This window comes from Ylistrum balloti, unplaced genomic scaffold, assembly GCF_031769215.1.
Source record: "Ylistrum balloti isolate Yb309-2 unplaced genomic scaffold, AGI_CSIRO_Ybal_v1 Utg369848, whole genome shotgun sequence".
Taxonomy (NCBI): Eukaryota; Metazoa; Mollusca; class Bivalvia; order Pectinida; family Pectinidae; genus Ylistrum; species Ylistrum balloti.
The window spans coordinates 411-215909 of NW_026782002.1; the positions used below are offsets into that span (position 1 = coordinate 411).

At 34.1% G+C, this 215499-nt stretch overlaps 10 protein-coding genes across 10 annotated transcripts; 4 read left to right on the top strand and 6 right to left on the bottom strand.

The window, feature by feature from the left end:
• Positions 1–20879: 20879 nt before the first annotated feature.
• On the bottom strand, positions 20880–22658 carry LOC132545453 (beta-1,4-galactosyltransferase galt-1-like). Its single transcript, XM_060209137.1, has one exon. It carries the CDS (start codon positions 22656–22658, stop codon positions 20880–20882), a length of 1779 nt encoding a protein of 592 aa, XP_060065120.1.
• Positions 22659–41608: 18950 nt separating this feature from the next.
• On the top strand, positions 41609–75054 carry LOC132545447 (putative phosphoenolpyruvate synthase). The gene is made up of 39 exons (XM_060209130.1): positions 41609–41714; positions 42306–42493; positions 43269–43525; positions 44093–44158; positions 44981–45094; positions 46008–46117; positions 46548–46603; positions 47552–47604; positions 47768–47895; positions 49351–49498; positions 50012–50202; positions 50808–50866; positions 51597–51646; positions 52053–52219; positions 52774–52844; positions 52981–53045; positions 54166–54313; positions 54522–54639; positions 55061–55155; positions 56342–56413; positions 56651–56757; positions 57279–57351; positions 58578–58670; positions 59748–59915; positions 60496–60627; positions 61436–61520; positions 62243–62331; positions 63440–63598; positions 64213–64272; positions 65304–65404; positions 65624–65687; positions 66775–66846; positions 67392–67483; positions 67813–67891; positions 70243–70294; positions 70658–70737; positions 71276–71378; positions 73214–73288; positions 74188–75054. Exons 1-39 carry the CDS (start codon positions 41609–41611, stop codon positions 74271–74273), a joined length of 4032 nt encoding a protein of 1343 aa, XP_060065113.1. The 3' UTR covers positions 74274–75054.
• A 4946-nt stretch (positions 75055–80000) lies between these two features.
• Positions 80001–83706, bottom strand: LOC132545443 (transmembrane protein 177-like). Its single transcript, XM_060209127.1, has 3 exons — positions 83574–83706; positions 82579–82770; positions 80001–81215 (listed from the first exon to the last, which is right to left on the bottom strand). The coding sequence occupies exons 1-3, from the start codon at positions 83574–83576 to the stop codon at positions 80346–80348; spliced, it is 1065 nt and encodes a 354-aa protein (XP_060065110.1). The 5' UTR covers positions 83577–83706; the 3' UTR covers positions 80001–80345.
• Positions 83707–83829: 123 nt separating this feature from the next.
• LOC132545442 (wolframin-like) lies at positions 83830–90821 on the top strand. Its single transcript, XM_060209126.1, has 5 exons — positions 83830–83896; positions 85484–85690; positions 87544–87747; positions 88457–88596; positions 89032–90821. Exons 1-5 carry the CDS (start codon positions 83830–83832, stop codon positions 90790–90792), a joined length of 2379 nt encoding a protein of 792 aa, XP_060065109.1. The 3' UTR covers positions 90793–90821.
• Positions 90822–97081: 6260 nt separating this feature from the next.
• LOC132545454 (thyroid peroxidase-like) lies at positions 97082–107439 on the bottom strand. Its single transcript, XM_060209138.1, has 13 exons — positions 107262–107439; positions 106570–106684; positions 106027–106241; positions 105550–105726; positions 105297–105342; positions 104741–104847; positions 104405–104506; positions 103425–103523; positions 102317–102803; positions 101887–102099; positions 101143–101309; positions 99396–99498; positions 97082–97331 (listed from the first exon to the last, which is right to left on the bottom strand). Exons 1-13 carry the CDS (start codon positions 107437–107439, stop codon positions 97271–97273), a joined length of 2070 nt encoding a protein of 689 aa, XP_060065121.1. The 3' UTR covers positions 97082–97270.
• Positions 107440–116378: 8939 nt separating this feature from the next.
• Positions 116379–130592, bottom strand: LOC132545452 (uncharacterized). The gene is made up of 6 exons (XM_060209136.1): positions 130511–130592; positions 127915–127955; positions 122700–122813; positions 118750–119011; positions 117416–117512; positions 116379–116686 (listed from the first exon to the last, which is right to left on the bottom strand). Exons 1-6 carry the CDS (start codon positions 130574–130576, stop codon positions 116523–116525), a joined length of 744 nt encoding a protein of 247 aa, XP_060065119.1. The 5' UTR covers positions 130577–130592; the 3' UTR covers positions 116379–116522.
• Positions 130593–134864: 4272 nt separating this feature from the next.
• Positions 134865–170357, top strand: LOC132545468 (golgin subfamily A member 4-like). The gene is made up of 23 exons (XM_060209149.1): positions 134865–134945; positions 136248–136433; positions 137047–137313; positions 137669–137716; positions 138072–138227; positions 138872–139021; positions 139456–139596; positions 140113–140347; positions 140843–141021; positions 141406–141525; positions 142018–142197; positions 143634–148467; positions 149188–149318; positions 150075–150305; positions 152119–152166; positions 153350–153474; positions 154165–154336; positions 155103–155147; positions 156744–156812; positions 157720–157839; positions 160030–160077; positions 160751–160837; positions 165451–170357. The coding sequence occupies exons 1-23, from the start codon at positions 134865–134867 to the stop codon at positions 165475–165477; spliced, it is 7680 nt and encodes a 2559-aa protein (XP_060065132.1). The 3' UTR covers positions 165478–170357.
• A 6412-nt stretch (positions 170358–176769) lies between these two features.
• On the top strand, positions 176770–187145 carry LOC132545456 (solute carrier family 28 member 3-like). Its single transcript, XM_060209139.1, has 11 exons — positions 176770–176790; positions 177213–177607; positions 178414–178558; positions 179539–179730; positions 180029–180190; positions 181480–181605; positions 182545–182678; positions 183724–183892; positions 184947–185207; positions 186308–186488; positions 187123–187145. The coding sequence occupies exons 1-11, from the start codon at positions 176770–176772 to the stop codon at positions 187143–187145; spliced, it is 1809 nt and encodes a 602-aa protein (XP_060065122.1).
• Positions 187146–189594: 2449 nt separating this feature from the next.
• Positions 189595–192443, bottom strand: LOC132545467 (methyltransferase-like protein 27). The gene is made up of 5 exons (XM_060209148.1): positions 192345–192443; positions 191677–191805; positions 191099–191234; positions 190166–190258; positions 189595–189779 (listed from the first exon to the last, which is right to left on the bottom strand). Exons 1-5 carry the CDS (start codon positions 192441–192443, stop codon positions 189595–189597), a joined length of 642 nt encoding a protein of 213 aa, XP_060065131.1.
• A 2611-nt stretch (positions 192444–195054) lies between these two features.
• Positions 195055–209017, bottom strand: LOC132545457 (solute carrier family 28 member 3-like). Its single transcript, XM_060209140.1, has 10 exons — positions 208581–209017; positions 207230–207374; positions 206594–206785; positions 206084–206245; positions 203029–203154; positions 202088–202221; positions 201197–201365; positions 200035–200295; positions 199072–199252; positions 195055–195173 (listed from the first exon to the last, which is right to left on the bottom strand). Exons 1-10 carry the CDS (start codon positions 209015–209017, stop codon positions 195055–195057), a joined length of 1926 nt encoding a protein of 641 aa, XP_060065123.1.
• Between the last annotated feature and the right edge of the window lie 6482 nt (positions 209018–215499).

Here is a 215499-nt window from a genome sequence, read left to right on the forward strand (position 1 = left end):
TGTAGTATGGTGAGATTTTGTAGATAAATATGTAGTTTGGTGAGATTGTGTATATAAATATGTAGTATGGTGAGATTTTGTAGATAAATATGTAATTTAGTGAGACTTTAGATATGTGGGTTTTTACGATTGTATGTAAATATATGTTACATTCCTCATTATGTATTGATTTCTACAGAAAACACATCTCCATTCTTAAACGTACCGAACGTTATGAATCATACATAATAAGTGTCCCTATTACTTCAATTTGATAAATTTTATGATATTTATTTGATATCGTTTCGTTTTTTCAAGCAGAATAAAGTACTCATCCTCCACGAAACGAAATTTGAACCAGCGTAAAAATTCTTTTTAATTTTGAAATTAAGCACATTGAATGTTTTCATTTAGCACGCACATTCAGTAAATGACATACTCTTCAGATACAAATTTATACGTTAGATATGCCTCGCACCTACTACTTGTGGAAATTATATAATGTCTAACATACTTAATGAAAACATTTGTTGTAATTATTGCCTCGTGAACAACCAGGATCATTCTAAGTGCGGTTTCTCCTTGTAAAAGCTGGTGACTACTACCTCACAGAACAGCAAACGGGAGGCCCGTCACGCGTCATCTAGAGCAAAATGGGGTAACGTCTATCGATTAAAGACACCCACAATACGATAGTCCAGTCCGTTTCTCAGCTTCATGTGAAACGCAAACATCCGCGGGTATGTAGAACATGTGTAGGCCAAAGCAAAAAACCGACTGAGTGATAGGGGGTTTCAGCAGGGCAAAGGGTACCAATCACATTACTCTAATACTGTTACAATGGTTGACGTCTGTTCTTATTTCGCTAATGTTGGAAGGATTTCAATTTATCAAAATTTAAAAATAAAAATCAATAATATAAACTCTCCAATAAGTAAGGTTTGACAGTATGTTCAGATCGTGAGCCAGTTCTTAACATTTTTTGAGAAAAAGTACTGATCAAACCCTATTTTATTTGATCTTTTCGGATGACCCCGAGGCAAATATGACATTATTTCTATATTTGAGGACTGTTAACAACTTGATTCCACAGCCAGGAGATTTGATAGAGCTAAATAATGTAACGTTTCAGATTTGAATATAGAATAATAAGTAATACCTATAGTACAAACAAGTCAACAATACTCGTGACAATCACATTACGGCTATGGTAAAACAAAAACATAAGCTGTTACGTTACGTAACTGGGAATGACGTCACGCTCTATTTATAGAGGGTATACTAAGATGTTCACGGGGATTCCATTTTACAATATCTGCAGTCATTAGAGAAGGCCGAAAATAGCAAACATACGTAGAGTCACCCGGATTCCCAGATAACGTATATGTCCATCACATGTTATATACTGCATAAGGCATTCCCGACCGGGATAACCGCGGAACATTAGACTTGCGAAATTAAAGAAATAAATAAAGTACCAGTCAAGCGTCTCGTCAGCGTCAATATAACTCTTGCTTTTTAGTTGACGCCGAAAGGTTTCTGGGTGACGATTGTCAAGATGGAGGCCAGAGTATTGTTATGAAAGCGAGGTTCTTATCTTATCATCATTTAACCCTCTACGAGCTTTTTCATTTGTCAATTTTTATGGAGTCGGTCACGTGATGAGCTAAGGACAGGTTGTGTAATGTGAGCTGTGAGAACTGTATATTTTTAATCAATTTCTGTGTTGAGATCGATAACCAAACTTTGCCATACATTAGTGTATGTACCATTGATACGAACTGTCTGTGTGCTTCCATCCTACATTGACTTTTTGGAGTGTTATTTGTGTTTGTGTCTTCACCTTTCACGTACAATGGCTACTCTACATTCCACGGACAGTGGTCACCAGGTACACGTACAACAGGTACAACAGGTAATACCAAGTAATAGTGGTCATCCAGGTGGAACATTGACAACAAACCCATGTCCCTTCACTAAAGGTTAAAAGATGATGTACTTTTTAATAGTATGGTAAACAACAAAGTTGAACACATAGTCAAACCACTCGAACACAAAATTTACGAGCTCGAAAAACGAATTACAGATCTCCAAGTATCGGACTCGGTCTCCAAAGATGCAATTGAAGAGCAAGAACAATATTCGCGAAGAACGTGTCTGAAATTTGTTAATGTACCCCTCCCCGAGGACTCCGAAGGGGCGAAATGGTTTGACACGACCAAAGCTGTATTGGACATATGTAACAGTGGAGTTCATGCCAAAGTCCTCCCCGATGATCTGTCTCGTACTCACATCATCGGGAAATCCAGGAATGGTAAATGTACTATTATACCCCGTTTCGTCCGTTATTCTTGTCGGCAACGAGTCTACTCAAACAAAAAGAATTTGAAAGGTAATAAAGACAGCATTTTCATTACCGAAAGTCTTACAAGCAAAAGACAAAGTCTCGTGAACCGGCTGAACATCCTACGTAAAACCGGCAAAATCAGTTCATTCTGGACCACAGATGGGCGTATCTTCGCAAAAGTACATGGTAACGACGCGAAAATTCTGATCAAAACCAGTGCCGATGTATCTCGCCTAGAGTGAACATCTACTTCCGTTGATGACATTGATCATTCAATACTCTGTTTAATAGATATTGGGTTTTTTTCCCTAGAAGTTGTATGTACGCACCTATAAACGATGACATATATAGTATGTTAAAAATGTTTGAATAAAATACTTAAATCAATTGAAGCTCACAACATTGACATTTTACCTTAGTGAGTTTCGATTGTACTAAATCATATACTTTAGTTACATGCTTGAGATCTGTGTACATGTTCCTGCGTACTTACCCTTGTAATCATTGTTTTCTATCACTGATACAGCCGTCAGTGTTCCTGAAAGTTCCATGTCGGTTTCACTGTTCTACTGTAGATCATTTATCGTAAACTTGTACAAAACTTATGCATGCAGATATTTTCATGCTCAATGTGTCCATTACAAATGAAAACACGGATGGACAGGTGATGTTTAGATGAGCGAGCGGATAAATTAGTATAAGTGCATGTGTATACAACTATATTAAAGAGGTTTGCGCGTGCGTGCTATTTGTACATACATATGTGATAATTATGTATATATATGTGTCTATATGTATATATTGTAAAACCTTATAGTATTGTATTTGCCTGTGTGTGTACACGTGCGTGTGATGGTGTGTGTGATGATGTGTGAGGGTGGGTGTGTGAGTGTGTGTGCGTATGTGTTCTTGAGGTGTGTGCGTGTGGTGGTGGTGGTATGTCTATGCGTTTCTAAACGTACACATGTGCATTCGCAGGTGTCTACGTTAGTGCGTGCGTGAGTTGTCACGTATGTCTGTGCGCGTGAACATGTGTATATATGCGTGCACGTGTGTGTGAGGGTGTGTGTGAGTGTGATGGATGTATGTGTGTGAGCGAGAGAAGGTGTGTGTGTGTATACCGTAAAGCGTTTTTATTTCGCGGACGTTACATTTCACTACATGTATATGCGTGATTTTCTATCAGTGCGCGAATTTCAAATCTCCGGCGAAATTGTGTTCACGGGTCAAGTTTTTTTTGACACCGCATAATTAAAGCACTTTACAGCATAAACGGGTATCGTGTATGTGTGCAATTATACACACCCATGTGTGAATGTTTGTATATATCTCTGTGCTTATATGTAAACACTTTTCAAATTTATATGACTGCAAGTATATATTGCATGAGGAAGGTCGTTGAGAGTAAAAATATTGGATCTTATTCATATATTACTGAATACATGTATATAATTCATACCTGCATGAACATCGTCTTCTCAAGTACATGAACAAATAATCAATGTCAGCATACCTTAACAATCTTTTAGTATCCAATTTCGTTTCTATTTACAATAGTATCGTAATCTCTCATTTTCTTTGATGTTCTCACAGAATCACTATGTACCACATCGTTCTGTCATGTCTCGTACTACAAGTTACTATCATTATTGTACATATGTTATGGTTTATTATGTTAACCACTGTATGACTGTCTGCCTGTGTCTACATGTCGATATGTCGATTATCTCATTACTTCACGTGACTTTGATTATCCGGCTTATTGCCTTTTTTACATGTAATTTTTCATTTTTGTATGCTCACATCAGGGCTTTTTTTGCTTTTTTTGCTCATTTCCTCTCATTTACGCAGATAAACAAAACCTTTTGCTGGTTTGCACACTGTCTACTATGTATGATACCGTTTCGCTATTTTGTAAACTTACGTCTCGGTTTATTTGATAATGGGTGATTCTTACATGTGTCACAGAATAGCGATCGGTATCTTCTATTCAAAGGTCTACGGTAAATGCGTTATGAAATCACTTCTATTTTTATCATTAAATCTCAGGTTACTTTTAAGCATGTTCGACTGTGGTCGTCTTTATCTTTCTTGGTCAATCTATAGTTTAAATAAATTATTGCTCTCCTGTTTTCAAAATTTTGAATTTTCAGTAATCTTGTTGCTACTTTTATTGCAACATATGGACATTGAATCCAATCCTGGCCCGGGCCTTAACGAGCTTTCGATTTTTCACCTTAATATCAGAAGTGTTAGGAATAAACTTGATTATGTAGAAGATATAGCAGGTGAGTATGATATTGTATGTCTAACAGAAACCCATTTAGATGATCAGATACCTACAGATGATTTACTTATAGCTGGATTTCATGAACCTTTTCGACTTGATAGGAATTTTGCTGGTGGAGGTGTTCTGGTCTACATAAACGATCTTCTAAAAGTTAACCGCTTACCGGAGTTAGAATTTCCTGGGGATGAGGTAATTTGGATTAAAATCACACTAACCAATTCGTCTTTCATCATAGGTACAGCATATAGACCAGAAAATTCTGTGTTACCCTTTTGGGACAATGTGCGTACATCTATTAGTAATGCTTTAGACATAACACCAAATATAATAGTAACTGGTGATTTAAATGTCGACTTATTAACTGCATCTCCTAACCATTATCTTTTCGAAATTATAAGTTCTTTTAGTATGATTAATGTCATAAACGAACCAACTCGTACTGGACCAACTCGATCCAGCCTTCTGGATCCCATTCTCTTAACTCAGTCTATTTCTTGTATTGATTCTTCTATAATACCAGTTGATAAATCCTTCAGTGATCATGATAGCTGTACTGCTTGCATTAATCTTCCATGTGCTTTTAGATCTATTTATAAGCGTAAAATCTGGATGTATAAAAGGGCTGATTTCCGAACGTTTAATAATCTTATTTCTAATTATAATTGGAATGATCTTTTCCTTAATTGTAACACAATTGATATTGCTTGTGAACGTTTTACTGATATTTTTTTAGATTTTGCGAATTCATGCATTCCATCTAAAGTGGTCACTATTAGACCTAATGATAAACCTTGGATGACCTCTGAATTAAGGAAAAATTTGAGAATTCGTGATAGGTTACATAAAATCGCGAGGTCAACCAAGCGCCTTTCGGATGTTAATAAATTTAAGTCTCAACGAAATAAGGTTAACAACATGAAAAAACACGCCCGTTTATTATTTTATGAGAATGTTCATGGTATAATTGAAGAATTTGTGTCGTCTGATCCAAAATCTTATTGGAGACTTATTAAAAGGTTAATGAATTCAACTGGAACTTCACAATCTATTCCTTCTCTTGTAGATCCTCATACTAATAATGTTGTTACTAATGATGAAGACAAAGCTAACTTATTAAATGAATATTTTTGTAATATTACACAAGTCGATGATAGAAACACTGCAGTTCCTGTAGTTGAGTCTAAAACCAACAAAACGTTTAGTTCTGTAAGAGTAAATAGAAATGAAATCCGTGATGTTTTACAGATATTGAAGCTCGGAAAGGCCTCGGGTGAGGATGGAATAAGTCATCATATGTTAAGAAATACATCACAAACTGTTTGTATTCCACTTGAAATTATTTTTAACATGTCTTTATCGTCAGGCATATTTCCAGCCAATTGGAAAGTAGCAAAAGTTATGCCACTGTTTAAAAAAGGTGACAGGCATTCTCCCTCTAACTATAGACCGATTTCTCTTCTATCTACTGTTGGAAAAGTCTTTGAGCGTGTTATTTTCAAACATCTACATAATTATTTCGTTGAAAATTCATTGTTTTATAAACACCAGTCTGGCTTTATGCATGCGCATTCTACTGTATATCAGCTCATTGAAATTTATCACAATATTTGTATTGCTCTTGAAGAGAAAAAACATGTATGTATGGTTTTCTGTGATATTTCTAAAGCATTCGATCGTGTTTGGCATAACGGTTTGATGGTAAAACTAAAATCGTACGGACTTTGTGGTGAGCTATTTACGTGGCTAGAAAACTATGTATTTAATAGGCAGCAGAAAGTTTTCCTAAATAGTGTTTGTTCTCAATTAGGTTCAAACTCAGCAGGGGTTCCTCAAGGTTCCATTCTTGGACCACTTTTGTTTCTTATATATATAAATGATATTGCCGATGTGCTTGAATCATCTGCTCGCCTTTTTGCAGACGACACTTCTTTATTAAAGTCTTCCTCATCATGTCTTGAAATCCAAACTGTCTTAAATAGGGATCTTGATTCTTTAAACTTTTGGGCTAAAACTTGGTTGGTTACTTTCAATCCAGATAAAACTGAGGTAATATTTGTTTCTAATTCGATTGACATAGATGATGATTTAGACCTGAAGTTAGATGGGAAAGATTTGAATTTTACTGATCATCATAGGCATTTGGGGGTAATCTTTAATTCTAGCGCAAAATGGGGGGATCATATCAATGCTACATATATGTCTGTTATGAAGAAAATCAATGTTTTAAGAAGGTTGAAATATTTGTTAAATAGAAATAGTCTCCTAAAAATTTACAAAGCTTTTATTTTACCAATTTTAGAGTATGCGTGTGAATTGTGGGACGGTTGCACTAATACTGAATCAGATAAATTAGAGAAAGCCCAAAGAGAAGCTGCTCGTATCATAACTGGCCTTCCTTCTTATGCACGTATAGAACATTTACATTTTGAAACTGGTTTAGATACACTTTCGAATCGTCGAAAACGAAGAAAACTTCAACTCTAACTCCAGATTATTTAAACGATCTCTTGCCACCTATTGTTGCAGATAATAACCGGTACAATCTTAGAAATAACAATGATTATAGAGTTCCTCTATTTGGGCTTTCTCTTAAAAACCTCTCTTTTATACCTTCTACTCTTCATAGCTGGAATTTGTTAGATTTCTCTGTACGGTCACTGCCTTCCATAAATTTGTTTAAAACCTCACTTACTTTAAATACACAACAATCCCCACCTATCTGTTTTAGTTATGGTGAACGAAAGTTAAACATAATACATACTAAACTTAGACACAGTTGTAGTTCCCTTAAATACGATCTTTATTACAACGATACACAGGTACTGTATGGTATCTGAACCGAACCAAAGCATTATATTAATTAATGCCAGGTACTGCTTATAGCACTATGTATAGTTAACCACTATATTACGTTACATTGGTAAAGGGGCAGTTTGACAATTGCCTCGCTATTATTTCATTGTTTGACAATTCGCTTGTCTAAAAAGTAAATCTGTCGCTATTATTTCATTGATTATATTATTATATGTTGTGTTGATGACATTGTTATCTTATTTGCATTGTGAGGTACATGTGTTGTTGATGTAATTCTTATATTTCTCGACATTTTTCTAAGCTCCAGACTCCAAGTAAGTGTACACGGACATTCAATTACAAACTGTACCCTATATTTTTGCACCATATTTAGGATATCAGGTCAGTTTGGCGATTTTTGTGATTCATAGTGACCGAACAAAGGACAGCCATCTTAGCTATATATAGCCACATATAGAAACATTACTTATATAAAATACGTATAGTGAACAGTATATATAGTATGGCGTGCTCGTCTAAAACTGATACAGGGTTCCATATTACCAAAGAACAGGCTCTAGTTTTCACAACCCCTATTTGTGGAGCTGCTACTGATAAACGGAAACAAATGTCTAGTCCAGTGTCTCCGGACATTATCGAGAACAAACGCCCTGATTTAGGAACACCGGGTTCTCACGTAACCGGTAATTCAAACATGGCTGGCAATAAACTTGAATCCCAAATTTCACCTGAATTTCTGCAAGAATTTGCCCAGATGCTTGCTCCTACCATAGCAACAATGGTGGCTAGTTTAATAGAAAACTCACTCACTCAGACAATCCAACCTATGATACAGAGTGCTGTGAGTACCGCCATTAATAATGATAGCCAACTCGACAGTATCGTCACTAAAAACGTCAGGGAAAAAGTGTCACCCCTCTTACAAACAATTGAAAAGCAAGCATCAGAATTAAAGGATCTGAAAACGGAAATGAATGATCTTCGCTCAGAGTTGGAAGAACAACAACAGTACTCCAGGCGCACTGCGCTTAAATTCCACAACGTCCCAGTACCCCACGGGGATCTTTCTGCTTTTGATACACATGAGGCAGTAATAAACATTGCTCGTGCTATCAAGGTAAACATAAATCGGGAGGACATTTCCAGGTCCCATGTTCTGGGTAAGGTCAAAAATGGTACGACGACTGTTATTGCGCGCTTTGTTCGCTACACAGACCGACACAAAATCTTCCAAAACAAAAAACAGTGTAAAAACCTAGACAACAACATCTTCATTACGGAGAGTCTCACAGGACACCGATCAGGACTTGTAAGCCGTCTCAACAAGCTACGCAAAGAAAAACACATTTATGCCCTGTGGACTATGGACGGCAGAATCTTTTATAAAACGAGTGAATTCTCCGACAAAATCATTATAAAATCTGCAGAATGTGTAAGAGCACTAGAGTTGAAACATCACCCAAGCTCCGTATAATAGATTCCGTGTTTTTTCCTAAAAATGGTCATGTATATATGTCTATGATAACATAGAGGTTGTATCTTATGAAAATTTTTAATATCACATATTACAAGTTTGTTATGCGTCTCATGATATATTAAAAAAATTGTATGTGTCTAATGATATATCACAATTTTGGTATATGTCTAATGATATGTTATAAATTTGATATATGTCTAAAGAAATATTACAAATGATTTGAGTCTAACGGAATAGAACACAATTGGTATGCATTATATATATTACAAATATGGTATGTGATATATGGCATCTGACAAATTTGAGATGTGTCTAATGATATATTCTAAGTTTCGTCTGTGTCCAATGATGCATGTATATAACAAATTTTAGGATTTGTTTCATGATATCATATTGAAAAAATTGGTGATATGTCTAATGACATATTACAAATTTAAATTACGGTAATATTTTATGTGTAATGAAATAATACACAAGATATATTAAAAATTTGATGTGTGACTAAAGGCATAAAACAATTTTTGATATGTGTCTAATGATATATTACAATTTTTGGTATGTGTCTAATGATATATTACAGATTTTGGTATGTGTCTAATGATATACAATGTATTACAATTTTTGGTATGTGTTTAATGATATACAATGTATTACAATTTTTGGTATGTGTTTAATGATATACAATGTATTACAATTTTTGGTATGTGTTTAATGATATACAATGTATTACAATTTTTGGTATGTGTCTAATGATATGTTATAAAATTTATATATGTCTAAAGAAATATTACAAATGATTGAAGTCTGATGGAATAGAACACAATTGACATGTATTATGGTATACTACAAACATGGTATGTGAAAAATGGCATATAACAGATTTGATATGTGTCTAATGATACAATATAAATTTTCGTCTGTGTCTAAAGACACAGAAATAGTACACATTTGGTATGTATTATGATATATAGCAAACTTCGTATGTGACAAGTGGCATATGGCAAAGTTGATATGTGTCAAAAAATGTATTACAAATTTCCGTCTGAATTTAAATGGCTCTTAATATTTAATTCTAATAATGTGGTTTGTGTCTAATGATATATATAAAAAAAAAACCTTTGTATATGTCAAATGAAATACTACACACTTGCTATGGCCTTGGTGATATATTACAAAGTTGATGTGTGACTATCAGCATTATAACAAGTCTTGATATACGACTATAGGAATAAAACTAATTTGATATGTGTCAAGGGAAAACTTACAAGTTTTGATATTTGCCTAACGATTTATTGCACATTCTGGTATGTGTCAAGTGATATATTATAAATTAGATATATGTCCTAATAAGATATTACAAATTTAGTATGAGTATGCGACTAATTGCACATGGCAAATGTGAATGTGATATATTACAATTATTGGTCTGTGTCTGGTGATATATTACAATTATTGGTCTGTGTCTGATGATATATTACAATTATTGGTCTGTGTCTGATGGTATATTACAAATATTGGCCTGTGTCTGATGATATATTACAAATATTGGTCTGTATCTGATGATATATTACAGATTATTGGTCTGTGACTGATGATATATTACAAATATTGGTCTGTGTCTGATGATACATTACAATTATTGGTCTGTGTCTGATGATATATTACAAACTTTGGTCTGTGTCTAGTGATATATTATACACTTTTACTTGTCCTGTACATATTGTTATGATGTTATATCTGAAAGTGTTTATCTAAATGTAATTATCTAAGTTCTCCATCACGCAACGTGCCATACACAGATATACTCTTGTGAAAACCATGTTTTCTCTTTACGATTTTTTACGTCATTTTCCTTTATTTTCTATCTTGTATCTTTTCTGTTCTTTTCTTTTCCTTGTAAGAATTACTACTGGGTGTATTGGCTATAAAACCTTGGTAGATGGACCTGATGGCTACTCTATTGTCTACTCTATTGTTTATGTAATTTTTGATGATGATGGGTAATGATTTAATGCAGTATAGAGTAGCTATTGGTTGCTTCTACCAACGGATACACGGTATAAATACTACATTACATTTTTTCATTTTTATTTCTATCAGTAAACTGTTTACAAGATGTAGGTCTAGCTTAATGAGTATCATTACTTCTTTATTATTAGCCATTCACGCTACTCTGTCTGCCATTACTAACAACTCTTGCTTTCTATTAATTTTACAACTTCTCATCCTGTCATGTAACGATGTCCATCCTAACCCCGGCCCTATCGAGAAAACCGACATTTCTATCTTTCATCTAAATATTCGAAGTCTGAAAAACAAATTATCATTTCTAGAAAATATAGCATTAGATTATGATATTGTCTGTGTCACCGAGACTCACCTTGATAACTCCACCGTAGACGCTGATATACTCCTTAGTGATTATGATGTATACCGTAAAGATCGTGGGTCTCCGGGTGGGGGGATAGCTGTTTACGCTTCCAGGCTCTTGTGCACCCGTCATAGAGCTGATTTGGAATTCCGGGTGGGTGAAATTATTTGGACAGAACTCCAGTTTTCAGAGCAAAAATATCTTCTTTGTACTGTGTATAGACCTCCTAATTGTGATCGTTCCTTCTGGTATTACTTCCGACACTCAATTGAAACGGCTTTTAATGAAACTTCACACGTAGTAATCGTTGGTGATATCAACGTTGACCTCTTAACTATTAATAATAATCATGTATTTGTTGATATCCTTGACTCCTTTAATCTATCGAATATCGTTCAAAGACCGACACGTGTAGGACGTACAAGCTCGACCTTACTTGACCCGATTATTCTGTCTGACACGTGCAGTTTTAGCTACACCGACGTAATAGATATAGACAGTGACATCTCTGACCATAGCGCGACAACGGTTGAATTGACAGTTAGGACTAGTATTAGGAAGACTTATGAAAGAACTATAAGATGCTACAATGACGCAAATTATAACTTATTTAATAATAAATTAAACGATACGGACTGGGTAGACTTATTTGCGACTGCTAACTCTCCTGACGATATGTGTGAAATTTTTACAACGCGATACCTAGACATAGCTAGGGAATGTATACCGACTCGGACGGTGACCGTTAGACCTAATGACAAACCCTGGTTTGACTCAAATTTAAGACGTGAAATTTGGAAAAGGAATAGACTGTTGAAATTGTATAAATCAAACCGCTCCAACAACAACTTATCTAACTTTCGGAAACAACGTAATCATGTGAATAACTTGAAGAAACGAACAAAAGAATTTTTTTATGCTGATATAAATGGAATTTTAGATCGATACTCGAATTCAAATCCTAGAAATTTTTGGAAAATTGTACGTAAATTAGTTAAATCTTCAGACGAATCAAACATTATACCCCCTATTAGAAATACTCATGGCAACATTGAAATGACCGATGATGGCAAAGCTAATATTTTAAATGATTACTTTGTTTCCATTTCTACTATAGACGACATTAATATAGAATCTCCGACGGTAGAATTACGGACAGACTCGACAATATCAGATATACATTTTGAATTGAGGGACGTAATTGACATACTTAAATCTTTAAATGTGAATAAAGCTGTTGGTATAGACACAATCAGTCATAATATGTTAAAAAATACAGCAGTATCAGTAGCTTTCCCACTATCTCTCATCTTTAGATCCTCTCTGGAAACTGGGGTTTTTCCTAAAATGTGGAAACATGCATTAGTGATACCATTATTCAAAAAAGGGGACAAACACAATTTTGCTAATTACAGGCCAATTTCATTATTAAGCACTGTTGGTAAAGTTTTTGAAAGATTAGTTGTAAAATACCTTAATAACTATTTACTAGAAAATTCACTGATATACAAGTTCCAATCTGGTTTTCAACCTGGTCACTCGACAGTACATCAACTTATCGAAATTTATCATACTTTATGCGAAAATCTAGAAAAAATGCAACCTACATGTTTAGTTTTTTGCGATATATCGAAAGCGTTTGATCGTGTGTGGCACAGGGGTCTGGAAGTGAAACTAGCAAATTATGGTATTCGGGGTAAACTTTTAAATTGGCTTGTTAATTATATAAGTGAAAGAAAACAGCAAGTTTGCGTGGGTAACTCTAAATCCTCTATTAAATCTTCTAATGCGGGTGTTCCACAAGGCTCAGTACTTGGTCCCCTATTATTTATTTTATATATTAATGATTTAACCGATAATCTTCAGAGTTTCTCAAAATTATTTGCCGATGACACTTCTTTATTATACTCGAACCCATCCCCTTACAACGTTGAAACTGTAATAAATGATGATTTAGAACAAATTCAAAATTGGGCGAGAAAGTGGCTAGTAAAGTTTAATCCAACTAAAACAGAAGCATTACTTATCCATAATTCCGAATTAGACTACGCGATAGATATAAAATTTGATAATGTTAGTGTGAATTTTGTAGATAATCATAAGCATTTGGGGGTAACATTTGACCAGAATTGTAAATGGACAAGTCATATTGAGGACATTTGTAAAAAAGTATCTAAGCAGATTAGTATCTTGCGAAAACTTAAATTTATTCTAGGTAGACAAACATTGTATAGAATATATAATTCTTATATTATTCCACTATTAGAATATTGCTGTGAGGTATGGGATGGATGTACTCTCGGTGACGCAGACAAATTAGAAAAACTTCAATTAGAGGCTGCTCGTGTGATTACGGGGTTACCATCTTATACGAGCAGAGATTCCTTATATTCTGAATGTGGGTTAGAACCACTTTGCTTTAGACGCTCTAGAAGGAAATTGCAGCTTTTTTATAAAATCAAAAATAACTTAACACCTGATTATTTATCCACTCTTCTTCCCCCCTTAGTCTCAGAAAATTCACCCTATAACCTTCGAAATGCCAATAATTACTCCATACCAAACTACCGTCTACAACTCACAAAATCTTCTTTCTTTCCCTCTACTATTCATCTTTGGAATCAGTTAGACCACGATATCCGACAAAGTGAAACATATTCGGTCTTTAAACACTCTCTCCGTAAAAACACAGACATTCGAATTCCGCCCTATTTTCTTATTGGTGATAGAAAAACTAACATCCTGCATGCCAGATTACGTAACAGATCCAGTACTTTAAATAATGACTTGTTTCATGCTAACTTAATTAATTATAAACACTGTCAATGTGGACACTATATCGAAGATGCTCATCACTTCTTTTTTGTATGTAATAATTATGCCTACCAACGCCTACAACTTTATCGTGAGCTTAATGATTTCATTCCACTGGACCTCCACCTTCTATTATTTGGAAACTCCGAGCTGACTAACCAGGAAAACGAAACTATATGCCAATCCACCCAAAGATTTATTATAAATACAAACCGGTTTTAAATTATACTCTATAGTAAATTATAATCGTTCCTTCCCAACTCGGGTGACAATCGGTTGAGATATGTTATTTCCAGAAGGATCAGCATGGACCAAGGAGAAGGACATCGGTGGCACGGTTTTTGATAGACATTGACAAGTTGAACGCTAGGAAGAGTGGAATAGTATAAAGAATGTGATTGTCACCTGGGTTGGGTTAGACCATATCGCTATTGTTCCTTTTTCACTACATTTGTAGATGTACTCTCTCTCTCTCTCTCTCTTTCTCCCCCCTCTCTCTCTTTCTCCCCCCCCCCCCTCTCTCTCTCTCTGTCTCTCTCTCTCTCTCTGTATATATAATTGTATCTTGTAAATTTCGAATAGGTCATCTTTTGCATTTATATGTGTCTGTTATTTATCTTGGAACGGGCTTTATATAAGTTTGTAAACTTGTGCCCAATCCATTTGTATATACAATTTATGCAATAAAATATGTTTAAATCAAAATCCTACTGGAATAGTTTGGTCCTGAACATGAAAGGTGATAAGTGTCCACCCGGCCTGTGTAAATGAAACAGTATCCACAGGCTTTGCAACAATGTTCTTCCAAATCAAAGAATCTCTTTATTTTTATATGTAAAGTGACATGAAGTGAGAATGCAGTGCAGAAGATGACAAAAATCCAGATTCCGACCACTTTATACGTCAAACTACTGTTAAAACTTAAGTTATTACAAGTATCAAAGTTCACTGTTCGCTTACTTAATCAGTCGCTATACATTCTGGAGACAACGATTCAGATCCGGTATTTAATGTTTTTGACTTGGTAGGCCAAGTGATTTTGGCTCTGTTATAGAACTAGATATGCTCACAGGCAGTTTCCAAGCGATGGGTCGATTTTTTAAAATCTGGAGTTGCTTGCCTTGTGTATTTTTAATGACCGTGGACCTCGGATTTGTCAACCGGCACATAAACTTGAATTCTGCTGATATTTCGTTTAAATAACGTCAGTCATGAGTGCTAAAACAAAAATCAACGTTTAAAGAATAATATCCTGGCCTCGAGTGCCTGTGGATATGCTCAGCAATGGATTTGTATTTCTTAAGAGGAAGCGGTATTTTGTATTATTTAATTTTAGATATATCAGCGATCAACAATCAAACAATATCAGAGTGATATGTGTGCGATAATTTCAGATGTACAAAAATTATATAATAAAAAATTAACATCATTTTGTTTTATTATTTTAGGCAGATTTTGATGGTGCAACTATCCCCTCTAGCATCTAACCTCACCCAAATTATCTCTGTCGGGACGTGTCCTGAAATAAGCAGGTATGTGTATAAAGTAAACCACGAGAAAATTAAATTCAACCCTACCCCCGCCTCCAAAAAAAAAAAAAAAAAGCAAAGCAAAAAAACCTCAAAAAACCCAAAAAACCTCCTCCCCCCTCCTCCCCAACCCCATACCCCCCCCCCAAAAAAAAAATAAATAAAAAATGATTCATTGCTTACATATTTCTAGGACTTGGTATTGGATATAATATAACCTTGCGATCTGAACTAAAATGCACCTATGTTGTTATTACAGGAGTGCAGAATGCGGAAGTTGTAGCTGTACGCTTGAAAATCGCATTTACTGGATCTTAGAGGAGACATTAGATCAGGACCTGCCCGTCACCACGCCCGGATACAGATTCGTACCCGTGGAATACCCAGGACATTGTATACATGCGAACGATGGTTAAACATACAATTCACAATGGCTCTAAATCTTATTTATTTTCCACTTTAAAACTGTTTAATGTGATTTTTGTAAGCATTACAAGTAATTTACAAGAGGTTCGCTGTTTCTAATATGACACGAATATAATGTCTGATAAATGAAAATTTAACATTATAAATATAATTTTATTTGGTTATCACTTACAAATTGAATAGTTTTCCTCGAATCTATGGTTTCCCATGTTGTTACACACACACACACACACACACACAAACACACACACGCACGCACACACGCACGCACTCACGCAAGCACACACACACACACCCTTACACACATGCACGCACGCACACATACACACACTCACACACATGTACGCACGCACACATACACACACTCAGACAAACACACACACGTACGCACGCACGTCAAATAACTAGAATGTATAAAAATGTTAAGGTTATCTTTATTTCACCTGATATTTCTTTGTTCTCGCAACTTACCCGTGTGTGAACAAAACTGTACCGCGAACTTCAGTTTAACGAAACGAGTCGGACCAGGTGTTCCACCAGAGCAGTAAACGTAAACTCAAACCAAAGTGATGTCGCGTTCTAAAAGTGTGAACCGGGCTGGTGATAATGTATTCGCTCGTTACACTAATGTGTGACTGTGAATGGAAAAGTGTGGAAGATTTTTCCAAACATTTTTGAATAATTATTTAGTTTTATGTTTATGTCTAAAAGTTTTACAAGCGAGATTACAAAAGGTTGCAAAAATGAAGTCGAATTCATGCATTGTTACACGCGGTAGGCGAGGACTTTATAGCAAAGAACGTGTTCGACTGTTGGATCGCTCGAACTTTTATTACAGAACGGCATATGTACCGCCGATTTTTTTAATTGGTTTTAAGATCACTGATCCACTAAATTCGTTCAAGCATTCATTTGGAAATAAAAAGTTTGAAAAATATACGAACCAAAAATCAAACTTAAATGTATATATGTATTTGTAGTTTGACACAACTTGCCTTAAACATGTTTAAAGTTCACCAATTAGTTGAATTGTCAATTTATTTTCTTTAAGCAGATTTCAGGTTTAGATACTTAAGCGGAGAATCGACAATTTTTTTTAAGTATTTCATATTTTGAAATCTTGGGGAAAATCATATTTTTTCTTTGAATTATTAAGAATATCATATGCAAAATAATTCCATGTCACTGTGACTTATTGGTAAAATTGGATAAACTTGAGTACATACATAAATCCAGACAATATTATTTATACCTGTTGGGCTCTACTGTATCTCACTCCAAATCATGAAAAGGTGAGATTTACTAGTAGTATGCCTTTGAGTGCAGTATGTAAGACAGCAGGCACAGCAAGACACTGCTGGCGGACTTTTTAAGTCCCCGAGGTTTGCCGTAACCTGCTTGTCACGTTTTAATTCACTTGAATAGTGACACGGCACAAAAAAAGATACATGCAATTTTCGCTATTCTAAAATAATCTGATGTATTAAAATAACGAAATTAATTTAATCATGGGACTACTAAAGTTTTTGAAGTTAAAGAAAAGAAGTGAACGGTCTTGCTAGACAAAGCGAATATCATACTTTTACCGGGCTGATATGCAGGTATAAAGGTAACACCTATGTTGTCACATATGTTGTCAGATCCGATCTACTTTAGGTACAGCGCAACGCGTCTATTTCAGGGATCTCTGTTTATAATTTGTGTGATTGATATCAGGTAACGCACCAATTTGTAGTTGGAAAAAGATATACTCGTCGCTAACGAACTGGTAATGATATCAAGTTTTAGTGTCACCTGGTACAATGTGACCGGTGTTGACACGCTTTTTCCCATTGTTTGGAAATTTACACTATGGAGTATTCATTTTCTGCCAGTCTTATGAACGCAGTTGTCCTGTAGAGTCAATGAGTCAGTTTAAAAACAATTTAAAAGACCCAATATTTGCCTAGATTTCCGAGAAGCTTGCGTTTTTAAAACTTGTTTCATGCAAGTCGGCGAAATATTGAAGTTATCCCAGGATTTCCTTCGTTTTCAGAAAATTCTGTTCAAAGACAGATTTTTCAAGGGTAATTCATCGTATATACCAGAGTTGGCATTGGTTAATAGGATGCGCCAATATTAAATATTGAATGTTTTATAGAAGTTACTTGTGAGACCAAGACAATGAGAGATATCACTAATGCGGTTGTTGTTGCATCATCTTACAATATTTTATGTCTAGGTGGAAGGTCGAAATAAGAAAATTACCCAGAGACACAATATTTCATAAACAGACCTTTGATAATGGTATATCTAACATTTGGTTAGAAACTAAATAGAGACATTCAGGTAAAAGTTCATTAGAAGCCGAGGTTATTAATGTATAAGATTGCTAATTCACCAGTCTGTTTTTACTGTAGTCAAGTACAGAGGGAAAATGATAAACTCATATTTGCAATGAGTATAACTCAATTATATGACATTGTTTGTAAAAAGAGAACTCTGTGGTTTAAATTTGAATCTGTCATAGCTACTGTTGTTTTTATTTTTCCTCTATTGAGATGTGTTTACATCAATAGCTGGCGGTCAAGGAGAAGAGAATTTTTCACAACAATAGTGAAGTGGTTCAATGTAGTTGTGTCATGCAACGTGTGAGTATTAGGTTCATAGATGTCAGTGGTTTGTGGCCAATCTTAATTAAATTATTAAATTGTTATCATATTTCAACATATCTAACGACTTATGTCTTGAACTTAAAACTTATTATACGACGGAGTTATGATACAAAAAACAAGAAAACATCAACATATCCACATTGTCATAATCCAGACTCAAATTAAATAAAACTAGGGCAAAATATAAAATATTTACAAGGCGACTCCTGAATAAGGTAAGGAGAATAAGTACGAGTTTTAAAAAATTAAGCGCCTTCTGCTTTATGACATCCGCCATGTAAACATTGGTCAATCCAAATAAGTAAGGTCACGTTCTCAAATATAACCAAGGTATACAACAACATACCAACAGGCAAACTAACGAGCATAAAACACGTCCAGCGTCATGTAATATTTCTTTATGTGATCGCTATGACGACAGTAAATTTCTCCATAAGTTGTTCAATTTCGTATACTTGATGTCCTAATTCAAGTGCGTACACATTGTACATCAATATATCTGGAAGTAAAGTTGAAGGAGGATTTGACAAAGTCCTATAAATTTATCCTCGTATGAGAACAAACACAAGGTAGCCATGAGATAGGTACAGAAACCAGAAATTCTTTTCCAAGTTATTTGATAGAAAATGTTTGTTTTCGTTTCAAACGAGATAAAAAATGAAAACGAAGAAATTATGAACATAAATACCAGCATGTCAGAAGATCATAATTCATTGTCACATGCAATAAAACTGGAGCAAAATAAGAACGAAAGAAAACTTTACATGGAGATTTCTGAAAAAGGACAATAAGACCAGATTTTCCGGAAGATTATTCGACAACATCAGACGCACAAATCTCCTCTCATTTTCCCCCTACGCGCCAAGACTCACGAAATATAAAATAAGCCTTCAACCTAAGGTGTTTATATGTCGTCAACTGACTGACAAACGACATAGTGATTCCATTGTGAAATATTCTATTTCTTTGTGCGACATGAAGCTGGACGTGTTTGATGCTCGTTAGTTTGCCTGTTGGTTCTGTTGTTGTATACCTTGTTCTTTTCTCAGGAGTCTCCGTGTAAATCTGTCTTTTGTTTATATTTTGCGATAGTTTTATGAAATTTGAGTTTGAAATATTATTTTGTTGACCTGTTGGTATTTTCTTGTTGTTATTTATAACATGTCATATGAATATGATATATCGTATGAAAAAAAATCTCGTTTAAGAATCTATATATTTGTACAAATTTCGACTATATCATAGATTTACAACGTTTTCACACTGCAGAGGACCAGTAAATGTTCTCGAAAATGTTACCTACCACCTGGACCACAAGATTGAAGAGGAAGCTATCTATTACAAAAATATATGAGTGTATAAATTAAGTGAAAATGGTGTGCTGGACAAATTTTTCATATCGATAATTAAAATTGGATTAATGAGACTGGTTGCTTGCAGTAAAGGTCCTAGATCAAAAATGTGTATGCTTACTTCTTATAATATACACATATACACTTAGACTCATTGAAGATGTAGAGAAGGTCATAGGTCAAAATATGCTCGTATGTTGACTCCTGATAATATACTTGAGCCGCTTAGACTCGTTTTATTTGTAGAAAAGGTCATAGGTCAAAATTATCGGTATACGTTTGATACTTTGTATGAGTTATAGATTAGCATTTGATTTAAGGAAGAAATGTAATCTCGTGGATATAAATAGTTTGATAAGGCGGTATGTCACAAAATATTTTAGGATGTGCCTTTCAGTGCTTATGTCCCGGGTCAAAATCAGTTAAATATCTATTGGGAAATTGTTTGTCTGGATGTTCCTATTGTTTGTTGAAGAACCATTCTATTAAGTCTGGGGAATGTTTGGTAGAAAGAGAATAAACTTTTATTTGATATGGTACAAAATCGTGCTAAAATTCATTTGTATTGTGTTTTTTCAGTTGTTTAAGTTATTATCTTTATTATCGCGAATTTTTTACGCATGACAGAAATATATTTCAACTCGAATGAGATTGTTGATTAACTTGTGCAGAGTTATTCTATAATAATGTAAAAGTAAGCATAACAAAGTCTGATAAATCTTCAGTCATGTAGCTTTCTAATGAATCAGTTTTAATGTAATCCAATAATTCAGTAATTGATAATAAATACCAGTCACGGTACAATACCTTTCGTACCCTGGTCTGGTTACATATTGTCATATTTGTCTGCACTATAACTGTTGTGCAGTTTTGCATTTAGAAGACGATGTTTTACTCTATAAACGAGGTTAGACTTATACCTAAAAATAGTATCATCATTCACTGTTAATTTACAGTTCATACCATAATCTGATTTGCATTTGCGGTAATGGTGTATGAATGCAAACTTAGGACTAACTTCAATACATTCGTAATGTTCCTGGTTCGGTTTGCTTACATGGTGTATCCCGAGCTCGAACACATTAACAGGGTTCACAACCAGTTTGGTTCTTATTTTACTCAACTTCCGTGTTCTAACAGTCGTGTTCATTGTTGTTAGCTTCTGTAGCTCTGCCGATTTCCGTTGATCCTCGCTGTTGAAATTTGAATCAAAGAATGCACTTTGGAACTTATAAGCTGATACAATTTCATCATTTACATTTGCTTCTTCTTGTAAATATGTTAAGAGATCTGGAACAGTGCTTTGCATTTTTGGGACAATGAATTCATCGAAGTCAATGAAAGCAACATGTTTAAATTTGAACATTGTTCTATATAAGCAATCCCAAATCGAGGCTGACTGACCGTGGTACCAAATAAAATTAACAGGAATGGTGAGATTCCATTGCATGACGGTCGCTAAACCTATACTCTGGTAATGATTTAAAAGTAAAGATAGTTCATTAGAAACAAATTTTGTATAAAACACAAAATGTTGAGCTCCTAGTATCCTTGATAATTCTATAAATTCTGTTAATCGTAAAATATCAACGTCACCAAAGAGTGGCGGTACACATATAGCAAACTTTTGCACATCCATTGTTCTTTTCTTACTATTATCAATAACATTCATAATTAGGTCTGTGTTATCCACTGAAATCACGACATGGTCAAGTAATACGTCGATATCCGGAACTGCGCATGAACCAATAAAAGAAGAAAAGTATTTCATATGACCTTCACATGTCTCGTACAATTCAACATGTGATATCACAGTGCTATTGGACGAATTTCTAAAACGAAATTTACAAACTAAATTTTTGTTCGGGTCAACTCTCTTACCTATTAAAACTATTCTGATGAATTTAGTAGCTTTTCTTTCGTCTAAATATGCCGAGTATACTGTTGTGTCTCCTGGCATCACTTGCATATTGAGGTGATACTTAGGAAGAACGGCGTCATTATCAACTGATTTGCTACGTAGGTCTATCACTGTCTTATTTCTATCCACGAATTTCTGCATGTTTTCATCCTTATTTTGTAATGTGAGGTTGGTATTTCCTGCGTTTAAACCCCCGGGAAAACCCGCCATTATTCGTTTGATCTTATCTAAATGAAGAATTTTAGAAGTACTATTTTTCTCAATGTGTTGTTGTAGTAATTCCATTTTCTCTCTCCATACTTTCAGCACTGCTTGAAAATTCATGTTTTTTGTACTGGAGAAAGCTTTGTCCATTTCGACTTCCAGTGGTTTTAATTTATTTCTTGCATTCTCTTCTGGAATATTTGTTGTGCGTACAAGGTTTTCATGTTGAATCATATCGTCATTAACATTGTGGCTATATTTAGGATTCCTTATTCTGAAGAGCTGATGCTTCGTTTCAAGGAGTATGTTTTTACTGGTGTTTGACATGACATTTTCGTCGTGTGACTCCGAATAACCATATTCCTCGCCTTCCACGCTTGGTAACGGAGACAGGAGCACCGTAGAGGTAATGTAAACGGTTATTGTTAAGTACACTATAAATAATCCGAACAGAAATCGTCCAATTCGCCGAGAAATCATATTTTTTTCTTGAGGTGTGTCTTTGAATTAGGAATTTGCGACTATAAGTCTCTGCCGAACACGAAATCTGCAAATAATGAATAAATACATATTTATAATCGTTTAGTGAAATTTAGATGTTCTTGTAATCGAGCAAGGTTATTTTCACATCATCCTTTTTTAATTCGATGTTAGGATACCCATGTTTCATTCAGAATCATGGAAAAATGGTATATAAGATTCCGTGTCAAAACTTTTCAAATTTCTGCATTGACATTTTCAAGAAAACCTTCAACATTGCAAGTTGTAGAAATTTCTGGTTGCCATTAAGTCCCCGAGGTCTGCTGTAACCTAAAAGTCACGTTTTAGTCCATTCAAATACTGGCACGGTTCACAACATAAACATGTACATGACTTTCTTCTAAAATTATCAGATGTATTAACGTTATAGTGATTTGGGAGCTTGTGCACCTCTCTATCTATATAAATTGAATGTCTTCAGTCACCTCCTACGTTTCAAAATGTAGACTCTTAGCATCACTGTGACGAGTCCTAACAGGATGAAACAGCTATATGATGTATCGAGCTTTTTTTGTATTGAAAAGTGCTTATAAACCTTTGTTTATAGAACGTGATACATCCTTAATGGTGAATCAAGCTGTATCCATCAGCAATCTGTCCCTCTAGGACTCGGCAATAATGCCAGGAACCAAAAAAATGTGGACATCTAGTAGGAATGAAAATCAAAAAAGGTCTGAACAAAAGATGGTTACATAGTGTTATATACATTTATTTTGATTGGAGATGCTTTATTTGTTGTTTTATATGAAGCATGTCAAGGACAATTAGGCGACGATGTTTAGATATCAAGTTTGATAAACTTTTATCCATTATACTCCCAGTATTTCTAAATTTTTCTTTCAAAATGTCATTTTTACTTCTGTAAGTCATAGTAATCTTTCACATTGTTGATTAAAGCATTGACATTTAAAGACTAGTGAAGACATCTGTTTCTATAGATATATTCTTTAATGAATTATAAACAGTGACATTAAAACTTCTGTCAATAATAAACTCAAACAGGAAGTGTTGGTTTTTAATTGAAGCGCTATATAAAAAGTGTGAATAACTATGTAGTAGATTCTGTACTTCCTGTTATGTATTAATGAAAATGAAACTAAAACTTTAAATAATACAAGGAAGTTTATCTTGTTTACATATATGATAAAGTAGGCCTAGTAAAAGTGTAAACATTTTCATCTTATCAGTGGTTTTAAATCATTTATCTGTACATAAATACAATTTATGACATTATATTTTGTTAATTCCATGACGAACTGGTCATTCATGTTATATGTGTGGTTTTCGATCTTTTTACAGATAGATTTTAACACCAATGGCTGTTAGCCACATCACTACGCTACTCGACCACAACAGGGGAAGTCTTGGATTATAACAATTATTTTCATACACAAATCAAAGGTTAGTTCGTGTGATTAACCACTTTGCAGCTGTTTACGAGTTCCTTAGGGAGATAGGATTTAAGAACCCTGCTAAATTTCGGTCATTGGATGAGTATTCTACATCGTCGTTTTGGTTTGTAAGTCCCCTACAATTCCTTACTCAGCAGATCAGTCCCCCCGCCCCAGTCACACGGCTTGGCCAACAGCAAACTAATCTAATCTTGACGCGTTATTCATTCTACTATTGTAGTACATCTACAGTTGTCAAGCTCAAATTGAAGCCACTCAAGTACAACAGATGTTATAGTCATTTAACACAATATATATGGTAGGTAATAAATTTAAGATATCATAACTATGTGCTTTTGGTAACATTTTGAGGTCAGACACCCCCACAAACATAGCCAATGACATTCATCAATTGTAAATCTCCCCGTTACCTTTATTGTGCATGTGTTCAATCGATAATATGTAGACATCTTTATTTATCTTGATTTATTTACATTCTGTAAGAAATCGATTTTTTCCGTGTTTCTTTTTCGCAATTATCGAGGAAAAATTAAAAACAAGAAAAAGAAATTTAATTTATGAAAGCGATTGTGGCTTCAAGTAAAGGCAATAACACACAGCCGGGTTCGTGATAACACATCCTTTTATCTAAAGCTTTCAGTAAAACCAGAAACTTTTGAAAAAAGAATGAAAATAAATAAATAAATATATGAAAAAATAAAATAAAAAATCCACCTTTATAGTAATGTGCATTTCATTCTCAACAGATAAAGAAAAAAAATCCACTGAAAAGTTCCTATAAAAATCTAATTGAGATATTGCACTTATATACAAATCAAGACATGTTTAAGGATATTATTGTTCACCCCGTTGGGCGTTGAGATGTATCGTTTCAACACAGATAACTAAAGACAAATATTACACGGTGTAATGTCCCAGTGGTTCAACATGTAAGCGTGTTTGTTTCTAACGCAGTTAAATAATCCGATATTAAGGATCTTTAAGGTGATACAGTCAGCTCTTATCAACTACAGGACATGGATTCTGAAGTATTTCCCTCGGTGGAAACACGGATTATCTCTGAAAACATTGTACTTTATTCAGCAGTTCCCTGTGTTATTTCCTTATTTTCACTTTAACATTGTCTATCATTGTCATATATTTTAATGTTTCTAATCATTTAGGTATCACAAAATACGTGCAAAGTAATACTCAACACTGAGATATGATGCACTCAAGCCTGTCTATAAAGGTCATTCTAGGGAGCAGAGAAAAGTGGCCTTTATTCACAGGTGGCCTTTACGATAAGGAGTTGGATTACTATGAATTACATTATAAAGGGGACCTAAAAGCGGCCTCTATAGACATATGGCCTTTGTGTAATATTGGCCTTAAAGATGGGTTTGACATGTTTTTCCTGTTAAGAACGACTTATTTGATGAAATTTTGATTAATGACTTTAATGATACCATAAATATATATCGCTTGTATTTTAATACTTGATGCATTCCTTGATAATAAATGTTTTTGTAACATAATACATTTAGAATGGAAGGTAAACGGAAGGTAACAGCGTATCAGACGAACTACGACTAACAAAACAGGGGAACATGCACTATAACACCAAAAACGCCCCCCTCCCCCATCCCTCACCCCGCAAAGGGAAAAACAAAAAACAAAAATTCATGATAATTATCCCAATTGTGACACGTGTATATAATGACATGTGATTAATTAGTTATATACAGCTATGTGTAAGCAAGGTCAACTGACATCATCGATGTTTTTCAGTCACTTTTCCAATGCTATGTTTGTAATTGAAGGTAAATGATCTCAGACATGTACAATATATGTGTTTAGAACTAAGTAGGAAGTGATGTTTTCCGTAGTAAAATGTATCTTTTTTTTTAAAAAAAATGTATAGAATGTTGTTTTATCCATAGGGTGGATATTGAAATGCATTTTTCTAACCACTGGCTGTAGTTACAGAACTTGCTTTCACAAAGAGAAACCACATGTTTGTTAGCTATACTGACACAGTGTAATACAACCTCATAGAAAAGCACGGATCCAATTCAGGCTATCCCTTTTTCTAATCATTCCATTTTTTTCCAGATTAATGAATTAATGACAAATGGCAAACCCTTTGAATTCCAAAAGGTCAAGGGAAAGGTCAAAGGTTTTTACGGTGCTACAATGTTAAATCAATACTTCTTTATATAGAAAGCTAGTTCGTGAAGCTAACAACCTTTTTATCAAATTGACAAGCTGACAATGGAAAATTGGATTTTTAGTCCTGAGAAAAGTGGCGATGCTTTTTAAAAAGAGAGAACGAATTGCATCAAGCACTGGTAGCTTACAAGCTGGGTTCCTAGACAGGGAGATTTCATTATTATATAACTTGTGTTTTAATATAAATACTGCTTGAATAGTGTCCAAGAGTGTGACGTCGTATGATTTCTAGGATAACAGTAAGTGGGCGATATGTTTCCAGTTCCGTGTTACAAAAAGGAGTTATAATTCTCTCTTTCATAAATAAGCAATGAGGACGGTATAAACTAAAGACAAAACAAGCCGTGCTTTACCAAGTAATTGCATCTTAAATCGTGTGAAGTGAAGTGAATTGTTCATTTTGTACCTCTGCACGGCATTTCCATTTTTTATTGTTTTAAAATTGAAATAAGTTGTATAAAATCTTTAGTATCTATATAAAAATTAAAAAAATAAAATAAAATAAAAACATGAATGATTTATTTACATAGACACGAGAGTCCACAATTAAGATAAGTAATTGTTGTAGGGTAATTGATCATTAATAAGCTAATTAGCACAGCATTAAGTAACCCGTTTTATCACAGAACGCACCTGTTCTGTTATGTAACACTTCCGTGCCATATACACGTGCACCAAGAAAAGACATTTAAGGAAGAATCCTCAACTGTGTTCGGGTAGAAATTCATCACACATGTCTCGTTTTGTGTTGTCTATAAGTAAACGACAATTGGGATCAGAGGTATCAAAATAAGTATTTCCTTAAAGAAAAAAGAAAGATTTTATGATAAACGAGCTCTTGTACTTGTGCGTTTATAATTTGAAATTTATCAAACAAGTGTGACTTATCAAATCACATTAATTCGCCCAATAAAATACATATCACAAATAAAATGATGACGGAAATTTCATATAATTAATAACTAACCACAATCCCGCTTCCTGAAGTTCTTTTTTCATCGGATGTGATGGATATAATCTAAATCCTGACATAAAAATTCTTACCTTTTTAAAATTGTTTCTCGTTTTGTTCTGATCTCTTCTTTAAGCCATTGTGATGTTTTAAAGCCTTTAAAACTCCCAGTACTTAGTTGTTGCTGTTGTTGTTGTTGTTTGTTGTTATTTCCAGTTCTTGATCCTGTAAAAACTGCAACATGTAAAATAAGTAAGGCGTGCATGCATGTAACACACATATTTCCTATCTGCGGCGGAGTAATACGGCGCCTGTCATTTCAGATCGGTTCACCCGCTATCTGGGTCCGCTATGAGCTTTTTCAAGTGTTGTCAACTTCTGCTGTGAGACTTCATTGCTAGAACAAAGAATACAGTGATCCAACATATATTGCTATATACGTTATCTCTTTATTAGGAAGTAAATTATGTAAAATAGTGCATTTCCTGTCTGATTCAAACTGAAAGAACATAAATCTTACTGAAAACGTTACAAAAAATTAAGTGTTATTTATATGGCGCTAGTAATGTCCTTGTACATCTACCATTGATGAACCTTGATCAGTGTTAAGTCTGTTTATCATGATTACAGAAATATCTGTTCCACCGATCCAGGCCATGCTTTATCAGTTGTATATGTACCTACAAAATGCATTTTTATCACATTGTGTGACACTGTGTTTCACCTGGTATAGGTGTTGGTATTCATTTAAGGAAAAAACTAGTGAATCAAGCGGGCTACAACTCCCAATCAACATCAGTATGTCGTATACTCTTTTCCGTACACAAGGAAGTTATCTCAATCAATTAAGTTGAGAGTCGTCGTCTCCAAAATCAATTCAGGAATAAGGGCTTCTTCCGTTGACCAAACTGAAACCGGTTGAAACGGAACATCATTTCACCAATAGTATAATGCTGGACAAATAGCCTCAATGGAAAAATAGATTGTAATAATGGTGGAGAGTTGCTTGTCACAGTAAGGTTGTTTATATAATAGATAATGTATAGATATTAAAAATGAGAACAAATAATATATCTTATGTTTTTGCTTTTGCTATCGACATTAACAAGTAAATGTACAGTGTACGGTGACAACGTTTCCTATCGACATTAACAAGTAAATGTACAGTGTACGGTGACAACGTTTGCTATCGACATCAACAAGTAAATGTACAGTGTACGGTGACAACATTTGCTATCGACATCAACAAGTAAATGTACAGTGTACGGTGACAACGTTTGCTATCGACATCAACAAGTAAATGTACAGTGTACGGTGACATTTGCTATCGACATTAACAAGTAAATGTATAGTGTACGGTGACAACATTTGCCATCGACATTAACAAATAAAAGTTCAACAAGTCATACAAATATATACGCATATAATTCAAAGTGAAAATACAATAAGCTGAAGTGGAAATATAGATTTTGCAAACAAAACATACACTTTTTTAAGTTACAAAGGTCCTTTCTGTTACGTACAGATAGCAGATGGACAAGTTTATATGACGATGGACTGTCCCAATAATACATTTGACGATTTATTTACGATTATCTACTTATAATTGAACGCAATGAAAGTCGGATTCTACCCGATTTGGCTTACAAAACTGACATAACCTGTCTTAATGGTAGCTTCAATGGTATGAGTGAGCAGCTTGTTGTACTGTTTCTCTGGTGCTTATTTAGGACCTCTGGTTGTTTTAAGTGATATAAGTTTCTGTTTACACTATATTCAAAAAGTATACAATATATATATACGTGTGTGTGTGTGTGTGTGTGTGTGTGTGTGTGTGTGCGCGCGTGCGTGCGTGTGTGTGTGTGTTTGTGTGAGTGTGTGTGCGTGCGTGCGTGCATGCGTGAATTATTGTAAACTTACATGCATTTGAAATGGCATTTTTAATTTAAAGATACTTAAATGATACGCATTGACGATAAAGTTTGTCGTTTGTCAACAACAGAAAGTAAACAGAAAACAGTCCCACAAAAACATTATCTATTTATGACATGTTTGCGAGATATTTTAAATATTTTTATACAATATTGTTTTGATTTTTTTTTTCATGTTTATAAAAAAAATCACGAAATTCAATAATAAGAACAAACACAAAAGAGGATTCACATTCCTTATTTTATTGTAGGTGTACTGGGGTCCTACATGCCATACTTGTGGTTTACAGAATTGTAAATATCAGTTTAGTCGGTAAGGCTAAACAGAGAATAAACACCGGAAAGGCAAATATTACTACTTATTTGCTATTTTTCTTTAGTAATCATGATAGTGTTTAGCCATTCATACTTGCATACAATGACAAGCAGAACAATGTGTTATAGTCCCCGTTTACGACCTTGTGACAGTCCCCGTAAATGACCTTGTTATAGTCCCTGTTAATGGCCTTGTTACTGTCAACTGAGGTGGCTACAAACTATAGGAGAGTCAGAGATTACGTGTGATGAAACGTAATTAAACTTGTAGGAATGTATGGAAACCTGATAGCGCATGTGTCTATGAAAAGAGAATCGACTTTTTTGACAAAATGGCCGCCTGAGGCAGGCTTCTGATTGGTCGTAATTTACTAATTTTCTGATTTCCATGAAAATTTATATGTATGATGATTATTAAACACAAACGACTGTAATGGCCTCAGTTTGACATTGGCCGTCATTTTCTGGACTCTGATTGGTCGAAATCAAAATATATCGTCCGATTTCCAAGAAATTTGGAGTGTAGGTGTATTTTGACACTACAAACAATTTTAGAAATATCAAGTGGTGTTCAGGAGTGAGGTTGAAGAATTAGTGAGACTTTCGGTATTGCTCACGAACGCAATTCCATTTATCTTTATCCTTCTTCCGCCGTTTTAGTTCACTGCTAAACTCAAACAACACCCAATGAATTCTCAACAGACTTTACACTTTCCATGTTCAGTTGTACACCTTAATATCTCTTTTTTCGGTTCTAACTTCCAGTTCACGGCTGCATGCTCTGATAGGCCGAAATGATATGTATCAATAACCTTCGTTCTACGCACGTTTCTAAAAACTGAGTTGACTTTTCCCCTACAAAATTGGCCACCAAACGCAGGATATTGCTTGGTCGAAATTTAGATTTGTCCGATTTCCGTGAAAATCGATGATTAGGATGATTAAATTTGACCCTGCTCACAAAAGTAGCCTCAGTTTCATATTTCGATGAAACGACCGTCATCCAAACATTTGCAGCTACTTCTACAGGATACCATGGGTTACGTCCCTTTAGCGCTTATCGAGTCGTAGGCACGAGAGCCCGCATAGAAAGGGGCCAGTCATGGATGAGTGATTTCATCAAATTGCACTCTGTACTGATACAGAGTAGGTCCTGTTTTACTCATGAGACCCATACAGTCATGGCTATCTGTTGTAGCCGACATATATTTTACACACCTGCTAGTCCCTAATAGTACGGTACATATCAGATTCATTTTGAATTTAAATCCGTGAAAGCATATATCCATATTCAAAATCACAAACAAAAAATGACCGCTTTCAATGATTAATATAAAAATCAAAGTTTTACAATTCAGGCCAACAATATATGTTACATTTTATCATATGAGTGCATATGGTCAGTTATTTCAATGGATGCGCCAGTAAAACCCCAACTGAGAACCCCTGTGGTTTACCTGGACAAGTGTGAGCTATAGCCACCTCTTTCGTGTGCTAATTTCTCATCGTCTGACTCTACGTTCTATGTGATTTCACATTACCTGGATTTGTTTAAAACAAATAGAACTGCAAGAAGATTTAGAATTTGAAAATATTGTTAGCTGTTCAGACATACTATGTGTTGCTGTATATATATTGTTCACCCGTATAAACATTTCCATGTGTTATTTGTATAGAGATTACGTCACTTGTAAAGACATTTCCATGTGTTTTCTGTATAGAGATTGTGTTACCTGTATAGACATTTCCGTGTGTTTTCTGTATAGAGATTGTGTCACCTGTATAGACATTTCCATGTGTTTTCTGTATAGAGATTGTGTCACCTGTATAGACATTTCCATGTGTTTTCTGTATAGATTGTGTTTCCTTTCAGATGTTTCATGTGTTTTCTGTATAGAGACTGTGTCATCTGTATAGAGATTTCCATGTGTTTCTGTATAGAGATTTCCATGTGTTTCTGTATAGACATTTCCATGTGTTTCTGTATAGAGATTTCCATGTGTTTCTGTATAGACATTTCCATGTGTTTTCTGTATAGACATTTCCATGTGTTTTCTGTATAGACATTTCCATGTGTTTCTGTATAGACATTTCCATGTGTTTTCTGTATAGACAGTTCCATGTGTTTTCTATATAGACAGGTTGTGTAATGTTAGCTGTAAGACATTTCCATGTGTTTTTAATCAATTTCTGTGTTTCTGATAACCAAATGCCATTTCCATGTGTTTCTGTATAGACATTTCCATGTGTTTTCTGTATAGACATTTCCATGTGTTTCTGTATAGACTTTTCCCTGTGTTTTCTGTATAGAGATTTCCATGTGTTTCTGTATGGAGATTTCCATGTGTTTCTGTATAGACATTTCAATGTGTTTTCTGTATAGACATTTCCATGTGTTTTCTGTATAGACAGTTCCATGTGTTTTCTATATAGACAGGTTGTGTAATGTTAGCTGTAAGAACTGTATACTTTTTAATCAATTTCTGTGTTGAGATCGATAACCAAACTTTGCCATACATTAGCGTATGTACTATTGATACGAACTATCTGTGTGTTTCCATCCTACTTTGACTTTTTGGAGTGTTATTTGTGTTTGTGTCTACACCTATTACGTACAATGACCACTCTACATTCCACGGACAGTGGTCACCAGGTACACGTACAACAATTAGAAGTTCTTTTAATATGATTAATGTCATAAACGAACCAACTCGTACTGGACCAACTCGATCCAGCCTTCTGGATCCCATTCTCTTAACTCAGTCTATTTCTTGAATTGATTCTCTTGTAATACCAGTTGATAAATCCTTCAGTGATCATGATAGCTTTACTGCTTGTGTTAATCTTCCGTGTGCTTGTAGATCTATTTATAAGCGTAAAATTTGGCTGTATAAAAGGGCTGATTTCCGAACGTTTAATAATCTCATTTCTAATTATAATTGGAATGATCTTTTCCTTAATTGTAACACAATTGATATTGCTTATGAACGTTTTACTGATATTTTTTTTAGATTTTGCGAATTCATGCATTCCATCTAAAGTGATCACTATTAGACCTAATGATAAACCTTGGATGACCTCTGAATTAAGGAAAAAGTTGAGAATTCGTGATAGGTTACATAAGATCGCGAGGTCAACCAAGCTTCTTTGGGATGTTAATAAATTTAAGTCTCAACGAAATAAGGTTAACAACATGAAAAAACACGTCCGTTTATTATTTTATGAGAATGTTCATGGTATAATTGAAGAATTTGTGTCTTCTGATCTAAAATCTTATTGGAGACTTATTAAAAGGTTAATGAATTCAACTGGAACTTCACAATCTATTCCTTCTCTTGTAGATCCTCACACTAATGATGTTGTTACTAATGATGAAGACAAAGCTAACTTATTAAATTACTGTTTTTGTAATATTACACAAGTCGATGATAGAAACACTGCAGTTCCTGTAGTTGAGTCTAAAACCAACAAAACGTTAAGTTCTGTAAGAGTAAATAGAAATGAAATTCGTGATGTTTTACAGATATTGAAGCTCGGAAAGGCCTCGGGTGAGGATGGAATCAGTCATCATATGTTAAGAAATACATCACAAACTGTTTGTATTCTACTTGAAATTATTTTTAACATTTATCGTCAGTTATATTTCCAGCCAATTGGAAAGTAGCAAAAGTTATGCCACTGTTTAAAAAAGGTGACAGGCATTCTCCCTCTAACTATAGACCGATTTCTCTTCTATCTACTGTTGGAAAAATATTTGAGCGTGTTATTTTCAAACATGTTCATAATTATTTCAGAAGCTTCATTGTTTTATAAACACCAGTCTGGCTTTATGCATGCGCATTCTACTGTATATCAGCTCATTGAAATTTATCACAATATTTGTATTGCTCTTGAAGAGAAAAAATATGTATGTATGATTTTAGAAGGTTTACATTTTGAAACTGGTTTAGATACACTTTCGAAACGTCGAAAACGAAGAAAACTTCAACTTTTATTTGAAATGCATAATAAGCTAACTCCAGATTATTTAAACGATCTCTTGCCACCTATTGTTGCATATAATAACCGATACAATCTTAGAAATAACAATGATTATAGAGTTCCTCTATTTGGGCTTTCTCTTACAAACCTCTCTTTTATACCTTCTACGCTTCGTAGCTGGAACTTGTTAGATTTCTCTGTACGGTCACTGCCTTCCATAAATATGTTTAAGACCTCACTTTAAATACACAACAATCCCCACCTATCTATTTTAGTTATGGTGAACGGAAGTTAAACATAATACATACTAAACTTAGACACAGTTGTAGTTCCCTTAAATACAATCTTTATCGAGTAAATCTTGCTGAAAATCCAGTTTGCTTCTGTGGACATCCTTGTGAGAATGCCTTTCACTTCGTCTTTGTGTGTCAAACTTTCAGAAATGAAAGACGCACTTTGTTTCATAATCTGGCTGAATTAGAATTCAGAGTTTCTTTTGTTTGGTAGTATTGGTCTTTCTGAGGACCTAAACTATTTTGTCTTTACACATGTGCAAAATTTCATTAAATCCATCAAAAGGTTTTAAAAGATTCGTATACGATGATGTATTTATGTCTGTGTGTGAATGCTTAATATGTATAATTTATGTTTAAGCCTATATCTTTATAAGCATGTATTTGTAAACGTATGATGGGAGAGGGCTCCGATTAGTTGTAATAACTTAGGCCCAATTTCCCTGTTCAAATTAATTTTGTCAATAAAATATGTTCTAACTAAAGACATTTCCATTTGTTTTCTGTATTGAGATTGTGTCTTCTATACAGACATTTCCATGTGTTTTCTGTATAGAGATTGTGTCTTCTGTATAGACATTTCCATGTGTTTTCTGTATAGAGATTGTGTCTTCTGTATAGACATTTCCATGTGTTTTCTGTATTGAGATTGTGTCTTCTATACAGACATTTCCATGTGTTTTCTGTATAGACATTTTGTCCGACTTCTGTATGGAAATTTTATTTTGGATAGTAAGTTTGTTGATATAGACACTATTTTATGAATCATTTCTTCATTTGACCTTTATGTAATCTGTATAGTGATTTTATGTTTCCAGTTTGAGCATTTTATGTCACTTTGGAATTGAGATTTTATGTGATATATCTGTGTAGACATTTTATATGAGATGTCTGTATGGACATTTTATTTGACTGGGTTTGGAGATTTTATATGACATGATATGTTAATAAGGATGAGTATGATTTGCTGAATCCATTCCTGATGTGACATTTACAATACACATATAATGTATAACTTCTGATCACACAGAAAATCGGCATATTTCTCAAATTAGATCATGGAAGTAATTGTGAAACTTCTTCATCTCTCAAAATCAGGTGTTCTAAAATAGTGATACTGTGAACAATCCTTTCAGTAAAAGCAACCAGTTAGGTGCCTTTTCTGGTTATCAACTTAAATGAATGACACAGCATGTACATGTATGTGCTGCTATTCAGTGATGTTGTTCACATGATGTGATTTATCGGCTGCTCATATCACTATGACAATATTGATCATTTACTCCAATATTTACTAGATATAATGAATGTGATTTTCCCTTTTCTATAACATTGGCGTCCAACGACTATGTGGGTTTGTGCATTTTGTCCTGATATCCATGTGTTTATTCCATTAATAGCATAAGATTTTATCGTTCAGGGTCGTTAGGAGGACCTAGTATAGCAAGGCGTTTAAATAGTATAAAGGACAGGTATAAATATACGCACGTAACAGCCATAATATAAGTATCATTTTTCTAAGTTCCATTTAGTTATCGGCTCCCTGTGCACACAAATTCTTTTATGATTAAAATTGTAAAGAAGAAAAAATACATAATTAGGCGAATATTCCTTAATCGAGAATTAAAAGTTATACATTTCCTATCACAAGGAAAGAATATCACTGGCGGTAGGTGAAAGCACCCCATCGTCTCTAGTAAAAGCAATTATATGGTCAAAGCGAAAGTAGACAAAATGAATTTTGTGAAAGCCAGAGTTATCGATCCTTAGTTGGTATGTCAAAAGTCATATCCGGGTCAAAGCATACCATATCAAAACAAATGAGCTGAGCTTCAAACATTGTTTAACGAGCAACACATTTAGTGATTTGTAGTATGAGATAAATAGAACTTCATTGAAACATTTAATGCAATAGCGCATTCCGTGGACTGAGTCTGACGGCCATAAACAAAATGTCTACTGAGGGAGCAGAACGTTTATGAGTTTAGCTGACTCAGTATGCACGACGACTGATGCTGAGGTATATCTGGGTCATTGAGAACAATCACGATCAGACCACTTACAAGGGTCGCTGGACAGCCTGAGATATTGAACAGCAGGTGAGCAGAACTATAAATATCTTCATAAAGATAATCGATATACTGAATAATATTCGCTGAGAAAATGTTGTTAATAATGCTATGTCTTGTTGCTGTAAAAGGATAAATGTTCAAATCTTTCGTTGCGCTGGTATGAATATTTAAACACAGTTGTTTACAAGACGAGAGGACATTTATGTGCACCAGAGTGCTGCATGCATACTGCTGTAAAACTCAATGGAACACTGGCGAAACTACTTTAAGTTTTTGCGATATGTTGTTTGTTTGTTTGCTTGTTTTTTTTTGCTTTTATTTTTTTTTCTGTTTTTCTTTTTCCTCTTTTGATTATGAGTAGGTGATCAGGATTTCGGCGATAGTGTACCATGGTATACATGCGTGCATGTACATCTACATCATTGTGTCATGGACACAGTCAAATGAGTACCTTAATTATTGTTCAGTGAATATACACACATTATATCTTTGCATGTTAAACAGGTGTGATATAGCTTAGTTATTATGACTTGATTTTAAATTTTAAAAAATGATGTCAAACATTCCAAGATGACATTTTGATGTAAAAATATGATCATAGATGTAATTAAGACATGACTTCAAGTTTGACATGGAAATATCCTTTTTCTTCCATTTTTTCTTGAAGGTACTTAATGATTAAGTTTTGTTATTTTTTTTGCATGCATTTGATTTCAGGCAAGCATTTAAATACTTAGAATAAACACTTCTTGAGAAAAAATTATGAAGATTATCAGCTTCAAACAAGCACTGGTCAACACTTGCTCTTGTGTCTGCCACCATTTGCTGTTTTAATCAGAAGTAGCTGAGTATGTCATGTGACCTTATGGAACCTTGTTTTAACCGACTGTTTTACTGTGATTTCTTAATTTTTCTGCATTGCTCAGGAGCAAAGACATTGTTCATACTCTCCGAACAATAATATGAATTAGTTGTTTGGTTGCTCCTATTTCTATTTTTTGATGATTATAAGCAAATGGTTATACACACTTTTAAGTATTATAATAAACAGAAAGTGCATAACTTTAACAAGATACTTATATACTATAATATATAATATAATGCCAGTTAGCTAGACTGTATGAACTATATGTTTCTCTGTGCTAATTGATTAGTATATTAAAGTTATCTTGATACCATCTAATATGGACTCCATAATGATTTTAACTAATTTACCACATCTCCTAGGAATGGCCCAGTAGGACAGATAGCTGTTATCTTTAATAAAATCCATCTTCTTCTATTGCAATGAAAATATCTTAACTCAATTTGTTTCAAATATCCTTGGGCAGTGGGGACTTATTTTTGTGTAAAGCAAGAGTCTGCAGAGGGACGAGGCCCATTATGGGAAATTGTACGGTAATTAAGAGCTATACTCATTATTTTGCTGCTTGAACATAGATGTTTTTTTTTGAAATTTAGTTTGAAGGTTTAGTACATAGATGTGAACAGAAATATTTTCAAGTGCAAGCTAAAATATCTAGGTGATTGATACAGGCCCCACTTGCCTCTTGTCTTAATTAGTTCAGGAATTAATTACATCAACAAAAAGCAGTGCAGAGCTTTAATCACAAACTGAAGCTGATTGTATCATCCTCACAAATTTAAATGTCATCCTTCAAATTGGCCTGATTTCATCTGGCTGCGTTATAGTTCCTACTTGTAGAAATGGACCAGGGAGTAGACTACATTCCCTGGCTATTAAACATAGAAAAAACACATTGCTTAGCAGAAAGAATATTCAATATTTATCATTGCTCATTTCCCATAATGGCAGTATTTTACCAATATGAGTGAAAAATTTTAAAAAATGTCTTACTTATTCGTTTTTAGACATATTATTGCCATTCTTTCCAAATCTACACAGGCCTAGGCTGATGTAAACTTTCCAAATTTATACATATTTAGGCTGCTTTATACTTTCTAAAGTTCATGCAGGCTTAGGCTGTATTTACCAACAATATCATGCACTTTAAAATCAAAGTATGAAGAAATGTTGTCATGTGAAGGTGTATTAATTTAGACCAATGTGTGAAAGTCTCAGAAAAAGTAATTTTAAGTGACAATATCCAAAACCACTGTCTATATTCCCTTTGCTAACATGTTGAGATACCAATGAAACAACGGCTTTTGTTCATTTCTATGCTTTCCTGCTGAATTTTATCAGCCCGTAAATATCCAAAGCTGTTTTGAGATGAAATCACCTCGTAGTATCTGATGGCTACCTCATCGAACAACCTGCAGGAGGCCTGATAAATGGGTTCCAAAGGAATTAGTGTAAGCATCTTGCCCAAGGACATAGACAAACCGGTCTTTTAATTTCAGTTAAAATTACTGTAACTTAAGTATGTGGATGCAGTACCTGCATCCATTTGTACTAATGTAATAATGTAAGTATAATACCATGAAAATTGACAAAGATGCTAAGCTAGCTGTTGTCAGGACAACAATATAAGTATTAACATAACCAATGTTAAAAATACGGCTCAGCAGTGACAGAATTTTCCCACTCCATAAGGAGTTATTTTACTAGAGAAAACCTCAAGTGTTTCAGAAACACAATTGCCATGCATGTGTAGGGAGCATGGAACGGCATACATAGGACCTTTACCTGATGATAAGTAGGTCAACATTCTGACCAACTGTTTTTGAAATATTTTGTCCCTGGTTATAGAAGTGGGACATTGAAACTACTGTGTGCTAATTGCATGCACAATTTTTCAAATGTAGGTCAATTGCCACAGTCAAGGTCACATGGGGAAAAAGGCCTACCTCTTATAGTGCAATGGTGCAATAACTATGGCCGATGTTAATATTTTTGAAATGTAGATCAAAGGTCACAGTCAAGGTCACATGGTCAAAAATAGCAGTAAATGTCAGCTGCCTGTTGGCAAAGCTTCTTTACTTTTTGATCACAGTTAGAACTTTAAAAGTCCATGTCCACTTAGATGGATTTTTTAATTAAAGTTTGTTTTTTTCTGTAAACTGCACTACATTTAGTCATACCTGTAACATTTTGGAGGTAAATAAGCTCCTAGATTTTCTATCCCTATCCGTATTATTTTTTCGCTCCTGGATCAAAAGATCAAGGGCATATTGTTTTGGTGCTGTCTGTTTTTCTGTTGTTAACTTTAACCTTGCCAATAATGACTGCACCTTAAAAGGTAGGACATTCATATCTGGCATGTGAGTTCCTCATGACAAGACCTTTCTGGTGGTACCAAATTTTGACCATGTGACCTTGATCATGACCTTTGACCTACAGTTGAAAGTAAAAAAAATCATTACTGCAACAAAGACATGACTGTTTCATAAAGTATGCATGCAAATAGCCAATGCCTTACACAGTAGTTTTTAATGTCCCACATCTGACTGTTGTTGTAAGGGAGTGGGTGGCATTGTGTTTCATAAACAAATTTTGTTGTTTAATGAATTAACTGGCTTGTATTGTGTGATATTTCTAAATAACAAATAATAATGTCACATAGACATAAACATATAGATAAATGGTATTTATAAATATGTCATATGTGGACAAATCAATGGTAATGCTTTGACTACAGAACAGGTGCTGTTCTAATTCATAATGTTACAATCAGTTGACAGCAGCGTGATATTACAATCTATTGTGACCATGCTTCTGCTAGCTGTTTCTATCAGATATCACACTCTTATATCTGCCCTGTATCTGTCTATCACTCTGTCGTTTTTTATTCCCTCAACATGAAAAAACAAATTTTGGTAAAACTTTATGCAAAGGTCAACTATGAGTATTGTTTGTGTTTCTAGGGCCCAATGTCAAGGCCAAAGTTACCCTAGGTAAGGCAGCCATCTTTGATTTTGACTATGAAAGTTTGGTATTTCTATTTCTAGAGAAGTTGTTGGTGATCTTTCTCGGATTCACATATATATATTCTCCTTGGTCCCAAGCTGTGTACTTATAATTTTGAAACTGATCAGGAAAAGTGCATATAAAGATCGAGCAAAAACAGAGAAGAAAATAAAAAGAAAAGATCTAACTTTAAAGATAAAATAAATATCAACCAATCACTGATGATGACCAACGTACCTGGGGATCCCTTGTTCAAATTCATACAATATCAACCAATCACTGATGATGACCAACGTACCTGGGGATCCCTTGTTCAAATTCATACAATATCAACCAATCACTGATGATGACCAACGTACCTGGGGATCCCTTGTTCAAATTCATACAATATCGACCAATCACTGATGATGACCAACGTACCTGGGGATCCCTTGTTCAAATTCATACAATATCAACCAATCACTGATGATGACCAACGTACCTGGGGATCCCTTGTTCAAATTCATACAATATCAACCAATCACTGATGATGACCAACGTACCTGGGGATCCCTTGTTCAAATTCATACAATATCAACCAATCACTGATGATGACCAATGTACCTGGGGATCCCTTGTTCAAATTCATACAATATCAACCAATCACTGATGATGACCAACGTACCTGGGGATCCCTTGTTCAAATTTATACAATATCAACCAATCACTGATGATGACCAACGTACCTGGGGATCCCTTGTTCAAATTTATACAATATCAACCAATCACTGATGATGACCAACGTACCTGGGGATCCCTTGTTCAAATTCATACAATATCAACCAATCACTGATGATGACCAACGTACCTGGGGATCCCTTGTTCAAATTCATACAATATCAACCAATCACTGATGATGACCAACGTACCTGGGGATCCCTTGTTCAAATTCATACAATATCAACCAATCACTGATGATGACCAACGTACCTGGGGATCCCTTGTTCAAATTCATACAATATCAACCAATTATGTAATAAATCCTTAAATCAGCTCTATCTTATGACCAGATGCTGGATGACATTTGTTGTTGTTGTTGTTGTTGTTGTTGTTGTTGTTGTTGTTGTTGTTTCATTAATCTTTTATAAAACAGATCTGAACCCTTAATTCTTTATCCATAAAATATCACTCCAATGTAAATACCAAGGTAAATATATACATTTCATTTATTTATGCCAAATTCCAGTTCTCTGAGTTTCAAGACAATTGATTAATTTCAAAACACAAGTGTGAGCATGAAATTACTTTTTATTGAAAACAAATATATTATCAGGCTTCATTTCATTTGGATTACACTTTAAATTCCCAAGTCATCCATATTGTATACCACTTTTTAATTGCAATATTGATTGATCGGGCATACAAATTCTGTCTAAAAGGCTTGATCAGGATGTTGCTGGTTGTAAGAAGATTAAAAGTATTAGTTTATTGTACAGAGCAGCAGTAGATACAGATTGTCTTGATATTGGAGACAGGTGCTGGATAGAAAAGGGTAGTGTTTGTATATCTTGAGATGTAAATATGATCAGACCCGAGACTGTTTCGTCACAGATGTATTCTCTGATTACAAAAGAAATTGTATATTAGATAAATCGTACATATCATGATGGCCATGTTGCCAAAGAATGCCGTCTGAATAACAGATGGATGTTTATTTAATTAAAAAAAATCTCATACGATGTGTCTGAGAAAGACGTAGAATCTTGGAAATTAACTTTAATGAGATTTCTGGTATCTGGATTGTGAGTTTATGCTTGGTATGGGTAATAACAGATCTACTGTTTGTTGTCAGACTGAGTACACGACAGAGAGGATGCTAGAGTTCTGGTCTGTAGTGGTTGGTCTGCTGGGCTTTCTTATTACCTGGCAGCTGTTTCGACCTCAAAGTGCACCAATATGTGGGGTGTATCGACAGCCAGGTAAGTGAATGGCATCATCAGATATTTGAGATATACAAACTGCCTGTTTAGTACTCAGATATTGATGATGTCATCAGATTTGAGGGTCATGCCTTTACACGTAGATCTACATGCATGCAAGTATCAGTGATTTCATTACTTATGTGGGATGTTCATATCTAGGTACCCAGATATCAGTGATGTCATAAAAAATGTGGGATGTTCAGATAAACAAGTACTCAGATATCAGTGAGTCATCAAAAATTTGGGATGTTCAGATAAACAAGTACCCAGATATCAGTGATGTCATCAGAAATGTGGGATGTTCAGATATATTTAAATACCTTCCTTAGATACAACCTGTACTTGCTGAAAGTAAGCAGGTCAGGGCTGCTATCTTGGTGGAATTTTGACCAAAACAACACGATTGATTTATTCTGTTGAGCTTCAGAATTTTCTTTTGTTTACAATTACTACATGTGTCAGATAAAGTGTCCACACTTAATTTAGGGAGTTTTCACAATGGTAAATGTATTGAAAGTCATTTGAAAATACATTAGTCCAAATTTAACATTTAACAAATGTCTGCAACATTTTGGTATTCTTACCCAGGGAAATGGTTCTGGCTAAAAAAATTAGTCTTTCTGGTGATTATCAAACTGCGACAGTATAGACATAGGGAAGCTGAGAAACGTCATAGAAGATCCCAGGAATTGTTGGACAAGAATCGAGGATATGGAGCTGGAATGCTTGATCCAACTTCCATGGAAACGTTTGCTCCATTAGATCCAGATCCTTTCGTAAGTATTCCAGCAAAGTCATATGGTCCTCAGCATTATATCTGATGTGTTGGTGATTTGATGGAATGTTTGTAAAACATTCAAACTGCCATGAAATTCTCGTTGAAAAGATTGTACAACAGACACACAAATGAATAGCATCTTTTGATACAGTTGAGCTAAACAATGAACTAAACAGCACCATACCGCTGTTTCATCCTTCTAGGACTTGTCAGTGATACTAAGGGCCAAAATTAAGCCTCGGAGGCAAACCGATGAAAATCAAAGTGATCAATAGAAATGTCAAAAAAGGTTTTAGACTGTCTCAACAGATCCTCTATATATATATATTATTTTATGAGATGGTTATCGAAAAGTTGAATAAATGAATCAGCTGGAAATGACTGTTAGGTCTGAAAAATATGCAAAATGCAACATGTATGCTCACAGGATTTTTTCATGTGCAGAAAGCTATTGTTATGCTCCTGTTTTGTCCTACTGTGCATCCATTCTTTTGTCCATCTGTCTATCTGTCAAAATTTGCAGTATACAAGAACCATGATAATTTTTTCCATAATTTTTGAGAGCATCCATCTGTTCTGCCAATTCTCTTGTGTGGGTTTTTGTGGTTATGGTTTAAAGTTATCAAGTTTGATAATGAAATTTATTCAAGGGAAAATACATTACCAATTAAATTCTAAAACAAGTGGAGTGGATGACAATTATAATAATATGTAATGTCAGTGTGTGTATCTCAAATTCTTATGTTCATGATTATCATTTTGTATATTTTCAGGGTATTGATGCTGTATATTTTGGTGGTTTTAACAAAGATGGTGTACGTGTTATCGTTCGCTATTGTCGACGTCATGAAAGACGAGGAGAAATATGGCTATTTTTAGAAATACCCACGATAGGTGTCTTACAACATCCGCTTCACCCAGACACTTATGTCATCAATACAAATGGTCAGAAATACTCAGCAGGTGGCCTGAAAATTGAAATGATTGAGCCAATGAAAACATGGAAAGTGTCATTTAATGGCACTTTACGGTAAATATAGACAACTTTGTAAGATGTAGGTCAAGTAACTGTTTAACGGTAAATATGAAAGGTGTTGTAAGGTGGACATTTATGGTAAAATTTTGTATGGGAGTTGTTAGAATTAATGGTACTTTATAGTAGATATTGGAATTGTGGCATACACTAACCAGCTATTGAGATTTCAAGTTTTACTCTAAAAGCAATACTTTTTGAAATGTTAACACCGCCACACAAAAATATGTAACAATCCTCTTTAAGATAGTTTGGAGGTCAGGTCTTTTCCTTTTATGCTTCCTGAATGGAGAGCCTATAGTTGTCGCTTTGACTGTCCCTCCATCTGTCCATCCATCATAATATTGTTCAGAGCATATCACTACGTCAGGTATCAACATTAAACTTCATAAGTAGATATGTATTGGTAAGGAGAAGTGTAGTGTACAAGAACCATAACTCTCTTTTGCATAATTAAGGAGTAATTCCCCTTCGTTATTTTCATACTTAAAATTGTCCTTAGAAACTAGCTTTTATTTGGGCAGCATCCATCGGTTCTAAGAATTCTTTTGTGTTATATTTTAGACATGGCCTATGTAATGAACTAGAAAATAAAGGAGGCAAACTTCTTCAAGTAAAGTTTTCATTCAAGTGAGTATGAATACATAATATGTAGTTAGTTAATATGTTGTTTTCATAAATTTTAGATAGTTTTGTTTTCTTTTTCTTACGAATTATTGGTATTTATAACCATACTTTAATGGTTTTGTTGAATAATGTAACCATCCTCTTTGTTCATTATCCTTTCCAAATCTCATATTCTTTACGGCCAGTAGAATTAGCAGTTTTAAATACAACCAAAAAGAGATCCAATGGCTGAGTAAATATTGCCAATGTTTTGGTAGTTCTCCGCAGATGGATCCCTAAGGAATACAGAGTCTAGTCCAGAAAAAGAACCTCTACCTTCAATTTTGAGTTTTGTAAATTTGTTCACTGATTACTGTAGTTTAGTTTGACATCTGATCTTGGGCAAGGGGATATTGTACTGATATGAGATTTCCCCCCTCCCCACTGCTCCAGGAGAAAATTTATTCTACATTTGTATTGCTTCAAATTTCTATGAGCTTTTATTATAAGACAGCAAAGAAAGATCCTGTATTTTTTCATTAGTTTCAGTCCTACTTTATAGAGAGCAATGAAAGCTCATTTGGTAGAGTACTGGCCTACACCTAAATAAAGATCTGAGGTGTGTGGTTCAGATTTGTCTGTGTTATTGTTTGGCAAGGTGCTCCAATTGTTTGGATGGCATGTGATGTGTCTCCCTTATGTTGTTCAATGAGGTAGCCTCCAGCTACTAAATGGAGACCTCACCTGAAAAAGACCCTGGCTGATTAAGAAAAATGTAAATCCATATTATATTTTTTGATATCTATGTGTAATTGATATCATCAATCTATGTGATTTGTCCACCAGATGGTGCTGTAACACTGATCCATTTAGTTTTGACACGGACATAAGTGCATCAGCTATTGCAGACGCCATTGCCAGGGAAAATTGGGACCAAGATTTCTGGAGCAGATTGAAAAGGTAGTCAGGAACTCTTCTTTGAAAAATGTTGTAATATGTCACATTATTGTCATAGAGAGAAAACTTTCCAATCTGCATTTTGGGAATTCTTTGAAATTTTTGTGAATCTAGCAACCTCTTGAAAATCACAAAAAATTAAAATAGAAAAATTTGCATGTTTTGTTCCTTTTATTATAAACACATGAGTATTACATCCTGAACACTTTTTATTCATGAACAATTCTATAAGAAATAACTATATGTAGGCAATCCCTCATCTAAAATAATCTCCAGTTGATTGTAGAATCAACACTGGTTTATATGAAAATTATATCAATTCTGAAGTATTTAAAGTCTTCAAAAAAACAAAGCCTTTCAAATTTCTGAATCCATGAAATCACAGGAAGTAAAGTATGCAAAAATTGCATAAGGTACATTTTGGCGAATTTCGTAAAAATTGTGCATCACAAAAATATCGCGATACATATATAGTATAATAAACAGCTTTGTACTAGGTTTCCTTATATCCCAATACCTGGTTGGTAACTTCAGTCATTTTCCCTTGGGGATTATTTCACTGGGGTTAGTACCATTGGGTTTTTTCCTCAGGGGTTATTTCCCTTGGGGATTATTTCACTGGGGTTATTACCCTTGGGTTTTTTTCCTCTGGGGTTATTTCCCTTGGATATTATTTCACTGGGGTTATTACCCTTGGGTTTTTTCCTCTGGGGTTATTTCCCTTTGGGGTTATTTTCCTTGGAGTTATTTCCACCATAGTCCAATTTCGGTTAAATGTCTCAGTTATATAACATCATATTTAATCCAATCATATCATTCTAAATGCAAGTGAGGTATAATAATCTTAATTGTTTGAAGTTTTATCAAGACCCGCTGTTGTTCCGTTGATGGTTATTTGATAGTTGTTTGTCTTCAGTAAGCATCAGACCCACTATGAGCAGTGGGGTGAGATGACCGGTCCACTGCAGGTCGAAGGTTATGATGACATCCAGCTGAGACTCAACACAGTTCGTGACCACTCCTTTGGTAACTATAACAACATGTCTCTGACACATTTCTGTAGTTGCTATTTCTTGCTAGTACTGAATGGGTTTTTCTCAAATTTCATATGGGTTCATAAGGTTTCTGGTTCCCAATGATCCATACTGCTTTTGGACTGATCAGAAACACAAAATGGCTGACAGGTGACCATGTTCGATTTTGACTATGACTTGAGAAGTAGTTGATGGATATACTTCAGATTTTATAAGTAGGTTCCTCTTGGTCCGTAGTTGTATTTTTTTGATATTGGACTTAATAGTAGAAAAAAAACATGACCAATAGGTGACCATCATGGGTTAGACAATCAAAGTGAAGTTAAAATTAAGCGTAAATTTGATTTTGCTGTTTCATTATTTTGTTGATTTAAATGTTGACGATTTAGATGTGTATTTGGTTATTACCATTTTCTTTCTAGGGGTACGAGATTGGCGAATGTTTCATCGGTATGCTATTCACTTCATACGTCTCGAGGTAAGAACTATTGGAAATGAAATGTAATACAGATAAGGTTATACAGTACAGGAACAGTATAGGTCTTCAGTACAGGAACAGTATGGGGCTACAGTACAGGAACAGTATGGGTCTACAGTACAGGAACAGTATGGGGCTACAGTACAGGAACAGTATACAGTACAGGAACAGTACAGTACAGGAACAGTATGGGTCTACAGTACAGGAACAGTATGGGTCTACAGTACAGGAACAGTATGGGTCTACAGTACAGGAACAGTATGGGGCTACAGTACAGGAACAGTATGGGTCTACAGTTCAAGAACAGTATGGGTCTACAGTACAGGAACAGTATGGGTCTACAGTACAGGAACAGTATGGGTCTATAATACAGGAACAGTATGGGTCTACAGTACAAGAACAGTATGGGTCTACAGTACAAGAACAGTATGGGGCTACAGTACAAGAACAGTATGGGAGACAAATATGTTAACAATGTCACTTTTGATTAATGTTTTACTGCAGTAGTGGGTCACATAATATTTTGATAGTTATAGATGTTATACCAGAGTATTTTTTAGATTTGTTTCTCTTTCGTTAAATTTCAAATTAAGTTAAAAAAGAATGAGGAAACAGCAATGATGAGAATCACGCTCAAATAGCCAATCATGTTGATTAAGAGGAAGTTTTATTACAAATAAAATTTCATAAATCTGACATTTTCTACAGACAGAGGAGAGTGTGGCAATTGAAAAGAAAAAAAAAATAAAATAAGGAAAGAACAAAATTGAAAAAAAATTAATCTTTTCCATCTACTTAGGACTGACTTAGTAGTGCCCTGTTCCTAATGTCCCATATTTAATTTAAGCTTTTGCAACACCATGACTGTATACATGTCTTGTACATGTGTACTGATTTGTATTGATTATATAACCAGGCAAATATTTGAATATTTTTCATGTGTTACAGAGTGGTGTGACAGCCCAGGTGGGTGTGGTCAGTCTGCCCTCTACCACCTCATAGTAAGTAATGGTCAGCTGTTACTTAGATTACCTATAATTCACTGATACAATTTACAGGTGGGACACCTGTCTCCACTACGATATCTATAAGCTTCTTTCCAAAATTGTTTACAGATGGGACACCTGTGTCCACTTCAATAATTAAACAATCTCTCTGATTCAGTTTACAGGTGGGATACCTGAATTATCCATGTGGTGCTATGTACCCTGTTTCTAGCTGTGATATCAAATTGTGGAAAATTTCGGAAACACCAGAGCCTGCCAATGAATATTCTTTCAATTTTGTTGCAGGTAAGTTTCATATTCATCAAATTAAAGTTGTATAGTATAAATTTACACATTAGGTATTTTTCGATAAATCTTTTGATAGGTGGTGCGGTGGTGATGGGGTTTGATGGGGTGCAGGGCTGTTACCAATAGAGTAAATTCTTCAAAATCTTACTCCTCCTGTAGGTATAATTTGATTTTGCCCAAATTTTGCCTAATGCGTTCATTGATGAAGGTGACTCAATTTTGTATAAAATAATAGGTCTCTGCCTCCTAGGTCAGGAGGGACTAGGCCCGATGGAGAAAATAGAGCAAATTCTTTAAAATCTTACTCCTCCTTCGGGAATGATTGGATTTTGTCCAAATTTGGCCTGAAGCATCCTTGGATGATAGTGAATCAGTTTTGTATAAACAGTGAGTGAAATGGACCAATTCTTCAAAATCCTTCTTCTCTAGGAATGTCAGGATTCTGTCGCAATTGGATCTGAAGCACTCTTAATTAAAAGAGGAATTGATTATTTGTATAACCATGAGTCTGGACCGTCTGGGGTTGAAGGGGCACAGTAGGGGAAATACAGCAACTTCTTTATAATTGTTGTTACTATTTAGGAATATTTGAATTTTACCCCAATTTGGGTGTGAAGCATCTTAGGGTGAAGGGAAATTTATCTAAATAGTGCATCTGATCCCCATGGGACTGAGGGGTGGGGCTTAATAGGGGAAATAGATATAAATCATTTAATGCTATTCATTAAGTTTAGATAAAGCAGTTTTAACTAAACCAGGTCAGTGATACAGGCTCTTTGGGCCTCATGTTTAATGAATCACATACAAACTCATCTAGGAACCTGTGTAACAAATGTAACGGTCATCAGAAAGTTTGGATTTTTATAAAATTGTTATTATGATTGAATGTTTGGGGAATGCTACATATTTACCAAATCAGAGTTATGAATGACAATTTATTGTTTTATTGTACTGTAGAAAATTGTAATGTCATCACTGGGAATGAAAAGGGCTGAAATATCAAAGTTAATTGTTACATTGTATATATGTATCCTAAAACTGCATGAATGTTTTGTGAACTGAAAATTTCAGAATGAACAAAACTAAGAGATACTCTCTTGCAGTTTTCTATTACTGCTATTTATAACTGATTTTTATTATGAAATATCAGGAATTGAAATTTGCAAAAAATAATAAAAGATTGCCAGTGTTATTGACAAAAAAACACAGTTAATGCCTTATTGATCTTGAGCCAAGAGTTCAATAAACTTGTTCAATAAACTCAAAGTAAAGGGTGGGCTTATTAAGGTACATTGAAATGATGCTGACATTTTCCCTAAACTAAATTATACAGTGGTACTTGGGTTATCTTATAACCAGACATGGGCTTATAACTGTATAAATCCAGTATTGATTGTTAAATAACTTTAACTTAATTTTAATTCATATGTTTTTCCCCTTAACAACTTACAGGTGGCGATACTTTCCATGTAGAAGTGAAAGGGGAGACTACTCCAATCTGGTACCACTGTGAGGATCGAGGAAGTAAAATTTTTGAAAAGTTTTGTCAGTTTAAAGTCAATGGTAAAAAAGGATATGGACTTGTAGAGTTTCATTACAGGTAATTGTCGTTTTCTTAAGTGTGTCATTGTGGTAGGTTTGCCCCACCAACAACCCACAGCCCTTTTTCTGTAATTCCAAAGACACCTCTATTTTATATAGCTTACACTCAAATTGGTTAATGTCACCAAATCTGGAATAGGAGGGAATAGTGAAAATATTGCACTCATGTTGGGTCTGGAATTAGTAATTACTTATCATTCTCAAGGTGGACATTTTAATTCTAGTCTAATGGATACCTACAGAGGTGAATTTCATTTACAACTTCCAAAATTGCATTATTTCTTGATATTAATTATAAAGATTTAAATGTGCATATTACATAAAAATAAGGATAATGAAAGAAACATGAAAATGGTGGATTTTCTGTTGATAATTTCTCTCAAAACTGGGTTTAAGAATATGTTTTAGATTTTGTTTATCAACCTCCGAGCATAAAACCATCAACTGATTGAATTTTCACAACAAGACATCTTTCTATATTGTCTGTTTAAACTTGATTGTCATTTTGCAGAAATACAGATGGGCCTTCATTTGTACTGCCAGAGTCACTTCCCCTGCTCCAGGAGCCAGCAGCAGAATTGGTCAAGGCCACTACTGAGAGACTGACCTTGACCTTTGATGAGGATGCTTGTGGAAGCAGTAAACTTGTGGGTGGTAAGGGGGCACAACTAGGTCAGTTGTCCTCCATACAAAATAAGGTCAGTTAATGAAAATGTGTATTTACAGCAGAAAGTAAAAAATTGATTTTTCATACCAATAACAACAATTGTCATAATACATATGAACCAGTAAGACATTATTATAAAAAAAAGCATGCTCACAGCACTTACTGTCATTGGATAAGAACCAAAAATAATTATATCATATAAGGTAAGTGCATTGATAAATTGATGCACTTGTAATAAATACTATTGCAGTAATACATTAATGCACTTGTTATACATACTTTTGCAGATACATTAATGCACTTGTGATACATACTACTGAATATAATATTTAGAACTGCTGCTATTATCACAGTCATAACTCAGAACAAGAACAATGTTTCAACACAATAATTGCTTAGCTGTATAAAGCTGTAGCAGTTTTATACAAAATTTGACAAGAATTCTTTTATATATTTACAAAAGTATTTTGTAAACATGTTCTAGGACAATGCCTGTCACCATTGATTTTTCATCACTTTCTCTAAATTGAAAATAAGTGCCAGATGAAAGTTTGACCGGGTATGTATATAGTTACTTTGGGTCATCATAGTGGTGTCAGTAACAGTCTGTCACAGGACATGTTGTATATTTTACAGGTAGATTGTGTGGTGCCTCGTGGTTTCTGTCTTACATTGACTGCATTTGTCAAACAGGTGGAGGTAAGCTTTCAACTTAATTTTTCAATTTATCCTCTTACAATGTCTCTAGCATTTAAAATGAAGAAGAAAAAACAAAGATGAGAAATATGTATACTGTTGATAAGACCCAGAAGGCTATGGTGGCAATTTTCTGAATCAACTGAACACACCAACCCCTCTCTCTCACAAACTTAATTGCTTACACACTGCTAATTTGGTATGGGAGATAACTCTCGTCACACAAGGGAGATAACTGTTAGATTAGGATTTTATATATATATATAGAAAATCAAACACCTGACATGGGAAATAAATGTAACTATGTAACGTTTTCAGGTCTCATGGCCTTCTTCAAGCAATTGTATTACATTACATAGTAACATACAAACATACATATATATATATGTGGCCATTTTCAGGTGGTTACATTACATGTACACTGTACGTTACTTATTAACCTACATTGTGACGTAATGTTATTGTTATAATAAAAGGGGAGTTAAAAACGTAATTAATTGTGTTCTGACGCAATCTTCAGTGTATATATATATCTATACACTTACTTAGGTTGAACTGGATGTATTTATACACTTAACTAGGTTTGTGCTTGGTCAGAATTGAAAATATACACATATATGTGTCAGTTGTGAAAATCATTTTTGGAAGAAAGGGGAAATAACTCCACTAGATATGACAGAAGATAAATATGAATGAGAAATGTTTAGTGAGAGAATGTATTTGTCTGTTTCAGAAAAATGCAGAGATAATGAAAGCTGTCAATAACATAGTAAAGGCTATAAGGTACTGATGGAGACAGACACTAATTGTCTGTACTTATCTGATAACTATAAAGTATTAGCAATTTTGGAATTCTACTTCCTTACATTAAGTATTTCAATCTTTTCAAAAGGGAAAAATTAAGAGGTCACATTTTTTGTATATCTCAAAAATACATCTGCAAGATCTTATTAAACAACAACAATGTAAGACAGTGTTTTGACTACAAATGATAAAAATATGAGTGAAAAATTGGGTATATAGTTTCCAATTGATGGGTCAAAGATACCAACAGAATCCAGTTATATCTTTGTTGACCTCAACTGAACCAACAAGTTAAATTCTAGAAAAATGACCAAATGTTGTAAACAGTTCAATATACATCTGAAATGACAGAAAAAATAACAAATTGAAAATTCCTGTCCATCAGAGATTTAGATGATGACCAGCTCAAACTAGCCTGTTCTGACACCGTGGAACACTTTGCCTCTATTCCAATCATCAAGGAAACGGAGGAGGCCATCTTGGAGAGAATGAAGCACCTGTTCAGTCAGGACTGTTTCACAAAGTCCTTCGCTGTCAGGTCTTCTGCTTCAGGTAGGTAGTTTTACAAGGAGAGAACTTGAGTCTGAGACATGAAGACATTGTAAAAATACCTGATGAAGGAACTGTTTTGGATGCCATGTTCAATGAAATTTCAAGTGTATGACGGTTGATTGTAATGATAGCTGGTTAATTCTGAATGAAATTTCATAAATGTTTTGATGTTTGTAGCTCATTGTTATGAAATCATGATCAATATCGATAAGTTAGCCTACATACTTACCAGTGAAATATAAGGTTTTGTGGTGAAAGTAAAGTGGGAAAAATCAATGCTACAGTACAGTATTGTAGTGTAAGGAATCCTATCTTATGGTAATATAAAATTGTCTGCAGGCTTAGGGAGCATACTAATAAAAATTTTCTTGTTTAATTTGTCTGAAATCCTTCTCATACTGTAGGTCTGAATCCTGATGAACTGATTTTGTTACATGTTGTACTATGAGGTTCGTGCTAGGTACAAGTACATCTTAATGTCTTACCTGTAATTAACAGTTTTCACATTTGTTATTTCTTACCAGTTATAAACACTGTTTTCATATCTTTCGCAGGAGAAGATGGAAGTGAAGCATCTTCTGCTGGACAAATGGAAACATATTTAGGGGTTAGAGGTCATACAGAGGTAAATATTGGAACATGGTGAAAAATTGAGTGGCACATGAGTTTTATGTATTGTTGGACAAAGATATACTTTACATTAATGTTGCATAAACTCTTAAGTATTTATTTACAAATAATTTGTTTTGGGATTGTTTTAGATCCTTGACTCTGTGAGGAAGTGTTGGGCATCAGCCTTTACATACCAGGCTGTACAGTATCGTAGGTAAGCAAAAAACATATTGATTAAAATGTTAAAATTTCATTGTTAAATTTCAAGATTTTATAAATGTCATTATTAATTCTTTATACCATGAAAGTGGAAATTTTTACACTGAATGTTTGAGTTTAAATCAAATTCTATTGATCTTTTTTTAGGTCATAGATGTGAACATACTAACACAGTCTGTAGTGGCATTCACACGTTAAACTTAAAACCATTCTCTGTTTACAATGCAGTGAACGTTTTACTTTCCACCAAATGATTATCTGTTGTAAGACGTTAAGCAGGGAGCAGGGAGTGCATGCTTGTAACCATGTGTTTCAGAAGAGCGTTTTCAGGGCTACAGTTTAAAAAGTGTTAAACTGATCTGGACAAAACTGTGCCTTAGTTGTGCTCTTCGTTATGAGCAAGATTTCATTTTTGATATTTCCTCAGTTACCTTGGAAACAAATTCAGAGTACAAAATTAACAGTTTTGCAGTTACGTTCAGCTTAACTCTACATGTTAGCAGTGAAAGACACAGGAAATCTACCTCAAAATATTATGTTAGTATCAGATACATATTTAAGCTATACATTGATTCTCTTTGAATATATACACCAATAGCTGGGCACTGGATATAATGCCAGACTTTGCAGCTGTCAATTTTTTTTGTCATTCAACTGATGAAAAAAGAAGTTAGATGAAAGAGCCAATGGTGTTCCGTTCTATAAGTAGGGTTCTTAATTTAATCCCTGGCAAATGGATACAAATGTATGAAAAGGCATGCAGGGAGTAACACACTAGTATTAATAAGACACAATAAGCAGGAGGGGTCTCATCATTTACCAGCTCCAGAGGTTAGTAGGTGGTACACTTCCATTTCTTCTATAGCGGTTTTCTCAGTTATGGCTCGTCAGGGCTTGAGAAAGAGCCAACGCTGGTCAATTTCATAAGTAGGGTGTAAAGTAGTTTCCTTGCTGGAACCGTAACGAGGAAAACCGGTGGACAGGAAATAAAGGTATGCCACCTACTTTGATTTGGTTAATTTTGAGAACACTCTCACTTAAAATGTCTTATTCAAGTGATGATATTTTTATGATGATAGAGGATACAGATGAACAAGCATTGTTTAAAATTACAGACAAAATGGTCAGCCAATCAAAGTGGCAGTGGGCGTAGTCATCCAGGAAATGGTCCAATCAGAGGTGTCAGGTGTCATGTTTACCAATGACCCAGTAAATGGCAGTCCAAACCTGATGACTATTGATGCCTCATATGGATTAGGAGAGGTGAGTGTCTGGTGTTTGCTTGTGGTGGTATTTATACTGATTCTTCGGGCTGTTAATGGTGAAATTTTGGAATTGACCTAAAGACCACTTGTGCCACAGTTCGAATGATCAAGTTTTTTTGCTTTTTTTATGTGACAAATTAATTTCATCTTAACATTCAATTTAACAACATAAGTTTGAAAACTGTACTTTTTTTTATATCAACAAGGCTGTGGTATCAGGGAAGACAACTCCAGACACCATCTCTGTGTTTCGAAGTTGGGATGATCAGCTTTCCATCAAAAACAAAAATCTTGGAGACAAGAAAATCAAAATCAGTGTTAAAGGTAAATTTACTAGTAACATTGTATTTGTAATATTGTGCATGCTGCATAAAATGTAGATATTTTAAACTTAAAACTCAAATATCATTGAATGAATTTCAAGGCAACATTGAAAAAATGTTCTGTGTGTGATCTTTACTGAGAGTTGCTATTTTTAATTTGGACTGGTAAGGTATCCAAGATGGCCACCGAAGCAGCCTTGATTAACGATAGTTTGAATTATATCTCCAGCATTACTGAAACTTTAATAAAAGTTTTATCTAAAAGTTCATCATTGTAAGATCACCATAGCAACAGATTATCTGGTTATAATGTGTAATGAGGATTGGAAGTTTGCTTGGCCTCATTTTAATTTGATGAATTAGCATAATCATTTTAAGGAAGAAAAGTGAAAAATATAGGTCTTTTGATAAATTTTCTACAGATGAAGGGGGATTGAAGGAAACAGAGACAGAGAGTGCTATCTGTTGTTGTCTCACAGATGAAAAGATCATCCAGTTGTCACAAATTGCACTACAGGTAAATCTAGGTGATATAATGATTGTGGGTGGTTGTGATTTTGTCAACTTTTCACCTTTTATCAATGTAATTTACATTTATCTACTTTCTTAACCATCATCCTGATAATATTTAGGGCCCTGTGTAGAGATACGATTGCCCTGTAGTATTCTGCTTGTCCGTCCATTCATCCGTTCATCTGTCTGGTTTTGTTTCCTACACAATGACTTGTATAATTGTATTTGTTGTCAGATTCTCATAGATTTTGATGTTTGGCTTTATATTCATGAGACCTGACATAAGTTTGATAACCAGTTAAGTCTGTTGGTATTTGCAAGAGTAATGAGACTTTGAATGATAAAAATCGACCATTTTAATACTTTTCACAAAATAACTTGCATATCAGTAATTGGATGGACTCCCAAATTTTGTATGTGTGGTCATATCAATTAGACTACACATGAGTTTGATAACCAGTGTCATCCATCAATATTTGCAAGAATTGTTGGACTTTGAATGAGAAAAATATACCACAGGTGAATTCCCTTGTGTCATGTCAAAGGTGAAGGTCAAATTTCAAATGTTTTGTTATAACATATTTTCAATCAAATAAGAAGTTGCCAGATTATAGGTCAAAGGTTACCAGGTCAAAGTTTGAGCTTAGACTTTTTATTTCAACAGTAAATATTTTGCTAAGTTACCAGGTAAGATAATGAGAATTCACCTGACTGAAGGTCAGAGTCATCAGATCAAAGGTCAAGGTCAAATTTTGTATCTTTTAACAGCTATTTTGCCATGACATTATGAAGCAAAATTGGTCACTATCAAACAAGGTTTCAACTGACCAAAGTTCAAGGGTCAGACACATAGCCGAGGCCCCTTTCTGATATACATGTATGTCAGTATTCTACTTCCAACTTATATCAATTACCCTTGTTTGAAGCCTGACAGTGCATATAATGCAGTAGGAAACCTAGGGGAAAACTTTGTGGTCAAAAGGTTACCCCATACCTTTCACAGCCGTTTGGGGAATCAAACCTGTACACCTGGTTGGAAGCCCTGTACATTACCACTATATCACCTTGACTATCACATTTTTATAGTTCTCACTGTAGATTTGTTAAAAATGTTTTCTGTTGATAAAAAGATATGGTTGTGGCATATGTAAGGCTAGCTACATGTATAAGTATTTTTTTCATATTTTTAGATTGAAACTTACTTTGGCAGTCCTAGAGATATTGAATGGGCATTGTCTGCTAACCAGTTTTATCTTCTACAGGTAAATACATTTTATATCTATCACCTATCCTGTCATCACCCATAACATATGTATATTCATGATAAGTTTTATTTCATACCAGACTGAAACTTAAAAAAGATTCCTGTCAAATCTTATTAGAAGTTCGTACAGATAATTGTATTCGCATGGTAGTCACAATATTTCTGTAAAAAGTTAACAAATTTTTTGGAACTGTTTGTATGATATTGTTCATTCTGTTTCCATGGTAACTTTCAGGCTCGACCAATCACAACACTGGATCAGGACACAGACGAGGACTTATGGTGTGAATTTGATGATGCACTTGTCACCCACAGGGAATGCCTGACAACTGCCAACATTGGGTACAACTTCTTGACAATTTTACGTTTCATAGCATTAACCTTTAAAATTTGTATACCTGTATGTTAACATTTACCTCTACATCATCAGTACAACAGTTGTCATGTTTAGATTATCGTAAATGCAATAAACATTGAATTCTCTGTATAAACACAAGGCATGGTGATTCCTCAACCACACCACAAAAGAATGAAATGACAGGCCAAACAGGAAAGATATTGTTTTGTCGGAGAATTATATATTGTAGACAAAGATATTACACAATTATCTGTAATTTCTGAGTAACATGTGTTGTATTAGATGACATAGATAATACACAGTTATCTATAATTACCATGGTAACTTGTGTTGTATTAGATGACATAGATATTGCACAATTATTTATGGTTTCTATGGTTGCTGTGACCTATTTTCCTACAGGTACGATGGCTTGGTGAGTTGAGCTTTGTTTTCCTATAATTTGTGAATTGTGTTACCACTTTCCGGTATTGTATCTGTTTACTAGTGATTTTCTCTTCCCCAGGGAGATGATGCCAGGGGCAGTAACCCAGCTTACTCACTCTGTGTTTTTGGATGCTGTCCTAAGAGGCACAGGGGTACTATGACAATGCAATATATTTATTGATAAAACTGAACATTATTGGTACCTATCAGACTGTAGGAAGGCTTATTGATAAAACTGAACATTACTAGTACCTATCAGACTATAGGAAGGCTTATCATACCAATTGTAGGAAAACTATTTCATTGTAGGCTGATTTCATAGACCTATATAAGATAAATATCAACACAACATGTTTAAAGTTATCTTAAAATTGGAATGTTGGCTACTGTAAATCACATACACAGGGAAATTTGAATCGCGAATTCAAATCCCTCATAATAGTTGATACAAAATCAACTCTGGTTGGCATTAATGTTGATTTGGTTATTGATATCGGTGTCTTGTAAAGTCCAGTTCTCTAAAAGCTCTTTATTTGGGAATTTAAAGTCATTTCTAGATCAGCAGTAACATGATTATGTATTCGCAACTATGTCTGAAGAGGTAAGTTTACGAAATGATGTATTTGCAAAATCTAGGTGACTTACAGATTTTTTTTTAGTTTGTTTTTGTTTTTATTTGTTTTTTTTCTCATTGATTATCTTTGTAGTTTTACTAAAAGAAATACGTTGTTTGCAAAAGTTATGTAATGGACTGTTGCTGCTTATATCATTTTGCTATTGTCTGCATGAAAAGTTATGGAAGCAAGACTATGATGGTACATTTCTGATGGTGTTATACAACATTAACCAAACTTAGATTATAGTTAAATCACATTGTGGAAACCTTAACGTACCCATCATTTACAAAATATCTTAATTATTTCTTTGTTCAACTCTTGAAAGATAGGGATGTTGAGATGCTCGACTTAAAATTTCGCTTTTAGCTCAGTTTCTAAGAACAACTGCTCTTTCAATCAAAGTTAGAAGATAGTGATATTGAAGTAAGGATATCTGAACCCTCCAAATAGATTAATTGAATTTATTTATTTTTGTTTGATTGTTTTGGACAAATACTTCAGAATTTCAAAAATACCTACAAATTTTTTATGATGTTTTCTTTTTACTTAATGTTAATTTGATACTGACAACGTACTTTAAAATGTCAGACAGTTTTCCTCTCCCATTACTGGAGTAGCGATGTTTTTGGGGTAAGAATGCCATATTTTAGTGAATTTTTAGAAATGAAGAACTCTCTTGAAAATTTCAGTATTAGAGATATGAAATTTGTAATTGTGAAATAAAATGTGCTCTACAACTTTTCATTGTGTCCCTGTTACAGTACCTAGCCAAAGTGATGGCTGGTGGACCACACATACGATACCATGCCAAGGCCTTAATATTCCACAACCAAAGATCATTCATCAACATGAATGTAAGTATCTTACACAGAAATAATACTGAATCCATACCTAAACTTAAAGATGTTTCCTAAATCATATTTTAGTGTTTGAAAGTGTGAATATGTTGTTTTTGACTGTAATTTTATTTTAGCACAGTGATGAAATGTTAAAATAAATATGTTTACAATATCAAAGGTTTTATGAAACACCAAATTTAAGCACATTTTGAAATCATCTTCGTAACATTGTGGACATTCAATGTTATTGTAGAAAATGTGTTTGATTAATGCTAAGCTTAGGATATGTGTAAATGAAGCTCAGGTGGGTTTAGCCCTATTTTCCTGTCAAGCTAGATATTAAACTCTTAGAGCACAACTGGTACAAGGTTTGTACAGTCTCTCATAAAGATTCTTTGTAACATCACTCCTCAGTACCATGTCTGTCATTTAGGTAAACTGGTTATTGTTTATCCTTTATATTTCCAGTGGTATTTACTTTCATGCTAAGTAGCAGAGAGTAGGAGGGTAAATCCTGAATTCAAAAACTTTCTGACTATTTGTACGAAAATAAATTGATTACACCCATGCTGATTCGATCAATGATAAAAATCTAATATCTCATTATTTGCAAATTTAATGTCATATTTAGATCACTGTTTGCGAAATCATATATTCGCAAATATGACTGAATAGGTTAGTTTGTAAATTAAAGTATTCATGAAATCTAATTGATTCACAGTATCAGGAAAATATCAATTTATCAGTGGCTTAAAGCAATCCTCTACATTTGTATGGCCTTTGACCTCTTTCTGAGTATAGGGAACTATTTTTAGTGTTGACAATTCTTGATAAATATTTTTATCAAACTCTAATATTATGAATGAGATTTATATTTATACTAAAGATATATTTATCAGCAATTAAACTGTCTTCATCACTCTTGAAAGTGTCTGTTTTTTTATCAAGCTTGATAATTGTTTGGCAAAAGAGACAGATGTTTTGAAAGTTTGCAAAAATTAAGTTTTCATTCGCTGTTTCTGCTGAAAATAATCATCTTATCATAAAAAAAATTGATAAATCCAGTGATGCTGATATATTTATCATCCAAAGGTGGTTGGTTTGATAAGTATAAACAATATCGTGGGGAAACTAGAGGCGGGCCAGCTGAGTATTCTGGGACAGACTGTGGAAGATCTCACACTGGAGGAGGTAAAGGAGTATGTGGGAAAGCAAAAGACATTCTGGGACAGACTTAAAGTCTTTATCCGTTTCTACACAGTAAGTAGAAAATAAAATCAGGGTCATATTTTTCGCTCATTTGGCATGGATTGTCTACAAGCTTAAGACATCTGTCTTCTGTTGTTTTTCAGTGTTTTCTTTAAGTTTCTTATTTGAAATTGGAAAACAGAATTATATACTCATGTAGAATGGTTTTGCGAGTATTAGCCTAGGATGGAATCTTAAGTCCTCAAACTACACATTTTTATTCTTGTCACAGACAAGGCTAAAACCTGTAGAAAAACCAACAAAATTTGACAATTACTGCTTTGAAATTGATGGTCTTGGTAGAATTGATCCTGTAAACAGGCAACCATTAAAATAATGATGGAAAGCCTCTCACAACAAAAGTTTTTATATTTTCAAGTGTTGATCTATGAGTAATGATTCCAATGAGAATTAAAAGACAGTATTTAGTCTTTGTATTTTGACCCTAAATGTCCTTAAATGAATGCGTTTTCATACCTACTTTCCTTGTAAAAACACCAAAGGTTACCTACAACAATTAACAATTAAAAGTTTTAAAATAAATTTGGTTTTCTGGAAATGTTTTATAAGTTTCATTTGATTTCTTTGGCAGATAAAGAACAGAGATATCAAGGATTTTGAGGCCTGGTATGATCGAGTAAACAGCTACAGAATCAGTAAAGACGTACAAGATGCTCAGAGTCTGTACTTTGCTATCACGAATAAACTTCCAGATTATTACCGAGTGAGTGACAACAAAGATCGGTGATCTGTATGATTTGATTATTTCAGCGTTGAAAAGATGATGTCAGATATCTGTTGGGATATTTTACCCTGCAACCCTGTACCTCACTACAAATATTTCATTATGTGCAACTGCACAATATGACGTAATAAGTACTTTATTTTCTTGATTCCTCTGCTATTTAATTTGTGTCCAAAGTCATTCTATTGTGTTGCGTCCTATTCGGAATTGATGTCATATTTTTGGGGCTGTGATAACTCGGTTGGTTAGAGTGTTGACCTACATAACCACAGTTGAAGGTCAGAGAAGCATGGTATGACGCTCCTTCATCGTGGCAGTTTGTGTTCCTCAGGAAGCTGAGAAACGGACCAATCTGTGCTGTCGTGGTTTTGTCCTTAGGGAAGACACTTTCCTGAATTGCTCTGAATGGCATGCAACGGACACCAAGTAGATTTCTAGAGCAGTAGTCGCCAGCTACTTCATGACTCCGGTTCTTTATGAGGTGATAAAACCTGCAAGCAATTTCAGGATCTCGCAAGAAATCTGAATTATCGTTACCTCACATAACATCAAATTTTACACCTTTTCATACTAAGATGGTTGTTAATCAAGATTAAAGTGTCAATTATTTAAAGAACATGTTTGACACCTTCTAAAAATTTGTCAAACAATCCTCATTTTTATATACATGAATACAGTCGCGTTGAACATGTGTGACAGATTGATATTGAAATGTTGATAATTTTCCTAATTAATATAAGAATTTCGTGTAGCAAGGTAATGATAAAAGATTTTTTTTATTTTGTAGTTGTGGAGAGGAAACATCGTAAAGAGCTCAATGTCTGGTCTCTGGTCCAATGTAGTGGCTGGAATTCTCTCTAAAGGGAAGTCAGGTCAGTAGTGAGACAGAACACAGGTTCTATATCTCAATCTTGACAGTTTCAACACTGAATTGTAATCAAGAAACAGAGATATATAGGATTTGACTTACTGCTGTTTCCTTCTGTCTTTGATTTCTTCATAGAAAATGTCCAATTTTGATTTTAAAAGCAGGGTCATAAATGGTCACTCTCTAGTCCCTCAGACTTCACAAACTCAGTCTAATTTCAGTGAAAATTTTGTTTTGCCTCCCAGTTGAAACAAGGAATTATCATTAGTAGAGAATGAATTATCATGTTGTGTCTGAGCGTTTATATAATGTAGAATATGACCTGCTCAATTTGTTTGATTTCATTGAATAGTTTATAAAGCTCTTCCTTAGATTTCGCAGTTTGGTTTGACTATGAGTTAATCATATCATACGAAAGAATTTTATGTAAGTCAGAATTGTCACTCAGTCTGTAAGATATTCATTGCATTTTTATTATTTTTTTTTCAAATTTAATTATGATAATTGAAATAGAATTTCATTTTTTGTGTACTTTGGTTTTTAGCCCACCATTTTGTTTTGTATCCTTGATTTCTGATTTTGTATAACTCAACTTGCTATGTAAATTGGATTGCTTTGTATTTAATGATGTTAGTAATAAAAAACTATTGTAGACTATCTCAGGTTCAAGTGTGAACTAAGAATTTTGATAAGGGGAGATAATTCATTTTATCTACTGTCTTTCAGCATATACCCCAGAGAACTTAGCAGATATGGCTCTTCTATTGTCAGAATGTGAGGAAGTGTATAGTGCAGAAGTACCAACAGCTATGCAGGTCAGTGGTCCTCAGACAGTCTGCTGACATAAACACTCTGTCAACTGTAACATTTAGATCAATATTATTAAAAGGACGATTTAATCAAGTTTTATAAAAAATTTTCATGTCAAGAAATCTTTAATGACATTGTAGTTCTATACTCCTTATGAGCTAATCATGGCCTTTTATTGGCACAATATGATGTTTTCCACACGTTTTTAAGTAAATTGTAAGGAATTCTTAAACAGAAGGGTACTTTGACCTCACAGACATGCACAAATCCACTTGAGAGGTCAACAAAAGTGGCTTTCAACCTGAAATGGGAGCTAGTAAAACAAGTCACACCATACAGAGACACAGTAAATGGATGTCAAAAATCCTAGGATCACTGTTGTACAAGAATATGAGAGATGGAACATGTATGAAACGTATTTAGGTTAATCATAACCCAGAGAAAGATATGTATTACTGTGTCATCACTCTGTTCTTCCATCACATGGATTTGTTTATAATCAACTGTGTTCCCACCAGAGGGTGCATCATTACATACTATATGACAATTTGTGCTATATTTGGCATGGACTTTCCCAAAATTTAAACTGACCGCCTGGACATTGACAATATAACCATTACATGATTATTTTGTCTGGATATGTATATTTTCAATTCTACTTGAATTTAATAAACGTTGGTTGTTTAAATTGTCCCTTTAAGTTGAGATGGGAGGAAATGGGTCACATTATGGTTTTTTAGGATATCGATATCTTTGAAATTTATTTGCTAATAACTTTAAACTTTTAAAGGCAGTTCACTCCTGTTTAAAATCTGTTTCAAGGTTGACTACCACTTTATAAATTATTGGAATAATGACACTTGGTGAATATGTGTGCATAACAAAATACATGTACTAAAATTCTATATAAACTTTACCAAAATGTTTATACACAACACATACTTAACAAGGTGTTTTAAGATGATACAAAGAATTTATAACAGTTTTATCAGTAAACCCAATCCTTGAGTTGATGGTAGTATTTCCTGTTCAAAACCTCAAAGTGTCAGAATATTGGTACTTGTTGAAGTGTAGCCTCATAATGGTACAAAACTGTATTCTTTTGACCGACAGGAACTTGCCAGAGAAATCAGTGCTGTAGGATTAACAGACGAATTTCTTACCGTCAGCGATGAAGACTGTGTTCAGTTAATGACGTCCGAAAAGTTCCCAAAACTGAAACAGAAATTTGACACGTTTATTTCACGACACGGTCATCGTTATGTAAGAGAGGTAAGCTTAAATTATCCAGGACTTTAGTATTTGATCAACAGGTACCTCAGAATGGTTGCTGAAATGTTTCCTGATATAAATGAACTTGACCTTGAAGAAATTTCCCTAATGCAAAATATACCCTTTCAATATCACAGGAATCACTTATATGTGAAAAACCTTACATTATTTCATAAAGAATTCCTATTGTATAAACTAGATAAATATTCCTTTTTTCATGTGAGTGTTTCAGGCTTCATTGAGATTTCATTGATGTTGGTACATGATATAAATATATATATGTTAAAACCTTGTTATCTGAAATTCATATAACATGAAGACTTCTCGTAATTCAAAGTATGTTGATATACCCGTCTAAACTTCACACCAAACATTTGACAAATGTCGCTTAAATTGAATAACCAGATAACTTAAAGTTTTCCTATGGTCCTGCCGACTATGAGCTAATGAGGTTTGAATAGACTGTGAAAAGAAGCAGTTATATTGATAATGTGATAAAATTAAAACCCAAAAGTATTTTTAGGGTCACTTTTACATAAAGTTGTCACATGGTGTTTATTACAACAATCAGACATCAGAAGTACTATTGTAAATGCTCTGTTTTTACTATACAGGCTGAATTCTTTGAGAGATCGTGGCGTGCCAAGCCAGAGAGATTGTCCTGTGTATTGAAGGTAATATTTTCTCAGAACTTTAATTTTCACATGTCTGTGTACTGAACTAGTCTTAGACTAGAGAACACTTCATTGGATACTGTTAATGGGATAACTGTGATTAATAGACCTTTGCATTATATTACATGTATTTTGAATTGATAAAAACAAATCCTGTTTTTGCATTATTTGAATCTCATTTGATATTCATCATGGCAAATTTAGAAGATTTAATTATTTATTTGAATGCCTCCCCCAAGATTTGAACCTCAACCCACTGGTTTACTAGCGCTACACTCAACTCAACTGCTAGTGAGAAAAAATCCCTGTAGTTGATCAGTGTATTGTTACTAGTTTTTACTGGTGTTAAAAATTTGATCAGCAAAATTATTTGTTTGCCTTTGTTGGATATATCATGAGATGGATGTTAAATTATAAAAATTTCCATTCATGAAAAATGATTGACAAGTTTCTTGCAAGTATGAGATTGTTTTAATGGCATTTCATTGTTTGGAGCATTTTGTGTTACCCTTGTACGTCATTCTGCTGTCATAACAATTCTGCTCGTTTACTAAGTGAGGGATATAGATATGGAACTGTGATTTAATATGTAGTGGTACATGCAGGTCAAGTTCTGAATTGGATGTGGTCAATTTACATTTACCAGAGTTATGACGAGTCAACTTGTAGAATTTTAAATTAAAGATTCACAAAAATAGTAAGACAAATATTGAAGAGCCTTGCTAACTCCAATGAGAATTTAAAAACAAACAGAAAATTCTGCAGGCAGAATTTTAACTTTTTTTTAGATTCCTTACCATAGATTTTCTAGGCAGGACTTAAGTCTTATTTCATGAGTACACCACTTTGCAACGTCAGTAACACTTAAAAAGTTCCACACCTCTCCATGGTATCTACAGGGACATTTGTGTCACTTTTATACACCTAGTATGCTAAAAGTTAAATGGCACATTCTGGTAGCATATACCCTTAACTGTCACAAGTTAATTTTACTTCTTACAATAACTATATGCACATTTTTATTCTGACAGACGATTCTGAAAACCAAATCATTTCAGCACAAGGAAAAGGAGAAGCTAAGTCTTACTGAAATCTTTGAAAAGATGCAGACTCCGATTAATTGGACAACTAGGTAAGAAACTTGTGTATTTGTATGAATTTTTTTCTATAAGTAAAGTTGTTTTCTTTTAAAGACAAATACAAATGGATACTATTTATAGATCTTTTTGTGAAATGGACGGTGACTATAGGGTTCGAGTGGTTGTGTATAAATTGTAAGGTTTGAATCCTACTACGGCTGTTGTTTTTTCCTTTTCTCTTGAGATGAAGCAGATTAATTTTGTTGTTGCAGACAGGTGCTGAAGTGGATTGTACCAAAGGCTAGGAAGGCTGTTGGAGACCGGGAATGGGGCAAGGTAGATAACTTCGTACAATGTATACAAATACGAGATGGTAATCAAGGAAATGTTTTGTTATATCTCTATTTTTATCAACAGTTCTAATGATAGTTCATATATTAAATACATATATATAGATGAGCCTGTATGTGTTTCCATATGAGATTTCTTTGTTTTATCAAGATTTAACCAAAATCTCTTATGAACTGGGAATGATTGTAAAAAGATGTGATGAGTTTCATAAATCATATATGAATTAGAAACAAATTAAGGATTCTTTTTATCACACTTTAACAAACATTCATTTTTATAGACTGAAACAAAATCTGAGACTGTGATATTCTCACCTAACTATGTATTACAAGGCATAGGATGTCTTGAAGTATCACAATGAAAGCAATTTATTGGAACTTTTAGCAAGGCATAGATATGTTAAGTTATTTTACACATTGTGTAAATACTTGTAAAGAGTGTAATTGCTGATGCCCTATATATATGTTATCCAAACAGGTGATATTTTATTAATGTCTAGTGATCCATCCATTGTCCGTCTGTCATGTATCATAAATGGTTTGTTATTGTTGTTTCTTGAGTAGTACTGGATGGACCTTTCTCAAATTTCATATGTGGGGTTTTGTTGGTCCCTTGTAGTGTCATTTATATATGACTGATCAGAAAAACAAAATGTCATGTGACCATCTTGGATTTGACAATTGAATATGATAATCGCTTTTTCTTAAGAGCAATTTTCACATTTCATAAAATCAAAAATGCAGCTAAAAATAAAAGGAAAAGAAAAAGATTAAATTTTTAAAGAACAAATAAAGCCCCAACAATGATGGACGCAAAGAAACTTGTGGTTACAGAATTATTCTGTGTCTGGGATAACTCCTACTGTCTTCTGGAGCCTGGGTACTTAATCTTAAATCTTAGACACACTTAACTAATGATATCCATTCTACTGACCTCTCCTATTGGTTTTCAATGCTTCTATATACTTTTTATAATATCCAGAATTATTGAACAGTGCACATAGAAAACAAATCAAGACCGTCTGGCTGATTAAATTTGTAATGTACTGATATTGGTTAATTTTATTTCATAGTCTTTGGCAGTAAAAGTCAGTGACATCTTTAAAGAAGCCTATTGGCAACTAGCAGAGCTACTGATGAAAGAGGTAAGACCCTGGTTGTATAGGCTAGAGTTACTTTCATTAAATCAGTGTTAGAATACTTTTTAACTGAACTGAATCAGCCATATCAGGTCTGACAATTTGACATCAGGTTTCCTCACTTTCAAGGGAAACTAACCGCCTTTAGTTCTGCACACAACTTTGCTGTGTTTGATATGAAGAAAAACAATAATGGATGTTTGATAAGACAGGAACAAAAAGGAATTTATGTTTTTCTGGGACAGAATTTTTCTCCCATTCTTTAAGGCATGGCAGATTATGATAAATTATGGAGTTGTCTCCCATACCATTGTAAGCTGTAAATTATCTCTAATGCTGATGTGTCTTCTGTACATACATATATATGTAAACAAATACACATGAGTATATATATATCTCTGATCCTTAGATTTAAAGAAGGGCTGTCCACTATTCCAAAGTGTAAAGGTTTTCTCATAAGACTGTTAAATAGGAACTAAAGGTTGACATGCCCTTTTATGACTTGAATGGAAAATTATATCCAATTATTTGATTCCTTTTGTAATTTTCAGGGTAGACTACCTGAAAAAGAGCTCATGTTTTTCCTGACTCATTCAGAAATTGGGAAATTGCTGAAAACACGTTCTCCAAGACTCATCACAAAGTAAGTGACATTCATACTGATACTGACTCCTGTCCACACTTAGTATTGTAACTTATTTATCTGGAACATAATCAGTACCAAGGATAAGCTGACAGTGTGGAGACTGTTGCTGGCATTACTTTATCTTGTCTAAAATCATTGTTTTCATTCAAAATCAGTGTTCAGGACAATATACAAATATTGCATTTTCAAAATGATTGTTTTCAAATCAGTAATTTCCGTTTTAGGACAATATTGACTTGTTTGAAATCATAGGTTTCAGTCAATTTCCTTTCAAGGGCGATATCATATTTTTAAAAATCGTTGTTTTCAATACAATTCTATTTCAGAGCGATTAAACGAAGGAGACTTCTTCCTAAGATGATGGACCTTAGTTTTCCCAAGCTTCAGTCAGGAATACCAAAACCGGTAATATATCAGAATTAGTCATGTGATATTACTGTACTTTTTCTATGACTTTTTCTACTTTTTCTTGGGTTGTTTTGAAGTCTACCTATGTTCAGTTTTGTGTGTCACACAAAATGGGGTTATTGAAAATGTAATGGGAATTGATTACAATACATATCATTTTATAAAGAAATTAAATTTTCTTTGTAATTGGAGTTTATATTTTATATGGTTTTTTTTCTGTCATGAGAGAAGCTTTCATTAAGACTATCAAATTTTCCTGGAAGTCAGTGAACCATCAATCAGTAAAAACATTGTACTTCACAATTACAAACCTAAAAATCTGTTTTAGCTGCCTTGTCAGGTACTTTAGTCAACAAGCATTTCAGTAAACTCTTTCTCCATTCACAAAACTAACCGGAAAAAGAGCCTTGGAGTCAAAATTGACATAGATTACCTCACAAGAATTACCACAGGATACTTATTGTACACCAAACTGCATGCATTGTGCTTCATTGATTTCAGAAACACTATATGATGCCATATTTGTTACTTATTAAAAGCAGTTGTAAACTTTAAGCTTAACACTGATGCATGCCTGGAAATGTGATATGCTTGTCCCTTGTTAATGTCTTTTGTCTAGGAATTAAACAAGGGACTGAATCCTTGATCAGTTTTATATATTATGTACTTTTGATTGATATGTGATTGAATATTGATGTACAGTATACCGTTTTCAAGCATGAATTTGTGCCATGAAATGTGTTAATGTGATAATGTTCTATAACAAGCAAAAATCTTTAACATTGCAAATATTTGAAACAGTAATTTTCACAACATAATGTCTAATTTCATTAATTACATCACCAAAGAATTGACCTCATGTACTATTTCTATAAGTGTTTGCTTGCATGAAGAACCTTCTTTGTTTTCTTTGATATGTAGAGTTATTGCCCTTGATTTACCAAGACTTCAAATTACTTGAATTTTTGTTTATTGGCTTTCAACCTTTGTTATCATGTTAAGTCAGTCATCAATTAACACATTGTTTCTACCCAAAATTTTCATTGATAACTAAATTGCTTTTCCTTTGAATAATTTATATTATTTGAATGGTTTTGTTAAATTTTTCAATATCTTCATGTTTTATGATAATTTGTACATGCATGGAAAAACTTTGTTGTATAAGATATGTCATGGACCACACAATATATGTAGTTCACTGGGACATCAAGCTCTTTAGATTATCACTGATTGTTGTTTAAGGATGTACACCTCTGATGTTAGGACCAGAAGTAATATATTATTCAATAGAAATGAATTCCAACCAAATATCTGGACTTTTTTTTTTATATACTCATATTAGTACTTAAAAATTGAAAGCAGTGATTTGCATGACATTTTGAAAAAATTTCCTTCATATACTACAATTTTTGATGGTGTAATTGACAGTGTGATTCTGTTAATAGTAGCAACAATTTCAACATTTTCTGGTTGCAACTGTACTTCTCTTGAGTGTAACTCTTGGGAAGACTTCATCTAAATTTTGCATGAATTTTCACCAAAAATCACTTATTTCAAATTCGAGAATTTTGACTTGGTGTCCACTTTCCAAGAAATTCAGGACCCCAAAATAAATATTTCAACTGGTTTCTTGATCTTTGAAAAACTTGCTGTTTGAGTGACAATTTTTCTATCAAAGTTTAAATTTTTTTTAAAAGTTTAATACTAGAAGATGGTCAGATATAGGATTAAAGTCATTTTGGACCATTTTCATTTTTTTTTGGTTGCTGTTCTGTGTAAAACCTGTTTAATCAAATGAAAACTTAGCATATTCACATAATTCTTTTCTAAATATACAAGTATCATATCCTTACTTTGTAATTAAAATGAATTTTACTTTTCAAAAATGTTGCCGCAAAAATAACAGACAGTCTTCAGAAAAAAAAAAAATTAACATAAAAAGAATTGTTCCCTGTTACATGTATTCTGACGCCTGTATCTGAAAAAGTGGTGATCTTTTGCTTTTAATCTATTTTGTAAAATCAAATCTTTCAAAAAATCATCATCAGAAAAAACATGTTTACTACTTATATTTGTTTTTACTTCTCAGAGGAGAACATCCTTATAAGTCAAAGGTCAAAGTTTTTGAATAAGATAGGTTTCATGTTAATGTTGTGATTTATTGTTCGTCTTGTGCTGGTTATGTTCCTCTTGGCTTTTATTTTACATTAAATGACACAAGTGTAATGCCTTCTTAATTTCTTGGTCCAGTTCAGGAGATAGTTTTAAAAGACAACGTAGATATCTAGATATAAAGATTAGTAGTTAAGAAATTTACTTTTGTGAGTTTTTGATTAAATTACTTGCAGATCATGAAAAGTGAAATTGAAGCACAAAGGACTGCTCATTTTACTCTGACTGGTAGGTATAGATAAAATCTGAAATATGTCCTTCCTTGTAAGAAATCTCGAGATTTTCCTTACACAGAAAGTGAAAGAGAAGATACCTTGATAAGTTTAGGAAAAATAAGAGACTTAAACATTCCTATCAAAATAACATTTGGAAAAATAACTTTTATCATATTAATAAAATTGTACACCTGGTAAACTATTGCAGGAGATTTCAATAAACAGGGCCATAATAATTGTACACATGGTCAGAGAAATTATAAATGATTGACAGGCATATAAAAGTCATGACAGATGATTCACTTCAAAACACAAGGAAACTTTGATATATTATCCAAGTTTCAGTTTAAAACAGTACTGTATATATTTTTTTCAGGAATGCCAGTAATGCAGGGCACAGTGACTAGTACTGCTCGAGTGGTCAAGGATTTAGAACAGGCCAACCAAAATATACAGGTCAGTTGATACTATATATGTGTATATATATATATGATCAATGAAGTAAAAATGACAGTACGAACAAATTTGTGAGTCAACCTGTCCCTTTATCAAGACACAGTTATAACATATATATGTAAAAACAGCAAATAAAGTAGTTATCTAATGTTTTCAAACCTTGCAGCCATCTTTGTTTGTTTGTTTGTTTGTTTGTTTACATATGTCTACATAATGATTTAAATAATACACAAAGTCTTCAATATATCGAATTATGTATATATATACAAAGGGGTCATAACAGTCACTGTTCAAAGCTGAATTGTAGAAGTTTAAGTTAGTTGTGGAAGTTGATTAGAAGTGATTGGATGGGTCTAATATGGATGCCAGTGGTGCACATGTTAATGTATTTGTGATAAACACTGATTCTATTTTTGATCAACTTTAAAAAAATAAGAAACATGTATTTTATATAAAAACAAGAATCACTAGATTTTTCGAAAACAAAAACACAAGATTTTGAGCCCACAAAATAACCTGATTTTACATCACTTTACAGGCTGGTGATATTCTAATAGTATCGTACACAGATGTAGGCTGGACACCATACTTCCCTCTTATATCTGGTCTCGTCACTGAGCTAGGTGGACTCTTATCTCATGGTAAGTCAGCTGATTTTTTTCTAACATTTTCTGCAGGTAGGTAATATGTCAATTGAATAGAAGTTCTTATAACACAACCAGTAGAAGATTAGAGTGTGACCAACTTTTTCTGATGTACTGTAATCTGTTTACCATCTCGTCACAATATGATTGACCTTTGTGTACAAAGAGTTACAGTACAGCCGAAAAATATGGTTGATTCCTTACCATCTCATACACTACATACATCAGTGCTAGTACACTCCACACTGGTCATTTGTCTGATGAAGGTGACCATGTAGTCATCAGAACTTCATATTCTAATATTCTTCTAGTTGTGTTATAAGAACTTATTTCCTATCTCATAGTAAGTCAAGGCCATTTTTAGTGATGTTTGGATGGGACCTTTATAAGATAACTTTCATATTAACATATTTTGTTCAATAGTTACACAAATATACTTTTATCTGATGGTAGTTTGTGTGTGTGAATCACTGCCTGGGTTATCCCTCTACTAAGTTAAGTTGAGTATATAAAGTAGTCCCATTGCCTTGCTTTGGTTGGTACATGCCTGAGACTGCTGTTTGTACGTGTATCACATGAACTACTCCACACAAATGTTTGAAACTTTGTACACCATAGTACTATAACCCTAAGTTTTACACCTGACTTAATTAGGGCCTTCATCACGTAGTGACCGATACCCTATAGTGATCTCTCTGTCCATCTGGACGTCCGAGACACATTAGTGTCCACTTCAGAACTTTGTAATCAGTGATAGTAAAGGTGTGACACTATATAAAATTGTTAATCAGTGATAGTAAAGGTGTGACACTTTGTAAAATTGTTAATCAGTGATAGTAAAGGTGTGACACTATGTAAAATTGTTAATCAGCGATAGTAAAGGTGTGACACTTTGTAAAATTGTTAATCAGTGATAGTAAAGGTGTGACACTATGTAAAATTGTTAATCAGTGATAGTAAAGGTGTGACACTATGTAAAATTGTTAATCAGCGATAGTAAAGGTGTGACACTTTGTAAAATTGTTAATCAGCGATAGTAAAGGTGTGACACTTTGTAAAATTGTTAATCAGTGATAGTAAAGGTGTGACACTTTGTAAAATTGTTAATCAGTGATAGTAAAGGTGTGACACTATGTAAAATTGTTAATCAGTGATAGTAAAGGTGTGACACTATGTAAAATTGTTAATCAGCGATAGTAAAGGTGTGACACTTTGTAAAATTGTTAATCAGCGATAGTAAAGGTGTGACACTTTGTAAAATTGTTAATCAGTGATAGTAAAGGTGTGACACTATGTAAAATTGTTAATCAGCGATAGTAAAGGTGTGACACTTTGTAAAATTGTTAATCAGTGATAGTAAAGGTGTGACACTTTATAAAATTGTTAATCAGTGATAGTAAATGTGTGACACTATGTAAAATTGTTAATCAGCGATAGTAAAGGTGTGACACTATGTAAAATTGTTAATCAGCGATAGTAAAGGTGTGACACTATGTAAAATTGTTAATCAGTGATAGTAAAGGTGTGACACTATGTAGAACTGTTAACTTCTATCAGAAAGTGTGCTGGGGGCCTTAGAGATGGCGTCCATCATCATGTCAAATAGTTTTACTGGTAATCAGTCAGGGTTAAAAGATACAAACTTGTGTGAAAGAGATCTCAACAGATTTTATCACATTTACAACATAATGTCAAATCCTACAGCTGATTACAGTTTGTTGGTCAAGATTAAAGAAACAATTTACCAGTTTTGAAAAGAAAAACATAAATAAAGTGGATGAGGATTTGTGAGACCTTGTTCATGTTGTATGAACTATTTTGTTGCTATGCAGGTGCTGTGGTTGCTAGGGAGTATGGCTTACCTTGTATTGTTAATGTATCCAATGCCACACAGCTTTTCCAGTCAGGTGAGTTTGTAACAAAATTATTATCCTATATCACTGTACAATTAAACAGTATCATCTATTGTATATTAGACTGTGTCCACAAAATTTGCAAACAAATTTATTTTGCAGATGCAAATTTTGTGGTAGATTTGTTGAAATTAAGAAAATATGTCTCACTTATAAAAACAAGATATAGCACATGATTTTTTTTTATGAAGAAATCAAAGCCTGACAATGAACACCAACTTATCAATAAAAAGTATGGAAACTTAAGATAATGAGTCTTGGAAAAATGGAATTATCTTTGCTCTGGTTCTGTTAATTGAAAAAATATGGTAAAGTATACTATTAAATCATATGTCTTTGTGGTGCTCAGTTTTCATGGTTTTTACAGAAATACTATTTTATGGACACTTGATTTTGTGGATAAATGTAGCTTAATATGTCTACATAGACAAATGTACTTATTTGGCAGTTTATGGGCATATAAATTTGTGGATTACCTAGGAAGTCATTGAAAATAAATCTCTCACAAAAATTCCTAATTATACAGTAGAATGATAAATGTCATGTCTCTAACATTTTATTGAATGAGGGGTTTGGTGGGAGAGTGAGGCGGAAAAGTATTACACATGTTTGTCTCTCCCATTGCATCTTATGGCAAAGGATCATGTGTTAAGTCCCATCCTGGTCCAGTCCTGTTCAAAATCAATGGCAAAGATTTGTTCTATATTTACCATCGTACCACAACATCACTTTCTACACCTTTTCATATTGAGGTGGCCATCAGTCAAGGTAAAAGGGTCAAAGGTCAAATTTGACAACTGAAACAAATTTATGAAATATATTTTAACACATTGAAGAAGAAACATTCATGTCTTAAACATTTTCTATTTTATTTTTGATGAATGTTCTTTCAGGAGATTTGGTGAGGCTGAACGGCAAGACTGGTACGATAGAAAAACTTGTTGATGAGGAAAAGATGGAAATAGAAACGCAGGAATGAATAAAAGGTCATAGAAGTATAGAACAGTATAATTATGAAAATCATATTTGATGAATTGTGAGCACAATATTTTTGATACCTGTATTTGTGTGAGAAGTAAGATGTAACAGGCTCTGTAACACTTTTAGTATTGTTTTCTGTAGTCATCAGTTTTATCGTGCAAACTTCAATACTCATGCAGAGTCACCATAGAAAAATATGCAGCATCTTATTAATATTCATTTTGAAAACCTTTGACCTAGATATTATAATATCAGGAGGGAGGGACATATCATACAGCTATTTTCAAGCCAAGAATTATTTTATCTTGTGAGGACAATCCAGTCTTATGATTGGTCAAAAATTGTAGCACAGCACCTGTGACAAGGTCAAATTATTCTGACCTTCTCTGGACTTTTATATATCAGCTTGGAGTTGATGACCTCCAGGCCAATATATGAAAATTGATCTTACATCAGAATAATTTGAACTATGACATGCTAGATTGGGTTATGGGCTGCTATATTCACCTCGTGTGCATGGATTATGTCTGTTTTAGTAAACACCACAATATATCTAGACCTATTAAGAGGTGTTTTGACCAATCAGCATGTGGAAAAGTGAGTAATATAATTGCTAATATTTTAACTTCAGCAGAGAAGAAGTAGGGAAAGGGTGAGTAACAAAAGTTCTAAACTTGGTGTTTTCAGAGTTAACCCTTTATGTCAAACTTGTCGCTTAATAAGTTAAGAATTAAGCTGTACAACATAAAGAATTTATTTCTTTAGTAAAATGAAAATGTCTGAATGCTGCTTTTTCAAAATTTAAAACTTTGAGTGAAATTAGGATTCTTCCTTGTAGATAAACAGACTTGAAAAGTCTCATTTCTTTATCTAGTTAAGTTTTGTACAAATGTATATGTCTGCAGTTTGAAAAACAAAAGTATAAAGAATGAGATGCTAGCATTAGAGGTGAATTTGTGAAATGAAATTTAATTTCTTATGAATATTATGCATCAATTTATTTATCTTTTTTTTGGGGTGTTTTTTTTTGTCATGTTGCTTGGAAATATCAAACAGATACAAGACAAAAGGGAACTTCTATCCTCATCTTTACTAGTTATGTACTTAAAGTTGCATTAACTCATTTTCTCAAAAAGTACTATTACTTAGCAAGCGACTTTTGCCTAAAACAAGATTACTTTGTGAACAGCTCAAATATGATCAATGGACTAGCTGTCTGTTTAATTACATTTTTGTTTTAAAAAGACATGAATTTTTAACAAATGGTGGGAATCAAATATACATTGCAGCAGTAACCTGCAATAATATTTATTCATATCTGACAAAATTATTTTCAGTTTTTTACTGTTAGAGAACTAAAGTCCTTTAAAGAAGACAAAGAAGGGAGGTAATGACATACAAATTTTAGTTCCTTTTCTTCGTCTTCTTTGTTTCTTTGTATTGTTCATATTTGATATAAACAAATGTCATTCTCTTGCCCAAATCACTGGCTGTATCTGGTATGTTATTTCTGTAGTGGGGATTGGATCTTGGTGTCTTTACTGGGTTTCAATCACTTGTGGAACTTGTGTGTTAAACCAAAGTAAAATAACATACAACCTTTGTATACAATACACTGAAATTAGATAAGACTCCAGAAGTCTTTCTGAAATCGCATTAATCAAATCCTTTTTCTCTTCGTGAATTTTTTATTGTATACATGTAATTAAAAAATTGTTTGTGCGTTTGATTTACCTGATGAAAATGAGATTTTTTAAAAATACATTTGTATTATCATTGTATTTACATATATTTGTATGCACTGAATTTTATTCATCATGCTATTTACTTACTAGACATCATATCAAAAGAAATTTATTGATTTACTGGAATTTTTTATCCATTATATTTTAAGATTTATGATGGTTGTTCATCATTTTACCTGCATTTTTTATCCGACAGTCTGATCTTTCAGTTTGAACACTGTCTTCCAATTTATCATTATTTTATCGGGGTAGGATGAAATATGATGTTCAGATGCATAGCTTTGTCATTTAAAAAACATTTAAGAACATGAAATTGCTTACTTGGATTGACCAATAATTGACATGGCGAGTATCAGTGTTGAAAGAAAAGATGCTTACCCTTCTGGAATGCCTGGTCTTATTCTCCTCGTATTTTTTTTCAGGAGTCTTTGTACATCTTGCTTTTGTTCACATTTGCCCTAGTTTCATTGAATTTGAGTTTAAATTAAGTTTCTTTTGACATGTTGGTACTTTCTTTGTTGCTTTTATAATGATCAGAAATTCTTTTAAGGTGATCAGTTCTTAAACCTCAAAAGCATTTCTGCATATTTCATATACCATGCTTTTTCAGAAGCGCAATTCAATAATTTGATTTATTTTATTTTAAAAAATTGTGAAACATTTTAAGAACACTCTCACAAGTGGGTATTCATCTCTGATGAAAAAAATTTTTTTATCATTGACGAGGTACATTGTGTGAATGATATTTGTAAAATTTACGTTTTGATTAATGATTGTATACAATTTACATACCGGTATTTCCTTATTTTGTTTTTTCAATATTTTTTTTTTTTAAAAGCACTTATACATGTATTGAACAATCTTGACTAATTTGTTTTTTCATATATTACAACTCTGTGTTGGACATTCAGCGCAGGACCTTGATTTACTTCGCCCAAATATTCTGTTGATGAACAAATATGTTCCAAATCTGAGCACACTATTTTTCTTTTCAGTTCAAATGTCTTGTCTGGTGGCAATATTTCACATCTTTTCATTAGTTAGAAAAAAAAATAAAAAAAGACTGAATCAAAACCTATAAAAATCATTATACATAAAGTAAAATGAATGATAAAAATGCATGGTTAGTAAGTGTAACATTATACATCCATTGTTTTCCTGTTTGTGATTAAGGTGCTGGAGATGGACATTACAATCGCTGGGCATTATTGATTTCTCTTGGGTTGATGCTATATATCTTATGATTCCTTGTCACATAAATTGATAACATTAATTATATATATGTATATTTAACTAATGAAGTATGTTTTAATCCAGTATGATTTGAAACTTGAGGGTTGATAAAGAACAGTATAATAACAAGAACATGTGCTGCAAGTCATGTGATTAATGTGTTAAAACAGTGTCAATGATTTCTTTATCACATTTCTGTCACATCTCTTTTCCTGGATGTTTATACTTTTTTATGCTTAGACAATGATTTGTTTCTTTTTCTTTTCTAATGCTATTTTAATTGTGTGGACCATTATTTCGCTTTCAAAGTGACATCAGGTTATTTGTGAAATGTTTGTCACTTTTAATTAAAAGTTCATTAAATCTTCATTTGAAATAGAAAGAAAGAAATTTATCATTCTGCTGCTGTAAACTTTCCAAGAAAGTTTCAACAAAAAGAAAAAGAAAAAAAAACTACGGGTATGTAGGTGTTTATTGTGGATTATACAAGAAAGATTATTTTTTAAAAGGCAAAAGGTTCAAATTAATTATTTATTACAATACATTGATAGTTGTATGGTACTTATCAGCTGTGACAAGTTCTTACACTTTATTCAACTATGATCGATATATATTACCTTAATAATTATACCACATATATGATACCGAGTAAGTGATTTGATGTATCAGACCTAAAAATTGTACTTTTTACAAAGCATGGTCATGTTACAGGTCACACAGTCGTTCTGTTATTAAAACTGATTTTGAATCATTACGACCAACAAGTTTACTTGACTGCCAACAAGTTTGGTTTACTTGACTGCCAACAAGTTTGGTTTACTTGACTGCTAACAAGTTTGGTTTACTTGACTGCCAACAAGTTTGGTTTACTTGACTGCCAACAAGTTTGGTTTACTTGACTGCCATACTTGACTGCCAACAAGTTTGGTTTACTTGACTGCCAACAAGTTTGGTTTACTTGACTGCCATACTTGACTGCCAACAAGTTTGGTTTACTTGACTGCCATACTTGACTGCTAACAAGTTTGGTTTACTTGACTGCCAACAAGTTTGGTTTACTTGACTGCCAACAAGTTTGGTTTACTTGACTACCATACTTGACTGCCAACAAGTTTGGTTTATTACTTGACTGCCAACAAGTTTGGTTTACTTGACTGCCAACAAGTTTGGTTTACTTGACTGCCAACAAGTTTGGTTTACTTGACTGCCAACAAGTTTGGTTCACTTGACTGCCAACAAGGTTTACTTGAATGCCCACATGGTTGTTTAACTTGATTGTCTACACAGTGGATTAGCTGTTGTTGACATGATCTAAAATGATCCCATTCTTTTGTGTATCTATTAAACTAACATTCAGAGTAAACAAGTGAATAAAGTTATGTCCATGTTTTCAATTGTTTTTATGATATTTCAGATAATCTGTACTAACATATGGTCCTGTTAAGTTCATAACTGAAAGAATTACAGCAGTAAAGATTTCTGAGTCTGCCTTTCATATTCCTGATACTTCCCCGATTAAAGTGTTGTCCCACAGAACCTCATGTGAAGATCTGCAGGGCGTGGTTTGATGCTCCCTGGCTACACAGTTTGTGTTTCTCAGGAAGCTGTGAAACAGATTGGTCTGTGCTGATATGGTTGTATTCTTTGACAAGACATGTTACCCTTATTGCTGTGGATGGGATGAGATATTCTTGTGTTGTTCAGTGTGGTAGCTACCAGCTACTACAAGGAGACCCTGTCTCAAAATGACACTTACTGTTCAAGGGGTAATAACCCAGCTAAACAAATCAAAAACACTTATCAGAGATACGAAACAGACTCGGAAGAACATTTAAGATTTAGATGAGAAACACATGATTTAACAGAATTTGTTATTTGATAGCATGAATATTCAAATTAATTATTAAAGTTTTTTACAGACTACCACATTCCTTGTGGTACTGTGTGTGTAATTGGAGTGAAAAAAAATGCAAGGCCAAACCATGATTCAAATCCTTATCCATCGATCTCTTGATGGATGGTCTACCAATCAAGCTGTTTGCCGAAAATCGACGAAGTCAAATTATGCTACATTCCACTCTCCTTTTATGAAATATTCTCACCCAATAACAACTATTCATGAACTAAATGTGTATTTACATTATATGTACAAGCCACACGATCACGACTAGCTCCTTTTAGACTTGCTCTGTATCTGTACGTGTCGGGATGTTCATTATGTTGTTGTGCCATTTGGTTTCTTCCTCTTTGGAGAAATATATAGCTGATAGGTCTACAAAAGTCTCATGTTTTTCGTAAAATTGAATTAATCTTGATTATAACAATAGGTTTTCACAGACATTGTCAATAATCAAAACAGATAGAGATAGAAAAAATCAAAAGTGATCAAAGTCTAAAATACTTTATTTATAGCAAATTTCAAACCTTAAGCTACATAGAGGTGCTACAAACACATAAGGCAGATCATTTCATACTTGATAATACAACACATCAGAACCATTGCCAACACAGAAGCAGACATACTCCACAGAATAAACAAGTTGAGTTCTGCATTTTTACCTGATTGTTAACCCCATTTAGATCATTGTTAACCCCATTTAGATCATTGTTAACCCCATTTAGATCATTGTTAACCCCATTTAGATCATTGTTAACCCCATTTAGATCATTGTTAACCCCATTTAGATCATTGTTAACCCCATTTAGATCATTGTTAACCCCATTTAGATCATTGTTAACCCCATTTAGATCATTGTTAACCCCATTTAGATCATTGTTAACCCCATTTAGATCATTGTTAACCCCATTTAGATCATTGTTAACCCCATTTAGATCATCTTAAACATTTTCAAAATAATCTTCATTCACCCATGATAGATCAATTTCAGTTCAAACACACAGAAGACATTGAAATCTTGCAAAACATTAATTTTCACTAAGACTTCAGCAATCACAGACATTGCAACATTTCATAGTCTCATAATTAACATTTTTGACCTACCAGTGATACGCACTTTTGCCCCTACATAAAGGTATGTCTGGGGTGACATAAAAATATATAGAATATTTTGACAGCTTACACATCAGCTTTGTCAAATCCTTATGACCTCGGTTTCCTGTTGAACTAAATTATCTCTTCGCTTAGTGAGTGGAAGATGAGGAAGTCGCAAATTTGGATAGATCACATTCCCTCTCTCAGTATAAAGTTTTTCGCCCTCTGATCCAAGAAGTGTTCGAAGACTTATATTTTTCTGTATTAATTTCTCATAGTATTCGATTCCACCTTCTATTAATTCTTTTTCAACAAAGCTTTGGTCAATTCTTGCATCCCGCATCCTGAGGTAGTTATCCATGCCAACCCTAATCCATACCAGACTCACAGCATAAGTAAATAAATGTGCAAACACCACCATTGGTAACAGTAGATTTGGCTTTAATCTTTTGTTCTTCTGCAATAGGATTTGTATATAATATCCAAAAGTGCCGCCCATGGTTAATAACAGTAAACCTAATCCCAATACAACATTCTGATGATGACTATTCACACACTGAATTTCACGCAAAAATGCGAATATCTTCGCCTTTTCACTTAATATCAAGGATGCTTTAAGGTCTTCTATAGCTTTGATATCTTCTTCCGTTTTAACAGCATCACAGCATACATCTGCTACAGTAACAACACTGTAATCTGATGACTTTGGCAGACCATAAATATATTTGTGGAATTGCTTTACCCATTTTGCTAAAACAGTGCCAGCTTTCTTGCAAAGTGAAATGTCGACAGTCTCAATGTCGTCGGTGTTGGAGTATCGCCACGAGTATGGTACTCCTACAGCACCGCCCAAACTAGTTCGTATGGAACCTACACTCTCTGCTTCTGAACTGATGGTAACATACGGAGGCCGTAACAAGGGAACTGTTCTTCCTGGAGCTATGTGTGATTTCATAGTCTCACTGACAACCTAAAAATATCAAAAGGACAATGACTATTACTGAAATGAAAACTATTTTAAAACACTCTCACACACATGTGTATTGCTATAGATTAAGATTACAAACCAAGGCCCACCCACTAACTCCAAGTAACATGCTAATGAATACTCTTGTATCAGGACAAATAAAAATAGGAAAGTAGAACAAACATTTCCCGATCAAAATGCTATGAAGAACGACAAATTTAAGGTCCTTATGACAATCTCCAGACAAGATTACTGGGAGGCAATAATTTCTCCAAAATCATTTGAATCAAACTCGAGAAAAACATTGTTCATGTATATGGTAATTATTATGCCTCCTAACTTTAAATGAGACTGGTTGAAAACTGAAAAAGCAGACTATGAAGACTGAGAAAAAACAAAAGCAAAAGTTTTTCTGAAAGAGTTGTATTGACATGACATTCAGGAAATAACAGATGTATCTTATGCTGATTAAAAGCATACCAAGTTTGAAAGAGAACGTTGGAGGAGATCTTGGGACAAATAAACATTTAAAACAAACAGACTACACCATACTATAATATGTCTAGTCAAAATGTTTTAGCAGGTGTATAAAATGTAAGGCCCCCTGTGTTTATTTCCAGCTATAAATATTGTATGTTTTAAGAAAACACTGCAATCGCAATATGATCAAGTGCATTTATTTTCACCATTTATTTGTTATGGATGAAATAAAAAAAACCTTTTTGAAGTAAGAATAGTTGCTAAAATTGTTAATCCTATTAGCAGAGAGTTTGTTTAGTAACATGTTCTTGAAATTGATTGCGTAGAATTTATTTTACACTTTGCTGAACAGGGATAAATACTTATTTGATAATATGCAGCATTAGTCATATACATAACTGGCTAGACGCGTTAATTTTGTGGGATTTTTTTTTGGGTGAATACAGAGCACCATTTTTGAAATTTTGACAAGTTCAGTTACATTGAGACATAAGTGGTTCCTCCAAATTTAAGTGATTCCACAGGAAAAGGATAAGATGTCCAGGACTCAAATATTTCAGTCCTAAACTTCATTGTTCAGACCTCTGCTAATGTAACTCAAGGATTTCAGACAGTTAGTGAATTATGAAAAAAAAAAATCCTGTAGTTATTGGCTTCAAATAAACACAATTGCAAAATTGATTGGTTAGGGCCAAGGAAGCTTTGCACAATTCATATGGGATATTTCTGTGTTAGGATTATATAGAACTAGGCACATTCTTACAATATTTAATAGTGTAGTCAACATCTTTTTATGGGCTTGAAGTACAGGAAAGTGTGGTGGACCTTATCAACCTTTCAGACTTAAGTTAATTTTCTAACCTTTCCACATGAGATAAGAACGTACCTCCTGTGACATGCTCAGTGTTTTCTTGTCCACCTCTATAGGTTTACCCGACCTCTGGTGGAGCGAGATGTTTTCCCGTTTTTCATCGATGCTATAAAATGTAAAAGCTCCGATGCCAACCCAAACATTACCCAGAAAAACATGTGCATATGCTGAGTTTGCTCTCCAAAACTCTAAAATTCTGGCAGCCATCTGAAAAACAATATCAAGCATTATTTTTTCCCCTTCTTCAATAATCAGAATCCAAGTTTTTTTAAGTATTTAGTGTAAAATTAATCTCGTAAGAAACATGAAACAATGGTAACACTGCTAAATTACATACATATATCAGTGTTGTCATTTAAAGCTAGATAAGCAGGTATAAGTATTCATAAACTCTGAACCAGATTTATTTCAGAAAATGTATTGAATGATACTTCAACAAATTTATATTCAGTAGGCTATTTTTTAAAGATCATCTTCTCATTTCAAATTTTAATAAAAACACTACAGGTATAACATCAAGCATGCACATTAATGTAGATATAGGATCATACATGAGATTAATAGAAGAAGCAAAGATATTTTCAGAAACAATGTAAGTCTTTTTATCATATTCTGCATGTTTTTCCATGTCATCCTTGATTAATATCTATTCAGAGCATTGTCTGAACTAATCCCTATTGGGACTCCTCTCTGGGACTCATTTATTTCGAAGTTTGACAATAAGGGGGATTGTCAAATACATAAACGAGTCCCAAGGCGGAATCCTCCAAGGGGTCATTTCCAATTTATTCCAGTCATAAGACACTCTATATCTATTCAGATTATTTTCCTCTAGTCTTGTATGAACATCTTAAGCTTTCGAGCGATTCATTAAAAATTACACAGCTGTGAGCTGCTATTTCTGATTTCAATTATAAAGATAATTATTGCTTCTTTGTGGCTACTTCTTTGCTGACATGAGTATATTCATTTCGATGCAATAACGTTTTTACATTATAACAACTGTTTACCATGTGTTGGGCTGAAACTATCAAAATGGTCCTTCAATATATCTCTGAAGTACACTTCATGACGACATAGCATTTCGAGATCAACATCTGACCTTTCCCAATCAATCTTGCATCTACATGTATCTTGCACATGTAAAGGACCAATCGGCGGTTTCAGTGTAATAAGAACGCTTAAGCAACAAGCTTTTAGACGTTTCGGTAAAACAACTACGTAACCCAGACGTACGGAAGCTTTACGACTTCCGCAACAAACAAAATGGCTGAAAAGAAGGACTCGTCTGCTGCACCGTCTAAACAAACTGAGGTTCCCGAAGTTTCTAAAGGTTTGTAATGGACATGAAACAATTAAAAACATGTATCAATCGATTCTTTGAAGGCAAATGAATGCTACATTCTGATAGCATGCGGTACTAGATGTGGAGTGATGTTTTACTGAAAAACTTTTCACATTGTCCGCAAACCGGCCCCTGACTTGAATCAGACAGCTATGATCACAGAAGGCCGGTGATTATTGAAGCGTGAAATATATTGACATGCTTTTTGACTGAGTCAGCATTATTAAATTAATGTCGTGCAATAACTATAAACAATCCCTTGTCTTGAGAGGTTCACTTGTTAACAATATTCTGCAATCCTTATACCGATATAAACAAAAATAAAAAAAAAATAAGAGCAACATTAATGTTGTATGCGTCTAACAACCACCATCCATACATTATTATTTAGCTATCGGGTCGGAGATAAGTCCAGATTCCACTATAGTAGTAGTCCGCTATTATAGCTGTATTTAACAATGTTAACATTAAACAGGACAGGTTGGGTACGTATTTCTAATAGTATAAGTAAAAATTCAAAGAAATCTATCCAAAAAAATGAACAATGCACATAAACCTACGCAGAAAGGATATGAAACATATGTATATAAGATCATACATGTATATAAGATCAATAGCTAGATTAAAAAGGAAATGTAAAAATGTCATCAGATGGTGTGTTCTACATATGATAGCTTAGAACCATTTCAGGCAGTGGTACCACTATGTCTCTGAGATCAAGTTTCTTACATAATTTATGAATTAGACATGTGAAATACTTTTCACTCTTAAACATTTTATGATTACAATAAAAATTCATTAGAATGTTTACGTAAACTTTAATACAAAACAACACTGGCTAGTGTAGAGGTAGCTTTTTATGAAAAACTTAATTTTTTGCCAAGCCAATTACATATACCATCTCTTATCATGATAGTATCTGTGATTGGTTAAGTAAAAATTTTTTGGATCAAATATTTGAGTCCTGGACTCATGCTTTTCCTGTGGGACTTGCTCAAATTTTGAGAACCAACTATATCTCTTAGTATTGGGACTCCTTACAATTTTGGAATGAATGTTCTGTACTCGCTTGAAAAAGAAACCCTACAAAAATTACTGATGTTAGAATTGAGACTACTTCATGATCCTCCGCCCTAGTCTCTGTAGTGGATTTCAGTATTAGTGTACTGACAGATCTCAGAAGTGATTCTGGCACTTCTGAACTTGATTAGATATTTTATGAAAACCTGTGGTTATTACATGTAAATATTCACTAGTATTGTTGTTAATTTTTTAAATCAGGCTACACTAATGTACACAAAGTAATGTGTATTCACCCTAATGTAAATATACTGAGATACAAGTACAGAAAGGGAAAGACAATCCATTAGAAATCTTAAGTAATATCTGTAGCTCTTTCCTATCTCATAGACAGAGAATTTATATGAACTCAGTTCTAATTAGTATAACACTTATAGCCTTATAGATGTCCTATTATGCTTAGAGTAAAAAGTTTTTAAGAACTTGGACGAAAAGTAAAACAGAATAAAAGATTTTAATGTACATTTATGTTAAATCTTTCGTTTTTTTGTGCAGAAACTTTAAATCAGTGGGAGACAGAAGCCAAGGATGGTAAAGATGAAAGTCAGGTGAAACTGGGAGACTATCTTCTGAAGCTTGCTGATTCTGGAATAGAAAGAGAGGAGAATGCTCAGAAAGCTATACATTGGCTTGTGCAGGCATCAAAGCAAGGCAATGATGATGCTACCAAAAAGCTGGGAAAATGTCTCAAAACAAAAACAGGTAGGAACTGAGTTCAGTTAGATTGAACTGCTAAAGCATAACAAAATTATGTTGCTTCCTTTTATCCTTCCAACCCTATCTTTTTTATTTACTCTAAATGTGTTATTGTAACTTTAAAAGAAGCATCATTAGAATTATATTTACCTACTTGCTTTGTTCATAACCCATCTGAAAAAAATCAGAATGGCTGACTGACAGACAGCCATCTTGGATTTAGATAGTTGTAGTTTGTTATGGTTATATTTTACATGAGAAGTACTGGATTAATTAAGGGCCTTTTGTTCAATATTGAAAATCTGACAAGGTTCATTTGACTGGAATTATAGGCCTCTAGTCCAACATAGACCAGATGAGGTTCATTTGACTGCAGTTATGGGCTTTCTGTTAGATACATAATCGGATGAGGTTCATTCGACAGAAAATGGGGATAAGGTTCATTTAACAAGACTTATGAACCTTGTGTCAGATTAAGTATATGACAAGGTTCTTTTGACTTAGAGGTATGGACCTTTTGTCAGATGGGGTTCCATGGGGTTCCTATCAAACTACAGCGTTGAATCCCTCAGAGGACTTGATTTGGTCTTGGGTTCTATATTTATATCATCAGGCCTTTTGTGAGTTGCTGTTTCAGTACAATCTCAAGTTCTAGTGTGGAGTTTTGGGCCTTGTGTCAGCTGGTGCTCTAGATACTGATCTGTGAGAAAAGATATCTTTTTTTTGTTTTTTGTTTGTTTTGTTTTATTTCAAGATTTAGTAATTTGACAAAAGTTTCCTTCTTTTAAGTGAAGCATGGTAAAACATCTGATTTTTTTCAATAAAAACAATAATTTTCTGTCTAGTTATATTATAAACCCTTTCTAGGTTTGTTCCACTTGCATTTTGAATTTGAATTTGAATTGTTCAAACATTAGACTGCATGTATAACTATTGATAAAGATATTGGTGTCACAATAATTGCTCCAGGTGGTCACTGTTCTCATCAATGTAAAATGCTGTGGGAAGCAGGCTATAAATGACCATCGTAAGCAAGTGATACCATCAAATTATACACATACATGTCACTTTATAAGCATTGATTTAGTGTCATTTTTCTCTCATTTTGCTGCTTGAACATGCACATGCGAACTGACACAACTTGAGGCCCCAACTCTGTATTACATGTTCTCAGTATATATGGACCACGGGATGTGTATTGCCCGAGTGAATCTGTGTTTCACTTTACATTTTGATAAGATAATCACATCAAGACTCTCAGAATAATTGTAAGAGTCATAGAGATTTTAACAAACATTAATCTGTTGTCATATGCCTCAATCTAAACTCTCAATACTGATATGTCAATACTACATTTTAACTTCTGCCAATACACAAGTAGACAAACACCTTTTAAGGAGCTATGTTGACATGGTTTCCTCATTTTGATATCCATCATGATGAAGAACTAAATAAAAAAAATCTTGTGATTTTCTAACAGTTAATTAACATGTATTGCAGTACAGTGTGCAGTAATTTATAATTTGATTCAGAAAGTAGTATGCCATTAGCGATCAGTAGTTTCCTGTCTTGCTAGGAAGCATTTAAACTTTGTCAAGATCTTGGGCAATGTTGACTCTGATAGTTCAAACTCTTAATTTATTTTCACAATCAGAATTTAGAATTTGTCCAAGGGGTTAGAAAATTTCTATTTAATTTTGTTTGGACTTAATATTTACTGTACAGTGTATATTAATTCATGAAGTCAAAGTTAGAAGAGTTTATAAACAGAGGCTAAAACTATTGTCATGTGTGTTGTGACGTAAACTGATCTTGATGCCATGTGAGTATTTTCCTTTATTTTCATCTTTCATTTTAAGGCATCACAGCTGAGAATGAAGAAAATGTTCAGTGGTGTGTGGAAACAAGTAACTTTGAGAAGAAAGTGCGGTCAGCATCTTGTGGTCTTTTCCACACCTTGTCAGGGACACATCAGAAAGTGATGTCTTTAGAAGAATATATCACAGCAGTCAAGAAAGTATCAGGGGGAGATGTTTTGGAGGAGAAAGTTCTTATAGCTGCAGGTAAGAAGATTTGGTTCAGATTATTGCATACTCACTAGAAGTAGGAGAAAAAAGGTAAAGGGACCTCAGGAGAACTTAACATGGAGGCCCTTAACTTTTACTATTGTTCTATAAATAATTCACAATCTTGTAACTTTCTGTTTATTACAGCATAACTTTGTTATGATTTCATTGTTGTATCAATGTAAAGAAATCAAACACTGTTTAAATTTTTCTCTGATTATTGATTGTCAGTGAAAGCCACACCTATTTTAAAATAATTGATTTTGGTTGGAAATTTGTTTTGTGTATTCTAAAACCAATTAAAATCCAAGAATATGCCTGTCCACAAAATGATAAGCAGATAAATGTTAACGTAGTTTATAGTGCTTGACAATTTTGTGAGCAAGATTAATCCACAAAGTAAAGTGCTAACAAAGATAATTTTGGAAAACAACAACATTTTCAACTCACCAAAATATATGATTTTGCAGTATGTAAATAGTTAGTTATAAAAATATTACAGAAAATTTGTGTATCTACATGTTGATGGTGCCATGGGAATTTTACCATTTAAAGAAAAGTATTATAAAAGATTGACAAAGGTAATGCCAGTTTATAGGAAATAATACTGCACTTTATGATAAAGAATTGATAAAGGCATAATGATTGTAAAACTGTTATTTGACAATACCATTTTATCATTTTCTTTACACAATAATTCAATTAGGTAAGAAGATTGGTGACAACATCAGTGAAACAGAATTTGCCAAAGTTTTATCAAAAAAGATTCAAGGAAAGATAACTCTGACATCGTCAGAAAAAGATTCCCAATCAGAAGAGTACAAAAAAGCTGGAATTATCAACAAGGTAAGGTCAAAATGTCATATGATGAAGTTCAGATAACTATGGAGTGATCAGATGAAGCAATTGTAATGTACACACTTTTCACCTAACCGTCCATGGTTTGATTCCTGGAACAGAAGTGTAAAGGTAGGGGGGTCACTTATCTGACCACATGGGTTTTCCTGGTACTCTGGTTTCTTCCCACAGTAAGACCTCTCAGGTGCTTATATCTGGGCCTGATTAATATAATTTGCAATATCATGTTCGCAACTGTTGAAAAATGATTTTTCAAAAAAAACATTCAATAATTATGGGTAGCATTTTCCAGTTTGAAATTTAGGTATCTATCATACACTACTCGAAACTATTATGCCTAGAGATTTGAGAATATCACAGTACATGTGTTTTTCTGCATTGTATAGGAACTAATTGAGACTGAATTCTATATCTTGTTTCCAGGTTATCAAGCATCCGAAAGCTACAGCCATGGTTCTTTTCGATGAGGCATTGGAATGGGTTTCTGATGAAGGTTTGAAATTTGGCTGGTCCCTTATTCCAACAAATCAGCTTTACTTGCTTGGTGTGTTTTTTCTGTACAGTTTCATATCAACAAAGCTCCTGTTTCTTGTTATCCCACTCATTGTATTTTACATTGCGATTACCATCATGGTTATCTCGACCTTACAAATGTTCTACAAGAGCAAGAAGTTAAGGGACGCTACTGCAATGGCAAGCATTCTCAAGAATTATGATGTAGGAGTAGATGTTGATGATACAAAGTCACAGTACTCATGGAACTCGTTAACACCATATTTGGTGTATTTTGGTGCCTTACCTTTTTTGATAGTTAGCTTTTCATTGGCTAACAAATTATTCATACCCTGCTCTGAATTGATGATACTCTCTGGCGTGTTGTCTGCTATTTGTTTTTCTGCGTTAAGTGACAGTCATGATCTTATCACACTGATGGCATTGGGATGCAACTTTCTCGCCTCGCTTCCCACATTTTTCCATGCATTTCCTGACATACCGGTCATCACCCCGATCCTACACTTTGTAACAGGTTCGTTATTCTCTATAGAGCTTGGTTATGGTTTTTCTCTGAATTTCGGGATTCCTTCTCTTTCACACATTGTAATTGGTGTATTTTTTATCATCATGGCGATGCAGAAGTCCTTCAATGGTTTGTACCGGGTGTTGATTCCACACCTAATCTGTTACTTCTGGTGGAATTTCATGACGTCACTCTTTCCTTTTACGACCTGGACTGGATTAGCCCGTGCTGGTGTTGGCTATTTGTTTCTTCCTCTTCTCTTTCCGTTTATATTATTAGCCATTTTCGGAGGTTTTCTGTATTTCATTTATCGTCTTTTCCTCACAGAGCTTTTCGGGAAGGTTGTTATAGCTCTTCTGATGCTGTCTGTGCCAATTTTGTTAACACAGACTAAAGCACTCTTTGGGAAAAAGACAGATAAAAAGTATAAGAATGTCAAGACTATTGTCATGGTAATTTTCGGTGTTTTAGCTTTCATCCCTCTAGCCTTTATTCGGCTACCAAGTTTCAAATCAAAGGGGAAATTAAATCTTTCTTGGGAAGACTACAGCAGTATTTGTGTTGATGGACTAACGAGCAACACAGCACCAAATCAAATGCTGTGCAGTCATTTCATTGGCCAGAAAATTGTATGGGAGGGAACATTTGTCGGTTCAAAGGTTACAAAGATTGAAAATAGTGTTGCACCATTACTGAGTAGCTTGCCAGGATTTATTGCAGAACAACTTCGCTGCATATACGGAGAAGAATTTGGAGACTGTGATTCTGATGAAATCACAGAAAAGGAACAACAAATTTGTCAGCTGATGAAAGGGGCAGGGAGAGACTGTCACTTGAAGAAACATGACACTTTCTCATTTCTGGTCAATGTAGAAATGCCAGACTCTGTGATGCTTAATTTGGATGCGGGCGATGGATTTAAAGCAACAGTTGCTGCTTTAGAAGCTGAAGACAAAGTCAGAGTTACAGCAACTCTTCATGATGGCTTTGGGACAAAAGCCTTACATCTGAAGCTGAAACATATTAGTTGTCTGAGCAGAGAGCTGCCAGTCATGGAAATGATTGAAGAAGAAGATGATGATGAAATCATTGAAAAAGCCATGAATGAAGCTGTCACTGTTGCATTTAATTTCTTCTGGTATCCTTTGGTTGAATATACTCCTTAGTTTCTCAAGGCCAAAAGCACATATAGGAATATAATACCTAGAAAACAGCAATATACTGCCAGTATAAGTTACCAAGTTTTGCTGGCATTACTTGAATTATAGTGAATCTAAGGATATTTAGGGCAGCCTAATATACCTAATTCATGTAGATTTTAAAAAGCAAAATCATAATATTTCAGAAATCTGGGTTACCTTATTCAGGATTTTTGATGTTAGTAAATTAAAAATCAGGTGATCTTTTGTCAGTTAATCAGGATCATTACCTGTCATCATCGAAGCTAGATATGCAAACGAGAAATTTGTAGAGGTAATGTCTCTGATTATTTTCATTCGCCAGTGAAATGTCATGTTACATCTCAATTAGAGTAGTTAGTTTTCTTTCACAAGCTAGCTGGGCTATAGTTTATTAAGTGGGTTGTATTAATATATATGTCTTTTCATTGTATGCTAAATGCATGCTGGGTATGTAATTTTCACTAGTCAGTTCTTATGTGTTACTGGTATACTGTCAGAACAAGAGAGATTTAAGCAAAGATGTGAGCAAAGTACCTTAACTTTGATTTATTTTACATGGTTAAAAAGAGGAGATTGTTTTTGATATCAGAATTTAATTAATTCAGACATCAGTGCACTGAAGAAATGAATGGTCAGCTGTCCTTGAATTTTGATCTGAAGTTTGGATGTAATCCCTGTAATTCTGATGCTAAGTTGACTTTTAATTTTTGTTTTTATATCAGTTTTTAGATGGTATTCCTCATAGCCAGAGTTAGTATTTGTCAATATGCAGTGCTGGCCTTCAATTAAAGATAAAGGAAACCAGTGCACAAGCTGTTATCATCAAGACGAGTTCTTATTTTACATAGAGAAAATAGCATTTTTTTTGGTAATGGTACTCAACAGCAATACATATTAGTGGGTTTATGACTAGGTATTGGCTTACTGGCAGATAATTTTGGAAGTTTATTTTGAAAGAGCCAAGGTTTATCCTACTTTTTTTTTTTTTTTTTCTATTTTTCTTTTTGTATTGTTTTGAAGTATTTTGTATTAAGGACTTGATTAAATTGCCTCAGACTGATACCTTTGTTTGATAAACAAATCATGTTTTGTTTTAATGATTTTTGTATACGTTTAATTAATTTCTGTATGAAAGTATCAAATAATATATTTCATATTTCGAAATTGCATGTAAAATTATTAAATATATTTTTTAGATATTGAATTTTTGGGAAAAGTCTGGTTAAGAGATGTTTCAGTGATTAAAATGTCGTATCTATGCAATTATGAACCCTTTGTATAGCATTTCAAGATGCTGAAATATTGTGATCAATGTCTCTGTATGAACTAACAAAGTCTTAAATATTTCATTTTTATTTACTTGACTATGTGTACATGAACACAATGCCTTTACTTTTCTCAAATACAAAAAAAAAATTGTCTCTTTTTGCATACTTTATATGGGACCCATCGTCTTCGACCTAATGTCTAAATTTCTCCTCAAGATGTCTATATAATAGGGACCCACTGTCAAAAAATTTTCCAGATTACATTTTATCTAAAAATACATCAAGATTTAAAGTTTCAAGTCACAAGAGTAAGATTTCTTGAAATTTTTTTTTATGTAAAAGTGACATGCTTTATCTTGTTTTGTATACATTATTGTATATTTAAATAAATAAGTGGGGATTATTGTATATTATTTACCTGATGTTTTTATCAAATTCATTTGCAATTTTTGTGATATTAATCTAAGTTTTATAGATTTTCAAACCTAAACCTAGCATGGTGAACTAAAATGAAGGGGTATAACTCAATACAGTGTTGAAAGACCTATGCATATTTGTATCAGTAAGCAATGTAATATATGACAGCCACATTGCACTATCAGCAGGAATGTTTAGAAGGTGGAACTGAGGGATATTTAAGATTTTTTTTTAGATATCTGGCTGTATTCAGTTTTATTGTTTCTGAAACTTTATAGTTTTGAATACTCTTTTTACATCTATTAACATATAATTTTCATATTTTTTATGTGATCATGTGTGATTTTAAGCAACACATCTCAACATGTACATATCAGGCCTACATTTTTATACATATAATCATATTATTTTACTATAAATCTGAAAGTATATGTACAAATACAAAGGAATCTCTTATTTGTGTTAAGAATTTTGGCTGTAGAGATTAATGAATAAGTGAAACATTTTATACCATTTAATGGATATATTTAAAGTATATAAATACATTTTATAAAATACTCAATAATCAAGATTTAATCATGATATTAAGTTATAAAAAAATATGATTTCAAAATATATGGGGCTTCAAGAAATATAATATCTGCATTTAAGTACCAGGATAATAACTACCATGTCTTATTTGTAGTGGATATTTCAACAGTTCAAAGATTGTACTGACAGTAGTGGGGACAAAGTCACTTGTTTGCTTTGAAATAAGATTTATTTCTATTGGACACTGGTTTGATCTCATTTAATTCATACCAAAGTTGTGATGTTAGAAATGAGACCAAAATCAGTTTTGTAGATGTCTTTCTTTTTTAACTGATAAATACTGATTTGTAAATATAATTTGTGATGTTAACAATTCAAAAGAGAGATCCTAGATACTGGGTTTCTCGTTTTCGGTGTTTAGACATCATGATACTGTAAAAGGCTCAAATTTTGTGGTTTTCATTGGCGTTTTATTTACTGGATAAACAGTGCTCATAAAAATCTACTTATTCTGAAAATTCATGTTAAGGATTTTCTGTTTATCATTTTGTGGACATGAATTTACAGATTTTCAGCATTACTCATGAAATCAATGACAATAAAATACCCATCAAAATTAATTTTTTAACAGTAAATGACAAACTAAGATAAAAGAATACAATGATGTGTTTCAATTTTGTTGCATCTTCTTAAGACCTGTCTAATAAGTTGTAACATGTGTACAAAGGCCACAAGATTTCTTCTTTAAAATTTTGCAAATGATGTACTCCAGTCATAGATATGCAGCCATTAAATTAAAATAAATATTTTTTTTTAACAGGGAACTGAAGGAACAAATCAAATTCTACAGTATGAGATTGTATTGATTTAATGACAGGTTCATAGTATGTGTATAGACAGAACAGAATGACCAGTTATTTTGAACTTCTAGCTATTAGACCAAGCACTTGCTTAGAGTTAGATGACATACTACCTGAAAATTTTTTCTCCTGTTATGACAAATATCAACTTTGCCTGCAACCATTGTAAACATGACCTGTCATACTTGTCCCACAATGTCCATGGATATTTTTTTCTGCTTCTTAACAAGCCTATGCGTTTCATTTTCAATACTAATTTTTTTTATTTCTTCGTCATTTTTCTGATAAACAGTGACAATGTTTATTATTTGTGTTATTTACTTTGTTGGTTCAGGATATTTCTCATTGGCTTTTTACATTTGTTTCTTTAAGTTTTAAACCTAACTACTTTCACATATAATCGATATATATATATATATATACATATTCATATATAAAGATGTAAATTATACATGATGATATTAATATATTGACTTACCCTGTTACACATTTTATTGCTATTATAAATATATATCCAGCACATTGTTACTGTAGTCCAGAACCTTACACTTCCTTATGTATATGGATTGAAATTTAAGCAAAATATCAAATTGTTTAAGTGTTTTAATATGTTATATACATATTGATTCAACATTTGTGATAAAATTTAATAGGTTTCAGATGGATTGTTACAATTTTATTTACAGAAAATATTGCGTTGTTTAATTTTTTATGACATTGAAAATGTCGGCTGTGTAAATTTCTTTACAAGTTCATGGTCATAAATGTTGTCAAAAAATATTTAAAGGTTTTTATATCAAAATTTGCAAACTTGTTGCTTTATGCTGGTATTCCAGTAAATTTTCCACGATCAATGCATAGCATGTTACAGATAACGGATATAGTAAATGTATTTCTAGTTTTACATATTTAAAACAGTCTTTCTGCTTTAGTACTAACATTACTGCAATATTAATGTGATGTATGATCAAAGTTCATAATTAACATTTTGTTCTTTAGCAGAGCTATTTTCAGAAAATAAAAGATTTCAGGATTTCAAACTGGAGTTTTAAATTTCTTTAAATAGTATTTGGTTATACAGATGCAAAAACTGTTGAAAATTGAAATGCTTATGATGAACCAAAAGTATACTTTTGCATCATGCATACCTGGTAGGAGTATGTATTCTGTCCCATTTCATCTTTTCTTGATATTACATGGCAGATTTAGACCTTGTGTTATTAGGTACAATATCTACAGATGAATATCTCAAACATACTGATCTAACAGGATCCAGTTTTATTGAGCATCAACAGCATAAATGAAAGTAGAAATTTTGAAATATTTTTTTTCGTATTTTGGTTTGATGTACACTTGTATTTTTTAGAATTTATTAATCATTGAAAAGTTGCTCTAATTGTTCAACTCTCTTGGCCCTGGTCTCTTCAATGTGATCACCATGCCATAAACATTTGTCTTTAGCATCCTTAGAGAAAGAAGAAAGTATTTTTGGATAAATGACAAGTCTTGTATCCCAGAGGTCTGAGGAATGGGGTCAAATTGGGGAAATGAACAAATTTAAACATATTTCTGTAGAAATTATAGTATTTTATCCACATTTGGCCTGAACAGTCCTTGATAAACTTGACTCAATTCTCCATACAGTTGGTCTTGAAATAAAGGTTTTTTATCAAATGTGATATAGAGCATGCTTGGGTAAAGGGGGGTCATTTTTGTATAAATGAAAGTTCGGACTCTTGAGGGCAGAATGGGAGGGGATGGGTCATAAGGAAAAATTATTTTAAAATCTTTGTTCAGATTATGGTATGGTCTATTCATCCATCTTTGAACAATTTTTGGTTTTGATCAATGTTACTGGATTCCATGTGAATGTTCATCTTGATCCAATGTTACGTTTCTTGAGACTGATCAGAAAAATGCCAACAAGGACCAGCTTTGACCAACAAAGAAAAAGTTTGGGCTTAATCTTCCACACTAGTATGATTTCAGTGTTGGTAGGGGACCAAAAATGTGCATAACTGTTTTGTTAATGCTATTTCTCATTGACTTCTTGATGGATCATTCTCAAATTTTAGATGTGGACTCCTTTTTGTTACTCATTATGCATGATCAATTTTAGGGCTGGCCAGAATATTAAAATGGCTAACAGATGACCATTTTAGACTTGCCCATTGGGCTTGCAGTGCTCACCTTGTATATATGCACCACCCAAATATCATGCCTCTAGGCCATTAAGTTCATGAGAAGTCATTTAAATGTTAACAAATCTGACCCTTTTGACCTTAGATACATCAAGGTCATTTCTTCTCGCCAACTTTGTTGGGCTTCATCCAAGGAACATACCAGCCAAATATCAAAACATTTGGTCATTTGGTTATTGAGAAGTTGGTAAAAGAAAAAAGTTCACGATGGATAGGGGATGGAGGGACGAAAGATGAAAGATGGACACTGCGAAATGGCATAAGATTACTTTGCCTTTCGGACCCAATGAACAAAAAATTAGTTACAAGATCAATTAAATTCAGATTTCCTTTTGGTTCCACTTGGGACCTTGTGCATGCCGTTTTGTATTGAATCAAAAACAAAAAGCTATACCAGATGTTATTGGGAAAACAGCCGACACATTACCAGTATATTGAAGGTCATATAATGGGCACCAGGATCATACTGGGATCTTTTTGTTCCCTTTGGGTTATGTTTATGTAGACCGTTGAAACTGTTGGAACTGGTTGGACCTGCAAGAAAAATGCCAGGTACAGATCTGGACCAAAGCAGGACTGCAGACTATTTGGCATATTTAGATTTAGGGGTCCAGCCATAACTGTCTAAAATTAACTTGCTTAATATCATTGGTTCTTATAATTCCAGCATAAAGTAGGGTCGGTGAACTCGCAAATTTCCGAAAGCATTGTGCCATTATTACAAGTAAAAATCTTAGTTGTGTTATGCTCGACTGGATATTGTGTACAGTGGAATGATCCCAGACCACCTGAACCACTTCAACGAGGTTATGTGAAAGCAGCCTTAGTCCTGATAATTCTACGTATGTTACCTAAATGAGATGTAAATCTAAGAATTGTTAACAAGTTTATATTTCAACAATTTTATTCAATATCATCAAACATAACAAACTTTAACAAGATTTCAAGATAACAATGGTTTCCTGTTAAAATTCAAAAGTTTAAAATCACTGTAACGGCAGATCTTCAGGTTTAAAAATTGGTACAGGCAACACATAACTGGTATAAAGACTATTTGAAAATTATCAGTTTGAAAGCAAACATCCTCATAAAAAGATGTAGTAAGCTGGAGAATTTATATAACAGGGCGTTCGCTAGTGTTGTAGCCTTGGTAAAGTTATTTTTGGGATGCCAATTCCTTTTTCCATCATTCCATCCACTCGGTAAGGTCCATCTCTGGAATACTGCTACAAGTTGTTAACTGATTCCTGAAAGCAAATAAATTGTGAATGAAGATCAGGTTATTTAACAAATAAGCGATTTATCAAAAATCAGATTAATAAACTTTTTATCGACAAGATGTGATTTTGTTATAGAAATGTACTACGCAACAAGCACTTGTACATTATTTACAAATGTGTCAGGTGATTATTAGATTGGGAACTAAAACCTGCATCTAATCCATAAATTTGTGTTTATTATGTGCAAGGTCATCATACTGCAACCTCGAAATTATCTTTCTGATCTCTCATTGAAATAGCTTGTTCATGCAGACGACATTTCCTATACCATCTCTCATCTCTTATTGATACAGTTTGATGACTGGTACTTGTCACTTATTAAAATAAGGTAACTTTAGCATGAACTTTGACCTTGTCCAAGGAAACAATGTACAAGCAATATTTCCTATACCACAATTGATAAATGTCATGATGGCAGAGCTTGTTGCATTATAAAGTTATGTCACTGTGACTGCTGTGCAATACTGAATGACTCGGGGAACAAGAATCGCCTATACCCAAATCCATCACCACCAATCCTCCCCTATGTCCAGTTTGATAGACCCATCAATCACCACCAATCCCCATCAGTTGCCACCAGTCCCTCCCTCTGGCCAGTTTGATAGACCCCCATCAATCACCACCAATCCTCCCCTATGTCCAGTTTGATAGACCCATCAATCACCACCAATCCCCATCAGTTGCCACCAGTCCCTCCCTCTGGCCAGTTTGATAGACCCCCATCAATCACTACCAATCCTCCCCTATGTCCAGTTTGATAGACCCATCAATCACCACCAATCCCCATCAGTTGCCACCAGTCCCTCCCTCTGGCCAGTTTGATAGACCCCTGTCAATCACCACCAATACTCCCCTCTGTCCAGTTTGATAGACCCCATCAATTGCCACCAGTCCCTCCCTCTGGCCAGTTTGATAGACCCCCATCAATCACCACCAATCCTCCCCTATGTCCAGTTTGATAGACCCATCAATCACCACCAATCCCCATCAGATGCAACCAGTCCCTCCCTCTGGCCAGTTTGATAGACCCCTGTCAATCACCACCAATACTCCCCTCTGTCCAGTTTGATAGACCCCAGTTAATCACCACCATTCCTCCCCTCTGTCCAGTTTGGGAGACCCCCATCAATCACCACCAATCCTCCCCTCTGTCCAGTTTGATAGACCCATCAATCACCACCAATCCTCCCCTCTGTCCAGTTTGATAGACCCCCATCAATCACCACCAATCCTCTCCTCTGTCCAGTTTATAGACCCCCGTCAGTCACCATCAATCCTCTCCTCTGTCCAGTTTGATAGACCCCAGTCAATCACAACCAATCCTCCCCTCTGTCCAGTTTATAGACCCCCGTCAATCACCACCAATCCTCTCATCTGTCCAGTTTGATAGACCCCCGTCAGTCACCACCAATCCTCCCTTCTGTCCAGTTTGATAGACCCTCGTCAGTCACCACCAATCTTCTCTGTTCAGTTTGATAGACCCCGTCAGTCACCACCAATCTCTCCCTTCTGCCCAGTTTGATAGACCCCAGTCAATCACCACCATTCCTCCCCTCTGTCCAGGTTGGGAGACCCCCATCAATAACCACCAATCCTCCCTTCTGTCCAGTTTGATAGACCCCAGTTAATCACCACCATTCCTCCCCTCTGTCCAGTTTGGGAGACCCCCATCAATCACCACCAATCCTCTCCTCTGTCAAGTTTGATAGACCCCGTCAGTCACCACCAATCCCTCCCTTCTGTCCAGTTTGATAGACCCCAGTCAATCACCACCATTCCTCCCCTCTGTCCAGTTTGGGAGACCCCCATCAATAACCACCAATCCTCCCTTCTGTCCAGTTTGATAGACCCATCAATCACCACCATTCCTCCCCTCTGTCCAGTTTGGGAGACCCCCATCAATCACCACCAATCCTCTCCTCTGTCCAGTTTGATAGACCCCCATCAATAACCACCAATCCTCCCCTCTGTCCAGTTTGCAGACCTCCATCAATCACCACCAATCCTCCCCTCCGTAAGTAGTTCACTTACTTGTTACTCTGAACATGGAAAACATCCTCCGTTATCTGATCCATCCCGAAGTTTGTACACATAACTTTGGCAAGAGTCATCTTTCTTATTTCATCACGTTTATCTGAAAAGAATTTCAATCATTAAAGGAAAGTGAATATTTGGTATTCAACAATGATATTTTTCTACTACAGTTCATGGGTGTCATTGAAATCCCAATGCATCAGTTAATCACTATTTCAGTTTTGTTAACACAATTCTTATGCCAATCAAATTCAAAATAACTGATAAGAAAGGGTACCTCACACTTGAAATTAAAATATGAAAATTTGCCATTGTTCTTGATCGTTAAATCTTTTACATGGATTTCAATAATTTTTTTGAAGGTAATAAACCTGTGACACTTAATTTTAAATCATTCCTATTAGTAATTATTTCTGAATTTCCAAGTTTTGGATACGATTCATAAATGAAGTGACTTTTTACTAAAGATGCTATGTCCCAACTGAGGTCATAAAAAATCACAAGGTTTTGAACAGTTCAATTCATTGTTGGCACAGCTATTTTATTGTGGTAGAAACAGATCGCACAAATTGGTAGCTGTTGTATGCATTTCTTACACTCTCATCACTTGTTTCTGAAAAGTTACAAAAATAATGCATGCTATTGAAAACGGTGAAAGTGATGAATGCTCACCGAAAACCACTTTGTTGGACACAAAAGTTTCAAGAGAATTAACGCTGCAATTAAGGGGTTGCTGGCCCTGAATTTGGTACATTGCCCATGGTCTAAGTATGATTAATGTATACACCATGTTTTGTTATCCTAGTTTATATGCAAGCGAAGTTATGTTCCAGAAATAGGGGCAGTAACTCTGTAATTGAGGGGTTGAGGGTCTGAATTTGGTTCACTACACATCCCCTAAGTAAGGCCATGTCCAGGCAGTGAATACCAGTATATGCTCCCCAAAAAATTTGCATTGTACATCATACAGATAGTAATCTTCTTTATGCAATCTTATACAGTCAATATCTGATGGATGTTTTGATATTGGCCTCATGCCACCTTGTTTTAAAGTAATCTCCCTTTAATATTAGTCCACCTTAGCTATAAATTCACTAAAGTTTTCAGTGATCCTGAGGGATCTTGGCACCCACCATCATTTAATCTTTATTTGCTCTTTGAAAGTTGGATCTTCTCTTTTCCTGTGTTTTGCTTTTATTTGTGTGAAATATAAAAATAACTACAATAAACTCTACAGCCAAATCCAAGATGGCTGCCTGTCAACCATTGTTTTTCTGATCATTCTCAAAATCAGAAGGGCACAAGGGACCTAGATAAGAAATAGCAATAACAAACATGTTGAAATACAAGATGACAGCCCGTCTATCAATTTATCTGTTCTGTACTAACATAAAAATAATGCTAAGGACTAAGGACCATATGAAATTTTACATAGATCTGTTCTGCACTCAAGAAATAGCAATATCAATTGTTGAATATCCAATATGGCCACCTGATCAGTTCCAAAAACAAAAGATTACATCTAAGGATGTAATGGCACCTAAACATAAAAATTTGATCATGATTTGATTAGTAATTCAAGATGTAAAGAACAGATGGATGGAAGGATGCTAGACCAGATGTACGAGGATTAGAAGGGGAGTCATGAATATAGAAAGCTGCACATAGCCTTTGTGTATAATTGACACACATTAAGTTCAGATCCTTGCTTAACTATATGCTCCCGCAAGACAAAATTTCTTACTTTGTGAAAAACCCTCTGGACTAGGCCTTTCAAACCAGAAACGATCGCCCAACTTGAGCTTCTTAAACTGTTTTGCCAGCATTGCTGAGAAAGTAGGTCCAAGAAGGCCATCGGAGGTCTTTTTCTCCGACATAGCACCAGCATACAAATCAATGTCATTGACATGGCTGTAAACAGGAAAGAGAATGAATTGGATTTGGAAACGCCATCAAAAAAACTTATTTAGTTATTTACAGAAATTTCGACAGACATATGAACCAACACCAGTTATATTTCTATAATTCCCCTGCAAGGAATCAAACCATGGACCTTCTTTGTTAAATACAAGCCTTATCCATGTTTGTTGGGGTTTATCGCCCCCTGAACAGCCAAGACCATTTTCAGGCGTGGTCCTTTTGTAGTACTTTGTTACTACCTCACTGAACAACATGAGAGACTCATCTCATGGCGTTCAATGCAATAAGGGTAGTCAACACATACTGGTCTGTTTCTCAGCTTCCCGAAAAGCACAAATGTCCAAAAGTAGAGAACACCAAACTATGCTCCCAAGATCTTCACCTTAAGTTACATATCTCAATGCTCTAAACCGAATTAGCTGTCACAGCCCTCCTTACTACTCAGTCATGCTAAAGGTATATGAAAAGCATTTACCAGTGGACGACCATTTCATTGTCACTGGTATAACAGTGGATTTATGATGGCAGTATATTCCTTTAAAATAAGAGAAACCATTAAAGTCCTTACCTGTAGACATCTTTTAAGGCACCTCGTGCACCATTATTGTGATCTGGCATGTTGTTAAAGTTATTAAGCCTATTTAATCCAAATTTTTTCCTGTACGCATTGTAAGGAGGAATTCCATGGTCACGTCCCCTCTGAATATTTAGTGCTGCCAAGTCAAAACTTCTGCCATCATTGTCAAGGAAAAGCATGTCACGTACACCAGGCTCAAATATCCTGTCAAACAAAGTAAAAAGACATGAAGGTTAAGCTAATCATAAGACAAATGTCATTTTCAATTTGTTTTGGTTTTTTGATATAAAGGAAAAACTTAAGTATTAAGAGATTAACATAAAGGTCATTTCTGTCTGTTCATACAGATTTGATGAATACATCCATGAATTGTAATTAGTATAAACCACTTTATTATCAATATTGCAATTGAAAACTCTACCTGTCGGTCCTCATGGAATTGTTGTGACATAACCATCGTGCCAGTTTTGGGACATCCTGTCCTTCATTTCCTATCACCATGGATGGCCTAAAGAATGTTTCCTGGATAGGTTTTTTCACTTCCCAGGTCGCATAATCATGGAGAAGGTAGCCCTCTAGTGGGGGGACCATTGAGTGTCCAAACCGCATTGCAGCCACTGCGAAGCCATTGCGAATGTTGGGATCGACCTTGGGTTTGTATTCGTCATTATTTGACGACTCAAGTTTATACTTTGACAAATCGGAAGGACTGAGGATGGACGGTAACCATTCATAGTAAGTTATCTGTTGTAGGATTCCAGAGATAATTTTCCTTGTCTCCTGAAATGTCCTCTCATCATCCCAGTTCGCATTCATGGATGAGAGGACTGTTGCAATCCGATTATGCTCCCGGAAAAAGAGAACATGATTCGCACCAAGATGGGGTACCACATTAGCTCGTACATCTCCTGTTACAGAAAGTTAATATTAGTAATTTATATCATTTTTATTATCAGGATATCAAATATTTCTTCCAATATACTGGTGAGTTCAGCCATATGAATTTAATCGTTGTCATCCATAAATGGCTAATTAAGTTGCATCAGTGTTAATATTGATCACATCTGTGTAAAAGACCCACCCAATGAAGAGATAAGTGACTGACAGGCTGTGGCCTTAATATGGAGGTCCAAGTACTATGAATTTTATTACATTGAGACCTCAAACTATTGACCTTTAAAGACAGGTTTTTGATATACAGGTGTCCTTTATAACCAGGTTTGACAATGTACTCACAATGCAGAAAAGTCATTTCTTACCATACATTGGCAAAAAACACTTTGGTAGCATGGATGATAACCTCATGAAAGAGAGTGCGATAACCTTCAGACTATTTGGAATGATTGGTGGGTGGGCAAAGTGATTTGGCTTTTCATAAGTTTTGAAAGTAATTGAAATATTATACACAAAATTAAATATCTATCAAGAATTTTAGAGTAGAATAATATACATGTATAAACATAGCTGTAGGTACCGACTTTCTGAACCAATCAGAAGCGTGCTAACAAACCACTGATTATATTACATACCAGTTTTGATGCAGAACTCCTCTGTAGAATTTACAAGACAGGTGTGTGGGTCACCAGCTGGAGGAAGACTTGCTGTATTAGTGGATGTCTTCAGCAGCCCTGTAGTAAAATGTATACACTTCACAGAGTTAATTGCTATTTGATATAAAAAGGTCTGAAACTAATATTGAGACACTTTATCTGTAAAGATTTCCTGTCGTGGCACCGAGTACATAAAATGTCTTGAAATTTTATTTATTTATCTGATAATAGTACATAAAAAATGAATGTTCAGTTGGATAATTTTTTACATATTCCAAAAAATTCTCTAGATCTTATACCTCTAAACCTATTACATTAAAATCTCATTTGACCTATATCTTAAATTCAAGATTTTAAATTCATGCTTCATGTAAGTTTTGCATTATGACGTATCAATATCTGGAGTTGAGAGGGCCTTTTGAATTTCTTCCTACCTGCAAATTTCTTCCCAGATTTTACAACTAAAATAATTAATCATTGGGTTTCAATAGATGCTCTGTTGCCAGAGAACATAGATAAGCATTTACAAAAATATATTTTAAGACTTTTAACAGCTTTCTGTCTATATATAGATATACATGCATGAGGTCAGGAAAATCAGTCATCTAAAAGCATTACACTAGAACAGAAAAAGAGGCAAATTAAGATGCAATGGATATTAATGCATGGTCAGAAGTGAAGATCTTAAGTTTGAAAAATATATTATGTTACTTAAATCAATCATGTTTGTGCAATACCTCTGATACTGTAAACTAAACTGAATTATGGTATGTATATTAAATTGGGCTTAAATTCAATTTTTCATGTTAAAATGATAAAGATAATTTTTACCAATGTCCATTTTGTTCCAGAATTTAACTCTGACAATTTTCAAATTCTTGGAAATGAGACTCATCGAGGTAACCCAGTCAAAAACCGGAGACATTGAGAAATATTGTTAATTTTGCTGATCATTTTACCATTGTTGAAAGATCTCAGACCATTCATCTGGTTAATGGACGAACCATACACATTGGATCCATCAATAAAAGCTGTGATAGCATTGAACTGTTCACGGTGGTCTGAAAGTACAACAGATTTGTTACAAATTGATCAAATTTAAATTAAATAAATCCTGTAAACAACCTAATAATTATGTTAGAGTTATCTCCCATATAACTATTTTGCACCTAAACATTTCACTGAAAATGTCCAATGAACAACAATTTACATTTCTTTTAGAATAAAATTTTAAAATGGAGGTAGGGCCACTATGTTGTTATATAGTCCTAAAGTCATATTTTTTATTTACTTACTTGGTGAACATGTATCCGTGATGGCCGCTGACCGTACAAATTCCATACAGTCTGTGTTGGTGAAATGGGCATCATTGGATGGGATGGTGATTGGGAAACACTCTGGTCTGAAAAAAGAATCATGTTTGTAGGTCAGATAATTACTGTTTATTACATCATGATCAATGGATCTTAAAACACTTTTACAATATAAACTTTGTCCTCCAATAGTTCACATGTTAAACATTTAAAGTGTTTAAGTTATTTTTCACCCTTACAATTGTTCAGAGCAAGACAGAAGTAGGCTAAGGTTATAAAGGACAAGACCATTAAGAGAACTGCATACTTCAGATGCAGGACAGAGTCAAGGTCATTCAAGGATACAACTTCAGAGGTTGAACAGCACTAAGTCCTTTAAAAGGGCTGATTACCTCAAAGCCAGAAAAGGGCCAAGGTCATTCAAGAGCATGTTTACTTAAGAGCAAGGACAGGGTCAAGGTCATTCAGGAGGATGCTAACTTCAGAGGTAATGCATGTTTTAATACCGACATAGGTATTGAATATATATCTTACTTACAGTTCGGAGGTGGAATTGCAACAATCCGTCACTGCTCCTTCAGATCCTAAAATCAAAAGTGTTATTCAGAATCAGGACCTGCGTTTTCTTTCGTGGATAAATATGTAGGATCAAATTTTGAAAAAATCCCACAGTTTTCTCGATTAACAAAGTACTGTACTGGTAGACTACAATTTGTTGCGGAGAATAGATGATGAATCGGGATATTGATCAGCATTGCAATAGTGTTTCAAGTTAATAGTTTTTGCATTACCCGAGCTTGCTGGCGTGAGTGTGATATCATGGTCCAAAAATTGTCCCCAAGCCATTACCATGAGTGAAACCTCAGATTCTATCTTCTCCTTTTCAGATTTGAAAACCTTGTTGCTGATTTCCCGAGGACTTGGCAGTAGTTGACCATTTTTACCCAAAGTCCTGGGAGAACCAACACCTGAAAATGTCAAAATTTCAAGAATTCACGTTTTTTGTTTAATTTTCATCCCTGAAAGCAGTCTTCAGAATTTTGAAGACTTTGAAACTCTATACTGTAAAGACTTTTTTCTGTGCTTCTAATTTTGACGGTACATTGTACCACTAAAAGCTTGAAGCAAGAACAAGGCGTTTTTTACAATAGTTGTAGAATGATGGATTTCTGTATCGGTTTTATCTTGTTTTTTTTTGTTTTTTTGTTTTTGTTTGTTTTGTATCTATTTTAACGGTCTAAAAAAGGGGAAATAACATGAGAACTTACCATCACCATATTCTGGAGGTAAAAATCTAGACTGTGCCGAACCAGCTGATCCATACCCAGGATGGACTAAATTGTTACATAACCCATTAGCAGACCGGAAAGTATTACTCGCATCAGAACAATTGATTTGATTGGTGGGGCATGCTGTCGTCTGCTTCTTCCATTCTGACATTATTTCCTTGGAGTCCTGTATTTCACGCAATGACAAACCAGTCCTGTTATTAAAAACGAGAGGAAAAAAAAGTTCACATTTTAACACAGTTACACGATTCAATTTCAATAACTCACATTCTCGAGAGCAGTTGATTTCCTTCAAACCGTCTTGAATTATATTGCAAAGTTTATTGATGTACAAATTCGCAAATGAAAGAAACGAGACAAACTATATAGATTGAAATCTCGATACTTGGTATCAAAATAATTTTGGTACGTTATTTGAAAATTATTCTGAAGCTTCTAGAAACCAAACAAAATATTTAAACAGTTCAGGTAATTGTAGATAGTACCGCTACCTTTCTAACAAACAAAACGTCCCCTACTTACAATTCCATAAGATTCTTTGTGGCATGCAGCGATTTGACCGCTGCCTCCTCTTTGGTTCTAAGCTCTGGAGATATCCATTTCATCTGCTGCATCATCCGTCCACTTTTTGTACTTCCTACGTGTTAGATAATTGTAAATCATTATCAAGTCAGTTTAATTACATTGTTCGTCGGCTCTACAGCTATGTGAAAGACGGTGCCATTTTGAGGACGAGTCTCGTTGACGTAGCTGGTTGCTGAACATGCAACTGCTCCGTCGCATGCCAACTTTAGTCTTTTCAGAGTACCTTACGACGACCACTGCAGCACAGACAGATCTCAACTTCCCGAGAAACAAACTACAAACCCCTTTGAAACAAACCAACATAGATAGTGAGCTTCAAACCACGCACCTCCGATTGTTCTAACCGACTTAGCTATAGCTGCCCACAATTAAATTGTCATGACAACCAGAACGTGGTTTAAGCTCTCCCACAAGTTTGTTTCTGACGAAGAAACTGACCGATCTGGGTTAATGGTAAATTAATATAAATATAGTCTATTGCAATTGCTCTGCAGGGCATATAAGCTTACCCTGGATGTTCACAGTGCGAACAAGCATCAAAACGACGCTCCTTTCTTTTTAAATTTAATCATTGGGGTCAATTAATCCGATACGGATTTAAAAATATGAAAGACAAAAATCCAACTTACTCATTTGACGTTTTCTCAACTCCTGATTCTCCAGATGGCTTTTATGCGCTTCATCATTGACGAACCGTACAAGTTCTTCAATGGCCTGTTCTAGATCTATGACCTCTTTCCTTCTGGTGGAATGCGAGTATGTTAGGGAGCAGACTAGTGCCACCAAGATAATTTCCCTCAAAAACATGACTAAAAATTAAGACAAACCCCGAAAAAAGATTAAAATCACACCCACAATTTATTTCATAAGTTAAGATTTATTTTTTAAAAATCATAGTAGTGGGACACCTGTAAAGAGAATGAAGACCACGGATTATAATTGGTGGTTGTACAATGATACAATGTACATCTGTACCATCTGTACCATCTGTACCAAAGACAAGTGAATAACACCTTTGAATGCAAATGTTTACTTCGATACAGTAGAGCTAAATGTCCTCTAGAGCTATCAGAGATGTTAAGGGTCTCACCTGGAATAAGTCCCATGATAAAACTTTGAAACAACCACGACTATCTTGGATTCGATGTTCATTTAGAATACTTTCAAATCGTACAATGTCGCCCACCAAAGCTTGATCTTTATTTGTTCTTAAAATAGATGGATGCTTTCCCTTCTCATCTTCCTGTTTTTGCCCTTGATTATGAAGTTTGAAAATACTTCTAAGAAATAGCGATATTTTTTTAAACTTTCAAATTCAAGATGGTTGCGGTCGGCCATCTTTTTGAACAGTCCCAAAATCAAATGAGCACAACTAGGGATTACAGGAAACCTACATACGAAATCTGAGCATGATCAATCCAGAATTTCTGACGATAAAACGATAAAATGAATTGTTAACCGGCGGTTCAATGGACGGACGAAGGACGAATTGAAAAGCCCGCCATCTAATGATAGAACTAAAAACGTGATTGGGTCAAAATTTGCATATGCGACGCGTTTTTGTCACGAGATAAGCGTGAATGCTTGTCATACATGCATATCTCGCGGGAAGGGGAACTGGTAACTGGAGTATATGTTGGTTTTGTGACAGGGGTGCTACCAGGGAATAAGCTTTTCTTTTTGTGGCACCGTCGTCACATATATCTGACGCCATAACAAACTTAAAACAACGAAAATTCTTAAAAAGTGTCGAAAATAATTTCTTTATTCTTTGGCGTCTTGTTCAAAAGTCACAACATAATACATTGTACAAATTACAATACAAGTAAAATATAGACATTATCCAAATGTGGCAAATTGGAGACTGGTTATGTAGTTGAGCTAAAGGAGATGGATACTAAGATTTCCGGAAAATACATTTATAAATACAAAGCAGGAAACTGGCCAAAATATCCGGGATGAAAATTAATTATGAAGGCTCATATAAAAGGGAAAAAATAAATTTGCGAAAAACAAATGAACAAGAATACCAATTAGTTACCAGAAAGGAACCTTAGGAATTACATTTACACCTAAATATAATAAAATACATATGATAACGAAAAATAAGAAATCACGTGATAAAGAAAAACTTAAAAAGCAAAATCAATTATGAAACAAATGCTACAAACAATAGATACTTACCTTTGAAATTTCTTCTCAATATTGGTGTTCAACTTTAAAATAAAAACCAAAAGAATTGGTCAAGTCCGCGTGTTCGACTAACTTTCTCCTGATCTCGAGGCCTACTGGTCTGACTTGGCCGAGAAACTCCGACCATCTACGTAACAAATCAAGAGGCACGTGGTGTTATAGAAAGATCGTCACGTGCATCTTTCGTGAGAGGCAAATTGCACGAGATATAGCTTACGCATCTCTGACCAGCGATAAAAATTGCAAGCCTTGCATTTCTTACTTATTGATATCGAACATTAAGATTTACACAAGGAGTAAATCAACCAAAAATTGCTTATTTAATTTTACGATGAAAATGCTTACATAAATCATTTCTCATAAGAAAGACGTTAATTTGAGGTAATTTTTTTGCACTTTTCAATGTCGTTGCACACTGGTTGACGATGAGTAAGAAAAGAAATTTCATGAAATGTAGGAAAAGAAATTCAATTTCAGTTAATTTATATATGACTCAATACAATACACTAAACGGATGATTCTAGATGTACTTCTTTGATATGAAAATTACTTCACTTTTTCACATTCAAAAATTTAACCGATGCAGTTATGTAAAATCATAAGTTTTATGGGATTTATTTTCGTTTATTCCGTGGGTACTTTAGATTCAACAAAAAAGTAGTAGATTGAAAAAAAAATCCCAGCATGCCAATATTGTCCGGAAATTTATTGTGGCTGATTTCTGCCATTTCGTTATTTCGTTTTGTCGTTTCGACAAACTGTAACAAAATTCAAGCGTTTTTAAATTAAAAAAAAAAAAAAATGGCACGGTTTCCAAGAAAATATTTCAGCACTATCAGCTAGTTCCTATAAAAACATACGTCATTATTGTACTGGTGAAAACTTCTTGTTCTTTTTAATAAATTTAACAAAGAAATTGTGTCGCGACACATAGAGGCAGACCCGATATCTCGAACTTTCTTGAAATTGAGACCAGATGATGCTAGTAATATTTTTATAGTGAAAAATTGAGTTTTATTTCATTTTTGATATTTTAGGCTTTTGGGCATTGTAAATAATTATTCGGGGTTGGTGATGGAATTTATTTGATAATGTTTCTGTCCCTGTGTTTATTACCTTTTATCATTTTTTTTTAAAAGAAAAATAATTTTGAAATATATATATAATCAAAACATTAACATGTGAAATAAAATCGTATGAAATCGCCGCTAACTTTTTCCGGCCTTGTGGCCATCTTCAGGCGTTTGGATTACGTTACATAGTAACCTTTATTGTGCCGTAATCTTACTGCTTCAATATAAGCGGAGTTACTAACGTTAATAGTCCCAGCACAATCGTTAATGTGCGCTGAGGGAATGATTGAACAGTTTAACAAAAAAGTCTTCTTTGCTGATTCGCATAAATAAACATCACAAACAAATTGACATTTGATATTTATTATTATTTACACACAATAAATAAAAATAAAACAATACATTTACAAACTATAAAAGATCGTTAAGTGTATACCAGGTAAATGAGTGACTTTTCAAATCAAAATGTATATAATTATCACAAATATACTTAAATGATATGGCAATCGGTACTTATATATCATACAAGCTGACTATGATTTCAAGAAAACTGAATATAATAATAGAAGTTATAACGCTTTTTTATATCGTTGTGACATAGGGAATTGAACCATTTAGTCCCTGTAAGATACCACTAAATTCTTCAAGCAACTAGTTCTTATACAACTTATTTAAAAGTAGATCAGTGTACAAAGGCTGTGAGAAAAGACAATTAACATGACAGGTAGGCATCTATTATGATGTTAGTGTAATACAAGAGAATAAACACAAAAGATAGCATGGATCAAAGTTTCAACGTTCACAATGCATAATTATTAGCTTCCAGCAATCCTGGATCGCGGTGACATTTGTCCACTCCCCAACTTGTGAAAGCATCTGGAAATTTGACATACCTTAAAACTTTTATGAAAACAAATTTTTTTTAACCTAAAATAACCGCCCACCTAAAATTATCGGCCATGGGTGGCTTATTGACTGGGTGGCTTTTGGGTAGGTCTCAGTACAATTGTTTTATTATCCAGAGTTGGTCACACCTACATGAAATGCCAATTTACCACAGTTGTATTAAACTTGAACAAAGTCCAGTTGCAGAAATGTTTCAATTCATGAATAAATATTAGTGTACAACAAGCAAATGATACACAGTACATTTTTCATATCAAACTAACATACAACTTACAAATAAAAACAGAGCTTCTAATACAATTAATATATTTTATGAATATTATTGAGGTTTTGAAAATATTGAATCATTTGAGGAAAATTCATTTGAGTAAATGCAAGTTTTGTTATGGATAAAAGTGCACAATATCTGTACAATAACTCATTATCCATACTATTAATAATATGTTTGGAAAGATTTTTTAAAATTCGATCAGATTTGTTAAAAAATCTCTCATGAATCGATGAAAGAAACAACCGATATCAAATCACTGGTAAAAAGACAAAAAAACGAAAAATCTATTAAAAAAATTAAGTGGAATGTCACAACCTTTAGATATGATTAATTAATTTTGTGAGATTCTTTGAAAATATGATTGAAAGAAAAAAAATCGAATTCAAAGCTTCATGCATTTGCAGGCATGTATATGGGACAAATGCACTTAATTGGTTGCTAATGGAAATTCTGGCACAAAATCACTTTTTGGTAAATTATTGTGATAATGAATTCAACAATAATTGCTACAACAGACATAGATAAAGATACATTTAAGTCTGTGTTGCTACATTATACGTAAAACAGAAAACGGTAATATACACAATCCTATTTCATCAATATAATCAGTATGCAAACAGCTTGAGTAAATTCCTGCTATCATTATTTACAGTGATTCCATTTCATTTGACATTTTTTGTTTATTAAAGGCAGATATCTAAGGTCTGTTAAAAATGATGATATAAGTTATGTGCATAGTTACGTTTTGAGCACGTTTTAGTATGGATATCACCAGACAATTGTAGACAGGTTGACATTAACTAGGTATATTTCTGTGTATGGTGATAACTATCTCATCAGTTGGCCATTCTAGCTTGAGTTGAACCTGATTGTCTCTTTGTTGTAGACAAGCCATTAAAACATCCAACTTCAGGTGAAGGAGTCGGAGAAAACTTTGGCAATGCATGTCCATGCCTATATTGTAGTAAGAGGTAGCAAGCCACCGGTATCTGTTACAACCAAAATCATTTCTTTTTTCCAATTTGTAGAAGGTTTTCAGTTTTTGTGGTATTTTACCCTAAATATTCTGTTTATTTACGACTGTATTTACTACCTTAGTAGATCAAGTTTCTTGTCAACTACACTGGAATCTTACTTATATTTCACTCCAATCCAATATTCTTACCTCAAGTCTAATACTCTATTAACCACAACTATTCTATTCTGACTTAAAGTCTAGTATTCTTACTTCAAGTCTAGTCTTTTTATCTATAGTCTAGTATTGTGATCGGATGTCTAATAAATTATAAACCACAAGTCTCCTACTCTAACCAAAAGTCTAGTACTGTCACTTCATGTCTTCTATTATGATCTAGTCTAGTATTCTGACCCCAAGTCTAGTATCTTTATCTAAATTTAATATTCTGGCCTTATATATAATACAATATGAACCACAAGTCTCCTATTTTGATCTAAAGTTCATCATTCTGACCTCAAGTCTAGTATTCTGACCAACCTAATACTGTATTAATCGCAAGTCTTCTATTCTGATCTAACATCTAGTATTCAGAAAAAAAACTTTTGTGATATCAACACTCTTTTAAGTTTCCTATTTTGATCTTAAATCTAAATTTCTTACCTCAAGTCTAGTATTCTGATATCAACTTTTGTAATCTAATCTCAAGTCTAGTATTTTGACCTTAATGCTTGTTTGTATTCTACTCTCAGGTCTCATATTCTAACCCCAGCCTTGTTTTCTGACCTCAGTATGCAGACCCTAAGTTTCATATTCGGACCTCAAGTCTTGTATTCGGACCTCAAGTTTTGTATTCAAACCTCAAGTTTTATATTCAGACTTCATGTACAGTATTGTAATGAATTGCAGTCTCTCAGTGTGATGAAATATGACCATTGAAAGAAAAATATTACACAAGATTCAACTTATTATTAAGTTTTAGGTAAAGTTCAAAGAAACTCCGTAAAAAATGACTAGTAATTACATAGAAGTTAAGAATAATACAACCACAACATACAACAAACCACGACTGTTTACACATTCGAACTCATTCTGTTTGATCACTGGAATATACATGACATTTTGTCCATACACAGTCACTAAATTCTTACTGGTATATATTTAGATTTGTTTTAAAATCATTCTCTTGTAACCCAGGAAAATCCTAGGAAAACCAATCAGGTAAGGAGAACTGTTTTTTAGCTTGATCTGTTGAGCCAGAGATTATAGATTTGATTCCCAGCCGAGGAATTGACATTGGTAACCATGATGGGTCTCCAGATTACTCATTAGTCGCCCCACAGGCATCCCTGTAACCTCTTGACACCTGAGGACAAGTTCTGATTATTTTTGCTTGCTGTAGAATATGTAACACAGGAAAATACTAGCAACAATATACAGATTGGCTAAAGAGAACTAACCCCCTCCCTAACCCCTGCACAAAAGACAGCCTATACTACTGATTATGGTAAATACATGATATATGCCTACCTACTGTGTACATTTTTACTTCATGTTTACCAAAGCTTAGCCAACAAAATCATTCTATTCACAATCATCTACTCTCTGAAAAAACTAACATTTTGGATATAGATCTCTATAGAAGTATATGGTTTTAAGATCAGCATAAATCAAACTCTGATTCATAAAATGTCTAGCTATGCAATAAATACATCAGTCTTGTAGTCAGTATTTTTTTTGTTCTTTCCTGGAAAAATGACTCTAGTCAGTGAAAACTCCTATCTGTCACGTCTGTAATTTTGGACTGGAGTCTCCAGCTTAATTTATCTAGTAAAGGCCATCTCCACTTCTGAATTTTGGTTTCAAACTCCAGATATTAAAAATAAAATCCATTACATATATTTTTTGTCTGAAGTGCTGCCTTCTATACTAAGTTTGAACACATCATATCATAACATTTGAAGACGTTAAAGCACAGTAATTGTTGAATTTAGGTGATACAACCAACCATCTCGAGATTGTTAAAAAAAAAAAAAAAAAAATAGAGACCAGTTTTGAGCTCTTAGTAGGAATGAATACTTACATGTTTTGATAGAAAACTACTGTAAGAAGCCTATGCTACTAAATCTCTGACATTATCACTGATTACAGCATAGTACAACAAATTCTCTCCCCTACAGTTATCTCACATAAAATATATGAACTTCACTTTTATAATTACTACAAAGTAATAAAAAAAATTCAAATCAAATTTCAATGAGTTTGTGAAAAGTTTCAACGTTGTGACATATTTATACGTAAATCTGATTAAACATGGAATTCAAATTGCACATGGTAACAAGTGTATATACACTTCTAAGCAATGCTCTGACTTTACATTCAATGTAAATAATTAATATTTCGACAATCAAATTGCAAAATTGTTGACTAGATTCTGAATAAATAATATAAAATTCAAACATCATTAAAACCTTAATTAAGAAGAAAAAAAATTGGTGAACACATATCGGTATCCACGAAGTCAATTTCTAATCCTTGAAGCTCTGAATGATTACTTAAGACCTAATATTATTATGAGTATTGAATATAAAAAATTTGATATAAATTTCTAAGCATCAGAAAAAATACAATTTCAACTGAACACTTCTTAAAAATTAAAAATAGATAAACAAATGAAATTAGTGTACATGTATACAAACTTTGCCAAAAGTTTAATATTTTCAGCTTTTAGATTTTAAGTTACATTATAAAATTACAAAATATTCTCAATTTTAAGCTTCCATGTAATTCTGGTTACCTAGTATTTTTTTTTTTCATGAATCAAGTTCTTATAACTAAGATATTGAATAAAGGAGATGAAGGGAACTTAAACCTTCCACTTTGTGATAGCCAGAGAGTTCTGGTTTTCAAATTGAGGAAACAGCATAAGCATTACTATTCACATAACAAGAGAAAAAAAAAATTTGATCATAATTTTTTTTTTCTAATCTATAAACTGTTAACATATCACTACCCTTTTTATATAAATATTACTAATTATCAAAATTCTGTACATGTTCAGTACTTAATATTAACATACAAAATGTAAAAAAGAAAATAAAAGGTTAAAGATTGCAAATTTAAGAATTGCAAATATTAAGTTTCTGGATTTCTGATTCTAATTACAATTCACAAAAATATGAAACTGTTCATACATCAAGTACCAAGTGAATGAATCAATATGCATTACAAAATAGGCTGAAGTCAGGCACTAAGATCACGAATCAAATCAGGATCAATGAAATAAACTACATAATATTACTGTCCACAGACTTGTACCGCAATAGTTCACTCTACGTGGGACACATTTTTTCATTACTTCAATTTTCTGCTCATATGGCACAACAGTCCCTTTAACTTGCAAGATGCTGCTTCCATCTGTACTGATGTAACTGACCTTCATGTAAAGCCAAATGTTTTGAAAATAGATACTCTGTGGGTGCTTTTTAAATAACTCCTGGAAATATTTAATCAGTATTTTAGAAACATTTAAAATTGTATTTATGTCTTTTAAGACTGATCGTTATTAATTTCGTAATGAGAGGTATGTTGAAACTCCATGAATTGCAGGACAGATGATCTTACAAACAGTTGTACCTACACTGTGCATGCATTCACTTCATTTGCAGAATTTAAAACAGAAAGAGGTCAAAGTTTCCCCATGCCAGAGAAAGAAATACATTTTTATATGCCTGTCAATTTTCCTTCATGCTAATTGGTGAAAACACCTTTCATAGACCTAAAGATATATGTGATCCTGCACCAAAACAGACAGAATCTGTGCATGCAAGGTGAATATAACAGTCCAAATACCCTATTGGTAGTGGGCTGCAATTACAGAAGCGTGGATTGTCATCACATAATAAAACAATTACTGACCATTTTTAGGTGAATACGAAGATCTATTAACATGTCGAGCCTCACCTCAGGTGTTAATTCCCTCAACCCTTAACCTCAGCAAAAATCACCTCAGTTTAATAGATTCTTCTATTCCCATATTCACCTGGTTGAGATGAATTGTTCTTTTGGGTATACAGATTTCGATCATACTGATAATATGGTTTGAATTATACCCACATTACAGTACTTCATAGGACTTTATTTAAATTTATCAAGTTTAAATTTTTTGGTGGTAGGTGGAGTAAGACTTTTCTGTTGTTGAAGCACACATATAGGGGAATTGTGAATATGTTAGAATTAAGCTGGAGATGTCAGACAAGTACATAGTCTTGAGAAATATCTAGAATAAGTAAAACTTGTTAATCATGCATAAGGTCAAGGAACAGATTTTTTCAAAATTTCACTTATGTAAATTTCTTTAAATAAAAAAAAAAGGTTTCCATGAAAGATTACAAATGATTTATCCTTTTTATACAAAAAGACCTCAAATATAAAATGAATGAAAAAGCAACACTGTGACAAAAATTTCCAATGAAATATTTTGGTTGAATCATTACTGATTGACAGGGAGATTCTGTGGCTGATGTGTGCTGTAATCTGCATTCTGATTGGCTGTTGGTGAATGAATTTCCTGATTTGGTGATCCCTGATTGGATGATTGAAATAAAGAGTACGGTGGGGGCTGGGGAAGGCCACTGCTGGTAGAATCGGTACCTCCTATAGAAAAAATGAACAAGAAGATGACAATAGGAACACAAGCAACATATGAAATATAATTTTGTTCTGTAAAACACCTTCACACAGCTATTATTGTGTTTATGTTATAAAAGAGATTAAAAATTCCACTTAAAATTACAAACTTAAAGAGTTAAATGTCATAGCATTTCTTGAAAATAAGATCATACTTTCAGCATTTTTTTAAAAGAAATCTTTTCCTTTCCATTTTATGGAAATTTATTAACAAAATGTAAAATTAAACAATGGCTTATTATCTAAATGGGGAACTCTCACTCATTGTTGCTGTACACATAGCAAAAATTCATTCGTTTGGCCAATAGAATTCCAGGAAATTCTTTTCCCATTTAGATAATAACTAAATTTTACATGTTCATTCGGATAATAACATGTTATTATTTAAGTTTCGGATCAGGTTAAATTATTAGGAAGTTAAGGTGTTATGTGAATGTTTTTATAAGGTATACACATGGTGAGTAGCCCCAAAGAAGAGCCAAATGTAATTCTTATGACAAATCTTGTTATGTAGTGTTTTAAATAATAAATAGTATGTAAACCTTAACTATGGCGTTTCTTATGTTGTGTATAAACTTCTAAAAACGTTCACAAGTACAACTTATATTGTATACTATGTTTTACCCTTCATAAGCTTTAGGTCAATCTGTTCTTCACTAGAAGCTTATGTGTAAGTAGACAGCTTTATACACTGACCTGAGCTGTTTGTAGATACAATATGTTGAGTGCCTGGATAAGGTGGTAACACTAATTCTGATTTGTGAGTAGGGTATAACTCGGGCTGCATCATCACCTGCAAACAATGAAATTAAAACAGTGAGCAAGGACTCCTATATCTTCCCCATTCCCCCATATTTTCTTCTAATCTAAATCTATTGGTTTATGCAGGTGACCTCTGACCTTTGACCTTGACTAATTAAAACCAACATCTATGCAGGTAGACCTTGGTGGGGTGATGCTATTGTTTAAATAAACTAATCTGTCAATGAGGTCCATGAGATATGTTGTACACAAAGTTATCAAGCAATGACAGAGGAATACATCAAATGATTACTATGTAACCCACTTATGTACATAAGTGGGGAAAACATCTGTTTGGTGGGTTGAAATTGATCCTGTAAACTTAGTTTGGAGTCAAATTCTCAATATCCCTATAACTTTTAGAGTCCCATATATGTTTGAATATAAATCAATATACATATTACTTCTAGAGTCCCAAATAACCCTGAATATAAATCAATATTCCTATAATGTTTAGAGTCACCGATTTGTTTGAATATTTTAAAATGACAACTACAGAACTGGTAAGTCAGAAAGGGCCCCACAATGTGTATGACTCTAAACATAAGAGCTATATCAAAAAGTTTCAAAGATAAGTATTATTGCTTACCTCTCATGACAGCCTGGATATATTTTAAATGATATAAATACTGAGAAAAATCAAAGTCGTGTGGCCTCTACCTTGTAATTCTTACTATCTTTTTCATTATCTTAAGACTTGTAAATATATCTATCAGTCAAAAATCAGAATGTTGACATTGGCATCTAAGTGTCTCATGTTTTTTTTTTTTTAATTTTGATCTCTCTGGTCCATAATCTCATTAAAATATCTTTTCCAATGAAAGTATATATTATTTGACCTTGACACTTAGCTCTATTTTCTACAACAGAGACCTTGACATTAGAAACTCTTTAAACCCCTATTGCACTTTTGCATATCACAGTTCAACATCATGTGAAATTTCAGAAAGTTTGCCATGGATTTCTGCGTTCGGAAAGGAAAGTGCAGACAGACAATTGGACAAGCACTGTACTTACTAGAGAACAGAAATATTTCCATACAAAGTCCTAACAAGGGACAAATGGTAAGCTCAATATGAAATAAACGGTGATAAGGATGGCTACCTGGGACAATTTTAATGCACTGTACTTATATTCTAAGCCAGGTTTAAATTGCAGTGGCTTCAATCTCTCTATGCTGTAGATTGCTTTGTTTCCTTAGTTGTGTTACAGAAGTAGTAATATCTTACCTCGGAATAAGCTGGAGGTTGCATAGTCACTCCTGATCTGACATCTCCACTACCAGTGTAACCAAAGTTGGAATGTGAGGCTGGGATATGGGAGGGATTGACATTGATTCCACTCCTTAAGGTGCTTGTCTGGCGCGAGTTATGTCCCAGCTGTGAGGTCACAGTCACTGCACACACACCACGTGACCTCGCAAATCTCTGCCTCTGTTTATAATACCCACAGCCACCAAAACATGACATGAGGACGAACAGTACAATGAACCTGTAATCAATGTATGTATATTTTTTATCCAGAAATATTCTATTGTAGATAACTCTACACTACACAGGGAAAACATTTGCCCTCACAAAATTTGCCTTCGCCCAGTGTTGTATTCACCCTGACAGCACAATAAAATACATTTAATATTTTCAATTACAATTCAAACTTTATGCCATATGCTTAATTCATAAAAATTAAACGGACAAAAGGCTTCGCCCAATGTTGATAACAGAACAACAACATAAATGTATAACTTTTGTCTTTCAATTTTCACTTCAAACTTTACCCAATGATTTCTATTCACTTAATTGATAAAAGGATGAAACAGACAAAAGTTACACTAAAGTCTTCGCCCAATGTCGTATTAACCCTAATAGCACAACATAAATGTATACCTTTTGTCTTTCAATTTTCACTTCAAACTTTGCCCAATGATTTCTATTCACTTAATTGATAAAAGGATGAAACAGACAAAAGTTACACTACAGTGAAAAATTTCCCTTTTCATTATTTGTGGGGGATATAATCTTGTTAAACACTTAGATATTGAGATTGAGGGAAATTAAATAACATTTTAAACAAATGTTTTATAGTGAATTAAAAAAATTGTAAGAAAATGCATTCCTGTGTACTGCTAGAGATACCATTGTGGGAAATTAAATCACAAGCCTTAATCAGGACGCAAAAAATAAAGCAACTGTAGTAAGTAAAACGCTTAACGTAAGACAAATATTTGGTAGTAATTTTACAGATCTGCTAATACAGGCACCCCATCATGGACATGGAGTTATAGCAATATTAGCATATGAATTTACATACAATGTACTATAAAAATACCTACCTAAAATTTGTAATTGTAATATCACTTTCAAATTCAGAAAATTAAAAAGTCTTTAACCAGAAGTGTTACTTGGTAGGTAAATATTTGTAAACTTTACCCTTTCCTCATGATGGGAACAAGAAAAACTGGGGTTAAATTACAGTCACATCGCCGATGATGTGGCATTCATATATCAAATAAAACACTGCAATGACATAGTCTTTTCATAAAAAAAGTATTTTATTACATTCCAAGCCATGAAGAAAGTTTTAGTTTGACATTTCCAGGTTTTAAAGAAGTTATAACTTTAACCACTTTATGACCACATTTGTACCTCGGGGCCAATCAGAGATTGGAAACATTTGCACAACTTTAAGTTTTAAATCAATCTAGACCAAAAAAGCCTTTTTTCTTTAACAGTATAATTTGTTTTCTTATTTGACAAGTTGAATACAGAAGCATGTTGACAATGAACTGACAGATCTACGAAGCAGAAATTATTCACAATTATCATACAAGATTTCATATGAGAAGCTGTTAAATGGTGAGGCCACATGCAGAGTTTTAATATAAATCCTAAATGACAATACACAGCTTGTAGTCTTTTGTATATGTATTAATTAGACCAAGAGGTCTTGTTGTTAATATAAACCTATTTTAAGTTCTCTTTTGCTTTGTGAAATCACAGTTTAACATACCTATATCTTCTCATTACAAAATAGTTTTCAGTGGGATCTGAATTACCGTATATATCTTTTTTCATCATTTTTTTTTTGAGAGGCCATCTTGATTTTCTAACTGAACCTATATAGAAGTTATAGTTGTGGATATTTGTTAGTTTGTAATTATAATTATTTATCATTTTTTTGTTTGTTGTAAGTACTGTAAGTAAATATATATACATCACTTATTGAGCCTCGAGGAATAATGATGTTGAAGTGGATAGTTTTCATTAATTTACACAGCAAGTATCTATCGTCATTGCTGATAAATAAAAAGCCTTTGATCTTTTTATCCTATAGCTAAATAATGTGCACATTCCCCATTTTGGACCTGTAATTTCTCCAGAAAACCCAAGAAAGTTATGTGAGTTTTTACAGAATTTGGTGGCTGTCTTGACTAATGTTATGCAACAACATAATGCAAGGTGCGACATTATCCCCTGCACACCACCGCTTAAAAGAAAGACACCCAATCATATATATATATATGTTAATATTACATTCTATAATCTCTATTATATACACAGAAAGTTTGAAAGTTGTTGAGAGGAATGGTTTCCAAGTTGTAGCTCAGAATGGCTGTCCAAGGGGAGATAACCAGCAAATAAACAATTCAAACTTTAAATATCTGAATTTTTGTACTATCGCCTAATTCTTACCAGCTGTGATATAAATTTTATTCATGTTTTTCTCGTTCGCATTGATTAAAAATCAGCATATCCCAAGGTTTGCATAACCAAACAATTATGCTATATCTGAGTAGTTCGGGTATGAGACATTCTACTATGGTTAGGGGAGGGGGGAGGGGGTTACCTTATCACAACTGGTTGTTAGTTTTGAATTTATACAAAATCATAATGTAGATGATTATATAGTTTATTGTTCATCTGGATGCACTACATTATCATATAATCCAGATGATGGAATCTTGTGCACCACTCTCATACATCACTCACATAACCTAATAAGTCTAAAGCACAGGAGGGGTTTACTGTGGGAAGATAATGGACAGGAAAGCCCATGTAGTCAGGCAGCTGACCCGTATACCTTTACATGTCCTTTCGAGGAATAGAATCTCTGACAACTAGGTGATAGACAAATGTGTTAGCACTACCACCCTAAAAATCAAATCCATAACCATATCTAAATACTCAGCGCCCTGCCGAGGTTTATCTGCAGAGAGAATCAATGGAGACATACTTGAAATTCATATACATGTTTATTATTAAATTCAAATTTTTAGCTGTCAATAATACTACCACACGAGGCCCAAACTCCCTGCATTATTCACCAGCTTTCGTTTGGTCACAAATAGAAGGGGAAGGATTTTAAATATTTCCCTTATTGAAAGTCAGATCTTGGATTTATACAAAATTAAATCCTCTCCGTCCTATTATGCTTCACAACAAAATCTGTAAAAATTTACCTTCATCACAACAGAAGATTGACTTCTCAGTGTTTTCTCTATTTCATCGATTTCACCTACTTAACCCTGCCCATTTGGCCCAAGCGGTTCTTAGCCCTTCGTTTATACAAAATTGAGTCCCCTTTACCAAAAAATGTTTTAAATCAAATTCCTAGATAAAATCCTGTCATTTGTAATCAAGGAGGATTTAAAAAGATTTGCTTTGTTTACCTAACGGGCTTGCTACACACTTTCTGATCTATATATATAATTCAGCAGATTTCCCAAAGTTACATTTGACAGGTTTTAAAACAAAATATGGAGCAGCCATTTTACAGTGCCATTTCCGGTTAATGACGTAATGTCATTGCCTGTATGCCATCACAATAGATTTCTGACTGGTGTAATCAAAGAAAAACACTTCAGAATATATTACAGAAGTGACAAATACATAAAAATAGAACATGTGTAAATTCACTAAAAAACAGGCAGATTATGTGATTAAGGTTGAAATATGTGGTCACCTCTTTAAGGTTTATTGTACAATAACCTTACAAGTCAGAGTGAGGGAGGGCTATGAACTAACATTTAATGGTCATTTTATTTGATGTAATATGTGATATATTTGTGAGTATATTAACAGACACATGCTTATTGACAAATAATATATACAGTATATTTATTGTGACATCAAGTTCATCGACACAAACAAATTATGATAAAACAGACAAAAATACCTACCAAAAGTACCAGAGGTTGTAAAACGAAACTCTAAACGAGTAGGCATGGTGATCGTGATTGTTGTTGATGCCATAGCAACACCCACTGGGACAACAAGTCTTAGGATAATCACATCTGTAATAAATAAGGATCAGAGGATGATAATTTAAATCTATGGTTTTATTAACAGTTGCCATTGATGTTTGCCAATATACACTTTCTTATATAAATGTCAGTACCAGGTAATTGTATATTGGAAATGTATACATATGTTCCCATGGCAACGTCATTATACCAGATGATGTATAATTATAGTTTATGTGAATCAAGAATTATTATGATCTGTAGAGGTATAAATTAATCCTTGGCCGCTACTAGACAGATATTTACAGAGTAATCCTCAACAGTTACTACTAGAGAGATATTTATAGAGACTGAAATTAACACTTATTATAAATATAAACCTGGTTTAATGTAATACAACTGCATGCACTGTAATTAGAAACAGCTATTAACTTCTGTTGAGGGTGATACCAGGAATTGTTCACTCTCAGAAAAGACAATTAATATTTGTCAAGTTGAATTGAGATCTACATGTGTTTCAGTTTATAGACATTAAAACAAATAAAAAGCATATAAATGATGTTAACAAAAGAATTTGACTTAATTTGTCTGCTCAATATAAAAAAAAAAACTTATGATAGTCAGTGAGTATATAATACATATTTGACATGTTTAAAACGTACAAAGCAAATGTGGACAGCCAGCATAATATAGAGGGCAAATTTTGAAGCCATTTGTATCTATAACAATGCTGATGACTTGTAAGTTGTCAAATGACAGCAAGGAGCATATATTTAATGCAGAAGGACTAAAATGTCATCACACCACTCAGATCGCGGGATTCATAAAAGGGAGAATGACTCTAATTTACTCTGAAAGGCTAAAGTAAATATAGGTATAGCAGATATTGTAAGCAATGGAAAAAAACATGTCGTTTTAGAAATAATAGATGATGTCATGTATGTTAGACAGATCAAAACCTCTAGGCTTACTTCTGTCTCCAGCTAAACTGATCACGGTCAAATTTAAGGCAAGAGAAATTCTCTTTACCTAGCCATCAATTAAGCGGTATATTCCAGCTTGTATACTATTCAGAGAAGGAGTCCTCTCGAGTAGAGCTCATGAGAAGAGCTGATGAAAGCCTGCGGGAAGCCAGTGTGCCGACAACTCTTCTGAAGACCAAAGCCAAGACCAGGATAGGGACCTGGACCATCAGAACCCAATATGCAACCAGAAAGAGTGTATTAGTTTGATGCACAGATACAACCTGAAAACACTAGGCCTATGTGAGACTAGAAGGACAGGAACAGAAAGGACAAGTCTAGTAAGTTAGTAAGTAGAGACATCATCATCTACTCTTGACAGGAGAAGGCCAACCACATATCCATAGAGTCTGCTGTTGCTGCTGCTGACACCGGAGGCAATGCAGGTACTACTGTCCTTGGAACCTGTGTAACTAACGATTCTCATGGCAAGATTCAACTCAAAGGGCAGGATAGTCACCATCTTAAAGTGCTAAGTCTTTACCAATGTGGCAGACATCAAAACTTCTACAAGCAAATCCAACTAGTTGTAGACAAAAAACCCAAAAGAAACTTGAAAACCCTCATGGGAGACCTGAACCCTAAAGTAGGCACCAACAACACAAACAGAGATCTCATCTTGGGCAGACATGGCACTGGAGAGCAGAACGAAAATGGCAAATTGTTCAAAGAGTTCTCCACCTTTAATGACCTGGTCATTGGAGGCACCCTGTTTCCACACAAGACCATCCGTAAGACAATGTTAATTTCATTTGATGGCAAGATGGAGAACCAGATTGATCACATCACAATTGACAGAAAGTGGAGAAGGAGCCTGCACCATATCAGGGTGAAGCTTGGTGCGGATGCAGTATCAGACCACCACCTGGTTGTTGCAGTACTGAAGACCAAGCTGAAAGCCTACAACAACCAGGCAGAAAGACCACCACACAAGTTCAATGTACACTGCCTGAAAGAGAATGTCAAAACAGAAGAATTCAAGACAGATTCAATTCAGTGTAGTTGCCTTACTACCAAAAGAAACAGTAGAAGAACAATGGCACAGTCTATGTGAGACCTGAAAGACAATGTGCAAGACAGCCCCGGGCAAGAAGATGAGAAACGTCTGAAAGACCAGATCAATCAGATGCAAGACCAAGCAGAGAAAGATGATCTATAGGCACACTACCGTGAGATGAAACTCTAAGTTAAGCAAAGTGCAAGAAAGGACGAAAGAAGCTACATTGAGGCTGAGAATGCTGCAGGCCAACAAAACATGAAGAGGCTATATGAAATCTCCAGGACACTCTCTGGAAATACAGCAATCAATACCCCCTCATCAAACACCATCCTAAGTGAAGAAGACCAGAAAGCAAGATGGGTAGAGCACTTCAAGGAAACACTCAACACACCAGCACTACCTGCCCCATCAGACATCCCACTGACGACCCAGGTCCTAGATATCAACATCAACCCGCTAGCAAGACAGAGATCGCCAAGGCCATCAAGTCACTCAAGCCAGGCAAGGCAGCAGGCCCGACTTTGACTGAGATGCTGCACCCATTCCTTAGCAAGATTTGGGAACAGGAGCAAGTGCCAGAAGACTGGAAGCATGGACACTTAGTAAAACTACCGAAGAAAGGAGATCTGTTATCCTGCAACAACTGGCGGGGAATTATGCTGCTGTTATTGAGAAGAAACATTCTTTAGAGGCTGAAGACTGCCTTAGACACTCCAGGATGAACATGTAGGCTTCGGACAAGATCGCTCATTCAAGCCATGTCGCAATCATGCATATCATCATCGAGCAGTCCCTAGAGTGGCAGACCCTCCTGTACACAGTCTGTGTCGATTTTCAGACGGCATTTGACAGCGTCAGGTGTAATCTGGAGACTGACGTACCACTATGGCTACCCTTGAATGTTTGTCGCGATCATTTAACAAATGTACGAAGACAACACCTGTTAAGTGATCCATGACGGGAAACTGAGAGAACCTTTCATCGTACAAAATGGTGTTTGTTATGGTTGCCTACCCTTATCCTCACTGACAATCTTCCTGATGGTGAATGACTTGGTAAGCTGAGTCTACAGTAGGCCGGAGACCTTCAAGAAGCAGCTGCAAGATCTGGACTTCAGAGACGTTATCAGCCTTCTCTCCCACAAGCAGCAAAGATCGCAGAATAAGCTATATCATGTAGCAGAAGAAGCTGAGAAGACTAGGCTCCAAATCAACATTGGGAAGACAGAGTTCATGAGGGTGAACAACAAGCAACAGGATCCAGTGCAACTACACCAAAAAAACACCAAGGAAGTTGGCAAGTTGTCTACCTCTACCTGGGCAGCGTAGTCAGTAAAGACAGGGCAAACGAAGACATCAACAGCAAAACAAACAAAGCAAGACATGCCTTCAACATCCTTCAACCAATCTGGAGATTAATAGTCCTCTCACTCCGCTCCAGATCCTGATCTTCAACACCAATGTGTAGTTTGTCCTACTCTAAGGTTCAGAAATGTGACAAGTAATGAAGACCAGCACCCATAAACTACAGACATTCACCAACAAAAGTCTTAGATACATCCTGAATATCAGGTGGCCAGAGGTTGTCTTCAACAAACAACTTTGGGACATGACAACACAAGCCCCAACAGAGACAGACATCAAAAAGTGAGAATGGGGTTGGATAGGCCACATGCTACAAAAGCCCACATCCAATGTCACCAAGCAGGCCCTGGACTAGAATCCACAAGGGAAGTGGAAAGTGGATCAACTGAAGCAGACTTGGTGGAGGAGCATTGATGCCGAGACAAAGGCCGCTGGAAGGACATAGGAGAAGCTGAGGAGGACCAGTCAGAACAGAGTGTGTTGTTTCAGCCTTTTGTTCCCCATTGAATCATGAGGCATAAGTCAAGTATAAACTCATTATTTATTTTGATGTATCTAGGCTTGCTAAGAATTGCATTGGGGACCTCACCTCTTCCTCCTAATTACCGCTAGAAGAGGTCAACCATGATCCTATGTACAAATAAAATCTGCCATACTAGTTACACTATCCTGTTAAGCTCCAGCTTATATTACCAAATGATATACTGCTTGATTTACAGGGATCAGTTTTACAACATGGTGGTAAATATGTATCAAAATATTGCAAAATTGAAAAAAAAATTCATTTCGTTTGAAATGGAAAAGTATGATTTTTTTTGACAATTTTTCAAAGAACTGAAGCATGTACTTTCTTCCAGTTTGAGTGCACCAAAAATCTTTATACATTATTTGGCCCTTTATATCAAGAATATTTGTTGAAAAATTCAGGAAAATCAAGAACTGGTAAAGGTAAAATTAGATTTTATTTTAGTCAATTTTGTTGGGGTTTGACAAGGGCCAGTATTCCCTCAAAAATGGTGTAAATAGTAATAAGTTGTCAGTTTTGAAGTCTGAAGTGTATATAGTGAAAATTTCAGAAATATTGAGAACATGTCAGATTTGCCATTTAATGCACAAGCAAAGTTTCTATATTTCAAGAAATTGCATGGTCAGAAGATGATAAGATGATAATACCGTTTCAGAGGCATCAAAACAATCCATGTAATATATTATCTCTAACATTTTTTTTCGTCCTAAGCGAACTTTTGATTATCAATAATGATTGTTTATGAATAAATGAGTGAATTGGGATCCTTGCCTTGATGGTTGAATTTTACAGCCTGTGCTGATTTTGAATGTACATTAATATGAGGTTTTCCTTTGTATGGATGAAATGTAAATGTCTCACATGTACACTCAACAACTCATAGTCAAGCTGTAGTGAAATCCTCTAGATCTCTAGTCAAGCCCTACACTACGACCAGTACTTAACTGGGTTTTATATACTGTATACTCTGTTTTGTGGTTGTTCTGCTGTCCAAGTGATATGTAGCATTCACGACATAAAAAAAAATTACAGTGACTATATATATAGTAACAGATAAAAGATTAAAATATTATACCCTCCAACACAGTCTGTTGTATCATTTAACAGCTTTTTTTATGCCATTTTAAGGTTCCTGTATGTAACAAACTCTAGATACACATGTATACCAGGTAGATATAATTGAATTCTGTACATCATATCATCAAAATAAAATGATAATAGTTAATATTAAATTTCTCACCTTTCTCCCGTATCACTACAGTACTGTGTGTCGGCCGAGACCTGTGGATTATAGAATGAAAATCATTAATCAATATATAACAAGTGGCCCAATAGGCCTGCATTGATACCTGGTATAATTAACTGTCCTAATTGAATTAATAACCCATACCATTGTTATTCCAAGTGAGTGCTGATTGAATTTATCTAAACCAAATTTGAAAACACTATATGTTGGCAACTTCAATCAACACGTGTCAAGATTAACAAAAGACATATGTGAATAGTAACATTCAAGTTCAGGATCTGATTATCAGTAGAGCTAAATATCTAATTGAAATACATCATACAACTGTATGGTAATTAGAGTCTAAATTGCCCTGAAGCAAGAACGTAACTAAAAACTAGTGATTACAATATAAAAATTGACAGAAAGAAATGTTAAAATCAAGCTTGAGAAGTGCAGTAGCCAAAAAAAAAAAAAAATCCATCTGATAAATTCATAATAACTTCAAGCATATATGTTTATATTATAAAATTGTTACATAAAGATTATTTCTTTTTGCAAACAGTATCTATTCCAGGAACGTTAGATACAGTTACATCATGATTTCCAGTAATTGGTTAGTAATTATTAGAAGTTGTTTAGTTGTAATCAATTTCTCTGCTTGTCATATTGAATACATGTTAAGGTAATTTCTTTTCAGAAACTTGGGAAAGGAGTAAATATTATGCTTCAGCTTTAGAGCATGCATTTTGTTTTGTTCAGTCCCACACATATTATATATACAGTGTAATATTTTCAACCTATCAAATAAATACTGCTTTAACTAAATGATATCTAGCTTATAATGATCATGATTCAAGGTGATTTGATAGACTTTGACAGAAATTTATGATATATTTAAGTATAATAGGCAGCCAATTTAACGGACCGGATCAAAAAGTTTTGAGTCAAATAATCTGCAGTTAATTTTCCTGATTGATAACATACATATACATGTATTCAAATCTAAATAGAAACACATATGGTTATTCTGAGATTGATCAGGTACCCCCCTTACCCTCTGTCTGGACAGCACAACATAACAAATTTATGAACAAATGAAAATCAATGAATGCAACTAGGAATAAGTATCAACAGGGGAAAGTAACTGCCTATATATATCTCTGTAATGCTATAGAAAAGCACTCTGAGCTAATAAGACTGCTGTGTTAAGAAACCATTTTTCTCCAAAAATACGTAACTATCTTTTTTAAAAAAAAAAAAAATGTTAGTGGAAAGCTTAATAATTTTCAAATTGCTTATTCTAATTTTGGTGACAAATTATTCCTGTGAACTTATGACATTTATAAAACAAAATTAATGTTTAAAGGGACTAAATGGTTAGATTTTCATTTCAAAACTGAAAAAAATATATAACACTTAAATATCTATCAAAAATGTGTACTCTCTGTTAATTATGATATTTTAAAGCTGGCAATTTAATCCATTTAATTTATTTACAACAAAAAATGCCATCCTACATTGTGTTAGCACTTTTTGGCTAAAATACTGAGGATATCATTTTTCAATATATAAATGACATTAAGGAACTGAGTTAATAATCTGATTGATTTATGTAAGTTTTGTCACTGTAATTTATTAGTATTGCTTTTGTTATGAAAATGATATTCACTTCCCACTGCTTGACAAATTGGCTCTGGTCAGGCTGGTCAGTATTGGCTCTGGTCAGGCTGGTCAGTGCTATGTCCTCACTAACTACCTATATGCATCTTAATTAGCAGTGATTGGATAAATAAAATTATCAGATAACAAATAACAAGTGGGGACTTTGGCGAGTTCATGGCTCAGTGAACAAACAAAAGCTAAAACCAGAGAAGTCACTGGGCCTTGCTTCTTATCTCTCTGTTCCTGGTACGCAAATACATGTTGATGTTTTTTTAAGCAAAATTACATGTATCATAAATCAGGGACGTATATGACAGACATATACGTCCCTGCATAAATCAAATGACAAATATGATACTAAAGAGACAAATAATTCATTATGCTATATTAACTGGTGCTGTAGGTCTAATGCTTTAACACCAGACTTAGAAATAGGCCTTATTACTACACAGTAGCACGGACTTTAATATATCTAAGTCTGTGGCAGTAGTATGTACATGATATGTATACAGGTATACCAGGACGATCAGCAAACTATGTCTATTAACTCATTATGACCTCGCTACTATATCATAAAGGGATTTAGACCAAGTTTCTCAACAACCCAACTTGTATATATAACACAGTGTGGACATAGAAGTAGTCTATCATTATCTAATATGGTTGGTGGTAAAAACAAATCACGTTTTTGATTCAAATTCTTGATATCAATTAATGCAAATGAAACAAAACAATTTACGTAAAGCCCAATAAATAAGCCTACTACGCGAATTTTAGTAATGTACTTTTAAAATGAAGAATATGGATATTACGATAAGGCTTATTCTTCTGTTATTTACAAAATTCGTCTAAAATGAAAGAGCTCAATTCATCATTCCAAATCCACAAGTACCGTACACAAAAAATATGAGGATGACAAAAGTCGATTATCAAACGTGAGATTTACCTGTTGGATAATTTCTATCAGGGAAATAATCCATGTCACAAACTGGATATTGTATATTGTAATCATATTCCTCCAAGATAGGCGTTTGAAGTGTCTTATGTAATTGTAAGCAGCCCTTCGTTTCAGTTTCGCAATATTTTTCTTCACTTCCGGACATGCTCCATCAATCGAAACGTGCAATGAACTTTGACCTTGATCAATATGTGCTGCTGATGCTGTAGCAATACGCGCCTTGCTAACGCAAGCGTTGTACTGTGTTATAATGTACATGTCAAACAGTAAGGTTGATGGCTCGTCTAAATAGAGATGTATGATAAGAATGTGCATTAATTTCAAAGTTTTATTATATATCGCTAATGACATGACAAAAGAAACCAATAGTGAATACTTGTACAACTCCATCTTGTGTGAGAGTAAGTGGAAGAGCGAAACGTGATCTGTAATATTGTTGTTTTTTGTTTTTTTTTAATTTTCTGATATCAATTTCGGAACTTTAAAAAAAGTATACCGGTTAATACATTTATTATAATTATAACTACATACCGTAAGACACGTGCGTGATAACACTATTTTGATATCATAAATAAGTCACGTCTTTATGACGTCACGTGATTGTTTCAGTAGTGAAGAAAAACTTACGTCCCGCCCGCAGCGAAATAGGCCTGTCTTTTAAGGAATTTGTTTTGATTTTTTTTCGTTTATTTTACGGGTACGTCATGATAAATAGAATCTTACACTTGTGCCAATATAATAAACCTGCCAACTAAACTGATATACAACTCGCCGTAATGCTCATGACACAAAAAAATCATCATAAACCACGATATTATGAAACTCATATTAAATCGTCACTCTTGTATTATCCTCTATTTATATACAGGTGAATATTGTATTGAACAATATATTGAAATTAATTTAAGTCTTTAATCCAGTTATGATAATAATCTTCATTAAAACAGTATAATATCGGATGGGTTTGTTTAGATGAGATGTGTTATATTTATTTACCCCGTGTTTGCTGTTTGATTGGTAATCGTAGAGTAGTATTCCCGACTATTACCTCATGTCATGTATTCTATTCTTAGGATTAGATAAAGTACTATGTAAGTATGTGACATATTATGTCACAACGCAGACAATAGATATACGAGTTTGGCATAGAAAAGTAACGTTTCCTGCAGTATTTGCCAAAATTGTCGATAATATGACAAGAAATTCATTTCCATTTTATATTGTATGTAATTTATGAAACTATAGTTGTGGTTTCTTTTTCCAACTTAACGAGCATTTAATAAAAAAAAGAGTCTTCTTTCACAAGCCACAGATCATAATTATAAATGAAAAGTCGTGTAAGATCTTATATATATTCACAATGTTTATATTTACCTTTTCTATGTGAAGATGCATGGTTTGTGTATTAAATTTTGCCCCTTTCCTCACTTTCATACGTATTTATATATACTAAATCGTAATACAGATGTAGGCAATCCCCTGATCGTCTGTAATTTCGATATCCGAGTGCAAATTAAAGACACCATTCAGGGTCCTGTAAGTACAAGAGATTAGCCTGAACGAAAATATACTATTGAAAAGTTTCAAATGATTTCATGCCCGTGTGTATCATTGATACAGGGTGGTTAGCTTAAGAATTAACGGTTCCGTTTTGACTTGGTCGTTGTTGTAGCTCCAGGTACAGGGGTTTCGGATTTCTTTAGATGATAATGTTAACTACTTTTGATAATGATTCAATGCCACCCTGGAAATAATCTATTAAAACACTTAAAAAAAATCTGATGCAGTGTACCTGTATTGAAATTTACTTCGAAGAGATTTGCTGTGTTTGTGTGTGTCCTGGTGAAAACATCAGTGGCTTTACGATCAACATCACGGAATTTATTTGATTGCTATATATACACACCAATAACTGAACGATTTTAGAAATCGTTTAATTACCAGTAAATATGGGTGTCACGGGATGTGTTATATGCATGTCTGGTCCTTGAGTGAAGTACCGACAAAACTCAAAAACGAAGATTCATACATTATGTAACTAGTTTATCGAATTTTTAAAAATTTCAATTACAGACATTATTTTCTCTTTCGATATACATTATATGTAGGTCCACTCTGAAATGCGCCACACGCCTAATTATTAGCCTCGTTACATTCCTTCACGTACTGTCTGCAGTAAAAAAAAAGCGGGAGTGCAATCGAACGTTGCATGGTTACCAACGATGATTAGCATCAAATGAAACCGTATTACCCTACGTTCTGGAGAAGGAAAAATCAATCTTACAGCATCAGCGCCCGTTGTCATAGCAATCATTGTTTATTTTTACTGTCACAAGTGACAATCCATTCTACTAGTACTGTACAACTACAGAATGTGTTCTGATGTATATCGTACTGCGATTTTGATTTTGTCTTGGTCACGACTACGACCAAGACAAAAAAGATAATTACGTATAGTGTTTTTCTGTACACTGATACACAATATATAATGATTAATTTTTACCCCCTCAATTATACCCAGGATATAAAGATGACGAGCGTGTTATTTTATTATGTATAAAGAGCATTCTGGTGAAACTTAAATCAATTATTCTGTCTCCCTCAGCTCCGTTCTAAACGAGGCAAGTGATTTTGAAATCGTAAAACAGATTTCGACGTGGTCACATTATTTTACATGCTGTAAGGTGTGAAGGGAAGTAACTCTAGTAGATCAGTATGGTTAATGACGTTTTTTTCATATCTGAGTAATGGGACTCCATGTATGTATCCTATTGTGCGTGCTTGTTCAATTTAAAAGACATAATTAAGTTAGTCGACTGATAAAAGCTATATCTGATCTGTATTGAATTAATCTCCTAAACTGATCTGTTTACACACAAACTACATTTTGTATACCAATGCTTTCCATTTAAGGGAAATTTATCATAGCTGCGAAGCTTACAGTGTAATAAGTATAAATATTGTAATCAGTATATATAGTGTAATCAGTATATATAGTGTAATTAGTATATATAGCGTAATCAGTTTATAATGTTATTAGTATATATAGCGTAATCAGTATATAGTGAAATCAGTATCTAGTGTAATCAGTATATCTAGTGTATATAGTATATATAGTGTAATCAGTATATATATAGTATATAAATCAGTATATGTGAAAGTATATAAATCAGTATATAGTGTAATCAGTATATATAGTGTAATCAGTATATAGTGTAATCTGTATATAGTGTAATATATATAGTGTAATCAGTGTATATAGTGTAATCAGTATATATAGTTAAATCAGTATGTAGTTAAATCAGTATATAGTGTAATCAGTATATATAGTGTAATCAGTATATAGTGTAATCAGTATATATAGTGTAATCAGTATATAATGTAATTAGTATATATAGCGTAATCAGTTTGTAAAATAATCAAATATATATAAGGACTTGGTAACAACCAGAATTAGAACATGAGATGTTAAGATGGCAAGCACAGACAGTGTTTGATAGAATAGAAAGGAGAGGCGTATCGCACATATAACTAAGATAATCCTGTTTCACACATCGACAATTCTGGGTCTAAGAGTATTTGCGGATACCTGCAGTATTTATTTTGTAGCTGTTGTGAGCTGTCTGTCTCCTATCTGATGGCCAAATACTCTAACGGTATTTTTTTTATCATGTAAATTGTATATAGTTTTGTAAAGTCTCATATTCAATAGTGTTAGGACACCAGCTTCTTCAAACGGTTGCCATATGGTAGAGCAGAAAGTTTTGTCGCCCTTCTTGGGATACATGTCACACGCTATTGCTAGCAGGAGTTAAATAGGGTGAGTTTTCATAAACATACATGTAACTGCCATTTTGTGTCGTGTCAAGATAAAGCGGAAAAATCAATATTATGGATTCTTCTCCATGTGTAGTAAACACTCAAACTAGTCTAGTATATATATGTAGTCCGAAGGGTTCTTAGCTATCTATCTACGCCGCGTCCAAGGCAAAATACAATATCGGATATTCAAAACCCTTCGGACAAATGCTAGGCCAATTATCATGTACCATTGGTAATTAAAAGAACTGATGTTTCGTGTGTTGATGCCATATATTTCCCTCTATGTTTTCATTTCCGTTATTAATAAATATGTATTACTTGGCGAAATCCAAAAGATATTTTTCACCAGGAATGGGTGTAAAATGTGTGAAAAATGTACTGTTTTCAAAAACTCCCGGCAACTTGTCATATTTCAAACATCTCAAAGACCAAGATTAGCAAACGTGTCCGAAGTGAACATGCGCATGACAGAAGAAATGAAAGCCGGAGGGATGTAACTTCTAACCAAAACATTGCAGCTATGTTCAAGAAATTACGAACAAAAATCGAACAAGGGGTTGCTCAGACTCCCCTGAAAGGTGCCCTCGCTGCTGTATCAAAGGTAATGTCAAAATCGCACTGTATCGATCTCGAAATTACAACAGGTGTTCGTGTGTTGACATTGGCATCACACTCCAACTTTCACTATCGGTGTTCGATCTCGTTTTGTCCTCGTGTCGTATTCATTACCAGTTTTTAGTTACATTCTCACTACAGAGAAAACGTCAAGTTTCTTCTAGGCCGATTCTGATAAATGTAATTGTCTTCGATAAAAGTGAAAGTAATGTTCTATAGTCTTTAAAATAACGATTCCTGCAGAGCATTGCATGAAGTACGTATACGTGTTAGTCTGCTTAGAAGGGCTAGCACGTAATCATAATGTGTCTCTTTCATCGTGATTATGACCAGTTTGTCAAGTACATCTCGTTCTACATGAAAAGTGGGGTTACCAGAATAGGAGTATTTTTTATTTGGCTTAATGTATAGGCATATCATTGTATGCATAATACATCACGTTCTACATGAAAGTGGGGTTACCAGAACAGAATGTGTTTTCTATTTGGCTTAATGTATGAGTAGGCTCTATTATACTGCATGCAGAGAATAGGAGTAGCTAAAGACCGGATAATTATCCAAAAGTATAAAAACAATGATGACACCTGCTTACACCTTTTCAGTCAAATCAGACTAGATGCAACTTTAAATAGATTATCAGTGTTGCTTATACATGTAATTTTACACAGATTGCAGGGGGGACAAAGCTATGTTGCATTTCTATCTTCTTAGGGGTTCACACATTTCTCCCGTATTATTGTAGGCATTATTAATGTGCTTGATTACTTTATAATTATTTTTTTTCTTCAAACAATCAGGTTTCCAGCAACAACATTACAGACACATTTGCCATCGTTTTAGTAAGCTGTCAAAGTCTGTTTGATGTGACCTTTCTAACAGAACAAATATTCACTGATAACTATGTAGGGGCAGATGAAAATAGTTCAAGATACCGTATACTCAAACAGACCTTTGTCCACAAATAAGCCCCCTTTTTGCAGAATCATCAATTTTGGAAATGTAAGCTAAAAGTAGTTCACACATAATCCCACCTCAAACATTATTACCAAACTTTTACACTAGTTACACACCATAGTATCAATGTCAGCAACAGTAGAGTATAGCCGTAGATTTGATATTGTATGAATCACTTGCTATCTTGCTTAACTTCTAGTCACCTACCATTGGAAACATTTTCTAGCATTACCATGCAGTATTTTAAGAAATTTTGTCATGATGCTTGCAAATGATAATTGTAATTGGTAAAATTTATCACCATTGTTTGATGACTATACCGTTGTTGTTGTAGGAGGACATTTCACAGAATCCCCAGCCTATAGCAGAGAGTACACCAATAAAAGACCAGAATGTCAACAATTCTCACGAGATGGCAGCAGATGGTGTTATGCCATTGGGGGCCACACCCAGTAATGTGGCTGTGGGACAGCTGGTTGATATTCCACTGCAGGATACCCCAGATAATTCTACGACAGATGTAAGTATTAGTAAATATGGTTTTATGTCAACTGATGAAGTTTTTGGTTGATATGATTACCTTGGTTGCTATGGTTATGGTTTTTTTTTTAATGACAGTCATAGACACTTGTGTAGGGAGTTTCGTTAACGTCTTTATAGTTTCTGAAATATGATAAATACAGCATTAATGAAATTACAATATTCAAAATGTTGCTTTTCAAACAATGAATGTAAGACCAAATCTTTAATGCATGTCAAACAAGTGTGTTCGAAACTTATAAATGAATCAAAAACATCAAATTTGAGGTATTTGAATTGATTATCATCAAAAAAAGAGAAACGAAATCAAAGGAAAACAGTGATTTGATCTTTTGAATTGTGAGTTTGACAATATTTTTGTTATGTAATTTTCAACATTGATTTATGCTAGCAATGGTCCTATGGCCAGAGGCCACCAAATAGATGGAAGGACCACCAACACTTCCTTGGGCAGTGGTCTATTAGACCACCCCCAAAACCTTTTGATGAACTCCTTGTCTTACAATTTCAAAATATTGGGAGAGTGATTATTATCTGCTGTCTTGCTATCCATTAGTTTCTCATTTTGATCAATGCTTGTCCTTCCATTTTAGTTCACTTCTGCCTTATCTTCTCTCCCCGGGAACGATGACACACCCAGGATGTCGCGATCACGTACCTCGTCTATCAGTTCAGTAACCAGTGACAGTAGTTTCTTCAACACTAGTGTTGCATCACAACACTATTACCAGATGCCTTCAGATATTGAGAGTGAGGTTGAGGAAACCTCAAACCTGGATGCATACTCAAAGGAGGACTTATACATGGTCGTCCGAAAGTTTGAACGTCGGTCTGTCAGATATAAAAGTAAATTTATGGAGGTGAGTTGACTCCATCAAACAATGTGGTGTTTTCAATAAACTAAATTTTTTTTTAATTTGCTAACTAAGTGTAGAATTTTTTTGTGTTCCCTCAAAATTAGAAAAAGGATGACAAAAATGCCAACAGATTTGTCTTTATATTGTTATCAAAAATGTTAATTGATGGAGTGATTGATTTCCATTTTAGTTAAACTAGCTTTATATAATTTTGTGAAATTTCACTTTTGAAAGAAGGTAATATAATTTGAAATCTAATGGAAATTTCATACATTTTAGATATTTTGGGAGAAGAATTAGTTTGGATTTTTGTGTGATACAATAATTAAAAGAATGATTTTCCATATATTTTTTACAGCTTGCCAATGTATACAAAGACTTGAGCCAAGAAAAAGACAAACTTAAGGTATATAATTTAGCACATAACATGTTGATCATTGATTTGCTAAAATGCTAAAAATAATTGTGAGTCCCAAAATAATAAACTACAGTACATCCAGAAATTCTTTGAGTTCCATCACAATTCTATGAGTACTGGACTTTGGACTTGTATGTAGATTTATCACTGTGCATATACATTAAACATAAAACCTGGATAGTTTTACTGTTATTGTTACTTTCATTCCTTTATCTTTTATCATGATATATATTTAAAATATGCCATCAAATTATAACCATTAGATCTATTAAGTAAAATGAAATAATTGATATCCATGTTTTAATGTTTTTTTTGATCAGTTAAAACATCATTCATTTTTCAGAATACATTAACACAAACTCAGGATCGGGCATTTAGAAGAATCTCTGAACTGAAGGAGCAGATTCAGTTAGATGTGATGGCTAAGCGTGACTTAGAGGAAAATTACAGATTGATGTTAGAGGAAAAAGATGAACATATGAAAGTCTTCCAAACTCAGGTATACTGATACCAATTGATTGCTTTGTCAACTTTAAGTGAATCTAAGATACTTTTAAACTAGCTGAGAGGTATCAACATGTAACTTCATAGGCAGATAAATCACAGCAAGAAGAAGTGCAGTGCACAAGAACTGTCACTCTCTTTTGCATAATTTAGGAGTTATTGCCCTTTGTTATTTTTCATACTTAAATTTTGTCCAGAGCATTACACTAAAACTGTATGAGGTATAAACATGAAACTTCAAAGAGAAGGAGGGCAGTGCACAAGAATCATAACTCTCTTATTGCTCTTTGGTATTTTTCATACTTAATTTTTGTCCCATTTGGGGAGCATAACATGTCTCTGACTGCCCTTTTTTTATCAGCTGGTAGGTGTACCAGGGCACACCTCTTTTTGTTGAAAAAAATACCTTTTGTCTTGATAATAATGATGAACACTATACAAGGAACAATCAACCTTCATTATTTTTGCTCTTGAATAAAATTTTCATTATTTCATTGTGTTAGATTTGCTTTTCAAATAAAAAATGTATACGTTTTGTATTGTAACATAAATATTACACTCTCATTGTGAGTGAAAGGAAAAAACTGCAAAAACATAAAGTAGTCCAAATTAAGTTGAAACATTTTATTTTTGGTGTAGGTGCGTCTTCTGAAGGAAGGTAAAGAATTGTCACCAGAACTACTTAAGAAACTAGAACCGAAGGAAAGGCCAAAATCTGTGCCCAACTCTTCAACACCTTCAGATGGTGTTAAAGGGGATGATGGAGATGTCAAAACACTAACAGAAAAGGTAAGAAAAAAAATATCTTCAATATTATCACAGCTTATTCCTCCAGACCATTTGTTTTAGTCAAGGTAGGATAGCTCTGACAAGAAAATTCCTGGCTTGATTTGAACACATGCATATGCAATATTAATCTGCTTTTGATTGCTGAAGACTTCTTGAGATTGATGAGAATTATTCTAGTAAAAGCAAAATTGAAAATACAGTATGTCAATATAAATTACTTTCATGTATAGTTAGTCTATCTGCTTAGTGACTCACTTTTATTCTGGTCCCATCCATATCTATTCAAATTCAAAAAGTGATAACAAATGCTACATCATTGTCTTGTTGTGATAGGCCCTGACTTTGGGCAAGGCTTTTGTAGGATATATATAGTATTATTTTATTACATGTCAATTCTGAAGGACTAGATACATAAATTATGTATTTCCCATTAGGTGAAGAGACTTGAGGGACTGTTGAATCGCTGTAAGGAAACAATCAAGGCCAATAAAGAAAAAGCTGTGCAATTAGCATCGGAAAAGGAACATCTCCAAAAACAAGTCGAGGAAAAAAACAGGGAGACAGAGAAACTCCGGGTCAGTTTTTAAATTGATTCATGATTCAGAGTAACTGAAAAAAAACCTTCATGAGAAAATCAATTGTCATTTTTTTCCAGATGAATATTGAAGTAATTTCACTGAAAATGATTGCTGTTAAATCATATATTTTTGTTGGGGTCAAATTTTTTGATTTACAAAAAAATACAACTTTCGTTGGCACTGGATTTTGTGGTCAAATCTTGCCCACCAAGTCTGCTAGTATTATAATCAATTGCAACATTAATTTGTTTATTATTTTGTTGACATATAAATACATGGATATAGAGTACCCACAACTTTATTGAAAATAAATCCCCAAGAAAAATTTACGATTTTACAGTGTTATTTTGTGGTATGATTTTATATTGCTTTTAAGTCTTTGGCTTGTATACAACCATGGTCAAGGTTTAAAAACATGTTTTTGATACTTTAGTATAATTCATTTTAGATCTGACATACTGTTTGAATAATTGGTTTTAAAACTGTTATGTTAATATACAATTGTATTTACAGGTATCTGCCAATCCTGAGGCTATTGCCAAACTGCAGAACCAAATGAAGGAGGCACGAAGAGTTATAGAGCAATTGGAGACTGACCGTGAGCTCGCCATTGCAGAGGTCAAGAAACAGGTCCATGAAGAGATAGAACTGAAGGATCAAGAGCTAGCAGATATACGCCATCAATGTCAAGTTCTTCAAGTAGAAAATAAGTCTCTCGGGGAGAAGACGGAGAAACTGGAAAAACAAGGTAATTACTATCTGGAAGCTGTACAGCAGGTGCAGTTGAGGCTATCTGTATCTCTAGCTGAACCATCATCATTGCTTTACATTTTATTGAGTTATTTGGATGTGTAATCAAATCATAGATTTAGTAGGTTTAACAAACCCAATATTGATACTGTTTGAACTTGTAATTTTTAACAACAGTAGTAAAACAAGTACATTCATGGTGTAGATAACACTCTTGTTGACCTGGATGGATGCACATGAGGGTTCTTGTTGAATGAGGAAGCCAAAATATCAAGAAATTACCACTTGGTCAGGCAGATGACTCCATATACCTTTTCATATCCTATCTTGAAAATCACCTAGTTGAAAGGCTTTACTGCTTAACCCTTCCACCTGCCTAAAATAATTATAATGAATAAACAAGACATAACAGAAACAAGTTGCTTGTTGACAGAAACGTCCCAAGCTTGTACAAAATTACTGTAATATCTTTAAAATTCTTGCTTTTTTTTAGTGCAAGACAATCTGGAAAAATCAAGAGAAATAATTAAAAAGCTGAAGGAGGAAAAAAGGAAAGTGTCTGTGGAGATGGAGGAAAGAGTACAACAGACTGAGAAGGCAGTTGAGGATGAGAAAGAGAATCTTATACAGGAACTGTCACGGGCCAAAGCTGCTGCAGTTACCTGTCTGCAGGTACAAAAATTTGAAAAATAAAACCAAAATAGAACATTTTTCAGTCACACCGTTGAATAATTTAATTGGATGGGAGATTGGGGGGAGAAGATTTGGGGGAGAGGGAGGGGGGAGGGGTAATTGATGTAAACCATTTCTGTAATCTGTTACATTGTGTTCTGTCTTTATATATTAAAAAAAACCCTTAATACAAAAGGAAACTTTAAGAAGACCTTGAATAAGTTTGTGTTTTGAAGGTCAAGGTCACAGTAAATATATTTTCATTGATATTGGTCAAACATTGATGATGAATTCAGGTAAGACATTTTCTAATTCACAACAATTTAAAATTATCATCCTTGGAAGAGTTGTTACAATCCTTTTAAGGACTTTTTTCTGTTTTAGGAAGAGACAGAGAAGAAAGTGTCTGCCTCAGTGGAGAGTGTCAGACAGGAGAGAGATGACTACTGGCATAAACAGATGGAAGAACAAACTCGTCTTCACCAGGAAATCCTCACCTCCAAGGTAACTTTCCTTATATAAAATGATGGGTACTACGCAGTATCACAACAAAGAAGGTTTGACTTTGTCGTAACTCTGACAACGTTGTAATATTATTTATCACATAATTTGTCTGACATCCAGTGAATTTGCCTATTTTTGTGTATATGTCACTTGTGTAATATATCCTGGACAGTTTTTCATTGCTTATACCATTCAGAAATTGTTTGTGATGTCATAATTTGGACACCTGAGTTGAAAAAGGCTCAACCAAATGGCTGCCTCTCTTTGACTCCCCATCCCCCGCCCCCCACATTGTTACATCAAACAATACCTAGTGTATTGATATATACGTGTAGACAAAAATTGCACAACAGCAATAATTAAACTAATGTTAGTGCACTATAAGAAATAAGAAAATGTCTAATTAATATTCACAACGTGTATAAATGATATTTAAAACCTATTGAAGTTATTTATGAAATCAATTAAAACAAAAGAATGACCTTGACACAGGTACAAGAAAAGGACCATGAACTAAGTGAGTTACAAAAGCAGATCCATCGTCGTCTGGTGGAGAAAGAGGAGGAGATGAAACTTAGCAATGAGGAAAAAGATCTACAGAGGATTGCTGCTCTCTCCCAACAAGATAACATTAAGGATCAGCTGGAGGCTGAGGTCAACCAGCTCAAACAGGTATCTTAGGAATGCTTTTATTCTTGTCTTGATTTTGCAGTTGGTACTGAAAATACAGACACCAGAAGTCATAGTTCTCGAATTGGAAATTATTGTGAATAAGATGACTGAATTTGATATAACCCATAATTTGAGTGTCATTGAATGAATTAATGTAGGTATCATGGGAAACTTTTGCCCTTGGAATTTGTTTTTACCTTTGTGTATAGGGCATGGAAATGAAACTAAAACTATGGTGAAAGTTTCCCAGTATACAGGACATTGTACATTGTATCTTTGCCCTGTCAAGCAATACCTGGCAAAACCTGTCCTCAAGAAATATAAGTATTTTACCTACTGAACTCGTGAAGCTGGATAATGCCGAGAACACTCCTTTCTACATATTGTTTTGTTATACTCTTGAGTGGAATCCCTGTATACTTAACCTTATCCATTCTCCAGCCACCAGTATACTGAAGAACCCGACCTATATTGACCATGTTGGCCCTTGGTCTCCTCTATTCCGCACATAATTTATGATTTTGTAACAGAACTGAAATTTAAAAGTCTGAGGACTGGTAACACAGAAATCTTTCGTGTGAAAATGAATACTTTTGCTTCTTATGATTGGAGTTGTACATCCTGAAATCTTATTTCTGTGATTATAGAAAGACTTTTATAACCACATTTTTAACTTGTTACATTTTCAGATATAGAAATTTATAATTTATGGATAATCTCTAAGGGGGTTGAGGTGTCAACCTCAAAAATGAAATTGACCCCTCTATGTTTACATTAGTTTTACTTTCAGTTTTATATAGAATAACCTTCTTTTTTACTGTATTTACAAACATTGCTGAAAATGATCCATTTTTATAGGATTTTCCCTGTAATTTGAAGACTGGAAAAGAAAGACAGTATTCTGAAGCCATAGATTTGTCTTTAGCTGGAATTTCAGAATTTTATAGTTTTGTATCTGGAAAATAATTCTAAAGTCTTCAAATCAGTTCTGTTACATTTAGGGGCTGGAATTGTATGTATATAAGGGAGACTTCATAATATTTTCAGTCTTCTGGAAGGATTGAAAGTGCAAGTCCGATTAGCTACCCAGATGAAATTGAATTTCAAAAATCAAAGGTTTCAATTTCCATGTGAATAACAAGGATTGTTCTTTGGTTCAAATTTTTGCTGGTTACCAAAAGCTTGTAGCAATAAGGATATACTTTTGAAGGATTTTTTTTAAATGGAGCAATTTTTTCTTATTAATTTTTTTTTCAAAATATCTATTTTTTATTCCATCCTTGCAATAGAAAAAAAATATATCTCTTAACAAAAAAGACTTGTACAGCAGGAAGAATTTCACTTTTTTTAAAAAAAAAAAAAAATCAATCTTTTTTTGTATCATAAATTAAATGGATTGTGATTGACATTCTTTAATTTAATTTAATTTTTTTCAGGACATCTCAGGAAAGGAGGAAGAATTGACAAAACTGACAGCAGACCTAAATCAGCAACGTGAGATGTTTGAAAGGCAATTAACAGAAGTTCGACAGACATTCCACGAGGAAATGGAAACTTTGAAGAATCAGCATTCTGAGGCACTCATTGCCACAGAAGCTGCTCACCAGAAACAAATGATGGAGAAGATTCAGACTTTAACTGACCAACACTCAGCTGCACTAGAGGAAACGTCAAGATTACACGAAGATTCACTTCAGGGTTCCGCAAAGGAGATTGAAGCATATTACAAAAATCAGGTGAAAACTGATAAAGACAATCTTGAGCAGCTCTTACAGGAACGGAATCAGCAAGCAGAAAAGTTGGCGGAAAACATTCAGCTTTTGAGAAGTGAAGTGACAGCTAAAGAGGAAGGAATCAAAACCTTGAAAGAGGAGTTTGAGTGTAATAAAGCGGAACTGGAAAGAAGATTACAGCAAGAAGTAGAGATATCCGAAAAGCTTCGTAAAAACTTAGAGAATCTGAAAACACAAACACAGAAAAGTAAGACTGATATGGAAAATGAGTCTGCCTATTTCAAAGAGGAATTGAAAGAATCTCAAGCTAGTTTGGAAAAAGTAGAAAAAACAAATAAAGAGTTATTTAGTCAGGTACAACAGCTGCGGACAGAGAAAGAGAAAATTGAAGCAGAATGGAAAGAGAAATATGACCTCACTCTTCAGGAACACAACAATACTATGTCTGCCATTTCAGAATCATCTGAAGACAGTTTGAAACACATCACAGGTCAGCTTGCAGAAAAAGAGAAAGAGCTTCAGCTGTTGCAAGCACAGCTGGATGAAGCTCAGAAAAATATTCAACATTGGCAACATGTGGCCGAGGATGAAAGCCAAATATTGAAGGAATCTGAGGAGAAGTATGTGAGAGTAAAAGCTGAGAACCAACAACTGGAGGACAAGATCCGCACCTTTGAAAGTTCATTAAGTGAATCGTTGAAAACAAATGAGGAATTAAACACTAAAGTAAAAGAGACACAAGAATTGTTTAACACAAGTCAGCAACAGATTATAGCAGAGAAAATGTCCATAGAAGAGAAAGTGTTGAAGTTACAGGAAGATCTAGATAATAGAGAGGCCATGGTGAAAGAAAAGGACGAGATTTTAGCTGTACGAGAAGAGGAACTGACCGCTACAAAAGTCGTAGTGCAGGAGACGTCCAGCAGTTCTCTGTCCTTGGAAAGCAGGGTAGCCGAGTTGGAGGCAATTGTCAAGTCCAAGGAGGAATTATTTGAAGAGAAAGAGGTGGAAATGAAAAGCGTGAAGGAAAAATTCAATCAGCTGAGAGCGGAAGCAAAAGGACGTATAAAGGAGCTGAAGGATAATTTGGACGAAACAACACAGAAACATCGTGAGGAGGTGGAGGAAAAGCAAAATGAAGTAAAGATGAGATTTGAAGAAGAGAAAAATGAATTGATCAACCAGCACAATATTCGTATCAAAGAACTAGAGGATATGATTGAACAAGAGAAAACTAATGTTAAAGCCCTTGAGGAGAGTTTCAAAGTACAATTTGAAGAGAAACTAACAAAAATGAAAGAAGATAGGAAAAAAATGAAGACAAAGTTTGAGGAAACATTAGCAACAAAAGAAAGTGAATTTCAAAATACCTTGTCTGATTTAATCAAGCAGAAGGAACTTGGAATGGACGATGTCATGAAAAGCATGGAAAGTGCAAAGGCCCAACAAATACTCGAGCTGGAAGGCAGACACAAAACTGAACTTCAAACTTTGAATGAAGAATGGCACCAGAAAGTGAAGTCAGAGAAAGATGCATCTGATGAGAAAGTAAAGGAACTGACTCAGATCCATGAGGATACCGTAGGTTCACTAAAAACATCTTTAACAAGTGAAATTGAGGAAATAAGCAAGAAACTTGAGTCTGAAAAGAGTGCTTATGAAATTCAGGTAGAAAAATTACGGACAGAACTTGAAAGCGTAAAAGTGGAGGGTGAAAATTCTTTGAAAGAAATTTTACAAAAGAAAGAAGAGGAAAAGAAAGTTATACAGACAGAACAAGAGAAGATGATAGAATCTTTAAGACAGGAGAGTTCTGATTCAAGTGCTAGACTGCAGGAGATATCTGATAAATTGACAGAAATGGAAAATGAAAAAGTGAATTTAAGTCAAAGTTTGAAATTACAGGAGCAGCAATGTGTAGAAAAAGTGACACTTTTAGGTGAGGTTGAAAAACAAAGCAAGGAAAGGGAAATCTCTTTGGAACAAAATATTCAGGAACTCAACCAAAAAATGGTCACGGTGTCCGAGAAACATGAACAGGAATTAAAGGAAAAGGATAGTGTGGTGACACAATCAGCTGAACGAATAACACAATTAGAAACAGCTAACGAATCCATGGAAGAAATGCTGAGAGCTCTAAGCGAAAGTGCTCAAAACAAAGATGAGAAAATTCAATCTCTCACTGATGAGCTTGAAACAACAACACAAAAAATGAAAGCTGCAAATGATAAGCAGACAGAGTTAGTAGATAAGATGGTGGTAGAGTTAAGGCAACAGGTACAAGACAGTAAGTCAGCTCTGGAAGAGAAGGAATCCAAATTTGAAGAAATGTCAAAACAAGTTCAGAATGATCATGAATTCAAGATGGAAGAGATGAAGTTGGATTACGAGAAAAGATTGTCAGATATGATGGTCAATGATGAGGAACTCCAGGCAAATTTAACCCAGCTACGTAACAAAGTGACAGAGACGGAGGAAAAGCTTCATGAATGCATCCAGAATTACGAAAATCAGATTGAAAAATTGAAAATAAAACTGGACTCTCAGGAAACAGTTTTTGGCAAAGAGAGAGAGATGTTGAAGCAACAACTTGTAGATGCTGAAAGTCAAGCAAAAATGACTACAGAGGGCTTGCAGACGTCACTCCAAACAAAGGTACGGGAAGCAGAGGATAAGATCATGGAACAGAACAAACAGTTTGTCCAAGAGAAAGAGAAAATTGAAGAAACATGGAAAACAAAGTTTCAGGAATTGAAAAACACATATAAGGTGAAATTGAAAGAGTTTAAAACAAAGAATGATGAAAACATGGCAGCACATACTGAGAAATCTAGGAATGAACGTGAAGCACTGCAAGCAAGTTTGAAAGCTGCTGAGGAGAAACTCCAAAGAGAAGTTGCAGGGAAAGATGATATATCCTCAGAGCTTGTTATGGCAAATACAAAGCTGCTTCAACTCCAGGAATCCTCTGGTGCTAACAGGATTGCAATACTTGATCTGGAAAAAGTAGTGGAAGAGAAGGAAAAGTCATTATCCAGCATCAAATCTGAACTCGGCAAAGTACAAGGTAAACTCACTACAAAGGACGAACAGTATGTTGCTATGGAGACAAAACTAGGACATGTTGAAAAAGAGTTAAGTTCAAAGACACAGGAATATGAGACAGCAATTTCTGTTTTAAAGGAAGAAAAAGTGGACTATGAGACTAAGGTTAGTGATTTAGAAAAAAATGTAGCTCATCTGAAACAAAGTTTGTCTTTGTCTGAAGAGAGCTGTGCTAGTTCTCGTCAAGAGTTTGAAAACTTGCAGAGAAGTTTGACTGATGTAAGCGGTGCTTCACAAGGGCTAGAGAAAAGGATCTCAGCTCTGTTACAGGAGAAAGAAGAAATGAGGGATAAGCATGAAAGGGAGAAATCTGAAATTGTACAGAAACAAGCAGATATTGAAGCCAAGAGTGTTGAGCTCCAAAAAAGTTTCCAAGATCAAGTTAGTGAGCTCAATTCACAGTATGAATTGGACAACATGAAACTATCCGAGGAATGTGAAAGAGAGAAATGTGAGAAGGAAAGACTAGCACAAGAACTTGAACTAGAAAAAGTAGACAAAGTAAAAATTGTGGAAGATATGGAGATCGAAAAAAAGAACTGCCAAAAACTGTCTGAGGATTTAGAAACGGAGAAAAAAATGAAAGGGAAACTTCAGGATGAGTTTGAGCAAGAGAAAGTAGAAATGAAAAATCAATTAGATCAAAGTGTGACAGAATTGAAAGAGCAGTCTGCCAGAGAAATTGAAGAAATTACAAAAAGTTTAGAAGCAGAGAATTCATCGAAAGTAGCAGATTATAAAAAGAAAGCTGAAGCATACATATCCCAGATGAAACGTCAGCTTCAGGAAGAACGTGATAATTTGGCAAAGGAAAAGGAAGGCACTGTTGGGGAACTAGATCAGAAATTATCACAATGTAGTGAAAAACTGACTGTGGCAGAGTCCAAATGTTTCGACCTGCAACAGGCATTAGACACTGCCAAGGCAGAAAAAGAAAATGTTGTTTCACAATTACAAAAGGAGAAGCAACATCTAGAGACTTTATATGCACAAGAACAGTCATCTCGTGAATTGCTCGTGCATGAACAGTTACAGTTGAGCGAATCTAGTCAATCTACAGAACAGATGTTACAAGAAAACATAAAACAGTTAGAACAGGATTGTGAAAAATTGACAGTGCGTGCGAAAAAATTAGAAAGTGAAAATAGGACTATGAAGGAAAGTAGTGATTCAGAGATAAAGAAGTTAAAAAATACGAGTAAGAAAGTCGAGAAAGATTTTCACAGTTTCAAAATTGAATCTGAGGAAGAGATGGACCAATTAAAGAGAGAACACTCGATGGAATTAGAAAAGATGAAACAGCACTACGGAGAGTTGATCCAGGACAAGGAGAACGAACATGGGTCCAAAATCAAACAGCTGGTTAAAGAATTTGAAAAAAAATTGGGATCTAAGGATCGTGAATTTGAAAACACATTTTCTGAAGCTGTTGGTAAGTCCATAATTAAGACAGAATGTATATTTGTCTAGATATAGACAAAATGTTGATTGGTGCAAGTAGGGTAATCGCCACTGTAAAGATTAGTGTGTTTATCAATATGGACTAGGTCAGGTTATTGACTGTTTGTCGAGATGGTACAAAGTTGTTGTATTCAGGTTAAATTTTGCAGTTTAAAAGGAAGAAAAATTTCGGGTGTTATTTTTTTTTTCAAATATATACATGTCTTGAGGTCATTGATACTTTAAAATAATAAAACCGGACATTTTATAAGTCATAAGATCTTTCTGTTATGAACAGCAGAATAATTTAATGTTATGTCATATGAGTATTTGATCAGATGTTAAAAGGCATGGAGAGGTGAGCACAATTTTTTTTTCATGAAAGTTAGAGATAAAAACTATGACAGAAGAAGGTTGTGTGGTCTACACTGATTTTCTCGTATAGTAGTCAGCTATTTATTTATATTCAAAATAATGAGGCTGAAATATTGGTTTTGTTTCCAAATTCAAGTTGCATTTTCTTTACCAACGATTCATATCTCAACATTTCTCGTGTGAATTTTTCAGTGTCGATAATTTTATTAATGGCACTGTTTTGGTGGTTAAAGTCCCCAAGATGAGTGTGCTTATTAAATTGAGATATTCATTTAATTTGGAATACTGTTGAGAGTGAAATAATGATTTAGATTTCATTTATTATGAAATTACACAGAGAAGAGTAACAGGGAGGAGAATCGCTTGATGTTTGAGCACAAAGAAGCTATGGAGGAATTACACCGGGAACTCCATGAGAAAGATGATTCCACGGAAGAGATGCGAAATCAATTGCTGGAGCAGATGAAGGTCAGATATTCAGCCTTCTTTGTGAGATTGTAATATAAATAGTTGTACCTCTTTAATCTCAAAATTGGTAGGACCATTTGAAACTTTGATTTGATTTAAGTGAGTTTGACTGTTTTGTGTAAAATAAGGCATGGACTGGTGAAATGATTCCAGTTAAACAGGGTCCTTGAGTTATACCAAGTTGAGATAATGATGTTTGACTATATGTTAGTCCTACCTGTTTACCTTTCTTTCCCTGGGTTTGCTCCATTATTTGGTGCAAAAAATATATATTTTATTTACTATGATATTTCATAATTTGTTGACAACTATCGCATTCAAAACTAAGATGTTTTTATGTCTCTGCTATTTTAAAGAGGAGGATGGAGGGGGAGGCATACAGCGTTACCCTTGTCCATCCATCACCATCCATGTTGGGTCCTGTTGCATTCTATGCAGAATCCACATCCTATCTTGAGAATCTCTCTACAAATTTGGTTCCTATTTATCTCACACTAAAATAACAAAGATTTACTCCTTAGCATATTATGGTAATCTTTGGTCAAGATGAAAGGGTTAAAGGTCACATTTGACAATTTCAGCAAATTCTTCAAACATTGATAGTAATTAGTCTGGGAAAAATCATTTATGTCTTATGAACATTTTCTAGTTTTACTTTTATGAAGCAATGTGATTATATCCAATTTCTTCATTTTTGCAAACAAGTATCCAGGTCTTGTTGACAACACTATATCCTACTACACCTTGTCCATTTAGAAATCTGAAGAGGAATCAGATGCGAGAATTGGTGAACTTGAACAAAAACTTTTAGAACAAAACCAGCAACATCAGTCAGAGATTACAGAATTAAAACAGAAACATGAAGTCAGTATTTGGGAGCTTCAGGAAAAGTTGAAACAAAATCATGAGAAAAACATGGAGGTCAAAGAGGTCATCCACAAAGAAGAAGTGCAATCACTTACACAGGAATGGAACACGGAGAGAAAGGTTGGCTTGTCATTATTCTAGGCTGATTGTTACTGTATAACATAGAAATCACCTTACTGTAGATATGAACTTTTCTAGGCATTTACCATATAAGGAGCTATCTTTTTTGTCTTTGTTTTTAGGTTGTATTATTTTCTAGAGGGCAGTTTTAATGAGTGTCAGCTTGTTGGTCATATTTTCATGCAGGATTGTAGATCTTAATTGTATTACCTAAAATGGGTGTTTTTATCACATGATTGTCTTTATGTACTGGTAAACGTTTGTTATTTCAGTAAGAAATCTTTTAAGTAGATTGACAATGTTTATGGGTTTGATGGTTGAATGGTTTTTGGGTATAATATGAATTTGAAAATGTTTAGCATCACATTATGAATTTATGACATATATTTGCTGAAAAAATTCATTGTATACATTTATATGAAGACACATAGACAAGGGAAATAAATTTTTAATGACATACAAAATAAATGGCCTGCAAAATAAAGTTAATGGTGCCCTATTGCTTTTGATTTTTTAAATAAATTAGTGGTTTTTAAAGTCCGAATGAATTTTTAATGGGTAAGTAGTGATACCATTTACAAAAATAACAAAATTCTGCCCAAGTGATGAGTTATTTAAGATAATGGTTTGATACAACTTCAATTTGTTTCTGATCTTTTTACTTTTAACATGTTGTGTAGGATTTTGTGAGCGATCTATACTATAGAATGAGGTGTCAGATCTATTAGCAAATTCAGAAGAGCATTTTGAAAATTAATCTTTTTGTTGTAAAATATAGGAATTTCCACACTTATAAAAGTTTAGAAAAAAAAATATTCCAAGTAGTTCCAAAATTGTTACCGAATGTTGTTACGATTTCAATGGCTTTGTGATTGATTTTTTCAATGAAATTGTTTTAGTATTAGTGGTATTCAGACTATTGCAGTTTTTACTGTGTGTATTACTGTATGTTGATGGTACAAGTTTGAAATGTATGCATTATATATACTGTATATGGGAAAACTTTCACTGCAGTCTAACTTTTACCTTTTTTCTCTTTTGCCTATTAAACACTATCAAAAGATGGGCTAGAATAGGATAATGAAATACAAGTTTATGTAATTTAGTTCAATTAAACACTGATTGAAAATTTGATAGTTTGATGCAAAAAAGCCCAAGGTGAATGTTTTCCTGCATATATTGTATACTGAAATTCCCCAACACTTTTTTGTTTTTGTTACAAATTTGAATGTTCTTGCCACTATCCTTGTGCTGGCAGCACTGCTACACTTTACTTCACTGTAAAACACCTCATGTTTTGTTTTACCTTCCAAAATTTAGATTAGTTGATGGAAGTTTCAAGTAATAGTGAAAATAATCTTATCATGATCAGTAGAATGAAATGAATAATTATTCTCGTCATCATATTTTATCCAACAATAAGCCCATGTCTGGTAAATAAGTCTGCCCAGACATTTATATTACTGTTGATTAAAATGTTAACAAATTGTAAGATTTTTTTTATCGAACAGGATATGCGTTCATTGTTATAGCCTTTCGACCTTCCACCTGACAAGTTTTTTTTAACATTTTTTTTTTAACAAATACCATTTCTTTGTCTTGCATTAAGCCCATCCTGGACCTTGAGTCAAAGTTGATGTGTTGGCCCCCTTATTAAGAAAAAGAAAACATTATGAGTGTTTTACTCAGCATTTACTTCCATCAGCTTCATGCATCATTACTCCTTTATTTTTTCCACGTTCACCAATTTTGTTTATATGAATATTATTTCAATATTATTTTATTATGACATGTCATCATCATCGTGTTGTAGTCCGGGAGCTTACAGCTAGCAGGTGATCCAAGTGTCATTGAGCCTGAGGTACACATCATTATTTTGTTTTCGTTTTATCAATCAAAGTCTGACCTAGCACTCTCTAATTCTTTGAACACTTTCATTCATTTGGTTTTTTTTTTCTCATATTGAAGAAAAAAAAAAGAAAAAAAAAAGAAAATTGTATTTTATATGAAAGCATTGCTAGGGTTTTATGTCAAAATTCTAGAAATTCATTCAAAACAGATGTTTTTGTCAAATCCAATTTCAAATTCAAGAATTATTTAAGAAGACGAGGTTTTTTATTGAGTCTTTGAGAGAGTTATTGTTGAGCAGTACTTGTAATTGAAGTTCTATTGTGAACCAGTGCTTACTTTACATGTAGTTTTTAATTACGTGTTCCCGCTTTTCGTATTTGTCAAGATTTGAAAAAAAAACTTGTATCTAATATTACAGTGCATTTCTCTTATATATAAAACTACATCTTTTAGAGAAAAGTGATATTAAAAGAATCCTAACATTATCAGAAGATATTACAACCACACAAACTTCTAAATGTAATATATTTCTCAGAGAAATGTGATATAAAAAGAATCATTACAATATCAGAAGCCTCAGTATTCTTCCTACAGTGTAATGCTGTAAAGTATGTTTAACTTGTAAGAGAGATGCATTTTTATACCGTAGACATTAGATTATAGGAATTCAATTATGCTGTAGGATACCTTACATAAAAACGAAAAAAATTTACATGACAAGCCACTGATTCGTGATTCAGTAAAAACAATTAAATGCTTATTGGTTGCATTTAAGAAAAATAAGATATTCATTTCTCATGTGATAAAGTTTGTATCTTATAATTTATACTCACTTTTTTCATGTTATGATATTCACATTTTTACCCAATGTTTTTTCTATAAATCTATTTCTGTTTTGATTCCGTATAAAGACACAAGAAATTCAGCTAAGCCTATACAGGTACATATACAGCGGCACTGTTACATGAGAAATGAATTTGTTTTGATATCGGTTTCAGGAGGTAGGGACTTTTCATAATGAATGGGAAGGTGTTGTTTACCAGGATGAATAGTGAAAACATAATTTATCAGGTCAATGCGATTCATGCATCTTATCCAGTTATAAGCAGTATGACCTCTGATTGTGTGTGTGACGTCTGATTTGTGTTTGACCTCTAATGTTGTTTTATTTCTGATGTGTTTGATCTGCCCAGGAGTTGCTTCATCACAACCAGCTGGCTATTAGTGCCCTACAGAGTGGCAACACTAGCGGTCATCTCCTCCAGAAACAGGTCATCGAACTGACCAATCACATCAGAGAACTGAAGGAAAGACACAGGTAATGATACAACTTAGTGGTCATCTCTGGTCTTAAACAACATCTCTGAAACATTTTCTGGTATCATTGACTTTACGTCATAAATATCTTCGCATGGGATAGGAATTTAGAGGTTGGTTTTAGGCTCTTGTAGTCCGAAGTAAAATGCATGCGTGAGATATTTTCTGCCAACAGACTGACACACATGTACAAATCTGGTAATGATATTTACTTCTCAAGATAGAATGCTGTAAACATGTTATTTTTGCGGGACGTTGATTTCATAGTTTCTACAGGCAATCTGAACATGGAGGTTATTTTCATAATACCATAAATTGGCGGGTATCGTGCACACTCGGGTATAATGAGAAGGGGGGTGTGGGGGATGTATATGTACCTTCCCATATTTAGTTCGTATTTGAATATATACGTAGTACATCACAGATTTATGCGTGTAGGTGAAATTGACATGGACGAATGACTTCCGTGTATTTGGTGTAAATTCCTCCCATGCTTACATTTCCACACTTACAGTATACTGCATACAGAAGGACTCCAGCAGGTCATTTGTTGTGCATAAGAATATACATGTGTATTATTTTGAAATGTAAATATTAGATATAAATTCACCATTTACTACTAACTGCAAAAGTTTCCTGGTATTTAGTGGTCAATGAAGTTTCAAAAATACTGTATGAATTGTTTATCCAGACTAGAATTAGCTGAAGCTCGTGGACACCTTGAACAGAATTCCCTACCCACAGCCTTACTGGACAGGCCGCTACCGACACAACCAGTCCGCAAAAAAGTGACCTTTGACATTTCTGACCCAAACCTTGAGAGTGATATACAGGACCTCGAGCTCACCAACATGGACTTGCAGGTCTGTGTACAATAAGTATATGTTCATTGTAACACCACTCTCACGGTGATTCTTTGAATCACATATTGATCTGCCTTACAATATAATCTTATTTACATATAGTCAACATATTAGAAATTAAAATGCACATATATTAAAACTGCAATACATATTATACACCCATGCTAACTAAGTGAATAGTTCTACTTTGTTATATAATGTAGTGTAGGAAAACCTTATTTTGTCTACATTTGATAATCAGGTTTCTTCAGCTATAATTTCTGTGCTGGAACTTCCAGTTGTCTTGCCAATTTTCACTGGCTGGGAGCAATCAACGATGAAGTCAAGTCCAAGGTGTTACTTTTCCATCCTGTATTTTATAAGAGTATTTTGTCCACTCTGAATGTTAAGATATTGTGTTTAGTTTAATTTCATATGAAGAATAAGTACTACCGAACTTTGAAGTTAAATCTAAAGGTGTTCTGCTCCCATTATTACAAAAATAGGTTTTTCGTTCATCTTTGGGTGAAAAATAAATATTTTGACAGGTTTGTAAACCACAAGAGTGATTAATCAGTTATATATTTCAATACTAAAGGAGATATTCTGCTAACAAAAATTTTTATTTTCAATACACAAACACTAATGATGACCAACAACAACAACAACAAAAACAACTTTATACAACAACAACACATCTGATGTACTCAATAACCACAACAACTACACTACACATCACAACTTCAACAAACAACTTCTAATGAATAAACAACACAATATCATTCAGACATACTTAGAACAAGGCGATCAGGTCACCTCAGTCTTGACGTCGGTAAGTCGTCACTGGAAATTTTACTTACCCCATATATAAGTAATTCCCTTTGTCAAGCAGTCGTCTGTATACCCCACATATAAGTAATTCCCTTTGTCAAGCAGTCGTCTGTATACCCCACATATAAGTAATTCCCTTTGTCAAGCAGTCGTCTGTATACCCTATATATAAGTAATTCCCTTTGTCAAGCAGTCTTCTGTATACCCCATATATAAGTAATTCCCTTTGTAAAGCAGTCGTCTGTATACCCCACATATAAGTAATTCCCTTTGTCAAGCAGTCGTCTGTATACCCCATATATAAGTAATTCCCTTTGTCAAGCAGTCGTCTGTATACCCCATATATAAGTAATTCCCTTTGTCAAGCAGTCGTCTGTATACCCCATATATAAGTAATTCCCTTTGTCAAGCAGTCGTCTGTATACCCCATATATAAGTAATTCCCTTTGTAAAGCAGTCGTCTGTATACCCCACATATAAGTAATTCCCTTTGTAAAGCAGTCGTCTGTATACCCCACATATAAGTAATTCCCTTTGTCAAGCAGTCGTCTGTATACCCCACATATAAGTAATTCCCTTTGTAAAGCAGTCGTCTGTATACCCCACATATAAGTAATTCCCTTTGTCAAGCAGTTGTCTGTATACCCCATATATAAGTAATTCCCTTTGTCGAGCAGTCGTCTGTATACCCCACATATAAGTAATTCCCTTTGTCAAGCAGTCGTCTGTATACCCCACATATAAGTAATTCCCTTTGTCAAGCAGTCGTCTGTATACCCCACATATAAGTAATTCCCTTTGTCAAGCAGTTGTCTGTATACCCCATATATAAGTAATTTCCTTTGTCAAGCAGTCGTCTGTATACCCCATATATAAGTAATTCCCTTTGTCAAGCAGTCGTCTGTATACCCCACATATAAGTAATTCCCTTTGTCAAGCAGTCGTCTGTATACCCCATATATAAGTAATTCCCTTTGTCAAGCAGTCGTCTGTATACCCCACATATAAGTAATTCCCTTTGTCAAGCAGTCGTCTGTATACCCCATATATAAGTAATTCCCTTTGTAAAGCAGTCGTCTGTATACCCCACATATAAGTAATTCCCTTTGTCAAGCAGTTGTCTGTATACCCCATATATAAGTAATTCCCTTTGTCGAGCAGTCGTCTGTATACCCCACATATAAGTAATTCCCTTTGTCAAGCAGTCGTCTGTATACCCCACATATAAGTAATTCCCTTTGTCAAGCAGTCGTCTGTATACCCAATATATAAGTAATTGCCTTTGTCGAGCAGTCGTCTGTATACCCTCTAATCTGAAAAAAACAGTGTATATTGTGTATATTATTTACATATGGTCATTTGTCTGATGAAGGTGACAGTGTTGTCATTGAAATGTCACACTTAAATCTTCCACTGGCCGTGTTTATAAGATGAAGGTGACAATGTAGTCATTGAAACATCACACTTAAACTTTCTACTGGTTGTGTTATAAAATTTTGTATTCTAATGACATTAACAACCCGAAGAAAGTATTATGAAATAAAGGTTTAGAGAAATGTTGGTTATAAATTGTAATTTGTGATATATTGTTCTTCAGGCTCAGGTTCAGCAGCTGAGTGGAGAGATCGCCCAGAGTAGGATTAGGGAGAGAGAGCTACACCAAAAGGTATCATATTTTATCATCATCAGACTGTGTCACTTGTTTTTCCTCATCAGTATCTAGGTTTTGCCATTTTTGCCATAAGATTTCAGGAGGAATGATGAACTGATATATTTTACTGAAGAAAGGGCTACATTATTTAATTAATAGTTATTTCTTTTCAATGGAAAAATCATACATTGCTAAAATGAGATATCCCAGCTTTGAGACCAAAATGCACTTTTTTTGACTTATTGAAGATAGGATTGTTATACAGTTTCTGTACCTTTTCTTTATATCTTTATTTATCCAGTAATATTCCCAAATGTCAAAGGTGACAATCTCACATTTTAAGTTGAGGGGAGAGGTGGGCTTGTTACTAAACATTGTCCTATTGCTGTGTAAATATGGTGAATTGTTGTTGTCTGTAAATACAATTTCATTTGATAAAATCAATGTAGTAATATAAAAACTACTACATTATAATGGTATGATTATTTCACATTTTGTTATTATTTAAAAACAATCATGGTGAATACTTTCAATATCTACACAACAAAATGAAGCTTTTAGAAAGATAGTCCTTCTAAATGTGGCGTGATATATTGGATCCTTAGAGGACTCTTTATCTGTTGTGATTGGTCATTTAGAAACAGATCATGAATCGATGCAAAATGATAGTCAAGTATTTTGATTAATTTTGAGTTTAATATGAAAATGTTGAAGAGACATGAAATTGAATTTATCAAAGTGGCGGAACTTTAACACAACTCGTATGTGTGATGTGAGGTAACATATAACTTAACTCTAACACATGAACATAACAGAGACATGGTAATCAAAAAAGGATGGATAACCCTTTAAGTATACCATACTAAGATGTTAAAGCCATTTCTCATGTTTCCTGTTTTTACAAAGTCATCGTTGATTTCAGATAAATTCCATGGACAAGAGACCAGCACAGCTATCTTTAGACTCCCCACCTCTCAGTCCAGGCTATGCTACAGATGGCACTGCATATGGACCACTTCTAAATGAGCCGACACAAATAGAGGTATGTTAGTGTTATGTATACCATCTCCTTTGTATCATCCTAGCAGAATAATAGTGTGTGTTGATGTGAAGTGCCTTAATAGCCCAGTGGTTAGTGTGTTGTCATACGTAAACTCATGTCTGTTAGTGTGTTGTCTTATGTAAACTCATGTCTGTCAGTGTGATGTCTTACGTAAACTCATGTCTGTTAGTTTGCTGTCTTACGTAAACTCATGTCTGTTAGTGTGTTGTCTTATTAAACTCATGTCTGTTAGTTTGTTGTCTTACGTAAACTCATGTCTGTTAGTTTGCTGTCTTACGTAAACTCATGTCTGTTAGTGTGTTGTCTTATTAAACTCATGTCTGTTAGTTTGTTGTCTTACGTAAACTCATGTCTGTTAGTTTGCTGTCTTACGTAAACTCATGTCTGTTAGTTTGCTGTCTTATGTAAACTCATGTCTGTTAGTTTGCTGTCTTACGTAAACTCATGTCTGTTAGTGTGTTGTCTTATGTAAACTCATGTTTGTTAGTGTGTTGTCTTATGCAAACTCATGTTTGTTAGTGTGTTGTCTTATGTAAACTCATGTCTGTTAGTGTGTTGTCTTATGTAAACTCATGTCTGTAAGTGTGTTGTCTTATGTAAACTCATATCTGTTAGTGTGTTGTCTTATGTAAACTCATGTCTGTTAGTGTGGTGTCTTACATAAACTCATGTTTGTTAGTGTGTTGTCTTATGTAAACTCATGTCTGTAAGTGTGTTGTCATATGTAAACTCATGTCTGTTAGTGTGTTGTCTTACGTAAACTCATGTCTGTAAGTGTGTTGTCTTATGTAAACTCATGTCTGTTAGTGTGTTGTCTTACGTAAACTCATGTCTGGTAGTGTGTTGTCTTATGTAAACTCATGTCTGTTAGTGTGTTGTCTTACGTAAACTCATGTCTGGTAGTGTGTTGTCTTACGTAAACTCATGTCTGTTAGTGTGTTGTCTTATGTAAACTCATGTCTGTAAGTGTGTTGTCATATGTAAACTCATGTCTGTTAGTGTGTTGTCTTACGTAAACTCATGTCTGTTAGTGTGTTCTTATGTAAACTCATGTCTGTTAGTGTGTTGTCTTACGTAAACTCATGTCTGGTAGTGTGTTGTCTTACGTAAACTCATGTCTGTTAGTGTGTTGTCTTACGTAAACTCATGTCTGTAAGTGTGTTGTCTTACGTAAACTCATGTCTGTTTGTGTGTTGTCTTACGTAAACTCATGTCTGTTAGTGTGTTGTCTTACGTAAACTCATGTCTGTTAGTGTGTTCTTATGTAAACTCATGTCTGTTAATGTGTTGTCTTACGTAAACTCATGTCTGTTAGTTTGTTGTCTTACGTAAACTCATGTCTGTTAGTGTGTTCTTATGTAAACTCATGTCTGTTAATGTGTTGTCTTACGTAAACTCATGTCTGTTAGTGTGTTGTCTTACGTAAACTCATGTCTGTTAGTGTGTTCTTATGTAAACTCATGTCTGTTAATGTGTTGTCTTATGTAAACTCATGTCTGTTAATGTGTTGTCTTATGTAAACTCATGTGAAGATTCTAGGTATTTGGTTGTCAGTCCCTACCCTCGGTGGTTTTTCAGAAAACTGAGACATGGACTGGTCTGTCCTGTTTTGTTTATGTCATTTTGAGAGACCCTTTACCCTAATAGTTGTTGATAGTTTGTGATAAGCCTCCCATATCTTGTACAGTGTGGTAGCTGCATCTACTACAAGTGGACCCTGCCTCTAAATGACCCTGGCTGTTCATGGGACAATTTACCCGAGAAACAAACAAATACTTGTTATGTTGACTTAGTAAAAACAATAAAAATTCGAAAAAATTTTAAATTGAAAATAACTTCATACCGAATCAAAAGACTGTAGAAGATATTTCTTATCTTTTTCTCCTTTTCTTCATAGAGTTTATAAATGTGTGATATATAAGTAAACTCTAATTCTATTCAGAGTTCTTTTGTTAAAATTGTTCAGATGTGTGCTTGCTTTAGAAAATATAACAACCATATGTCAATTGTCTTGTAAATACCTCTGTCCTATTGACCTGTCTTACTAGACAAATGCTACAAATTGATGATGTGTAGAACTGACAATTTAACCAAACACAGGGTATCTGAAGTGCAACTTGCAATCATGATTTGGAAGTCAGTTCTGATATTGAATTTTTATTTTTTCAGTATCTTCGGAATATCTTATTCCAGTACATGATGGGCAAGGAAACCAAGGTAAGTTTTTTAAATGTTTTTTTTGGGAAATTACCATGTGAAATAACATAAAACAAACACACCCATGGGATGGAGTGTCCTACTAGTGTCATCACGGGATATCAGTATAATACATATCGCCATTATGGGGGAGTTATGTCCTTTCCTTAAACCAATCTTGTCTATATATCTATATACAGATTTCAAGGGCAAATCACTTGTATTGCTGTAGGATATGTGCATAAAAATTTTTTCAACTTCTGAAAATATTCTCTTGAAATATTTTCTGAAATGTTTAAACGGCATATTCAAAATTAAATGAAATGTTGATGGAATTTTTGTCACTATAGTGGTTTCCTTAGTTCCTCATTAAAGAGGGGTCATCACTTTTTATCTCAATTTATAGAATCTTTTCCTTTTAAAATTTGATTCAAATACAGAAGATATAATGTTGAGTTCAATGAACAGCAGCATAGTGTTTGATCTTTGTAGCCATGTTTGATCGTTTACAGAGTTGCCAAGCGACATGTCAAAAATTGCCTTCATTTCAAAAGAGTTACAATTCATGTTAGCTACTTTAAGATAATGTTTTACCCATTGATATTTCCCCCTATTTATCTGTAGACATTATCATATAACATAGATATCCAGAAAAAAATAAACTATCATTTGTGATTTGTTGTTTTATCTTCAGACATTGGCTCGGGTAATTGGCACCATTGTCAAGTTCTCGGATGATCAGACGCGGAAGATCATAGCCAAAGAAGACACAAGAGCTGCTGTAAGTTAGTCATTGGTTGATTTGTATGTCAAGTGACCAATCAGCTTGAAGATCCTTGGTCTCAAGTGACTAATAATATTGAAGATTTTACAGAAAGCTTAGAAAATTATATATTCTAAATATTTTTGCTTTTAACATATTAATACTACTAGTACTAATATCTATGGTGTATTTAACAGAATTTTGAAATTAATGTTAACAACAATGTTCTGATGAAAAATATTCCTTAAATATCGTAAAATGTTTCATGTTTCCCCTGATTATTGAATTGGACAGATTTCATCAATTGATGTCAATATATTGTGTTTCAATTGTATTATCTAGAACTGATAACTAGGTAAATACTGATATTTGACATTTGATTTCTCGGCACAGATCAAGCACCATTTTTAAAAATGTGAATCTTCTATCATAATGATTCAACTTTCTTACTGTCAAGGTTGTTTTTACTATGGCTCAAATTTTTGCTATTTAATAACAAAAAAAGATTGTTTTCAAAGTACCTTATTTTGGAATTGTATTTTCAAAATAATAAGAAAACCCCTCAAAAATACCAACCTTTGCAGTATTTTAATGCACTGTATAATATGTAGAACAAATCAAATCACTTGCAAGCAAGATTTTAAAGCTGTTTATATGTTGTACTGCACTGCTGCCAACTATGTAGGTAACACCCTTTCAATGTCTGCCTTACAAACACTGATTAAGGTGATAGTCTTTATAAGTATGGTTTATTTTGTGTTAATGGTGTATCTTTAATATAAAGAATCTTATTTGAATATCAGTCTTAGGTTGAGGTTTTCTCTGAAAAGCTGCTGGTAACAGTTAAAAAAATTCTCTTTTATTAACATGTTAAGTAATTTTCTCAAGCCCAAAAGTAAATGGAAGAAAATTCATATAATACTTTTTCAATATTGAGAGTTACCTCCCTTCAAGGAAGTTGCACAAACCAAGTATAAAATATATTCATTCCCTACTCCCTATAACCCCCCCCCCCCCTCAAAAATTAAAGAAAGAAAAAGCCCACTGTCTCTAGCAGTGGTGGAGTATGTATTTGTTGCTTGGGTTTTTCTTTCCATTTTCAGTATTTGGAACTAATTTGTAAACAATATATCATAATAAGGTAGCATATATCCTGAAGCCTCTATGTCAATGAAGTAGCATCACTTTAGCAGACACCACAAAAAAGATACATCACAGTAGCTTGATTAAGAATAAAGGACAAGTCTGAAGTTGTTTTATTGATCAACTCTTCAACTCTGTCAGAGCTGCATTAATATTTGTGTTGCCAGTTCACTCCGAAGTCTGCACAGTTTGAAACAACCAATATGATATAAGCATAAGGGTTCATTGCCTGATTTTCTTCTGGCTTCTATGAGACGTGTGTAGGTGTTGATCAAACACATATTCATTAAAATGACTTACTTCTGAAGTAGGTTGCAAAGGAATCTACCTGTGAAATGTTTACTTTTTGTGTGGTTGTTTTTTTTTCATTGATTTATGATATCGCTCTTTATCCACAAAACACAAAAAGAATAACAGTCAGTAAATGAAAATTTTGTTCCCACATATATATATAAATATTACAGTAGACGATAGAAAAATCTTATTTTGATGAAGAAAAGTAAAAAAGAATTCTCAGACTTTCTGCTGGATCGTATTGAATTTAAAGTCTAAAGATTTGTCACCCATGGATTGGAGATTTGGTTGATAAGACATCAGCTTTCCACCAATGACAAGTTTAGGGTTATCTGTTTGTAGATGTAGGTTTTTTTCAGGTATTCCCTCCAATATAAGATCATATATCTGCTATCAGTCGTTCTCAACAAGACTAAATATTGTATCTCAATTGATATGACTTTACAAAAAAACAAGAAGGTTTGTATGTATCAGATTGATTAATGTGCACTTTTACATTTGCTCATGAGACACTTATACACGTATATCTCAAACAGGTCCAATAGGTGTAAACCCGGGCCACAGGAGCACTGGTTTGTTTTGTTATGGTTACTTATTTATGCATGTGTTGTGGGATCTGTCTCCTGCCAAAACATCTTCTTTATTTCAAATTTGCAAAAAACGTGAAAAAAATGAAAATTCACAGCAATTGAAACAAATTTTTTTTTTTTTTTTTTTAGTTTATTCAAATTTGTGAATCATTTGTTTAACTCTGATGTTTGTAAAGCCAAATGGAAATTTAGGAGACTATTGATAACATTTAAATTTGTTTTCTGTATCAAAGTGCCCTTCATTAAGGAAATAAATGATCGGTCTGTTTGAAGGCTGCCCTTTACATATTAATTTTGAACTTCATGCTTCATGATACCAACATTCCCTTATATGGGACTTCATGAAATGGGGTCATATCACAACAAGACATAAGTAAAATATATCTTTAATTTCAATTTACTGCTTCATTTACCAAGTACCTAATCTACCACCATTTTCTCTGTTCTTGACATTTCTGAGTACACTTTCCAAGGGCCCATGATTGCTTGTTGTAACCCCAATTGAAGATGTGAGGTACATGCAGATTAATTGCACCCTACCCATGGTACTATCCTACTCTCAGGAAGTTTTGAAACACACTGGTCTTTATTGTCGTGGTTGTATCCTTGGGCAAGATACTTTACTTCAGTTGTTCTGGATAGCATTCAAAGGGCCTTGAGTGTGTTGTTCAGTGAGGTAGCCATCAGCTACTTCAAGGAGACATTGCTGTTCATGGAGCAATGAACCAACTAACAAACAAATATCTCCCTTTAAAACTTATTCATTTTAAGCTGTGTTAAATAAAGTCAAACTTGGTTAACAACCTTTTATTGAAAAGCCCTTTTTACAAATTAGGTAACACATTGCCACTTTCTGTGTACTTACCATCAAATATGTCATTGATAAAACATCAAATAGAAAAGGTTTTCTTTAAAAAATTATATCTGTAACACATATATACAATTCAGTTTTGAAAGATAGTTAATTTGCAATTATTCTGCCTGACTTCAATAAATTGATCATGCTTTTGAATTTGGCTTGAGAATATTTGGAGAAATGGAGAACTTTCCATAGGTATTTTTGGGATATTTATTTCTGGTTTTCATGTTGTCTCCCCTTTTCTTTTAGTACATCACATGATGAAATTGAAAGTGATATTTGACCAATAATCTTTTGTGTTGATACTGTGTGACAACTTACTTGACTCTGATATCTTATTGAGTGAAATGAACAAGAATGATAAAATTTCAAGATTTGTGCCCAATCTGATTAAAACATAGGTCCTAAATCCAGCTCCATTACTCTCCACATTAGGGTCTGACAGCATCCCATAAGGGGTCATGTTCTAGTGAACTTTGCACCCTTTGAACTTCACTCAAAGCTCTGCAGTAGAGTGAAAAATTGGAACAGCATTTTAATCAGATTGATGCATAGATTCGTGACATGTTGAAACAAAATGACTTTGTGTGACCACCTCCATTCAATTTCAAGATTGGTAAGCAGTAGGTTGATTGGCATAAAGAGAAAGTCTTCAGAACATGATCCCGTTTGGGATGTTGTCAAATCCTAATAATATGGAGAGTAACAAAGCAGAGTTTAGGATTTGAATTTGAATTAGATTGGAGTTGATGCCCCTTGTTGAAAGAGTCTTAGATATAATACTCAAAATTGATGTCATCTTCTCTAGTAGCATCAATACCTAATTTAAAATTGTAAACTTCAGACTTATTTACATTTGTAGGAAATGAAAGTTTTGCTGTAATTTTTTAGATATTATGCTTGACCTCTCTCCAATTTCAAATGTTATATTAATGTCAAGAACATAGAAGGAGAAAAGGTGTGTAAGAAGTCACTGTACAGCATTGTGATGTACTCTATCTGTTATGTCACTTTCCTGTGGGAATAGTTCCTGTATAATTGTCTGGTGAGGTATAGGACCGTTAACACGTTGTCGGACAGTACAATACCTTTCCATATAAAACTGTAAACGAACTGTTACACAGGGAATGTACCATAACGGATTACTGGTGTCAGCTTTTCAGGGAACGGTATTATTTAGTCTACAGTCTGTGTTTCCTTTAGATATTTACGAAATATTAATTTTGATATTGTATATGTACACAAAGAAAACTTGTATTGTTTACTCTGATTACCTGTATGTGTATGAAAGAAATTTTACAGAAAGTAGAAAGAGCATTCTTAAAAATAGTTTTGAGATTACAAGACGATATATACATGAGTATCTATTATTATAGTTTAGTAGTATAATTTGCTGAATAATTGTTTAGAAGTTTTCAGATTCCTGAATTACTCAGCTTGAAATGAGTTAAACAACATGCACTGTAATACTTGTTGAAATATATATTCATTTATGAAAAATTAGAAAATAAAAAAGTACATGTATTAGTTTTTTAAAGATGGAAAGGAAAAAAGTACATGTATTAGTTTTTGAAATATTGAAAAGTAAAATAGTACACATATTAGTTTTTGAAAGATTGAAGTATTTGTTGAAATTAAGAGCAGTATACTGTTAAAAAGTAATTCAAAACAAGAAATTGTCTTGACATATTTTACTTAATAACAGCCAGATATGATTTCTTGAATTCTATTTTGTTTCTTTCCAGGGCTGGATGGGTTCACCAATGCATTGATAGTTATGTGAACCGTGACATGGGTTTCTGTCACTTGGAAGCATTGACCTCCTGTGGTATACATCTCTCTTATAAGGAAAACTCACAGAGATGTTTAATGGCATACAGTTTGACACACACTGCACCTCAAGTTTGAATTTGCTTGTATCTCACTCAGAGTTAGCAGAGCTGTATCAGCAGATACAGAAAAGCAGTCGAAGTATAAATGAAATGGATATATGTGTTTAAATAATTATTAGAAAAAGAAGGACATTTCTGTGAAACCTTGCATGGAGATATTAGTATTTATCAAGTATGTGTGTATGTGAAATGGGATATTCTACCTTCAAAACATATGAACATGTCTTTAAGGGTAAGGAAGTGTTTATTGAAGATGAAGGTGGATAAAAGATTTTTGTGCAAATGGCCAATGCGGATTAGAAGAACGCAGATAACTGCTGGAAAAATCTTTCATACTGTTTTATTATGCAAAGTTTGTAAACGGATAGTAAATATACAAATTACATATTATGTAGTAATGTAAGTATAAAGTAAATCTTCAATTTAAATTATTTTTAATTTACTTATTTGCTCAGGATACAATGCATTAGTCAATTAATTTGCAGGTTTTGAATATGAAATTCATTTAAAAAATAAAACAGGCAACTTAAACAGTTATCAAGATTTTTAGGAACCATGTGTGGCTTGGTGGAACTTCTTATCCAATCATACAACTATTTGCAAACAATTAGCTATATATAGATATATATATACATGTACTTCAGTACTGAACTGTACTATGATAATTTATTATTTACATTAATGGTTATGTTTGGTGCTCCTGTTGGTTGTCATGCATGTATTTAAGGTATTGAATTTTCTGTTCTTGTATATTGAAATATAGAACAATTCTAATTAAACATGTTGATAAGGATGTACATGGTGAAGTTTCGGTTACTCAGAATTTGTGGAAATGGTGTGACACAACAAAATCTCTCTAAACCATCATTCTGAAATAATCTTTGTCTTAGTCCAATCAATTAGTCCCAGTATAATAGTTTTTTTGCATGTAGCAAAATTACACCAAATTCTGTAATAAAAACGTCTCTCTAAGATAGAGAAATTACTGTGGTCCAATTTAAGGGTGCATAGTTTAATGAGAATACTTGGATATGGTTGCGTCTGAGTTTAAAACATGTGCATATCTAGCTTAAGTGTAAGTTATTTGTTATATATGTTATGAAGAATTCTATGACAGCTGTGGGGAATTATTTGTTTCTCAACACATTTTTAATGGGTTATTTCATCTTCATTCAGTGTTATCATCTCTTGCCATAATGATGCATCATGGGTATTCTTTGTTAAATGATTATACAGATGTTTATTTGTAACCAACAGATAATTCCATTGTTACTCAGAATTTACATATTCCCCATAATAAATATTATCAAATCCAAAGTATTTGATATGATAGAAGGCATTAGATATCTGTAGGTGAGCCAGCAGTGAAATAGATTTTCACACTGACTATATTCAACAGGTAAGAGGTCTTATAATAGTCCATGATTAGCCTTTCTATTGCATTAATTAAGAATGTAAGTTCATTGTCCTATAATTAGCACCCCCCCCCTGTTTAGCCAGGGGTAATGAGTGCTTGCTATATGGGCTCATTGAATGTTAGGTATGACACTCTCAGTATTTCAATGTTGTTAAATTTTAGGGCTTTTTGTTCATCAATTTCTGGCCCCATATTTCCTTGTTTGTTTGTGAAGCTCTTGTCAATGTATGAACTTTTAAAAATATGATTTAATTAGACATAACAAATTTGATCAATCTATATACTACTCTATTTAAGTAAAAATCTGTTTTTATTATTCTCTACAGAGGTGCCCACTGCCTGATAACTAGTGAATATTTTGTGTTGCTAGGTATATTTCATTGATTTGTCGATGCATTTTTCTTAAAAACACTGAAGAAAAACACAGGAAAATTCAAGGTTATTCCAAAGGTGAATTAAGATATTGATAAATTACATATCACAGATTACATTACATTCATCAGACTGAACAGATAAATCTCTGTCACTAGGAAATCAGCTCAATTCCAATATGTATTCTATACGATCTCCTCCTTGTTTGTTTGTGAAGCTCTCGTCAATGTATTTTTATGTTGACTTTATTGATTTCTGTTACTATTCAATCTGTGGTACATTTGCTGTAGTTTGCTCGCTATGTATGTATGTGTATTGCTTGATGTTAACGAATTGCGTACAATAATTAGCGAAGCCTGTGATTATGAACCTGCTTAGTATTTAACTCTTTTGTATGTGCTATCAATTATTTATGTTGCTTTTGTTTTGTTTATACAATGGAAATATTTCTTATCTTTTTGTTTTCCATGTGATCAACACGTATACTTCAACACATTTTTTTTTATACTTTTCTACGTCCGGGTTTATTTTATGTCCCTGTCACTGTTCGGCCTTTGATCATATGACATAACTGTTATCCCATCATTGGACATGTATTAGATTGAAAATAAATTTGGTTTTTAATTAATTCAATAGCAGTAATTGTATCTGAAATTTAGGTACCCTGGACCCACATTTTTCAAGCTATATCTCATCAATTTTCAAAATGAATTCTTTGTTTCATTGATAAATTGTTATAGTTCCGTTTCTGTAATTTATTAGAAACAAAGGAGGTGATTAACAGAGAGCAGATGGGAATTTTAGGAAAACAGTCTATATTTGATTCAGAATGCTCATGGGTGTGTCAAGACTCTGCCTTTTCATCTTGTCACATGATAATGATGATTAATCATTAATTTTGTTAAGATGTCATTTAGAGCATGATGAAGTGATATGATTCTGACTGTCGATTGCCTTTGAAAACAGTTGTAATCATCATTGGGTTTCTTCTATTTTGATTGACTGGGTTCTGTTTTGGGGTAACCTGCAAATGGAAGAAAATTGATGTGTAGATAGGTTTTTCAAGCTAAATGTTGATTTTGTTTGTATTTGGGTGATCTAAGTGTAAAAAAAAACCAAAGCAACTTAAAAGAGATGGAAAAAATCTGTGTTATATTGAATGAGGTTTTAATGCAGAAATGGAGTCATGATATTGATAAAGAGTCAACATTGGACATTTTAATGTGAGGTAATTTTGTATGATATTTAGTAAATTGTAAGGGGAGATAATTTTGTGTAACATTTGGGAAACTTTAAGTGGAGATAATTTTGTATAAAATTTGGGAAACTATAAGGGGAAATAATTTGTTTCTTTGCCAACTCCAATAACATCATATACTGTATCTAAAGTTGTATTATTTTGTTATGATCTGTGGGACCAACAATAAAAGATGTATAACAAGCTCAAAAGCAATTTGTAAACTGATTTAGAGTCAGAAACATAAAGAGTATCATTACTTTAATGTAAAGGTTACTGACTGGTGGCTGGATAATCCTTAGTCCCCACAAATATGGCTGAATTGTGGGTTGGTAGACAAAGTTCATAGGGAAACTTAAGCAAGTTCATTTTTTTTTCAAAACAGTCTAAATGATGTGAAAGGGTATGAACAGGAGACCTGCTCTGGAAGGTATTTATGTAGGCATGATTAGAAATATATCTTTGTATCATGTCATAAGATTCCCTAATTTTAAAAATTTTAACTCAGCTTTAATTTTATCAATGAAGTGCTTTATTGTTAGTTTGAAAGCAATACCGTCCTATAATACTATGTTTTAAATATTCTGATTTTGTCAACCATGCATTAGGCTCTATCAGCATTTGGCTCCATCAGCATTTGCAACTGCTTTGAAGTTAATGAATTTCACTGGAAGTTTTGATGGTGTACATAAGCAGTGATTTTTCCCAGTTGGAAAACTAATAGAATAGAATATCAAAATGAATGATAAAAAATGTGTTATCATAATTAGGTTGAACTAAAACTACAAATGGAACTGAATTTTATGAACTTCCACCACCTGCCTTCCATTATCATTGTTTTATCTCATAACTTTTATCTGTTTAAGAAAGTAGAATAAATAACGTTGTCATTGTTAAAGATTTCTTTAAAATTTTGACGTTTTCTTTGTTATTGGAAAAAAGAAAATATGATCACATGTGCAACACTTCCTGTAAAAAAGTAATTCCTGACAAGTAAAGGTACCTTTACATCCCACTATGCTATTTCCAGTGAAGTTTTCACCACAGTTTTACTTAAGTATGTTTTCTCATTTTGAAATGAGATGTGATGAAAATTTAACATATGTCAGAAAGTATGTTTTTAATGCATTTCAGATCTAATTTAACACCAGGGAAAATGTCCAGCTTTACACAAAAAAAACCTTCCTCGAATATTGATACAAGAAAACAAACAACAATACAAAAAATATAAAAGTATCAATACAAAGGTGAAAATGTCCTTGGGGTTGTCGAATTTCATTCTACCCAACACCATGTGACTTTTGAGACAAAGAATTTGATAGTTTGAAAAAAGTAAAATTTACATTCCACAAGAAAAAACCCCATTAAAACCACAATGCAGCTTTCCGATTTAACCCTATGAAATTCTGTATATATATGTAGAGAAAGCGTGACAGTTGCTTTGTAAATGGTACTTGCTTGTGTGGTGTGTTTGTTGATGGAGATATTTGATCTGAAGCACACTTTGAACATGCTTCCTATCATGATGGGTTATGTGCAATTTTAGTACATAACTTTAAAAGAGATTTATCTGCACTAGCTAAACAAATTGTTTGTTAGAAATGAAATAGAAGGTTTTATCACTTGGTTTAGCACACGTAATGTACTCTAATTTTAATGTACATATATAATTATGTAATTCAAATTAAATTGTAATGATATAAGGTTATTAAAAGAAACATATATTTCACTCTATTCCAAAGACTTAAGTTTTCAATGAGTTTGTTTTGAACCTAGCTGGTTTGAATTGATAGTGTTTCAGTATGGCCTTTATATGTTCCCAATCTAATGTAGATGACAATAATAAAGCATTATCCCACCAAATTGTAGACAGTTTTAACATATCTTATTTATTAGGTCATTTGGCTCAGGATGACCTATATAACCATTGTGTTTCGTCCTTTTGGTGCCGTGCCCTGTCCACGGTATGTAAACTTTCCATTCAAATGACTTCTTCTTAATAACCAAAAGGCCAAAGGTTATGGTCTTGAGACAGAAGCATGATGGGATGAAGAACTACCAAGTTTGATAAAATGCATGACCTTGAGTTACTTTCAAAGTCACAGCTGTCAAATATATCAAAATCTTTAACAACTTCTTCTCAATAACAAACAGGTCCTGGATGCTGATATTGGGCCAGTGTGATGCTGGGATAGAGGGCTACCAAGTTTGTTAAGATGAATTACTTTGACCAACATTTAAGGTCAAAGGGGTCCAATGTGTTGAAATATTTAAACAACTTCATCTCAACAAATAACCAAATGGCCCATTGTGCTGATATTGGGCACGTATCATGTTTGATAAAATGAATGACCTTGACACATTTTCAATGTCACAGAGGACGAATGTGTAAAATCTTTAAATGATTTTTCTCAATAGCTAAAATGACCAGAGTGCTGAAAATCGGCCCGTAGTATGCTGGAATGTCGGTTTACCAATATGGTAAATGTAAATGACATTTTCTCTTTCCAAAGGTCACAGGGGTCAAATGTGTTGAAATTTTCAAACGACTTCTCAATAACAAACGGATCCAGACTGTTAATATTTGTTCTTTGATATAAGTGGATGAAAAGCTACGGATTTGTTCAAATAATTGACCTTGACCTATAGTAAAGATCTCTTTGGTTAAGTGAGCTGAGATATCAAAATTTCTTTTTCATAAGCAGTTTTGGATTAATAACATTTGTGTAATAACATGTACAAAGAACATGATTTCAAGTTTGCAGAAAATGTTTTAGTAACCAAAAATGTCTTGGTAAGCTGTAGAGTAGTTGTGCAATTTATTCTAGGCCTATTCGGCCTCTCATATACACGTCTTTATAGTCAGATGAGCGTTAAGGCCCATGGGCCTCTTGTAATTGATGTCCTTACTTCCTTGATTTGTTTCAGGGCTAATTGTCATTATATCATCAATAGACGTTAACTTAAATATGCTGAACACTCTTAGTATTTCTCTCGGTGTAAGATTTAATCTGTATATAAATAGTAGTCGACTTTCTAGGAACAGACAAATGTTACTCGAATTCACAGGATAGAAAATAATTTTTTAATTCTAATTAAAAAAGTGACACTTGTATCGACTGTCGGTAAATAAATAAAAATATCAATTTATGAATTGATTTACCGTCCGATTGTGGATCTCTGTCATCGGAACCCTTCCCGACCTAGATTTAGGTCAGTCAGGCGATTCTGCAGTCAATCAATATTCCCCAAACCGAATGATATTTTACTCCGCGCTGGGAAAACAAGTTCATAACGTGATTTTTTTCCCTGTGTGACATACAAAATGATAAAGTTTTGCACTTTGGACTATCGCGAAATGTTTTTTAATCATAGAATAGATAAAACCAGGAAAATTCGCAATCTAGAAATATAAAAACATCTGGGTTTGTTATTAACAGCGAAAAATCGCTGGTTCCTTTTATTCAATATTTTTTTACATTTTAGGCTTCATCCATTCGACGAATCTGACTATTTCCTTACTACAGATTAATAAACTTAGAAAGGTTTGTTAAGGTTATAGTGTAAAGACAGTTTAGGCTGTGATGAAACAGAAAACGCAAATGTTAACGAAACTCAAATTCGATGATACGTGGGGAGGGGGGGGGATAATGAATTTGCACGGAGACACCTGAAAAATGTGCAGTCACGTTTTCAAATGAGAGCACGATGAACAAGTATGCTAAGCAAACATCTATCTTATCAAAGTTGTAAAGGGTCCAGCCTAAGTACACAACCACGACGACAGCTTTGTTCTAAATTTTGCTCCGTACAGTTACACTATGTCACGTTACGTAGTGAATTTCAAATGGAATTTCTGGTTGTCAATATCTTCATTGAGTTTTTAGGCAAGATCTTTACCACCTATGGGAACTAAATGTGCCCCTCTCTTGGCTGACTTGTTTTTGTTTTCAATGGAGGCTGAAAGAGCTTACGAAACGCTTCATAAACACATCGCTAATTCTTTCAATTTTATGATTAGGGATATCGATATCTCATTTTAAAATATCATAACAAGGCATGGATTGACCATGTTAATAGTATTGGAAATCAAGGACACGATAGCGTATACCCCAATCTTTTCCTACAATGGAACAAACAGGTACAGCTTTCCACCAAGGTGTATGATAAGCGTGGTTCTGCATTGCAACACCCTGCATCCCCAACCGATAATATTTACATGCTATCGTGCTATACGTTCAAAGGCTCGTTCCCGACATTACGATTTTTGTTCGAGACGATGGCAACTTACAAACTTACAACGTATGGCTTTGAGAGATGCAGGTTGAGGAAGATTATGAGAGAATTTTATGATTACGGTCCTAGTGATCTCACTGGCAAATATTCTATTCCTTTACACTGTCAGAATTATTCTGACGTTCTATCGACTTATTCATATCCTCCAGGAGTGGACTCCAGACCAATATGATAAAAGGTTTATAAAACGTCAGAATAATTCTGCTACGGCCGGTAGGACGTCACTACCGTGTGCAATAACAAGTCGGACGTGTTGATGCTCGTCAGTATACCGAGTGTTCCATTGTTTACCTTCATAAATTCACCAATATTTTCATGGCGGGTGTTGTCGATCAAGCAAAAGACGCTCTCCTGGAACACCTGGTGTTATTCTCATTTTTCCAAAGTTTCGATATAATTTTTTCTTATGTTCATTTTTGCATCAGTATCAACGAATTTGAGTTTGAATAAAAACTTCGATGACAGGTTAATACCTTCCTTGTTGTTTTAAAAATCATAGTGATATCGATCCTGTCATATGTGTCTGTGATATCATAAAAAAACAACAGGTTGCCATTGGTTAGTATTATAACAACACCGTGACAGTCAATTAATAATTTATCACATTATATTTGAGTTTAATGAATAACCAGACCACCACTTGTTTGTTTTTTACTTAATAATTGTCTATGTTGACGTCACCTACACTATACCCCTACCACATCGGCGGTTGAGGTTACATGACGTTGTATTTGTTATCTGGTGTTGTTGTGGTGATTATGACCTCTTATTTCAAACAGTGTTTTTACTTCAATGCTTCAGTAACATGACTCAATTTTTGATGTCAAGAATTGCATACTTACAGTTAAGGTATTATTGATCCCTTTTATGTGCTTGAATCAGCAAAAACTCGTCCTATTTATGATTTTACAAACACAGGTATCACGTGCACTTACCGTGGTTCATACACACGTATTTGACTACCCCGGTATTTATAATCATTTATTTTGATTATCCTCGTCATTGTACTCCTTTAAAACTTCAATACTGGTAAAGTTGTCACCTATCATTACCACATTCATTTGGCCTCGGAGATTTACACACTAACTTCTTTTTAGAGGTAAGTTGATTTCTTAAGTAAAGTATGAAAATAAATCTTTCTTTGCAATTCAACACATTCACTATGCAGTATCGATATCAGTTCCAAATTCAATGCCTGTCTTTTTAATTGTAGTTACCAGTGTTTACATGTTAGAACATTACACTGTTAACTTTGACTTGACAAGAATTACTGCGGTATCTTTGATGATGCAAAAGAGAGACACGTGCATGTTCTCTTTCAGTCTTTACATTTATATTTATGTAAATATTTCTTTTGTTAAGGGTTTTCAATCGTTTAATAAGGTTTGTGTTTGAATTACGATTGGTTTACATGTTTGAATTTTCTTGTTGTTTAATAGAAAATATCCTAGTTGTGTTTTTCAACACATCCAGCTTTATATAGCTCAAAGAAATATATTTCTCAATTGGATTACGATGGTGGCCGTAAAAAAATCCCATAATTTTCATCAATCTGCCTCTCATGAAATCATGTGTTACAATTTGTCCTATCTGAATATTAAATTCACTGATAAATCTTTCGTACAGTGCTTTAATAATAAATGGGCAATTGATATATGCACATACTCCTTAAATTATAATCCATGAAAGTAAATGAGCGAAAATAAAAATTATGTTCTGAAGGTATTGATGGTCTCAATTATATAAGTATTGAGTTCTTCTTTCTTGTGCACAATATTTGACTTGCAGTTGCATAATGAGAAGCTGAAGACAAGGTATGTGTTCTGTAACTTACGTTTTATAATTTCCCCTCGAAACGCTTTGCGAGGAAGTTCTTCTGGTGCGTACCTGTCCCCCCCCCCCCCTTCCCGTCCCCCCCCCCCCCCCCCTTCGAGGCCTTTTCCGGGTCATAACTTAAGAACCATTCATCTTAACAAAACTTTCTGTATATATCAAATTTATGTCCTAGTTGTGCCTTTTGCTATTGTGGTTTTATGGGTTTTTTTTCTTTCTGTTTACACGGAAACGTGGTCAAAAACATGCTACAGCTTCGAAACAATTCTACTCAACTTCACAAAACTTTCTGTATATATTAGGTTAGTGCCCTAGTTATTATTTTTTTCTGTTACCATTGAAACAGATAACCTTCATAAAAACAGTTCTTCTGGATCAGTGATCTGAAACCGTTCAAGATAATTACTCAAACCTTTTTACACTTAGTAAGCTAGCAGTATCGTTTGCTATGGTGAAGTTCTCCAATAGATTTTCTGTTAAAATGGAAACAGATAAGCCAAATAACAAAGTTCATTTTTTCAGACCAGTTCTCTCAAACCGTTCAAGTTAATTACCCAATACTCAGAAACTTTGTACAGGCATCAAGTTAGTACTTAGTAGAAGTTCTCAATTTCAATACTTTGTATAGAACAATTAAGAACAACAAATAGAAATTAAACTTGTAGTAATATTAACATACTTATGATTGTGCGTCTTTCTTTTAAAAGGTGGGGCGTGGAAGTAATGTCACGTTTTGCGTTACCTTGTTTCTTTCGGCATTATGACCCCGTTTCAAGAAACTATTCGTGTCTATAAATTTTTTCCAGCGTTAGTTCTGAACTTTAATTGTTAGGTCAGATAAATAACTTCAGGTGATAGACACTGGTGGTGGATTTTAAATCCTCGATGTTTGCCACATGTCACGTTTTAATTCATTGGATCTGGTTCAGAATGTACACATGTACTTGACATTGTTCTAAAATGATTTCTCTCAGTCGCCTCCTTGGAATCAAATGGTAGGCACTAAGCATCACAGACCAGATCTAGAATTGACAGTTTTATGATGCAGTTTAATTCATTGTTTGGCTATATTGTATCTAACTCACAAAGATACATACTATTTCTTAATGAGATCATCATGACGACTGTAAAATATCCCCATAATTTTCATAACCCTGCATTTTTTGGAAACCCTGTGTTACAAATTTGTCCGTCAGTTGACGACTTCTTTCACGAAAATCGTAATAATGGAAACAGATCCTTGAATATCATGGGGGATGCAAGGTGTTGCTATCAAGAAATGGAAAACTCACAATAGAGAAATTGAAATCATCATGCTATATACAGCTTGGTGGAAAGCTGTTCATGTCGTTTCTGTTGTAGTAAAAGATCGAGATACGTGGATGATGTAGATGACTTTGTCGTATTAAAATAAGTCAAATTGCAAAAGAAATGATATACTTCGAATAGCGGGTTCACACTCATTGTTACCACAATGTACATCTATCCGGCTTCCTTCGCCCCGGACTTGACATTTACTGAAGCGTTAAAGTAATTTTTGTTGGTTATGCAAAATAAAGAACACACCTCGGATATGTACCTTCTTAAAAACCAGTAACAGTAACAGACTTTGTATTTAAGATAAGCTCAAATATATGCAATTGAAACAGTCACAATGATTAAAATTTTGACTCAAATGCTTTATTTTGATAACAATGCTGCTTTATGGTTGTTATATTAAAGACACGAGAACAATTCAGTTAATGTTTGTCACCAATAACTCGACACATTCCACCAAAAACAAATAAATGATATAGATAAATATATTTTATCGACATATGAAAACTTCTTCGTGGGATGCATCCTATTTCATGATATATGATTAAGTACGTGATTTAAATATTCATATAATTAACATCTCACTGAAGACTCCGTGTTCAAACATTTGCTGAGCAAAATAAATTCTGTTTGTCTAGAGATCGCCGCTTTCGTACATGTATAGCAGGATAGCGACATCTCTGGCCATTAAAAGGAAATCATGAACCAGCTTTCCGCAAAGGTGAGTCAATAATTATTTATTTATTTTTTTTACCTTCATTAATACAGATAAAGGTCTGATGCGAAAACTTAAAGATAAATGATATTGTTAAACATATTTTACTTTCATTAAAAATTTAGAACAGAAAAAAAAACATTCTATATACACAGATCATTTATACATCAATATACAAATTCTAAGCTATTGAAGATGACGTAAGGAAACATATTGATATGCTTTCGTTTACATATCAGGATAATATGAAAGAAAAAGTATTAAGCGATACCAACACAAAAGACCGATTATTCAATTCAATTTAAAAAAAAAATCTTTCAAAGTAAATCAATGCATATATTTGTTGTATTCACAAGTTTACTAGTCGTATCTTGGGATCTAGTGGTAATGGATGTAGCCAGTCATAAGATCAACTGTCTTATATTCAGGAACCAAGCACTGCTGGAACATCAAACCTGGAAGACAACAAAGAGACTGTTCTAACGGTTTCAATTAATGATGACTATACGGAACATGTAACGGAAAGGGAAAGCACTGAAAAGCAAAGGTTCTTCAAATATATAGCATCTCTCAAAGCACCGGCTACCAGAGTGGTAAAATTTGTCATTGCAGGATTATTTCTTGCATATGTTGGATATTCTATGACAGTAGAATTCGGATCTGAAAATTCTTTCAGACTTCTTATTGGTACAATATTGTGGTATCTATTCCTGTCATGGAATCTGATAAAAAAGAGGAAATGGTTTGGGAACATCCGCGCTCATATCAATGAACTGAAATGCCAAGGAAGAATTCAACTTAAAATAAGAAAATATATCCGATGGTAAGTAAGAATTACAAAACAAACATTTATCCTGCAACTGACACTGCCATTGACGGAATATATCTACATATATTTCTGCTGTATTCGACAGTGACGGAAAACAGTACTTTTAGCACGTGGATTAATTTGAAATAATTCTTTTTTGCATTTACTTTGAAATTACATTTAATGATAATAATAACTATTGAAATAAGTGATTTATATGTTTTTTTATTTGCAAATATTAATAAAATCGCAGTCATATCCGTTAGAACTACATTTCTGCGCGGAGCAATTATATTGGCGCACGTCATCAGGTTAAATTCAGCGTAATGTCAACGACAGGTAAACAAAGATTGAACAACAAAACTGCTGAAGTTTGATTTTCTAATTATCAATTAATGATGAAGGATAAATAGAACGCATGGTCAGTGACCATGTATTTTCTATATCTGCAGACAGCATATCAGCTGTATACGTATAATATAATATAATATAATATAATATAAAATTACTTAAATAATGTCCTGTGAATTATCTCCTTTATCAATTATGCACTATAAAACACGTATACATTTATGATTGGCTCCCATTTGATTTGAAAGGAGTGTCAACAACATATCACAGCTGATTATCTTTAACTTTATATGTAACATAAATTGAAATCATATATTAATATAATGATGAGTTGTTACAACTGTGTGTTTCATTGTTGTTTAATCTTACATGCAATGTCTTTTTAATAGGTTTAAATGACGCTTAGTTGTGGGAACTGTCCGCATATTCCGTAAGAAAACCGTTACATCACTTTTGTTTTCTGCTGACAGGAGTCTGTATTTCGCCATGTTGTTAGCCATTGGGGCTATAGTAGGGATGTCCGTAGCGAAGGGTAACTTCCGGAACCTGGTGTCACTAGGGGGACTCATAGTCTTCATGTTGCTGTTGTACATAACATCGCTTGATCGATCAAATGTATGTAACAATATTGTGATTGAGTTGTTCAGAGCTATGCTCCACATTGTATCTAAAGTTCTCTGAACATTTCTAATAAGATGACCTTAAGTCACATGTTTTAATGTTTCATCGTGCATTGATCAATGTTCCCCTTAACGTTTCTCTTATATCTAACTTCTTCTCAAGTTCTTATCGTGCACTTGTGGCTGAAACTTGTCAAACATTATCCCGCTATAAGATTTAATGTTGTCGCTATCTTTAAAGTCGTTCCGAAAATCCAAGATGGCCGAGAAAAATACTTTGCCATTGAGGTGAGATTTATAGGATATAAAACAAATGATGACGACACGTTCATTTTTTGTTGAATTTTTGCCTGGTCAAGAGTTGGATATGACGGTCACAACATCCATTTTGTAACCTGATTGTAAAAGTGTGGTCATCACAATTTGGTCCATGTGGTTGTGACGTGACCAATGTAATGCACATGTAAACCTACTGTGTGTTCATCCAACCATAAAACCCCAAGTTTTACCTGTTTTAGTATCTCAGCTCTATTCATCGAAATACTGTACAGTACCAAAGGGCTTCAGAAATGGTGATTTTTTTTGTAATAAAAGGACATCATAAAATTAACGTGTAACATTTGTTGATATTTTCATGTATAACCTACCATCTTCTGGAGAATTTTCTTTAAATATGTGTGTAAGTCAAATGTATCATTTTTATGCTCCCCTGAGGGAGAGCATATAGCCGCCGTTAAGTCCGTCTAGGCGTCCGTCTGTCCGTCATAATTTTGTCCGGATCATAACACAAAATGGTATCAACATACGACTACGTAGGTAGAATGATATTGATGATCAGAAGTGCAGTGTATAAGAACCATCTATCTATTTTGCATAATTTATGAGTTATTGCCCTTTGTTATTTTTCGTATTTAAATTTTGTCCTATTTGGGGAGCTGACCCGTCTCTGACGGACTTTGTCTATTTTTGTTCCAGATATCATGGCACTGTGTATTTTGGGGATTCGGAATACAGTTCACACTAGCCATTCTAGTGCTGTACACAACCGTCGGGAAAGATTCTGTCATGTGGTGCAGCACTCGGCTTAGTGAATTACTTGATCACTCTAAAAAGGGGTCAGAATTCATCTTTGGCAAAGATTATCAGAAGATAAATTTTGCTTTTGGTGTAAGTCGTCTTTCTGCAATATTCAAACAAAAGAGAGATACATTTTAACTTTAACTACGAACTTTGTTCATTTGTATCAACCTGTTGACAATCGTTTTTGTAGTGTTATTATATTTTCGTAAGGATTCATTACTTTTAATACCGTCTCTGAAATTATGTTCCTATCTGTACGTATTTTACAGTTTGATATTGTGTTCTTTATAGATGAATGTGTAATTGTAAACTGTTAATATCTTGACTCTTTTCTGCTGTAATGGAAATTGTCAAAGGAAAACTTAAAAAAAAAAATTTGTTTCAGATTTTACCAACAGTTGTCTTCTTTGTTGCCATCATCAGAGTTTTGGACTACTTAGGTGTTCTCAGATTCATCAACAGGAATCTTGGTTCCGTGCTAGCGTTTTGTACAGGAACAAGTACCCCGGAGTCAATATGCGCTGCCGCCAACATATTTGTAGGAGGGGTAAGTGTTAATGATATAAGCCGGAGTATAAAACAGTTTAATGATGTGTGTAAAGGGTTTGGGTTAATAAGTAGATGTAATAATATTTGTAGAAGAGGTAAATACCACCGATATTTGTAGGAGGGGTAAATGCCAACGATATTTGTAGGAGGGGTAAATACCAACGATATTTGTAGGAGGGGTAAATGCCAACGATATTTGTAGGAGGGGTAAATACCAACGATATTTGTAGGTGGGGTAAATATCAACGGTATTTGTAGGAGAGGTAAATATCAACGATATTTGTAGGAGGGATAAATACCACCGATATTTGTAGGAGGGGTAAATACCAACGATATTTGTAGGAGGGATAAATACCAACGATATTTGTAGGAGGAGTAAATATCAACGATATTTTTAGGAGGGGTAAATATCAACGATATTTGTACGAGGGGTAAATACCAACGATATTTGTAGGAGGGGTAAATATCAACGATATTTGTAGGAGGGGTAAATATCAACGATATTTGTAGGAGGGGTAAATACCAATGATATTTGTAGGAGGGGTAAATATCAACGATATTTGTAGGAGGGGTAAATACCAACGATATTTGTAGGTGGGGTAAATACCAACGATATTTGCAGGAGGGATAAATACTTACCATATCTGTACGAGGGGTAAATACCAACGATATTTGTAGGAGGGGTAAATACCAACGGTATTTTAGGAGGGTTAAATACTTACCATATTTGTACGAGGGGTAAATACCAACGGTATTTTAGGAAGGTTAAATACTTACCATATTTGTACGAGGGGTAAATACCAACGATATTTGTAGGAGGGGTAAATACCAACGATATTTGTAGGAGGGATAAATACCAACGATATTTGTAGGAGGGGTAAATATCAACGATATTTGTAGGAGGGATAAATATCAACGATATTTGTAGGAGGGGTAAATATCAACGATATTTGTAGGAGAGGTAAATATCAACGATATTTGTAGGAGGGAAAAATACCAACGATATTTGCAGGAGGGATAAATACTTACCATATCTGTACGAGGGGTAAATACCAACGATATTTGTAGGAGGGGTAAATACCAACGGTATTTTAGGAGGGTTAAATACTTACCAAATTTGTACGAGGGGTAAATACCAACGGTATTTTAGGAAGGTTAAATACTTACCATATTTGTACGAGGGGTAAATAGATATGAAATAAGGAAGACGGACTGAACTTTAGTAGCATATACTGTAAAACATTGTTATTAATTGATTAATATTCATTGTAATTTCCTCACTTACAGGGACAAGGCATACTGTTTATCAAAGAATACGTAAATTACCTGACTGAGTCCCAGGTATTCTGTGTGTTGGTGGAAGACATTGCATCTATTGGTGGTGGTGCGGTTGTACTTTACGCGGGTTATGGGGTAAGTCTAATACCAAGTCACCATTGATTGGGCTGTAGTGTTTCACTCTTGGTATGGAATAAGTATCTAACCTCGCCTCTGTCGGTGGTGGGACAGGGGTGCTTCACTCTTGGTATGGAATAAGTATCTTACCTCGCCTCTGTCGGTGGTGGGTCAGGGATGCTTCACTCTTGGTATGGAATAAGTATCTTACCTCACCTCTGTCGGTGGTGGGACAGGGATGCTTCACGCATGGTATGGGACAAGTATCATACCTTGCCTCTGTAGGTGGTGGGACAGGGATGCTTCACGCATGGTATGGCACAAGTATCTTACCTCGCCTCTGTAGGTGGTGGGACAGGGGTGCTTCACTCATGGTATGGAATAAGTATCTTACCTTGCCTCTGTAGGTGGTGCTTCAACTTCAACTGGATATCACTGAACTATATTTACACTTCATTTCGATTATATTTTTGGATTTGGATGAAACTGGAACTGGCCACCAATTATCGGGCATATTAATATATTTATTATATAGAACCACGTGTTTTTGAGTTGGAGATTAATCTTATTACATTATATCAAATATTAGTTTACTTGAAGTGCAGTTTTACCTAGAGTCATTCAACCGAATCACTTTATGGCGAAGCACATTCATGATTATTTTACCCAATCAATCACTTTCAACCTGCACATTCGGTAATTAAGTACATTTTTCAAACGCATATTTCTATATTAAGTCATGACTCTAGTCCGAAAATGGCCGCCATCTTGCATGTGGAGGCAAACGCTTGAAAAAGATGAATGGTAAACAAAGATAAGTTAGAGAATAAGATGCCGAAGATAATGATGTCTCCTACTTGTTACCTTAACTACGTCAAATGATAATGTATAACAAACGAATTGTTTTATATTGAATATATCAGTGTGGTTGTCATTGTACTTAACTTGTCATTTAAGGTTCCAGTCAAGTATCTCATATCAGCTTCTGTGTTGTCTGCCCCTGCTGCCTTGGCTGCTGCTAAGTTGAACTATCCGAGTTCGCCATCATTGTCATTAACTGTAGATCACGATAAAAAAGACGAATTCAAAAGGTAAATTGGCTTGTCTGAACTCATTTCATGTCATCTAAAAATATTTGAGCATGAATATCTTACAGGTAAAACGGTTAGGACAAGGAATAAATATCATAATTGCTGCCATTATAATGCGTTGGAAAATTATGTAAGACCGGGCATAACGAATTTTGAACGATAAGGATGTATCTCTGCGTTGAGGGAATTATATTTTACCAAGTGTTACGGAAGAGTAAGCGTCTTCTGTTTCATTGACAACAACCGCCATGTAAACCTTGATCAATTAAAGTAAAAATGTCATATTCTCAAATAAGAACACGGTATACAACAACGGAACCAACAGGCAAACTAACAAGCATCGAACACGTCCAGATGATCTGACCACGCCTGGACATTGTACGAGGCTTACGTACCGAAAGATACGCAGTTTAATATTAATCTCGGTTGTCAAGGCCTGCCAATTTGTTAAAACTTTCGTCATTTGTAATTATTTGTTTTCATAGAGTAGATTTTTACCTCAGTTCTGAAAAAGATCTGGGACCGATATATATTGGCCTTAATATCAGCACGGTTGGAGAGATATTACGACTGTTATTGATATTTGGCAAATACAAACATAAGCTAAAACGCTGCTAACCGGTGATAGGTACAAGGCCACACTTTAAATACAGTTATATGATATATCAATACTTATTACCTCTTTTCTTGCAATTAAGTATTTATATAAGGGTACTTTGTAAATGATCATATCCACTATACAACAACTAATGTGTGTACATATTGACTCAATCAGACGATATGACCCCAAGTAGACTTCGTACATGGTCTATTTGCCGAAATATAGGATATTTAAATTCAAATACATGCTGTCTGGAGTTACCTCCCTTTGACAACTTAAGTTAATGATTCATTGATGGTGAATTGAATTTAATCAGAATCATATATTTAAATAATTTCTTTTATTGTGTTGCTTGATGCTTCTATGTAAATATACTGAAACTCTCAATTCTGGAAAAGCCGGGTTTCTTTTCTCTTTAAAAGTCTTCTTTTTTTTATTTCGCAGAACGGAGTCCAATATACTGCATGCTTTGACAGTTGGTGCAAAACAAGGGTTAAGATTCGTGTCAAGTATAGCAGTAAACCTACTGGTTCTTTTATCAGTGTTGGACTTAATTGATGGATCCTTACAATGGTTTGGAGCCAGGGCTGGAGTGAAAAACTTTAATTTTGAGGTTAGACATTCCATTTGCTTTTTTCCCCATTTTGGTACAACGCGATACAAGTTATATTATTGATATGATAAAACCAGTAAGAATCGCACGCAGGCTGTAATAAAGCAATGTTTCTTATGGTTGTCAATGTATAGATTTTCTTAATATATGTTAAATCGTCTTATTATTTGACTTTTTATTTCATTTTATCATTTTGTCTTGATCGTCGTTTTGTCATTCAATATACTAATGTCATGTTTATGTATATTTTGTATATTGTACATGTGTGGTATAGCTGTAATAATGAAATAATGTCAAACATTCACAGATGGCATTGAGACCATATATATAGGACAGACCGGACTATTCCTTCTCTGAAAAATCGGATAAAATAGATTTTCATTTGAGATGTGTTTTATAGAATTCTTCTCTTTTTAGCTCATCAATGACTCCTTATAATATAAAAAAATGCTTTGGCTCGTTTCCTAAATTCACATATAAAATGGAATCTTGAATGAGATCCTATATATATATATATATAAATTGTAACATAACCTATAGATGATCATATATTTATATCTAAAATTGAGAAGTTTGATCGTTAGATGCAATGTTGGAACACCTATTATAATATTAACGCTTTATATAAAATGATTTCAACAAGTGTTGCGACTGCTACACTTAGTTTAACTTTTAAAAAAAGTCATTAAGCCTTTAAAATGATACGCGTATTGTAATAATTCAGTTTTTATTACAATAAGCGTAACAATTACAACGCTTAATGTAATAATAATTACATTAACCGTTGTTATTACATAAAGAGTTGCAACAATGCAATACACAATCCGTCAATGACGTTCTTTTCGTGGCGTTCTGTTTTTCGCTATTTTCGTGGTTAGCATAAACCACAAAAAGGTGCCCTGAAACTTAACATATTATAATAAATCAAAGCCTATTTAACGCCTTTCGCAAAATAGTTCCATTCAACATTCAAGTGAAAAAAAAAAAAAAAAAAAAAAAGAAAAAAAAATCATACGTTAGAAAAATCATAGTTCTTTTTTTTTCCTTTCTGCAGAATATTTCCTCATACCTGTTTTATCCATTTGCTTTTCTGATTGGTGTGGATCTGCAAGATTGTTTCAGAGTTGCGAACCTACTTGGTTTAAGGAACCTGATTAGTTTAGCCATATCATATATGCAAATGGGAGAATATGTTCGGAATAAAGAAGTCTATAATGAATATTCATCATTATTCAATGACACCGTGTTCTATGAAGACTCGTATGATGTATTTTTACCTCAGTGGAACCGAACTCTTGTTAAAGGAGTGTTATCGGTAAGTGGTTCAGTTCGGCTTTGAGCGGTAACTCAGTGTTTCTGATATTGTTAAAAGCAACACACAAATGCAATTTGTTATATGAAATATTTTTATGGATATGTTTGAAATATATACTGTGTGACGTGGAATATTCGTGGGTATTTTTACACATACTGTGTGAAATGAAATATTCGTGGGTATTTTTTAATATATACTGTGTGACATGAAATATTCTTGAGTATATTTACATATAGTGTCTTCCATAAGATATTCGTTGTTACTTGTTCATAAACTGGGCATCATGTAACATACGTTGGGTTTTTATATTTAAAGCGTGATATGAAATATTCGTGGATATTTTCGCGTTGGTACATTGTATTAGTCTGAAATTGAATCATTTCATTTGTGGATCCAAAACAGTGTTTCATTTTCGTCATGTACGTAACAGGGGGAGGAAAATGTCGCTTTAAACAAAATGATTATTTTTTATCTATTAACGACAATCAACCATTAACTGCACAACACGTTACCAGTCTTTTGGTTTTCATTTCGGCAATTTCTTATTTTCCTTAGTCGCCCCGTAGATTTCAGCACTAAAGTTTCTTGTCACTACTGGTGATTCCTAGAGCCAGACCGAAATAGTTATGTGGTGCAGTATAATTTAATAATTCTTACTTAAAATTTATTTTGAAAAGTACTATTCGCCTGGTTGCCTTTTGTTCTATTATTCGGGGTTACAGGTAGTAGACACACTTGTTAGATTTCAGCCCCGCAGGTTTGACGTAACATACATGTCACGCTTTAACTCGTTAGACTTGATTCAGAATAAACATATGCACTTGATGCTCCTTGAAATAATTCAATATTGAAAAGAAAGTAAATAAATTGAAACAGCTGGTATCGCGGCATCTTCTGGATATTGGCATTGATTTCAAGCAATGTTGGTTTTTCTAGAACGCCTCCTTTATTTCAACAACTAAGATCTTGGCATTAATAGTCCTAGAAGGTGTATGCTGCATTGCAGTCTTGATTTGCTACACTGTATCTAATTTTTATGTTAAAGTACCATTTATATGTGTGTTTGGAATAATCGTATGGCTATGACTTTCGTGTTGTAGGATCGTTCTGAGGTGATCGCTGCCTACGCTTTGTGTGGAAACGCATCGCTATCGTCCCTTGGTATTTCCTTTGGGTCCATATCTGTGTTGGCTCCGAGATTTATCGGCCAGGTCACAAGACTCGCTCCAAGGGCTATGATAGTCAGTACTATAGCTTGCTACTTCACTGCTTGTGTTGCAGGTAAGTTTTCCTTAAAGAGGGGTTCTTACTGACAGACTTAGTCTTAGTCTTAAGAGAGTTGGACATTTTCACTTCAGTCGGGATATTTATAGGAGCATGATGTATTGGTTGTTTGTTTGGACAAGACACATTGTCACAGCTGCTCTGGATGGTATGCAATGTTAAATGCTACACTTGACACTTGATCTAGGGATGAGGGTATATTTTTGTGAAGCATTCTTTATTTTGTTTTTATTCATTATTCATGGATTCTGGAAAATTGTAGTGTATAAAGAAAAACACTGTTATTCTCAAACAAAATTGAAATAACAATTGATTTTTACATAAGGTAAGTGAGGTTGAACAATTGCGAAATGTTTTTCCTAAAAACTTAATATAACGAGATCTGATCCAAATGCTTTACACATGTATAATCCGGACGACCGACTTAATTACAATCATGCTTTAACACGTTTCTTCTGATAGCTTACATGTAGAAGGTTAACATCATCGAATCGTCAAGTAAGATCATATTGGTAGAAATTTATGCATGTCAACATGTTGGTTTCCAATCGCAGTATTATTGCATAAAAATGTAAGCTACATAGTATAAACTATGAAAAATACTCTTAACTTTGTCCTGTTTTTTCTACAGGTATGATATACCAGGATGGGTAACCTCGGAATCATAACAGAAATTAACAGGAAGTTAAATCATTAATAACAACGAACAAAATTATCATAATTGTGAGAGCACAATTAACAGTTTTCATTTGGGAAATGTGACAATACAAACTTGGAGTAACCACGGTATACATGACGGGTGTCGTCGATGAAGCAGTTCACACGAAGTCTTCCAGGACAACTCGTCTTGTTCTCTCTGTACATTTTCACGGTTAAGTTTGAATCACATGTCAGCATTTGCTTGTTATTAATCCCTTGCCTGTGAAATCATAGGGGACTGAAGTGTTTGTTTCCGTCTGGTCGGATGTTGGTTTCCAGACGATTACTTCAGAAAAGTGGATGGGCTTCAATGAAACTTTATTCATAGTTAGGTTAAGGGGTAATAAAAAATGGGATTGGGTTTGGGGTCGAAAAGTCACTGTTGCTAAAAATAGATATTTTTCATCACATTTTGGTTTCCAGCTGACAAATTGAGAAAGGATCAATGGATTTGATTGAAACTTTATAAACTGTTAGCTTATGAAGAAATATAGTGGGATTGAGTTAGGGACAACATATCAACTACAAAGGTCACTGATACTAAAAAAAGATATTTATCGTCATATTTTGTCACCAAGGTGATAACTTGTGAGAGGGTTGGCTGATTGTATTGATACTTGATGCAATCTAATAATATTAGAAAGTATATAGAGTGGGATTGAGTTAGGGGTCAAAAGGTCAACTGTTCAGGCTGTGAAGGTAACTTACTACAAAAGACATTTTAAGGCCCCGCATCAAAGATGTGAGAAGTATAGTTTGTCAGAATAACACAAGTAGTCAACTGACCAATGTTCTAAAGGTCAAAGTCAAATTTTACATCCTCTTCATGTTTATACTGACAGTGTAACTAGAATGGTTAAATTTACCCTTTATGGTCAGACAAAAAGCATGGTCCTTTCTGACTTTGTTTTAGTTTGTTTTCCAGATAATCACCTAATTGAATTGGGGACGACAAACTTGATTAAAACTTCATACGCTATTAATCAGTGCATATAACGTTTTTTCGCGTTATTTTCTTATTTGTGCGTCTTTCCTGTCAAGTCACTGATTTTTGAAAAGAAGGCTTTCTATTGTTAAAATGAGATATCTGTCCATTGCTATCAAGGTCTATGTTGCTGAGAAAAAAATAAATTAACAGCAGGGGACAAATGTTGCATGCAATAGTAACTGTACGCTTGGCTTTTAATGAATGCACATATGATAGAATTTACATGCTTTATATGTTTGATATATTTATCTATAAAAGAGACTGTATGTTGTGTTAATGAATTGTCCTTTATTTAAGTATATTTAAGTATCTGTTATGTATAAATCATATTTTTTTTAAATATGTTTTTTTAAGTAACATGATTTTAACATTTCATGTGATATTTTAAAAAATTTCTTAACTCTCGGTTGGATTTCATCAATTGTACCCTAAGTTTAACTGATAATGAGTGCTAGGACGAAATAGCAGAATGATACAACTAACTTCATTATTTGGCATTTTTGTGTCGAAGTATGAATTTAATTATAACAAAGTGCTAATCACTGGTGTCTTTTGTGCTGTATTTAACCATACTAGGGTGCAGGCGGCTGAAGAGGTTCACGCCTTGTCTAGAATGGGAATTATTTTAATGTGGTGATTGGGATAACATTGAGATCGGAGAAGGGATAATTCACTTCAGATACATTTCTCTTATTTTTCTTGTTATTTTATATATGGGCAAATTGTTTCCAATAAAATTGCCAGTTTTACCAAATGTAAATGTGTCATATTTTTGCGGTAAGTATACTATGGTATCGAAATATCGAGACATACGGTCATCATGATATTGAGTCTTCTCAACCCTAAGCAAGTCGTTACAACAAGGCATCAAATTATCATAACGAGATACTGAGTTAAAAAGAAAGATTTAGTACCTATCGAGATACTGAGTCGTCACAACGAGATATTTATTCATCTTAACGAGATACTGTGTAGTCACATCGAGATATTTTATAGTTCTAACGAAATAATGAGTCGTTACAAGGATATAACGAGATACTGACCGAGCTATTATATTAACCTGATAAGAAAATAAGTCGTCATATCGAGATATTTAATCATCTTAACGAGATACTGCTAGCCACAATGAGATATCTAATTCTTCTTACAAGATATAGTGTCGTCACACCGAGATATTTGATTAACCTGTTGAAATACTGAGGCGTCACGAGATATATAATTAACCAAACGAGATACTGAGTAGTCACAACGAGGCTTTTAATCGTCCTCACGAGATACGTAGTCGTCACAAAGACATATATCGAAATCCTTGTCTATCATTTCAAGATGCTTTATTGCAGAAAAACAGATAAAAAAGCTAAACATGGTTTTTATCAACCAACTTTACCAATGTCGTACTTTTCTAGACTCCTTTCGTTACTTAAGTTGATATACAAATATAATGCCCTGCTTATTTTTGTGGTAATTAGGCACAATCTCTTTGGCATTTCTTTTCCATATTCCCTGATTTTCGATCTCATCCATCAAAAGGTCAAAATTCCCCTTGTAGTCTTCAGCTGTTTCCAACAGGGATGGGCGCGTGGCCATCACAAAATATCCACCTGCAATAAATGAACATAGATTATATACATTTGTTGATATTTCTAACAGTAAGTACAGAAGTTGAACAGTGGGCGTTTAAAGATACGCGATCTAAGAAAGGATATGTGTACAAAACTAAGTATGCGAGTGGAGTCTTGGGATTTAAGTAATTTTATCATGCGGAACCAAACTTTAATACGAAAAGTTTTCATTTAATATATTTGCAGCACTATCAGGTTTAAGTTTAACTATATTTTCATTATCTTACGCCAATAGCAAAAACATTTACCACAGAGGTAACTGGCGTACCGAATTAATAAAAAAAATTTCGGTAAAGAATTTTGATACTGTTTATACATTCAACCGGGAAATATAAACCCGGTTTTTATCCAACCGTTACATGTACCTGGTTTAAGTAGCCGCACGACTTCCCACAAACATTCACGTGGAAGATGGCTGTTGTTACAAGCTCCACAAACGACTATGGCTTCATAGGTGTCTATTGAAAATAAAATATAGATATGCTATTGTTGATTTAGCATTGAATATGTTTTGACAGGAATAAGTAAAACATATTTCCACGATATTCTGAAAAGTTAAGGAAAAAAAGAGATATTGCTCTTTTTGGGTGTTCTACTATTCACATTTTCCCGAAATATTGCTACAGCGAAAAAATAACCATCAGAAAACAACAATGTTACAGCAGTATCAATTAATTTTCGTATATTTAGTGGCTCTTCATCAACGAATTCATATGCTTTGAATTATATGTAATATCGTAGAACAGGGGGATTTCGTGAATACTATTTATCAACAACGAAATGTCAACATTTTTGTGAAAATTTAACCCCATGAAAAGGTTTGATTTTGCTTCTTTGTTCAAAGCTTTTGGTAAGCCTGCACAATTTAAACATCGAAAATTCTTTCTTTACAAGAATTATACTTCAGTATCAGGCGTGATGTTTCTTTCTTATAACCTCATTCTATCAGGTAATTACAATGTCTTAAAACCTGTATTCAAGTTCATCTTTATACAAAGGTAACCTGTTTATAACGGCCACGTTTTGGTTCCGTTTTGTAACGCAATTCCTTGTACCTTTATCTCTTCATTTATCAGAGTGGCCTCTGTAGACAAGTTCAACTGGAAATGTGCTTGATCTTACTAAACAGACGTTGACAGAACAATACAATATTGAATTAAATCTGCAAAATGAAATATAAACAATATATTTCTAATTTATCATGTGGTAGCGATTTTCATATCAGTTGTTGTTTTCATTGCATATGAAACCTGAAAACGTTTGTTAAGATTTGTGATTTTTTTCCACAAAAATCTTACTTGGTGCAATGTCTTGTTCGTTTCCGTCAAAATATGAACATATCATAGCTTGGTAAACACCCTTTGTTTTTGCTTCATCTAGCATTCCCTTGGACGGATCTAATGCATCTATTTTGATAAACCCTTCTTTGGCTAGCTTAAACAGAAAAATATAAAAATGAAAAACAAACGTACAATCTGGCTCTACAGACCTTATTATCATTATTTTTAGAACATATTTCCATGTATATTCTAAGTACGCATAGTAGACGTATTTTTGTATCTGTTAAATAAACAACAAAGAGAATACTAAGATGTCATTAGAATCTCATTTCTAAATATGAATTACACCGGGACATTGAAAAAATACAAGGAAGATAGGACCAGGTGTTCCGGAACAGGAAGTGCATTTTGTTTCATTACACATTATTCTATCAAGCCCTTTACATACACTGAAGTCATTTCCGTATGATCTTAAATATTCTAAGAGTATTAATTCGTTGTTCGTGGTAACTCGTGTGGTACCGGGTAGTCGACTGTTTTTAGAATATCGTTAAAGATTGAAAAAATTTAAATATGTTATTGTCAAAGATGCATACCTCTACGCCAACTAAACCCGTGCCTGCCGCAACATCCAGTATATGGACATCCTGCCGACCCTTGGAGTATAATTTAGCCAGTACGCTTGCTACAACAGCTGGGCCACGATATTCTACAGATTCCATGTCCTTTTCCATGGATAAAAAAATAAACCAAACCCGAATGAATTGCTAAATCTCAGAAATATATTCAATAGGACAGTTACATTTTGTTTATGACTTATCACATGGTTGCCTAGTGATGTGAAATTACCTTTGTGTATTAGACATGTATGTGAAAATATAACATTTTTTTTAAGGCAGGGTGTGAAATGACGCAACGCAATTGCAGAGTATGTTATGACGTAATGATAGACAACATAGGTAAAAGTCGAAATAACTTCAAGTTTGGCTTAGTAAACTTATGTTTCTACAATCGTTATGATTCCATTTGATATGTTATTTATGAAACACGCCATTATATTTTGATATTTTTGTTTTGTTATTTAAGCTTGGCAAAGGCTTGCTTGAATAATAAAAGGACTCTCACACTAGTTTCATAAATCACGTATTAAGATTTTATATATATTATACGAAAGTCAATCTCAAAACAAGCTTAGAAAACAACCGATGTTTTTATAACAAGCATATGTGCGATTGTAAGGCTCCAGACATAAAATATAAATTACCTCTTCATACTGCTTGCTCCAGGAATCGTAGAAGTCCGTCTTTACCTCCCGAGTCTTCGTTTTTAAATAGACTTCAGTTAACCTCCCCTCCCTATCCATGATCTGGATAAGTTCGTGTGAATGTGTAACAAAGTTAGACTCTGAAGAAAAGTAAACTAAAAAAAAAAGATTATAAAAAAATGACATTCTCTTTCTTTTTGGACAAGTCAGCAATCGTTCAAATAGCGACAATGGATATTTTTCACAATTATCACGTCAGCACACGAATACCAAAATGTCATAAACTCTGGCTTGTTTATTGGTGAAAAAAAGGTATGTTCCCTTCAGTTATTTAATATCGTACGCTGCTTTTCAATTATAGGTCAAAAGTTAGGGTCACTTATACCACAATTGCAAAAATAATCTTTTTTTGATCTTTGAATGACTGGGGCTTAGGCATTTAATTCGGCAAGTGCACTCAAGCTGCGCATGGGTGAATGAGTTAATGTCTGTATGGTAAGGTGTCCTTTTTAGTCAAGGACATATCCTTGAAAAAACACTAGTCTACAATATTTTTTAGCAATGATTTGTTTTTGTGTGTCAATATATACGATTCAAAACGTAAATAAACGTTAAACATTAAATACTATATTACTTCACCCTACCATATCACCCTCACTGGTTGATTCTCAGCAAAACTTATCAGCTTAAAGCTTTTCGGTAGGTTATCATATTTTTTGTAAGTTCAATCTCAGTTCATTTCTTTTTGGTTCTACCTCCTAAAGTAAAATGTTGGTTTGAAATATAAGATAGATAAATGAATAATCCTTTCCCTCATACTTGTAATATTCACCAATATTTGTTGAGAACTGAACCTACCAAGATAAAGAGAGATTTTATGTTTTTTTTTCCCACGGGATTGTTAATAATTTATGATATACTGCCTAACGATCAAAGTCCATAACGATTCGTTTCAACTCTTTAGAAAAATGGTAATAGATATAAAAAACTTTTCTTTATCATAATCTCAGGACCTTCAAGCGAGAATAGAATAAATTCTATTTCACCCACTTGAAGTTTGCCGTGTACTAGACACAGCAGAGTGTCAGTATCAGAAGACCTAGAACGAGATTTATCGTTGTGCGATCTTTTTTTTATTTTAGTTGAAAATGGAATATAACCATTGCTCAAACCTGCAATATTTACAACGCGGATAGGAAGGTTGTTAGGTAAAAATGATCAGAATAATTGCATTAAAAGTTGATTAACCAATGATAAAAAAACAACAACAACAACAATCACACGTATGTGACTACAGGTGGTTGAGCTTTTTGCTTTAGATTTTCTCAGTTTCTTATTCATAAAATGGCAAGTAAGTTTTGACTATGTTACATGTTAATTTTGAAGCATAAAAAAGAGTAAATATATATATATATATATATATATATATATATATATATATATATATATATACACATATATATATATATATAAGGATCATACAAGATATAAATCTTACAGCAAGTTACTCTGAAATCCTTTACGTACCTACCGTGGATTGACTGGCTTTCCAATAGCTCTGCGCCGGGTGAAAAAACTCCTGTGCCAGGTTAAAAAGAAACCCCCGTGTGTATATAGAAAACGAGTACCCATGGAAATGAACTTCGAGGTGTCAACTCCCAGTATATATCATGCGTGACTTGCATAGCGTTTTAGCATTATCATGTGACCTCCAGCATAAAACAGGTGTCTGGCTTACATGTTTAAACATAGGAAAATTCAAAACCACGTACGGTCTCCTGGCCTCGTATTACCTTTAACACTTTAATCATTTGTTTTTTCTCCAGACATGACCCGAAATGACATTCATTAAACAATGAAACACCACTCTAATTTTTTTTTACATCTTTTTATAATCGTTTTAGCATCTCGTCACACAGCATTGTTCCTTGATCATTGTTTTCTGTGATTTTTGTTATTTCTGTTCAAGAAGATGAACGCTTTATTAATTCATCTTTCAGTTCGCAATATTTAGGCAAATCAGCTGCCATGACATCGACAACCCCATAACAAAGTATTGTGAGTATTGAGGACACAAACGACAGAAAAGATGATGTGAAAGCGACTGGCAATGTAATACGGAATAACACGGGAATTCGAGAGATGTGAGTTAACGAAAATTGCGAGGATGACAGATCAACTTACAATAAAGGGATTCGAGAGAGGGGATTTCATGGAGACTACGGGGATGACAGATCAACTAACACACGAAAAGAAAGAGAGAGAGAGAGGAGTTAATGGCGACTACGGGGATGACAGATCAACTAACATACGAAAAGAAAGAGAGAGAGAGAGAGGGGAGTTAATGGCGACTACGGAGATGACAGTTCAATTTACAACACAAGGATTCTTATATTTTGTCATCTTGCATCGGCTATGATATTGCACATTTGTCGTTTTTTTCTTGTCTTCATATAAAGCATACAATGTAAGGTAAAAGTAAGATTTAAAAAAATATTTTAAGTGGGATTTAAAAGAATATCAAACGAGGATGTAGTTTCAGAATGATTTCGAGCCGTGTTGTTCCCTAAAACTTGCATATGCTCTCTTGCGATGAAACGGGTATAACAGGAATTTTTACCGGTCAAACCAGCAATCATTATGTCATTGAACACGTAACAAGACATGTATGCATTTTCAAATTAGTCTCTCGACTGTAGAACAGAGGTTCTTATAACACAACCAGTAGAAGATTGGAGTTCAGGAAGCCATCTAGATATGCCGCAGCGGACCAGTACTTCATCGGAAAGAGGTGGGCCACAGAACCTCGCTCATCTAGGGCCGAATTGACTACAGTGCATAGTTACCATTTGATGTATTTTTGGTCTATTATCTGTTTACCATCTCGTCACACTGTTTTCGACCTTAGTGTACATAGGATTATAGTACAGCCGAAAAAGTTGGTCGATTCCGTACCATCTCGCACATTACGTACGTCAGTGTTAGTATGCTCAACACTGGTCATTTATCTGATGAAGATGACCGTGTATTTATCGAAACGTCACACTCTAATTTTCTATAGGTTGTGTTATAAGAACTTCTATTCTATTGACATTCCCAAGAAAATGTTCCAAAATACTCTCCACTGTCTTACATATTTTTAATTTTAACAAACAATATTCCCGGTGAGAAGAGAAGAAATATTTTCTTCAACAATTTTCAAAAACTATTTATAAAAGCAAGTAGATACTTATCAGAGTCCATTGAATTTGAAAACTTTTTTTATTTAAAAATCATATTGGCGTATATCAAGTATATCTCACATCAGATGGATATATAAAGCTTTGAAATTACCAACATGTCAGCATAATCATAAACAAAAAATATTCAGAGCAGATAAAGCTCTTTTAATGTCGCCTGTCCATGGTCTGCTTCAGACAAGTGGGCTCTATTACAAAATACGCATATTTTACCAATGAACACACATTCCCTTTCCTATTTCTCGCGGTCCTTATGGCGTTTGTGGTAATGTAAATTTCGCTATTTTATTCAAGTAATAATCTGTCTGAAAGTCACAGCTGAATAAAACAGCAAAACATTAACTTAATTTCTTTATCATTTACAAATCAAAGCTTGCTTGCACGTTATACTGGTTTATTGTGCAAAAAGATTCATTAATAGAAATGTTATCGGTTTAATTGGAGCAATGTCTATGTATCGTTAGCCTGTTTGGTACTAAAGCATCTGCAGTATATATTAGCTATATTTGTATTACATTTTCCGTTTACTCAAGACATCGACAATTACTTTATCAAATGATATTTTAACACTTTTCGCTTTGTTAAAAGCTATTGTTAAAGCAATTAGCATGGAGACTATATAAAATCATTGATGATGTGACAAGAAAATGTCTTAAACCTGTCTGTAGGGTAGCTGCAATTCTTTAGTAAATTACCAATTTAAGGAAGCCGAGGTCTTGATAATTATAGAGTGGCTAATATTAACATCGGTAATTTTTTACATAAAAAAAGTTCATTACTTCGAATGTAGAAATAAATGTACCACTGTAATTTCCTTCAGTCACTCAAAGCACATTCATCCAAACAAAAGCAAAAACTGCAGTAACTGAATGTAGATGACTTTAAATTGACTCCTCTTTCAGCGTGCTCGTGTTCTACCTCTTCCTTCACCTATAGTCCAGCTGGGACATAGTAACTGTCAATTAAAGCATCACTCAAAAAGGTTAAACTCTAAGAGCATACTTCGGTGGATTCACTTTCATCGGTCTATCGACTTTAAAAATAAGCATATTGAAATCTAAAATGAAAACAAAACGAAAGTACGTAATTATTGATCCTCTTCACACTTAACGATTTACAGATATGTTATTATGCCTAAAGGTAGGAAATCCAAGAACATGATCCTTGTTTCAGCCTACAAAAGAACTAGGTTTCCTTTATAACCGATGAAATACTACCTACCAATTATTCATTTTCCTAAAACAAAAGAATAACTGACTTATCCTGCCTCAATTTAGCATTCACGTAGATTGACTATTGACGATAAGTGGTTTGTTTCTGATTCCTAGCATCACAAGGGTCCATATAAAGAACATTTTCATTCAAGAATGGCTGGATCTTCAACAAAATATTTACCAAAACTTCTCACTACCACCGTTAGTGCCATCAAATCAAAGATCTTTTTATAGCGGTACTGCTTACTCAGTAAGTGCTATACGGATTTGAAAAAAAAACCAAAGCATTTTTGTCTTTTGACCAAAAGTGCTTAGGACCTTGCGTCCTTCACTTTCACTTTTGTTGTCGAAGTCTTGTCATTAAGTAACGAGATATTTATTGACAATGTCCATAGTATATGCCCACAAGAATTAAAAATCAAAGATACATGTGACAGTTGATTCGATGTTCGAGGGTTTTGTCCAAATGCAAGATACAGGCAACCGACAAACAAACCCACGCCACATGGTTTTAAGAGATGCACGTTGATGCTCGTCAAAATAATGACATTGAGAAATATTGTATTTCTTTGTGCAATGTGAAGCTGAACGGTAAGTATGCCTGATGGTTCCGCTGTTGTTTCCCTTATTCTCATTTAGAAACGTGACATAACTTTGTTTGACTGACAAATATTAACATATCCGGAACACCTGGTCTTATTTTCCTTATGTTTTAGAGACAGGCAAATATTATTTTGTTAAAATTTTGGCCAACTTTCATCGAATAGGCATTTGAATTATGATTCATTAATACATATCCTTTGCTGTTTTTACGAAGAAAAAACATGATATTCAAAAGTGTCACATATCAGCTTTGGATCTAGGGCGATGGCAGTCTGGCTCCAAATCAGATGATTGCGCTTGGAATAGTTTGTGTAGTGTAAGACTATTTATTCAAAGTTCTATTAATTAAAGTATATACTAGAAGTATAGCTGCTTTTGCTGGAGAGTATAGCTTCCCTTTACAGAAATGTAATAGATTACTGCAAATAACGAACGCATTGTACCTGCGTCCCTGGATACACTGTCGTTACGAAGGTGGTCGTTAAGGCAGTAAGGGATTTCTTTCATTTTGACTGTCTGCTGGATATTTTCTTTGAGGAAGCTGGTGTCGCTAGTTTGCCTGGTATATCATACCTGTAGAAACAGAAGACACAACATTGCTGTATTGCTATTATACACGTAAACTTCATTTATTTTATAACGATTGCGAAACAAGTTATTTCAACTAATATTAAACACTATTGTTGGCCCGGATGTAAGCGCGCGAGGTGTCTACTTGTGGGCGGAAACCGGAGTACCCGGGGAAAACCCACGAAGTCGGGCAGGTGACCCTTTACCTTTTCACCTACCGATCACCCTATTACAATTATTAAATAAAATGCTGTGTTTACAAAATCATAATAATTACCATATTGGTCTGCATTATAGAATTCAAACATCCTTGAGTAATTTTCAAATACGTTTCGTAGAAGTGAAAGTTATTAATAGCAATATACATGCAAAAGATTATCCATTTCTTCTAGGGGTCTCAGTGTAAATCATATTTTTTGTCAAATTTATCGGCGGATTTGAAGTTAAACTAAGATTTTTTTACATTTTGTTATTATCTCTTATTTCTACTGTATCTAACTCTGAATTTGTATCAAAAGGCACTATTCGTTTGCACAATTTTCGAGATAACAGGCTGTTGACTCTGCTGGTGGACTTTTATTCAAAGCTTTGTCGTGGCATGGTTCAGAATATGGAAATGTACCTGATGTTGTTCTAAAATTGTCAGTTATATGAAAATTGATATATACATGAAATAATGGGACCAGTGCACTTCCCCATCTATAACATTTAACTTTTCTTTTGATTTTTTTCAGTCGCCCTCTATGCTTTAATATTAAGGCACTTAGCAACACTGATGAATCATAGAAGAACCAAACTATTTTGGGATGCAGTTTAATTCATTGCTTGGCTCTATTGTATCTACCTCTAAATTTGTTTCAAATGTGCTATTCATTTGAGTGTCTTTTGTAAATCTTTGGTATATTTAAGTTTTAGGAAATACTATGTAACAGTTACATAAAACAATTATAGTGCGCCTATCTATTGCCCGTAAGATATTAGATTAGGATTAATATATTACTAGTCCATGTGTACGGTTTTGTAAATTGGCTACTGAAAGAAAGACGATTAGGTTCAGCACATTTAAAAACATTATGTTTCAGGTTTATAGAAGAAACCTACCAGCAACACATGCAGTGAAGTAGCAAGCTATGGTGCCGACAATAACAGCCCGAGGGGCGAGCTTTGTGACAGCACCAATGTATGACGGAGCCAGTACCGATATTGAACCAATGCTAATACCAAGCGACGATAACGAGGCAAATCCACACAAAGCATAGGCAGTGATCACCTCGGAACGGTCCTGAAAAATAACAGTAATGATCAATGATGCTGTATCCTAACGTATTGTACATTCATATCGTTTTTTATGATATCATTAAAGTAAACCTGAAATGGGATTATCATTAGGTTTCCTGTCCTAAACTATACTGGATAACAGCTGTTTTCACCTCTCTCTTGTATGTTGCTATTTTTGTCATTTATATAGCTTCGGGAAGATATAACCCGCGCGTCATTAAAGTACTCGTCATTGTTGATCTTTTATTTGGAAATATGACAATGATTAAATAAGATATTACAAGTTTGACACAAAATGGCGAAATTTGCGCTCGGTTATGACAACGATGGTTATTCAACAAAAAGATCAGTCAGTGGTGTTGTAGCAAGAAAATCATAAAGAATATGTTGCATATTGCGCATTTCATGATTGTCTATTAACTTGTTTCTTATTGCAATACCCGTAAAGCAAGTTTCCACTGAAATAACTATCTTTATTTTTCTAATTTTGAGATACAGAAGTATTTTGTTAAAAGCAAAGACGAACAACTAAGAGACAAGTTTATAGTTATAGTCGAACTGGCAAAATGTAAAAAAATCAAACAAGCAAAAAACAATTGTATGATGATATACACAGAATAAAAATAAAACGCGGAATTGGATATTTCTACCCAATGAAAAAACACGTTTGACCAAATAAGTCTTATAGCTATATTGGATCTACATGCTGGTTCTTCATCCTCCTCTGTAGGTGGGATGTCGCCAAATTGTTATTATAAAAACCTGGCATGAAAAAAATAAACTTACCGATAAAATGCCTCGAACGAGAGTTTGGTTCCACTGGGGTAAAAATATGTCATACGAGTCTTGATAGAACACGGTGTCATTGAATAATGATGAATACTCGGTAAAGACTTCTTTGTTCCGAAAGTATTCGCCAATTCTTATATAGGATATGGATAAATCAATCAGGCTCCTTAAACCAAGTAGATTCGCGACTCTGAAACAATCCTGCACATCCACGCCCATCAGGAAAGCAAAAGGATAAAATAGATATGATGAAATACTCTGCAAGAAGAAAGAATTGCTTCAGACATTTAAGTTGCTTTTGGTCATGATATAATTGATAATGGACTAGGTACTTGGGTACGACAATTGTGCTCCCTCCGACGACCAACTAGAAATACAATGTTTAGAGCTTCCTATGGCTTTTCAGATGAGCATAGATCAGATTGTGTAAGGCATTAGCTGATCTAGGATGACGCTCAAAAATGATTAACAGATGGAGTTGCGATAACAGGACAAGTACAAATCAAAATCAGTTCAATATTCCCAAACTGCACTGAAAAAATGGGTTTCTAGAATGCTTTAGATTTCAATGGTTATACCGTTAATCAGTGACTAGAACCAACTGAGTGCTTGATTTGCATTTTCTCATTATAAATGTTCAATATCATATTTCACCATTCTTTGAGTAGAAATCGAATTATGAAAGAAGGACAAAATGATAGCCATGAGTAAATACAAGACATTTCATGGCAGAATATGTAAATATATATATATATATATTTTCAAATTCTTGATATATCAAATGTGCTTGAACAGCAGAGATGTCCAAACGTATGAACTATATGTAATGTGGCTATTTATTCCATGAATCAAGAGTATGCAATAAAAAATCAAGAACATTGGTAGTTTTATATACTCGTCCATGTATTGCGCTACGTCAACGTCAAACTGACGTTTTGGTTGTGAAATAAAAAAAAAATCATGTTTAGTTGACATTTGTTTTCGTTTATAAATAATACCCATGACTTCAACTGGCATTAAAATCACTTTGAATTTTCCACTTTTTGTCGTTTCGTGCTTACATGGATTTGTGGATTAAAGATATTGATAAATTTTATGAAAATTATGAAAATAAAATCCCAATGAAAGTTAATTACATTACAGTACGCATATACCTTACTTCAAAATTAAAGTTTTCCAATCCAGCCCTGGCTCCGAACCATTGTAGAGAAGTATCAGTTAAATCCAATACCGCCAAGAGAACCAATATGTTCACCGCAATACTTGACACGAATCTTAACCCTTGTCTTGCACCAAGTGACAAAGCGTGCAGTACATTTGATTCCGTTCTGCAAAATAAACAAATAAAAATAGACCTTTCTTAGAGAGCTTTGCATTCGTTAGTAAATGATGTTGAAATATATTAAATATAAACGTTAATTTGCGTATCATCTCCAAAAGACTCTGAATTTTCGAGTGTTTTATTCTCGCAACGTTTAAGAAGATATGAAATGTCGAAATCCTTTTTTTCGCAGCTTCCAAAATATCAAACTAGTCTTTTCGTTTTGTCCACAATGTGTCACACACAAAACCTTTTAATTTTGCCATGACATGTTCCAGGGATGCAGAGAGCGAAATTGATCGTAACCCTGGAGTATCGAGTTTGCAGGACGTTGTAGCAAATTTTGAAGATCGGTGGAAAAAGTTGACCAAACATTGTTCTGGAAACTATCCAAAAAACAAATTAAACAAATCTCAATTATTACTAACTAGATTAAAGACTGCAGGTCAGGTTCCCCGTGATCCAGAATGAATTATAAAGGCAGCTGTAATTATTACTAAAATATACATGTATATGAATTGTCATATAAACTAATAGGCTTCCAAGAAAAAACGTCTTGTGGAGATGTAAAGGTACGTCCGTTGTACATGTAATTCTACGTGACGTGACGTAAGCAATTTGTAATTTACGCTAAAATATATTATCTTGACGTCGTTGTAACCCACATTTGAAAAATCCTATCTCAAAATGTACTTTATGCAGGTACTTGTTCAAAATAAGACAACTTACCTTTCAATTTCGTCCTTTTTACCATTATCTCCTGTTAATGACCAGGATGGCGAACTCGGGTAGTTCAACTTAGCAGCAGCCAAGGCAGCAGGGGCAGACAACACAGAAGCTGATATGAGATATCTTACTGGCACCTTTAATGACAGGACAAAGAGCAATGATAGTAGTTTATCACTGACAATTTCAATACCAAAGTTAATAGCCATGCGTTACTTTATTGCTATGGTAACGAATATGTTGATATGTTCAATATATGGAAATTATCATTTCATTGGTATCATCGAACTCCCAGTCAAATAGCGGTCTTCGCATCGATAGAGGCGAGTTAGGTTCTTATCCCAAAAACAACGAATATAGCAACACGGTCCAACCGCCGATAGAAGTGAGGTAAGATATTTACCACTAACCCAGAGTAAAGCAACTATGTCTCACCACCGATAGCAGTGAGTCAGACATTTACCACTAACCCAGAGTAAAGCAACTCTGTCTCACCACCGATAGCAGTGAGTCAGATATTTACCACAAACCCCGAGTAAAGCAACACTGTCCCACCACCGATAGCAGTGAGTCAGATATTTACCACTAACCCAGAGTAAAGCAACTCTGTCTCACCACCGATAGCAGTGAGTCGGATATTTACCACAAACCCCGAGTAAAGCAACACTGTCTCACCACCGATAGCAGTGAGTCAGATATTTACCACTAACCCAGAATAAAGCAATTGTGTCTCCCCACCGATAGCAGTGAGTCAGATATTTACCACAAACCCCGAGTAAAGCAGCTCTGTCTCACCACCGATAGCAGTGAGTCAGATATTTACCACAAACCCCGAGTAAAGCAACTCTGTCTCACCACCGATAGCAGTGAGTCAGATATTTACCCACATGCCCCACGTAAAGCACCAGTGACCAACCACCGATAGAGGTGAAGGAGATACTAACCCCATATCCTGAATACAGCACCACTGCGCCACCACCGATAGAGGCAACATCTCCCACAAACACACAGAATATCTCCGGTTCGCTCAGGTAGTTAAGGTACTCTTTTATAAAAAGTATGGCTTGTCCCTGACAAAATTGACAAAAAAGATTATCTATAAAATATAATGAAAATAGGATATGTTTTAGCCCAAATGTCCCAGATAGCCCAAAAGGCTGTAAATATATACCTTTAATTGTAACAAAACCTCTCCTACAAATGTCGATATAATTTACCTCTCCTCCAAATGTCTTTAGTATTTACCTCTCCTACAAATATCGTTGGTATTTACCTCTCCTATAAATGTCTTTAGTATTTACCTCTCCTACAAATATCGTTGGTATTTACCTCTCCTATAAATGTCTTTAGTATTTACCTCTCCTACAAATATCGTTGGTATTTACCTCTCCTATAAATGTCTTTAGTATTTACCTCTCCTACAAATATCGTTGGTATTTACCTCTCCTATAAATGTCTTTAGTATTTACCTCTCCTACAAATATCGTTGGTATTTACCTCTCCTATAAATGTCTTTAGTATTTACCTCTCCTACAAATATCGTCGGTATTTACCTCTCCTATAAATGTCTTTAGTATTTACCTCTCCTACAAATATCGTTGGTATTTACCTCTCCTATAAATGTCTTTAGTATTTACCTCTCCTACAAATATCGTTGGTATTTACCTCTCCTATAAATGTCTTTAGTATTTACCTCTCCTACAAATATCGTTGGTATTTACCTCTCCTATAAATGTCTTTAGTATTTACCTCTCCTACAAATATCGTTGGTATTTACCTCTCCTATAAATGTCTTTAGTATTTACCTCTCCTACAAATATCGTTGGTATTTACCTCTCCTATAAATGTCTTTAGTATTTACCTCTCCTACAAATATCGTTGGTATTTACCTCTCCTATAAATGTCTTTAGTATTTACCTCTCCTACAAATATCGTTGGTATTTACCTCTCCTATAAATGTCTTTAGTATTTACCTCTCCTACAAATATCGTTGGTATTTACCTCTCCTATAAATGTCTTTAGTATTTACCTCTCCTACAAATATCGTCGGTATTTACCTCTCCTATAAATTTCTTTAGTATTTACCTCTCCTACAAATATCGTTGGTATTTACCTCTCCTATAAATGTCTTTAGTATTTACCTCTCCTACAAATATCGTTGGTATTTACCTCTCCTATAAATGTCTTTAGTATTTACCTCTCCTATAAATGTCTTTAGTATTTACCTCTCCTACAAATATCGTTGGTATTTACCTCTCCTACAAATATCGTTGGTATTTACCTCTCCTACAAATATCGTTGGTATTTACCTCTCCTAAAAATATCGTTGGTATTTACCTCTCCTATAAATATCGTTGATATTTACCTCTCCTACAAATATCGTTGGTATTTACCTCTCCTATAAATATCGTTGATATTTACCTCTCCTATAAATGTCTTTAGTATTTACCTCTCCTACAAATGTCTTTAGTATTTACCTCTCCTACAAATGTCTTTAGTATTTACCTCTCCTACAAATGTCTTTAGTATTTACCTCTCCTACAAATGTCTTTAGTATTTACCTCTCCTACAAATATCGTTGGTATTTACCTCTCCTACAAATATCGTTGGTATTTACCTCTCCTATAAATATCGTTGATATTTACCTCTCCTACAAATATCGTTGGTATTTACCTCTCCTACAAATATCGTTGGTATTTACCTCTCCTATAAATATCGTTGATATTTACCTCTCCTACAAATATCGTTGGTATTTACCTCTCCTATAAATATCGTTGATATTTACCTCTCCTATAAATGTCTTTAGTATTTACCTCTCCTCCAAATGTCTTTAGTATTTACCTCTCCTCCAAATGTCTTTAGTATTTACCTCTCCTCCAAATGTCTTTAGTATTTACCTCTCCTACAAATGTCTTTTGTATTTTCCTCTCCTACAAATATCGTTGGTATTTACCTCTCCTACAAATATCGTTGGTATTTACCTCTCCTATAAATATCTTTTTTATTTACCTCTCCTACAAATATCGTTTGTATTTACCTCTCCTATAAATATCGTTGATATTTACCTCTCCTATAAATGTCTTTAGTATTTACCTCTCCTACAAATGTCTTTAGTATTTACCTCTCCTACAAATGTCTTTAGTATTTACCTCTCCTACAAATGTCTTTAGTATTTACCTCTCCTACAAATGTCTTTAGTATTTACCTCTCCTACAAATGTCTTTAGTATTTACCTCTCCTACAAATATCGTTGGTATTTACCTCTCCTACAAATATCGTTGGTATTTACCTCTCCTATAAATATCGTTGATATTTACCTCTCCTACAAATATCGTTGGTATTTACCTCTCCTATAAATATCGTTGATATTTACCTCTCCTATAAATATCGTTGATATTTACCTCTCCTACAAATATCGTTGGTATTTACCTCTCCTATAAATATCGTTGATATTTACCTCTCCTACAAATATCGTTGGTATTTACCTCTCCTATAAATATCGTTGATATTTACCTCTCCTACAAATATCATTGGTATTTACCTCTCCTACAAATATCGTTGGTATTTACCTCTCCTTCAAATGTCTTTAGTATTTACCTCTCCTATAAATGTCTTTAGTATTTACCTCTCCTACAAATATCGTTGGTATTTACCTCTCCTATAAATATCGTTGGTATTTACCTCTCCTTCAAATGTCTTTAGTATTTACCTCTCCTATAAATGTCTTTAGTATTTACCTCTCCTACAAATATCGTTGGTATTTACCTCTCCTACAAATATCGTTGGTATTTACGCCTCCTACAAATACCGTTGATATTTACCTCTCCTACAAATATCGTTGATATTTACCCTTCCTACAAATATCATTGGTATTTACCCCTCCTACAAATATCGTTGATATTTATCTCTCCTACAAATATTATTACATCTACTTATTTACCCAAACCCTTTACACACATTAAACTGTTTTATACTCCGGCTTATATCATTAACACTTACCCCTCCTACAAATATGTTGGCGGCAGCGCATATCGACTCCGGGTTACTTGTTCCTGTACAAAACGCTAGTAGGGAACCAAGATTTCTGTTGATGAATCTAAGGACCCCTAAATAGGTCAACACCCTCACAGTGGAAACAAAGAATATGACCTTCGGTAAAATCTGCAACACATTAAATTGTTAAAATCTTTGAGAATTCTCGTACTTTGTGTTGATCATTGATTTAAAAAATTCACGGGCCCCCATCATGAATTTCGACAATTGACAGGATTGTGGACATATGGCATTAATTTATTTTAACTGATTTATAGACCAAGAAAACAAAGAAATGACACGATTTTTTTGGAATATATAGTAAAAGTGATTGAATCACGAAAAGTATGAAATCGTGGAAATGTATTTCCCTAAAGAGACGGCTTTTCCCTTTCGGCAACATATTGATGCGAACTCACAACATATGCAAATATTTTGTAACTTTGTTTATTGTGGTATTGTAGAAAAATAACTCACTCCAAAAGCAAAAAAGAACTGTGGGTAATTTTTGCCGAAGATGAATTCTGACCCCTTTTTAGAATGATCAAGTAATTCACTAAGCCGAGTGCTGCACCACATGACAGAATCTTTCCCGACGGTTGTGTACAGCACTAGAATGGCTAGTGTGAACTGTATTCCGAATCCCCAAAATACACTGTGCCAGGCTATCTGAAACCGATAGTGAAGGACATTTTCATTAAAAAAGGCAACAGGCGATTTATCATAAAAACGATAACTCTGCTGAAGTCTTGATGATGTTTTATTCCACTCTTGAATCCTATGGGAAAACATTAAATTTCCAAGTTCAGTTTAAGATGTAAAGTCTTGTTCGGGTTATTAATGTTTTCTGATTTTTCCTTTGAAAATTCTTTTCACAAATAAGCATATGTGATGTAACCTTTATGCAGAGTGATATCTATACCTGAATTTAAAACACTTTATTATGGAATATATAATGCAAAGTATGCTTCAAACAGAGCAGAAATGCATCAGTTAATTTTTCTATTTTATCCATGATGCAAATTAAAATATTTCCCCGTAAAAACGTATATTTCATCTTACAGTTCTAAAACCCCATGACCCCGAGGCTGTCTATCACATAACTCTTCTTACATTGGCTCGGTCCAGTGATGTTATATACAACAGTAATAAAAAGACAACCAGTCCTCCAAATGACACCAGATTCCGGAAGTTACCCCTCGCTACAGCCGTGCCTACCATAGACCCGATCACCACAAGCATGGCGATGTAAAGACCCCTGTTTTAAAGATTTAAATATCTTGATTATTTTGTTTAAAGCGTTTTTATTTTATGAAATATTTAATACATGTAGAGTGATAGTGGCAGCAACGAGTGAAAGAACTACCTGGCTACACGTTATTGGCACTGTAACGTAAATAGTAAAGTGGAACTGCAAATCAGTATTACAGAATGAGATATTATATACGATTTTCAGGAATATGAAGGAAGCATTCCAATGAAGCTTTAGAAAATTGGAATCAATCATATACATTTGTCCTGAAGTTAGGAACTGTCAATTCTGTGATGAAAATTTTCATCAAAACTGTTTTAAAAAAAACCTTGTAGTATTCCTTGCAGTGTCTCCTTTGCCAACAAACGACACATCCAACCTAACGATAGTCCGAATTATACTGGAATATCGCGTGCGCTAACAAAATATAAGTTTACTTAGCCACCTAGGACAGCGTTTACACGTGTACTACTTGTAAACCATACCTGCATTAAAAAAAAAAAAAGACACGTTGAAAATTGAGAAACGCTGAAAAATGGCAGTCTTCTGGAATGATTCATAGTGGTATGGCATACATGCAAGTAGCTGCATGTTTTGATGTTGACAATTCTGCAAAATCTCGATTAATGAAGCTTCTGAACAAAACAGAGTATGTTAGCGAGCGTCCTATTTGTGGCAGACATCGATAGACTACAAAAAGAGAAGACAGACTTCCTTGTAACTGTACAAGTTGTTGTCGTTTAATATCTTTCTAATATATAACGAACAACAATGAGACCCACATATGATAATGGCGGTCCCGAAATTATGGCCTATTTGCCGATATCATCGTTGACATGACAACTCACTTAGTACTAGTCACTGGACAAACAACTTGGGGGAGAAGGTGGACCAACAACTTAATACGAATTACAAATATCATAAATCCAATTTTACGTATAACTTTTAGGATGTGGTACATTTTATTTTTTTATTTCGATTGCGATAATTGTGACTTAAGTCAGTTTTATCATTTTTTATGTTTATAGGGAGACTTCTGATGAAAATGAAGAAGATGATAAGACCAGGCGTTCTAGAAGGGTAAGCGTCTGTGGTATAATAGACGATTCCCGCCACTTCTAAATATTTGTTAACAAAGGACTTTATAAAATGCTTTATTGTTATCTATGTTTTATGTATTAATTTATTTACGACTTATTTGTTTGTACTTACCATCTGATATATTTTCTTACTTTCAGCTGAATTCTTCCTTGGCATTTTAGTTGCTGTATATCAGAATAGATGTTCGCAAACCAGTTCCACTTCTTCAGCAGATTCCACGAGATGAGGAGATACCACAATATTGTACCAATAAGAAGTCTTAAAGAATTTTCAGATCCAAATTCTACTGTCATAGAATATCCAACATATGCTAGAAATAATCCTGCAATGATGACTTTCGTCGCCTTGGTAACCGGTGCTTTGTAAGATGTTATACATTCGGAAAACCTTTGCCTTTCTGCACTTTGTCTTTCCGTTTCTGGAAACGTATCGCCATCATTGATGGTAACCGTGACAACCATCTCTTTTGCATTGTCATCTGGGTACGTTTTTTCTGCAGTGTCAGATACCTGGATGTATGTCGGTTTACTAGCCATTTCAGCCGTCATCTTACTATCATAAATCAAAGATGTATTCAAAATCACATTTATCTTGTAAAGCAACTGTTGAATAAAGTTGATAAAATTTATCGGATGAAAATAGAGTAATAAATATGTCATTTGTTGTAGCATTAACGATACTTCTTCTTGAGTATGTAAGGTTTTCTAGATGTAAATTTTGCACTCGTGTATACAATGCAGCGCATTTTATGGAGTCAATAGCTAAATACTTGATAACTATCATTCTAAAAAGCATTTAATGGGTTTATGTATGTTGTTAAAAAGGCACTATCAATTTATTAAAAGTTTAACATATTTTTAATATAAGATAGTGTTTTTATTTATTATTTTCGTTTACATTGTGTTTTAACAGTGATAATTTCAACAATAACCAAACTTTGACTTACCGTTTTATAATCACAACTTTTTGTTATTGCGACAGTTATTATTGTACCTACCTCAGCCTATAGACGGTGGATCTGCAGACAATTACACCAGGGTAACACAGTAGCGAATGTCTCGTCACGTAGTGTAGGCAGATATGACATGTCTTGAATATCCATAAACTTACTTAGTTGATTTATTTATGCAACGGGATGTTCCTATGAAATTTAGTATTTTTCGATTATACTGTCACAGCCAAAGTAAGCACTGTATGTATCTTTTAATATTGTATTATGCATTTTGTGAAATTGAAGGTGTTGACAGCAAATATGCACAGTCTCTCTCACTCTCACTCTTTTATCTCAACATGTGGGAAAGGATATCTAGAGGAGATGCTGACTTCCATGTGATATACATCTACAGTTGCACTTGTATATTTTGACTGTTTGGTTCTTATCAATTGTTTGCAATTTTGTAAAGAAAAAAATCCTTACAGACCAAAATATTTGTGTTTGCATTCAATTATTTAGTAATTTATGTCGACTTTTCAAAACCCTTAATATTTGTGATAAATTAATTTTATGTGTGCAGAGGGAGTCTCCAGGTAATTTTCGGAAATCGATGGTATTTTCTGAAAAAAAAACTCAACTAAGTAAACATCGATTTGTTTAGACAAGTTATGACAAAAGGATAACACTTTGAACCGCGAAACAAAATGTTGTTTTCCAGTGGGATCTACCAGTAGTAGAAATCTATTACATTGTTTTCCTTTTCCGATAATTAAAATTGTCAACAGTTGATGACTATTTTTTTTTTGTCTATTCTCTTTTTACCATCTCGTCACACTATTTTCGACCTTAGTGTACATAGGATTATAGTACAGCTGAAAAAGTTGGTCGATTCCTTGATTCCGTACCATCTCGTACACTACGTACGTCAGTGCTAGTACACTTCACACTGGTCATTTGTGTGGTGAAGGTGACCGTGTAGTCATCGAAACGTCACACTCAAATTTTCTACTGGTTGTGTTATAAGATGAAGGTGACGGTGTAATCATCGAGACGTCACTCTCTGATCTTCTGCTGGTTGTGTTATAAGATGATGGTGGCCGTGTAGTCATCGAGACGTCAAACTCTAACCTTCTACTGGTTGTGTTATAAGATCGTCTATTTAATTCATTAATAATTTTGTCCGTTTTTATTGAAAACTGTGAGAATATTTTCAATGTATATTGTAGTTTTGTTTGTGTTAACAGCATACTTGGTAGTAGAATTGAATTTGCGGTAAATACATTATGGTTCCATAAGTAGTATGTAAAAGGAGCGACACCCTACTTCAAAGCCATTACAATGTACAGTTGTGCAACCCTGAGATTCGTTGAATGTACATCAAAGGATCAAACTAGTCTTTTGGTTTTTCCCACAAGGTGTCGCACACGAAACCTTGAATTTTGTCATGACATTTTCCAGGGCCACAGAGAGCGAAATTGATCATAACCCCTGGTGTATCGAGGATTTGATAGTGTTGCAGATTTCTGCCTAAACATATTAATATATCGTATAAATATTGATCAAACAAGCATGCACCTTTCAATGATCTCAGTCTGTGCGGGCCACGTTTTTGAACATCAAGAAAAAACTTTATCGAGAACCTTGGTTGGGGCACGAACTCCGCTGAAAACGAGACTTTCCAGATGTAAAATGGATATCCAACTATGTTTTTAAATGGCGTAAAAAGAATCCATAAAAAATTGTCATAGAAACACATTCAGTGATACGGACACTATAAAACTCCGATTTGCGTCATTGTGATGATAAATATCACTTGCTATGGCACCAATGACACGCGTCATTACGTCCCGTTTATTACTCCAATCGGATGCTCTCTAAAACATTATCTAGACTCTGTCTATTGATTTTTACCTATGCCCCATGGTAAACCCGGAAATATATAGAGACAAGGTGAAATTAATCATTTGAAACGCGATACATCGTCAAAAAAATTAACTGCTGAAGTGTTCATCCGAAAACAATCAATTTGTAGATGACTACAGTTACATTTATATGAACTCACTGAACTATCGAAATTTATCTGTTCTTTATTAATGGTTCACATTTAATCAATCATCAGATATGGCCACATACAGCTCGATGATAACTGAGTTATATTTATAGATTTTAAAAGTATTTATTTTGAGAGAAATCGTAGAGAATCTGTTTGTTTTAAAAACAGAACCAGTGCATGAAATAAGAATATGATGGCAGTAGATATTATAGACCAAACAAGCGTTTAAGTATTAACAGCGGGCGTCCAACACACAAATAGCGGTAGATGTTCTCGTTTGAATTATATATTGCGGAAATAGAAGAAAATAAAACGCAGTGATCATATCGCCATATATTCCAACATCCAATTTATTCTACACATTATCCAAATAACTTATGCGATTTTATTAGCTGAAACATTAATTCACTATGATCAACGTTCCAGAACCGCTAGGCGACGACGCCAAGGACAGAACTGTTTATAACAACGCAGTCATACAATATCACACAAAAGTCAATTTTACGTGATCTCATGATCAGTGTTCTTCTGGTGTGTACTAGACAATATCTATAAGATATTAATGTCCCTGCATGTATAAGACCAGAATCTGATCCGATGATGATGATATGATACTATGGGGTAATATGATCCACGTCCGTCGAGGTCGCCAATTCTGTTGAGAAGTTGTCATGATGACGTTAATTGTGACCTGGACGCGACAACGGGACGGTAGCACTATAGCCCGACCCCCTCAAATAAAAGGCGGAGACGTACACTGTAGAAAACTTGAGCTAGAGCCATTATATATGAGTTACCTCCCTTTACTCACATTTTGAATCCCACCTCGACCATAGAAATAAATGGTAATAGTTTTTTTTATGTTGTCATTATATGACAAAATGAACGTAAATTGTGTTTTTAATCAAATAAACTCCATTCATAGAGACGATTTTCTTATTCATTGAAGAAAATTTTTAAAAAATCAGGAATTTTTTGGGGGGTAGGGGGTTGGTTTGTTTTTTTTTTGTTTCCTCTTTTTTTTCCTTTGCATTGCAGCCAGAAACAAGACAACTACGTTTAATAAAACAATAATTCCTCTAGGTGAGGGCTACTCTTTGCAACCTAAGGAATAGATCCGAGATGTGTGGTTCGATTTAAACCTTGGTTAGTTTGTGTTTCTTAGGAATCGTTTAGAAACAGGTCGTCCTTTAGTTTTGTCCTAGGTCAGACTGTCAGCTCCGAATTACTTCAATTTTCATGCGGTGTGCCGCCTCGTGTTCTTTAATGAGCACATCTACATAAATGTATCAACTATACTACAAAAGAAAAACGGTTGCTAAATGACTCAAGCTGTTCACAAGCCGATAACCTGCTGTCCCTTTCCCAACTCCCCTCTCCCACAAAACAACACCTTAATAACGAACTAGTATTAAATTATTTATTGTGTTGGTGAATATTTCTCTTAACTAACCTCGACCAGCCAGCACCGATAGCAAGTAGGTTTTTACTCCAGCATACAGATTGTATGTATTTATGGTAGTTGATATAATGGGTTGTATTTTGAGAAAAAAGAACACTCAGTTTTTCTCGGTAGTTTTGAACGTACTTGAAGCAATGTAATTACCATTGCTGTTGAAAATGCAAAAATAAAACAAAGAAAACATCAAACGTGCTGACACAAAAAGGTAGATTTTCGAAAAAATGAATGAGTCGGTTTTGAAGACATAAGAACTTGAAAAAAATACACATACCAGATTAAAACAATACACATGCAGGAGGTCGCCGTGTATTTCTGTGTTTGTATCTGTTTCACCTCATTTTCTAGACTTTATAGTTTTAGATGCCAAATTCGTTCATTTTACTAGACACCATCCCATCGCCAAAGCGCTTTTTTTAATGCCGATATCGACTTTGCCTCATCCACTTTAAAAATAACCATTTCACGGCCGATATACATAAATAATAATTTAGTCTAACGGTAATGCACATATCTTTATGCTTATCTCATCAAAATTTCTCAATGCATAAATTGTACAAGCGGGTCGCTTTGGCACAACACAAATGATGTCGCATGGTCCAGTCAACTGAAAATAACTATTAATAAAGGTTGTAAGCGATCGCGAGAAAATTATTGATCGGACCTGTAATTACTGGTACAGGTATGTGAGCTGGGTCGTTAGAAGGCAAGTGCGGCAGTGTGGCAGACCAGGCCGCTAGATATGTATTCATTTTGTCGTCACAACCGCGCTGAATAGTTCACCACTGAAGTAAGAGAGCTGTCACTACGGTTAAAGAAAAAAAAAAAAAAAAAACACATACGGACATTTCTGTGTGAGGATGTACAGAGAGAAACACTCCTTCAGTAATTTAGGGAAGAACGGAATACATCTGTATTACGTTGATAAGGATATTTTCTAATCGGACAAACATATTCGGGCTATTATTGGTAAGTACACACATGGCTATAGCGACACGTGTGTTTGTATATATTACACGTGCAAACTTATATACAAGATGTCTGTATAGGTTTTTAAACGGGTAAATTCGTTTGTTTTTCTCACTACCAACATGGTCCGGTACGTATATTATAAAAATATTGCCTGTGGAAATGTCTTTGGTTTGATTTGAAAATCAATGTGAATGTATGAAAAGTGGCGGGGGAGGGGGAGTGGAGACATAAACAATGAAAACGGTATCTTTTTTTACACGAAATCATGACTTGTCACCCCTGCGTCCCGTCTCTTACTATCACCAGACTGACATTTAAACAGTACGTAGATAGAGAGGTTGTCGGACAAAATACTATCGGATACCGTTGACATATAAATCCATATTGTTTATACACAAGGATATGGACAATGGCAGGATCGGTACAGCCATATTGTTTACATTAGACAAGACTAGATAAAACAATAGCTATATTCTAGTTCGCGTTGAAGTGAAATCGCCAACGTTTAATTTTTTATTCAGACGGGATGTCGTTTGTGAATTTTTTAAAGTGCACATACCATTGTTTAGCTTTCAACCGATTTTAATGTAACCTTGCTGAAACTGGGCTAACTAAATCTAACCTAAATCATGATTAATCGAGTACAGTTTTCAAATTCATTATGAAAAGGGAGGCAATCCATAAGATATTTTCCCTTTTATTATTTATTTTCTCCATATATGATAACAGGTCACAAATCAATTAAAAAAATGCAAGGATCGTGTACGTTTTAATTATCATGTTCTTTAAAATAATTGGGATAAACCTAACATACATTATTATAAGGAGAACACAAAATTCAATTCCAAATTCAATACACTAGTACCTCATATTCCTTTCTCGTTCCTCATTGGTACGGGTAACTTTCCTCCCCCATCCCCCTCCCCCTCCCTCCGTTTACCTCTAGTTTATACCTCTTTACCGTTCCTCCTAGATAAATGAAAAATATGCTATTGTATCATGCATGTACATTTATTTATGATTCGTTCCGTGTTACTCATTAAATAAACTAACACCCATTGGTCAATGAAATACTTATCTGGAAACGTATAAATGTAAGCTATTCTTACTTGTTTCCGGGTCCAATTTCTTTGCGCTTCGTCTGTTTCTTTGTCGTGTAATTAAATATGGGACCCAATAAAGTTTGTATCGAAGTGTGATTTATATGTTTGGCGTGTGTTATCGAGTTGTCATTTTGTTTACAGTGAAATGGAGTGTATTTATTGTAAGATATCTCTTTAACTTATCACTTGTGTGAGGAACGATAACTCTTGGTTTGCTAACGGGCTTTTGACATTTAAATCCCCGCACCTACCAGTACTACCAATAGTATAATTAAGGACAGGTTAAAGTCATTGACTTCAGTGTCACGGGTCAGGTCATGACCTGTCAGGGCGACTCGAGCGACCCGCTCAATCTCGTAAAAGTGGATTAATTATCTTCATTGTCAGATCAAGTACGTTAAGCTTAAACGTGTAAAAGAAGGCACTGGAATAGAGGTAAATTAAATACATCACAACAATATTTGGTAATCAGAAGCGAGAATGGTAAAACTCCATGAACATTTTAGACG

What these genes read in the sequence shown, in the direction of transcription:
- LOC132545467 (XM_060209148.1), bottom strand. Translation starts at nt 192,443, where the DNA reads ATGGATAGGGAGGGGAGGTTAACTGAAGTCTATTTAAAAACGAAGACT. An exon ending in CGGGTTTAGTTGGCGTAGAG is followed by an intron (nt 191,235 to 191,676) that starts GTATGCATCTTT and finishes TTTCTGTTTAAG; the next exon opens with CTAGCCAAAGAAGGGTTTAT. An exon ending in CGTGCGGCTACTTAAACCAG is followed by an intron (nt 189,780 to 190,165) that starts GTACATGTAACG and finishes CATTTATTGCAG; the next exon opens with GTGGATATTTTGTGATGGCC.
- LOC132545452 (XM_060209136.1), bottom strand. Translation starts at nt 130,576, where the DNA reads ATGATTACAATATACAATATCCAGTTTGTGACATGGATTATTTCCCTG. An exon ending in TGTAGTGATACGGGAGAAAG is followed by an intron (nt 122,814 to 127,914) that starts GTGAGAAATTTA and finishes TATTTATTACAG; the next exon opens with ATGTGATTATCCTAAGACTT. An exon ending in TACAACCTCTGGTACTTTTG is followed by an intron (nt 119,012 to 122,699) that starts GTAGGTATTTTT and finishes CATTGATTACAG; the next exon opens with GTTCATTGTACTGTTCGTCC.
- LOC132545454 (XM_060209138.1), bottom strand. Translation starts at nt 107,439, where the DNA reads ATGTTTTTGAGGGAAATTATCTTGGTGGCACTAGTCTGCTCCCTAACA. An exon ending in GGAGTTCTGCATCAAAACTG is followed by an intron (nt 102,804 to 103,424) that starts GTATGTAATATA and finishes TTTCTGTAACAG; the next exon opens with GAGATGTACGAGCTAATGTG. An exon ending in TCCAGAGGGTTTTTCACAAA is followed by an intron (nt 99,499 to 101,142) that starts GTAAGAAATTTT and finishes AATTCTTTTCAG; the next exon opens with ATAAACGTGATGAAATAAGA.
- LOC132545457 (XM_060209140.1), bottom strand. Translation starts at nt 209,017, where the DNA reads ATGACGGCTGAAATGGCTAGTAAACCGACATACATCCAGGTATCTGAC. An exon ending in AAAAAGGACGAAATTGAAAG is followed by an intron (nt 201,366 to 202,087) that starts GTAAGTTGTCTT and finishes TTTATTTTGCAG; the next exon opens with AACGGAATCAAATGTACTGC. An exon ending in TGGAAAACTTTAATTTTGAA is followed by an intron (nt 200,296 to 201,196) that starts GTAAGGTATATG and finishes TTCTTCTTGCAG; the next exon opens with AGTATTTCATCATATCTATT.
- LOC132545447 (XM_060209130.1), top strand. Translation starts at nt 41,609, where the DNA reads ATGCTAGAGTTCTGGTCTGTAGTGGTTGGTCTGCTGGGCTTTCTTATT. An exon ending in AATCAAAATCAGTGTTAAAG is followed by an intron (nt 54,640 to 55,060) that starts GTAAATTTACTA and finishes AATTTTCTACAG; the next exon opens with ATGAAGGGGGATTGAAGGAA. An exon ending in GATTGTCCTGTGTATTGAAG is followed by an intron (nt 64,273 to 65,303) that starts GTAATATTTTCT and finishes TTATTCTGACAG; the next exon opens with ACGATTCTGAAAACCAAATC.
- LOC132545456 (XM_060209139.1), top strand. Translation starts at nt 176,770, where the DNA reads ATGAACCAGCTTTCCGCAAAG. An exon ending in TGAACCAGCTTTCCGCAAAG is followed by an intron (nt 176,791 to 177,212) that starts GTGAGTCAATAA and finishes TCTTATATTCAG; the next exon opens with GAACCAAGCACTGCTGGAAC. An exon ending in ATAAGAAAATATATCCGATG is followed by an intron (nt 177,608 to 178,413) that starts GTAAGTAAGAAT and finishes TTCTGCTGACAG; the next exon opens with GAGTCTGTATTTCGCCATGT.
- LOC132545443 (XM_060209127.1), bottom strand. An exon ending in CACTGAGCATGTCACAGGAG is followed by an intron (nt 81,216 to 82,578) that starts GTACGTTCTTAT and finishes TGATATTTTTAG; the next exon opens with GTTGTCAGTGAGACTATGAA.
- LOC132545442 (XM_060209126.1), top strand. Translation starts at nt 83,830, where the DNA reads ATGGCTGAAAAGAAGGACTCGTCTGCTGCACCGTCTAAACAAACTGAG. An exon ending in GGTTCCCGAAGTTTCTAAAG is followed by an intron (nt 83,897 to 85,483) that starts GTTTGTAATGGA and finishes TTTTTTGTGCAG; the next exon opens with AAACTTTAAATCAGTGGGAG. An exon ending in AAGCTGGAATTATCAACAAG is followed by an intron (nt 88,597 to 89,031) that starts GTAAGGTCAAAA and finishes TCTTGTTTCCAG; the next exon opens with GTTATCAAGCATCCGAAAGC.
- LOC132545468 (XM_060209149.1), top strand. Translation starts at nt 134,865, where the DNA reads ATGTTCAAGAAATTACGAACAAAAATCGAACAAGGGGTTGCTCAGACT. An exon ending in AATTGCTGGAGCAGATGAAG is followed by an intron (nt 149,319 to 150,074) that starts GTCAGATATTCA and finishes TTGTCCATTTAG; the next exon opens with AAATCTGAAGAGGAATCAGA. An exon ending in AAGAAGACACAAGAGCTGCT is followed by an intron (nt 160,838 to 165,450) that starts GTAAGTTAGTCA and finishes GTTTCTTTCCAG; the next exon opens with GGCTGGATGGGTTCACCAAT.
- LOC132545453 (XM_060209137.1), bottom strand. Translation starts at nt 22,658, where the DNA reads ATGATTTCTCGGCGAATTGGACGATTTCTGTTCGGATTATTTATAGTG.